At 36.3% G+C, this 249274-nt stretch overlaps 5 protein-coding genes across 5 annotated transcripts; 2 read left to right on the top strand and 3 right to left on the bottom strand.

Annotated features, from left to right (window-relative positions):
- Positions 1-15385: 15385 nt before the first annotated feature.
- Positions 15386-199395, top strand: LOC128868682 (uncharacterized). The gene is given in 13 exon segments (XM_054111043.1): positions 15386-15653; positions 34565-35152; positions 127251-128394; positions 144691-145129; positions 145223-145501; positions 186783-186936; positions 187164-187431; positions 187596-187699; positions 187772-188009; positions 188078-188206; positions 188266-188475; positions 189269-189826; positions 189893-199395. Coding segments are annotated over 11 exon segments (4404 nt in total). The 5' UTR covers positions 15386-15653; positions 34565-35152; positions 127251-128298; the 3' UTR covers positions 191822-199395.
- An 18818-nt stretch (positions 199396-218213) lies between these two features.
- On the bottom strand, positions 218214-220221 carry LOC128867965 (inactive peptidyl-prolyl cis-trans isomerase shutdown). Its single transcript, XM_054109614.1, has 3 exons — positions 220047-220221; positions 219092-219990; positions 218214-218999 (listed from the first exon to the last, which is right to left on the bottom strand). The coding sequence occupies exons 1-3, from the start codon at positions 220121-220123 to the stop codon at positions 218593-218595; spliced, it is 1383 nt and encodes a 460-aa protein (XP_053965589.1). The 5' UTR covers positions 220124-220221; the 3' UTR covers positions 218214-218592.
- Positions 220222-221445: 1224 nt separating this feature from the next.
- On the bottom strand, positions 221446-226063 carry LOC128867966 (hydroxysteroid dehydrogenase-like protein 2). Its single transcript, XM_054109615.1, has 3 exons — positions 226001-226063; positions 222742-222877; positions 221446-222657 (listed from the first exon to the last, which is right to left on the bottom strand). The coding sequence occupies exons 2-3, from the start codon at positions 222785-222787 to the stop codon at positions 221465-221467; spliced, it is 1239 nt and encodes a 412-aa protein (XP_053965590.1). The 5' UTR covers positions 222788-222877; positions 226001-226063; the 3' UTR covers positions 221446-221464.
- Positions 226064-226704: 641 nt separating this feature from the next.
- LOC128867964 (serine palmitoyltransferase 1) lies at positions 226705-229329 on the top strand. Its single transcript, XM_054109612.1, has 7 exons — positions 226705-226819; positions 227113-227185; positions 227249-227745; positions 227817-227946; positions 228015-228212; positions 228274-228639; positions 228708-229329. The coding sequence occupies exons 2-7, from the start codon at positions 227135-227137 to the stop codon at positions 228870-228872; spliced, it is 1407 nt and encodes a 468-aa protein (XP_053965587.1). The 5' UTR covers positions 226705-226819; positions 227113-227134; the 3' UTR covers positions 228873-229329.
- Positions 229330-231932: 2603 nt separating this feature from the next.
- Positions 231933-244349, bottom strand: LOC128867963 (1,4-alpha-glucan-branching enzyme). Its single transcript, XM_054109611.1, has 6 exons — positions 243933-244349; positions 237836-238005; positions 236984-237752; positions 236747-236918; positions 235872-236687; positions 231933-232142 (listed from the first exon to the last, which is right to left on the bottom strand). The coding sequence occupies exons 1-6, from the start codon at positions 244022-244024 to the stop codon at positions 232092-232094; spliced, it is 2070 nt and encodes a 689-aa protein (XP_053965586.1). The 5' UTR covers positions 244025-244349; the 3' UTR covers positions 231933-232091.
- Positions 244350-249274: the final 4925 nt, after the last annotated feature.

The following is a 249274-nucleotide window of genomic DNA, read 5'->3' as shown; positions in this document are numbered from 1 at the left end:
GAAAATATGGTCGTTTACAGGTATCTGCCCCCTTAAGAGTCTATAACCAAATGTGGTGGTGCTTATTTTTGAAAACATTTTGACCCAATATTTCTTCCCCGTATCGGTTATTTAGCTCCTTTTTTTTTAAATGTGAAAAATATTAAGTTTGTAGGTCTGATGGCTCTACAAAAATATTTTCCCAAAAATCCCCTACTGAGTATTCTCAGACCAAAACAGTGTGCGATAGCGAACAAAAGTATACCACTAATTTTTCAACACTGGTAAACCTATCGTGTTCACTATCTTCTCCAAGGATTTACAATATGTACATATATGTATACATAAGTAAATCTGTAAAAAAAAAACACTACAGCACTACGTTGCCCTTATATTTCACAAAATCCAAAGAATTTTGAAAAATTCATAAAAGTAAGCTATGCCTTTTTTTCTGTTTTCGAGTCTTTACAAGTGCTAAAAAAAGGTGTAGGAACAGTATCGGTAAAGTCTAGGAACTGATTTAAATAATTTCTTTTAATTAGTCGGGTCTTTGAAGCTTCAAAATCCTTTTAAAAAACATTCCGCCGTAAGGAAGAAAAACTGGAATGCAGTTTTACTATACCTATTTGGGCTCCAGTTTCCCGAGTATATTGATTTTTGTGTGCGCCATTATTTAAATAGTTGGCTATAATTTTGAATTGGGTTTTTTATTTTTAAATATTTTATAATTTGTTATTTTAAAGATATGCAACCTTTTAATGAATATAAATACTTATAATTCTTAGTATTTAGTTAATTGTAATTTTTTACGTAAGTGGCAACCCTTTTTAAACAACTTCTGCGTTCGAGTAATTTTTTATTCTTAAGTAGCTTTTGTTTCATACATTTTAATGAACTTAAATATTTTGATCATTTTAATTTTTCGGGTAAGTGGCAACCCTGTTTAAAAATAGCTCTGGATTAGAGTATGTTTTATTTATAAATAACTTTCGTTTCATATATTTTGATGAATATAGTTTTTATTATTCAGGTAATTGTAACCTCTTAGATCAGGGTAACCCTATTTAAAAAAAATGTTTGCATTAGAGTATTTTCTTGTTCTCAAATAGTTTTCATTTCATATATATTAATAAATTTAGAATTCTGTTTTAATAGTAATTTTACGGGTAAGTGGCAGACCAGTTCAAAAATATTTTTGGATTAATTATTAGTTAATTGTAATTTATTAGATAAGGGTAACCCTATTTAAAAAACTTTTGCGCTAGAGTAGTTTCTTATTACCAAACAGTTGTCATTTCATATATTTTAATAAATTTAGAATTTTTTTTTAATCTTAATTTTTCGGATAAGTGGCAGCCCAGTTCAAAAATATTTTTGGATTCGAGTATTTTTTTTTATTCGTAAATAACTTTCGTTTCATATGTTTTAATGAATGTAGTTTTTAGTTAATTGTACAGTTTTAGCTAGTGGTAACCCTATTTAAAAATTTTATTTTTTGTTTCTTAAATATTTTTCATTTCATACATTTTAATAAACTTCAAGATTTTGCTAATTTGAATTTGGTTAGTGGCAGCCCAGTTTAAAAACAATTTTGGATTATAGCACTTCTTTGATTCCTAAATAACTCGCGTTTCATTTTTTTAAGGAAAATAGTTTTTTTTTAATTTGAAATAATTGTAATTTTTTAGGTAAGTGGCAGCCCTTTTTAAACAACTTCTGCATTACTGTAGTTTTTTATTCTCAAATAGTTTCCATTTCATATATTTTAATAAATTTAAAGATTTTTTAGTCTTAATTTTGTAGGTAAGTGGCAGCCCTGTCTAAAAATATTTTTAGATTCTAGTATTTTTTTTTATTCCAAAATAACATTCGTTTCATATATTTTAATGAACGTAGTTTTAAGTTTTCAGATATTTACAAAAAAGAAATTAATAAATAAAAAAATAAAAATTTAAAATTTTTTTAATATTTTGTTAATCTTAATTTTGTAGGTAAGTGGCAGCCCTATTTCAAAATAGTTTTCGATTGGGGAATATTTTTTCTTCGTAATTAATTTTCGTTTCATATTTTTTGAGGAACTTAAAAGATTAATTAGTTTGAATTTTTTAGATAAGTGGCAACCATGGTAACATTTTTTTTGTAAATGACATTATTTGTTAGTTATAAATAGCTGAAACATTTAACTAATTTAAATTTTATAGGTAAGCAGGAGCTCCATTTAAAAATATTTCTGTATTAACCCTTCGTTGGGCACCCGGGTCAGGCCAGACTAGCTTTTTCGACTCTGGTCGTGAATTTAACGTATTTCTGTTATAGCTAACCACTTGAGCTTCTTGGTAGCTTTCTAAAATTTAATTTTCTATCGATTGCTGGATATAAACTTTTAAAAAGTATCCTCGAACAGGTACGAAAAAAGGCCAGACCCGCGTATCCAACCGAAGGATTTAAAAAAGGTGTCCAACAGAGGGTTATATCATTTTATTTGAAAGTTTTCGTTTCATATATTTTATATTAAGTTCAATATTAAATTATGCCTTCTTTTACATATCAGCGTTTCTATGGCAAGCGACTCAAGTACACGCTAGTGTAAGATTAATCATCCAATTTCGTTTTTGAGTAAATTGTCTACTAAATAAAAAACATGATTTTGAGGAATGGGAATTTTTATTTTAACCTTTACTGGCTGCTTGTCTGCTTGCATATGCAGCTGCTTAAATTGACATACGACGCCATTTACGAAAATTACAAATCTTCCGATAGGATGATTAACTTTGCGCCACCTTGTATTTTGGAAATTGTTGTCAATTCTTCTCAAAATTGGTTTATTTCATATAATTTTCATATATTTGCATATAACGAGAACCCCCCTACACCCCAAACAAACGTCAATATTAATAAACATGAAACGATGGGACGCTTCGAGACTCACGACAGTCTTAACTGGCTTTTGGTCTGTCAGGGAACAAGCAGCCAAAATGGGCATCCCTCACAAAACACACTGTCACAGTTGTAAACAACCAGAGAAAAAGGAAACGGCTGTGTCCATTTCCCCTGTGAATGCCCTGCCTTATGGAATGGGAGAATGTCAACTATGGGCAAACCGCTCTTCGAGAGTGTCGACCGGCTGTCTGGCTTAGATGTCAACAACCTAATAAGGTTCTTACACTACACAGACTAGATATTCTCAGACTGTAATTAACCGTTAATGAGAAGTAAACAAAAACAAATTTAATAATTTTCAGATGTATGCAATGAGGAAAATTTTGGTATACCTAGAATTCTTAAAATGAAATACCTTCAGTTTTTTTTTTATTTAGGTTAAAATGAATTTTAAAAGGAATTTTGGGGTAAATTAACTTTTTATTGAATATTTACTGCAGATTTCTTTCTTTTTCTTAGTAATAGCTGAGCGTATGCTATCTCACTGTAAGTTTCAAAATGCGGTTTGCCAATACCGGTTCGAGTTATATTCAAATACGGGCAGCAAATCAGTTAAAAATACTGCTCCAGCGCCCATGTGCAAATCGATCGAGGCCTCGCTACGTACAAGCACTTACATGGCGTCAATTGAGTTTTAAAACTTTCGGGAAAATTTTACGCATTACACAAAATACAAACTACTTTACGCGCATCTAAAAATTGAACCTACCAGTTCTCGAGTGATGCATTTACCAAAGAACAGCATTCAATTTTTGCTTATACAGATATAAAATATTACTCATACGCCCCACCTGCCTATGATTACTTTCATACACATAGTTCGCTCTCCAATAATTCGAGAAAAATTAAAAAAAAAAGATTAGGTGCGCAACTAAGTTCCCGCTGTTTGTCAATAAATGCCGCCAGCAGTGTGTGCTAGTCGATTCTAACATAACCTAAACGTCATAAACCAAGCTTAGACATATGGTAAGCAAACTGCTTCGACACATTAGTGATTTTGTTTTGGTATCTTATACTTTTGGTTTTATGAAAATGTCTGATTTTGTGCCGAATAATCGTCATTTGCGGGAAGTGTTGATTTTCCTCTTTTATTCGAAAAGAACGGTGGCTGAAGCGCATCGAGAGCTACAAAAAGTTTATGGAGATGCTGCTTTAAGTGAAACAACGTGTCGAGATTGGTTCCATCGCTTCAAAGACGGTGATTTTAATGTTGACGACCGTCTCGTCCGCGTGAAGGAAGGTCAAAAACCTTCGAAGACGCTGAATTGGAGGTATTGCTCAATGAGGATCCGTGTCAAATGCCAGAAGAGCTTGTTAAGTATGAGGAGTTACTCGTCCTTTCATTTCCAAGCGATGGCATGCTTTGGGAATGATTCAGAAACAGGGGACTTGGGTTCCTTATGAGTTAAAACCAAGGGATGTTGAACGTCGTTTTTTCGCCTGTGAACAACTACTCCAGCAGCAAAAAACGGAAGGGTTTTCTTCATCGCATCGTGACGGTTGATGAAAAATGGATCCATTACAGCAAGCCAATGCAAAGAAAGTCATGGAGACTGCCCGGTCATGTTTCTACGTCGTTGCCTCGGCCAAATGTTCAGGCTGCGAAGTTTATGCTATGTATTTGGAGGGACCAAGTTGGTGTTATTTATTATGAACTATTAAAACCAAGCGAAATCATCACTGGGGGTTGGTATCGACTTCAATTGGTGCGATTGAGCCGAGAAGCGGCCGCAATACGCGGAGAGGCATGAAAAAATGATTTTACAGCATGACAACGCTCGACCTCACGGACCCACCTGGAAACACTGAAATGGGAAATCCTACCCCACCCGCCATATTCTCCAAACATTGCGCCGTCCGATTATCACCTGTTCCGATCGATGGCGCATGGTCTAGCTGACAAGCAGTTCCATTCATATGAAGACATAAAAAAATAGCTTGATCTGTGGATAGCCTCAAAAGAAGAACAGTTTTACCGCGACGGTATACGAGATCTACCAGAAAGATGGGGAAAAGTAGCAACCAGCGATGATTCAATGATTCACTTAAAACCATTTTTGCAGAATAAAGTTGTATTTTCATAAAAAAAAACAGCGAGAACTTAGTTGCGCACCTAATACTTTAAAAAATTATTACCAGTATACATTCTGCACTTTTTGCTTGCACTAAGTTCACAGAATATTTATTTTATTGTTATAAATTTATACTCAATAATAAATGTAAGCCGCACAGATGGTTTACAACACATCATAATTCTCTTACAGTAGCCGCTAGCAGCTCCACTGATTTAGTTTCAATTTAACCATGCACGTATGTACATTTGTATGTAGGTTATCCCGCAGATATTTTTCTATTTCTGTAATTTTCTGTTAAAGCCCTTCCATCGAACATCCGAAGGTTTGACCGACTTACGACGTCAGCAAAAGGGAATTACAATATGCTGAGGTCATAAATGCTGTGTAGGACAATGTGCAAAATTCACACACTCACATACACATATAACTCATTTGCATACTTACAATTACATACACATATTTACTCGAATATATGCAAATATACATACGCATACACACACATATTATAAGTAAGCACACGAGTGCAATTTATGCAAATCTATATGTGAATTATTTGCGAGCTGGGAACTGGCCGTTGGCTTACAAATACGCCTTTGGCTGCAGCGCAATATCCTGATAAATATTCTTATATGCATACACATATTTATAAGTGAGTTTATGCATGTCAGTATGTATGAAAAAAGTGTTTGCTTTTTTGCGCCCCCTGCGCTGGCCAGCAATGCTGTGCACACGTGCATAATACGCTGTCAGTTGGCTGCCTGGCTTCCTGATTGGCTACTGGGAGTGGGAAGTGGAGGAGTGGGAAATATGTATAAGTGGAAGTATGTGTGTATGTATTTAATTTAGAGCGCGCATATAGAACTATTGAGCATTTTGTGTGGGTGGTTGAGTACCTAATAAGAAATACGCAAAACAAGTTACAACAGCTGCAAACAAAACACTTAAAAAATACTAACCCACACATACATAAGCACATGCATAGAAGCATGAATACACATTTATGTATAAGTATTTACCCATTTATGCAATTGTTTATTAGCAAAGCAAGTTACCCGGAAAGCTTTTCATTCATAACCTTGCAAACTTCAAAATATGTATGTAAGCGCATGTATGCGTGTGTGTATCCGTACCAGCCGTTTGCGACCTACACTCTCCCGAAATGTTTGCGCACAAAATTGACAAAGTTAAAATGGTGAGAGCTGCATAACAGCTGGAGCAGCTCATCCTGAAAGAATGGTAGAGAGAGAATGAGAGCAAGTGGAATGGAGAGTGAAAACCCAGAGTGAACACCAACACCACTTCTTAGCTATACAGCCTTTGCAGTGGGGTAGGGCATGTACACTATTCTTACTCCCTCACTTCGGCCACAACAACAATACATTTATGACGTACAACAACAATTGAGTGACATTACTGTGCCGCAACAAAAAGAAAGAACTTTTAGGAACATAAAACAATTAAATAATACAAAAAAAATTGCAGATGGGGTAAAAAATTGAAATAGACAATGGTAAGCTTTCAATGGATGTCTATAAAACCTTTGCGGCGAAAGCAAATAGCACACGAAAAACGTCATAAATTAAAGATTTAATTATTAATGAAATTGCTATGAAATTCAATTTAAGTAATTGAAGATTAAAGTGATCAAAAATTTAATTTCTTCCAATCCCATCTCATAAACAAATTTTCTCCTCTGGCGCTATCAGTTTTTAGAATGTTAGGTTAGGTTAGGGTAATTGGCTGCCCTTTCGAGGATCCACTTGGACAAAGATTTAAAATTTAACCGCTGTGATGCCATACAGACGGAGTGGAGAGCAAACGAAGAAGGGAATGAACCAAACAGGTAAAAGAAAGAGAAGAAGGAGCTTTGATTAGAAGATGACGAGCGACAGTGGCGAATTACGTTCGTATTAACCACTTCAACCTACTGCTGAATTTCACCATATATGTGATATTTAAACCCGCATTATCCACCAGTGTAGCGAAAAAGTGAGAGCCCAGATGTCTAAACCTTTGCCTGACGAGAGCAAGGCAGCTGAAAAGAAGGTGATCAGCCTATTCTACCTCGTCCTCCAGACATCTTCTGCAGAAAGGACTTGAAGCAATCCCAAGCCTTACCGCATAGACACCTAACGGACCCTGTTCGGTAAGGATATCTACCAAATTATTGTTTGTTAGTTAGCCTTAGAAACTCCCTCGAGCGCTCCCGATCTACCCGTGGCCAGAAGGAACTCGCGACTTTGCACGTTTGCGTACTAGCCCAGCGCTCGCTAAGTTGACGTGAAGTCCACCTTTCCAATAGCAGACCACAGGTGCTCAAGGGAAAACCTATACTTTCATTTTGCGATTCAGCCGTCTCCAGGATCCTCTGTCTAGCACAGGATCCTTAGACAGCACATTGGCCCAGCAGTTTCCCCTCTATGCCACTGTGACAGTGAATCGAAATGTGCCTAATATCGATGTATTCCGATGCAATCGAGAAAGAAGTCAGGCATTCCCGGACTACGAATTTCGTACGCACAAACAAATAGTCCAAGGCCCTAATTAGTGCTTAGCTGTCGGAGTAGATATTTACATCCTTTACAGTAATTATAGAAGCAAGCAACCAATCCTCTGCTTCTTTAATTGCAGCTACTTCCGCTTGGAAAACACCAAAATGGTCCGGAAGGCTCGCAGAATACTCCCCCAACTCTTCCGTCCAACTTCGAGCCATCCGTAAACATGTTTATCATGCCCTGCCTCCAAATGTTACACCCGCTCACGTTACTACTCATCAGAATCATTCTGGGAAAGCAGTGAAGCTCAGCCGATTTGAATACAGCAGTGAGTTATCTTGCGATGGAGCAGCCTAGTTCCCATTGGAGTGATACCACTTCTATGGTTCAAATTTTCGTTTCAGTTACTAGGCTTGGTACCCATGCAGCGCCGAGCAGAGATCTGAATGACTGGAGCACCAATAGCGTAGCCATGCTTCGAGTCCAATATTTGTTTTTGATGGAGCTCCTGTGAATTTAGCAAACTCTGTACTATTTGGAAAAAAGTGTCCATTTCAGAGCTGTTGTCAGAAAAAACATTCTACGGCTTGATGTGGCATGCACGTCTGCACCCTGAAAACTAGATATTTCAAGTGATTTACATATTGTACTCTCTTTCACAGGATTTGCGGAGGGAGGCAACTATTATTCGACATAAGTCCTATTTATTTACAAACGAATTCTTCAGTACCTCTGCTATTGAGATTCTTGGAAGGGAAAATATTTTGAAGTGAATTTTAATATTGTGTAATAATTAATTTTTGTTTTTTAATTTTTACCATTTATGTTTACATTTTGGGGGCTTTCAGGGTCCCTATAAAAAGTTAAAATTAAATAAATATGGATATTTGGATATTTGTGAGAGGAAATTGAAAGAAAATATTAGTTAATATGTAATTTTTGTACATTAAATTTGCGAAAAAACGCATTTTTCCCATGCAAATTCAATGGTAATTTTCAAAGCGTTGGCATCACCGGAAAATAAGTAAATATAAAAAAAAACCACAACATTTTGCCGTTGTTTTGTGCGAAGAAAAATTGGTAGGAGTTGCATCAAAAACAAAATTTTTTTTTGGGCCATCCTTATATCTATACTATATAGGTCTGTACGTTGTCCGCGCATCACTACGAAACGACAACACCAAATGACGTAAAAATTTTTATACATTTATATTTTCATCCAATGAAGGTTATAGGCATGTTTTATGATGGAACTCCCTTCCCACAGCCCCCAGGCCGCGCCACCACTCTCATTCGTCACTAATAATCGAATATTTGCTTAAATTTAATCTAAAAAATCTTAGTTTTTCTTATTTCCCACTATTTATAGCACACTCTAGACTTCATAACCCGCATAAGCTGTTCAACTATGACCCAAATGCAAAGTTCAAAAATGGTTTGAGATAGAAAATTAATAAAAATAATTTTGCTTGATATTTTTCTGATTGGTTGTTTTGATTTTATTCAACGAGGCATAGCAACGGGTGCCGGGTATTGTAATATTATGGTTATTAATAAAAAAATATTTTCTATGAAATCGTTGTTTGTAATTCTTTTATATACATATCCTAAATCCTATATAATCACAAAACGTAAAAATATCTAAATAAATTTTGTCCAATGCCCTTTAGAAAGTTTTATTCAAATAGAAAAAGTATATGTATGCATGTTTATTTGTTTATGTGTCAGTGATCCAGTGAAATTTATCAATAAATGTATCTGTGTTCAAGAATCTATGCCATTTGCAGTTAAAAATCTGAAAATGGTAATCTGCAAAAGCCTGCTTGGTCTTTGCACTCCGCCCACATAAACATGAAAACATACGCGCTCATATAAAATCTTTTGCATAAATCTACTCACTCTGTACATTGAAAATCGCTACATTGATAGTGTACCCACTTCACTGATGACGGGTGACGGGTCGCACACACACTTTCATACACACTATCATAATGATATGAAGCTGGCTGCATATATATGTTCATATGTATGTAGGTATGTATGTATTTCCATAAATCCACAGTTCACTGCAAGGTTGATTAAATGGGCTGTCCTAGAACCGCCGACCGAACACGAACGAACAAACAAATGACGACGGCGGCGAAGGGCAAAATGCCGATGAGTCCAGAGACGCAAGCAAATGAAAGTGCAAGGGCAGCAATAACAAAATTATGTACTTGTATATTACCGACAATTTCCGAACAACGACAGTCGCAGCATCAACCCACATCTATGTGCACAACAAAAATGGTAACAACAATAAAAACAGCTGACGAGACAGCAACAATGTCATCCAGCTTTGCTGAGGTCGTGGCCGTCTGGTATGACATGACCAAGCTTGGTCTGATTGCCTGTCGATTGAGAGTTCAAAGTGAAAGAAGCCAGGAGCGTACAGCATACAGCATACAATGTAATACACCAACAACAACAATGCGCAAGAAATCAATGTCAATGCTGAGAGCGTGCATGGAATGAGCGGTAGTGGGAGAAAGAGAGTGAAAGTGAATGAGAGCTGGAAAATGTGTTTTGCTAGAAAAGTGCAAACAGTTAATAGTTACGAGCTACATGTGTTTGCGAAGTAATGAATGAAGTAAGCGGAAGGAAGAGGAAGAAAAGCAACACTTTCGTAAAAAATAAAATACAACTATTTTTTCTACTTTGTTTTTCCATCACAACTTGGGGTGGTGAGTCTTCCAAGCAAGCATAAACAACTAGAAAATCAGTAATTGAAAAATTATGCAAGGCAACACTGCTAATCCCAACTAAGTGTCCTTTTGACTTTGCAAAAGAAATTAAAGGACTTTTGACTCTCATAGAATGGAAAACATACCGTGAGTATACTAAAGAGAGAGAGAGCGATAGTTTTTTGGAAACAAATATTAATGCTCAAAAATATAGAAGGCACTCACTCTATTAACTATACAGAGTTGCCGACTTCGTGCTTTAAGCGCTAGATGTAACGCTTTTTCAAAATTAAAAATATAAACGGGATTGGTGCCTAGTACCTTTTTAGTACTTTTTTCTAAACTCAAATGCAATCTACTTGCATTTCTCATAGATAAGTTAATTAATACATTAATTAAAATACAAAATTAATTAAAATATGAAATAGTTTGAAATGTGATATAAATTGAAATATTTCGCGCGGTACCAGCACTGAACGTACAAGTATCTTCAAACTTCCCTTCCCTAAAATATGACCTAGTTAAGACGCATTAAGACCCGGCTGGTCTGACTCCATTCGAAGCTGCGGCAAATTTGGGAAATTGGCTCTTGGCATTGCCGTGCTCAAATGCAAAAGATCAGCGATGTTTTAGCGCAATGAATATTTTTGAAAAGGAAGTTCGTAACCGTTAATCCCTTCTTTCAGCAAATACGTTGTTCCACATAAAAAGTGGAATAAAATGAGGGGAATTATTGTTGTGACAATTATAATATACACGATGTTGTTAATTGTCATATCGATTGTAAACCCATTTATCAAAGTTTTAAATCTGAGTTGCAGTCAGTTTTATCCGTATCAAATGAAAATTGAGAAATATGATATGAAAATGAGGAAATAGATTTTGAAAATAATTTTTCATATATGTAACTTGTATATTTTAGAAGTATAGATGTATATTTTCTTACAAAAACGTAATAAAATTTATGTTATTGAATTGTTTGATTCCTTATGTCTTTTTGTTAAAATTAAAAATTTATTTTTTTTTTAACGAATTACTGGTAAATTTTGTGTTTTTAGTTTGTTAAGGTACGGGTGGGCCATATAGCGTTTGCTTTTTGAACCGCCTATTTTTTTGAGAAAGGTAACACAAATGACATGTCCAATGTGTTCATAATTTACTTAAAGGTTTGACATTTACGAAATGGGACGCTATACGCTTGAACGAAATTGGGTAATATTGAAAACCTATTTCCAAAGTGATGAGTCTTCTTCTTTTCTTATTTTCACATCGGTGGCTACGTCAATAAGCAAAATTGTCGGATTTGGGGCTCAGAAAATCCACACGTTACTGTAGAGAAGCAAATGCATCTACAACGAGTCACTGTTTGGTGCGGTTTTTGGTCTGGCGTAAATGGCGAGCGTTACCGTGACAAGCTCAACGAGTTGTTTCCAAAACTTGAAGAGGATGACATGGACGATATTTGGTGTCAACAGGACGGTGCAACTTGTCACATTGCCAAAGTTACACTCGAAATTTTGGCTACCGCTTTTGAAAACCGAATAATCAGCCGAAATTCCGATATCAATTGGCCACCTCGGAGCTGTGATTTAAGCCCGTTGGACTATTTTTTGTGGGGAGCTGTTAAGGACAAATGCTATGCGAACCATCCAGAGACGATTGATGCTTTAAAACACGAAATCGAAGTTGCCGTTCATGAAATTGGAGCCCAAACAATCGAAAATTTGCTTAAAAATAGGGTTGATCGAATGGCCTACTGTAAAGCCAGTCGTGGCAGTCATTTGAACGATATTATTTTCCATTCATAAATGACGATGTTCAATCTTCAAAATAAAAAAAAAGTTTGAAAAAATATTGATTAGTTTTTTTTTTATAGCCGATTCAAAAAGCAAATTTTACATAGCCCACCCTATAAAAATTTATAAAATTTTTGTTATTGAATTGTATGATTCCTTATGTGTTTATTTGTTCTTTTGTTAAAATTAAAATTTTATAAAATTTGTGTTATTGAATTATTGATACATTTTGCATTTATTTTTCCTTTTGTTAAGTACAAACAGTTATGAATAAAAACATTCTTTGATTAAAAAAAATTATATTTTTTTTTTAATTTTTTACACTTTTTTTAAACTTTAAAGCTGGCAACTCTGCTATTTATATTCTAGCAAGAATGTAATCAGAGAGAGGGAGGGAGAAAGTGAGAGAATGAAAATGAGCCTGCAAAAAAAATGTGTTTGTATTAATTTTCTACGAATTCATTCTACTCTAACTGCTTTTATTCTCCTCATCATATCTATGTGTCATTCAGTTTAGCTCACTTCTCTGCTCTCTGACTCTCAGCAATTCTTATCTTTCAGCATTTTCAAGTTCATCTGCACTCGCTTCAGGACTGATATGCTTTCGGCTGCATGTATACTCCAGTGAGTGTACCGTTGCTCTCTGGCAGCATCCAGACAACCAGACAAATGTTGTTGTGTTGTTGTTTAACTTTATTAGTGTCACAACAACTGTATCACACAAACACACTCAAATGAAGTAGGCATGACTTAGAATGACCTATTATTGGCACTCGAAATTTACAACTACAAAAAAAATCTAGCTTTTTCAAATTTTTTTTTCAATACTTCAGTTGGTAAAGGTCACAAACTCACGAAAATTTACATGCTCGAAAACCCTCAAACCATCGGTTTAAAGCAGACCTAATGGAGATGTTCATAAGCAATTCTTTTGCATACAATGCAACAGGCATGCTAATTGTTGTTGTGTTTGGCTGTTTTTTTAAGAGCTTGAGAACTTCAAATTATAATACAGAACAGAAATATTTTTGGAATGCATTTTTTTTATTATAATATAATCCGGCATATGTCCGCCGTGGTTAGGAATTATATGGTCCATTCGATCAGTCTTCTTTTTTACAATTTTTCACGTAATTGAAGTACAAAGGCCAAATCAACACTTCGGCATCTTCTTCATTACGACGCTCTATGTACTTCGCAAACAGATTTTTTTTTTCAAATTAAACTTCCATAATGTGGAAGCTTTGTTCTGGCGTTATACGATTCGTGATGACTTGCAAAACCTTATATATATATAATTGGCGCGTACACCCTTTTTGGGTGTTTGGCCGAACGGCGAATATTTTTTATGAGAAACTTTTTCATGGCAGAAATACACTCGGAGGTTTGCTATTCCCTGCCGAGGGGCGACCGCTATTAGAAAAATGTTTTTCTTAATTTTGGTGTTTTTTTCGCCGAGATTCGAATCTACATTCTCTCTGAATTCCGAATGGTAGTCACGCACCAACCCATTCGTCTACGGCGGCCGCCTTGCCAAACCTTACCGAACAGAAATGAGGAACTCTTTGTCTTTTTGATTTCAGACACCTGAGCGTACCGGAATCCGTGTCGCCAGCGATATATTGCCGTCGAACTGTTATCTGACATGGTTCTGGTGCTAGTTCTTCTTCTTGTATATACTCAAATCAGAAAACATTTTCCCTTCGTCCATACTCACCTACATCGAGGTCAGGTCTAGTACAATAAAGAAAAAAGTGTTGCTGCGATTCGACATCCGATCCTATCAAGCGATCGGCTATGTTGAGGCCGACATTTCCTTTAAACATCAGATGGAAGTTCAATTGTTCCGCTGAAAACTCTCCCGCCTTCTCCTTATCTGGTGAAACGGGTGACACCACGGGTAGGTTGAGGTTGATGTTTGGCCATAAGAGACTATGGGAGTCGAGACATGAACCTGGACCCTCTATTAATTAATTAATGAAAAGTTGATATCTAAAATAAATCCTGTTTTTTTCGGTTATGACCAATAATATCAACACATGAATTTCGGATGCGTGAGAAACACGGAACTATTGAACAGGGTAATCGCATTACCGATGAAACAAATGAGACACTTGAGCAAAACGGGGATTGCGCGGCTGCAATCTTTCTTTACGTTGCCCAAGCATTTGGCGGTGGATTTTTTACTCGAAACTTACAGCACAGTCTGCATCCACAGCGGCAACATCTAAGGCACGCAAAAGACGAGGAGGAGATTTTCTTAGCAAAATCTTAGTAATTTTTTCTAAGTAATTGTTTGATATTTATTTGTTTTTTATTCAAAAATACTTTTTTTACATAACAAAGCAATGGCATTTCCACAAGCCTAAAATGCATTCATGGCTCTAAAAAATTTACGCTCAGCTAGCTGCCGAATTGAGCGCACACAGAAATGAGCGGCAAGAGCAAATGACATAGTGCGCTTTGCGGGGGAGGAGCTTGAAGGCAGAAATATGAAAAGAAAGTAAGACCGAAAAAAGCAGAGATCTGGGATTATGAAAAGAAAAGCGAATGGATGTGAACGTTTTGCAAAAACATAAATTATGCCAAGTGGCGATACGGCCAAGTGGTAAAAGTTATAATAAGGAGATAATGCCATGAAGCAAAAAGGGTTTTTAAAAGTCAAAAGTAAAAATTGCATGCTAATTTTAAAGTCAATAACTGTTCAGGAAAGAAAATAGAAAGGAAGTCCTTCAGCAATCGCTGTAACGTAATAAAAACGTGAGTGGGAGTGTGAGAGTGCGAGAGCATTCCCACTAACATTTATGAGAAATCACAGCTAATCTCACTCTGCATGCACACATGAGAGTTCATTTCCGCTCAACACTCATCCGGTTGCGTGCGCGTTCGGGAAAAGGGACTACTATCGTTTTTTTTTTTAATTTTCCAAAAGGATAGGTGTCACTTGTTGTTTGTGTGCTTAGCTCGCGTCGTTTGTGCGTGTGTGTAGTTGCGTCTATTGCGCTCTCATTGTTCCCGCTGCAGCTAAACTAGCTTGAGTGCCGTTTTGTTTTTTTTCGACTAATACGACGCACCGCACTGGTGCGGCCGAGTGCCACAATTCAAGCCGACGACACACTTTCGAACGAACTGGAGAGTGGGTAAATATTTGCTCGCAGCAGCTGAACGAATCGCAGCAATAAGCTGTTGCTTAAGTTTTGTTTTTGCCTGCCTGTAATCACTATAGTGGGTGGGTGGCGTGTACTGTTGCTTTTTTGTTATTGTTACGGTTCGCTCGTTCACTCAGCTTGCTGTTTAGTTGCCATTGCAGCTGCCGCTTCTGCTACGGCTGGCTGAGCGAGATGAAATTTCAATTCAGTTGCTTTTGAAATGTTCGCAAATACAGACGCTTTAAAATGATAATTGTGCTTTTCAACGGATATTTGTGTAACGTTACATATAACCATACACTGGTGTAGTTGTATGTAGGTAGCGTATGTGTGAATAGCTGAAGTGCATACTTATATATGTATGCCTATTTGCTTGTAAATGCGCTTATATGTGTGCAACTGTGCGTTGGTATTTGTGTATAAAAGTGTATGACATAAAAGGTGAAATTTGCAAGACGCCAGTGGAGAATTTTGTTTTTCGGTATGAATTAAAAAGGTGGGCAATTTTTTCATTAAGACATATTTATAAAAATATTTACTTATTGGTTTTATTTTTTCATTCGATAAAAATAAATAACTGTAAAATGGAAATATTGAAGAATTGAAATATTAAGAATGATGATTGGAAATCGAAATTTGTGCGATAGAGCAGAAATAAGTGGTCTGATGCAAGGAAAGGAGGAGAAATTTGTAAAGTTGAAAATTTAAACAGAATGAGAGGCGAATTTTGTAGTACTAGGAACATAAAAAATTAAACAGTATTTGATTAAGTAAAAAACTTTGGCTCAAGCCCTTAAAACGTTACGTTTTAGACTTGAAATAAACGAAATAAAAGAAAGAATTCCGAAAAGAAAGTATGTGAATTAATTTGAAATTAAAAGATATAGAATAATAAGAAAATTTGAGAAACAATTAGAAAACTCGAATAAAAAAATAAAAAAAATAAAAAATTCCAAAGGTACTAAAATGTAATTTCTGAGCTAGAAAAGTGAAATAACCGGAAGAGTAACACAAAAAAAAAACAACTAATCCAAACCATAAAATGTAACCAAGAAAACCAAAGTGCAATAATATATAATCAAAAGGTAAAGCAGAATAAGAAGAAACTAAGTGAAAAATTGACAATCAAAATTTCGAAAGAAAATAATTGAAAATATAATTTTATAAATTAAATAATCATAGAAGTAATACTTTTTCTATATTCGCACCAAGAAAAACTACAAAACTATGAAAAAAAAACAAACAAAAAATATAATATTCACCAATGCAAAACCAAAAACGTTAAAACATATTTAAATGTTTGAAAACAATAAAAAGACTGAAAATAAGAACAATTTACGAAGAAAAAATTAAAAAACATTCACAAAGTTCAGGAAAACATAATTTTTGAAAACAGAAAGTCACAAAAATATTTAGTAAAAATTTTTTAAGAACAATAAATAAAAATAATATTAAGAAATTAAATTTTATAAGAAGCAAGCAAATTCTAGAAACTTGGAAAATAATTGTTAGTGTGGCTGAACCAAGCGAAAAAAGATTTAAAAAAAATTCTTAGAGAATATTAAAGATATATAATAAAAAACTATATAACGAAAAGTAACTTTTCCAACAAAAATCAAAATATTTATATATTTAAAAAAACAAAGCTACGGAATGAAGACCTCTGCAGCCAGTTTCCTCAAACAAAAATGATTTTTAAATTTATTGACTCTTAATTTATTACTAAGAAAAATACAAATAATTGAAATTAAATACTAACAAAAACTGCTTATAAAGAAACTCATAAAAAGTTTTAGGGTCCCAACCAACTTATAAGAAAACTGAAGGAAATCTCTAAAGAAAATTTTAACGTTCAACAATTCGAAAATTTAATCCCCAACTAAGAAAGATTTTGGAAATAAAAAAAAAAAAATTTTAAATAAAAAAATTTGAATGCAATCAGAAAATAATAATTTCTTTTAATTTTAAAATATTCTTTTTTCTTTTGGAAGAGAGATTTCTGAAATTGTTAAACAAATTTAAAAAAAATAGAATACCAATAATAAATATTTGTTGACGCATACACCCTGTTTTGGTCTTTGGCCGAGCTCCTCGTCCTATTTGTGGTGCGCGTCTTGCTATTGTTCTACAAATGGAGGCACCTACAGTTTTAAGCCGACTCTGAACGGCAGAAACCTTTTTATGAAGAGCCAGAAAAAATAAAATAAAATAATATTTTTTGTTTCAATTTTATAATATTTTTCTGTTTCGTGTTTTTTTGTTTGGAAGAGAGATTTGAGAAATATTTAAAAAAATGTTATAAATTACAAAGTAGGTAGGTAAAATGGTTGAAGTGCACCTGACACTCCTCAAGTAGCACTAAAGTGCCGTTTTGATGCCATTATGAGACCTCTAACAGGTAGATATCTACAGCCAGCCAGAGCTGTTGATGTAATGAAGAAGATTGATGGGATTTAGGTTGGCGCACGGCCCCAGGCTGTCGAAGAAAGGAGCTCCCAGTGACCTTAGTCGTCTAGCTGCCGAACCCGGACATTTACAGAGAAAATGCTCTACAGCCTTTTTCTCTGAAAGGCCCCCACAGCTTCTGAAATGGGGGTTAAATGGTAAATCTAACTTTTCCACGTGTATACCGAACGTCCAGTGACCGGTTAGCATAGCTAAAAGTTAGGAAATTGAATGGCGTCCCTAGGACTTTCTGAGTCCTCCTGCTATTGTACTGAGGCCAAAGGGTTTGCGAAATAGCACATGAAGAAATGGAGCTCCATCTTTTCTGCGCTTTCCTGAGAAATAATTTGTACAACCCTAAGCATTTTGCATGCCTGCAAGATCGCAAAGACTTCTGCTTGAAAAACACTTGCAGTGTTTGGCAGTTTAAAGGAGATAGATAATTTGGCTGATTTAGAGAAAACCCCCGCTCCGACTCCCGATTCCATCTTGGAACTGTCAGTGAAGACAGAGGTGTAAGCTTCGGTGCAGATTTTCCCCTCGATCCAATCCTGTCTATTTGGAAAGACTGCCCTAGCACGACACTCAAACTCTAGTTTGCGGATAGAAAGATATGTTCGAAGTTCGGAAAAATACGGTGTTAACTGCCCGAAAATGCTACCATGTTCCTTGAGAGACTGTCTCCAGAGGACAATCTCCTTTAACCTGAATGCACTTTGAGCTGCGATGGAAATTACGGAAAAGTCGTTGGGAAGTAAGTGCAAAAGGACATTCAGGGCAGCACTGGGACAAGTTTTACATGCTCCGGTGATGCCAATGCATGCAGTCCTTTGCTCCCTCCCCAGTTTAGTGATATTATAGCCCTTACGAAGAGCTTCCCACCAAACCAGGCATCCATACGTTAAAATTGGCAAAATCACTGCGTTGTACATCCACAGCACGACCTGTGACTTGAGTCCCCATTTTTTACCGAACATAGATTAGCATAGTAGAACATAGTAGAAGGCTATACTGGCCTTCTTTACCCGATTTTCAATGTATAGCTTCCAATGGACTTTGAAGTCAAGTATCAGTCCAAGATACCTAACTTTCGATGACAGCGGGGGAACGTGGTTGTTTAATTTGGGAAGTCGAAAAGGTGGAGGTTTATGTTTTGTGGTAAATAGGACCAGCTCCATTTTATCAGAGTTGACTCGGAGGCCACAAGTGGCAGCCCAGCGACTGAGTACAGCCAGTGACCTTTCCAATATCTCAGCCATGACTGAGGGATACGGTCCCGATACCATCAGGACCAAGTCATCGGCGTATGCTACTACCTTAACTCCACCCTGATTCAGCATTATCAGAACAAAAAATATTAACATTACAAAAAAATATTAAAATGTAATAAAAAAAATTTATAAAAAAAGTTGTTTTAATAAAAAAGTTTTTCTTTCTAATTTTTGTTTTTTTGTTTGTTTGTTTTTTTGTTTTTTTGTTGGAAGGAAATCAACTTAAATGACTTAATATAATTAACAATGATTTTTAAACAACAACACGCGCACCACAATTAGGAATAGGAGCACGGCCAAACACCCAAAATGGTTGTGAGTGCCAATTATGTCATCCTGCACCTCGAAACTAGTCACAGAAACAAAAGCTTAGAAGAAATTTAGTGCTAAGCAACTTAACCAGACTATTGAAGAATGGAAAACTTTTAAAAACAGTATAAAAATATAAAAACTTTGAAATGATAATTAAATAAAAAAATACCTGATTTCAAAAACTAAAGTTTCAATTACTAAATAAAGTAAAAAAATTATTTTGGAAAAAATTATTTATTTAAGAATATAAAAAATAATCGTTTTGCAAAAAAAAAACAAACAATGCAAGAAAACAAAGTAAAAAATTAGTAAAATTCCTAAAATTTAATTGTACATAAATATATATAGTAAAATATAATACAAATAAAGGTATATGCAGCAATACATTTTTAAGCACAAATTAATGAGAATAACGAAAAAGAGGGCCAGAAAATAAAACCATAAAAAAATTTTTTTACAACTCTTGGAGCTAATTACAGAGCTACAGTTGCAAGCAGATATGCATTGGAGCGAGTAAACGTCAAAAGATTTCCATAACTCGAAGTCACATATTTTGTTTTTTCGTAAAGAAGTTATTCAATTTAATTAGAAAAAAAGTTATGCAAAAATAAATCTTCTAAAATCAAGATTGATCTGCCAAGTTATTTTAGCTTAATAAAGTAATACAAAAAAAATTACATTTTTAAAATGTCAAAAATAATAGCAAATAAAAAAATATAGGAGAGTATAAGATTGAAAAAAATATTGAAGTTAGAAAAATTTGTATCTATTACCAATACTTACCCTATAAAAAATCTAAAAAAAAAAACTCAAAATATTAATAAACGACCAACTCAGCTAGTCAAAGGTATTTTTAAGCGAATTTTTGTATTACCCGTGTCAACTGTGGGTATGTGCATGTATTAGTAGCTCGCGCCACAGCAACTGTTCTCTGTGATTGGGCAACATTATTGACCCATGGCAATGCCACTTATTACCACCAGGGGATACTTGAAGAGGCATTTATTTTCTGACTGCAGTTAGTAGTGAGCTTAGGTTAGGTTAGGCTAGGCTTTTGTGGCAATCGGTTTAACTCACTTAGACCATGCCGGTCCGTTGTGGTCTCACTGTGTAACACGGGAACCATACTGTGTATTTTTCATGGAACCATTTAGACTCTCTTATGAAGCGTATGATAGCTTTTATCCCAACACCGGATAGTTTTGTAGAAGAATGAAATTAACATTTTCCCAACAACCTTGCTCTACTGCTAGCTAAGGCTGGACAGTTACAAAGGCAGTGCTCTACTGTTTTTTCCTCTTCTCTTCTTCTCTACAACTTCTTCAGTATTCACGCGAAAATATTCCTAGCCTAAAAGAATGCCTACCGAACAGCCAATGACCGGCGCCGACACAAGCCACGACCTGTTAGATGTTCTCTCTTGAGAGGTTAAGCAATTCTCCTGATCTTCTCTTATCTTTTGCTGCCAAATTAGTCTGGTTGTAACACAATATTTTCTTCTCTCCATGATCTATTGGTCTCCTGGAAAATATTATTTTATATTCTTAAATGGCCATTGGAATTCTAATATTGCCTCTGTTTACAAGCAGAAGAAGATTAGTGCCCTTTCTCGCTAGTCATCGGCCTTGCAATTTCCTTCAATATCTCTATGTCCCGGAGCCCATGTAAGGCTGACCTTGAAGACAGTGCTAATATCATTTAGAGCTGCCGAACATTCCTGAGCTACCTTTGATCTTAGTATAACTGCCTTCACTGATTTGATGGCCGCCTGGCTGTCCGAGAAGATATTTACCGTAGTACTTTTAACGGCGTTTGTGTTAAGGTACACATTTACCTCCTTTATGGCTAGGACTTCTGCCTGGTACACGCTACAGAAGTCCGGGAGTCGGACAGATACTTCCAGTCCTAATTCCTTAGAAAAAACTCCTAAACCTACTTTATTTTCTAGCTTTGAGCCATCGGTGTAGAAATTTATTTCCCCTCTTGAAGTTTGTCACCCTCTTTTTGACGGGATGTTAGTCTTGATGAGCCTGTTAAAGGTGGGTTTCGGGAAATAGTAGTCGACGAGTAGTCATAGTATGTGTGATAGTATAGAAGAGTGGCCGAACCATTGGGTCTTTCGTAGCGCCATATTGTTAAGGGGACAGATACCTGTAAACGGCATATTTTCCCTGATTTTCATTGAAATTATTTAAAATGAAGAAGTCAATATATTTTTTTCAAAATTGGCATACAGTTTATTTATACATTAAAATAATATAAATTTTTTTTTTTAAGAATATTTTTTTTTTAAATAATATAAATGTTTTGTTTTTTTATTTTAATCATTTAAAATGGCGGATGTTCACTCAATTCTTCCAGGAAGGTCGCAACGGGGCTTCTCAATCGGCGGGCATTGTAGCATCGGCGTCAGTGATCTGAATACAAAAAACCAAATATTTTTTTGTTTATTAATGTCATAATTTCTATATGAATTAAACAAAAAAAAAAAAACATAATTTTGGGGCGAATTTATCTACTATTTTTGCTTCCAAAAAATTATTTTTTTGAACAATTTTCGAAAACTTAAATTCACATAGAAAAGATGTGTGCAAAATTTCAGGGTGATCGGTCAATAACTTTTCGAGTTATCGTGTACGATAATTCGAAAAATATAGTTTTGAGAAAAACGCGTCTAAGAAATACTTAAATTTACGTTCTAAAATTTTCTTGACATATTCTTAAAGGATTATATTAACATTTTATGAAAAAATTTTTTTTTTCGAAATTTTACAGGGGACAGCCCTTAAGTCGAAGCGCTGAATCGGCGGCGTACGACTTGGTTGAAAATCAGAACTACTACTCCGATCACTCTGAGATGCAGTCATCGTCGTTGGATTCGTTCTCATGGTCGTTGTCATTGTCCGCAATGTCTATTGTCAATATCATCCTTCCACTCCTGAATGGTTGAATTCATTCACTCTGAAATTTTTAATAACAACGAAATTTCGAATAACTCACATATTTTTGTACATATCTATGCACTGTGCAAGGATTTAACTCGCCGATATTGCACATCAAGGAGCGAAGTTAAGCACCCCATTTTTGTTTTAAAACAGACAACGACATGCTATCTACTTAGCACGTGACACTCGATCGCTTCTGTAAAAACTGAGCATTTCAGTTTCCATTTTTTATTGCCCAAAACCCAGATTTCTGAGAACTCATTTTTATGCAGCAAATCTGATAAAAAACACACCATTTCAAATGAAATGGAACTCGAATAATTGCCGTAACTTTTAATAGAAGGCAAGTGTATTTTTCTGAACGAAATATGTAAATCGAAATGTAACCAATATTTCTGTGTCCTTTGCAATTTATGATTTAATAGCAACTCTTTCGGAGAAAATTAATTAAATTTAATTCTTTTTTTATTATTTTAAATGGCTCGTTTTTTTATTTTGTCTTATTTTTTACATTTTAATTACGTTTTTATTTCAGTCTAATATTTTTTTATTTTTTTATTGCGACTGAAATGCTTTGAGCGTAACTCCTCACCACAAATAGAGCGCGTAACTTACTATTAGGGGATTCCCCAAGCTCAGAATCATTTGAGCTCAATGCAAACTATTTACATGCAAACTTTGAAACGTTTATTGTTCATGTTACAGAATTTTCTCGTCTACTTCACGTTTTAGAGTAGTAAATGCACAAAAAAATTTGTTCACGTTTTGCAGTGTATATGCAATTGGCGGTTACATCTTTTGTTGATTGTTTGGCCGCTGTCCTCCTGTGGAATACCTTTTCTATTACTACCGCCCATTGCGGCAGCAACGCCACCATACGGCTATAGACCATAAATATAGTTTTCTTTAGCTTTAAATTTAGTTGGAAATAATTTAGTATAAAAAAGCCACAAACGGCTATTAATCCATTGAAAAAAGTTTAAAATTATTTTGCTACTATAAAACGTGCAAAGCACTCATAGTCGAGCGGTTTCACATAACATTTCCCTTTTTGTAATGAAACGGGAAAGCCTTTACTCCACCCTCACCCACTCTAAACAGCAAACAACCCCAACTATGACAAATTTCAATAATTAAACGCTCGTTAAACGCTTATTAATTATACTTTCCATAAAATCACTTACATGCACACATGCATACTTACACTTACGGTATTTAACCTACATACATTTCTATATATAATATATATAAAAAATCCCACGCTCATTGCTCCATACACATTAATGTCACACTTCCTTCCATTTCTCATCACCAACAACTACTACCTTTGGTGTTTGGCATTTAAGGCGCACATACACGTATACAAAAACAGAAATTATTCTGCGAGCAGCAAGGCAGCGCCAATCATATGTTGCCGCTGCCAATTGCAGACTTTGTTATCCAGTTTTATATACTCTTTGTGTTGTTGCTTTTTTTTGCTGCTTTGCCTAGTGCAAATTTGTTGCAAAACCAAGTATTGATAATGAAGAAAAAATTTGCGAAAAGAAGCAACAACGCGCCATAAGAGAGCAAGAAAGGAATACAAAGAGAGAAAGCGAGTGAGTAGCGTTAGGAGAGACCGCGTTTGTGGAGAGCGCCAGAACTTGAACTACTTAATTGCATAAAGCCACACACACACACAGCACACTTACATGGGACTTATATGTTTGGCTGGGATGCCTGCGAGGGTTGGGTTGTAGAGCAGCTTGGGTGGTAGGTGACAAGCGCACAGATAATTAAAATAGTTAGCCTGCTGATAGTTAACCGGCTAGGTGGTATCGGCAGAAGGCTAATGCTTCATTCGATTTCATACAACTAAGTAACTTGCTGGGTTGCCTTTGATTTTCTTGTTCATTCACTCAGATCTGCGACACTCATCACTTTATCGACTCCTATTGCAGCTGGTTAGCGACTAAACGACACCTCGCGGTGCTGAATGCTTGAATTATCTGAGTCTCCTTAATTCTATATACTTAGAAGTTGGCTCCATTCTCATCAGATGCATTTTTGTTTTTTCTTCGAACTTATCGACCCTGTCATTTCTACATATTGATTACGTACCTACAAATGGACTCGTCAGATAGTTCGTGCTTGCGTGTTGGCTATTGCGTGCAGACACTTGTTTTACTTTCTAGCTCATACTGAAAAATTTCAATTTCACCAATCGTGCATCTTGTGGGAGGATTTGAGACAGGAATTGACACAGAAGAGTTGCCAAGCAGAAAGGGTAGCAGAACAGGCCCTCCATTCACATGGCGTCACAACTAAAGAGCTGACGAAAGTGGGCACAAATATCAGACAAATCCACACGGCAAAAGAAAGTAAAATGTGTGGCATACACATGTAGAATTGTGTCGCGTGTGGTGGGATTGGTGGTTTCCTTAAAATAGTTTTAAAGTTTGCTGGGGTAGGTGTTGTTGGAGTTCACACCAGAAGTTGTGTTTGAACGGGCGGTTCGTGCGAACAAAAATAGTTTCCGTGGCCTTTATTAGTGCATGACATCTATTTTTTACTATTTTAGAATAGAAGCTAAGTAGGCTCTATGTGACGGTGGAACGATAACACGATAGTTTAGTAGTCACCGTGAATGTTGTAGTTGACATGGTTTTGACAGTGCATGCATGACTGGAATTTGTGTGCTAAAACTTGCGTAATTATTTTCAATTGTTCGAAAATAGCGATGACAGGCAGGCATTACACAGCTGACATCAAGTTGAATTAAACTGAAATAAATCGAGAATAAAAGACTACGCAGGATGAAAGCAAAATTGTTTGTGTAATCTGCCGTGAAATCATATTAAAGAAGCTCCGAGAACGAACTGAGAGCGAAAGTGTCAGAAAAGCTATATTTTATAAACAAATCAGAAAAGTTAGGTTAGGTTAACGGAATAGAAAGAAAGTATAGTATTTTTAATATCTATAGCACAGAAACTCCTTCACACATTTTGAGAATTTCTTCACTTACTTACTAAATTGGCCGCAACAACCCGTTACCGAGTTGCAGCCTGCCGAATAATGTATCGCCAGGTGTCGCTGTCTTCCGCACACCTTTTTAAGTTTCTTAAACCAAGAGAAGCCAGATCATCTTCAATTTGGTCCTTCCGTCGGAAACTAGGACGTACTCTTCGCCGTCGACCGCCAATTACCATTTCAAACAACTTCTTCGCCTGAGCAGTTCTTCCCGTACGGTCGACATGACCCAACCACCTTAGTCGCTGCAGGCCGACTCGTTTGATTATGACAATATCTTCGTAAAGGTGGAAGGATGGTTCCATGTGTAGAAGTTCACGCACGTGGGCGAAGTCTCTGATCGCCATTGACTTGGTAGTGATCAGAGCGCGGTTCTTCTGCATGCGGTACAAGCCACTCACAACTTCCGGGCGTTGCCCAAGTATTCTCTGGATAGCTTCCGAGCATCCGTTTGAGAGCGAGCTAATGTGAGAAGGCGAAACCACCCAGGATATTTGGTTCTGTGCTTGGTTTGGGAACCGCCACATAGAAACACCAACCAATGAAAAGATAAGAATTTAGTTGCCCCTTATTCAACTCTAATTATTTTTTGTGAAAAAAAGATTAATTTTCGATTAAAAAAACATATAAATACAAGTTTCAAACTTTGTGGAAATTAAGAAAAAGAATGAAAAAAAACTTCAAACTTTTTAATCAGAGTTTAAAAAAAATGAGGTACGCGGTTTTTCAGATCATTAAATTTTAGCCGACGTAGCTGTTGTTTTTGTTGTAGCAGCATAAACATTCCCCATACATATATTTGAAGTGACAGTCCTTGGCCGGATATAAATCCGGGTCGTTCCGGTAACGTAGAACCGACTGTTGTGGGAACGTGTAGTTGAATGAGTTGGTGCGTGACTACCATTCGCAAGTGCCGAACATGTGCGCCTTAGGCACGAAACACCAATTGATAGTTTTTTCTAATGGCGGCATGCCTCGGTAGGCAATGGCAAGCCTACGAGTATATTTCTGTCATAAAAAGTTGCTCATAAAAAAACATCAGTCGTTCGGATTCGACTTAAAACTGTAGGTCCCTCCATTTTGTGAAAAACAACAAGGCGCTCCACAGATAGTAGCTAAGCAAAAAAAAAATTAATATAAAATATTTAATAAAGTGGAAGGTTAAATTGGCTCAAAGCTCTCATTGAATTTGCAAATTTTTTTTGCTGGGCGTTTCTTCCATATAAAAAAGTGACGAGCATCCATTATACGAAGCAAATGCACAAGACTACCAGCCAAAAAAAAAAATAAAAAAATTAAAAAAAATTCAATAAGATTTTTGAGCCACATTAAATCTGCATTTAACTATTTCAAAATTCAAATTCAAAAATTTTATGAAATTTTTTTTTAATTTGCACTAAATTTGAAGCTTGGAGTTATATGGTTCCGAAGAAAACTGAATTGCACACCGAAACTGAAACTTTATACGAAAATTATAAAAATTAAATAAGAAATATATTATTGTCAAAGCTTGTCCATAAGACTCTACTCTATAGTCAAGAAACGGGCAATAGTTGTTTGTAAGCAGAAAAGTATAAACTGACTTCTAAAATTACCTCACCTCAAATACTCATTCAGTCAAATTCATTAAAAGTCAAGTAAGGCACCCAAATATGTTCAATTTTCTAAGTGTTCGAAAAGCAGCTGATCTCGCTGTTTTGCATTCTAGTCAACAAGTCTGCTCATTGTATTCCAAGTATTATAACGAATGATGGACCCTCAGATGCTCAGTTTCTAACCACATGAAACCTCAAACGCTTTACAGTCAGAGTAGAGGAGAAAAAAGTACGGCAACTTCATTGACCAGATCAAGTCCCACGAATAGTTGCTACCGCTTCAGTTCCGAGAGCATTCGATGTGATACTGGTGACGGTAGAGAAAGAGAATGGCTTTCTCTGTGTTGAAAAACCCAAGTGGATAATGGATTGGCTTCACTCAATGCTCATAATTGACGCCCGCAAGAACAAATTACTGGCGTGGAGGCTGAAAGAATGTTGGAATGTGCCAGCGAAGAAGCTCGAAGCTGGCCGCGAGACGATGACATTAATTTGAAATGAAAAACAAGCAATGTTGCTCACTGTCAAGCATGAATTCTGGGGAGTACAAAAATGTAAGAAAATAGAAGAAGGTTGCTTACCTCTGCCTCTAACAATAGTGAACGCTATAAATACCCTTCCCGCGTTTGTGTGGCTTATAGAGTCATAGTGCCATATTAACCATCTAAAGTTACCGATGCAATTCAAATTTATTTTACTTGCTTTGGCGAATAGAGATCAGAGCCATAGAAAACCAAGAAGCTTCTCAAGCGGATGAAGCAAAGCTGGATTTTGACAATTTTCGAATCAAAGCGAGCTTGATTTGATACTCTCACAGCAGTCGCCACGGCTTCAACACTCAAATTCATTTTCAGCCTTAAATACGAATCTTTCTCTTGGGGTTATCGCCAACTGATTTAATGAGGGATCGCTTTGAAATTTTAGATCGCGCAATACTAGGTCTAAAGCGGTCAAAGTCTAGAAGATACGTTTTTTCTTAAGAGGGAAATTTGATTTAAATAGATTTTACTATTTCTATAATCAAAGCAACAAGGCCTACCAATTACGCACACCACGAAAAAAGAAAAAAAATGCAGCAGCCCAAAAAGAGTAACAAAGCAAACACAAAAAAAAAAAACAAAAACAAAAAAAACTTGTTTGCAACTCCTACACAGAAAAGCTGTTTAACTTTGCAACTGAACGTGATTGGGCAAACAAGAAATAAATTAAAAATGGTGCGATGCTATGATAAGAAAATGTAGAGACCAAAAAAGAAAACGCCACTTGGCGGTTGTTATGCGTAAGAAAACAACTACTACAGGAATACCGATAGAATAACAAAAGTTGTACCGCATTATACAATATGAAAGGAGAATAGATATAAGAAATGAAGTGAAATTGAAGAAGAGATGAAAAACAGACTGTTATCCAACAATAGCAATGAAATGACAATACCAGCTCAAAGCAGAGCAAGCACAACCAACTAAGTCGAGCCACAGTGAGTGAATTATGGCCTAGAATTAAAAGTTAGAAAAATAATTTCACGTACTGCTATAATGAATGGTGAAATTTCTTAACATCTAAAGAGTCGCATCAGGCAAGCCCGTTTTTCACTCACTTAAGCTCGCCCAAGAGGTGCAACAAAGTTTTTAATGCGAAGTTTTATTTATCTAAGCATACAAATATCATTCAAGTATTAGCTCGAGCATTCGAGTTCCCGCAATAGGTTGCTAAGCGAGCTGTTTTGCTTCCGAGATATAACTAGAAATTCGTTATTCGAGTTCCTCGCCTTTTATATTGGTTTAGCAGTAATAGTAATTTTTGTTGCGCTTTCTGCTTTAAGTTTTTATACTTAATTCAAATTTGGACTTCAAACTCTTTAGAAGCGCAAACAGAAAAAAATGTTGAAGAAGCTGCTATTAAATGCAGGCGAAAATCAAATTAATTTAGAAGCTGATTTCAATTCAGATGACGGTCAAATTGATCTAAATAGCATTGAAAAATCTAAAGATGACATTGCCAACATAGTCGACAACAGTCAACTATGAGCCATAGTTTCTGTTCATCCAGCTGTGGAGTTGCCTGTCTCCCATCGGTCGCGTCCCCAGTGGCGGATAGTGGAACGCTCGGCAGATATGCAAGCTAGGTGGAAAATAAATTACCACTCGTGGGCCAAAACGGGCAACATCTGCTTGGGGGTGTAGGTAGTTTTCATCTATCACCAAGCTAGGTTAGGCGGGCTAGTAACCTACTTATATATATATACTAGCTTTAACCCGCGACGCCGCTCGCAAAGGAGTAGTTTTGAGGGATTTAGGATATGTATATAAAGGGTCCGCCATATAACTTTACGGAATTAAAAATGCTATAAAAAAGAAACTACTCAATATTTTTCCAAACTGTTTTTTTTTATTTTGAAGTACAATCCTTCCGGTTTATGATGGAACACACCTTCATTCATATGGCTGCCTCGGAGTCATACCAAGGTCTTTACGCAAAATTCGTCTCAATGATGTCTCCGAAATGTCCAATTCTTGAGAACGACGGTGAACTGATGATCCTGGTGATTCACGAACACTCTTGGCCACAGCAGCAATATTTTCGGGTGTACGCACGGTTTTGGTCGGTCACGCGTTGGTTTGTCAATAAGCAACCCAGTTTCTCTTACTTTTTTCGCAAAGTAACGCACATACGCTTCATTCGGTGCTTTTCTTCTTCCCATTGCCGTACGTAATTTTCGTACACATTCTGCAACATTACCATGATTTTCAAAGTAATGTCGCAATATTTCCCAGCGTTATTTGAGCGTATACACAACCATTTTCGTTCAGCGGAAGAATAAAACTAATTTTCTGTCAAATCAGATGACAGTTAAGTGTTACCATTCTTCAAATAATACTTATTTCAAATCCGTAACGATAGATGGCGGGCCCTGTAAAAGAATTACAAACAATAATTTCATAGAAAATAATTTTTTATTTATAACCATAATATTACAATACCCGGCATCCGTTGCTATGCCTCGTTGAATAAAATCAAACCAACCAATCAGAAAAATATCAAGCAAAATTATTTTTATTAATTTTCTATCTCAAACCGTTTTTGAACTTTGCATTTGGGTCATAGTTGAACAGCTGATGCGGATTATGAAGTCTAGAGTGTGCTATAAATAGTGGGAAATAGGAAAAACTAAGATTTTTTAGATTAAATTTAAGCAAATATTCGATTATTAGTGACGAATGAGAGTGGTGGTGCGGACTAGGGGGTGTGGGAAGGAAGAATTTTTACGTCATTTGGTGTTGTCGTTTCGTAGTGATGCGCGGACAACGTACAGAAATTCACCTTTATAGTATAGATATACATATATAATTGGCACGTACACCCGTTTTGGGTGTTTGGCCGAGCTCCTCCTCCACAAATGGAGGAACCTATAGTTTTCAACCGACTCCGAACGGCAGATATTTTTATGAGGAGCTTTTTCATGACAGAAATACACTCGGAAGTTTGCCATTGCCTGCGGAGGGGCGACCGCTATTAGAAAAATGTTTTTCTTTAGTTTTGGTGTTTCACCGAGATTTGAACCTACGTTCTCTCTGTGAATTCCGAATGGTAGGCTATACGGCTATGGCGGCCGCCCTCCTTACTCGAATCTAATTTGGTAACGAATCGTCAAAGAGCAAAATAAAGACTTATCGAAAATCGCCATTGCATTAAAAATTGAAAATTGACTTTTTATTTACGTTCAGATTTGAACAACATTTGACTGTATAAGTAGAGAGAGCCATTGGTTCTAGTGATCGTCCAAAGGCAAAAAGTAGGTGTTCAAGGCATTCGAGCCGAATAGAAATGCTTCAGGCAGAGTTTTGGCACGCAAATTTAATGTTTCCAAAAAACAAATAGAAAAGAGACTGACGCTAGATTGAAGACATATGTAGCGCAAAATTAATCACCCTATCGGGAGATTTATAATTTTTGCCGTCACATAACGCCACACGTCAATCTTATTTGGCACTTGTGAAGAAAATAGCTGTAATAGGTACATAAAAAAATGCAAGAAATGGAGGTCGAAAAGGTCAAAATAGAGATTTCCATCACCGAAATATTTGTTTTACGTTAAAAAAAATTATTCAAAAACAAAATTGGATGATTAATTTTGCGCCACATTCATTAAACTCGTAAAGTAAAATATTTTTTGTATAAATATTTTAAAAGTTTTTCGATTTTTTCGCTGGCAGACCTAACTATGAGCATTGTTAATTTGTTGTCAAATTTTTCACCACAGGCGACACTAGTGCATAGAAGTGGTCTGTTGTTTAGATTTGAAAACGAAGAACCAACCAAGCGTGTAATCTCTAGCATCTGTTTTAGGCCCTAGAACCTTCGTTAGTATATACTTACATGCATATTTTGTTGTTTTAATCATTTTTTTAATACAGTGATGTAAATCCGTATTTGGACCTTTGCGCGCTCCCTTCACAAATGCCAGAAATGATTGACGTACAACGCCATTTGGAAAAATTATAAATCTTCCGATAGGGTGATTTATTTTGTGCCACCTTGTATCCGCCGATCAATAGTGGTATAGAATCATCTGCATTTTTTTTATTACTCGAACTTAGTAGGTGCATACGCTTTTAGAATAAAAACAAAAACAAATTGCAGTAGTGAATTTCCTTTAAATCTTAAAATGACTTTACCCAACATGCCAAGTTACGATTTACCAGTTTTAAAAATTAAAAATCAACTTTTTCTAGCAAATAAGTGCAGAAAAAGTGCTCTTGCTCTTTTCTGACTCTAAGTGCATCCGCTTGAAAATAAAGAAACTTTCTTAAAGACCTCCCTCTACTACGTCGTGCCTCCAGGCAACCGCTGTTGAAGTTGCACAGTCATACGACTATCATCCTCATGTTGCGTAGTATTGTTGTTGTTTTTATTGTAGTGCCCGCTGCTTACATATTGTACGCATTCGTTTTGTCTGCCAGACGAAGGACAACGAAATAATAATAAAGCCAGTGGAGATTGCAAATTCATTACATTCTGCCAATTTTCCCCTGCATTTTTTTTTTGTTAGATGTTTTGTTTCTTCTCTTTTTTTGTTTATTTGTGTGCTTTTGCTACTTTTTCTACTACTTTGCATAATTATTTCTGCTGTTTCGGAAGTCACCACAAGCTTTTCCGCTTGAGCGAAAGGTTATTGTTGGTTAGTGGTGTAGTGCGGTGGAATGGGTTGATTTGGTTAAGCAGGATTTGCTGATGATTTTATCAATTTTGGGTAAGTAGGCAAGTAGTGGCGTTTCAGCTTTTTCTCCTATTCGAAGTGTAGTAGCGTGCAGGTGCGTACCCTCTTTCACCTTTGTACTTTTTGTATTGGTGTTGCTGTTGCTTTCCTACAAGTTTTGTGGTTCTCTCTCTCTCTCTCTTTTCCTTGCTGTTTATTAAGAAGCAACTTGTTTACCGGATCTGTTGGGCCATTGTCGCTCTTCTACGCTTACGAGTTTTGCTATGCCACCTTAACCTGGTTGTTTGTTTACTTTTTACGCAGTGATTTGCAATTTTTATTTTTATTTCTTATTTTCTACAATTCTGCTTTTAAGAGAGCTATGTGAGCTGTGTTTATCAGGAAGCTCAAAATGGTTGAAAATATATTAAATAGAAATGTAAAACTATATCGGCCAATGGAGTCAAGTAGTACTTTCGCCATGAAAAAGTTTCTCGTGAAAATGCAGCCCAATATTAAGACTCTGGCAATAAATTGGGCAGGCAGTTCAGAGAAATATAACCAAATATATGTATCTGCGCGCGCCATTTATAAAGTGCATTAAATAACTATAGCACTGGAACTTATCGACAAGTTTTGACAATTTATTATTTTTTTCTCTTTCCTATTTAATTTTAAGAAACTTTTTAGGCAAATATGGTTCATTGTTTAGCTTCAAATTTTGTGCAAATTTCAAAAACAAAAATTAAAAAATTTACATCAAAATTTCAAACTTTTTATCAGAATTTTTCTTATCATCATCATGCATGGCACTACAGCTCGGTGTGAACCTTAGCCTCCTCCACACTTTTTCTCCATACATCTCATTCCAAGCGGCCTCGGTAGTTTAGCGTAGGTACCATAGCCTGCCATCCCAGAGGTTGTGGATTCGAACCCCACGTAAAACACGCTCCTCTCACTTTTCCAAATTTACCTACTTTCCCTGTTTCTAAAAAAACAAAAAAAAAAAAAAATCTCATTTGTCAAACGCAAACCATTCCATCCTTACTCCCGCACAATAGTCAGTGCATTACTCGTATTTGCATTGTGGCTGTTAAAACAAGCAAAAACAAACAGTTACACATTGCATCCGCGGTAATAGCGCAGGCACACGAAATTTAGCGAAGTCCTCAGAAGCCGTTGGTCCTAAGCAACGACAGGTGGGCATTTCCACCACTTAGGACTGGTAGTGGCAGGCTAATTACTTACCCTATGAGAAATCAAATAGATTAACGAAACCAACACAAGGCAAGTCTTGTCGAGGTCCTATGCTTCCGACAGGAGTGAACAAGGAAAAAAGAAAAAAGTACGTGTAGCGTAGTACACATAACGGAAGTAAAATTTTTCAACGCAGACAAAGATAGAGAGAGAGACCCGAGAGAGAATGAGAGAGAGAGAGAGAAAGAATATATATCTAAATAAATTCACAACATTTGCAGAGAATACAAATAGACAAAATTTACAAAAAACGGAGAAGGGTCGGCCGGTCTAGGTAAACGCCGAACACAAATCGTGGCAACAACGCGCACTACTCCGAGCGTTTTTCATCCGCACAGCGAATCCAGCACCGCAGCAACGGCACAAATTACTGCAAGGCAATACCAATAAATCCGACGCCAGAATGGATAGCACTTTATAGTACGCACAAGCACTTCCCAGGAAACGGAAATTAGCGCCAAAAAGTAGGCACCAAAACAAAAAAAACGCCAAAAAAAGTGGGATCAAAAAACGCCCCAAGCAGTAGGCTCCAAGGAAATATAATGCCAAAAAGTAGGCACCAAACCTATATTACAAGTTGGCACCAACAAACAAGCGCCCAAAAGTAGGCAGTGTTATTTCTCACTAGAAAAAAGCAACCTACCACTAAAGTGTGTCTAAGATATATATAAGGTATAGCTCTCTCTCTCCTTTTCCTCTACGTTATATCTTTTTTCTCTCTCGCGGAACGAAAATGTCCAAAACTTTGCATGGCCTTGAAATTTTACTCTCCATTCTCGTTCGTCCATCGACGCTTAAGAAGTTTCACTTCAAAAAACATCTCATTCCACAGCCATACTACGGTAATTCGCCGCTCTTATGATTCTAAGATCGTCCTCAACATACCATCCCTAACCATCTTTCTCGCGGTTCCCCTCTTCACTTTACCCCATTTTTCCGTGCATTCAAAACTTTGCGAGGTGTTTCATCTGGCATTCTGAAAACGTGCCCCAGCCATCGAATGCGTTACGATTTAACAAGCCACACGACATTTTCTCCTTTTAGGAATTCCTGTAGCCCTGATGCGATAGAGACCATTTCCTTTTCGTACTGGGCCCAGTATTCTTCTCACTATTTCTCTAATTGCTTAAAAATTGCTTAATTGTGCAATTGTATCTGGTTTCGGTGTCCACGTTTCACATCCATATGATGCCTCTGGTCAAATCAGTGTTTTATATATTTTGATTTTCGTTCTATTATTCAAGAGTTCAGCACGAAAGTGTTGCATATTAATAGTCTCATATAAGTCAAAGAAGTTCTAACAAACACGGAGAATACATTAAATATTTCAAAATTTCGAAATGGCAAAAACATTAAAAAAAATTGCTATCTTTCAGCATTTTTTAGTAAGCTTAAAATGTGATAACAGCTTGAAAAGTGTCAGCAACACAAACAAATTAACAAAATGCAAACAAAATATAAATAAAGATGATAAACATGCAAACAAGGCAAACAGGATCAACAAATAAGTGGATGTGTAGCGAAAAACAAAAACCAAGTAAAATAAAAGTTAATTAAATCAGTGTGCAACTTAAAGGCAAAGGCCAGCCGCGGGCAAGTCACAGCACCTACGCACCCGTAGACGCCAACATACTTATAAACATATGTACCTAAGTACTTTCATGTCAACAGCAACAGCTGAAGAGGGGGCGGAAGAACAATCTTATCTTAAAAAGGTGTCTAAACAGAACATAATCTTAATTAAAAACAGGCTAAGGCAATGCTTTGTAAAATCGACTGCAAAAAGGCAACCCTAAGCGGCAGCAGCAGCACGCATACTTTCAGAAACAATAGCAGTGTGTCCTTCGTTGAAAGGTCGTACGATTCCAAGGAAATAAACTGAAAACCAATTTACAAAGAGCTTGGCGCCCAGATTTGTTGGTGAAAAAGTCACGCAGTTCGAACAAAACTTAAACCTTGACAAGGTAAGCATTTTGACAGCTGCTTTTATTAATTCTACTTTTTTGCGCGTTTGAAACTACACACAACGCTTTCCTTGTTTTATTAATTTGAGCTTTGAATTTAACTTCTGCCAAGGGCCAGCTTTCTGACTGTTAGTTGCGTAGCAAGAGAGTGGTCTGCCATGTTCATATTTTTTGACAATTTTTTAAAAATCTTTGCATATTATCATTATCAACTGTCATAGGTTAGATAACCAAATATTGTGATAACATTTTTCAAGCAAAATTGGGAAAGTTTCGAAAAATTTTCTCGATTTTTTTTGGTCCTTTAATCTTCCGCTAATGGGCTTTTATGAAAATTTGCCTTAATAAAATACAAAAAAAAATTGTCTTCAATTATTTCAACAATTCCAATTATTTTAAATGCAAACTTATTTAAATCTTAATATTATAAAATATTTAATATTATTTTAATTAATTATGTTGGTCTCCTGGCTGCGAAGATGGTTTGAGCCCCATATCATGGGGACCAACTCAACACGAACTAAGAGGGAAGCTCCATATGTGGATTGGCTAGCCATCCATCCGCTTTACGGCGAAATTGGTGGTCATCCAATCACCATGCGAAGATCACCGTACCGACGAAGATCCCTTCTTATTCCTAAACCCCTGTTATCCCATTATTTCCTCTCCTTGTCCACCCCCTAATCCATAGTGGTATGCGACACGGTGCCCATTGGTTGGTTTGCAGGCAGAGGGTTTACCAGACCGGCTGTATTTCAACGGCGCCTTCCTAATAGCGGGCCGCCTTAGGGAGTATCTGGGGTGCTGCCGTGGTGGACCGTTTGAATTCCTCTTTATATCCATAGACCACAGCACTCGCCTCGTCCAGCAGGTGGTAGCAAGAAAAAGATGAATATGAATACACACAATACTCACTTAAGTGACAAAACTTCCACCGTAACGGGAGCAGGTTACAGTGGTCGCAATGCTACTAGCCATTCTGTTCCTAATCCTCATAATTTTATTAGAGTTCATTGAAGTTTGGTCTCAAGTTGTTCTGAACTATTAAAAAAAAGCTCCTATACAACTACGTTTACAATTAAAATCGTCTTTATTTTCATGGAACATTTTAACCAAATATTTCTATAAATTTTATAATAAAATTTATTGTTGATTTTTTTTGTAGAATACTTTATTGCAATATTTCTTACCTATGTGAGTCATCTTGATCCTTATTTCCAAAAACTATAAAAATATTAAGATTTAAAAGGATTCATATTTTCCACAAAAATATTTTCCAAAAAATTTTATTTGGGGCCTGCTCGAACGAAAAGAGTGTGCAGTTACAGACAAAAGTGCAGCATTAATTTGTTTCAAATTCAAAAGCCCTCAAATATTTCTCGGCAGATGGCGGTAGTGCTCGATATCTTGTAAAGTGTCGGTCAAACAATCTAAAGTTGTCAAGGTTGTCATTTCCCCTAAAAAAGTTCGTTTGCTGTTTTTTGTTTGTGCCATTTAGTTGTGAGTTAAAGGGTGTTAACAATGGATGGCAACAAAGGTAAAATTCGGTATTTCTTTGATAAAGGCGGAAACGCAAGACAGGCTCCTATAATTATGAACGGTGTTTATGGTGCCGATACTGTAACAGCTAATTACATGCAATTTTGGTTTCGTTGATTCCGTTCAGTCATTTTTGGTGTGAAATATGCACCTCACACAGGCAGGCCCGTCGTCGAAAATGTTGATAAAATTACAGCAATAATCGTAGTTGACTAGCATGCGAGTAGTCGTATCATCGCTCAGGAGCTAAAGATCGCCCATAAAACAATTTTAAACCATTTACGCAAAAGTTTTACGCATAAATAATGGATCTATTTTTCCCCAAAATAATGTAGATAATTTACTATTTTTTCAACCTACTTTTATATAAGTAGTTAACTCGTATGCAAGTTATTTTCCTTTAATGTGAATTTCAGATCAGTAACTTTTTAAAAAGTTTCGCTATTTTTAAATAAATTCTTTCATTCTTATCAAATACATTTCGAATTTGCCTTTTCATTTGCCTTAAAAAAAAAAAAAACAAATTCTAAATATTTTAACCTCATTGTGTGTATCTCTTAGATTTTTCAATATCTTTTTCAACAACATTATAATAGTGTAAAAACATTCAAAAGTAACATCAGCTGTGTGAGCAAGTGATATACACGAAACAATTTTACTTTAATGTTGTGTAATTTTTCTGAAATGCAGCAAATTATTAAATTTTACTTACTTAGATATGCGTATGCAGGGCTGTGGGTGCTTTCTGTGGGACCATCGAAAACTAAAATTTCAATTAAATAATAAAGCCTAAATGTATACCGTCACCATGGCGTATGAGTGCCGTACGAAATGTGCTCTAGATATTTCACCATAAAAAGTCATTCATACGCAACGTATCACCAACGTTGTAGTCACTAAAATAACCAAAACAACTGAGGCGCAGCACAAACGACTGCAAATGCATGTAAAAGCATGAAAAGCAATCAAAAATGTACAAACAAGCTGCACATACTTATAAGCTTATCTACACACTTACACTATTTTGTGAGTATGTGCTCCGGCACAGCACAGCAGGCTGCTACAAAGCTGTCCGCTCCCTTGGCACGGCACCACACGATAGCCAATTTATGAATTGTAAAATCATGTTGAACTTTCACTTTAAATGACAGAGCGTCTGACTGGTAGACTGAGTGACTGAGCGACTGAGTGACTGAGTAACTGAGTGACTGAGTGACCGGGTGACTGGCATGGCAATTTGCGAACAATACATACCTGGCTGTTGAGCAAATAGTCACAAAGCTCATTAATACCTATCCATACATACCTAAATAAATATTCAAATCTCTATTCATCAGTTGACCTTTTGTTTGTTAATTAAATCACTACCCAGCACAATACCGACTGTCATACATTGCTGCCACCCTGCTGTTATAGCTGTTGTAATTGTTGCAATACTTACGCATTATTGATTATTTCTTTGTACGTGCACGCTATATTGGTTTTGTTGTCGCTTGCATTTGTTGCTATAATTAATAGTTGATTTTGCTGAGGCATTTTCAACCAGATGTATGTGTGTGTGTGTTGGTGTTACTACGGTAGCGGTTGCGGTTATTCTATGCATAGTGAATGACTTTCATTTGCAAATCGACACAACGCCACTACTTCAAACGCTTAATTCCCACCCACTTCCAATAAATGTACACATATAACAATTACTCAGAATTTGTAGCTGCCTATTCAGTGTACGATTTAATACTGTTAAATTGGCTAACAAGGTAGTAAGTGGGTATTTTTTTTTTGTTTTTGTTCAAATTTTGATGATTTCTTGGAAAAAGGATTAATAGCAAATGGATAGCCGGCTTTTCGTATTTTCAATTAGAAGAAATGGGAAAATATACCTGTTTAAATGCGTTTGCCTATGCATCTACACGGGCGTAGCATACAGAGGTAGCTGTTAGTGATTTTGAAGGACAGGATCTTCTTTCAAACTAACCTGCAGAAAGGTTGAATCAATATTGATTACACTTGTAATGACAAATGAAAGATAGGTTATAGCTTGAACCACATTTTATACCCAAAGTAGCCACTGAGAGGCGCAGTGGTTAATATTTTTCATATTATTATTATTTAATTTAATTTACAAAAAGATGGAATGAAGGCCGATATTGAATAGCCAATTCCTCCAACCTCATTTAGAAGAAATATCAACGATTTACCTTTTGTCTCAGAAAAGGGTTCAGTTTCAGCGACAACCTTTTCTTGCGAGCGGAATTTCTTACCGGCGAGCATTTTTTAGGTCTGCGAGAGTCAGTAAACACTGGGAGTAAAATCTGCAGAATATGATGACAATGGGAGCAAGTTGAAGTTCAATTTATGTAGTTTTGCCATTATTTCGCAACGCCTACTTTGAACAGAGTTTTCTCATAGCCAGATCTTCATGCACGTACTTTTGATATCTTTACGATGTCAGCTAACTCACGCAACTTCACGTTTCGGTCATTCGAAACGAATTTGTGGATTTTTTTGATGTTTTCTGGTGTTACCGCCTCATTTGAGCATTCATCGCGTTGTGCATCATCGGTGTCTCTACGACCCCGCTTGATGTCAGCAAACCATCGTTTTATTGTTGTTCCTGTCGGAGCGGAGTCTGCATAACACTTTTCAAGTCATTGCTTCGCTTGAATGGTATTTTTCCCCATCAAACACGAAATTCTTTTTGAGCCACTGCTTTGAAAATAACAAAACTAACGTCACTCTTAGCACAACAACTCACGAACTAATGAATAGAATATTAAGAAATTGTAACAGCTGTCCTTTTAAGCTTAGAACTCACTTAAAAAGAGATGAATGCAATAAAACTAGTGCCATTTATGTGTTAAGGCCGGGACTTTTCAGCCCATTTGTTTTATAGATTTTGCAAGATCCAATAGTGTTTGATGATTAAGTCGGTTTTGGGTGGCTTTCACTCTATTTAGTAGCCTTTTCATCATAAAATTTGTGTGCGTCAATAGTCTGCTTAAGAGTCTTCTGCTTGCGCTTTGTATTGGCTCTTCAAATAGTATCAATATCGGGGCCGCACTGAATATCTGTGATAGATATGTCCCAAGGTGCATCGGTCATGGTACTAAATCTTTTAGACTGGACTCGTTGTAGTATACTGATTTAGAATACTTTTTGCAGCAGTGGCCCAAACCTCAATTCCATATTGCAAAATCCCCATTCCGGTGCAGTTGTCGCTCAATAAATGACTTATTTATTTACAATCAAGCCTCTTCATGTAGAGAACAATTTAAAATAGCACAAAAAGTTAAATAAAATGTTCAATAAAGAATTTTACGAGAGTCGCCATAAATTTTGTTTTGTCTACTTTATCAACAAAAAGTTGCACATATATAAGCATAAAACATACAACAAATCCCGTTGTTTCAGAAAACATCAAATGACTTGTGTATGCAAGCAAGGCTGTAAACTGTACTTAACAACTTTTTCGCGCCTCTTAACTCTTCCTTATCTACTCCTAACTGAGCTCTCTTTTCTTTTATACTAAATTCTTCATTGCTGAACTGTTTTTATACTTTTTCGTTGTCAAACCACATTTTATAAGACTTAAGTGCATTTGTGGCTGTACACGTTTGATTTTTTTTTTGTTCTTTTTTTTTTTTTTGCTTTTTATGGCTAATTTTGTCGTAATAGAAAAAGTTTCTAGCAGTGAAAGCTCCGGTGTGCAAGAAAAGAAAATCACTTTTTTCAGGTGTACTTGCGTAAAAATATTGAGAAGATATACTATTGTATTTTTTTTAAATAATTTATTATTTTAAAAAGTAAAATCTGGACGAATAAATATTTTACTGCAACTGAGGTACAAGGCAAGTTTGTACACACATATGTATGATGCCGTCGCAAAATGTGTGGCTGCCTATCGCTCATAATGATTTCGGTAGAAGCTACAGAGACGCGAAAGATACATATACTCTGCTGTGTTCTGTGCAAGTGCCGTATGCTTTGAAAAATGCGTCTCATGGTTCTAGCGACCACTTTCTTCTAGAGCCAGAGCAGTTGAATCAAAGCGTCTTTAAGAGAGCTGTTAAATTCACCAAAGATCTGGATGGTTTGGGTACAGGTCGGGAGAAATCTTTTTGTGGGTAATACAAATGATTGCTGTGGCTTGTTTAAGCGCAGACCGTATAACCAAATAGTAACCAAAACGAATTACCCTCTTGATTAAAAAGTTCTCAGAATATATTCAGAAAATTCAAAATACAAATTTATTCCTCAAAAGTGATATCATCAGGTTCAAAGTACTCGCCCATCAACAGCAACGCACTTATGCTAGCGTGTGATCGAGACCTCGAAACGTTGCTCGCACTCTATTTTCATAATAGTAATTAGAGTCGTCTTCGATTTTTCCATTACTTCTTTTCGGCTGTTAAAACGCGTTCCCCGTAGTGGTTTTTTGACTGGACCTAACAGAAAAAAATTGCATGAAGCCATGCAGCTGTTGTAAGATATTCGTTTCGTTGCTGCTAAAAAATTTACAAATAGTGATGGCACTATGGGACAGTGCGTTTTCATGGTGCAAAATCCACGAGTTATTTTCCTACAAGTTCTTTCTTTTCTTGGGGAATTGCTTCACGTAAAGGTTTCATAACTTCCAACTAATGCTAGTCCTTATTAACTGTTCGAGCTTCGTAGAAAAATTTGTGGTGTACAATACCACATATGCAATGCACAAAAACCTGAGCTCCACTTCCGTTTTTGACTGAAACCAGTCAACCAGTCAACCTCGTGAAACCAGTGGACCTCGTTAATTCGGAGCCCTCCACTCATTCGCCTGATATCTGCATTGCGTTTCGTACTCATGAACCCATATCTCGCCTCCAGTAATGATGAGTTTGATGAATGTTGCGTCGTACTAAGCCCTGGAAATAATTTTAGAACTGTAACAAATCGAAAGCACGTCCAGAGGTAGATTTACTCAAAATTTTGGTAGAAATGCTAATCACAGATGTGGCAACCAAAACCTAACGCTTGTTGCGTGAACTTTTTGATCTATACTAATATAGTTTTCATAGATTACTTTCAGAGCGATAATTTGTTTACTGAAAAGAAAAAGAATTCTCCAGAATTATTCACGAAATAGGTTTCCCAAGCAGAGGAAGAAAATGAAGAAGAAGAAAAAATGTTGAAGCAAATTTTGCTTGGCATTATTATTGAAAATATTTCTTTGTCTCCTAGGACATTACCTTGTCACGCAGATGAAATAAAGGGTTTTCCAATAACAGGTGTTATTTTGAATAGGATTGCACTATCGAAAAATGATTACCAATTTTTTATGGCCGGAATTGGATGGTATTGATCTGAACAACGTTTATTTTCAAAAAGACGGCGCTACGTGCCACACAAGTAACGAAGCCATTGATCTTTTACGGGGAAAGTTGCCGGACCGTGTTATCAACTGGCCACCGAGATGTTGTGATTTAACACCTTGTGACCTTTTTCTTTGGGGCCACGTGAAAGAGAAGGTCTACGCCAACAGCCCAGAGTCGATTCAAGATGGAATTCGTGAGGCTATGGAGGGCATAGGGCAGCCACTTTGCAAATCTATTATTAAAAATTCCATGGTGGTAGTTGGGGAAGGAGCCAAGGAATCAAAAATCAAAATCAGGGTCTTTAGTAACAGTCAGGCTGCTCTGAGGTCTTAGAAACCGCTCGCACCTCTTCCAAAATGGTACTCTGTTGCAAGACAGCATGAGCTTGAACTTACATAGGTGTCAGGCTGTTCGAGGTTACGAATTGTCTGCTGAGTTGGCAAAATGTACTTCCCTGTAGTGTTCAATTGGACAGGAGCCAAGTTGAAAAACAAATATACCGAGAACAGTCGGGTGTATCAAACTGACCAGTACCAAATCTCATGAGAACCGTTAGTGAAGTACGGACACCTGCAAGACAACCAAGTGTTTCCTGAAAAAACATGACAGTATGGTACCAAGTTTTCTTTTTAGATAGAAGAGGAGTGAGCTACAAGCCCTGATAGGACTAATTACGTGGCACTGTCTGATGATTACCATAGGAATCTTGTTTGGACTATGAAGATCGTATCGGAAGGTGATGTTGACTGTTGGCGTAGTGCACCATGAGCACCTTCCATCGGGCCAGACAGTCAGTAAAGAATATTATTTATCCGTTCTGAAGCTTTTGAGAGATGCTGTACCTCGCAAACGGCTGGAAAGGTGTGCGGACAATTCTTGGATTTTGCGTGATGATAACGCGTCATCGCACCAACCCCAAATTGTGCTGGATTATTTGACCAAACACCAAGTAAATACCAACGTACAAACACCGCATTCACCTGATATGACCCCGTGCGACTTTTTTTGTTTCCCAAGTTGAAGTTACCACTTCGGGGAAGGATATTTTAGTCGATAGAGGAGATCAAAGAGAATGCGGCGAGGAAGCAGAAGGCCTTTCCTTCATCGGCCTACCAGGAGTGCATGTGCAGACGGGTCATATTTTGAAGGAGATAAAATAAGTTTGCCTGGAATTTAACTTTGTTTCGTTTTATTTAAACATTTCCGGTACTTTCTGATCATAGGGTATATTTCTGGGTCGGATGCAGTGAAAATGGACAAGTTACATTCTTTTTCCTTAGACAAGCTACCAAAATTCATGACAAAAACTGGTAAGTTTGCTGACCAATAATGACTACTTATCCCACCTGTCCATCTCTTACCTTTTAAATCCTATCTGTCCCCTTAAGCGTAATGCGAAATATCGCCTAATTACTTGGGGCAACTACCAGCCGTTAAAAATTCGCTTCCATTCTATTTCACGCTGCATTCGATTTGCTGAAAAGAAAATTGGGCATTTGAATGATATTCCAAAGCGGCTTTGTTAGTGCCGAACAGAAAACACTTCACGATAACTTTCACAGAAACTGAACTAAATCAATTTCTGTATTATTTATTACAACAAAGCAGCCATTTCAGACCAGGTCGGTGCATGCACAATTTCACAAATGTTGGATAGAATTAATAAAAATAGACTCAAAGAGTGCTGTAGACGCAAGTGAAGAAGTCATTTACTTGAGATCTGATCTCATAAATAATGGCATCATTGTGCAATGCCTAGCTTAAAAATATGGCAAGAAGCAATTTGATTTCTCACTACCTTTCATTCCTTTCGCCCTCATTTGGTCACCCATTATATATGTATGTACCTGTGTAGTATAAGTAACTCCCACAAAAATCAAACTTTTGATCTAAACATCTTAAGCCACTCCAAACTGAAATTTATTTTAAACAAGTAAATTAAAATTTTGAACAGTAAACTGCCACAAAAAGCAAAAGGCCACTAACGGCGCTGATTCTGATTCAATTCGAGTTGCTGTGGTCGCTCCGTACTTAGTTATGTACTTCGCATTGTGTTTCATTCAATTTTGCTATTTTGCTTTATTTCATTCTCCTTTTTTCTTTGCTTGTGCTACTTTATTTTATGCCCATCATAGTTTATTTATTTATTTGATATTTTGTGTTGAGTTAAAAAATAGAAAAATTTACATAAATGCAAAAAATGTGTTTTCCCCCAAGAATAAATAAACTGAACAAAAATTTAACACGTTGGCCGTACGCCAAATGCGCGTTAGCAGTGAACAACTTGCACAAATGCAGGAAATAAGAGAAATTTATAATTTCTTAAAAGTATGACAGCGACTGAATTTGAGTCTTCTTCCAACAATTTTTATGATACTGACATTTTTTTAAACTTAAAATAAGACAAATAACATTGTGTGACAAAAAAAAAATTAAATATACTTTTATGTAGACCTAGCACAACTTATGGCTATAGAAAAACTAAACAAAATGGTATAGGAGAAATTTCCAATACACCCCCAAAATCTCATTTTATGGCCATAAAACCGTTTTTCAGTAGGTTGATGTGAAGAATCACTCCTAACTTCGCCAATTTCCATCCGATTTCGAATTTGTTTTTTTAGTTCGAAAGAACAAAAACAGTGTGTTGACAATTTTTCTGAAATGACAACTGACGAGACTGTAGGCGGAAGTATTTGGAATTTTTTTATTTTTTCTCTATTTTTCAACTTTGACATAACTTTTACGATATTATCCGATATTGAGGATTTTTTTTAGTACACTACTGTTATAGTAAATTTAATTTTGCGTCGAATGAGCTATATTTGACTGTAATTGAATTAAAATTAATAGAGTTGTGTGAGTTTTAAGATTTTATTATTTTTTTTTTTACTAATTTAGGAATAACTTACGCTAAATGGGAATAAGGACGTGTTTTGATGCGTTATTATAGATACGTAATATTTATTGGAGTATATATGTATACATAAGAGTACACTGTACTGCATACAACAGAACTGGTTAGAACTAACGAAAATATCTGACATATTATAGCACATTTTTTTCAATAGAAATATGGAAAAGCTCCCAAGTGTACCAAAGTTCACACTGTACATTGATTAACAAAATGTCAAAGTTTTATTGTTTGTTTCATGGAAATTCAAGAGATATAAATCAAAACGTTGCCAGAAAAGTCGAATTTCTCAATATTCTCCGATGATGTGGCATCATCAGCCTTATCATAAACCAGATGATTATTATTTTTATAAAACGGACGTAAACGGTCATCATTATAAAGCTCGAAAGCACATAAAGTATGCTGATGTTGCAACTGTTAAGAACCCCGTAGTCTTGGACGATATGATTGACTCAACTGCAGGTACTGAAGGAAGCTCAACTCATTGCTGATGATAATCAAACTGATAACAATAAACCTGATGATGAAGAGTACTTTCCGTCAGGTTCTAAGTCTTCAGAACGACACATTGTATCAAATTCAGATTTTCAGGATCTTTCTCGTGATTTACTTCTATCGGGAAGACAATCTGAAACGCTCGCTTCTCGATTTAAACAATGGAATTTAGTTGATTACGACTTCAGATGAATGATGATGATCGAATTTCTTACAGAGAAGTATTCAAAACTGATGAAGAGAATGACAAATGTACCGTACCATACTAAACTCTAAAGGGCCGTTTCCAATGCATTTTTAAGTTTGGAACCAGTTCCGTTGTGTACTGCACCGTACCGCACCGTACCATACCGTACAATGCTGCACTGCACAATACTCCAATAAATATTATGTGTTTATAATAATAACATTTGTTATCATTTTCATGCTTCGATGCCTACATACCAAATTAGTACAAAAAAAAAAATAAAATCTTAAAACTCACACAACTCTATTAATTTTAATTCAATTACAGTCAAATATAGCTCATTCGACGCAAAATTAAATTTACTATAACAGTAGTGTACTAAAAAAAATCCTCAATATCGGATAATATCGTAAAAGTTATGTCAAAGTTGAAAAATAGAGAAAAAATAAAAAAATTCCAAATACTTCCGCCTACAGTCTCGTCAGTTGTCATTTCAGAAAAATTGTCAACACACTGTTTTTGTTCTTTCGAACTAAAAAAACAAATTCGAAATCGGATGGAAATTGGCGAAGTTAGGAGTGATTCTTCACATCAACCTACTGAAAAACGGTTTTATGGCCATAAAATGAGATTTTGGGGGTGTATTGGAAATTTCTCCTATATCATTTCTCTTAGTTTTACTATACCTACAAGTTGTACTAGGTCTCCATAAAAGTATAAAATCGCTGTCGCACAGTGTAATTTGTATGACAAAGAAAGCTGCTCAATCAATTAGACTCTCAAAGCAGACGTACAACAGCAACCTGTGCGCAGAGACTGATTTTCAGAGGAACTACAGTAATGAAGTCATCATAATTTTAAATGATAGCCAGGCTACACTAAGGCTCTATTATTTTTCGAGCGGAATCTTCAATAGCCGTAGAGCACATATAGGTATTAAACTCCTTGATGGCGATACGCAATCACCTTCAACTCTTATGCAGTCTTGCACAAGCAGGAATAAGGAAACTGAGAGACTAGCAAGCAGCGAGCTCTTCTGGAAGGCGGGTCAATGCACCATTGAAGAAGTGCCCAATAGCGAAGAGAAAGTACGAAGATACGCCTGAAAGTATCATACACTGGAAATATCCCAGTCAAAGTACTTTGTGACAGGGTACAAGCTTAAGCTGCTGATAGCCAGACATTGAGCAGTGCGAGTAGCTCGATACCCGCTCGAAGTCATAGTGAAAAGATTTCAAAATTTTGGCCAATTCAGTCTGGCTCTCTCAATTTGAATAAATGCCTGATTGGTTTCACATAGGACATGACAAAGATTCGTTTAAGAAAAAACTGAGATTATGTTGGTGATATACGAAATGTAACTCACGTTGCCTCGTTGCCGTCTGAATAGCTGTTGATTGGAAAAGTACGTGAAAACGTGTGAAATGAGCGGACATAATTCTGTTACCGAGCACTCAATGACGTGGCAGCAGAAGCATAGCGGATGGTCAAACCTTGTAATCTAGCAGCGTTTAGTCAAAACTTGTTCATTTATCAAGTACTTGCTCAACAGTTCTGAACTTGAAGAGAGGAACCAAGAAAAAAAGAAGAGCATGTTCAAAATTGACCCAATAAAAAAAATTAATAACCAATACTTGCTCCAATTTACATATTAATAACTTGTGCTGAAATTTGTTTAGCAATTCGCTTTATTACAAAATAATCTTTCTACTTTTCTACTGCCTATAGAACTTATGTTTGAGTTGCTAGGGGCTAGAAATCCAAAATTAAATTAAATAAATAACAATAGAAATCTGTGTAAAGTACTCGGCGCAAAATAGTTCTTTGGCTATTTTAACATTTTTTGATTCTACATACTGATTTCAACAACGTAAAAATGAGTTGTATTTATCTCCAACTGTTTGGCCTTGAAGTTATCTGCTTCTAGCTATGTAGCCCCGCAGGTATTATTGAGTTGCAGGGGTGGTGAAATCTCTGGCTCACTGGCCCTAAAATAAGTAACTCATGTAGGTGCCTTCACAAACTCATTTTTAAACCAAGCAGAATCAGAGTGCAAAGCTCAAAGTCCACGCATGAGCGACTTAGTTCTTGGAAAATTGCTCTAAAAATTGCTTTTATTTGCCAAAACTGCCCTTATAGCAAAAATTGCTAAAAATTGCTCAGATATATGCATGTACATAGGCTATTTAGTAGCAAATTTAGCACACACAATTTCTGGCTGAGCGTTTCTTCGATAGCGATTAAGGCAAACAAGTTGAAAATTTTTGGGTTGCCCTGTTTACTACTTTAAATGAGCAATTCTTGGAGTTGTAGATATTTTGGGATATTAACCTCTTGGGTACATTTGAAGTCTGCGAAACGTCATGCACTTGTTTGCTTTAGCAGCGGATGACGCGTTTTGATTTTGTTAATTTATTTTTGTTTCGCAATTCTAATTGCTTTAAATGTCACTAATATTCTAGAAATAAACGATTTCTTACCTGAAATGTTCGGTAAAATGTAAGTATGTAAAATACCACTCTGAGCAACGAAAAATTAAATCCGTTCCAAATGCAAATATTTTCTCAAATAAATCCGTAGGTTAATATTAACTGTAGCTGTTAGTTTCGGGCGATGGGTACCACGTGATTTGTCCTGTGCTATAGGTATATCTTAAATTCAATAAAAGTGAGTTCAGTAGACAGCTTTTACGCTCAATGCTTTTATAAAAACTGGAGTCAAACACAGATTAATATAAGGTTGTCAAAAAAGTCTTGCGGTATTTTTATTGAATTTTCAATTATTCATAAAATTGGTTATAATAATGCGATTGAAGTCAAATATGTGCCGTTTTGTTCGATGACGAGTTCCCAACGAGATGCCAACTTCATAATGCCCCTCTTATAGAAGCTCGCTTCCCTATTGTCAAAAAACTCGGAGAGCCAATTTTCACAGGACTCTCTTGTGGACAACTTCCGACTACCAAGCTGTTCGCCATGGACAGAAATAGGTGGTAATCACTTGGTGCGAGATCCGGACTATACGGTGGATGAACTTTGTTAGGAAGAATATCAAAACTTTCTGCGTCTTTGTCTTTGGAGCAATATTTTACCCACTAATCATATAGGCGCTCGCGTCAAAAGGGTTCAGTGTATTCAAAACCATAAAGGAAGCTCAGTTCGTTCACAAAATTTAGGAGTTATGTATATTCCAGCCTCCAGCCTCTCTCTCAGACATATGTACTCACACCTCACGCACACATTGCGTTTCGTTGAATTTTTCGCTAAGAATATCTTTCCTTCAAAGCACACATTCGCATACTCTATGCACACACATCACGCCTACGTGAATATCTCTGATGAATAATAGTTTATTGGTATTGGCACTTATTGTTGGTTTTTCTGGGTTCATTGTAGCATTGCTTCCGGTCTTTCATCACATTGGGTTAACTGATTACTCTCGGCCAACAAAAGCAACTTAAAAGCAGTTAACTTACTCAAGGGTGAATAAGGCAGCTGCTTCTGTCTGAAGTTGCATTTCAAGGCCGATTTTGACAGTTTGGGAAAACATCACAAAATTCTATCGAAATTTCTTCATTTCCTCTTAAATTTACAGTTTAAACTTAGTTTTCGCAGCAAGCATTAATAGGCTTCATGAAATGTGGATAAACTTTTTTTTAATTTTAAACTTTCTGGTACTTTCCAAAAATTTTAAATTTGTTTGTGTGTTTGTAACCAACAGCAATTAAGAGCCATTCAGAACCGTGGCATTTGCAAATTCGCCGAGGAGGTATTATGCATATATGTAGAAAACGTGAAATGTAGCTTCACCCTCCAATTGTGTGGTGCAGCATGGCGTATGAGTAACTAAGTGAAACCGAGATGGGGAAAAGAAGGAAAAATACATTTTTAAAAACAAAAAATGAATATGAGTGAAAAATAACAAACATACAAATGAATAAAAAGCGCAAATGTAGGAATGAGCGAACGAGCGAACGAGCGAATGGGCGAAATGGACAAAAGGTTTTCGAGAGGCGATGTGGAAGACAGAAGTGAGGCAGTCGATTTCTTGCGCTAAAACGTGTTACAAGTAGACGCGATTGATTAAATAAACTAAAATTAAATTAAAGTTCTTGGAATTTAAAAGTAATCACAGGATATATAAAACACGGTTATTATCCAGGTATCGTCATTATTGCTCTCTGAAAATGTTTTTAGCCGACCTTCAGTTAAATTATGTTTTCACTACCCGATTTCTTCGAACAAATGAAGAGACCTACAATTTTATGCTGACTTCTAACGGTAGGGGAATTTCATGAGAAACTTTTTCTTAGCAAAAATTTGATTCGATATTTGCCGGATCCTTATTAGAATTTTTTTCGTTAACTTAATATTTCATTTTCACGGTGGACTTCGAATTATTAATTCTAAATATTTTGTTGTAATGAGTTAGACACCTTGACATCACTCTAAACTAGCCACATAGCGTGCGCTGGCTGTAAAGTGATATAAAATCCACCCCCCTAATCGCATAAAGGCACTTCAAATGTTTTAAAATCTTTATCTTGGACCTCTGCATTGGACATTGGCCTCTTTCACAAACGACTGAACGTAACCGAGTCTTGAAGTGAGCCGATACTTCGACGTTTCAAGATTTCGGCTGAAAATTTTAACAAATTCTCTAACGTAAATTGCTGAAAATAAGTTTTTTAGATGAATCATTGGGAGGCTCAACTGAGTGCACTAGTTTCAGTCTCCTGCTGATAGACCATACAATTCGCAAGCAGAAAAACTTCAGCTCAACTTAATGAAGATGAAATATTTTCAAGTCGTTGAGGTATGTTTCTTGCCAACCCACTGATTCAGAGAAGCAGCGATATTATTAAAGACCAACACATGTAGATATTCAGAACTAGTTACTGTTAGGAGTAGACACCACTTATGCCTGTGGTGGGAGTTATTCGTGTCATTTTTTCGCAAATTGGGCGATTGGTCTGTCAACTTAGCCAAATCATGTAGCTCGTTTTGTCTAAATTCCTCTACTTTCAACTTAATTCTGATTCGTTCATATATAGGGGGAAAATGCCAAGTATGTCTGAAGGACATGACCCTAGGCTGAATCTGTGGCAAGCATCTTTATGAAATGTTTTCCAGATCCTATTATTGTTGGAAAAGTGCCAACCAAGAAATTATATTCTTCATTTGGGAATCTGAAAGGTCCTTGGAAGCTTAGAATGACGATATTGGAAAGGAAATGATCTTTTAAGTTATATTGACTCTCTTGCAGTCCAATGTATTTTTCTGTTACCCAAAGTTTTTTTAACTATTTGTATATCTGCCTATTTTCTTATCATTATTTCTGAGTTAATTTCATAATCATGCCCCCTAAATGACTTTTGCCAGTTCCAAATTAGCTTAAAACCTAAATTTTATCCTTTTTTTTGGTAAAAAATTTCAATATCCCAAAACTGAAAAAAATTTTTGTAAGGATGTTAAGAATTTAGGTCTCATATTTTTAAGCGGAAAAATTTTAAAATTTTGGGTCCAGCCAGTAATTGAAAAAGTAAACTTACTGATTCAGAGAAAACAAATAAGATAAGCTAAATCTTGTCAGCTTGATGGTTTGATCATTTGGAGCCCATTTTTTTGGTATCTAGCGAACATTTCCGTTCGTGCGAAACGTATAACAAAAATCTCAATTGCAAAGTGTTACGTATACGCAATGTAGTACCACACTGCCCCGGCTACTACCACTGACTGCTTGCACTGTCGTCACGGCGACGAAAAACGGTACTTACTTGTACGTGCCCGCAGGCTGCTTGCTCAACTGGAGTGTGAAATCTATAAGCGAGCTCGGGCGAGCTTTGTTTACTTTAGCGTAGAATTTCTTTATATATTTCATGTATTTTTGCTCGTCTTTTTTTGTGCCTTTTTCATATTCGTTTTTGTTTTTTGAAACAAACAAAGCGCCATTTTGCCCTTAGGCCGTGCTAACAGTGATACATACAAAAACGCATACATATTTACGATGCACTGAAAATGTTAAAATACGAGTGTGTGTGCGTGTGTGTTTGAGTAATAGTAAAGATGTATGTACTCACTTATATGTATGTGTATATGAATCATATATGTGCTTACGTGCATACTAAGTAACATTGACCTTGAATGCAGCAGCCATGAGGGAACAGCCAGTAGGCAACACCAACGCCAACAACGACAGACACAATAAACTGGCGCTTTGGCGGTCATACGCGCAGTCTGCCACACAAGATGGGGGCTGGCTTAAGGGAGAACTGCACACACTCACACACACATACACAAAATACGAGTATATGCACAATTGCATCCATATTAAATAAAAGTGACACTGAGCATGAATTTACCAGCCAGCTGACAAATGAAAAAAGTAAGTAAATGTTGCTCTGGGGACGCTTTTGGGCGACTGCAAAATGACATCTAACTTAGCTGCTACCTAAATTATTAAAGCAATGACAAATTTACACAAAGAAACAAAAGTTGAAATTGCACAAATTCTGTTGAATGCTTCACATAGAAAATTCATCAGCAAAGTTATGTATGTGAATGCATATATTTGTATATATGTAGAAAGTTATGAGTTCGCAGCTGTTTTTTAGACAATTTTATTCTATACTTTTCACTTGAACATTATTTAGTACTTTCCCTTCATTAGTTTTGGGCAGACAAGCTGCTCCTGAAATGAGTTCACTCGATGGCCAATGTGGCGCCCAGGAGATATGACTTCACTCAGCTAAGTAATTTGTTTAAAAGCATTTTTAGCCACTAGCAACTAACTACCGCAACAGATGTTGTTTTGCTGTTTTCTTTGTTAAGTTTTTTATTTAGTAATGAGAAATTCAGTGATGGTGTTCTACCATGAAATACTTCGAAGTCCATGACGCCTTTTATTGAAAATGGTATTATTTTAAACAGCTTCTTGGAATATAAAGTCTAAAAAAACAAGACGTGTATGTTCTCTAAAATAGTCTGAAATAGTTTTGGAATTCAGAATATTTCACATCAACTGTTTTACTCCGTAATTTGACGAGAGAAAAAAACTGGCTATTGGAATGTCGCTTTTGAATATGTTGATGTTGCACCAGCTAATACAGGTATCTCTACCTGAAGGTTAGCATATTTATTAAAGCTAAACGAAAGCCTGCAATGCGAAATTGCTCCACAACGGCTTAAAAAATGGCCACTGGACTCAATCCACTCCACCTTGTAGTCAAACGGTTGGCAGCCAGAGCAGTCCAAAGGCTTCCTAATCTATTTCATCTTAAAGAACGCAATCTTACAGGGTATGTAAGAATTCTGAGTCCAATCCTGAACTCTCTGTGCCTGACGGTCTGTGATAAGATGGAAAGAAAATTAGAATTCTCCAAGAATTTCAAGGTGGTCATCAATGAGCGCTCCGCATAGAGAAACAAAGAAATGTTGCTTAAAACAGAACGCGCAGGTGTGGTTTACAGATGGGTCCAAAATGTAATGCATTTCAAGAAAGCAATTACAATGGGAAAAACGACTTCCATTTTCAGGCGGAGGTTCACGCCTTATAACTATATGTCAGGAAGTGTTTTCGTAGTATAATAAATATAAACATTCTCTCAGACAATCAGCTCAGACAAGCAGCTCGAAAATCGCTAGACAGTTTCTAGTTTGAATCAAGGTTGGTCTGGGAATGTCTGAAAATTCTCAAAACTGTAGCGTCAAGAAACTTTGTTACTATAATGTGGGTATAAAAACTTGAGGGACACGAAGGGAATGAAATTGTGAACACTTTAACGAAAAAAAAATCCAAATACTCCCTTCATTGGTTCTGAACCTTTCTGCGGGGTAAACAACAGCTTCCAAAGTGTGCCTTTTTACGTGAGCGGGAACAACGAAACTTAATCGAGTACTGGAGAAACAAAACGAGCATACGGCAATCGAAAAGGCTCATTGATCCAGAGCGTATAAAGGTAGATGCAATCCTAAATCTTAACAGAAAAAACAAAAAACTCTACACTGAACTACTAGCAGGACATTCAAAACTCAGATATCACATGAAAAAAATTGGTGTGGTAGAAAATAGTTATTGTAGACTCTGTAGGTGGCAACGGTAGTCTAACGTAAGTGCACTAGCCTGCTATTCCAGAGGTTTTGGGTTCGAATCCCACGCAAATCACGGTCCTCGCACTTTTCCAAACTTACCTACTTTCCTAGTTTATAAAATAAAAAAAAATAAAAAAAATAAAAATATTAAAAAAAAAATTTCCACAACCCCAACGACCACAATCCTTACTCCCGCAAAAAAGTTAGCGCATTACATGCACTGCGGCTGCTAAAACACGCTAAAAACAAAGAAAAGCACACAGTTAGACATTGAATCAGTGTCGCCAGCAAAAGGAAGCGGGCAATCGGTAATAGCGCAGACACACCAAAATCATCTGTGAGGGTCCTTCTGCCAGAAAAAAATGAAACAGAGATGGCGCTCCAAGCAGTAAGAAGGCGTTGTTTCTAAGCAACGACGGGTGGGCATTCCCACTACTTAGGACTGGTAGCGGCAGGTAATCACCTACCCTGTCAGAAATCAAAATAGATTACCGAAACCAACGCAAGGCTCAGTGCTCCCGATAGGAGTGAACAAGAAAAAAAGACGTCATAGTCTTTTATTGGACATCAACTAATCTTTAAAATCTCCCTCGAAAACAAAGTTTGTAAAAACCGAAAAAATATGCAAAGGCGGCACAAAATTAATCACCCTAGACGATTTATAATATTTTCAAAGGGCGTCATACGTAAATCATATTTGACACTTGTGTACAAGCAATAACAGTCATCATCAGCGGTTCCTGTATCTCCCATTGGAGCATAGGGCCTCAGATAAACACCTCCATCTGGTTCTACTTTTTGCAAGAAGCTTGATTTCGTTCCAAGTTTTTCCTGATGTTTGAACTTCTTTGGGGACTGTTCTCCTTCAAATATTTTTGACATTTTTAGACGGCAAACCTTGCAAACACCTTGTGGATTCCAATCCAGTGCTTGACGACGAACTGCATTTGCGTCTTTGCGAAGTGTACGTCCAATCCACCTCCTCCACGTACGTCCAGTCCTCCAATCCACCTTCTCAGTTGTATCAAGCGCATTTTATTTATACAGGGTGGCTGATGAATTTTGCTACATAAAGAAACTCAAATAACTTTTTTTTTAGTGTATGGAATTCATTTATTTTTTTTTCAAGTTGAAGGTCATTAAATTTTATTAAATGTAGCTTAACTAGTTTTAAAAATAATTGAATTTAAATGCCCCCCATGCTCGTTGACACAAGTGCGGCATCTTAGTAAAAAGTTGTTCATTGCTGCTTTGAGAGTTGCGACAGGAATAGCCGCAATTGTTGCCCGAATGGATTGTTTTAGTTCATCCAAATTTGTTGGCTTTGTTTTATAAACTTCTTGTTTACATAAACCCCACAAGAAAAAGTCAGGTGCAGTAAGATCAGGCGACCTGGGGGACCAACGAAATTCGGAGTTTCTTGAAATCAGTTTATTGGGAAATTTTCGTCGCAACTCTGTCATAACAGTCTGGGCTATGTGAGACGTTGCCCCATCTTGTTGAAACCACACAGAGTTGAAAGGAATTCTCTTTCGGCGTAGTTCTGGATAGAAAAATTCTTTCAGCATTTTCAAATAACGGTCTCCAGTAACCGTAACGGTGTGACCATTTTCTTCAAAAAAATAAGGCCCGACAATACAGCGTGAAGAAACCGCACACCACACTGTCACGCGAAGAGGATGCAATTCCGTCTCGTGGAGTATCTGTGGGTTAGAAGTACTCCATATTCGGCAATTTTGTTTGTTCACATTGCCGTTTAAATCGAAACGGGCCTCATCAGACATGAAAAGGCAGTTTAACATGTTTTGGTCTTCTTCCACCATTTGCAGGATCTTCTGGCAAAATTCCAAGCGAATCGGCAAGTCTGCTGGATTCAGTTTGTTAACCATTTGAATTTTGTAGGGAAATAAGTCTAAATCTTTGTGCATTATTGTTTGCAAAGACTGTCGGCTGACACCAAGTTGAGCAGATAAGCTTCTTGTTGAAACCCTTGGATTGCTTTGTATAGCTGCAGCAACAGCAGCGATCGTTTCCTCCGTCCGAACTGGTGGGTTTCGATGATAAGGCCTTCTTGCGACTGTTCCTTGCTCAGCAAAATTATTCACCAGCCTCATTATGGTCCATCTGCTCGGGTGATCGCCGTCAAACATCCGCCTGTACTCTCTCTGTACCAAAACTACGGACTCCAGTGCGTGATAGCGGCGGACTATCCAAATTCTTGTTTGCGTGTCCCAGTTATCCATTTTAATAAATTTTAAAGATCAATCTGCAAATTAAAACAAAAATGGAACAGATAACTTAAAAAGAAAAAAAGTTATTCAATTTTTTTTTGGTAGCGGCTTTCATCAGCCACCCTGTATTTAACACTGCTCGTGCCTAATGAAAATCTAGCATTTGTAAAACAATATCGAACATTCATTACCTGAAAAAAATGCAAGAGACCGTCGCCAGCAAAAAAATGTTCAAAAATCAATACGATTTTTGAGCCACTTTACATTTGCACTTTATTGCAAAAATGCCAGGTGCTATAAAACTGCACACGAGAGAGTATTCTGAAAATTCAAAACTTTAAAAATTGGAAGTACCATCCTATATTTTCGTAAACAGATTATTAAAATTAAATGCAAATAAATAGTCAAATATTTTACCTCGGTCTCTGGATCCCAACACATTGGCTGAAAAGTCCCGGGTCTAACAAAGAAAACACGCTCTTTTGTATTTGATCAACGTGATTTCCATCAAGAAGAACGCATATATTCGAGCGTCGCTCTAACATTTCAATACCACTTTGGTAGAAGGACTCATCTTTAGCCTCTAAATTAGCCACAGTTCCAGCAATAACCTCTTCGTTGTTCATGTGTCAAATGAACGATCACTATTTCCTTAGAAACTAATGCGAAATTTTTCTCTATCTTACAGTCAACTCTTCTGCTGCTGTGAACTGCTTTGAAATCTCTTTCATATTCAACTGATACTTCTCAGATCAGCTGCTAGAAGAATGCTTTCGAAGAACTTTGTTAGGAAGAATATCAACACTTTCTGCAGCTTTGACGGTGGAGCAATATTTGTTACAGTAAGCAGATAACCGCTCCTATTTAAAGCGTTCAGTGTATTCAAAACCATAAAGGAAGCTCAGTTCCTTCACAGAATATAGGAGTTATGTATATTCCAGCTTCCAGACTGTCTCCGTTTTTTCTGTCTCTAAGTAAATTTGTATTTTTGTCACCCTCGAACAATCCAATCACATCGCATACGCACACATTGCATTTCGTTGAATTTCTCACTAAGAATACATTTGCTACAAATCACACATCCACATACTCTACGTACACACATACACACATACGTACACATCTCTGAAGAATAGTTTAGTGATATTAGCACTTATTGTTGGTTTTTTTGGGTTCATTGTAGCATTGCTTCCGGTCTTTCATCACATTGGGTGAACTGTTTACTTTCGGCAAACAAAAGCAACTAAAAAGCAGTTAACCTACTCAAGGGGGAATAAGGCAGCCACTTTTCTCTGAAGTTACATTCCATTGCGGATATCGGTAGTTTTGGATACGATTTCGCGAAGTTCCATCGAAACTGCCTCATCTGGTCTTACTTTAGCTTCTTTGAAGCAAACTTTAATAGGTTTCAATCAATAAGACCCTGTATTTCACTTATTAAACGCACTGTATAAAAGTACTAAATAAATGAAAACGTACATATTCCCCACTTGCCCTTGGCATTCGTGTTCATTTATATGCCCACGCAAATGATATATACCTGCGCATTACTTTTTCTGGTTTCCCTTCGCTTTTCTCAATTTTTTACTATTTCTCCTCATCTCTTTTTTTGGTTACCCCAATTATTTCGTGAGTTTCTGACTTTCGCTGCAATCCGCAAAGTAATGGAATAAAAAACTAAAATAGTATTAAAATCCACATAAAAACGAGTGTTTTCAGTGGCCACATTTCTGTGGTTAAGTGGCGGTTAGCGAATTGTTCGTTTTGGCTGCATATTTCTGAAAGTACTAAAAAAAATGTGGCACACACATCGCTTTTCACTTTGTTGAAGTCACATCAATGTTTCGCTGGGGCACATAAAAACCAAGCTTGTTGAATAACGAAAAACAAAAAAAATTAAAAAAATGGGAACAAATTTAGACAGGACTTAAAACTATTCATTGCCGAAATTTGCTTTCATTGAAAGATAAATGGCATCAATAGCCGATTTTTTGTTTTTGCAATGTATGTTAATTTGAATAAAAATAGCGAAACTTGAAAGAATCAAATTTTTTACATATTTATTGTAATTTTAAAACAACATCTAAACGCGTTTTTTGATATAGACGGAGTTTGATATAAAAAACGGTGTGTAGGCTTCCAAACCTTGTTCAAGCATGTCCTGTTAGATACTTTCTTTGCCTAGAGTGCAGAAAAAGAATTTAAGAGTCGAAATTAAGGTGTTACCTTATGTAACTGTAACAACACAAATACTCCCTCTCTTTCACTTTCATTTTCCCGAAATACAGCTCTGAGCTGCACCACTTCAAAGTATGCTTAGTTATTCTTTTTTTTTTTTTGCACCAAGTTGAAGCAACTCCTGAGTCAGATGCCTACTTTTGTGCGATCTCTTTAAAGCATACGAGGTGTGCTCAAAAAGTATCGCGAATTTTGTATTTGTTCAAAAATTATTTATTTATTCATTAATATCTATTTTGTACCCTTCAAAGTCATCCCCATGAGATATTTTGCACTTGTGCCAACGTTTTTTCCAATCTTCGAAGCACTTCAAAAAATCATTTTTTTTTTACCTTGTTCAGCTCCTCCTTCGATGCCTTCGATGCTCTTCCTTATCTCGTCAATCGTAGCGTATCGTCGTCAGTTTCGGGAACGAGAAAAAATCACAGGGGCCAGATCTGGGGAATACGGTGGCTGTGGCCAAAAAATCGCGCACAAGGCCAGGGTCGTTATTGTGATGCAAGAGCCAATTTTTGTTCTTCCACAAATCCGGGCGTTTCTGGCGAATTGCATATAACTTGCAGGTAATATTCCTTATTGACCGTTTTACCCTGTGGCAAGAACTCATAATGCACAACGCCCCTGCAATCGAAGAAAACGGTAAGCAAAACCTTTACATTCGACCGAACTTGGCGCGCTTTTTTCGGTCTTGCTTCGTGCGGCAGCTTCCATTGAGACGATTGAGCTTTGGTTTCCACGTCATAACCATAAACCCACGATTTGTTACCAGTTATGACCCTCTGGAGCAAATTTGGAGTCCAACATCTCATTAGCAATGTTCGTGCGATGCTGCTTTTGGTCGAAATTGAGCAGTTTTGGTACGAATTCTGCGGCTACCCGTCTCATGCCCAAATCATTGAAAAAAAATCGAATGGCACGAGCCACTCGATATGTCTAAGTCCTCAGCAACTTCTCTAACGGTGATTCGACGATTGGCCAATACCATTTGCTTCACTTGATCAATTTTTTCGTCTGTTGTTGAAGTGCTCGGGCGTCCGGCACGCCGGTACACTTTTCGTTGTTAACATCTTCCCAGCCTTCTTAGAACATTTTGTACCACCGATAAACGTTGATTTGGTCCAAAGTAGCATCTCCGTATGACACAGTCAACATTCGGAATGCATCCGCGCACTTAATTACGTTTTTCACACAAAATTTGATACAGGTTCTTTGATCCTTTTTTTTTTTTTTTTTATATTATTTAAAAATCGAAAACGAGCCGAAACACGTGCAAGCAAAGCAGCTGTCAACAATTAACTGAACATTCAAAATGGCCGAACTCGTCGGCATGAGTGAGAGGCATGAGTATCACAATATCGCCTCAAAAAAATCAAAATTCGAATAAACGTAACCTGAGAAAATTCAAAATTAGCGATACTTTTTGAACACCCCTCGTATGTCAGTAACAACAATATTTTTCTCTTATTCTCCTTGAACATTTCCATCAACTCGACACACACTCATATTTGCACTTTTCAAATATTAAGTTATATACGGACATGAGAAACTAAAATCAATTTCCATTTTAGTTTTACAAGTGAAAGTGCTAAAGTTTCAGTTGTTGACATGAATTTAATTTCACTGATACAATCGTTCATCGAAACTTTGCACCTGCAATGGGTGAATAAGCAAAAATATCTACGTGCATGGTGTGTCTAAGGATTTGTAGACACACGTACACATTTGTGCCTAAGTACATAAATTGAATAAAAAATGTCGAGCATTTTTGGAATAACATAGTTGAAACGAGTTCCTACGGCGATAACTTTACTTCTAGTTAGAATTGGAAATCGAAGAGAAAATAGAGCGAGAGTGTGTGTGTATGAATATATAATATATTCGGAATTATGCTAATAGGAGGAATAAGAAGATAGTTTGAAACAAGCTGTACAACTTATGATTCGATGATAATTTTTATGGTGTCAAGAAATAATCGCTGAAGAGAAAAAAGCTTCTCTATATGCCTACATATTTTTCGAAGCCAATTTCTTTTTTAATAAGAGCTCTTAAAAAATCATAGTTATGGGGATAGGGGAACGTAAATCTTCTAGAAATAGGTTTTGTTAGTAAAACTTGATAGCTTAGCTTACTCGATTTTTCCTTGAGTCAACTCAGACGGTTGTTGTTTGGAACCACAGAATTCTCAATTGAGTTCACATAGATTTGACTGAGAATTTTAAACTTGGCATTGGGCAGGCGTCCGTCAGTGGTGTTGTTGAAACAATTCCCGAATGGAATGAGATTGTGTTGATTTATGTAGGCTTTGGGAAAAAAAACACAGCTTGATGAGAGCTGCCACATTTTCGATGCAAGTAATTATGTGCGAATGTTAAAAGACGTCGGTTCGAATCTTGGTGAAAGATCAAAAAATTAAGAAAACGTTTTTTCTAATAGCGGTCGCCCCTCGGCAGGCAATGGCGAACCTCCGAGTGTATTTTTGCCATGAAAAAGCTCCTCATAAAAAATATCTGCCTTTCGGAGTCGGCTTGAAACTGTAGGTCCTACCATTTGAGGAACAACATCAAGGCGCACACCACAAATAGGTGGAGGCGTTCGGCCAAATACCCAAAAAGGATATTATATATATATATATATATGTTAAAACTCCTATTATGGATATAAACTTAAGTGGAATTCAATTTTGAAATATAATGAAATGGAATGTAAAACTATACATTTTTAAGGTATGAAAACCAGGAAGTAGTACGAATTCTTGATGAATTGTGTTCGAACTGCTGTTATGCACTCGAACTATTTCTTGTAATTGGTGCATACGTTGGCGATAAAGTAAGTAAAAGTAGTAGATTAATGTAAGAAACAACTACCGCCAACAGACATGCTCTTGCATATTTTAAGAAGCTGTAGTGAAATTAGTTTTGGAAAGGCACTTTTAAAATTTTTTTTATTTTTATTATAACTAATTACAATTCAAGAATTATATTTAATGAAAGCACTAGCTGCCAGGGCTATCGGTTTTGCTACAACATTATATACAAGGTATAAACTCGGCAGCCGTCGTAGCCGAATGGGTTGGTTCGTGACTACCATTCGGAATTCACAGAGAGAACCTAGGTTCGAATCTCGGTGAAACACCAAAATTAAGAAAAACAGTTTTCTAATAGCGGTCGCTCCTCGGCAGGCAATGGCAAGCCTCCGAGTGTATTTCTGCCATGAAAAAGCTCCTCATAAAAAATATCTGCCGTTCGGAGTCGGCTTATAATAGTACGTCCCTCCATTTGTGGAACAACATCAAGACGCACACCACAAATAGGAGGAGGAGCTCGGCCAAGCACCCAGGGTGTACGCGCCAATTATATATATATATAGATATATATAAACTAGCTACTTACTATAATTGATTCAATAAGAGTTTAAAACAAGTTTCTGAGTAAAAGATGTATTGAAAAGAAGAATTTAAGAACGAGCAAATTTTCAGCTTCAAACCACTTATAAAAGTTATTTAAACTAGTTTACAATAAACCAGTTCGCAGCTAGTTACTTTGAGACCAGCTGGAAAAACGTGTTATTTGTCTTACTTATTTATTTGAGTCTATGATTACAAGAACCTTACAGAATAGATATATATATATATATTTTACTTACAACAATATATCGATAATTATATATTTACTTATATTTGTTTATATAAAGTCTTGGAATACAAAATATTCTTACAGAACGCACTGCTAATATTAATCTAAGTGTAGATAAATCTTAAAATTAGGGCAAATATTAAATACATGAGCTAATATAAAACACCAATGATGTGGCACAAATAAGAACATTCCCAAATAATTGACTAAAGTAGACCTTGATTGTGCAAAAAAATGGTTGAAAATCTAAAGCATTGAAGACTAAGTTCGGCAGAGATTTTAGATATGCGATTCTATAGAAAAACAATTTTAAAGAATTCCGAATAGCGAAGAATTCTAGAGGGAATATTAAAACGCAATATTTTCTAAAAGAGAAGAGCAGTCAATTGAGCCACCTAAGATGCTAATGACAAATGAGCGCGCCAAAATGGATATTCTGTCCTCAAGTGTAGGAAGGCTAATTAGTTGGCAAAGAGAGCAGGTTGGGGTAGAGAAAAATTTAGTGAGCGAAAAGTAAATTTTAGAATTTTTGTTGACTTTAATACAGTTTGTATTACCCTTTACATTAGTTTGGGGAAAAAGAAATCCATTCTTTTTGCGTAAATGGTTTAAATGTTTTATGGTCGATCTTTAGCTACTGGGCGATGCCACGACTACTAATATGGCGGTCAACTTCGATTATTTCTGTGATTTTATCGACATTTTAATTAACATCAGAAATGCCTGAGCGGAGTCGACGAAACCAAAACTGGGGCACCGAAACCGTTCGGTTCCATTAACACCATTCACAATTTCAGCGACCTGGCTTTATCAAAGAAAAACTGTAAAATCTACGGAATTTTCTCATTGCTGAACTCCATTGTTAACTCCCTGTAACTCCTCAACTGAATGAAACAAAAAAGAGGAAAACAGTTTTTTTTAGTCTAAAATGTCACCTTCACAACGAGCATAAACTTTAAATGGTTTCAGCGATACTACAGGGTGGGCCATATAGCGTTTGCTTTTTGAACGACCTATTTTTTTGAGAATGGTAACACAAATGATATGCCAAATGTGTTCATAATTTACTTAAATGTTTGACATTTACGAAATGGGACGCTGTACGCTTGAACAAAATTAGGAAATATTGAAAACCTATTTCCAAAGTGGTGAGTCTTCTTCTTCTTCCGCGGTTACAGTAAATGGCGAGCGTTACTGTGACAAGCTCAACGGGTTTTTGTTTCCAAAAATTGAAGAGGATGACATGGACGACATTTGGTTTCAACAGGACGGTGCAACTTGTCACACTGTCAAAGTTACACTCGAACTTGGCCGCCTCGGAGCTGTGATTTAAGCCCGTTGGACTATTTTTTGTGGGGAGCTGTTAAGGACAAATGCTATGCGAAACATCCAAAGACGATTAATGCTTTAAAACACGAAATCGAAGTTGCCATTCATGAATTTGGAACTCAAACAATCGAAAATGTGCTTAAAAATTGGGTTGATCGAATGGCCTACTGTAAAGCCAGTCGTAGTCGTGGCAGTTATTTGAACGATATTATTTTTCATTCATAAATGACAATGTTCATTCTTCAAAATAAAAAAAGTTTGAAAAAATATTAATTAGTTTTTTTTTTATAGCCGATTCAAAAAGCAAATTTTACATGGCCCACCCTATATAAGAGATTTCGATCACTACAACCAGCTACCAAGAAAATAATCGATTTTTGTTCCTCCAACTAATATATAAAATTGACGCTTACACCCTTTAGTGGATGTTTGTTGGAACTCCTCCTATTTGTAGGTAACTGAATTGGCTGATCTTCCTGCTATTTCGGATGCACGTCCTGATGTTTTTCTTATCGAGGGACCTACAAATGGACCTATGAAGGACTTTTTCAAGGCGTAATACACTCGTGGTTTCATACCCTGGATTTCGAAGCCGAGCACTCCTGAATGGTAGCCGCGCACCAACCCATTCAACTAAGGTGATATTACTAAATATATTCTTTCCATCTTAAAGGCCACATTTTGAGGTCTGAAAGGCTAAACAATACGCATAAGCTATGCGTGATGTTGGACATAATGATTAACATATGTAATTCTAACTATTCCAGTATTATTTAAAAAAAATATTGAAAACTTCTTCAAAGTGGTTGATTTCAGCATTTGATTTAAACTACTCAGTTGTGCCATTATTTGTGAATCAACCAAGTGCAAAACTAACTCAATTACGAAAGGATTTAAACTATTCTTACTGGGCATATCCGCACATTTACTCGCAAATAAATACAACTACCTTTACAGTACTTTCTATTCTATTTCGCCACTCTGAAACTTTTTATTTGATCACTTACAGTTAATTTTATTTTTCAAATTTTTTACCCTCCTCAAATTCTGCTTGTGTATATAAATAGTTTGTGGCCATCAGAGCAGCAACACTAACACGTTGAATTTTTGTGCATGTGTGCGTGCATGCGCAATACTCCTGTCTTGCGGCTACATTACGGTAAATTTAATTTGCAATTTTAATGCAATTTGATTCGTGTGAATTTCATATTTTTCACAACACCTTGCAGTTGAATTGACACAAATATATGCAGCAGCAGCAGCGGCGGCAAGGGTCAGCGGCGACAACAGCCGCAGGCAGTCAACAGTGCGCATATCCGATTATATGTACATACGAGTATATTTATTTATGCGAACCCATTTTGATTGTACAAAACTTATGCATTTAATAGATTCTTTGCGCGCACACACCCATATGCACATACAGATATGCGAGTACAAAAATTCTCCGCAGGTTTTTCACATAGACATTCCATGGCCCAACGACTTCGTTCCGCTGCAGCAAATCATAATAAGGCACTTTGACAGCTTCAATTCGAAATAAAATGAAAGTAATTTAAAACGAAATAGTTTTGATTTCACCATTTCGTTGCGAGTATTATTTATTTGCTGTCAACTCGGGAATGCATTTTTTTAAGTATTTCACTGTAATGAATTCTCTCGTAAATAGTTTTCTTTACTACTGCAGAGAAATTTACGAGCATATGATTTATTTCTTCAGAAATCATATATGCAAAGAAATACTTGCGCATGTAAATATTAAGCTCAATGGTAGTCTATTCAGTCGCAAGTCAACATGATTTTCCTATTAAAATTATCCAACATTTTTGCGTAGGAAGCCTGCACGTGAAAACAGTTCCAATAGTTCAAGTACATGGGAATTCGGTAATGAAATTTATAATTTGAGTAACAGCTAATTTGATTGGATCCATCATCTCCGCGGGCGTAACATCCAAACAAAAAGATAGTGCGGTGGGTGTGGTATTTTCTTTTTAAGCGAATAGAGCTGAAAGCCTATAAAACAATAATCAGGTCTTGCGTTGCTTATGCTTTTGAAGCATGGGAGATGCGCAAGGCGGATGAGAAAAACCGTAACGTTTTTGAGCGATAAGTCTCCAACAACGCATTCTTGGATCGGTGCGGACAGATCACATCAACTATCGCCTACGTTACAGCAATGAATACTCAGCTAAGCTAAACGGCTTTCAAATCACCAGCTACATCAAGCTTCAGCAGGACCCAAACGAGTGCCTCGAGTGGCAGATGGACGGCGAAGCTGGTTCTTATAATAGGTAAATAGATTCAAAGGTACTTCGTGAAAGTGGTTACTTCAGATACCACCAATAGGTGCATATACTGCGAGCTATACCGAGCTATGACGCCGAACACACGTTCACTAGTTGCAACAGATGACTCGTTGAGAAAACAGGTTGGCGACATCGTGCCGACCAATGTGATCGACAAGATGCTTCAACTCGAGGATAACTGGAATGCGAGTAAAAGATACATTGAAGGCGTATTACGTAGAAAAAAGATAGACCTCGGCGCAGTACTACAAAGCGAGAGCTCACAGCCAGAGACATAAGAGGATGAGCCTATAGCATGAAGCTGGCTACAAGCATAGTGGACCCAGACGTGGGTGAATATAATTGGTACATTTCATGTAATGCAGAAAGTAGTTCCGCAAACGGAGTCTCCCCAAAAGAGGAGGGGGATTGCTTTAGGGGCCACACCACTCGGCGCAGTAGACCACGGTCGCTGTAAGTGTGAAGGCTCTATCTCACCTACCAAAAAAAACAAAAACGGGGTCGCTCTAGGAAAACTTGGATTTACACAGTTAATGGTGACGCCAAGATTTTTTGACTGAAAAACTGTAGGATGTCTGCAAAGAATCGAGATTCTTGGTTGAAGCTAATGAGGGAGGTCAAGATTGAACCCGAACCGTCACGCCACTAGTGATAATGTTGCCTACTCCTAATTTAGAGTAGAATTTGGACAAACAAAAATGTATGAAAAACATTTTAGGGAAAAACCTCAAGAAGAGGGTGCAAAAGGAGTAGCAGAGCGCATGAAAAAAACTCCATTTCCCTATCATCTATATACGTCAATGATTCTAATATGGATAGTGTGGCATAGCAGTAGAGATGTTTTCTAAATTATCATCCCAAGACATAGACTCGGGCGCTAATCGTCTTCAGTCGACTCTAGTACTCATTTACATTGTCTGTGCCATCTATGCATAAATTATTATTTTTCCTCTGCAAGAGTATCCATAAATAGATAGCATTTCTATCGTTGCTTAATAAGGAACTCATTTGCCGCATGAAACACAATTTTTGCCATAATTTATGTTTTTCCCAGACTGACTTGTTTTTACGTCTATATCTTGAATTTCAATCAACAGATTTGACTGAAACTTGGTATTTGTAAATGCATTGAATGACCAACTACGCCCCGCTAAATAGGTCCACTTCTCCCATCTCTTCTCCAAACCCGTTGCGCGAGCTTTTTCACCTCTCGCCGTCAATTTATCGCTACTATCTATGCATGTTCTCTCATAGCCCAGTTAACCCCTTATGAAATTTTGAAAATCATTGCCGCGTAAGCAAGAAATCAGCAGCATCAAAAATATGAGCTTTGTCCTGCAGCGGCTTAGCGTTGCATGGCAGGCAGTCAAATGAGAAAAATTAAAACTGCACTTCATTCCACTCAGTTATTTAAAGCAAGTTTACGGAGCTGCATCTCGTTGAATCTCGCCGATTGCAAACGCAGCGGATAGCGAATATCTAAACTAGTGCGAAAATTCTAGTCAGCAAACAAAAACAAAAAAAAAAAAACAAGTAGAGGAAGAAATAGTGGAAATAGAGGGAGGAAATAGTGATACAAAAGTAGCACAAAATAGTGAAAACTAGGTTACATAAATTCTACGTTTTTTCTGTCTCTCGCGCGCTTCTCATAAAGGCTGACAACATGTTTTTTCTTACTCATCAATATTCAAGATCGATGATTTCTGTACAATGGTCAGCTTTAAATATTTAAATAAGTAGACGCATATAAGTATGTAAGTAGTGGGTGTTTTTAGGTGCAGTAAGTTGCAAACCGTCCACTTTTGATCTGTTATAAAAAATACTCTATTCGGTTACACGGATCTTCAGCGAGATAAGTGGCATTAAGGATGTTCGGAAAGTTCTTTTATAAGATGTCTTTTAGACCATGTGCTTATAGGTTCCGTGATCCAAGGAAGCCCAGTCTAGGCCTGATAAGCATCACATAGTCATCTATTCATCTATAATTGGCGCTTACACCATTTTTGGGTGTTCGGTCGACCTCTTCCTCCTATTTGCGGCGTGCAGTTTTAAGCCGACTCCGAACGACAGATACCTTTTATGAGAAGCTTTTTCATGATTGAAATACTCTCGGAGGTTTGCCCTTGATTGCCGAGGAGAGTCCGCTATTAGAAAAAAATTTTGGTATTCTTCGTTCTTCGAATGGTAGTCACGCACCAACTCATTCGGCTACGACGGCCACATGGCCATCTACTAACTGCTATATCCGACTATTGTTTTTTCGTTCCATCTTCCCTATTCATCCAGCAACATTAGGTGTTCTTGTTCAACCAAATATAAAGATTTTGCCTAATAAACCTTAATAAAGCAGGACGAGAAAGGATGTGGGATCTATAGAGATTAGCCCCATTCTTAGTGTGGGCATATTGCGATTCACGGTAAATGCATCCACTAGCTATACGCGGCTTACTTTGCTCATGGGTGCGATTTCCTTTAAAAGTTAAAAACAGTCGCACACACTTCGCGTGCTTTCAAGACCAAGAGTGCCTTAGATGTATTTGTTGGTCACCCCACTGCCTGCCTTCCATCTAAGGCATGGTTCTATGGCATGTACCTGAGCCTGAAAAGCAAAGTTGCTTTGACACGTACTGGTAAATAGAAGCCTTCCACATGGCATACCATAAACACTGCTCCGACACATCGATCAGCACACCACCAAGAATTGCAAAGTCGAGCCACATGCCCCAAGAACTGAATTTCCGACGTTAGTGTTTTGTATCTAGCAGCGAGAGGTTTTGAGTTTCTCACTGACTTCGAGTAGTAGATTTTGTACAAAAATAAGAGGGATATGACTATCTTTTGTAGGTGTGGATGCTTCTTATCCCAACTGAACTTATTTGGAAAGAAGACAATAAAAATGTATGTGATGTTAAACCACGCAAAGCATTGGTCTGCTATACTAAGACGAAATTCTTCTTCTGTGAAGAAAAAGGTTGTAGAGAAGGTTGGTTTGGTATTTACTTTTTATCGCCTGCATTTTCTGCGGGAAAGAGTTTTTCGCTAAAAATCATGCTTCTGTTTTTTCATTCATCCTAACAAAGTGGTGCGATGACTAAGATGATAAAGTTCTGATTATTAAGTGCTGCCTGGTATAGTATTTTGCCTCATATTAGATAATCGGTATTAGGAGAATAGAAAATCGCAAATTATTTGCCTGAGGCTTTGATTATTGACAGAGAAATTGGTACCTTCTCTATTCACTTCTGAATGCAATGAAGTCCTAATAGTAACGTAAAGGATTCTTCTCAATTCAAATATCGCAATTAACAACATCACTACGTAGACCTTCCAATGATACTTTGTCAGAGTATACTGACATACGCTTATTTCGGCTACTGGTTCATCGAAAATCGTGCATGTCACAAAAACACACCCGTTAGTGGTGCAGATATATATATGCATGCATAACTAGGGTAGATGCAAGCAGCAAACATTGTTAACAAGCGACTGGCTAAAATAATATTCATTCAAAAGCGAACGACATGGGGATCAACTTTGCATTTACATAAGTTGAGCGAAGAGATTCTTGCTCAAATAGAGGAGAAGGTAAATGCGTTGAGTTCATGACGATTACGAAACTGGATGGAAAATGTAAATTACCAAATGCATCAGAAGGAAGTGGGATAATTGTATAAGAGATTGAACTGTGAAAGTAGAAAAGACAATAATCTCTGGTTCAGTAATTCGGCACAAAATGTCAAAATGTTGCTATTTTTACATTTTGCCATAGCTTCATAGCCAACATAGCTTCAAATCGAAATGACCCAAAAAGATAGATGCTTTCATTAGAAGGGCACTACTTCTCATATAAAGGGGGTGGTAGTCCATAGTCAAATTAGCTAACCCTGAAAATTAGCTTTGAATCGTAACTTTAAAACTAACGAAGAAAACTAGAGGAAAGAATAATTTTTCATAGGTTCTCAAAGATTGATTAGCAATGATGATGGCATCGTGCGACAGTAAAAGGTAAACAGAAAAAATTGTGTATGCACATGAGACCATTTTATATAAAAACGCTGCATACTCAGTTTTTCATTTACTCAAATTTAACTAAAGTCTTCAAAAGTTTCAAAACACAAAATTTTCAAACAATTGTTTTAAATACTTTTACTGTTTGTGCGATATTAATATGGTTACCAAACGAAAGGGAATATCGTCAGCTATTAAAAAATATATTGTTTTACTTCTCGCCAAAACAAATGTAATACCAAAATGTCCTTTGAAAAATGTTTCTTAAATATACTTGGAATTTTCTAATAAATGTTTTCCAAAAAAATATTTCTTAAAGATATGTATATGTAATAATACATATATGACCTTCGTTCTTGTTGGTATTTATATAAACATAAAAAAATTATTTGAACTTATTTCCTAGATATGAAATTAAGTATACAAAACGGATATCTCTATTTATGCCTGCCACTTTGAAACTTGAAAGCCTAGAAGAAAAGAATGAAGAACCGAGTATAGAGCGACTGCGATGCCGCAGCGAGAAAAAGAAACAGACATTTCGGCCTAAATGTTGGATAGTTTAAAAAATTATATATTTTTTCTTCTTACCAGCCTCGAAATTTAGAAGTATCCGCTAGCGCTTGGGTTGAATTTGGATTAAGCTTTCTTTTCTCTTTAATGTTATGAGCATTGCTGTTGAGCTACTTGAGATATACACATTCTTGGACTTATTAAAAAGTTTGCGTATAGATTAAAGGGAGCAAGCGTTTATTCTTATTGTTCCTTCAGTTCATTTTAATTAGCGCGATTTTGAGCGAGTTCAACAAAGCCAGGTTTGGGTTCCCGGTCCCAGCGGCATAAAGGGAAACCGTTGAGCTGATGGCCCGGATGCACAAAGGACCCTGGAGACGGTTTCGTCACAAAATGAGAGGATTGTGGTTCCCCTGAGAACCTGCACTGTGCTCCTGAAAAGATCGACCTCGCGTTGGCTCATGGAGCGCTGCGCTTGTGCGCGAACGTGCAAAGTCTCGAGATACCTCTAACTACGGGTAGATCGGAACACTCGAGGGAGCTTCTAAGGCTAACAAAGGCGCAGTTCTCGAATTTTGTGGATAACCTTACCGGCCATTGTCCGTTAGGTATCTGTGCGGTGAGGCTTGGAATTGCTTCAAGTCCTTTTTTAGAAACTATCTGGAGTTGGAGGTAAAATTATCTCAGCACCTTCTTCTCAGCTGCCTTGCTCTCGTTGGGCAAAGATTGAAACATCTCGGATCTTACTTTTTCACTATACCTGCGGATATTGTGGGTTTAAATATGATACACCTGGAGTGATTCATCAGCAGCTTGAACCGGTTAATACGAATGTAAATCGCTGCCGTTGGCCGTCATCCTGTGGTTCCTTCCCTTTTCCTTTCCCCTCCCCTTCCCCTGTATGGTATCACAACGGACAATTTTTTTTCCAAGTGGGCCCCTCGCAAGGGCAGCCATTTATTTTAACCTAACATATCAAAGGCAGTTTTTTCTACAGATTTTTTCCTGTGCTAGGGTCCACTACTTTAAAAATAGTTAGGGACAACTGAGTGCTACAAATGTGCTGAGCGACCTATTTTTGAGAGCGGGGACCCCAACTTTAGCTTACCTCTCCTTGGCATCATCTGCATTTGAGACAACAGAGGCGTTAACTATAAACTACCATTGGTGAAGTTTCTTCGGCGAAAGCTTTAGTCAAAGAAGAACAATAAGTAATTAGCAATGGACTTTATTTTTTATAGAAAAATTGTATTGAATTAAGAAAATTCGGCAATAATGTTGAAAAAGTAACAAAACAAAAAACAAATAACAGTCGTCATAGAAAAGAACTCTTTAGCGCTAAAAGGTATCGCAGTGTAGCAGATGAGGGAGAACTCAATGCAAAACAAAGAAAAGTAGATTCAAATTTAAATGGGCTGCATCTGAATGCAACAGCTTATTCTCAAACTACTTTCTTAAATTTTGATTTATAAAATTTGCGATATTGCAAGTTCCAACGTTCTCATCCTGAATATATTTTCATGCTCACTCTCTCTTATTCTATCTGTACATTTACGAGTTCTGCAACTGACATTTTTCCCCTCTTCGCTCAGTTATGATACAAACAAGTTGATGGAGAACAAAAACTACAAATGTTAATCGCTTAATTTAATATAATATTATTTTTCCCATTTATGTATTACCAATTCCCGCCCCTTACTTTGTGATATCCCACCCACAGTCCATAACAATAGTGCCACTTCGTTAACTCCTTTTTATGATCAATCAAAAATTTTAATAAAAATTGCTAGCGGAGCAAAAAATTCTAAAGTACATACATATGTAAATGTCAATGTGCAAGTATATGCAGATGCACGCAATTGCACGCCATAAAAACAACAATAACAAACAGGCATAAACACAAACAGGACTAAGAAAAAAAACAATAACATTAATCACAAGACACAAAAACGTTGCAAATCTTTCACCTCAGTAAAAAACAAAGCACTAACAACAATAAAAAAATAGAAAAAATAAATAAAAATTTAAAGTAAAAAATAAAGCAAAAACAACAATAAAAAAATAAATAAAAATTTAAACCAGGAGTGAAAACCAAAACAAGCACACAAATCCACTAAAACGAAATGCTGATGGATGAACTTACGTACAATCGCATTAAATATGCACTGTGTACATCCCTACACATACGCATATGTACATATGTATGTATATGTAAACAAAATGTATAAAATGTATGCAGTGTGGTTTTATGGGCGCCGCTGTGGGTTTTGGGTGTGCAGCAAGCGATAGGCGATGCGCCTTAAGAAGTCTCGGCAGCCATTCGACAGAGCAATCCCTGTTACGTTGGCGGGGTCATGTATGTAATTTGACATGTGTCAGTTCTGTTGTCTATCTTTGGATTTGCCCATGCCTTAGATTGTTTCAATAGTAAACAGACCCAACAGGGAAATTTTTGGAAGTTTTTAGCAATTTTTATGAGTACGGAGGTGCATAATTTTATTTTCGAATAACTTTTACTAATCAAAAAAATCCCATAATCCCAGCTGCCTAGTTCACAAGTGTAAAATATGATTGATGTGCGACGCCATTTGCAAAAATTATAAATTTTGCGCCACCATACCAATATGTAGTAATATATTTGTATGAGAAGAAAAACGGCTGCTATATTATTTCTATTGAATTTTGTATAGGAAAAAAATTGCATTCTAGAAAATTACAAATACTCAGGAACTCAGACACCTCAAAGACCGACTTATGTTTTCAAAATCTTGCCGTTTTTTAAACTTAGTCTCGATGAAATACAGTTTTTTGGTAACTGAACGCCAATACTTTGTGTTCTGTCCGTCCGTTCTGTCCGTCTTTGAAATAACTTAACCCGAAAAAGTATACGTATAAGAGAGAACTTCAAACGGAGATTGCTTCATTCGTTGCCGTATGTTGCATAATGTACTCAAATGGTTTCTCATTATTTTAATCTATTTCTATTAATCCCTACTTCTAATACTACTATTTTTATCTTTCTTTCCTTTTTTAATATCTTCTTCAACTTCAACTTCTTCACCACTAAATTTAATTTTGATTTTATTGTTAAGTAATTATTTAAATTATCCTTAAGGTGAAACAATGTAAATTAAATAAAAAAAGAAATAAAAACCTCAAAAATTACAATAGTTATTCTAAAAATGTTTATCTTCGTTTCATTTGTGTTTGACCGCCAAATTTTATTGTATATTTTTCATTATTTACAATACGTTGAGCTCATGTCTGGAACTAAAACGAAACACACAATTTCCATTGCTTTATTTATTTGGTCGGTCAATATTTCGGCTCCTGTCTAAAGTTAATCGTATCTTCCAGATCTTAAGGCTATGCCTGCTCGACTTGTCTATTTCAAGCATAGTTTTTTAGCACACACTTTCCATAATTTACTGTAATCGTATTTTTTGGTCATATGAGTTATATTCGTGTGATGCAAGGCATTGTTGATATGTTTGCTTTCGTCGAATCGAAAATATCGCGTCCTATGAGGACCAAAAAACTCGTACGAAAACAATAATGCGGATATTTTGATTTCAATTCATGTTATGATAATTCAAATATAGTAGTTATATGATATTAAATAATCACGTGATGTTACATCACATCATATGTAACTTAATGACACACATGTAATCATATACACTCGTAAACTTGCCATACTTAGCTCGTATTTATGTGGTACTTGGACATTCTCGTGATGGTGGATCACATGATAATTTGTTGATGAATGATATTTGGGTTATAGTATTTCCTATTAAATTGTCACGTGGCTATATATCAAATAATCTTTGTAGATATGATGTTAGATATGATGCGATATGAATCACACATGATGTGAGGGTATCCTCCCAGTCCATGAAATAAATAAAAGCAAAATCAATGCTGACTCTCAATAAAATTTCTATGTATTTGGCAGTAAAGTATAAAACGTTTTTTTTTCTATCAAAATGAAACAGGTTTATTTTATTTGTATTATTCCTTATTAGTATTATATTAGAGTGAGCACCATTGAAGCAATTCAAGCAGTAAGCTTTTTTACGTGCCAGACATCCTACATCCTGTATTTGGCTCATATACCTTCTTTACAGCATAACACACTTACCTAATAAATCGGCATAGAAAACAACTTGATCTGAGAAACCGACATAGGAACCTATGTTATGTTTAGATTTAAGATATGTAATGTGCTCAGCAGTTTTAGAAAAAAAACAACGGTGAATATATTTGTAGAGCATTTTAACTCTCTAACTCATTATTAAGTGGGCATTTTTGCTTCTTTTGCGAGAAAACTCCAATAATACTCAAAGTAGACGGATATAGCGGATTAAAATTTACCACAACAAATTTTGTTATAAAATTCTAATAAGGAGGTTCTTTTTTAGCTACCTGAGATTTAACGATATCGATAACTATGTTTTGACAGCTGATAATGGCAAACTATGTTGAGATTGAATCGTTTAACGCTAAAATAGCTGAATTGTGAGCATTTATGATAAACCAAAAAAATCTGTTCGCGATGTTCATAGAGGACTGGCGGAATCATCGGTCCTTACTTCTTTGGAAATGAGAAATATTTTCAAAATTTAAACAGCTAAACATCGATGGCAAGAGAGCTCAACTTACTATATAGCGTGCTTAACAATCGATTTATTGCAATACTCAAGCAACCATTGACGCCATATGCCCATATTTATTGGAAAAAGTCGTCAAAAATTGAACTGATCGAATCAATCATGTAGCTCGTAGCCACGGCGGACATATGCCGGATGTAATAACCAAAAAATAAATGTCATGAAATTATCTACCAAAAGCATGCGATTTAAATCTTTGGCAGGCGGTCGCTCTCGCTCATCCAACAACACAAGAGTACACTTTGTTGGGTTCCCGGCCACTCTGTACTGGAGAGAAATGTAAGAGCGGATGAATGTGCAAGGAGAGGCTCTGAAATTGACCTTCAGCGAATGGTAGAGGACATTAACATTCCTCTAAATGAACTGCACACTGCGATTGACCTGAGTGTAATCACGGAAACCAATGGAAGGGGGACTCTGATTACTAACTGCAGGGTCCCCAAAGCGCTCTGGCCAAAACTGAGTCTTAAAAGGACAAAATGCGTTCTCACAAGTGTTAAAACGGATCAATGAACTATTGACACCCTAGCCCCCTAGCCAATAAACCACACAAGAAACTAAGTCGGCACAACACCTCTTCTGTAAATTTCCTGCACTTCAAAGAAGCCGTGCAAATATCTTGGCAATTAATTCTTTGAGGACCTGAGAAATTTGCAAAATGTCTCACTGAAGGGACTAGTTACCTTCCTAAAAAGATCTAAGTGGTTTAAGCAACTTAGTTAGGGAAAGGAAAACAAATTCAGGTATCGCAATGGGCCTTAGGGTCACCGAGTGCCTAATGTTAAGCAAGCAACCTGACTAACCTGACCTCACCTAAGTCTTTGGGCATAGTAAGGCAGGCTCCGACTAGGAATGTCATTGAATTGTAATTTTAAATTGTTTTGTTTTCAATTTATTGGCAATGAATACAAAACAAAAAAGAAAAGACAATTAATACACCAAAGCTGAAAATTTTGAAAATTTCAAAAAAGTCAACTTACCCACATATTTACATTAGTTGAAAATAATTTCTTCAATGTACACTAATGCATTTAACACTTACCTATGGCAGTAATCAACGATTTTATTAAAATTTAAGCTCATGATTACTCGTGTCCAAACGACGCAAAACCAAATTTTTAGATCAAAATCTCATCTTTTGTAGATTTTATATGCAATCCATGTAAGAATGTTTTAGTAAACTTTCAGCCCACTTTAAAAACAGATTTAAAAAAAATGCTTTCAAAGTTTTACGAGCAAAATGCAAAATATAAATTAAAACACAAAAAAAAAAAACAAATTCATAACTAAAAGATTAACGGCTTATTTGGTTCAAAGTCGGAAAGCTATTTTTTAACACACAAAAATTGATTTTTCGCAAACACTTAAGAGATGTTACCGCCTTAGCAAAAACATAACAAATCATGTTCAATCATCGAAATACTAAACATACACAACCATATAACACATCTGAAAATAAATCATGATTTGCACTTTTGATCCATTCAATTTGCGCTTGCTTAGTATTTCCCGTTAACTTGCGTTCATAAATAGCTTAGTAAATAAGAGCCCTACATTCATGTAATGCAAACACTACTCTCTTCTTTAGCTATTACTCTTTCCGCTGTTGTTACTGTTTTCTTTGCTGGTTTGTTTGTTTGCTTGTTCCATGTACTACTCATCCACGAGTAAGTATCTTGCAAGTATGTTCTTTACACATACACGCATACGTGCATACGAGCTTAGGGAGAAACCCACACCTGTGCTCTTCTACATTAAAACATGTCACATCACGCTGGCTTGTCAGAGCGTATGAGCGACCATATGAACAGCTGAACACAAACGCACATACATGCATATGTACATATAATTGCACTTAAGCGCAGCGTACTACTCAACTGTTCAATGGGGAAAGTGAAATAAAGTAATAAAACACATGTGCTTGGTGAATTTTGTGATTTGCTGTTGTTGTTGTTGTTGCTGGGGAAGAAATTTCTTTTGCTTTTGTTTTATTATTGCTACAGCTGCAGCTTGTCGAATGTCAATGCTAAACAACACGTACACTTGTGTGCTCAGCTAAAAACGGTGACAGCAAATAAATGCAGCACTAAAGCGAAGAGAAATGTAACACAAAAACCTAAAAAAATAGCAGAAATGTAATGGAAAAAATGGAATGAACATTTTAAATGAATATGAAAGCGGAATATTAGATGAGAAAATAACTTAAATTTAAGTGCTCGTATGCACATAAAAATTCCAAGGAAGAAATTCCGCAGGCCTGCAAAATTAAATTTTTTCGCTAATAAAAATAAGTAAAATAAGTGGGCAAAATATTTCGAACAATGGAAAAGTTTAAAGAAAAAATAATTTTTTTATAAATTTTTCCGATAATAGTGCAGGATTCAGCTGCACTAATTTTTCAAATCCACAACTAATTTGTGAAATTTTCCATAACCGAATTGCAAAGTGGCTGCCCTATGTCCTCGATAGCCTCACGAATTCCATCTTTGAGGTCTTGAATCGACCCTGGGCTGTTGGCGTAAATCTTCTCTTTCATGTGGCCCCAAAGAAAAACGTCACAAGGTGTTAAATCACAAGATCTCGGTGGCCAATTGTGATCACCTCTTCGAGAGATAACACGGTCCGGAAACTTCTCCCGTAAAAGGTCAATGGTTTCGTTGCTTGTGTGGCACGCAGCGCCGTCTTGTTGAAAATAAACGTTGTCCAGATCAATACCATCCAATTCCGGTCATAAAAAATCATTAATCATCTCTCAATAGCGATAGATAACACCTATTATTGGAAAACCCTTTACTTAGTCCTGTTACAAGTTAAGTTTATTATAGATATGAAATTATAGTTAGATGGAGTTAGTTTTATTTAATCAAGTTTTTAATTTAAAAAAAAATGCAGCTATTACAGCACGCTCGGTTTCCATTGATATCGACGTCGCTGCTCGAACCAAAGGTTTTTTGAGACATTCCAAATTTCTGTGCGGTCTTCGACAGGCCATGTTTTCAGAGTCTGACCCCGAACAGTAGTACAATGGATTCAGATCGGGATTTCCACATGGCCAATATAATATAGAATTTATAAAAATATAGTTCGTTGCATAACAAAAACTGTCTAAATCGAAATTCCAGACTTTGCACAAAATTCACTAAAATTTAAAAAATTCCAAAAAATTGTCACCAAAAATTTCAACTTTTTAACCAGAATTTGTAAAAAAAAATTCTGGGTATGCAGTTTTGTTGATCGTCACATTTTTGTAGAATAAGGTGAAAGCTTCAAATGCCTCAAAAATCACGTTAATATTTCACAATTTTTTTCGCATACAATATTTACGAATTTTCTTTCATATAAAAGACTTCCAAATATGTGCTCTACATGATTACTGCTTACGAGCTACCCGATACCCATGGACCTGAGCTTATAATGGCCCTCAAAGAAATCTCCGCCGAGTCTCTAGCAGGTAGTGTATAACAGTAGGATGGCTAGTCCCCTTTTAATATACATGTACTGAAAATTTCTATCAATCGTTCTTTAAATGATGAAATGAATTAAGTAAACACTTTATTTCAAAAAATGTTATGGTTTTATTTTTTCAAAAAAGAGAGCTGGTTTTATTAAAAATATGCACAGTAACATGCTCACACAGCTATTACTATACATATGTATTGGCATTTCTCTTTACCGCGTTGTATTTCCTGTTGATCAGATTTGCCATTTTTTGCTCGTACTCGATTAAAGCTTTCGCTTGATTCCCCAACTGTTTCTGCAACTCTTTGTGTACTTTCACAACACAAACACACATCGCATACCCACATACACTCACGTGTGTAAAAAAATTACTTCAGCTGTTAGTGAGTGTGCACGTATGAAAGCGTGATTTGCCCTACCAGCTAACGGTAACAAAATGTAAAACAAAAGAATCGAGCACAATGACAAACAATCAATATCTGTTGTATGTAACCAGGTATGTATGAAAGAGGATATTAGTTCCTCCATCCATAAAAAAACGTTGTTTATGAACTCACTGCAATTCTGTGCTTCTCTCAGTTTTTTTTTAATATTTATGAACTTACGGCGCTTACATCATATTTACAAGCTTTGTACAAACATGTGTGTGTGTGTGTGGTGCATAGTATTGTACTTATGCATGTTTGTATATATTCATATGTGGCGCTGTAATCTCAAGGTTTCATCAATCGGCATGACTTTACGTGTACATTTCATGTTTATGTAATACTCCTTGTTTCCCCGTTTGTTATATTCTATAAATAATGTGAGACAATTTTATTTTATTACAGGAAAGACGTTTAAAATAAAGCAAGCAATAATTTCGACTTTAATCTGTTCCTCTTTTAATCTAATTTGGTAAGAACTTAATTAATTTTTATTTTTTTCACTGTGTGCAGTGGCGCAAAATTAGTCATCCAATTTAGTTTCTGAATAACTTTTTACTAAATGAAGAAAACGAAAATTATTTTGAGTAACGGTAATCTTAAATTTTTTTTTTGGGTAACTTAGTTCACACATCTCAAATAGGATTGACGTACGACATCATTTACAAAAAGTATAAATCTTCCGATAAGGTGATTAATTTTGCGCCACCTTGTAACGGGTATTATTTAAGAGCTCCAGAACTTAAAATGATAATACACAACAAATATATTGCATTTTTTTTACAATACAGTAGAAGCCCGATAAGTACAATTGGAAAATTTCAGCAATGATTGCACTTAGCGAAAAATTGCACTTTTGCGAATTTCTCCTGTGGATCGAGGAATACCTAGGGAAAAATATTTCAACTCTATTCAATGCAATTAATGAGCTCAAAAGGTCGATATTCAAGAAAAATGAACACATATTTACTGAAATTAATACAAAGAGATCAATGCGGAAGGACATATGAGTGTGTGCTCCAAAATTCAATTATTTTTTTTTGGAAAAACTTTGTTATTTTCGATTGCGTTTTCTCGTAACACTTTTCAAGTGCTTTTGATCGGATATCATGCAAACAAGCGATCTGATTGAATGACAGTACATCGTTCTGTTCATTCCTTTTCAAAATTGTATTGACACAGCCAAAAATCGATTCATGTTGGACTTTTTCGGTTGTTTCTTCTTGAGTAGTATCTGCGGGTTCATTGACTTCACTATAACCTTCATCTATTCCTAATTCCAAAACCCAATTGCGGATTTCATCTGTGTCTGCTTCACCCACATAGTTTTCGACCATCTCATTTAACCGTTGTAATCCTCCAACAAGAAGGGGGTCGTCAATTTCGATATCCAATGGCATATCGTCTGGATTAGATTCAATAATCGCGTCAATTGTTGGGCTTGTACCCAATACGCTTTTCCAGCATTTAGCGATCGTTTCAGGGAGCAATTTCCCCCATGCTTGGCTCAACATGATCACGGCGGTTTTCAAATCAATTTTCTTCAATAGTTCATGTAATGAAGAATCTTTTTCACTAATTATGGTTTCCATTAGCAATGTTTTGTATTGAATTTTTGTCAAGTTAATAACACCTTGATCCATTGGCTGTAAAATCGCTGTGCAATTGGCAGGAAAATACATCACTTCGATCTCACCACAAACTAATTCTTCTTCGGGCGGATGAGATGGGGCTTGATCCAGCAAGAGTAATGCTTTGGGTGGAACATCATTTTCTTTGGCGAATTTGTTCACTTCTTCGACAAAATTATCAAAGAACTACTTTTTGAAAATATCCCGCGTCATCCAAGCAGTCTTGTTGCTAGCATAATTCACCGGTAGATGAAAATTTTTAAAACAACGCGGATTCATAGATTTGCCGATCATTAATGGTTTTATTTTGTGGCTGCCATCACCATTTGCACACAAAAGAACACTGATTCGATCTTTTGAAACTTTGTTGCCTGGAGCACTCTTTTCATCTTTCGAAACGTAGGTTTTATTTGCCAAAAGTTTCTAAAAGAGCCCCGTTTCATCAGCATTATATATTTGTGATGTTACATATCCTTTTTCAGCGATTTTCGCCGTCAATTTTTCCTTAAATGGCTCAATGGCTTCTGGATCACAAGATAATGATTCACCAGTCACAGTCAAATAGCGAAGTCCGAAGCGTTTCTTGAATCGCGAAAACCATCCATCACTTGCATTGAACTGTTCTCCATCCTTTTTTATTTCATCAAATATTTTTAATGCTTTGTTTTTCAATATCAAGCTAGAAACAGGAGCATTTCGTCGCCGGTGATTCATGAAAAACTGGTACAAACGCTTCTCGAGCTCTGGATGATTCCCAAACCGCAAAGTTTTCCGTTTATTTCCAAGTGAAAATGAATTGTAAGCATTTTCTTTTAATGAACGGGATTGTTTTTTTATTCGGCAAATCGTTGCGCAATCAACTTTGTATTCGAATGCAAGATCTCGTTGTTTAACGCCTTTTTCAATTTTTTGGAGAATCTCATCTCTTTTTTTCAATGTAAGAAAATGTAGATTATTTTTCACTTTTCCCATGATTTTATTTGATAAAAACAAAAAAAAAATGATTCAAACTCCGAACGATTGTTTTACTCTCAAGAACCAGCTTGAAAATAACGCGTGTTGAATGTCACAAACGATTCGAAGCCATATTTTATGATATCAGCGCTACAATTTTACAGTTATTTGTAAAAATCAAAAATCACAAAGCGTGAGAACAGTGTTTTTGGTTACAATAATTCCGAGAACCATAACTGTGCATAGCTATAAAGCTGTAAGTAAGTAAAAAATTTCTTCGAACAAGAATTCTTTTGCGCCCGAAAATTGCAATTTTTTATTGCTCTTTTCGAGTTTTCTATGGACTCAAAATCGAATTGTACTTTCCGCGAAATTGCAGTTATCGGTATTGCATTTATCGGGCTTCTACTGTATTTTAATCTGCTAGATAGTTTCATGGCATTTGTTTTTGCGACATTTGCCCGCCGCGGCAGGGAGTTGCATGGTTCATTCAATAAGTCCAATTTTTCGCTTTTTTCTAATAAATCTGAATGATAAATCTAAATATTTTTATATTTATTTTATATTTATTTGAATGCATGCCATCTCAAGAATAGCATTTCACATCGATCGGAGTAAAATTACTATGAGCTGCCTTTCTATAGTTGCTAGACTTCAAAATATTTGCCTGAAGCTTGTAATTTTTGAAGTCTGTGTGTACTATAATTATCAAAAATATACTATACCAATAAACGATTGGAAATTTTGCCTGGTAATTCTTCACAGAATTAACCAGATATCCACACAAATTGGAGGGTATCCGACAAGAGGTCCTTTTCGGACCACAGCTGGATCCTCTTCGATATTAATCTTAAGCTTGAGAAACCTTCCCCATATAGAAATCCTAGAAGAACAAACTGGTACACATTCCGTAGAGTGACCCAGTCTAAACTTCAACACTTAAATAGAACCATAACTTCAAGGGAAGACCTAGATGAGAAAGTAAGAGCTTTCGAAACTTCGTTGACGAAAGGACTTGAAGCTTCATGTCCCACCACATATGGCAAAACAACCTATCCTACCTGGTGGAATGAAGATCTAAGTCAACTCAGGAAAATGACAAGAGAAATCTTCAATATCTGCTACAAACGCAAATACTTCAAACCCTACAAAGACTGCCTTAGGGAATACAAGAAAGCAATCAAAGAGGCTCGGACAGAGGCTTGGAGAGATTTTTGTAGTTCCATAGAATCGACCAAAGATACGGCCAGACTAGGCAAGCTTTTATCCAAGGAACACTCCTGCCCTTCCTTCTTGAAGAAAGATAACGGAGAGTGGACAAAATCATCAGCCGACACACTAGAACATCTTGTAAATACACACTTCCCAAGTAACACAGAATATATTGAGAACAATACTGACAGTGTTCAAACATCCAAACTATCACCCATTATAATCAACCACATCGTATCCCAAGATAGAATATTATGGGCGATAAAAAACTTTGAACCATATAAGGCAGCCGGTCCAGATGAGATATTCCCAACCATGCTGCGAAATACTCGAGAAACGACGATTCCTTCGCTGGAGGTCTTTTTCAGGAAAAGCCTTATGCTAGGGCACATACCAAAAAGCTGGAGGAGGGTTAAGGTAATCTTTATCCCTAAAGCTGGTAGACGCGGTCATGATACAGCGAAAGATTTCAGACCCATCAGCCTATCCTCCTTCATCCTCAAAACTCTCGAGCGATTGTTGGATGTATATCTCAGGGAAAAGATTACAGACTCAACGATTTCACCATCTCAACATGCCTATCTCAAAAGAAAATCCACAGAGACAGCTCTTCATGAGGTTGTAAGTGCGATTGAGAGGAGCATAGAATACAAGCAATACTCACTAGTCGCTTTTCTCGACATAGAGGGGGCCTTCAACAATGTTACCACAAGATCTATAATTGAGGCTCTTAACATGTTAGGCATAGACATAGGACTCAACGAATGGATAGAGAACATGCTCAAAATTAGAATAATCATCGGTGAGGTAGGCAGCAGCACGATAAAACGCTCTGTCAACAGGAGAACCCCTCAGGGAGGAGTCTTATCCCCTCTGCTGTGGTTAATAGTCGCCAACAACATCCTCACCAAATTTAACCGAAAGGGAATTAAAGTGGTGGCGCACGCGGACGACATAGTGCTCATGGTTTCAGGAATGTTTCCAACCATAATCAGTGAGATTATGGAAGGAGCTCTGGTATTACTCAGCAATTGGGCCACGGACTGTGGTTTAAGTGTAAATCCGAGAAAAACTGAACTGATGCTATTCACCAAGAAAACCAAGGTGCCAAATTTTAATCTCCCAAAACTAAACGGCGTCAGCCTCACGCTAACCAAACAGGCGAAATACCTAGGGGTTATCCTGGACCCCAAACTCAGCTGGAAGTCCAACGTAGAGTACAGGGTAAAGAAAGCGAATATAGCACTTTACACGTGTAAGAGAATGTTGGGAAAAAATGGGGTCTCCAACCAAAATTATCCAACTGGTCCTACACAGCCATTGTTAGGCCAATACTAACATATGCGGCACTAGTTTGGTGGCCTGCAACAGAAAGGAAATACAACAAAACTAAGCTAAACAAGATACAAAGAACAGCGTGTATCTTAACTACAGGAGCGCTTAGCACCAGTCCTACTGAAGCGCTCAATGTACTAACACATCTATTGCCATTAGATTTACACATTAAAACAATAGCTACTTGCAGCGCGGTGAGACTCAGAGACATAGGAAGCTGGACAACAAGGTCGTACGGCCACAACAAGATCTTCCTACAGGGACCCCCGCTGCTTAAAAACGGATCAGACTACACAGTCCCCGACCTCAACTTTAAGAAAGGCTTTACGGTACGTTTTCCACCGAGAGCCGAGCGGAGCAAAGGAGAGGTGATTGGAAGACACGTTATCGAAATTAACACCGATGGTTCTAAGATGAACTGTGGTGTGGGAGCTGGCTTCCATTCGGAGCCACTCAACCTATCTCAATCAATCCGTCTTCCTGATTATGCCACCGTGTTCCAGGCAGAACTCTTAGCGATCAGAGCAGCATGCAAATCCTTAGAACTCTACAAGGTAGTTGGTGCAAGAGTAGCTATTTTCTCAGACTGTCAAGCAGCTATTAAGGCCTTAGACTCCAACTACATTTCATCCAAACTGGTCCTACAATGTAGAGAGGAGCTGAAACTGCTCAGCCATTGGCTTGAAATTACCCTGATATGGGTTCCCGGTCATAGGAACATACGGGGCAATGAGATAGCGGATGAGCTAGCAAGAAAGGGCTCGACACTAGACATAGCAGAGGCGGTGGCAGTCTCCACCCCACTGAACACACTAAAAGCATCCATTGCTTCACACTATCATGCTTTAGCCGAAAGAAGATGGAGGCAAATACCTACATGTATTACAACAAAAAACACATGGCCGTCATACAAAATCCAAAGGACGAATGACCTGCTAGGATGTTCTCGGCCAAACATTTCACGTATCACTGCAACCCTTACAACACATTGGAAAGTAGGGGATCATGCAGCTAGACTCAATCTACCCTTCAACCCTATCTGTAGAAGCTGTCAAGCGGAAGGGGCGAAGGAAAGTCTGTTCCACTATTTATGTGAATGTCCGGGACTAGCCAGGGCACGACTCCGATCCTTCGGTAAGCCTTTCCTACAGCAAATTAAGGAGATCTCAGACAGCGAGATAAAGGATTTGCTAGTATACTTGGACCTCACTAAATGGATCTGCCTTGGAAAAAAAAAACAAAAAAAAAACATCATCATCACACGAGATAGTGGTAGTAAAACAGTGCTGGTCACTAATTAGGAGCATTTCAGCTGAGAAATGTTCAACCACCTCAACAACAACAACAACAGAACAACAACAACAACCAGATATCCATGGATTATTTAGGTTAATTATTTTTAATAACACATTCATTTATAATTAATAATAAATTTTAATGATTATTAACATATTAGCCAATTCGATTTCCGAAAATCAGGTATTCGCTTCCTAGAGATGCGAAGAATTTAAAAATCGAAAACCCCCCTCTTAAGTATTTTTTTAAACCCTTTATTATTGTTTCTCTTTCTACTTATAATACATATATATTTTTTTTTCTTTTTGGATTTTAATAATAATTAGAAGTCAATGCCACTATTGACAAATTCTTTTAAAAAATTAACTCGTTAGTTAATTATACAATATAGTTATTCATTCTTATTCATAAAAGGGTGACACCATTTAAATTTGCAGCTCGTTTGCGCTCAAGTATCCTCGTATCGGTTTCCTCTTTTAATGGAAGTTGCCCAATTTTCCTGCTAGAATGTTCTAGTAGTCGATTTGTGTGTCTTAAGCTGTTATTATGTAGAAAAATATTATTTGTATTGCAAAAACGGTTTTCAAAATATGCATTTTTTCACCGAACTAACCCTATCCCATAAAAAAGCTCCTCATAAAAAACCAACTGCCGTTCGGTCGGCTCAAAACTGTGACTGGAAAGGCTAATCCAACATTTCAATCCTATTTTGCTATTTTCACGCTACGCACATTCCAAAAATCGTTGCAGCTTTCTATAATAATGCTTTTTGGTAAATTGTATTCATCAAAACTGCACTCAAATTGACGACAAATACAAATAAATGGCCAAATACTTTCTCAGAGAAGCAGTCCCAAATGTGAGCCCTAACTGGGTGTTGAACAGTTCGTTGAAGTTGTCGCTGACGCATGTAATTTTTCGCCTAAACATGCAAAAAAGATTAATTCGTTAATATTACATTTGTCCGATTCCGTTTTGATTTTGCCTTAGCCCATGCAAGTCTTTTTTCAATGTCATCCTGAATGTGAGGTCTACTGCGATTAAACGTTCAAAAATCTTGTATTTGATTACATTAACTCTACTTATCCAACTACAGCTTCCCCCACCGAAAAGTTCAACTTTGCCACAAACAAATCATTAATGATTTGATAAATGATGATTTTTGTTTTTTTTCTTGCCTCGTCCGGGAAAATGGTCAACATTTCTTCTTCTTCAACTTCGGTATAGCGTTGCACCAATTTATTCATGAACGTCTTCGAATTCTTCAAATATTTTGCTGCAGATGTGTATGTGACATTTTTGGATCTTTAGGATGTGTGCATGGGAACACTGCTTCAACACTGCGGAACTAATTTTGTAAAAACAAAATTCCCAAATTTCTCACAAAACTAACAAATAGCATAAGGCGTATTGCCTAAACGATACGCTTATTTATCAGACATTTTTTGAAATGAAAACTTCTTTAGAATCGTTGGGAGTGATTTGGGACTCGATGAAACGAAAAAGCGACACCAAAAAGAAGAAGAAAAAATATATACGTATATATATGTATGTATAGAAAATGCTTCATTACCAGGCACACAGAAGGATGGCATAAGCAAATTTAAATTTGTGAATTTATATATGTATGTATATATGCGGATATATGTATATATGTTGTGTGTATGTACATATGTGCATCGCCACAGCAAAACATACGGTAAAATTTCTCAAGAAATCCAGCGCGCATTCATAGGCACAGCGCACATTCATAGGCACAGCATTGCATGTACAGTAGGGCGGGTCGATTTAAAAATCGCTCATTGCTCTATGAAAATCGTATTCTAGGGATCAAAATAAGAAACTTTGCCGAAGGAACCATACCTCTAAAACGAATTCTGATGTCCCCCAATTTCAAAATATCACCATTTTTGGCCTTTACATGAAAAAATCAGCTAAATGGCTATGTTTTTTCTTTATTTTTATTTATTTATATTATAATATTATCTATTTTTTCTCTTAAGAAATTTATTTAGTCAGAACATATGTAAATGAATGAATGTGAGTTATAGAAAAGAAACTAAAAAGTTCGACCCATATTGGGGGACATCAGAAATCGTTTTAGAGGTATGGTTCCTTCGGCAAAATTTCTTATTCTGATCCCTAGAATATGATTTTCACAGAGCAATGGGCGATTTTTTTGCCCTCCCACAAATCGACCCGGCCTAATGTACAGTAACCTTGAACAGGCAGCTGCGGTTGTCGAGCATTTAGAAACATATATTTACATACATATATGGGTGCAAACATATTTACGGAGCCGCGGGCACTCGACTTGACAAAAATTGAATATTGGCAAATAATTCTACGCGAAATATTCCAATATTGACTATTTTCGAATTGTCGAGAAAATTAGCATATGGGCGGCTCGTTTTATGAATGAAAGTACTTGCTCTTAGAACTATGAGCTCGAATTTATAAATCAATTTTTTGATGATGAGTTTTTGTTGCACAGTACAATAGTTGAAACTGTTCGGCGCCGCCGCGACTGTTCAGCGCTATGGCAACTAGGATGATGGCCGCTACGCCTGCGCCTATTAATGCATTTTGTTCTTGTAGTCGCTAGGCATAGAAATTTAGCTTTGGACGACATACGCATTTACAGGAATAAAGTGAGTGACCTGTGTGTGCGGTTGTATGTAGATGCATATGTGTATATTAATAAGCATTGTTTTGCTGGAAGTTCAGAACACAAATATGTATGTACGTACATAGGCTAGGCCATAGTATAGCATACATATGTATAAAAAATTCAAACCAAGCGTCCTACGAATGTTTGCGTGTATGTTAGTACGTCTGTGTATTATACGCGTTACGACGCTCATAATAGCAACCGCGTGTGCTGTATTGCGTCCGTATTTTTATATTCGTAGATATTTTCATTTTTAAATATTTACCGCAATTATACCGAAAAATAATGCAGAAAAGTGTGGTGAATTTCGACAGAAAAAAAAACAAAAAGAAAAAAAAAATACCAGTCTAACGGTTAGACGCGATAGAAGTGAAACCTTCCGTAAAACAAACTGAGAGAGAATGAGACGAAAGCAGCATTAGGAGCGGGATAATTATAGGTTCATTATAATATTGCTATAAAGTTCATATTTTATTTTCTTCATTTTATTATTATTCATCCTCAATGTTTTCAATTTCAACAAATGATACGAGTGGCTTATGATAGCTAAAATATGATACAAATGCTTTGGTTTCGATGTTGTCAACATATCTTTGAAATACCGCGTCAATTGTTGTTTTTGATCTCATTCTCTCTCAGTTTGGTTTACGGAAGGTTTCACTTCTATCGCGTCTATCCGTTAGACTGGTATTTTTTTTTTTTTGTAATGTAAGTTTGAATTTTGCGGTCACACTTCCATTAGACAAACTGTACGTATATGCGCGGAAATTTGATAGTTGAGACACATCTCATAGGCGATACCGAGTAGCCGATGTAGTGTTTTTTTGTTTTGTAAATAGATATACTGCCAACGACGCTAAAGATTTAATGCATATAAAATATATATATTTTTTTAATTTTATGATGTTATCTAAAAAGATACGAATATATGGAGAGAAGCTCAGAGTTGTGTACTTTTTTTGTTCCAAATCAAAAATGCGCAAAAAATCAAAGTAAATAAAGCAACCTTCACAAGCAATTCATGCCTTAGCACTTTTAGAGGACTTTTACTATCTTTTATTATTTTTAATAATCTTTATTTATTATAAATAAATTCACAATAAATATTATAACCCACGAGAACTATCGGCTATCTGATTTTACTGTCTTTTAATACAAAAAATAAACCTCAAAGAGATGCGCTTGCGTTTCAATGTAATTCGCAAAAATATTTTATGGGAAAAATGTGAATACAACTTTGTAAAGTCATACGTATTTAGTACCACTCTGCATATGTTAGCAGCTACAATTTCATCTACCATACAAAGCAACCATTTCTCCTGCCTCCTACTACCCCGTTTTACACTTTAGCCACAAAAACTCTTTCGAGCAATCAACCTACCAACCGACCAGAATCATAAAGCATTCATCTCAGTGGTGGAACAAAAGTGAAAGCAAGATGAAATGAGAAATGAGAAACGAGAAAAAAATGTCAGGCGAAAAATACACACTCACACTCACATGCGATTGCACAATAGCGCAACGGTAGCATACAGATTAGAGATGTTCTTCTCTTTTCAAAATTTGCATACCCCGCGGCACCAAAGCGCGGCCGAAACAAGTGCATTGCATGTAAGGGAATATTGGCGGCTAGCGCACATTACTCTGGCGAAATTCAATAATCGATTTCTGAAATTTAAGAATCTAAAACATGGAAGCAGCAAAGTGCAAGCCGTAAAAATTGTGTTGCGCTGCCAACTTTTTAGTCAAGCTTTTGTTATCTTTGTTATAGGAAGTAGTTGTGGCATGTTGTTGTGGTAACAAGTATTATTTTTTTGTTGTTGTTGTGTTAGTAATATTTTACTTTGTTCTAACGGCTGTGCGCTGTATGTGAGCGTGTATGCCTGGTTGCCTACTTATCTGAGAAAAAACAAATAGGGCAAATTTGCTGCCTTCCATTTGTGGCTGATGGATCGTGTGGTGCAGGTTTTATTGGTGTTCGTGCATATCATATGTATGTACAGTTGGTCTCATAATTCTTTTCACAATGTAATATTTATAATATAATAGATTTGTTAGGCTCTGTGGACATATTTTAAGGTTAATGGGCATTAAAAGAAGGAAGTAGAATTGAACTATGAAATTTATAATAAATATTCCAAAATTTCAATAGGTGGTCTTTTGAAAATGAAAAATCTATCTCAACAAATTTGGAGATTTTATTAAACTCAATTAAAGTTCTAGTAATAGAAGCTGTTTGAGCATAAGGAGATTTTGAGAGAGCAATATAAAAGAACTCCGAAAATCTTCTCATTATTTTCTTAGTAAATTTGACAATGAATTAATACTTTGAAATCCTTTTGCAATAATGGCGGGCTATCATGGGAGTGAAAAAATTAGGAAATTGATTTATTATAATTACTGTAAAGGTAATGCAAAATATGGTCGGAAGAAAGCATGCCTGCCGATGAGAATTTAAGTGTGCTCTGCCCAATCCATAAGAAGGGCGATCCTGCAATCTGTGCCAATTACCGCGGGATTAGTCTTCTAAATATCGCCTATAAGGTTCTAGCGAGCATATTGTGTGAAAGGCTGAAGCCCACCGTCAACCAACTGATTGGACCTTATCAGTGTGCCTTTAGACCTGGAAAGTCTACCACCGACCAAATATTTACAATACGCCAAATCTTGGAAAAGACCCACGAAAGGAGAATCGACACACACCCTCTCTTCGTCGATTTCAAAGCTGCATTCGACAGTACGAAAAGGAGATAGTTGTAAGCCGCGATGTCTGAATTTGGTATCCCCACTAAACTAATGCGGCTTTGCAAGATGACGTTGCTCAACACCAGCACCGCCATCAGAATTGGGAAGGACCTCTCCTTCAAACAGAGTGACTCGCTGTCGTGTGACTTCTTTAACCTGATGTTGGAGAGCATCGTACGAGCCGCAGAACTTAATCGCTCAGGCACAATATTTTATAAGAGTGTACAATTATTGGCGTATGCCGATGATATCGACATCATCGGCCTTAACAACCGCGCTGTTAGTTCTGCCTTCTCCAAACTGGATAAAGAGGCAAAGCGAATGGGTCTGGTGGTGAACAAGAACAAAACGAAGTACCTCCTGTCTTCAAACAAACAATATCAGCCTTGAAATCCAACGTAGAATCTCTCTTGCCAACAAGTGCTACTTTGGGCTAATTAGGCAACTGAGCAGTAAAGTCCTCTCTCGACGAACAAAACTAACACTCTACAAGACTCTCATCGTGCCCGTCCTAATGTATGGCGCAGAAGCTAAGACGCTGACAACATCCGATGAAGGGACGCTTGGAGTGTTTGAGAGAAAGATTCTGCGTAAGATTTTTGGACCTTTGCACTTTGGCAACGGCGAATATCGCAGACGATGGAACGATGAGCTGTATGAGCTTTACGACGACATAGACATAGCGCAGCGAATAAAGATCCAGCGGCTACGTTGGCTGGGTCATCTCGTCCGAATGGATACAAACGCTCCGGCTTTGAAAGTATTCGATGCGGTACCAGCTTCAGCTCAGGTGAAGAGGTACTTGACTTCACTTGGTGTTTCCAACTGGTTGTTGAACTCGGCCAAAATCGCTTGAGCAGAAGAAGAAGTGTAATGATATGGGGTTGCATTTCTAGCAGAGGCGTTGATGAAATTAAAATTATTGGATACAACATAAAAAAAGAAATCTATTTAAATATTTTACATATATGTAATAATAATAGTAATAATTTTAAACGAAATTCGCAAAAATCAGTGATCTTGATCCAAATGATTGTTATTGAAACCAAACCAAGGCAATGATCCCAAGCACAATTCTTACTTATGCAGGTCTTAGTTCCTACATAATTGCACAAAAATGCTAAATTCTCCCGCCCAAAGCCCAGATTTCAACGCATTTCAAACACAAAAAACTTGGTACGGTGCATCAAAGAAGAATGGAATGAGCAACCTGCACCCATGAAAATATGATCTAAAAATACCAATTACATCAATGCTCAAGAGGTTGCAATCGGTAATAGATGCTGGTCACTCCAAATATTAACATGAAAATAGTTACGCACATTTATTTGATCCTTTATTTTTTTGATATGTGAAAAAAATTTTGAGAGAGTGAGAGAGAATTTTGAGATAGAATGTAATTTTTTTTTCAATTGCTTTTTTTGCTTAATCACTTTAAATAACTAATGATCTTATTTTTCATAAATGACGGAAAAATATTATAAGTTTAATTTCTTTTCACTTCAAACATTGTTTATTTCTCAATAACTTCATATGAAAAAATGTAGGAGAAAAACTGTACGTGTTTTTCACTTTTATTGCTTTTGTTTATTGATTTTGCGAATTAAAAATTAAAAAAATAGTTTAAATTAACAGCTGACTGACTTTGCTAGTCAGTGCTTTATTTTACAAAAATAAAAACATGGAATTAATACATAATGTTTCGACTTGACTTTAGCAAAATTTCAAAACAAAAAACTTATTAATTATAAAAGTTGTCGCTGTTTGTGTGAAGCCCGTTTCTCCATAAGTCCCTTCATCAAAAATCAATTGGACACGAGAAATTAGTTTTATTAATAGACAATCTTATGCCTGATCACAGCATTTTTTCAAAGTTAACAATATGGCGTCCTCAGGGAATCTTTTTCAGATTTTCGAGAAAAAAAACAACAATTAATTGTTTAAGGGGACAGATACCTGTAGATGGCCATATTGTCCCTGATTTTCATTCAAATTATTTAAAATGAAAAAGTCAATATATTTGTTTTCAAAATTGGCATACAGTTTATTTATACATTAAAATAATATAAATTTTTTTTTTGTTTTAATTATTCAAAATGGGGGATGTACACTCAATTCTTCCAGGATGCTCTCAATCGACGAGCGTTGTAGCATCGGCATCAGCGACCTGAATACAAAAAGCCAAAGATTTTTTGTTTATTAATGTCATAATTTCTATATGGATTAAACAAAAGTGAAAAAAAATATTCGCGGAATAAAATGCTTAAAAAAATGAATTTTGGGGCGAATTTCCCTAAAATTTTTGCTTCGAAAAAATTATTTTTTTGAAATATTTTCAAAAACTTGTAAATTCACATAGAAAGTAATATCATAGAAAAGATGTGTGCAAAATTTCAGGGAGATCGGTTAATAAGTTTTCGAGTTATCGTGAACGCCAATTCGAAAAATATATTGTAGTTTTGAAAAAAACGCGTCTAAGAAATACTTAAATTTACGTTCTAAAATTTTTTTGACAAATTTTTATAGGATTATATTAACATTTTATGAAAAAAAAATATTTTTTTTTTCGAAATTTTACAGGTATCTGTCCAATTCAAAATATCGAAATTTTGAAAAAAAATCCTTCGATCAGGCACGATTTTTTTTATATTTTTCAAAAGCAGTATAAATTTTTTTGAAATCTGCCGGTTTTTAATTTACAGTGAGCACCAGTTAAAAAAACATAGTTTTGAGAAAAACGCATTCAAAGTTTGTTAATTGTTTAATAATTCGAAAAGTATTTATCGGATTCACTTCAGACAATTTTCACAATTCGGCCGCCGTTGCCGAATGGGTTGGTGCGTGACTACCATTCGAAGTTCAGAGAGAACGTAGATTCGAATTTCAGTGAAACACCAAAATGCAGGATAAGTTTATTCTAATAGCGGTCGCCCCTCGGCAGGCAATGGCGAACCTCCGAGTATAAACCCGAGTGTAAGCCCATTTGCCCTTCGGAGTCGGCTTAAAACTGTAGGTCCCTCCATTTGTGAAACAACATCAAGACCCACGCCACAAATAGGAGGAGGAGCTCAGCCAAACACCCAAAAAGAGTGTACGCGCCAGCTCCACTCCAGCTTCAAAATAAACGTCATTTGAAGTTCAAATATCACACATGTAAAAATTTCATTTCTACAGTGGGAACGGAACATTTTTATCATGGCTTAAACGAGAATCGCAAAAAGAATCGTTTATGAAAGGGCAGAGTGAAAGGGGCCTGTGAAAATGAAAATGAAATTTTTTCACTTTACGTTAACACAGAACAAGAACTGGGGGTCAACAGTTTAGTCATTTTTGACTTGCTGCAATTCGTAAATAAATTTTATGCTTTGTGGGCAAATTGATATGCATTTTCTGAAAGTCTATGCAAGTTATGTCGAAAACAAAACGTTCCACAAAAGATTAGCTGCAACAAAAGAAAAACAACTGTGCAAATCTAAGCATTCTGTGCATAGCCCACGTAAGTGTATATTTTAGGGCTTTACTTTTTAAGATGGTATGATGTTTTACATATATCCATATTTTTACAAGCCTAGAGTACTAAAATTTGTGCTACCCCGATTTTTACTTCCACATCACTCACTACAAATTTTCCAATTCCTTGCATGGATTTTCAATCTATTTGAAATTTTCACACGCGCTCACATTAACAAGATTCTTATAGTTTATAAGAATTATAGATTTTATTTATGTGGCTATGCGCTTTACATTTCCTCAGCGACCTTATTGCACATGCCCTTAAACTCACCCTGCATTGAGAGAGAGATCAAGCTCAGGCACTTGTAGCGATGCAAACGAAAATGCCAAAAAGTGGGGATTGCATTGTTGTTGCTCTTATTGTGATTATCGCCAGCATAGCATGTTGATGTTACCGAGACCGAGACCGAGATCGAGACGGAGACCGAGACTGAGATAGGGGCGAAGGTTGTTTGCACGCTTTTCCATACATGTGAAAGGAAATTTTATATACACACATACATGCATACGCATGCAAATATAAGTACCTATATTACATTTTACCTTCACTAATGGGTGAAGACTGAAATAAATTTCGGTGGAATTTTTAAGGGTGCTTGAAATTTTAGTTGAACAAGCGATATGCAGTGTACGCACACAGGCGGAGGAAGTGAGAGGATGCTTGCATTCTTGCACATATTTATCACATACATGTATAGTATACATACATACATAGACAGTTAATTGCTATTATTCTCATATTCATGAATTCTGCTGCGCCAATGTGGATTATTAACTGACTCTTTGCACAGGCAAGAAATTGCCTGTAATTAATTTGCAGTACAAAAGTACAAATATGAAAAATATTTTTATGGAAATTCAACATTAAGCAGAAGAGTTTTACGCTACGAGAACGATAATGATGTGGAAACTGAATGTTGTACAGCAAAAATTTGTCGTATCACAGCAACAATTTTGTGAACTTTGGAAGGCATTCACAAATTTAGTTGCGGCACTCTGGGTATTCCTTGTTATTTTTCTTTGCTTTAAGTGTGGACCAAGAAATTTTAGTTTTAGAAAAATGATAAATCAGGTATGTTACTGAAACATAACAACATTCCTACTCGTCAATTTTGGCCACTTCAGCTGCTTCAAACTGGTCAGGTAAAGAACGGTAAAGGTCCGAAATCAAGGCTTTAGCCCCAGTAGAAGTACCTCATAGTGGATGATTCTCTTCCACTTACACCAAATGCGCGGCAAAACCTTCTTGATTCGTGCATGGGCGCTATTCTCCTTCACGAGTTACCTTCAGCTTCATAAATTGGACGATTTTCTCACGCTTCTGCAAAGCATTGCAGGCATCAATTCGCTCCAGAAGATTAGTTTACCGAAATTCCAGAAGATTAGTTTAGAGAAATTCTTGTACATCGAGCTTTTTCTTGAAACCAGCCCCACGCAAATTTCGGCAAATTTTTCATTACTGGGCTCTGTAATATGTGCTCACATTCTGATTCAAACCTCCTGCTAATGTAAACCAATCCACGAAATATAGTGGGCGATCAATAATGGCGTTGAGTTGAAATTCGAAAAATTGTCTTCAGTACCTAAGCATCCCGCAATAAGCTGCGTCCGGTGTAGTGGAACAAATAGATTTTTCTATGTTATTTTGTGTTATTTTTAGAAACACAGGAGCGCAAAGCATACGGGAGCTGTAGGCAAAGTTCAGATACAAAATAAAAAATTGCACCATTTGTAGTCATATTCAGAATCTTCTCACATCAATTCAATTGAAAATTTGTGGCATTATGACAAATTGCAGTGTATATATATATAATTGGAGCGTACACCCTGTTTTGGGTGTTTGGCTGAGCTCCTCCTCCTATTTGTGGTGTACGTCTTGATGTTGTTCCACAAATGGAGGGACCTATAGTTTCAAGCTGACTCCGAACGGCAGATATTTTTATGAGGAGCTTTTTCATGGCAGAAATACACTCGGAGGTTTGCCATTGCCTGCCGAGGGGCGACGGCTATTAGAACAATGTTTTTCTTAATTTTGTTGTTTCACCGAGATTCGAACCTACGTTCTCTCTGTGAATTCCGAATGGTAGTCACGCACCAACCCATTCGGCTACGGCGGCCGCCAAATTGCAGTGACTTGAATATATAAACCAACCCCATAGGAGAAATGAGTTGTGGGAGCGAACTAATATACCATTAGCAGGTTAAAAGGATAACCCGAATTCATATGGAGAAAATGAAAAACAAAAGTTGCCTCCATCCCTCAGACGTCTCATAACTACAGTGGCTCCCAAGCCGGTTATGTTACAAACGCAAATTATTCGGTTACGGCTAAGATTATTCAACAAATTTATGTGATTCTTTAGAATTTGAATTTATAGTCTTGCACGTCAGTGTATGCAGGATAAATACTTTTCTCGACTCCTCTTTGAAATAGTTTGGAATATTTGGAGCACTCTGAATTTTGGTATTTGAGTCCATTCTGCGGCCCTAGTTGATCATCCTTCATATTCAGAGTTGCTGAGTGAAGTGAAAACTGGAGAATAATAAAGTGATATAAGCCATACAAGGCTATTTGGTATCCGTTCGATAGAAGGAAGATTAACTCGTTAAGTAAAATTGGTATTCGTGGCCTCATTAGTTATCTCACCGGTAACAATCGAAAGAGTCTTCATAAGCCCAAGTGAAGTCTGCCTACTGAAACATTTTGCCGGCTTGCTTGGGATTTGAGCATATCTTATGTAAACATCTGCTACTTATCAGACAAAGATTGAAAGATCTCAACTCCCACATAGTCGAATTGCTTTTAATTATTCATTAAGGAAGACTAAAAGTCTCATTGCCAAGCAGGTTAAGGATCGTAGTATGGCGAAGTCTGAAACAATTCCTAACGTCGGACAAAGGAATTTCTGATGAGCAACTTTCACTTAGCAGAGTAGACTTAAGACGATTAACTGGTCACTTTAAAGGCCATTGTAGCCTGAGTTATCACTTAAACAAAATTGGTATCTCTGTGACCATTATCTGCCGGTTGTGTGAAATGGACACTGAAAATTCAAGACACATTCTTTTTAAATATCCTTCGCTAAGCAAAAAATGGCTAAATCACCTCATTGGTATTGCCTTGCGTACATATAATTTATGGAACAATAAACCCCAGAATTAAAAGAAAAACTCAAAATATAGGGTATCTCAGCAGTTTTTGCACAATACATCTCTTTTGGTCGCAGTGCTACTACGCACTAATAATAATAATAACCTATTTGCGAGAGAACTTTTAAGGCCAACTAAGCAGCAGATCTGGAATTGTGTGGGTAGCCTCACCGGCATTGTACGTTAGGCATTCCTGTGGTAATATTTGCCTTCGCTTCAAGTACTTTCTGCAGCAGCTGCCTTGAGCAGCAGCTGCCTTTTCCTTACCCGTTCTGCTCTGGCCGGACTAAAACTCAGACAAGAGTCAGGATCACTTGTTTGCTACACTTGCGGATATGGGAGGTTTAAATACCACACACCTGGTGAATTGCATAAATAGCTGGAAGTGGTTAACGCAATTGTAATTAGCTACCCAATTTTATTTATATGACAAAGGACTTACATGATATCAAGGCTGAAAGTAACCCCAATGTTACTCGGGTCACGTTAAGTCGAGTTTTAAAGCGCTCGTGCAGTATTAAATTCTCTAATATGAAGGGAGGGGGCCCAAGCTTTGGACTGCCAATAAAATTAGACGGAAAACCTTCGCTCGTTATTATACCGTTTGGAATCTGGTAGTTTAAAAAAAATAAAACAGTTTTCCAAAAATATATTAGTTTTCCAAATTTTTTCACTTTTTTTTTGAGGTTATCTTTTCTGAAGGAAATAAATTTAACTTTGATGGGACAGATGGATTCAGTAGGCATTGAAGAGACATGCGTTTAGAGGCAGAATATTTTTGAAAAAGAAATTTTGAAGCTGAAATGGTGTGCCGAGCTGTGCGTACACTGGGAAAGATGTATATCCACTTACCATCAACACACATAAATTCCGAAGCGTATTGAAGCTTTCTTGCGAATGAATTGCTACCATTTCTCAAAGTGAAGTCTGGCGAAAATCGTGGAATAGGTTTGCCGAACAATGTATCCCCTGTCTTGAGTGGCCATCAATTTTTCCAGATCTCAATATAATGAAGAACAACAATTTTCCCGAGAAGTTTAGGAAGGAAATAAACAGTACTCTACAAAGGAAGAGTTGAAGGATGACATTCCGTTTCCACGACAGCCGGTTCTACGTTACCGAAACGACCCGGACTTATATCCGGCCAAGAACTGTCTCTCCAGCAGCATTCCGCGTATGTAAATATGAAATGTTTATGCTGCTACAACAACAACAACAATGACGTCATTCTTCATTCATGAGCATGGAACTAAACAAAAAGATATTTGAGTAAATGCCATGTAGCGCCTTTCAAGTTATTGAAAATAATGGTAAGACTAAACATTACTTGGATGAGCAAATTTAAAATATTTAGTTTTTTTTTTTGCTCTTTGTGAATGAAATACATTTTTATAAAAAAATGTGTAAAAATTAATATCGAAATAAATAAATTGTCTAAACTTTTCTCTATGCGTGCATGGCACTTTATTATCGCACTTTATACTCACTTCATATACATATGAACTACAATAGTTATTTGCATAAAACCGACCCGAGGACGTATCCGTACTGCGTTCACACATTGTAGCACACCACGTAGAGCCATATCCTCATTGCATTTCCACGCTTGATTGCATTTGTCAGCTTGTTTACTGATTAAGTTGTGATACTGCTACTGTTGTTGTTGCTGTTGCTAGTATTGTACTGCTATAGCTATACTGCCATAGCAACATTCAGCATCGAGCTACATTTACCTGACGGCAATGCATTTATTTTTGAGCTGACGCATACTTACATAAGTGCCAGGGGTCAGCTTAAATACGCACCGCAGCTTATATACACTCACGCACATTCACGTATTTACACTTATAAACATAAGCTCACTCACGTTGTCGCACTTTAATTAAGTTGCATTGGTGGCGTTTCACACCTTTCAACTTCCAACATTCAACATTCTCTCGCTACACATCGCGCGTTGTAGCCCAACACGGCGTATACGCAACCTGCGGCTATCGAACACACATATTTGCGCCCGAGTGCTTTGCTTAATATTCTGCGTACAATTTAATTTCGCACGGCTTCCGGACAGCGCATGTTCAGCGCCAACTTAAGCCTTTTTTACATGCATTCAAGGCATGGCAAAAAACAAAAAAAAAAAAAACAAAGTACAAATAACAAAAAAAAATGCTACTTACTACGCCATGTAACGCATGGCATGCAGGCAAAATTTGTCTTGGGTAAAAGCGCTGTGTATGTACCCAAAAACAAGTAGAAACAAATTATAAATATATATATGAATTGCCACAAATGTAGCTGCTTATGCTGCCGGCGGGCATTCCAGTCAACCATCTCTCCACTGCTTTGCCACCATTTTTTTTCATCTTCTTGCTTTTTGCCTCGCATTTGACGCACACTATCATTAATTTTTTCAGCACTTGCTCTGCTTCTTCTGCGCTTTCTTATTTTCTCACAGATTTATTTCCAACATATTCTCCTTGATTTCAACACATTTTTGTAGCCTTTCGCTCATACGAGTATAAAAAGTACGAAAGTGTCAGTGTATTGTACTCATATTATACGAGTATCTGTCAACGGTGGCCCACACCCTTGTGGCTTGCCTAAAGATTAATGAGTGTGCTCACGCTGTTCGGGCCGCCGCAAGTGACGTTCACGTCAATGACACTCAGCGCTTGTCAACGAGTGCAGCGCACATCTGTATGCGCCTAGCAGCGCTTTTTCTTCATTATTTCTTTATTTCTTCGTATTTTGCGCAAGCAAAGTGCCGGAATGGATTATGAGATGAGATTCCATCGGGCGAACAATGGCTTGCAAGATACTATAAAAAAATGTACAAATCATGATAATCACAAATAAATATGCACTTGAGTATGCTCATATATATATAACATATATAAGTCATATAAAAACAACAAAAATATGTTTAGGAATAGATCACTCCGACTTTTCCCTCATCTGCCACTTTCGTAATTAAGTTGCGACTTTTGCAAATTTTCCACTCAAGCGTCAATGAGGAGAAATCTTAACGAAATCGAAGGAAACGATTTAACTGCGATGGAAGCTTATCTACTTATACACGCACATGTACATAGTTACATATACGTACATGTGCCTACTTCTAAGGCAGCAAAGGATGTGCAAATTGATTGCCATGAAATACAAAGGGGTTGATGAGACTACTCGCACAATGAAAGCAATTATGAGACAACATGTTGAGTAGAGCGCTACTGCTTCAGCGATGTGCTAGCGCAGTATATTAGGCCTGCTTGTAAGTCGATCGAGGCATCGCTACGTATCTTAGTAACCAGATACGCAGATATTGTTCCTCTTATTTACTGTACGTAGTTGACCACAAGGTGGCTAATTATCCTATCAGAGGATATTTAAGGCCCTCGCCTCATTTGAAATGGTGTTTTTGGGGTATCTTTAAAAGCGCGTAAAACGTAAACGAAAAATGATTTTTTATTTTTGTTTCCAGTGTTTTTTTAATTTTTTGATTCATTGTTAAGAAACAAAAATTTTTTTTAGTCATAGTTGTCAGCCTTCAAGAACTGGTCTTCCAAAAAAAGGTATTTCGCTGGCGACACGGATTCCGGGACTCACAGCTGTCTGAAATCAAAATGATAAAAAGGTTTTTATTCCGTATGAATGTCGTAATCGTGTGAACTACGAACAAATGGCGGATGGTAAAAGATGAGCAACCATCTTTTGGCCCTTGTTTTTGACTTTAAAGACAGCTGTAGTACAAATTAAACAATTCTATTTATTTGATAATTTTATTCTCCGACACGATCACTTTCAAAGCCGATCTTCTTCTGTTCTTCTTTTACAATATTTTACTTAAGCTAAGCCTATCCAATTTTGCTAACCGTTAATCGTAAATATGTTTTTGCTAATTCCATACAATACCATTCATTAAAAACATTTTCCAGGAATTTATCTACCGCTTTAGCGTGCCGTGTGCAAAACCTTTTCCATTCCCGCAATTTTCCTTTGCAATCAATGAAGATCATTCATATAGTTGTAGTGAGGCTTCGTTCTCATTCAACTCTTGTTGTTGTCGCTCTTACTATTTTCTGAATGAACTTTTATCAATGCGAGCGCGTAAAATCATTGTGAGTATTTAAAGGTGATAAGTTGGGGAAGTTAGCACGTTCCACTAACTATCCCCCCTTTCAATATCGGAACGTCCGCGGTTCGATAGCAAGATTGTGTGCGTGGTGAAATCTTTAGGTAAAAACGGTTATTGGCATGTATGTAATGCAGGTGCACGTAAGTTTTGGTTGTCACAATGCATACAACAACAAGTTTGCAAGAGCGGCCACACGAAGGCGTTTAATATTGGCTTTTGACACTTACAGAATTTGATTTAAAAAAAAGAGGTTGTCTGTAAAGTCGGATTACTGACGATAGTTTAAAGTGACAACGTCATAAGAAAATACTGATGTAAGGGTTGCAATTTTCAAAACAAAATTTTAATTTTATTTGTTTGATAGATATTTTGTATCGATATAGAGGAGGAGGTAAATGGAATTGCAATGGAATAGGTCAAGTTACATTTACACAAACGTGAAAAATGACGAAACATTTATCAAATTCATGAAAGATATGTTCAATTTCGATTGTGCATCAGACGTTAATAAGTCAACAACACTAAGAGGCACCATCATCGATTTGCCTTTTTCAAGACACTTTACACTCGAAACACTCCCTTTCATTTCCTACTTTTTCTATCATCGTCCTATTCTCAACAGAGAAATGGTTCATTACCATGCACACAGGATGAAGGCATATGCAAATACAAATATGTGAATTTATATACAAATGCGCATATACATACATATATGTATATGCTCACTCAAGTAGGACAGAGCCAGATGTCGAACGTTGCCGAACGTGGGGGCCGATTGTGCTCTTTATCGTTCGTTCCGCGCTCTCGCTTGCAGTTCAAGCACATTAGCTTACATTTGCTTGCGTACGGAATAGATTCGTATATTTGATATGTCCATATGACTTGTATGCATCTTTACATATAGATTTGTTCTTTTTGAAAATTGCGCGAAATTGTATATGTATATGCATGTTTATATACATATATTAGTATACAACATATCTTATAAGGTATACTTTTTTTCCTTCATATATAATAAAAAAATTAATAATAATAACATTAAAACAACAGGTATTATTAACAAACTTGGTTTTATTTTAAATTCTTCAAGTAAATCAAATTAATAATAATCAATAAGAAGGCATATGCAAAAACAAATACGTGAATTTATATATGTACATATGCGCATATACATACATATATACGCTCACTTAAGTAGGAGAGAGCAAGATGTCGAACGTTGCCGTTCGTTTGCTTTGTTTGCTTTGTCGTTCGTTCCGCGCTTTCGCAGTTCATTCAAGGTAACGACACATTTTTTCGTGCGTGCAGCCGGCTAAATCGAATTATAAGACGTTATCACGTCAATATTAAATTAGCTTAAACAACATTTAAATTTTTTATAAATTTTTTCATACTTAGGTATTAAATTATAATGGTAAATATTCAAGTTTAAATGCTTGTTGGTTTTGCTTCGAAATCAATCACTTGCTTAGCCTTTCTCAGATAGTCCCCTTTCATCGAGGCAACAATAAATTTCTGTATAATTTTTTTAACGTAAATTGCTTTTGTGAATTCTAGTGCCATTTATCAATACAGTAGTTCCTAAATCTTTTTCAATTACCTTTTCCACAAACACTTTGTCAAATTTATTTCCCAATCTTCTATTTCGTCTAAGAAACACCTTTTCACCAGGCTGATAGGTTTTAGTGCTTTTCTTCTTATTAAATTTTTCTAAAGTTTTTTCTTGGGCTAACCTTAATTCGTTTTTAATAATTTCTAGTGTATCTATCGATGGGCTGTGAAAAACATCAACGGGTTTAGATTTAATAGTTGAATGGATACTATTATTGTACTTATGTGTAGCTATTAAGATTAGGTCATTAGTCTCAGATATTTGTTGTTGGTCCTTGATACAACGAGCTATCTCTAGCAGTGTGGACTGGAACCTTTCGACCTGTCCATTACTCTCGCTATGAAGTGTAGGGATGAAAAATTGTCCCTTAGAATTGTTTTTATTAAGTTAGAATGGAAGGCTTTTTCATTATCAGACACAATGATTTTTGTATTTTTAAATGTTAAAAGTATTTCTAGCATAGCATCCTTAATGTCGATGGTGGAACGTGAAGCTATTGGCTTGACAATGGCAAACTTACAAAATGTGTCAATACAACTTTAAAAATATTGTTTTCCTGTAATAAATATGTCGATGTAGAGTATTTCTCCAGGGTAATTGGGTATCGGGGGTTTCCCTATCTCCGGGTTAGGAGGCTTCCTCTGGTATTTGTTTTCCATACAAATTTTGCAGTTGGAAATTAAAGACTTTAATATTTTTCTCATATTTGGAAAAAAATATTCATTCGAAATCTGTTGAAAATTTTCATGGAGACACCTATGAGCCCTGTTATGCTCTGTGGCTATCGTTTCTAATTGATCGTTTTTATTGACTAAATCGATCACAAACTTTTCGGTGTGAACAAATTTTGTCCCGGGGAAATGCTTTGTTAGGTGATTCTGGATTTTGGCTAGGACTTCAAGTTCACAGTGCAGGCCGTTTGTAACTGTTGGATTTATAACATCTTTCAGACATTCGATTAGCCTTTCGATGGTGTCAAAACGAATGATATGTCGTCGTAATCTTTGGAAAAGAATTTTTGTTATTTTGCTGAAGTGGTCAGACTTAGATATCACTAACTGGTTTTTGAATTGGTTGACAGGGTATTTGATTGTTTTAATTACTTTGCTAGAAGACTTCTCACTATGAACGGTTTCAACTTCATTTGATTGGCTCAGGCTGTGGATGTATTGCCTGGACAATGCATCGACTACTTTATTGTCCTTGCCTGGCTTATAGTGTAGATTCGGTGAGAATTCTTCGATGAAAGCGCGCCATCTTTTCATTTTTGTGTTTGGATTTTTATCCGACATAGCAAAAATTAGTGGCTGATGATCAGTAAAAATGTTAATTTTAGTAACACCGTACAAATAATGGCGCAAACTTTTTAATGCCCACACAATCGCAAGGAGCTCTCGTTCGTTGGTAGCGTAGTTTTGTTCTGTACTAGATAACAACGAGAAATCACAGTAATAGGCCTATCATTTTGTGATAAAACTGCTCCTAAGGCGCTCGAAGATGCATCTGTGGTAAGTTCAAATGGTTTACTGTAATCTGGGTGTTGGAGGAGAACATCCTCCGATGCCAATATTTTTTTTTATTTTTTGAAATGCATTTATAGTCTCGGAGTCAAAAGTTATAGAAACACTTTTGGACTTATTCGCGCCAACATTCCCATTTTCACCCCTACGAAATTTTGTAAGCGGTTTTACAATGCCGACGTAGTCCTTCACAAATCTCCGGTAGCACCCCGCTAGCCCGAGGAATGAACGTAATACTCGGAGAGTATTTGGGGTTTTATAATTGAGGATGTCATTTACTTTACTTGGGCATGTCCGAATGCCATTTCGTGCAATTAAGAATCCCAGAAATTCAACCTCAGTTTTAAAAAATCTGGATTTTTCCGATGACACCCTCATTCCTGCCTTTTCTAAACCTTGCAAAATCGTATTTATGTGTTCTAAATGTGTTTGTTCATTCGGTGAAAAAATGATAATGTCGTCCATGTAAACATGACAACATTTTTCTATGTATTCACGAAGAACATCATCGATGGCTCGTTGAAAAATGCTAGGGCCATTTTTTAGGCCAAACGGGAGGCGGCAGAACTCATACTTTCCATTGTTGACACTGAAAGCTGTTTTTGGTCGATCCTCTTCACATAAAAGAATCTGGTGAAATTCTGATTTAAGGTCAAGAGTAGTGTAATATTTCGACTTTCCTAAGTTCGCCAAAATTACTGATTGTCTGGGATAGGATACCTATCCAAAATTGTGTATTCATTTATTTTTCTAAAGTCTATCACCATTCGTAATTTTCCTCTACCATTTTCATCTAGTCCTTTTTTGGAAACTACATGAACGGGAGAGTTGTAAGCGGAAAACGATTTGCGGATTATTCCATCTTTTAGGAGAGTCGATATTTCAGAATTTATGAATTCTGCAGCGGAAACAGGGTAGGGATAACTTTTGGTATAAATTGGCTCATTTGTGGTCATACGAATTCTGCCCTGTACTTTGGTGTTATAGGGCAATGCCCTATTTACCTCGGCAAACGCATTAATGTTGATATTAATCATATCATTGAACTCGTTTTCAATATTAACTGGAACAGAGTCTTCTATCGTTATCAAATTCTCTTGACTGCAAGGAAGATGCTCAAGTCTTGTCTGCCCGTTGTGGTACAACAAATACCCTTTTTCTATGTCAATGCTTGCGTTGATTTTTTTAAAAAGTCGTATCCAACGATACCATCGAATGTTTTTAAATTCTCGAGCAAATAAAAAGTTGCCGTATTATCTAAAATATTTACTAGACACTTTTTATTAATAACGTTAACACCATTAATAGATTTTAGGTTAAATGGCTTATCCATATTTTTTACGCCTTTCAGAAATTAAAAGTTTTTGATATAATTTTTGGAAGTACCGGTATCTATTAAAATGCGTAGCTCCTGTCCGTTTGTTGCTTTCTTCTTAACAAATGGCAGGAGCGAATTTAGTTTAAAAGGTTAATTTCATCTGTAAAATTACCATCAATATCTCCCAGACTTTCATAAGCATTCCTATCTGTTTCAGGATAATCGCAGCCATATTCATCCTGATCAGAATTAGGGATGTATTCTTCGAACTCTCCCTTGTTGAGATTGCTTCCTATTTCATGTGGCATATAGTTGACTTTTTGCACTTTGTAAAAAGGTGATCGATTAGAATATGTTTGCTCGCGATTACGTTTAAAAGCCACAGGCTGAAAAGAGTTTGAATTGTGTTGGGGGCGTGAAACATTTGTGAAATTGTTTTTGGAAACCGTTATTGGTTGGCAGATTAGCTTGTTGTCGAGAAGAAGGTAAACTACGATCAACTTCCATTGACGTTGGCTTATTATTAGAATAAGCGCGAAAATTTTGCTGATTAAAATGAAATGGCTGCCGATATTGAGGAGTAACTGAGATATTCGGCTTTACCGACGTTCCCGCAGCAAATGTGCTGGGAAAGTCGTACCTCTTATGGCTGGTTTCAAGCTCTTGGGCAACTGCAAGGGCAGTGGGGAGATCCTTTGGCCTAGTGGAAAAAAGTATGTCACATAATGGCCTACGAAGACCCGAAATAAATACACGAAGTGCATTTTCTCTTGCCCTATCGTTAAGGACATTGATAACCTGGGAATTTCCGCTATGTGTTATGATTTGCTTATTAATAATAAGCGTCAATTGCTTGTCAACTTTATCGAAATTAACCTGTCTCAAAATACTCATTTCATTTTCTAACACGTAAAGCGCGGTCTTTTGTCGGCATAGGTTTGATCTAATCTTGCGATTATAGCTTTAAAATTAAGCACTGTGTTGAAAGATGAAAGAGATGTGTTAGCAGATTCTGTTATTTTGTTTCTGAATATTCCCATAGCTACATAATATTTTTCAGAACTTGGCTTATAGTAATTCATAGCGAAATGAGCCGCAGATCGCCAAGCAGGGTATGCAGAAGTATCGCCCTTGAATTCCGGAAGGGACTTTACTAAATCTAAGCTCGTATTATCTGAACTAACACTAGGATCAATGGCGACCGGCAAATAAGTTTCTAGCTGGGTAGTTTAGCTGGGTGGAGGTAAACGATTGAGAGCTTCGGAGAGGCGATTAATTTCCTCTGAAAATCCGTTCCTAGCCTCCTCATAGCAATTCCTTACTATTTCTAACACTTGTTCACGTGTAACACTCATTTTAGCTTAATTCTTTATTCTTATATTACTATTAATTCTTTTTAAAGCACCAAAACCTTATCGCTTTAAACGAAATATGTGGGTCAATGGAAAAAAAAAAGTTTGTAGAAAAGTTACGCGATTTTACAAGATTCTGAGCACATAAACGAAAACGAAAAATAATATAACCTAAAATGTTACTTAGGTATTTTTTAAGTATTCAAATTACAACTTAAACAAAAGTTTTTCGAAAATTACAAAAAGCATTAGTATTCAAAAAGCGTATCTAGTTATTTGTTTCTTCCAAAAATTATTGGTAAAATCACTTTGTAGTTCAAATTTATATTTAATATCAAAAATTTATTTTCAAATTGAAATCCAAATCACATCACAAAAAAATCACAACAAGAAATAATCTTGAATAATTACTTACAAAAATTCTTTTTGATAACTCTTGGGGTTGATCTTATGCAAAGTTCTGGTCCGTTTAATTTTTATATCCTTCAGCAAGTGAGGTCCTTATCCTGCCGGCCGTTTCTCGATTTGGGACTGTACTTTTATGTAGTCCTCTTACGGTTGAAAATTTTTGCAACAGGCCTCTCGTGGGCGCCAATTAAACAATTCTATTTATTTGATAATTTTATTCTCCGACACGATCACTTTCAAAGCCGATCTTCTTCTGTTCTTCTTTTACAATATTTTACTTAAGCTAAGCCTATCCAATTTTGCTAACCGTTAATCGTAAATATGTTTTTGCTAATTCCATACAATACCATTCATAAAAAACATTTTCCAAGAATTTATCTACCGCTTTAGCGTGCCGTGTGCAAAACCTTTTCCATTCCCGCAATTTTCCTTTGCAATCAATGAAGATCATTCATATAGTTGTAGTGAGGCTTCGTTCTCATTCAACTCTTGTTGTTGTCGCTCTTACTATTTTCTGAATGAACTTTTATCAATGCGAGCGCGTAAAATCATTGTGAGTATTTAAAGGTGATAATGAGGAAAACATACAGTGGTGGCTTTAATAATCCTTACTTAATATGTTGGGGAAGTTAGGACGTTTCACTAACTTACACAAGCCAACAAGTAGCGCCTTTATAAATAAAAATGTCCATCACTGATTTTTTTTTTTTTGCGCCACTCTGTTTAACTTGAAAAATTATGAGCTTCCCATTATGACACAGAGATAGTTCAATATAGTCTAAGCTATGAATAAAAAAAAATTACATAAAAATATGATGGGGGTAGTATTTTTCAAACAGACAAAAAACACTTTCCAACAATTTTCAATCAAAAAAATATTTAGTTTTTCCCCAATAATTTTTACTAAAAAATACAATTTATTAAAAAAATTTTTTTTTTAATTTACTAAAAAAAACTATTCAAAAATAAAATTTATTAAAAAGAATTTAAAATTTTTAATTAAGTTGTATTGCAAAACAATTTAAAAAAATTATAAGAATGTTAAAAAGAATCGAAAGTAGTTCACTTCAAAAAGGTTAGGTTAGGTTAGATTGCACATAGACCAGAAATTGATCCAAGTGATACCAAGTGCGTATGGAGAGCTTAAGAACTTTATATTTTGTCTCTAATACACAGCTTAGATAATTTAAGTAGGCTGGTAATTTTTTAATCTGCCACACTTTCTAAGGTTGAAAACGGTGCAGAACCTAAGCAGTTTATTCGTGTTTTGCTAAGTGCAGTACAGTGACAGAGCTGGTGCAAGAGCTGATTATTCCCCATCTTGAGTTCTCTTCTTGAATCATTGCTGCATCTATATCCAGTCGTTGTTTGCTACTATATCTACTTTCTCGTTTCCTTCAATTCACTTGTGCTCTGCAACCCAGTAGATGGCGGCTTGTTTCTCAGCTCCTAGCTCCCCCAACTGTTTCGGCATTGTCGTACGCAGTGTGAGTTTGTCATTACAGCTGCTCTTGCATTGATGGCTGCTTGGCTGAGGGTTATTTGAGCAATCGGAAGAGTACTTTCTCTGGCTAAGTCTACTTCTAAACACTGCACTTTAAAATACTCGGTACCAAAATTTTCAACATTAAATAAATCTAAAAATTATAAACATTTTCTCAGTCTACTTCGTATTGCACTCAAGGCGAGAATGTTAACCCTTGGCAAACCGCTTTTTGAATACTTCGCAGATCGGACCGGCAGAGACGTAAGCAAACCTATAAAGATTCTCAATCGTACAACTACCTATAGTCGTGAAGGAATAACGGTATAACTTGTTGGTAAGGAGAATATGGCAACAAAATAGCGCGGAAGCTTTAATTAACTTTAACATTTAATTTTATAATAATTAATAATTAATTGAACATTTTTCTTGCTGAAGATTACCTTAATACTCCTCTTCGAGTATGAGGCACTTCAAGCCTCGTTTGTGAAATCATGTAAAAAACATTACTTTCCAAAGATCGCTAATTTCCGCAGTACTGAGATATTCCAAAAAATTGTCTACCTAAACCGGGTAGGGCTACGTCTGTATAGACCAGGACAATGTCACAGGAGTTGCGAGATTGTCTCTTCCTCTTTCTCATCTCGACAACTTCTGCAGGTGTAATGTGTTTTAACGCCCATCCTATGAACGTACCCGCCTATTAGGCAGGGTCTTACTATAACTAGAATCAGTGTGCTAAGATTATCCCTTTTTCGGCTTAGCAAAGATTCTGTCCATTTAGCATTGAGAATCAGCTACAATTGTCGGGCAATTCTGAGTTTAGCCCGACATCTTTCATTCGCTGCTCTTACGATTCCCTCAAGGATAAGTAACTTTCATGTCTGTAAAGCCATGTTTATGACATTTTCTGTGTACTCATCATTGTCAACTTGGTACCAAGTCTCGCTAGTTCATTGGCTCTGCAGTTACCCTCAGGTGAAATGACTCAGCCATCAGCATCATTAAAAGAGGATGTCGAATGCTTTGTATGGGATTTTATTGTCTTCTGGCTACCAGTAAAAATGTAGATATCATCTCGAGGTATCACACTCTACCAGTGTCACGTCATTTATTGTTGGTGCTTAGGCTTGAAGCCTGGCAGTAATGGAGACAGCAAGTTATTTTCTGACATATACTATTTTGAGATTTACACAGTCGTCAAAAGGCTCACATATTTGCACAAAACACACATAACACAAAAATCGATTTCTAGAAATTCGTAATAAATGCAGCAAAGAATGAATCGTTTTTGGCTGAAACTCTCTCTAGTTACAGAAATCCTTATTAAGTGAAGCTTTTCTAAAATTATCAACATTTAAAATCTGTTGTTTCTGTTTGGAAAATGTGGCAAAAAAATCACATTAAAAAAGGCAAATTAAATCTTCATTGCATAAAATCTTTAACGCTCAGTCGGTCATGACATTGAAAATTTTGAAGCTCCTCTCTTGTGCGACACACTATTCCATACATATTTACTCAGGCTCATCCAACATTCGCCTTCAATATAAATTTAACCGCCCACATTTTCAACTATATTACCCTAACATCTACACACATACACACACACACATGCATATGCCAGTTGCTCGCATATATCTACAGCCATTGCAACAGACTTAAAATATTTGGGTTATCCGTGCTTGAATCGTAGCGAGTGAGGCTAAGTGCAGATTTATGACTACAAATTAAAGCGTATTTATCAAGCTAAAACAGCAACAAAGCTGTATAATAATAAAAACTGCTAAGAAAATAACGAAAAAAATTGAAAATAAAATACAAAACAATACAGAAACGCAAAGTAGCTAAAAAAGGCAATTAAAGCAACAAAAAATTTACAACGCATTTCAAGCAAGAAGGAATGGCTATAAATACCTATAATAAAAAATGAGAACTTTTATAAAGGCAAAAAATTAATATCAATATTTGCTGTAAAATATTACTTGTATTTATGGCTCGTGCATGCTCGACCGTTTTTACTGTTAACTGACGTCATTATTCTTAGTCGCTATGGCAATATTGTACAGCATTCTTTTTTTTATCTTATTTTGGTGCCTTGAATTTTTCTGAATTTTAAAATTTTCTACATAGTTTTTTTAGATATCCTTCGCGCTCTCCTTTTCTATTTACCTTTTTTGTGCTACTTAACTTTTTTCTGCGCTTTACACCTTTCGCCTTCCTTGCGTTGATTTCTCCACTAATATTGCTTGGTTTATGTTTGAAAAGTACGCCAATTGTATGCTGCTTGAGTCCACATTTTCTTGTGTCCAGCAGCGCTTCTCTTAGCACACGTAGGCGTATGAGTGATGTGATTTTATAAATAATGCTCTTCCGTCCTACAGCAGCTGCTGCTGAGCTTTGCTGGAAAGGCGTTAATTTAATGCACTGTTTGCCCAAGAATATTTACTAGTTTCCTTTTATTTCTCGGTTCATTTGATATTTCTTGTTTTTAGTCGGCAAGGGCGTATTAATTAGACGTTAAACTATTCATGTTGCCATGTTGAAGAATCCTCTTACCATGAGATGAAATTTTTTTATTGGTGTATGTTAAACCACCAAGCTTTTTTGGCAGCTAATAGTTTTCAAATTAAACACTTTTATTTTTAAACCACTTTATAATTTATTTTTCACAGAGTTTACGCGTTCGTGTGTTTGTTACAAAATGTTAAGTTCACCGGCCTCAGCTGATGTCGAGCTTCAAGTCTCGAAATATTTGCTTAGCACAGCTTATATATAATGTATGTACATAAGAATGCGTTGATACGAACGTTAGGAAAATGACAAATATAGGATAATGTGTATTAATATAATTCAAGGACAAGTACAAGGATTAGGGTGACCAGGTGTTACGAGTTAAAAATATTACAATCTTATAAGTTAGACTACAATACTAAATTATTAAATAAAAACTATACAATTAACCCTATACCTAAATTATGTCATGTAAATTAGGTGCTGCTCCCAACATCCTCCCCTCCGTTGAAAGTTCAGGGCTTTCAACTGATTCCTTAGTCGGAAGGAGGCACAATTTCGTAACAGCTCGACGTGTAAGGCCAGTGGATGTACGTAGAACAGCTACTCGTGCAACACCGTCCTCACCAGTAATAACTTCGATGACGCGCGCAAGAGGCCACTTAAGAGGCGCTTTAATGCATACAATATCGTTGATTTGCACATTGGGATGAGGGGTGCGCCATTTTGCTCTTTGTTGAAAAAGAGTGAGGTATTCTTCGCTCCACCGTTTCCAAAATAGTTGTTAGAAGTATGTGACACGCTGCCAGTGACTAAGTGGATTGTAATTCAAATGCGTGATGTTAGGCTCAGGAGCAGCTGTAAGCGGGCCGCCAATAAGAAAATGACCTGGAGTTAAAACATCAAGGTCTTCCGGATTTTCTGAAAGAGGTACAGGAGGTTAATTATAGCAGAGATTTGACATACCAATGTACGCAGTTCATCGAAACCAAGAATTGCAGAGCCAAGAGTGCGGTACAGGTGCTGTTTAGCCATTTTTACTGCGGCTTCCCACAAGCCGCCGAAATGTGGTGAACGAGGTGGTATGAATCGCCAGTCGAAACCATTGTTGAGGTAGTGAACGTGAACCTTACTGCGGTGCTCTTGGCTTAGGAGTAGGCGTTTTAGGTCTCTCAACTCGTTCTTAGCGCCTACGAAATTGGTTGCGTTGTCTGACCAAATACAGCTTGGCATGGCGCGTGTTCTCGTAAATAGCTTGAGAGCTTCCAAAAAAGCACCTGTTGGAAGGTCCCTCACTAGCTCCCTCCATACGGCCTTGGTTGCGAAACAGATGAAGACGCTGATATAACATTTCTGGGGTGACTTATTGCGGGTTTCGGGTTTGAAGTAAAATGGACCGCAGTAGTCCACTCCTGTGACGATGAAGGCTCGTGAGGCCTGAATGCGTTCCTTAGGCAAATCAGTCATGATGTGCTCAAAAGGTTTTCGAGCTATTGTTGATAGTGCAGACCGTTTAGAATTTCTGGTGCCTCTAAGGTGTCGCGCGTCATCGAATTTAAGGAAGGTTTCCCTTTCTGCATCAGAAATGTGATGAAGGTCCCGCCACAAAATGCACTGGAAAATGTTGTCGGCTGCAGAGACGCGAACGCAACGATACATCTTGCAAATGTCTCCAATAAGTGCAACGGGAAACGTACGAAAGCGAATAAGAATATCAAAAAGTTTGGGTTGTATGGTCGGCCTCGCCATTAGAATCTCGTTTAATGAGAGGCCCGAAGTTGTGACAGCAGAACCATCAAAAACGACCCTGAGCTTTGTTGTGGAGCTATCTTCCTTGCGCTCAAGGCTCTCAAATCGTCGCTTTGCTTGTGTGTATGATTCGCCTAATGATTCTGTGACGAGTTTCCAAGGTAAGCGAACCGAGTACTCGCCTGAAGGTAAACGCGAAACATTTTGCTGAAAATGCGCCTCGCAGTCGAGCTCCTCCCTTGTTGTTTTAGTGATTGGCTCAAAAACGTGATCTACTTCCCAGAAGCGACGTACCAAATCGTCTAGTCGGGTATCAGAGTCGATGTCTCTCGAAGACCTTTGATTGGCCACAAATGACGAAAGCTTAGAAGTCTGTTGACCACCACCTGATATCACCCAACCGAGAAGAGTTTTTTGAAGAACTGGAAATCCGGGCGCCAACTGTATCTGTCCAACGCAGAGAAGTTCGAAAAATAGTCCTGCTCCGATGAGCAAGTCAATACGCTGAGGTATGTTGAAATTGGGATCAGCTAGTTGGATGTTCGAAGGGACGTTCCAGTCCGCGATGCTCACTGAAAAACCAGGCTGATTGTCAGTGATTGTTTGAACAACGACGGAAGTGATGTGCGTTGAGAAATCTGAAGTCCGCGACTTCAGTACGACATTGACCGAATAGCCTTCAGTTGACAGGTTGGCATCCCCGATGCCCGAAACTGCCGCCGAATATTTGGTCCTACGAAGTTGTAATTGATTAGTAAAACGATTTGTAATAAAGTGAAGCTGGGAACCCGAATCCAAAAGCGCCCGACATGGCACGAAGTTACCAGCACGATTTTTGACAAAAATTACTGCAGTGGCTAGAAGCACAGCATCAGATGGAGATCTCGAAGTGAGGGCATGGCCAGGGACAGATGATGTTGCAGCTATGGTGTTTGATTTCAATGTGGGTGGTTGCGTGACTGGGCCTGATATAGAAGTTGAAGCAGAAGATGTGCGGTCAAAATGCAAAAGCGTATGGTGCTTCAATTGACAAGCTCTACAGGATCCAGATTTGCAATCCCTCATCTGATGGCCACCCTTAAGACAGTTAAGGCAAAGCGAGAGCTTCTTGGCTTCTTTTTGGCGAAGGTTTGGAGAAAGAGTGGAGAATTGCTGACAGTGGTAAATTCTATGATCTGGGCACCGACAAAACGCGCAACCACCTACTGAGGCATTCGAAACGACAAATGATTTTCTTATATTTGTACTTACAGTTTTACCGTTTCTGTCAACTTGATCCGTTTGGGTTTGTATGGCATGCTCCACATTTTCGAGGGTACGACACACGAATTTTCTTCCCACTTGGATTGAGTAGCCTTGTCCAACTTCTGGATTAGTAGTTCAACTATAATGCAGTCAGCGATTTGTTCTTGTGACCCAAGCGACTGCAACGCGCGTATGTGTGATGTAACCTTGTCCGCAACTTGCTTGCGGATGCATCTGCCCTGTCCAGCCCAAAGATCTGTCTGATGTGTGCCTGAAATATAATTCGCTTGTTATCAAAACGTTTTTTGAGTAAATCTAATGCATTTTTATAATTCGTTTCATTTATCTCCAGAGATTGGATAGTATCCAAAGCAGCACCACTCAAGCAGGAACGCAGGTATTGCAGCTTATCGCTTTGCGTCAGGTCGCCATCGTTGTCAATGACGGAGGTGAACATCGAGAAAAAGTTGCTCCACTCGATATACGCGCCACTAAATTTAGGTAGCATTAGCAAAGGCAAGCGAGAACGATTGGCATTCACGATGATCGACTGCGAGTCACCAGTGTTCGCTCTGAATGTCGAGCAGTGCTGACCTGTGCTGCGTCTCCCAATCTCTCGTTGCAGGTTCGCCTTAAGTTTCACCAATGTAGCATCGAATTTGCAGGGCAGGTCACTGGCAATAGACTCAAAGTCCATTTCCTCCAAACTGGTGTGAGCGGCGGTGAATGTTGCTTTCAAATCTCCCACTGATTCCATGATTGCTGCCAACCCGTACTCATCCATGCCTTGTAGCATTTCGGTGTTCATCTCTGCTGCTGTATGCTCAAGTCGATTAAAGACTGACATTGTTTTCAGCTTTAAATACGACACGCGATCTGAAGACGGTTGCCCACTCGATGGTACAGTATGTGGTGAATCGCTTCTAATGAAGGTACCATTACCTGGACTGAGCGACATCTTCAACGTTTGACTTTTAAAATTGACTGACCGGTTATATTGATAGCGCACGAATTTATAGGCACGGTTCTATGTACACGGAAACCGTTGAAAAAGTTAGTAAATAGAAATATAGGTTGCGGTTTTAACTGTTTTGTTTTACAAGTCCCGCACAAAGTTAACAAACGGTTTTATTTATTGGGTAGGTATTAAAACGACTACGCGACAATAATTAACTACCGTAACACGATATTTTCGAAGGGATAACAAATGTTATTATATTGAATAATAATTTCTATTTTACACAATTAGAACACACGAATATCACGTCGGGGTCACCAAAAATGTTAAACCACCAAGCTTTTTTGGCAGCTAATAGTTTTCAAATTAAACACTTTTATTTTTAAACCACTTTATAATTTATTTTTCACAGAGTTTACGCGTTCGTGTGTTTGTTACAAAATGTTAAGTTCACCGGCCTCAGCTGATGTCGAGCTTCAAGTCTCGAAATATTTGCTTAGCACAGCTTATATATAATGTATGTACATAAGAATGCGTTGATACGAACGTTAGGAAAATGACAAATATAGGATAATGTGTATTAATATAATTCAAGGACAAGTACAAGGATTAGGGTGACCAGGTGTTACGAGTTAAAAATATTACAATCTTATAAGTTAGACTACAATACTAAATTATTAAATAAAAACTATACAATTAACCCTATACCTAAATTATGTCATGTAAATTAGGTGCTGCTCCCAACAGTGTACTTTCAAAATGTATCAAGGAAAATAAGCACAATTTCAGCTCAGTTCAAATTTTTGTTCAAATATTTTTATGAGCTCACAAAACTCAACAAATTTTTTATGGTTTGCAAAAAAGCATGAAATAAAATTTGTTGAACCTCTCGAGCTTTTCCACCCCCGATATCTGACCTATACACCACAAACTCCTCCATGGATGGTGTATTGGAAAAAGAGCTTTCGGTGCGATCCTGGAGGTAAAAAGCTTTTTACATCTGCCTAATCTTGCAACGAATTTTGCTTACACAAAAATGCTTGCTATTGCTGTAGGCTGTCGCCTTTTGGAGCGCAGAGACAAACGTGTCGCATTTTTCATAAAGTCTACCTGCTATTTTGAGTATTTTGTTTTGCACAACCAAACTGAGACTCGACTTACTTGACTCGACTACTTAATTGGTGATTTCGAGTCAGTGAAACAACTCTCGAAACGAAGGTTTTCATTGATTTTTTTAATTCATAAGGTTGCTTAAAAGCATCAGCCTATTCAAAAAAGAATCCATTTGCTTGTACAATTTTTAGCAAACGGATGAAAGCAAAATAAACATAAAAAAAATTTAAAAAAAAAAAATTTTTTTTTAATTTTTTAACGCGTATTTTATTAGAAAAAATTTCAAAAATGTTAAAAAGGTTTCAAGATTTTTCTCTTTAAATAGCTTTTACAGTTTACTTCAGAACTGGGTTTACACAATTTGACACACAAATAAGAAAAAAAATGAGAGTAGTCCTTTTCAAAAATTGCAAAACAAATAAAAAATTGTTTGAGAATATTTTTTCATAAAAATTTAAAATGTTAAAAATATCTGAATATTTTCCTTTTTAACAAGTTTTTACAGTTTACTTCAAAACTGGCTTTTAGCAATTTTAGGGAGAAAAATTTTGTTTCGACATTTTTGAAAAACAGCCAGAACCAGAAAAAAATATGAAAAGAATAAAAGATAATTAGAAAAATGTTAACAAAAAATTGTGAAAAATTAACAAAAAAATTTCAAAAGAAATAAAAATTTTTTGACGAATATTTTTTCATTAAGATTTAAAATGTTAAAAATATTTGAATATTTTCCTTTTTAACAAGTTTTTACAGTTTGCTTCAAAACTGGCTTTTCACAATTTTAGGGAGAAAAATTTTGTTCCGTCATTTTTGTAAAACAGTCTCTCCTCAGATTTTTGTCTTACATTTTTAATCGATTGTAATTGAAAACAGGCTACAGATAAACGCTGAAGGTTTATTAGAGGGTTTCCCATGGCATTTCGAATTGAAAAATTACAGCGAATCGGAAAAAGGAAAAAAATTGACTGGGTGTTTTTCAAAAATGGCAAAAAAAGTTCTAAAAATAAAGAAAAAATTGGAAAAAATTTTTTTTAATATTTTCAAAAAAGTCAAAAAATTTGGAATTTGGAACAAAAATGTTTACAGTTTACTTCAACTGGAGGGTTTCCCATTACATTTCGAGTTATATTGAAAAATTATAGCGAATCGAAAAAAAAGAAAAAAATGTGACAGGGCCTTTTTCAAAAATGGCAAAATCAATTCTAAAAAACAAAACTAAAAATTCGAAAAAAAAAAATTTTAAATGTTAAAAATAATTGAAGATTTTTCTCTTTTCTAAAACTTTACAGTTTACTTCAACAGTTTTTTCACAAATTTTTGTTTTGTCATTTTTGAAAAACAGCCCCTCCTTAGATTTTTTTCTTCGAAAGTGATTGAAAACTGGATCCCGCCAAGGAGTTGACACATCTGATACTATGCCCAGTAATCGCTGAAAGTTTCTTAGAGGGTTTCCCATAGCATTTCGAGTTATATTGAAAAATTATAGCGGAAAAAAAGCAAAGAATTGGACTGTGTGTTTTTCAAAAATGGCAAAAAAATATTTCTCTTTATAATTGTGAACAAAAACCTTTAACCTTTTTTGAAAAAAACTTCTTTTAAATCTTAAAGGACCCTTATAAATACAAAAAAAATTACAAAAACAACTTTTAGTGTATTTGTACTAAAACTCAATAAATAGCAATCTTCAAAATACTTCAATGGCTTGACATAGAATCCCTCACCGTAAGATTTTAGGCCCGGAAAAGAATCCATCAAAAACCGATCTGCATTAAGCACATTTTTATGAGTAACCACTTGGCACAGTTTCTTTAAAAAGTCTACTAACTACGTTTACTATTCGTCTCGATCTTTTTTCTCCCTGAAATCCTGAAAGAACGAGCGTAAAATTAATCAGTTTATTTGGCATTGCTCGGAAGGAAAGAGAATACACAGCCAATCAAACAGTGTCACTAGGTATATAAGTGTGTGTGCGAGCATTTTGTCTAAAGCTTGCGATGCAGCAATGCCAATAAGAAGGCCAAATCGACAATGAGCGCCCTGCTATTGGTGGACTGAGGAGATAGCGCAACTGAGACGGATCTGCCTGCAAGCGCGGCGTAAAATGCAAAGGTCCAGGGGCAGAGCTTGCTATGAAACGGTGCTAACGCACTTTCGAAAGGCAAGGAAAGCGCTACAAGAAGAGATTAAAATAAGTAAAGTCGAGAGCTTTAAACAACTGTGCAACGATGCGGACATAAACCCATGGGGTACTGCATACAAAATGGTACTAAAGAAACTGGCGGTACAACGAGCTCCATCAGTCGTATGTCCAGTTATTCTTAATCGAATTGTAGTGATGCGATTTCCCCAGGGACCGAGTATAGATAGATTAGAATCTGCAGATACCGTAAACACCCAACAGATTCCAGTCGTATCCGCAATAGAGATAATGGAAGCGTGCAAGAAAATCGGCGACCGAAAAGCACCGGGGCCGGATGGCATACCAAATGTAGCCCTTAAGGCGGCTATCCGTTTGCGTCCCGAAATATTTGTTGCAGTACTACAAAAATGCCTAGACGAAGGTGTTTTCCCTACACAGTGGAAATTGCAACGACTTGTGTTGATACCAAAAGGAAAAGGAGCAGCCGATGATCCGTCCTCGTACCGGCCGATTTGCCTACTGGACACCACGGGCAAAATACTCGAGCGTATTATTTGCAATAGACTATTGCCTATACTAGAGGGGAAGGGAGCATTGAGTACAATGCAGTTTGGCTTCCGGAAAAACCGTTCGACGATTGACGCAGTTACTACGGTTGTCAAAGCGGCTATTAAGGCTATAGAAGGAAAGCGGTGGCGTTGGGGCACCAAGGAATACTGTGCTGTAACCACATTGGATGTCAAAAACGCCTTTAACTCGGCAAGCTGGTCGCACATCTTGAATAGCTTGTACGAAATTGGCATTCCGCCGTATCTTCTCAGAATATTAAGGAGTTACTTCTCTGATAGAGAACTGATGTATGAGAGCAGTGCTGGAACAAAAAGGTACAAAGTTACTGCTGGCGTACCGCAGGGATCGGTTCTAGGTCCTGTACTCTGGAATATCATGTACGACAAAGTCCTTCGCTTACCGGTATCCAGAGAGGTAAGAATAATAGGCTTTGCGGATGATATAGCGATAGTGACGGTGGCTAAGCACATACAGGAAGTGGAACAGATTACAAATGGAGCGATAAAACAAGTGAAAGATTGGCTCGAACAGGCGGGACTCAAATTGGCAGAGCAAAAAACGGAGACGGTTCTGATAACAAGTCGGAAAAAAGTCGAGCAGATGAGAATCAGAGTGGGAGAGCAAATTGTTCACTCACAACCGGCTCTGAAATACCTAGGAGTTATGATAGATTGTAGGTTAAATTTTAAGGCCCATATTGACTACGCGGTAGAGAAAACCGCTAGCATACAAGCGGCACTCTCAAGGATCCTACCTAGCATAGGTGGTCCTAAGTCAACTAGAAGGAATTTGCTTGCAAATGTGGCCACTTCAGTCCTCCTGTATGCAGCCCCAGTTTGGGCACATGCGGCGGAACTGAAGGATAACAAAAGGAAGCTATTGTCTGTATATAGGCTAAGTGTCCTAAGGGCATGTTGCGGCTATAGAAAAATATCGGATGACGTGGCGTTTGTCATAGCTGGTATGATACCAGCGGACATTCTCGCGAGTGAAATGAAGCGAGTCTATGACAGGTGTGCAGCAGATGCCGAAATAAATAAAAAAGCGGTGAGAGAAGAAGAGCGGCTTGTGTCACTAACAAGGTAGCAAGACCGATGGAATACCTCCAGTAAAGGGCGATGGTCCTATAAACTGATTCCCGATTTGCGACCATGGCTAAATCGGAGTTTTGGAGATACAACCTACCATGTGACACAGTTCCTTTCTGGACATGGAGGTTTTAGGAAATATCTGCATAGGTTCGGGCATGATGACAGTCCCTACTGCCCTGTGTGCATCAATGTAGAAGAAGACGTGGAACATGCCAGCTTCCACTGCCCACGCTTTAGAACAGGAAGAATAATTCCAAATGCAACTGACGTAGTCGAGTTCATGTTGCAATCGGAAGAAAAGTGGGAGGAGATAGCTGCATACGCTACTAGAATTCAAAAAGAACTCAGATACATTGAGCAAATGAGACGCATGAGGCGATAGACATTGACGAAGCTATATAGCTAACCAGCCCTGCGAAGTAATACGTTGAAGCAGTTCCGCAGGGAGAGTGGTGGAGGAGACGGAGTTCAAGGGCTTAGTACGTAGGTGTACTGTTTTGCAAGTCCAGACAGTATGAAAATTACTGACTGTGCGTGGTCCCGAATGAGGTGTACCCTTAGCGAGCAGTATGAATCGTGCATGCCGTCTAAAGTTGACGGTATCTATGAAAGATTCCCCCTTCGTTAAAAAAAAAAAAAACACCATAAATGCAAATACGCAGAACATCCATTTATTGTAGGCGCTTATTGACAAAAGGTCACAGAAATTGCTAAGTAAACAAAAATTGCGCGGGATTGTGAAATGTCAATAACAATTGCGCGTATCAAATAGAAAAAATAATGAATTTATATAAAAGAGTAAATAAAAGTGTTTATGGGACATGAAGGGAGGCATAATTAAAAAAGAACACAAAAAGAAAAACAAAATACATCAAATTTTAAGACAACAAAAAATTAAATGAAATAATAAAAATATCAGAGAAAAAACGGAGGACAGAACATGTAAACAAAGCATAAGTAGACAATTAAAAATCAAGGAAGTCAGTAGGTCATAAAAAATTATTAAGTGCGTGCATATGTAGGCATGTATGTATGTATGTATGCGAAGAGTCGAGAGTCGAATGCATTCAATCGAGGCCAATCGTAAATACAAGGCGCTAACTGCATTACAAGTGTGAATGGGCGTAATTGTTTGCAAATAAATGCTAAAAAGTAAAGATATTTGAAAAACAACTTCCAAGGCGAGTGCATGAGTAAGTGCATGAATGAAGAAACCAAAGCCACTCGGGGGAAAACGTGAAATCTTTAATTGGAAATACTAAAATTATAAAAATTGTATACAAAGTGAAGGCACTTGGAAGTGAATTTCGCGCATACAATTGCACATTAGGGTAGTCGCTATTTCTGAAACTGTTGATATTGTTCGGAACACTATTTAAAATTGTGGCGCTACCGGAAAATTGGCAGAATATGAAATATTAAGCCAATCGGATGCGCGTCTCGACCAACTGAAACTGTAATTTAATATTTTTAATTTTTAATTTAAAAAAATGTCCGATTATACATCATATCTCGATTGTTTTCAAAAAAGAGCGCGTTTTGAAAAAGTTCAAAATTAAAAAAAAAAATTCTAAAAATTTTTTCAAAAAAATATAAAAACGTGCTAAATTAAAAAAACAAAAATTTCAAAAATTGCTATAAAAAGGTATGCCAAATATACGCGTATAGAAAAAATCCTGCCGGCTTTACATTCCGAACTTAAATAGTTCATAGGCAGGTAGCTGAAATGGTTGAAGTACCACTCTTGCACTCCTCAAATAGAACTGATACCATTATGAGACCTTCAACAGGCAGATATCTACAGCCTGCCAGAGCCGTTGATATAATGGAGAAAATTAATGGGATTTAGGATGTCGCACTGCCACAGGCTGTTGAAGAAAGGAGCACCCAGCGACCCTAGTCGTCTAGCAGCCAAACTCGTACATTTATAGAGAAAGTGTTCAACAGTCTCTTTCTCTGAAAGGTTCCGACAGCTTCTGCAATTGATGTTAAATGGTAAATCTAACTTTTCCACGTGTGTTCCGAACTCCAGTGACCGGTAAGCATAGCTAGAAGTTAGGAAATTGAATGGCGTTCCTAGGACTTTCTGAGTCCTCCTGCTATTGTACTGAGGCCAAAGGGTTTTCGAAATAGCACATGAAGAAATGGAGCTCCATCTTTTCTGCGCTTTCCTGGCAAATAAGTTCCGCAATTCGCCTTTAACAACAGTCAGGGGGATGCCGGTCACCGGGTGCGAGGTCTTTCAGGCCAATTCAGTCTCCTCCCTGGCAATTTCATCAGCAGTTTCATTACCCTCTAGAGATCTCACCCAAGAGATCTCCTCCACACAGAAGTTTACTAGTTTGGTTCTGCACCATGGCTTCGTCAGAGCCTTGATCGCGGTTTGATTGTCGGAGCAAATATTAATATCTCCCTTTGCTCCCACGTTCCTTAAGCAAGCAGGATCGCAAAGACTTCTGCCAGAAAAACACTAGCAGTTTTAGTAATCTTAAGGAGGTAAATAAATTGGCAGATTTAGAGAAAACTCCTGCTTTGGCTTGTGATTCCATCTTGGAGTCGTCAGTGATGACAGAGGTGTAAGTTTCGGTGGGGATTTCTCCCTCGATCCAATCCCCCCTATTTGGAAAGTTTAGTGATATCATAGCCCTTCTGAAGAGCTTACCACCAAACCAGGTAGTTCATACTTATCTAAGTAATTCATTGAGTAAAGTTTGTTTAGACGATGAAAAATGGAAAGTTAAAAAATTTGAAGTCGCATTGGCTGATTGGTTGGTTAAAGTGGTGATTCATCCAGAATCCAACTAGCGCTTCCGCACCATTTTGTTGCTACATCCTCGTTACCAACTTGTTTAACGTTTATTTACAGTCTGACTATATCCAGTCTGTGCATTTTAAGAATCTTATAAGGATGTTGACGTCTAAGCCAGACAGTTCTTTAAGGCTCTCGAACAATGCTTTGTCCAGGGTTGACATTGAAGTCTCATTAAGTTATTTCATCGTTCTATGCAGCGGAGTATAAGAGACATAGACCATTCTAATTCGCACCAAAAAGCATAAATCCTTATTCCGCAAATGTTTTCGCGAAATGTGCAAATACAAATTTTTTTTTTTCTTTGCGGAACGTTTTTAATGCAATGTTTCACTTAACATATTTTCCGAAACTCTGGAAAGTGGCAAATATTATTGCATTGCCAAAACCGGGTAAAGATCCAACTACCGTATCATCTTATAGACCAATAAGCTTACTACCGACAATATCTAAAATTGCTGAAAAATTACTGGATGCTCGACTAATGCAAATTCTGGAAAAAAAAAACGTTTAATACCCTATCATCTATTTGGATTTAGAAAAAAATATTCGACTATCCAACAGATCCATAGAATTACAAATAAAATCTAATCAGACCTTGAAAACAATCGTTACTGTGCGACAGTATTTCTGGACGTAGCTAAAGCGTTTGACAAAGTGTGGCACAAAGGCTTACTCCACAAAATAAAAATAATGATAGCTTTTTACCACCTATGACTATCTCATCATAAAACGCTACCGAAGTGACCGAAGTTTCTATATTAAAAATGACAATCAATGTTCAGATATTCATCAAATAACAGCTGGAGTTCCGCGAGGAAGCGTTTTTGGACCACTGTTATATGTTTTATTCACCGCAGACATACCACCTCCTGCGAAGCTAATTCATCAATTGCTACGTTCGCTGACGATACAATACTATGGGCATCGGACAAAAGCTCAACTATCGCTACTGAATACCTGGGAATTCATTTGGATTCGAAAAAAAATTGGAATCACCACATAAAGCAAAAGATCGAACAAATAAAAGAAAAACTTTGACAATTTCATTGGTTAGTCAGCACATAATCCAGACTTACTATATAGAACAAGCTGTTAGTGTACAGAACTATGATTAAACCAATCTGGCTATATGGACTATAGGTATGGAGAACGGTTAAAAAGTCTCATATAATAAACATTCAACGACAACAATCGAAGATTCATCGAATTTTGACCATGTCACGACAGGTACACGAAAAATGATGCCATCCACAGGACTTTTAATATAGCAACAGTAGACGAAGAAATCAAAAAAAGAGCAACAAGGCACTTTGACAAAATACACGAACGCAATAATGAAGAAATCAACAAACTTCTCGAAAAATTGATGCTATATTGTTGTAATATACAATTGTAATTATGTAAAATGAAACTTATATTGAATATTATTTATTTGTGTATTAATTCGTTTATTTTAATTTTTATCGCTTTTGACACTGGTCATTAAGCTAGGTATGTAAATCCTGGTCAAATTGTTAAACAACATACTTAATGTCAATGGACAGATGTATAAAATAAAGGGGAAAAAACAAAAACAAATTCTGGTGAAGGCGATTTTTATTACACCAAGCCGCGACGTTATCTTCAGATCTGACTGGAGCTTGCACGAGTCCCAAAGACTTGAAAGGGATTTAAAAATTCAAAATAGAAATTTAAGCTCCTTGTATTTGCAACAGCTTCTATTTTTATCTACATAAATGACCCTGAACGCCTACAAAATTGAGTGCTTCCATTGAAAAACGTGAAGAATTCAAAGGAAATTCTAATCATTCATAAAATGAGTAATTCAATGTTAATTAGTATTGTAAAACTTTTATGTGCACAATTTTCTTACCAATTACTCATAAGACAATGAAAATTACAAAAGTGACAAGTCGAATTAGCGCTTTTCCTTGAAGTGATTAGCCAACAGTAATGAAATGGTAGAAAAGTACAAAACAAAATTACACACATCATTTGAGAGAAACGCATAGCAGCTTTGAACAAAAAAAAAACGTTTTAATAAATAAAATAAAAAAATAAAAATAGATAAAAAAATAAAAAAAAATTAAAAAACAAAAAATAAAAAATAAAAAAACAAAGAATAAAAAATAAAAAATTAGAAATAAAGTAATGATTTACTACAAAGTAAGCCTGCAGTGAGTCACTTATTCACATGTAGTCACCTTCTCTTCATCATCTCAGTCCCACACAATTAGCGCTTGAATTCTTCAGCCTTATGTACAAATTTTCTTCTTCCGCAAGTTTACTATTTTTAGTGCCAATTACTTAGCACAAAGTTGTGAAAATCACAAATGTGAAAGGTGGTGCCACATGCGCACGTAGCGGTAATGGGCGTAGGGTGCAGCTTTAAATAGGAATAAAATTAATAAAATGTGGCTAGAAGAAGTAAGATTAATAGCATCAATTTCCAACAAACATGGATACTATAAAAGATTATTTGTATAATAAAAGCACACAAAAATTTATGTTTACATAAAAACAAAAATTACATATTTTTACATAATTTTTTTTTTAATTATGGATACTATAAAAAATTATGTATATAATAAAAGCACACAAACATTTATTTTTACATAAAACAAATTTACATATTTTTACATTTTTTTTTTTTAAATTTGGTTTTTGTTTTAATAATAATACATGTTGTTACATTCTTTTTGTTTGTAAAAAATTTACATGTTTTTTCATAATTTTTTTTTGAAACAAATTTACATACTTTTTAATTATGTGTTTTTTTTACTTTACATATTTTTACATAATGTAAATTACTTATAGACAGGGAAACCATCAAAAAGGTAAATATAATCTGGCAAAACCTCACAACATGCGAACTAAGCAGACAGACATGGCCGAACTGGAACAACGGTCGATCGAAGATCTTGCTAAGATTCAACAGAGAATCTATAAGAAAAATGATAGGTGTTTTAACTGGTCATTGTTTAATAGGCAGCCACGCTAGAAGGTTAGGACTCCCTTACTTCGATTTCTGTAGAAGCTGTCTTAATACAGAAGAAGAGGAAACAGTCAGACACCTTTTATGTGAGTGTGAAAACTTAGCTATGAGAAGGCTGCGCACTCTCGATACAGCATTTCTAACCAATGTAGCGGATATAGCCCATCTAAAACTAACGAAGCTCTGCTCGTTTATTAAAGCAACCGGTTGGTTTGAAAAGGAACACGTAGAGTAAGGATAAGCTCCAGTGGTATCACAATGGACCTGCCGAAGGTCTAAGTGTGTCTTACGACAACCACCCTACCTACCTACCTACCTACATAATTTTTTTTTTAATTTACATTTTTTTTTTAAATTATAGATACTATAAAAAAATTATGTGTATAATAAAAGCACACAAAAATTATTTTTACATACAAAAAAAATTACATATTTTTACATTTTTTTGTAATTTAGTTTTTTTTTAAATTAATAATATATGTTTTAACATATATGTTTTTTTTTAATTTACATATTTTTTATTTATGTTTTTTTCTGATTTATCTACATATTTTTACATAATTTGTTTTTATTTAAATTTTTTTTTGAATTATGGATACTATAACAAAATTATGTGTATAATAAAAGCACACAAAAATTTATTTTTACATAAAAACAAAATTTAAATATTTTTATATATTATATTTTTTTTTTTATTAAACATCTTCTTTTTTTTTTTAATTTAGATATTTTTTAAATCATTTTTTTACATAATTATTTTTGTTTTTAACAATTTCTAACAATTTTAATCAATAAATTATTTCTTTGAGGAGCATAAAATAAATAATAACAGCTGTATTCTTTTGCCTCTGACTTGCAACAGAAGGCTCTAACCCAACTCGAACTACACTCGGCTGCAATTGGTTTCAAGAAGTTAGTTCTGGAAGCCGAAAAAAATTAATTTACATTTCTGGTTTAATTTTCACGAATTCCTACGCTTCGCAGCAATCTCCACTGATGAGCAGTGGTTCCGTTATATTTCGACTACGACCAAGTTTGAACTCTCTGAAATTCATGTTAAACTAATTAAATTCATAAGTTTATTTTTTAAATAAAAAAGCACTTGTTTTAGTAGAAATTTCATATTTTACAATTTCTGCTTACAAACTTATTCAAGTAATCAAATTTATTGTATCCTTTCTTTAACTTATTTCAGTGTCCGCTACAGTTCATTGGTTAATTGCTGACCGAATTTGCTTGGTTAAATTACATTCGTATTGAATATCAAACCAACCCAGTCAACTCTGTGCTGCACAACCTTCCATGCCACTGTTGCAGCCAGAAACAAAAACAGCAAACAACAGGCGACAACAGACGACAAGCGACACGCAACAGACAAGACCACAGCAGCAAAACAGTGAGCCACATGGTGCCAATATTACCAGTGGACACCAACAGTGAGGAGCATAAATCATAAGTGAAAATTAGCAAAAGCTACCACAACAACAATAGAAAAATTTTGAAAGCAGAAGAGCGCAACTAGCCTTTCTATAAATTAACAAAACAAAAAGGAGCTGGCAAATAAAGTCAAAGTGAAAATTAAAATTAAAATGAAAATGCGGGAATAAAATAAATAATGTGAAGAAAGAGAAGTAAAAATATAGATGAAATATAATAAAATATTTTAAAAAGATAGTAAATTAGAAATACAAAATACTATAAAAGCCAACAACAACAGCGAGCGCAGAACTATCCAATCGAAGCAGTTTTTTACGCGAGCTGGTTTGAATGCTGGCTAAGACTTTGTCATATTCCTTGGTAAACAATAACAAAAAGGTTTGCCGTAATTTATCATTTCATTGTTTCATAGTAGACTCAATACAATAACAACTATGAAAGTGCCACTTTGTTACAATGCAAAAAGCAGTGCTGAAGCAGCTAAGAACTAACAAATTTTAAAGGTGTAAAAGGTATTGGAATTGCTATAAAAGTGAGGCAGCAAAAATATAGCAACTATTTTTTAAAGGAAAACGAAAAAAATTTACAATTTAGGGTTCGGAAAAAATTAGAAATTTGATTTTTTTAAATCAAATATTAGAAATCAATTTGAACGTTTTTTGTTTCTTAAAGGAACTCGGTGTAGAAACAACAACTGCTACAACAATAATTAACCAAATAAGCAAAATTTTAAAACTAACTTCGTGTGCCGAGGCAAAAATTGCTCTAGCATAAATTACAAAAACAACATAACAAATCATAACAATATGGATAAAAAGAATAAAGCGAAATCAAAAACCAAACCGAAACGTTTGAAATCAAACAAAGAGTCGAGCACAGCATTGGATGTGGACCTATGGGAGGTAAGTAGTTGTGAATAAAAATGCATACATACTTACATATATGGCTCTGGTACTATTTGCAATATATAATTTTTTTGTTTAAATTATAGAAATAACAATCATTGAGTATTCAAAGGCAGATGTACCCTCAATTTTCCCTCTTAAATCAGGCAATTGGTATCAAAACGTCTTTCAAGGCATATAATTGATACTAACACCCTTTCTTGGAGCTATTCTTCCTATCTGTGGCGCATCTTGATGTTTCCGCAAATGGAGGATCCAACAGTTTTATGCCGCTTTTTTATGAAGAGCTTTTTTTTCTTCATAACAAAAATACACTCGGAGATTTGCTTTGGCCTGCCGAGCGCGGCCGCTATTCGAAAAATTTTGTTCTATCATTTGGTGCTCCATTCCCGTAGTTTCGAACCCGGACAATTCCGAATGACAGTCCAGTTCTTACCTATTTGACTACAGCGGCCACTTGCGCCTACGCTTTTATCGTAATTATTCACATGATTGCACAACGTTTGGAAATCATTGAAAATTTCCGCCGACAGGCGACATTCCTAATTGTAAGAGCGCTTAAAACAATTTTCTAGTTCGAAATAACAAACAAACCTTCTCTATTCACTTCTCCAACTCCTGAATTCCGCTAACTATTCGAACTACTACTCTAAGTTGACTCTTATCATCATCATCATCAGCTCCTAAAGTTCAAAATTGAAGCATAGAGCCACTGACTCTATTTAGTTCCAATTGGGTTTTGAGTTGTAGATTTCCCAACAAAATTTTGTTAGCGAAACAGTGAAGGAACTGTACGTTCTTGTCTTTATATCCTTTCTCGCGATCCCCACCTGTGTAGTGTGAAGATTTCTTTTTCAAATCCTGTATCTCTTTTCTACAAATATGTCAATGTGGTCATATTCTTCATTCTAGTTTTAGTCCTTTTTTTGCATTTCTTTGAAAAAAGGTTACCTCTAAAAATACAGCAAGACAATGCTAGACCAAGAGGATCTTAGGATGTTGGATCTCTATCAGGTGACCGGATTAGAGGCATCTTTCCCCTCTTTTTGGGATCGTATCCGTATGCATGCGCGACCAGACTTTCGGTTATGCCTTCCTCAATGGCTACTGTGACTAGTAATAAGCCTTTAATTTTGGTTATATTTCCAACAAATGGCAATCGTAAAAGGAAAAGCAAACTTTCACAAAATATTTAGCATCACCGATACCAGGAGTATTTGTATTCACAGCTAAAATTGTTGCTATCGTATAACTGATTATATGTCCATAGTTTATGTCATACGGATGCTACTCGGACGAAGAGAAGGAAATTTCTAGAAATGAGGGTCAGACTTCAAAGCACAATCTGAAAACTGATTATCTTCTTTCTTCATCCTTTTGATGTGCCTCTGAGCTGTTCTTTCCTTTCCAATAATCAGAGAAATCTAAGGTGCAGCACCAAGTGCCGCGTGATAGGTAAGTAGTTTGAGGGATTAGTAGTCACTAGCATGTGAACTCAAAATGACGCTGGGTCTCCAATGTGAGAAGGTTGACATTTCTGTTCTGTAAAGTTTGTCAAGTCATTATGAATAGTTTAACGCTAGAACAATGCTTCCAAACTGTGGAAATTTACTTTGAAAGAAATAAATAAATCTGTTCACAAAGTTCATAGAGCATTGGCGACATGATTGGCCCATATTTCTTACGAAATGAGGAAGGAGCAGCCATTTCGGGGATAAACGAGCGCTATCGAACCATGCTGACTAATTTCTTATTAACAAAAATTAATCAGCCAAAAGATCGCAATATTCAAGCTACCATTAACTTCATAATGCCAGATTTATTGAAAAAAGTAGTGAAAAAATTATAATAATAATAATTAATTAACGCTATAGAGCCGTCTGGTGGGTGCATAATGGCTTCCCAAATGTTACAAAATCGCTTTGGTTTTCAGCCTTTATCTTGACTTGAGACCACGTCGTATTAAGTCCGGTGGTACTAATTTCATTATTTAGACTGCGTCTGCATTAGCCTCTGGGTCGTCCACTTCTGCGCGATCAGCTTGCTTTCCATTCAAGGGCCGTTCCACTGATTTCGGAAGTAGGTTCAAGTAGTGTATGACCTATCCATCTCCATTTGTGCTCCCGAATTTTCAAAATTTCAAAATGAATTGGTTGTTTTTTACTGCGCTGGAGCAGTTGTTGGTTTAAAACCCAAGTATCTGGCTACCATATACGAATAATGACTCTGAGACATTGATTGGCGAATGTTTGAAGTTCTGCTGGCATGTGCCATGTTTCACTCCCATAAAACATAATCGATTTCACATTTCAACTGAAAATACGAAGTTTGGTATACTTTGAAATATGTTTAGCGTACCGTAATTTCTTTAGGGAGGCAAAAGTGCTTTTTTATTCTACTCTCAACTTCTTGATTTGGTATAAAAACGTATCTACCAGCTTATAATAGAAAAACAAATTCATTTCAAAAACATTTTTGTTTTGTACTATCATTTTAAGTTCTCAAGCTCTTAAAAAAACACCCACTATTATTTAAATTAGCAACTCTGTGTAAATAACAATGCGTTTGTTTTTAATGCAATTTTTTTTTTTTTACTTTTTATTTCTCTTCTCACTCCTTGATTGAACGTTGAACTTTACACATTGCGATCCATTTATCCTCGGACAGAACCTCAGCTTTCCCCAACAGTTATCATAACTTCGAACCCACTCTCACTCTATATACACTTTAAACTCACTCTCACTCTCTTAAAACTGTGCACATTTTCATTTCGGAGCCACATTTTTAACGCTACTAAAAAATTATTGCGAAATAAAAAAAATGTCGCCCTTAAATTTAGAATGCAAACGGAGAGTCTGAAATGAACAAACCCACTATGGATGGATAATTCAAAGTGAAGGTTAATTGTAGTGCAAAAATGTTAGTTGATTGTTTCATTTTTGTTGTGTGTTTTTGTTTTTGCACTTTTTGCTCGCACTTGACAGTAAATTATGGTTGAATTGCGAAATAAAAGCGCCATCAACTGACCGTGCGGGTGTCGCGACGTTTGCTGTATTTGGGCCGTGTCGCTTTTTGGCATTTAGTCATGGACTGTTGGCTGCTCGCCAAATTGCTGTTATTGTGCTTACTCAGTTCCGCTCAGCCTCCGAACGAGCCTGTTTTGCACATCGCAATGACTTTGAAAATTAGTAAACCCTGAGCGAAAGTGTGTGTGAAGGGGTGTTGATATTTCATGTTTGTTGGCCGTTGTTTTTGTTTTTCATTTTTTTTTTCGTTTTGCCTTTGATCACGCCTTCAAAGTGTCAACGACAAGTGTTACCAATTTGATAGCCAAAAGCAACATGGCTGCTGCGATACCGGTAGTTGTCCGCACACTTGCCCTCGTTTTATGTGTTTTTTTTTTGTTTTTGTTTTTCTTTTTATACACCCATTTCATAGCCCTTTTAGTGCCCTCAGTGTTCTTTTATATCAAATAAGTATTTCGTGTTATTGTTGTTGTTTCGCCTTCGTGCCTTCAACACTGCCTCCGCATATTTTTCAAGCGCTTATCTCTATCTCTGTTCGTAGGTATGTGACTAGCTTTATTGTGCTCAGCACCGTTTCAATTGAGTATTTTCTCGGTCTTACCTTCCACTCTTCTCTATGAATGTAACTTTTCCGCATTCGCTCGCAAATATCCACCAAAAACCTGCTTGTCCTCCGCCTCTCCGTCAAGGTTGTTTACCTTGAGTTATTTGTTTGTCGGCACTCTCTAGTTAATGCCTTTGTTTAATGACATTCAAGTTCAAGCTTTCGAAATTCCGTTATTCTCTTCTTAATTGCTCGTTCTCAGTAATTGCATGCATACAAACTCGTATATACAAGTAAATATAATAAATTATAATGGGGTTAAGGGTCAGCATCGTATTCAGTGCCTTTGAAACAGGAATAAATATTTAAGTATCTAATAAAACTGTGCGATGAATATCTGTATAATTTTGCGATTAATTTTATAATAACAACCAAGAATTTATGATTGAGAAGATAATAATTAAAGTAACAGTTTACCAGGTGCCTTTTTACTGGTCGATTTTTTACGCATTTTTCAAGTTTGATTAGCTCAGGGATTGTGGAGAGCTCAGACTAATGACAAAGGATTGCGTGAGCTTCATGGTGAGCTTATTTGCTGTGTTATTTATTTGGGCTTTATAGCTCGTGGCGCAGGTAAGCGCACACCAATGAATGTTTCTAGCTACCTTTAGCTTGATTTGACCCTTGCCCGTTACCGTTATGAGAGCTTGATGCAAATGCAGCATGATTTGATGGGCAAATTAAATAATAAATAAAAGGCTCAATTTGCTGCACAACTGCAGATGAGAACAATATTAAGCACTACCCGCTTAAATAGAATCATTACAAAGGTTTTTTTTTGCCCTCAGACATTCTTATTCTCCTTAACTGGCATAAATTTCCCAAAAAATAACTCGTGGATTGGGTTAGGACATTTAGCCGCGGTGGTTCAAAGCACATCTATGACATCGTAGCAGGCGACGAATATTCGATATGAACCGAAAACAAGGCAGCAGTCGACAGTATGCGTGTCCCAAAACGAGCTTAAACCACTAAAATTTCTTCGCAGAAGAAGCACCTCAAAGCAAGTGGTGGTTGCCTGTTTTTTTCAGAAAATCTGGTCATGTTGCAACTGTATCACCAGGAAAATGTCCAATAGTCAATTCTGAGTGGCATACAACTAATTACTTCCTAGAAATTTTCAAAGAATTAAGAAAAACTAACCACTGAAGACGAATCATCCATCGTCCATCAAGACAATGCGAGCTCTCACGTATCGACTCACACAAAAGAGTTTTTGAGCACTCAAAAAATCGAATCAGTTAGTCATCCGCATTACATCCCTCATTTCACATGATTTATTTTTGTTCCCGAACTTCAAAAATTAAATGCGACGCCAACGTTTTCCAACGCCTGCTGAGGTCTTTAAACAGTTCGTGTTGGATCTATTCACTTCTGAGTGGCAAAAGTGATTTGAGAATTAGTTTAAGCGATTGCAGAAGTGTATTGACTTCCAGGGAGAATATTTTGAAAATAAATAAAGCCATTTTCATTATTATTTTACTGTGTTTTCATTAGTATGGGGCAGAAAATATAAAAAAGGTAAGCCTCACATGAGTCGCCCCAACGTAATGCAAAAGTCACAGAATAACTATTATTCCTTGACAAAAAAAATACTGAAGGTAAAGTGGACCAACTCTGCTATTCAAAAAAATCAACAAAGAAGAGAAAAAGAGTAGCGTGAAAAGAGTTGATTACCAAAAAAAAAATTGTTTAAGGGGTTAGGCCACTCTAGGATTTTCAAAATATCGAAATTTTTTTTTTTTGCTTAAAAGATGCTTTAAACTCTTTAGAATATAAAACAAAAAGTCCTATGCGTGAAAAAAATGTTTATCTCTAATATTTCGCACTTTTGCGCGAGCGCCTCTGACGTCTCTGACACGACTATTCAAATTTAAACCGTGTTTATCTCAAAACGTGATTTTTCAAAACTGCACGCAGCATAACACAAACAATTTTTAATATTTTCACTTGTAATTGTACAAGGATCTTTAGAACATTATTCCGCACTGAAATACGTACGGATTTTTTTATTAATTAATTATAAAAATTTTTATAAACAATTAACGGTTCCATTTTAGATGAAAAATTCTACTTTTGACTTCAAACATCTGCAAAATACACAAATTTCAATATTTCTAAAATCCCGTACGTATTTCTACAGCTATACTCACGTCGATTGAGAAGAATTTTTTTAATTTGGTTTAGGTGGACATTTACGTCAGTTGTACTGCGTGCCGTGAAGTGCCTTTTTCGCAGGGCGCGTTCAGAGATTCACTCCAAAGGCGCCATTTTGTAATATTTTTCAATAAAAATATTTGTAATTACACTTAAATACATGCTTAATAATATACTTAAAAAGTTTTTTCCTAGCACCTTTCTTTCAATGTAAAAAAAATCCTTAAAAAACTGCTTTTTTTATAGTAGCTAGAGTGGCGTAACCCCTTAAAGAAAAAACTGAAATATTCAACGTAGCCCAGCCCGGGATATTTAAATGCCATCTGCGCAACTAGTCTGCAGAAGAGTAGATATTTCATAGAAAAATTATTCTACTGGAAAATATTTTGTATTTAACTTTATATGCTACTGAATTACTTTTTTCATTATTACTTTTAGTAAAATATTATCCGTACAATTTTATTTTATTTTTGTTCTTTGTATAATCTTCACATTTCCAATTGTGTGTGAAATTAATAGATGAAGAAATTTTTGAAAGTACTGTATTTAAGGCCTAGAAATTTAAATCTTATCTTATATATAAAAATGGAGACGTTTTTTTGTGTTCGTTAGTCGCCGATTCACGCCTAAACGCATTCACCGATCATTGGTATTGGTCCATAGATGGTTTATGTGAAGTTTTAAAGAAATCGGTAAAAGTATGCGTGCGTTGTGTAAGTGTGAAAAATACAATATTTGCGTGTTTCCCTTATACGGACATTACGTATACGGAATGAGAATACACGCAAATGAATAGAATATACACAGACATGAATAACATTGTTTCGATGTCGAGTGACGTATGCGACTGTATTATTCGTAGCGCAATAGTTGTCCTCTCTTTTCTTTCCTTTTTATGCATGCGTGACACGGCATCAAAGCACATTGCTTTTTTTTTAAACTGGAAAAATATTTTGAGCTTCATTTGAACGTTTAATGATTTAGATAAAATAAAAATTCGTTTAATATATTATATTTGATTCCATTAATAACCATACGCCTGTATTTTTCGAAGTCCAAAGTTTTTGGACAAATATTGAAACGTTTACTTAAATTAAATGTTAAATTCATATATATAATGCGCAAATGTAAAAGTTCATGTATATGGATTTAAAATATACGAAATTATTCAGCGGTTGCATCCATCCATTTTTTAAAATCCATCAATATGGATCGACAGTCGCCATAAATGTTCTTTTAAAAAATAAAATGTGTTAATTTGATGGTAGCTCGACTATTAAGATCAGGTTTCTATTAGTATAACTTTGTTCATGGGTTTGCGTAATTTTTTTGTGGTGAAAGTCTAAAACCAAGAAAAGAAAACGCGAAAGCCGACGAGCAAATTAATTGTGTGGGATGAATGTACAATGGCACATAAAAAATCAGTAGAAGCATTGGATAGAACTTTAAAAGATTTACGTAATAATCAAGAAATATTTGGTGGCGCTTTAATATTATTGTCTGGTGGTTTTCGTCAAACTTTGCCAGTAATTCCCCGTTCAACACCAGCAGATGAATTAAAAGCATGTTTAAAGACATCCCATTTATGGAGGCACGTAAAAACTTTGACTTTGAAAACAAATGTGCGAGTTTATTTGCAAAATTATGCATCGGCTGACGAATTTTCAAGACAACTTCTGAAGATAGGAAATGGACAAATTCCTATTGATGCTGCTACTGGCTTAACCACTTTGCCAGACAATTTTTGTAATTTCGCACACACAAAACAAGAATTAGTTTCAAGTGTTTTTCAAAATTATCAAAATCACAATTGGTTAGCTGAAAGAGCAATACTGGCTGCGAAAAATAAGGATGTTGGTCAATTGAATGCGAATATTTTAAATGATGTGTCTGGTGAGATTGTAACATTTAAATCAATTGATTCAGTTATAAATCAAGATGACACTGTAAATTATCCAACAGAATTTTTAAATTCCTTAGATTTACCTGGACTGCCGGCTCATCGCTTACAATTGAAAGTTGGTGCACCAATTATTTTACTTAGAAATTTAAATCAGCCACGATTGTGTTACGGAACAAGATTAGCAGTCAAAAAGGTCATGAATAATCTTATTGAAGCAACAATTTTAAAAGGAAAATTCAAAGGTGAAGACGTACTGATTCCGCGTATTTCGCTGATTCCACCAGATTTAGCTTTTGACTTCAAAAGATTGCAATTTTCAATACGTCTTGCATTTGCAATGGCAATAAAGAAAGTACAAGGACAATCGCTGGAATTATGCGGAATTGACTTAGAATACCCATGCTTCTCCCACGGACAATTATATGTATCATGTTCACGTGTAGGAAAGCCATCAGTTCTGTTTATTTATACCACAACTCAGGGCAAAACAACACATGTAGTTTACGAAAAGGCTTTGCGTTAGTTTAAGTTTAAAATTAACATTAATTTTATATTGTAAAAAAAGAATAAATACACATAGAGTGAATTTAAATCGAGTGTTCATTATTCATTTCTAATTTTGATATGCCTAGCGAAGCAGGCAGAGCGTCCGCTAGTATATATATATATATATATATATATGTGAAATTCATATTATGAATATTTCAGTTTTTTTTTTGTTTTTCAAAATATCAAAATAATTGGTTCTAATTCGTGCTAATTGAATATCTAATTGCATTAGCAGAAGTCAATTAGATTTCTAATTGTAAAGGTAAACCTTTTTTTTTTTGCTAATGGCAACTAATTTCAATTAGTTTTACCATTGGAATAAAAATTTCAATTCTCTAATGGGAATTAGTTGAACTCGTTCTAATTGTTTGATGAATTAGAGAACATAAACCAATTGCATCAATTGCTAATTCTAATTGGAATTTAACATGTTTGATTAATACCAATGTGCTGATTTACTTTTTCTTTCGCCGTGTCAATGTGACTGTCAGCACAGAATAAAACAAGGCGAATTCATTCTTTGTTTTTCACTTTGCCAATACTTTGCCCTGACAAAGAAACGTACAAAACATTGTTATTGGTCTAGTTTTAAAATAAAACATGTAAAAATTTATATTAATTCAAGTTTTTTTTTTAAAATGCGACTTTTAACAATTATATGTGAAAAATTAAATAATTTAAATATGTGCGCCATAAGCATGTCTACAGCTAAAGTCCGCCTGACGCCTAGATCTCAGTAGTAAATAATTCCAGGACGGCACCTACTTTTTTATGTCATCTTTGGTATTTGTCAAGTAGACAAAAAAATTAAAAAATCAATCACAACTTAATGAAAATTTTCATGAAAATGGTCGATCTTTAAGAACAACATATCGCAAAATTTATGATTTTTTTGGTGAAAATTATCATCAATCATTTCGTCGACAATTCAAAGGTTGGTGAAAAAAATTCAAGAAACTGGTTCTGTCGAGTATAGGAAAATGACGGACAGACCTAAAACTGGGCGTTCTGTTGAGAATATTGCTGCTGGAGCGCAGTTGCTGAAGTGTTGGTGAACAAACTTCAACATCGATATTTCCACGTTCTCAAAAGTTAGACATTTATGAATCGACTGTTTGGCGGATTTTACCTGTAGACGTTCTCATGGTGGACGTTTAATCATTTTTCACATATAATTGTTAACAGTAAATAATTTAGTGACACCTGAAAGCTTCTAAATGTTCACATATCTTTTTTTTGAAACAATAAATAAGCACGTCTTTTGAAAGGCCATTTAGTATGTCTTCTTCTTCTGTGCATTCATATAACATTCTCTCCTCCCACTCCTAATTTTTCAGCCATTACTATATATAAATCAATTTTCAATATTTATTTAATTCACTGCTCATTTTCCTCTTACTTCTCGCATTTTCATTTCATAACATTTCTCTATTACTTTGTTTATTTAATTTCTCATTTCTCAGCGCCCATGGAGATTAGGTGCTGACAGTTGTTGCTCATACGCCCCGCGGTACAACACTGCATTCATGTCAGCAGCACCGATGTAAGCAATTCATTCATTCATTTCGTTGCATCATTGTTTATGCATTTGTGTCTGACAGCAGCTGCTTGCATCGCCGCGTATTCCCCACGCACATATCGAATGCGCTGATGTATTGGGCGGTGGAGCGTTTGCGCATTTGTATTGATTGCCGTCATCTGTCAATAATTAAGCAATTTCCAAGCGAATAATATAAATTTATTTATTGCACAAATAGTTTTTAAACAAACACTTGCACACACATGCATCCATATAATGGCTTTGAATTCACAAATTCGTTGCAAATTCACTCTTGAAATATGCCCACTCGCTATCCCTTCGGCTGACTGTGGGAGTGCAATAGCTAATGCGCGCGATCGATTGGCATTTAGTTTGGTTTGCTTATAAATTTTCAATACTCGCCTTCACGTAATTCTTCAAAGGTCAAATGTGAGGCAAGCGACGAAAACGCAGCGTGCATATAATTACAAAATTGGATTGAACCTATGCGATATAGTATTCCATTCTCTACTAAATATGACGGCGCAACATTGTGCTCACAATTCGATATTTTATAGGCATTAGCGTGGATAGATAGCGAATGGGGTGGGTGTGTTTGTGTGCACACGAGATTGACGCCTGATGCTAATAAACTTAATTATCGATTCAATGCTACCGTTCAACCGGATTTCAATGGCTAAGTGTGAAACAATGGATATGCCTTATTTCATTTGCGCTATTGTATTAACTGTGGACAGCCGAATGTGGGTGAGATATTGAGAAATTATGCCATGCATACATAATTTGCAGCTAATAGAATAGGAAAAGCAGAAGAGTGGCGAATATAGAGAACAAGAAATCAGCAATAGAAGCAGAAAATGAAACAAAATTCGCATGAAGCAGGAAATTTCGACATTTTTCGTACTTAAAACAATAGGAACTCACAAAATGGGAAACCCAGTTTTTGCCCCTTGGAGTATATCAAGGCCCGCTTTGGATGTGTGTAGCTCATTTAATTGTCATTGATTCTTTTAGCTTACCTTAAAATTGCAAAATGAGTAAAGGGTTGTGCTTAGCAGTCGAAAAAGTACCTTTGCCGAAGCCTTGTACAGCGCGCCACATGCCCCTCCACCTGTACAAGTATACCCAACCGGCAATATTCTGTTTTTCTGACTTGGTAGCTGATGAAACTACAAACAAATTGTGTTAGCCAGAGTGCCCTGCGACCTCCGATGTGGTCTGTTATGCTTGATCAAGAGCCTTAAATAGTCTTCTAATTTGAGTGATTCCTTATTTTTGGCCCATATCAAGGCGGAAATACACGCCAAAGGGTGATCGCTCAATCAACAATCAAAAACGACATTTCCTGTAATTTGGTTTAATGACGAACGTTCCAGATCTTTGTACTTCCGAATGGTAGTTAAGCACTAACCCATTCGGCATCGGCATCTACAGAAATTCTTAGAGAAAAAAGTATGTATAATATTTTCATTCAAAATTTATTGAGCCAAAAAAAAAGTTCTTCATTTGTAAAAAACACTAGCAAAAAATGTTCAGAAAAATTGACGATAATGTCCAAACTTCTTGGATCACTTTACATGAAATCGCTCAATGAAAAAAGTGTTCATATGCGGAAATGACCCAAACATTTCCATGCTTTATCGGCAACGATTTTCCTACCCAAATTTCTCCTTAGTCGGATCGAATATAGAATAAAAATTTTGTATAAAATACAGTTATCTGTGACATCTGGAATTATATTCCATTTCATACAATAATATCTGGGGTGTTAGTTCAATGTATGGGCAATCTACTTTTTCTCGTGGAAGGCTCTATTTACCCATTTGAAATTGACAATTAGGTAACGCCCAAGTTTATATACGGGAAGAACAATCATCGCCTTATATTTTTCAATGCTTTTTACGAAGATTTCAACAAAAATGTCAATACGCTACCATAATTTTGAAACTCATTTCCCGAACGCAGTATACAGCAGGCTGACAAATTAGTTATTTAGATTCAAATGTCACACTTATTTCATAATATGGGAATGTTAAGCTCTCTTCTTCTAAATTGACGCTGCGCTATGTCTATGTCGTCGTACAGCTCATCGTTACATCGTCTGCGATACTCGTCGTCACTAACGCGCAAAGGTCCAAAAATCTTCCGCAGAAACTTTATCTCAAACACTCCAAGGGACACCTCATCAGATGTTGTCATAGTCCAAGCTTCTGAGGCATACGATAGAACGGGCGTGATGAGAGCCTTGAGGGTGAGTTTTGTAAGTCCAGAGAGGACTAAACTGCCTTAGTGGAAAGTAGCACTTGTGGACAAGAGATATTCTACGTTGCATTTCAAGGCCAACATTTTTATCGGTGTTAATGCTGGTTTCTAAATAAAAGAAGTCTTTTACATCCGCGAAATCATAACTGTCAACAACTACGTGGGTGCCGATACGCGAGTGTGCCGAATGTTTGTCTGATGACAGGCGGTACTTCGTTTTGTCCTCATGCACCACCAGACCCCTACGTTTTACTTCTTTATCCAACATGGGCAGGAAGAACGAATAGCGAGGTTGTCGAATGCAGCTTTAAATCGACAAAAAGATGGTGTATGTCGATTCTCCTTTCATGGGTATTTTCCAAGATTTGGCGTATTGTGAATATTTGGTCGATGATAGACCTTCCAGGTCTAAAGCCACACTAATAAGCTCCAATCAGTTGGTTGACGGTGGGCTTCAACTTTTCACACAACACGCTCGCTAGAACCTTATAAGCGATATTTAGAAAACTAATTCCACGGTAATTGGAGGAGCTGAAGCATGCAGCTTACCAGCTTTTCGCCACCATGTTTGAATAGCTCAACCGGCAGTCCGTCAGCTCCCGCGGCTTTGTTGTTCTTTAACCGCGTTATCCGTATTCTCACCTCGTCATGGTCGGAAAGCGGAACGACAGTCCCGTCGTCAACGATTGGGTTATCGGGATCTTCACATTATCTGTGAAATGCGTAGTTGCCACCTTTTAACCGGTTTGAGAAGTGTTCCCTCGGCATGTCAGTCTTTGACTTTAAACCTTCTGTAAGCCGCCGAACATTCTGGTAGAATTTTGGGGCCTTTTTCCTTTTGGCCAGCATCTCAAGCTCCTTCCTCTGATAATACGTCTCTCTTCTTTTTTCAGCTTCCGGTAGCAATGTTAGATTCATTTTTTACATTCATATATTTCTTTCCATAAGATATTATTTTTTATAAAATGTTGGTTTTTTGTTTCCTTTTTTATATACATATTTTGTTTTTGTTTTTTAATAAACGCAGTATTTGCTCTTACGGCAACAAACAGAAATGTGGTGAACTACATGCACATACACATAGATTCATCCATAGCTGTGAATATTCTCCCGCATCTGCTGCTATTTCAATCGTATAAAAAACTTAATATTTACAATAATTATAATAACTTAAGTTAAAATCTACTTTTAGCCTCAACACAGCTACAGTGGATTTAGTAGGTGGGTTTTCATACCACACTTGCGTGCATCCCTACGGCCATGAATTTGTGGACGTGAGAATGCTTCAGTGCGCACTTCTATGTGTATACTATTATATATGTGTGCGTAAGAGGATTAAGTTTCGGCGAAAAGTCTGCTCTTAAACAGCCAACTAATACTTGCGCTCATCAGCGGATTTGCGCTTACTCAAAATAAACAGAAAACACAAACAAAAAACAAACGCTTCCACCAACTACTTAGGCAACTCGCTAGGCGTAGGAATTCTAAAGCCCTGCGATAGGGTAAAATGTATGCCATATTTCCACGCAATAACTTCATTTTAGTTATAAATATGTACTCGTACATACTTTCAACTTTTCCAAGAAATAGCTTTTGCCAAGCGGCACGCACTCTTGGTCTTAAGTGGGGCTGAAAATCTTCGATGGGATTACGCATTTCTTTCTCTTTCACTTTCAGGCTGGAGAAACGAGTTGATGCATATAAACAAATAGCTTTGAATTGAAAATAAAATATAAAAAATTTCAAAATTATTTAAAAATCCAATTTTTTTTTCTAAAATCTGCGGGCTTTGGTGAAGCAACTTCAATTTTCTTTACACTACCTAACAGCCAAGCACTAAGTTGCAACCAAGCACTAAGTTGCTGACCGGTAGGTTGTAAGAGACTTCGTTCATTTAGGAACCAGTATTCACACCGATAATACTGTCAGCCTTGAAATCCAACGTAGAATCCCTTAAACTTCTTCTTTTTTTTTAATTTGAAAAGTCGAGCCAAGAAGCACCGAGATATTTGGTAACTCCTAAAACACAGAGGCTAAAAAGCCCATTTTATTTACAACTCTGGAAAGTGAAATAGTAGTTAGTCAAGAAGGAAAGGGGAGAAGTAACAAAAGTAAAAGGATAGGATGTAATAGAGCAATAGAGGTAGTTAGACCTGAGGAAATTTTCTTTGATAAATCTAAAAATATCCTCCAGTTTGAGAGAACGAGTTTTACTTGTTCTCATGACATCGGATCCTAAAATTCGCAACCTTGCTCCTACAAATGCGGCAACAAGTGCTAATTTGGACTAATTTTTTTTTTTTTTTTTTTTTTGTCATGACATATAGCAATTACCGCACTTAGACAACATTAAGCCCATTGTACTGCACTCGGAACTCCTTTTTAATTTTCTTTAAATTTACCCGATCTCCGAAGAAATCTGAGTAGATCTTGTAGTGCCAAGGAGCCAAGGTAGTAGCTTCTTAACACATCAGTGCCATAGACCTCAAGCCTGACTCGAACGAAGACCAGGCCGACGCACAGAACATGGTCCGCCGACTCATCCTCCTGCAGACATGCTGGGCACAGAGCAATGTCTGAGATGCCACCTTTTCCATGTGCTTCGCCCATAGAAAGTGGCCCGTCATCAGTCTCTTCTGTTTAATAACGGGAGGAGACATTCGTTCGGATATGACAGGTAACATCAGTTTTGTTCATCTGCAGCCTCGCTCAACCTGCCAGGCTCGCTTGTGGGTTGAAGTAGCCCGTTTGCTAATCGCGGCTTTGATAGCTGCAGAAGAGTGTGCCAGAACGGGTTCCGGGCCAAAGAAGTTGGCCTCAGAGCCCATCCTAGCTGAAGAGTAAGATACCCGCTTGTCCCGGGACCCATTAGAATATTATGTCTACCGACTTAGTTCAGCCTGGATTTGCAGGACTCAACTACCCTTGAAGTGGTTGGAGGCCTGTTTAAGGCCATGAGCGCAACAGACCCATACAGATCTGCCTCTCCATCTGTTTTCCACAACAAAGTTCATTGCTTCTTGAATAGCATACACCCCCGCTTGAAACACAGATGCATGCATTCCAAAAACAAAGTGCAGTTTTGTCTCGCGTAGATTCCATGTAGACATCAAAGCCGAAACCGTACTCGGTCCTGAAGCCATCCGTTAAAGAGCGAAAACAGTATTTTCCGGGCTCATTTTCAGAGTTAGTATTTAATTATTTAAATTTCAAAAGACCAACACGTTGACTTATTACGGGAACCAAATACTGCGGGATAAGTCAGCACGAAGCACTTACAGAGCGCAGCCACAATAGGTGATTACGCCCCCTAGTAAGTGTTTGGGTCTTTCTATATAAATTGCCAATCAAAGCTAACCTTCGATTCATTATCGGCCATAGAGCTTTAGCGATGTTGAGTTTGGAAACCTCTTCGCAAAGTTGTAAGCTATACATTTGTTTAAGAAACTTTGCGATAGTAAAAAAATTTCACATATTTCCTAACCTGATCGTCCACAGGTCACTTTGATACTCGGTTGCATTTTGACTAGTTGATTTTAGACAAATCAGAAGCATCGAATTTAGCGATATTGAACTAAATTCTTTACTTTGGCGGCCGCCGTAGCTAAATGGGTTGGTGCGTGAGTACTATTCAGGTGTACAGCAAAATGCAACAGCTTTTTCTAATAGGAATTCAAAGACTCGCTGCCTAGCATAGACTCTTATATTTTGTTTTTATTTTTGTTTTTTGCCAAAATTATACAATTTTCATGATTCCTATCCTGCCTGCAGGTTTTCTTTCATTATTTCCTTCACTATTTCGCGTATGCCTTTTGTATCAATGATTAAGCAGCTAAACGGAAAAACATTTAAAGAACGTTTCCGAAAATGGTGCTTATATAAAAATTTTCAAAATTATTACTTGTATACCAAATCTTATTTCAAAAATTTCAAAAAAAAAGGAAAATACAAAGTTTTCAAAAAAAAGGAAAATGCAATTGCCTGTGTGGGGAATAAACAACTATTCGATTCACAATGGGGTTACCTCTACTTATCTATACGAACTGTAAAAGAAAAATCAAATTTAGTATTTAATATTATTATTATTTCTATTATTGTTGTTTCCTAAAAAATTTACTTGAATGCAGTTTAAATAAATATCAGATTTTCTTGCCTCAGCCTTATTAAACATTTGCCAGTAAACTGCAGTTTAGAAAAGAAATATGTTCATACTAAATACTACATTTTTCTCACTTTCACTCCCTGTATGCAGCAAAATGAGGATCGCTTCACCACCGTCGAACTGCCCGCCGGCGTCAAAATGCCGAACAATAGCAGTGCCACGACAACAGCTGCTACAAGTACCACACCCGCTAGCGCTAGCAGCAGCAGCAGCAAACCTGGCAAATCGATCAGCATCAGTATTGGCGGCGATGGTGGTGGAGGGGATGGTCCAGGTGGGCCTACTCCGTGTGAACCCATTGATGTGATCACCTATCCACCGAACACACCCACCACACCCGCAGCCAAAGTAGCCATTGGCGGTGGCGATTCTGGCGCTGCGCTCATTGCACTTGACACAGGCGAGTCAAACGAACCGGAGCGTGGCAATTGGACTGGACGCTTCGATTTCTTACTCTCACTACTCGGTTATTCGGTGGGACTGGGAAATGTGTGGCGCTTTCCCTATCTGTGCTATAACAATGGCGGTGGTAAGTTTGAAGTGTGAAGCTGTAAATCCAATCAGAATTATTTATTTCACATATCGCTATTTGTCTCCTTCTCCATCTCGCTTTCTTCTACAGGCGCTTTTCTCATACCCTTCACAATAATGTTAATTATCGCCGGTCTGCCGCTCATGTTCATGGAGCTATCGTTCGGCCAGTATGCCGCCTTGGGCCCAGTAGCAATTTATCGCCGCTTCTGCCCGCTGTTTCGTGGTCTCGGCGCTGGCATGGTTATCGTTTCGGCAATTGTAATGCTCTACTATAATTTGATTATTGCCTGGACAATATTCTATATGTGCGCCTCATTTCGTCGTCAGTTGCCGTGGCAGAATTGTGAGCCTGCTTGGAGCACTAAAAGTGAGTACAAACAAAAATCACCACTTTATTATAGATTTATATGTACATGTATATGTGTATATGTATAAAAGAGTATATATTTACTTGTGTTGGCTCACAAGACATCCTACTTCGCGTTCATTTTGTTGACTTGCGTAGTGTTTTGAAAAGGTAAATATTAAATTTAATTTAATGGCGTGTTGCGTTTAGCCGATTAAGTGAAACTTTTGTGTGCGTGCCTTAATTGACTTATGAGTACGCACTTAAATAACACTTCCCTGCAAAGGCGTGAAATTATCTTATTTTCAGTAAGCCGAGAAGAATTAATAAACTCGTCGTGAAGGAAATATTTATAAATATTCAGACTCCCTCCCGTTGGCAACACTGAGCTCTGTCTTTAAGGAGGAATATGTGAATATTTTTGTACTGCCAATGAGATTGGCCACCCCTACACAATTTTGTATGTAAGGAAGAAAAGAGATAATTTTGCAACTTTTGTGTAACCTGAGAGTAAAAAAGTTTTCTATAATTATTTGTTATCAATATCACTGCCCAAGTGTGACCAGAAGCTTCAAAAATATAAATCGAGCGATAGTTTAGAACTATGAAACTTTAAGAGGCGATGTTAAGTACCAGTCAATTTCAATGTTGTCGTGAGAGTAGATTTAGCAGATATTTTTTAGATTTGCGGACATTTCTAATGCTTTCTAAATTAAAAATTAAGTGGCAATGCTATTCAAATATATTTTCAATCAAATTTTGTGTGCTTAGCCACATCCTAATACTTATTAGAGCTAAATACTCATACATATTTATTCCTTTCGCTCCGTAGTGAAGCATAGGATCACTATATAAATATTTACCATTTGGCATTAAAAGTAAGGTGGCAACGTGGCATAATACTATTTTTTAAATAAATTTGCTCGTTGAACACTTGATACGTTCGATGCTTATAACCTAATATTTATTTAAATTTTGCAAAAAAATTTTATTTTTGCATTAAAAACTAGGTAGCAACGCTTTCTAAATATATTTTTAATACTCTCTAGTACGATAGCCACTTTCTAATACTGAATTCAGCTGTGCAACTAGCTACTATTCTTACTACTATTTAGAGTTAGGTGGCAACGCAGTACAAAAATAATTTTTAAATAAAATCTGTTCTTTGAACACTTGATACCTTTGATGCTCATAACCTAATATTTTATTAAATTTCGTAATTAGTTCATTTTTTTCCATTAAAAACTAGGTGGCAAAGTTATTCAAAAAATTTTTAAATTCCTTTTCTCTGATAGTCACATTCTATACTTAGCTCAGCTGTACAACTAGCTAATATTTTTGCTACTAATTAGAGTTAGGTGGCTTAGGGAAAATACTGCTTCTGACACCGCAGTTTTAATGTTTAATTGAATTTTGTAACTAATTTCTACTTTTCTATTATATTAAAAATTAGATGGCAGTGCCATTTTTCACAATTTTCGTGCTTAATTTATATTTGTTCATTAAAAATTAGGTGGTAAAGCTACTAAAAAAACTTTTTAATCATCTTTAGCGTGATGGTCTTCTTCTAATACCTAATTAAGCTATGCAACTAGTTACTATTTGAAGTTAATTTCTTCTTCTTTGAAAATATTTCTTCTGACACCGTTATTCTAATATTTACTTGAATTTGTAGCTATTTTTTACTTTTCTATTAAAAACTAGGTGGCAAGGCCAATAAAAATCCATTTTCTACTACCCTTTATTTTAAATACTTTTCATTTCATAAAAATCTTAACATTTGAACAAATTTCATATTTAATGGATATTTGTCCCTTAAAAGTTAGGTGGCAACGCCATCATAACATTTTTTTTACCCCTTGTGGGCTAGCCATAGCCTAATACTTAATCCAGCAGTTCAACCAGTTACTATTTTCGCATTGCATTTGAAGTTAGGTGGCAACGCGATACAAAAATATTTTAATAAAATCTTTCTTTTGAACATTTTTAGTTTGATACCAAATCTTATTATTGTAATTTAACAAATATCGTATTTAATTTATATTTGCCATTAAAAATTAGGTGGAAATATTGCCGTTTGGATTAAAACTTTCTTATATGCCACTGCCTTGCTACTCATTTCGCAACAAATTTGCAAGATACAAATTATTTTTAGTAATTCTTTCCTTTATTACTGGTTTCCTTTTCCAATTAGGTGGCAACACTTGCTAATTCGTGTAATATACTTGGTTGTTTTCATTATGCATTACTTTACGACAAAGTGTAAAACTGCTGTGAAAGTCCTAGAAAAAATTGCCAATCTTTTTATACCCGTTCGTATATGCAATTATTTGGAGATAAATAAATTTTATGGCTGTTGATTTTTTATGCAAATTTTTATATTCAATTTTCACAGAATTACAAGTGACAATGACGCGTTAATAAAATTATGGTATAATTAAATATATTATTATGTTTACGCTTTATAAAACATTTTTATTACCAAATGAAAAATAAATAACTTTAGGCCGCCCGGGGAATGTACTTGTACCGACATATAGTATAGTGTATGTATGCGTGCATACACACAACTACAATTTACAGGTACACAACACACAAAAAGTTCATCTAGACAAAGGTAGAAATCCACGCATCTCGTTCATAACTGCTCTCCCGCTGTCATTGTGCCTTCTGCTCATGAACGAATATTGTAAATAATTCCGGCCGCATTATCAATGGCACTCTGCCATTGATGCCTTGCAACATGCGAGACACGTTGCCTCGTCTTTAACTCATAGCTATCGATTTCTCGTCTCGCGTGCTCAGAAAGCAAAAGCAGTTAGCTGCGGAAACGGAAGTGAAAAGTTAGCAAATGACTATGAAAGAAGCGCTGAAATGTAGGACGGTCAGATAAGTAAATACACAGACAGCCCCCAAGCGCGCACACAATTCACAAGCAAAGCGTAACAGCAAACAGGGCAAGCAATAACATCACGGCCCCCACAGTTGATAGGCAATAAATTGGGCGTGTGAGAATGAAAGTGGGTGAGGTAGGCAATTTTCTGTTTGCTAAAAGGCAATTGAAAACAGAGATGGAAGTGAGGCAAAGCCGTTTGCTGTACGGCAGCACTATTGCACGCATTTCTAGTTTATACGCTTCTAGCTGTTGAGTTTTCTTCTTTCCTGTCTTCAAACAATTCTAAAGTAATCAAACCGAATGATACTGCTGGCAACTTTGTTGTAGTTTAAATCGCGGTAATCAGTTGCAGAAACCAAGCGAAGGCAATCAAATGTGTGTAAGTGTGTTTTCGGTTAAAAGAAGGGCGCAAAATCTGTCTGAGTATGCCAGGGCCATGACTGCCTCACCATGAAAAAACATGGTTAAGAGACTGGACGTGACACGAAATTGCTTTCATGCGAAATATTAAGAAACATTTCACCATTTTAATCTTCATATATTCCAACTGCTCACGAGAATACTGTTTCATTTCACACAATTTGGCAAATTTATTAATCCCAAACGAACGCAAATTAAAATTTTTTTAAGCACTACAGGGTAGCCTTGCTTTATTTCTAAACGAGAATGCCTCGTTTTTGATTTTATACGAGTAAAAACTAACTAGCTTTCGCCTACTCTTCCTCTTCACAAACAAGTAATTCCCCTTCCATTAGTAGTTTGTATATTCTCGGACCCTGACGTCACAACGTATTCGGAAGGCACAATCTTTTATTCTATCCTTCTTGCAGAAAATTGTGCTAACTACTTCGGCTGCCACGTCACTCGGCAACAGAATGCTGACCGCTCATTTCACACGTATTCACACACTCGTCCAATCAGCCGTTGTTCAGACGGCAACGAAGCAACGTGAGCGAAGACTGCCTGGATTTTTTTCATATATCACCAACACAATCACAGTTTTTTCGTAAACAACCCGCTGTCCTGACCCCAGTTACATCAGCTCATCAGATGCTGCTTTCAAATTCGCTGAGAGCCGGTTAACGGTCTCATATTAGTCATTTTTTTTACCAAAATTATGCCTACCTACACCGCAGCTACATATAATTTTACGCTAGAGAGCAACCAATTTTTCGATATAATATAGATATTAAAAAAGGCAGTTTGAAAATAATATGTTTAATTTTTTCTCAATATTTCCATTCTCTACTAAAAAGAAATTAACGAATCTGTCGTTGAAAAATTAATTTAAGCACTTAACTTTTGCGAAGCTTTCTTTTTTTCTTTCTGCAGGTAAAAACTGTTTTCCTGACTTCTCACTTTGTTAGTTTTTTTCCTATTTTTTTTTCGTTTTGCTTCAATAAATTTTCATTTCTTACCTTTGCATTTTAAACTTTTCCAACTTCGTGTCGGTTAAACTTTTCTCGCTTTAGCAGCATCTCTTTTCAAAGCTTAACTTTCGCATTTTTTCTTCTTCTTTATTTTTTCAGTTCTTTAGCCTTTCAAACTCTTCTTAAATTCAACATACTAATGAGCAAAATTTTGTTTGAGAAAACAACAGAAATGCATTCTGTAATGCAAAGTAAAAAAGAAGTAACTTTACATGCACTTCTTTTTTAATTTGTAAGCCAATAAGTTCACGTGTTGAGAGAAAAACATTTCTCTTCATCATGTGCGGTTTCTTTCTTGATGCTAAGTAATTAGCATCATTAACTTAGTGAGAGTGAGATATCGCGGTAGAGAGAAAATATACAAGAATGATAGAAAGAAGATTGCGCCCATCAGAGCGTACATGACGTCACGTTTGCTGAGTTGTGCAGCATTGCCAACCATTTGCTCTTCGCAATAAATTTAGTGCTTTTTTATACCGAAAATGCGACAATTTTTAAGTTTGGTGTTTGTTTCCTTTGGGTTTTAATTTAAGGCTACCGAAACTTTAGGTTAAAAAACAAACTATATTATTAAACAAAAAAAGGTTAAAAAAGGTCACTCTGAGAAGATTTTAGTGCTAATGAAAATTTTTTTACTCTTATAAAATTTGATAATTTGAAAGTGCAAATTTAATTTTTGGCTCCATTTAAGGTTATGCAAAAATATTAAATGCCTCTCAACTCTTCTTAAGATTGAAAACCTTTTTACACATTTTAAAAAGCCTTTGAATTTATTGAATGCGTATTAAAACCATAGAGGTGTAATCGTTTCTTCCGGTCATCAATCCTTAGTGAGACATAGGACATTAAGAGTTATATTCATTGTAAAAATAAACAACAAAATACCAGAAAATACTAAAGAAACCATACTGACATTTTTACAAAAAGAGTACCTTATCTAGTGACATAACTTCCAATATAGCAAAAAAGTCGTTCCCCTAACAAAAGAGTCAAGCTTAACAAAAAAAACTCATAAATTAAATTGTACATAAGCATAACACATTTATTTAAAAATACGCACATTTTAAAGACAATTTGTCACGCATAGAAAGTTCTTTAAGAGATTCAATAAAAATTTGTTGGGTTATTTTCTTTAAATGGGCATTTAAGTGCGTTTTTATATCCAAAGCTAGGCAACTCTGCAGTAGCGAGAGAGAGATTTGACTGCCGAAAGCAGAAGAACACCAACAACACCGGCAATCGCGGGCAATGCCACCAGATGCTAAAAAAAAAGTAAAGCTAAATAAAACTGAGTGAATTATTAACTAATTATTAAAAAAAATGTATATTCTACAAAATTATAAACATGACATTTTAATTAGAACAGCTAGAAAAATGTCCTGAAGAAAGAACTAAAACCCCGAGACAAAAAATAATAAAAATAACAAATAAAAAATGCTAAATCAAGTTACGAAAATGGTAATCTGGCCATACTGGAGCTAAAATCACGTAACTAGTTGTCAAATTCGCTGAGCGCAAAGTAACGGGACCACGATAGGCGCCATCTCATTATTCTTTCCATCATGGAAAATATAGTGGTGTGCGGGTGAGTACTTTTTTGTTGCGAGATTATTTATGTATTTGATAAAGGTTAACTTGTGCACACACTAATACGATACGTAGTGTTAGTTAACTCTACATTCAAAAATTTCTCGGAGACGCATTGAAGAGTATTGAACCGAGAGTGTTCAACATAATTGTGTATTGAGTGGTGCAGACCTGTGCTAGGTGACTGAAATATCAATGGTGCAAACCGCTGCTGAAAACTGCATACTTACAGACGAGAAAAGTATGATACTAAGCACAAATCGCTTAACAACTCGCTTAGCTTCGGAACGTACCAATAACTCTGAATGTCATTCTTCGCAAATCGGGCATCCCAAGCCAAGCAAGCAGACTCAACATAAATCGTTCCCACGATAGTGGTTTCTACGATACCGGAACGACTCGGATTTATATTCAGCCAAGGACTGTCACATGCATGGGGAATGTTTATACTGCTACAATAACAACAACAACCCAGATTAAATCTCTTTGATCTCGATTGACCTCCAGAAGTCACTTCCCTTTGGCTACTTCACAGCCATGGTTGAATCCATGTGGGATTGTCTTCACGAAATTGTGTGAAAGAGGTAGGCTTGAAGCCTACAAAAAACTTTTGGTAATGGTCACGTAGTTGTAGATACTAATCGGCTGTGGGCTAGCACTTCACCTATTTGAAAGTAAACCTTTTCAATGCTGGATGGATTAATAAATTTTGCACTACCGAACATTCATCGCCATTGTCAATTATTATTGGGGGAGTAACCAATATTTTAATCTAATATTGCGTGAATGTTCTCTATAGCACAGATTTTCCAAAATATTTCCGCTTTAACCTCACATTCATTTTACTTTTAAAAGAATTGATGTAGTACCGCATGGAGAAGTCCACGCAAGTGGCACAAATTTTGACCAGCATTCATCTGGAGGCAACCAGAAATGTTTCTTTTTAATTCAGCTCAAGCAGCTTACACCTTCTGACTTCGGTCAAGTAACTTCTAAATAACCACCAAACTTCCATTTAAGAGCGAGATAAAGTGAAGAGGAGAATCTCGTTGAACCACTCCGACGTACTCGGCTGAAGAACTTACCAGGTTCTACTACGTCTGTCCCTAGTAAGTGCAGCTTCAAGCAGGCGTTTGTCTTGAGGCAAGTGGCTCACTAAAGAAATTTATTCTTAAATAAAATATCCCAAGATCTAATTATGCCTAAGCTTGGGAATATCGCATAAAACCAGCTTCAATTGAAAGCTTCAAAGCTTGGGAAAAGGCAGTCTTCTTTAAATTTTATGCTTATCTAGAAAAAATCTTCAAATTTTCAAATCATCAAGAGTTCAAGATTGAGGACTATTAGCCCATGTGATTTTTTTTTTTTGCAATGTGAATTTTTGCCAGTCCACAAACAATTGCGTAATTCTTTGACCTACTGCGTGTTCGCTTTATTAATGTCCTCTAAGTCCTGCCTCCGATGCCTAGCATTGGAAATATTTTCTGCAAACTCATTCACACCAAACAGCGACTATGCTGTTTAGTGTTGCATATATTTTCTGGTCTTGCGCGCTCAGATTTGCTTTCGGTCTCTGTTTTATAGACCCTGAAATTGTCATTTTTTTGAAAACCTAATATTCAGCTTTGAAAATTCTTTATTTCGAATTTAGTTTAGTTGCGCTGGCCATTGAGAACTCCGTCCCGAAATTTAACCCTTCCAGCTACCGCATAGATCCGAACTCCCTACTAATCTTTAAACCTCTCCACGCAGTCAAATCAAGTGGAACATTTCTGTGGCGCCTTGTCGTACTGCGTGTCTCACGATAAGAATTTGCCCAATCAATAGCCCATTAGCTATATCCTCATGTTCAACCCCAGTCACATGAGTTTGGCTCCGTTGTGCAATTACACTCATTTAAAAAAAAATACCTCCAAATTAGGAGCTTCCAACTAATGAGCGTCATGACGAACCTCCTCTCAGTTGATGAATTGTTTTTTTTTGCTGTCAAATATCTTACATGGAGTTAGTAGGCATGCATACCAGACGGACGCTTGGAATTTGTCCCGATTCACTTCTGGTTCCATATTGATCGTTCGAGTGGTCGAGTTGCCGTAACAAACTTGGAACCCCTAGTTGAACAGAGTAGACACTCCCTTCGTCTCTATTCCCTACACTCGATTAGCCAGTGTGGAATCGAGAAGCGCTATCTGAGCGTTATTGATTCTCGATTCCTTACTATGTAAATTTCACTGTCTGATATCCGTTATTTAAAGTGAGCACTCAGCACGGTAGTCCGTCTAGAAAGATATAAAAATTCATCTACTCTTCACTATTTTTTGGCACGAGGTGTAAATTTAGTAATTCACTAAAACCTTTAACTCTGGTTAATCTCCAAAATGTAATTTCTCGCGGCAACCTTAATAAACATATGACTGCTCTCTGAGTACCGCACACTAGAATTACTTTAAGCTATAAAATTATAACTGCCTCAGCAAAAATTAATGCACAGTAAACTGCTCGCTGAGCTGGAACATAGAACACCAGCTCCAATGGTGAGAAGGAAGAAGGGAGGTAAGGAAGAAAAAACGCTGCAAAAAAAACAAACGAAAGAAAAATACTTCAAGCTGCTGCAAGTAAAGTAATAGGCTTCCAAGCAGCAACAATAGCATTAAGAAACACCAAGTGGCTTGGAGTTGTTATTGCGGTTTTAGGCGCTAAAACTTTGCGCTGGCATCCAGCTGGCAATATTTGACTATACAAATGGAAAAAGCAAAGCCAAGGAGACTGGGTTATAATGATGAGTAATGGCGCAAATATGAGGACTCGAAGATGATAAAACATCTTAAACGCTTCACAAAGTTAAGTATCACAAAATGAGAAATGCGGCAAGAGCTTTCGAAAATTACGCTGCCGCAACCTATTTTTTCATTCATACTTTATTTCATTTTCACTGCTCACCTCCGCACGCATTTTTTCCACACGCAACCGCCACAAATCATAAATTATTATTTCGCTTTTTAAAAGGCAACTCAAACTTTAGACAATTTGCGGTTGCTCTATGCCATACCGCCATCTGAGTGCGTCATGTGGCTGTGATCCGCCCACTAGGACGATATTAAATAGAGCAGTGTTGCCTTCATTTTTTCAAGCGAACAACATCAACTTTCTTCAAAGCTTACCTTCTGCCTCCTTCCGTACACATTCGACAAAGGCACTTGAATTTTGTAGGTGTGTATATGAAAACGTTAAATTGCCCTGCCACTAGGCGAAAATGTCACGAGTGGTTGGCTGGGGCAGTTGGCGTGAGATACATAAACTCTCAATGTTCGCAGTAGTTAAACATTTTGAAGAGTTCCTTATTGAGTATAACCCACATAATAACTTACAGGAGGAATCTAGTACTAAGCAGTAGCAAAATTAAAAAAAAAGAATAAAAAATTCTGAATATTTTAAAAACTCAAAAAAACTTAAAAAATCTGAAATAAAATATTTAAATATTCGTTATATGGAGAAAATACTCAAGACCGTCAGCAAACAAAAACTTCTTAAAACAACGAGATTTTTGACCCATATAAAAATTGCACTTTATTATATTAAAATTCAATGGGATTTCAAACTGGATACATGAACTTTTGCTAAAATTTCTTATTAAAAGGTTGAACTGCGTCCAGATTGATCTATTGTGTGCCCGTAATTACTTAATTATAATTATTTAGTATACAGAGAAATCGAACCAGCTCCTTAAGAGGGACCAATTGTAGGTCTTCCTCCTCTAGTAGGTACGATCCCAGAATTCTGTGTCTCATGTGGCCTAATGGTTCACCGTTGGTGATTAACTGCTAAATAGACTCCTCTTCATCACAGCAGAACCTGCATAATCTTGTACTAGATAACCCTATTGTGTGTGTTTATTACAGACAAAGTGACCTGTAAGTGCTCCACAGAGTAATATGAGGCCCTTTTTATCTAGGGGTAGAGCAGATTTTGCTCTGTTGGCATTGAACTCCAAAAACTCTTTGGAGTGATTAAGGCCGCTTGTACGTTCGAGTGTTCCTTGATTTTAGTTTAGATCCATTTTTTGGTTTCCTGTTTTATATTATTGAAGTGAAACTTCTTTAGGCGCGTCGGGGGCCCCAAGGCAGATTGAAAATAGGCGAGTGAAACGGTAAGTTCGGAGCGTTACCGAAATCCGTCAAATGGGCGGGGCCAAGGAGCAGCTGCTCCTTCCCACTCTCGCCTATTCGCTCTCTCTGTCGCTCTCTCGCATCGCAAGCGCTGAACGATGTGAGGGAGCCACCGAGACACGCCGTCTCTCCCCTTCTCTCTCGAATGCCTTTCTTTCTCTCCCGTTTGCTCTATAGCAAACTACCCACGCCGTGCATCAGCCGTTCAGTAAGTGTGAAGCGAGGTTAGGATATTGCGTTGAACTGTGATTCGCACTGAACGAAGCGATATTCTTAAATTCAGTGTGTGTTGGTGAACAATTAAGTTACGGGCAAAATGAGTCAGAGTGAGACTGATGTGACGCAAACTTGCGCATCAGATGCGACTCCCAACAGATAGTTGTCTCCAATATGCCTGATGAAATACATGGCAATCCAAGGTAAATATATATTAAGTAAATATATCAAATAAATATATCAAAAAATATATCACATAAATGTACGATGAAATACATCACGAATGAGGGATTTTGAATACATAACCTCGTTAACGTGTGGGTTTGAATAGAAAATTCACTAAACTCGTAATTAATACACAGCCCCGGTAAATTGGTTTATCGCGTTCTTTCTGTTGGGCTCCCATGCATGGAACAACCAACTTAGAAGTTTCACTTCTACCATGCGTGAGTCTGACAGACCCTAGATTTTTTTTTGTTAAAGCCGAAAAATGTAGTTGACCCAATAAATAGCCCTTCTGCCCCTTTTTTGGCATAAAAGTCTGCCTTCTCGTTTACTTCGTGTCCCTCATGTCCTGCTAGCCAAATCAGTGAGACCTGATTATGAGTGACCAGTTTGTTGAGTGCATTGTTACACTCTATTAGGACTTTTGACTTGATTGGGAAAGCTATTCAAAGCTTTGAGAACTGATTGGCTGTCCGAAAGTACTTTAATTTTTACTTTCTCGAACCCTCTTTTGGATATGATTTCCACTATTTCCATTGTGGCGTAGAGCTCCGCATTGAATATTGTGGTATCTGTACTTAGTGTTAGGGATTTGCGGGCTCTAGGCCCCACTACTCCTTGGAGCGTTTTGGAACCATCTGTGTACCATTTTTGTGAGTCATCATTTATCCATGTTGGATTAGTGTTCCACTCTTCCCTAGACGGGAAAATAACCAGTAATATTAAAAGGTTTAAAATTTTACTGAAAATTTGTTTATTTCTTTTTTAATTTGCACGAAGTTTGAAGCTTAAAATTATATGATTTTCGTAGGAGAATGAATTATATTTTCACAAAAAATCATTAAAATTAAATAAAGAACAAATAAATTATCAAGACTCAGCAATGAATTATATTTTCATAAAAAAATATTAAAATTAAATTAAAAAATTGTCCCTGTGTTAGTGTTATTAACAACACTGTATGTTAACTTCATAATCATAATAAAACGAAAAAACATTGAAAATTGTTTACTCTACCTAACATTTAATTTAGGAAGTACCTAATATCGCTAATTTTAACTCTTAAAAAACTCTTGCAGCAAATGTAAGGAGCCAGGTACAAGAGAAGTCCTAGAGCATGTTCGAATCTACTGTCCGGCTCTCTCGAAAACTAGACTATGCTACCTGGGTGCTCTTAGTTTTGAAAAGCTAGAGTCTATCCCTGAACTGGAGCTTGAGCTACTCCATTGTATACCTCCGCGGCATCCGCGTACATATCTTGAAATCACGTCATCGAGCACAATTAGGAGCAGCATAGGAGAAATCAGCCAATCTTGCCGAACACCAGATATAGAGTCAAAGGTGGACGATAGACTTCCATTATGTTGAACCTTGCATTTGAAGCTATCGCACTGGGCTTTAATTAGCTGGTTAATCTCGGTGCAATGCCTCGGCGATATATGGCGCCCCATATGCATCCTCTATAAATGCTGTCGAAAGCGGTAGGGTAGTCGACGAAAACGAGGTGTAACGCCGCTCTCCTTCCACCCCATACCGCTCCATTTTGAAACAAAATAAATTTCGTAACCGTTAAATGGACGAACAAAAACCAATTCAAGTTGGATGGTATTTTTGCGTTACCTTTTATTTATTTCTTAATTATATTTATTAACAAGATTTATAACTTTCGAACGCCTTGCGAGTGTCACTTTGATTTTTCACGCTTCTTATGCTTATTCCCATTTTTTACCGATTACCAATACACCTCAAATTCGTGCGCTTTTATTATATTCTTTTAGTGCTTTCCGCTGTCATTTCTGCTGTCCCTTACTTCTTGTGACAGCCCAACGTGAGCAGGACCATATCACACACATACACACATAGATCCATAAGTAGGATATCTTCCAACTCACTTGCCTGCTTGTCACTTTCTTGGCGGTGTGCACAGATTCACGCATGCATACACACACCGACACAACTAAGCACAAATCTACCGTGCGCCTTTGCGAAATTATTTTCAAATTTATCAGCAGTTTAGACATAACTGTTTGTAGTTGTAACGCTGTAACAAGCGTCTCAAAATGACAGCAAACCGACGCAAGCACAACTACAACACTCACGTGCATATATATGTTCCCACGCGCATGCATGTGTACATATTTACATAATAGGAGTATAAAGTCATCACAACGCCAGTGTCATTTATGGAGGTTGAAATAATGTGATGTTTTTGGTCGGTTAGCACGAGTTGCTCGTGCTTACCAATACATCACCAAGCGGATATATCCGTGAGCCTTCCCCAAAACTGGTTGCGACTTTACACTTGGCAGTTGGCGTTGAGCGAACCCTTCAGTGGCGTTTATCTAATATGTATTTGCGTTTAGTCCAGCCAGCGGTTACACATACATGGACTTGTAAATATTTACATTGACACACATACTCAAGCATAAAATATGAGCATACACACTCAGCCATGGGGCAATCTGACTGTCATAGCAACAACAAGCACATGTTCAAATTCTTGCCCACTCCGCATACATACACACAAACATGCATGTTTGCATATTCGTACGCTACGTCTCTCACGCCCTTCATTCCACCAACTCTTTCAGAGAACGGTATATCTCTTAAGCTACTCAACAAAGCGTCGCTCACTCAAGCTTTAGTATTTGTCTTGTACTTTAATTTCGCTATTGTTGCTGCATATAGTATTATTGTTGCTTTTATGTCACTATCTCACATACATACTTCCATAATGTCTGCTGCGTGACACGTGTGTGTCAAATAACATGAAAATCTCAACCCAAGCAAATAACAACATGAAAAAAAAACTTGCTTCTTTCATTCAATGGAAAAATTCAATACTTGGTAAATTGGTTGTTTGAAGGGTGAATTTGCAAAAACCAGATAAGTAGCGTCAATACTCAAGAGTATGAACCGACCGCTTTAAGTTTCATTTATCACAACCGACAAATTCTCACTTGAATTACGCGTTCTGTGAACTAAAGTGAGAGCCTGGTTATCATAGCGATTGTCCCGAATGATTCACAGAGGGCTCGAAAATAAATACTGGAGACGGTGCGAGAGTATATGGACCAAGCACGAACCAATGGGCAAAGAGCAGGCAGAAATTCAACAATTTCAATCTGTGCGGGAATAAATCTACAATGCAAACGCATATTCTCTGTCTTTTGCCATTATCTCCTTTTTTACCTTTACAAAGACTTGACATAATAAATGTTAGAACTAAGAATTCACTTGAATAAATTCTGTAACTGAAGCCGGTTGTTTTTCCCCGTTTTGTGTGCGCTTGGTCATAAGTGTTCGTGGTACTTTGTAACACCTAGTAACAGCGCAGGCTTATAAGATAGGAATCTCGGACCGCGAGGAGTGCAGAAATTAAAGGAGCAGGGCTCATGGAAAGCTGTAGAGCATCTCCTTTGCAGATGTCCTGCGTTATTCAAAATAGGATGGAAATATTTGGGGGCACCACTATTTGATGGATTGGAAGATATCTCAAAAGTAGGTTGGAAATGTCTCCTTAAATTCGGAATTCAAACAGGCACCATTCGGATGGACTATTTCAAAACACATAGCTAATGAACTCCAGCTGGTGTCGCTATGAAGCGAACCGGTCTAGGTCAAGTCAATCAGTTCAACGTAATCAACTTCTTCTCCTTCATTAGCGCGATAATCGCTTACGCGATTTTGGCCGAGTTCAACAAAGCGCGCCAATCGTTTCTTTCTCGTGCTAACCGGCGCCAGTTGGACACACCAAGTGAAGCCAAGTCCTTCTCCACCTGCTCTTTCCAACGCAGAGGAGGCCTTCCCCTTCCTCTGCTACCACCAGCTGGTACCGCGTCGAATACTTTCAGGGCCGAAGCGTTTGTATTCATTCGGACGACATGACCCAGCCAACGTAGCCACTGGATCTTTATTCGCTGCTCTATGTCTATGTCGTCGTAAAGCTCATACAGCTCATCGTTCCATCGCCTGGGATATTCGCCGTGGCCAAAGTGCAAAGGTCCAAAAATCTTACGCAGAACCTTTCTCTCAAACACTTCAAACGTCCACGCTTCTGCGCCATACGTTAGGTCGTAAATGATGAGAGCCCTGTAGAGTGTTAGTTTTGTTCGTCGAGAGAGGACTTTACTGCTCAGTTGCCTACTCAGTCCAAAGTAGCACTTCTTGTGGCACCTAATTTACTTAGTACAATAAATAAAAATGTACTTTCCTGAGTTCCGGATCACTCAGGAATAAAAGGCAACACAATTGGCGTTGAACGAGGTGTATAAGCCTAAAAGAAGACTATGTCGAGAAACAAAAAAGATTTACCCCAAACAATCAAGTAATTTTTATTGTTGCACGTTATTTTTCAAACGACACGCGTAAACTTTTGTTCCCGTAAAGTCACACCCGCATGAAAATAATTACTGTGAATGGTAAACATTCTTCCATGCTGAAAATTATAAGTTCTAATCATTTCGATATTTGCATAAGTAAAACGCTGATTAAATAATATCAAACAAGCAAGCGAAGATGCCTTTGGTCGCTTAATAGATTTTCGATAATTTTCTGCACATCAAACAACACTCCCCACTTGAGTTTTCTCAAATGCGAACCCATTCCACTTCATTTACTGAGAAAAGATACTCCTAAAGACAGATGGGGCAGATGGGTTGATTAGATCCGCATGAAAGTGAAGTGCGAAGATGAAAGAGAATGCTGGTACGAAGAGAAGAAAGTGAAAGTGGTTTTATTTAGCGAATAGAAAAGTAAACGAATGGATTTGTCGAAACACAGAAGGAAGTTTGAGTCAGCAAAAATCAGTGAAATGGAAGCATGTGTGTATGTGTGTATGTGTGTGCGTGTAGTGTGTATGTACGCGCGTGTTAAAGTATCTGAAGCAGGCAGACAAAATGGCTGTATGGATACAAAAAAGGCTGTATTTGTGTTACACCATTACGCAAAATTCTAGAAATTCACTGATATCCGGACGGAATCTAGATTTTTAAACAGTTTTATTGTATTTTTGCACACGTGAAACATATAATATGTCGGAATCATTTTTAAGAGCCGATATATGTTAATTGATATTTAGGAAACAAGTTTTTATAGTTCTTAACAGGCTTCAATAGGTGTATTTTTTAAGGAACCATAACATTTTTAATGCTTGGAAGTAGAAATTTTTTTTCTAATGCCGGATGCCCCCACGGCAGGCAATGGCGAAGCTCCGAGTGTATTTTTGCCATGAAAAAGCTCCGCATAAGTCCATTTGCCGTTCGGAATCTCGGCTTAAAATTGTAGGTCCTTCCATTTGTAGAAGAACAGCAAGACGCACACCACAAACAGGAGGAGTAGTTCGGCCAATCACCCAAAAAGGGTGCTTGTTTTTAGTTAGAGGGAAAATTATAACCTTGCTAGATCTAACTAAAGCACTAACTTCGCGAAGGGTGTAGTTTTCTCGACTTAAAGTTAAAATTTTCGCTTTTTTTATAGTTTAACATTTTCCACTTTTTTCACAACCTACCAAATGCACTTTCAAATAATGTCAAACAAAATTGTAAGCCTAATTCATCCCTCAAAATGCATCTGTAATTGATCGTTGTACTAGTATCAAGATTTCCGTGTCCGCTACTGTATATTGAGATGACTCAAAAACAAACAAAACAATGTGTCTTGATGCTACCCCCTAAATTCGTTCTATGGTACTAAAAATTAAAAACAAAACGAAACGAAATTCAAATTTTTGTGCTGCTAATATTTGAAATTTCTTTAAATTTTTTATGGTACTTAAAATACAAAAAAAGAGATTCAAGTATTTTTTTATGTAGATAGCAATCCTAGCTTTCTTCTTAATTTCAAGGTGGCGCAAAATCAATCATCCATTTTTTTTTTTTTTTGTTTTTTTTTAACAACTTTGTCACTAAATAAAAATACGAAGTGATTTTTAGTGATGGAAGTCTTTATTTTGACTTTTACACACTCCATTACTTATCTGTTTTTATGCAGGTACTGCCTAGTTTACAAGTGCCAAATATGATTGACACCTGACGCCGTTTGCAATAAATATAAATATTTCGATCTTATAATTAAGCCATTTTCATTTCATTTCAAACAAAGTTTTGTTCAAACGAACTTACTCTTGTTTTCAAAAATAAATCTGCCCGCTTTATGAAACCTTTATAAAATTATTCCATACTTTCTGCTCCACAATGAGGCCTTATTTGCCCATTTCTTGCGAAAACTGCTCCCTTAACACTTTGAGTGCCAGGCTGATTTGAAGAAGGAGCCCAATCTGCTTTTCAGCTTTTTTGTTTGTTTTAGATTTGATGACAGTTTTTATATGTCGTATGACGGGGCCTTTTATTAAACAGGAATCGTAAAGATTATCATAGGGCTATGAAAATTGGCACAAAATTGTTTGCAAATATAAGCTTTTTAAAAGTATAAAAAAATCGAAATAGTGTGATACAAAAGCTCACGATGAGATCTTATGTAAAACAACAACTGACACACGCTTTCATGCGACGTGGTACTTCAGGAAGTATTAGATGTCATACAAAAACGTCCTGCATGGCATTCATTATGTTAATGGCCTCCCATAAATTCTCTATGCCTCTTTAAGTCTTTTTTAAAAATAGTCTTAGATATACGCTAGTTAAGTTCATCAAAAACATGCTCTTGAGCAGATTTGTGATCGCAACCCTAGGGACCTTAAAGATCAGGAAAAAAGTTAGTAGAGGAACACCTCAAGGCGGTGTGCTGTCCCCTCTCCTCTGGGTGCTGGCAATAAACTTCTTGCTAAAGAGCCTAGAGGAGAAAGGACAACACGTCGTAGCATATGCGGATGATGTTGCAATGGTAGTAAGAGGGCAATTTCTCCATACACTTAGGGAAGTCATGCAAGATTTACTAAACATGGTTGAAAACTGGTCAAAAGCAAATGGGCTAAGCGTCAACCCCAATAAAACTGAACTCATCTTATTTACCAGGAAACATAAAATTCCAAATATAACTCCCCCGACTCTAGGTGGAACGGCACTATCATTCAGTGATGAGGCCCGCTACTTAGGTCTAATACTAGACAGAAAACTAAGTTGGAAGGCAAATGTCGAAGATAGAGTAAAAAGAGCGACAATAGCACTCTACTCTTGTAAACAGCTGATAGGACTAAGTTGGGGTCTTTCCTCATCTATCGTATATTGGCTTTACACAGCAATTGTCAGACCAATCCTAACATTCGGTGCACTAGTATGGTGGCCGGCTTTAGATAAGTTATATATTAAAAGAACCAAGGTACATGTACAAAGAATGGCCAGTCTTTGCATCTGCAGTCTTTGCCCTTAGGACTACACCCACAGAGGCACAAAATATTATGCGTAACCTTTTACCAATAGAGCAATTCGGTAAGCAAATAGCTGGGAGGCAAAAAAATCGCCCATTGCTCTGTGAAAATCATATTCTAAGGATCAAAATAAGAAACTTTGCCGAAGGAACCATACCTCTAAAACGAATTCTGATGTCCCCCAATTTGGGTCGAACTTTTTAGTTTCTTTTCTATAACTCACTTAAATTAATTTTTTCATTTACATATGTTCTGACTAAATAAATTTCTTAAGAGAAGAAATAGATATTATTATAAATAAATAAAAATAAAGAAAAAACATAGCCATTTAGCTGATTTTTTCATGTAAATGCCAAAAATGGTGATATTTTTAAATTGGGGAACATCAGAATTCGTTTTAGAGGTATGGTTCCTTCGGCAAAGTTTCTTATTTTGATCCCTAGAATACGATTTTCACAGAGCAATGAGCGATTTTTAAATCGACCCGCCCTACTTCATATACTCGGACAGTCAAGCGGCAATAAAATCGCTTGAATCTAAAAAACACTCGTCAAAAACAGTCCTACAATGTTTTAAACTTCTAAATGACGTATCTAAGCGCTACAAAGTGCACCTTATTTGGAATATAGTACGAAACTGCAAGGGGGATGAACTTGCTCGAACCGGTACAGCGCTCGATCTCCAACCGGATAAGACGCTGATACCCATGCCTATAGCCACTTGTAAATTACTTATAGACAAAAGGTAAATAAAAGCTCGCAAAACCTTACAACATGCGAACTAAGCAGACAGACATGGTCGAATTGGAACAACGGTCGGTCGAAAATCCTGTTAAGATTTAACAGAGAAGCTATAAGAAAAATGATAGGAGTACTAACTGGTCATTGTTTAATAGGCAGCCACGCTAGAAGGTTAGGGCTTCCGTACTTGGATTTCTGTAGAAGCTGTCTTAATACAGAAAAAGAAGAAACAGTCAGACACCTTTCAGGTGAGTGTGAAAACTTAGCTATGAGGAGGCTGCGCACTCTTGACACAGCATTTTTAACCAATGTAACGGACATAGCGCATCTAAAACTAACGAAGCTCTGCTCGTTTGTTAAAGGTCTAAGTGTGTCGCTACGACGACCACCCAACCCACCTACCTACCTATCTAGACAGACGCTCGATGCACATGAAGTGAGTGAAAAATCGTCGCCCATTTTAGAAAATTGGCCTGAGAGGATGTCCTTCTACGATCACCGCTAAGGCTGCCACATGCCTAAAATCTTGTTTAATAAATAATGTCAATGCATACAAAACAAAATTTGTTTTTCTCACTTTATTTCATTCTTCACAAAATATGTCCTGAATAATAATATGTTGAATTGGCTCGGCCAAATATCAAATATTGTATAACAAAGTATGTTTGTGCAACACTTCTTGCATTCTTATGTGTTTATACAACAACCAATGATTGGGCAAAAGATGCCGTAATCGAATGTCGAAAAAGGTCGTAATAGTAATGGCCGTGAAATTTAATAGGTAATTACTTACGTTGATGCAAACAAAATTCTCGGAATGGCTTTTTTATACACATATTTACATACAAGGATGTTTATTAGGGTGGGTCATTTTTTTTCCTTTTTTTGACAACGGTCTAAGTAGATACAAATTCTACATAAGATTCCAGGAAACAAAGTCTACTAGAGCATGAAATGAAAAGAGCGAGAGGTTTGCACTTCAACCTTAAGGGAACCCGGTGGTCTAGAAAGTTCAAAGAAAGGATTTTTTTTCGATATTTCGAAAGCATAATATTTGAAGAATATACTGTGAAATTTCGATGCGGGACTCCCAATATTATAGCTTCTACAGCCCATTAACTGGGTAGAGAGCGGTCCGCGCGCTGCTGTACCTCAAACTTTAAACTCATTTATCTCGAAGCGACTTTTTTCGGCCAAAACAAAAAAAAAAAACAATTCAATCGAATCGTCTGAAATTTGAATACGTTTTTCACAACATCAATGGCTATCGCCCGTTCTTGAATCATATTATTATTTCAATTATTTCGTTTTTTTTTTTATTAAAAAACTAAAAAAAAAAACGATTTTTAGAGTGTCAAATTCAAAACCGCGCCATTTTGTAATTTTTTTTTTTAATTCTAGTACGGGACATAGCTACAGTCATACTGATTAATAATTTTTTGGCTTATATGTTTTAGATAAATAGAAGAGCCAAAATCGACAACACCATCCAGATCCAATTTTTCAAGAGGGTCAACTTCAACGCCATTTTTGAAATTATTAAAATTAAAAAAAAATTCATTTTTGTTTGTAAAATAAGATAAATAAAAAGCATGAAAGTTTTAAATTTCGTTTTTTATTTTTTTATTGTAAAAAAATTCCTGACCATACCCTAAATTTTCGAGCTCTAGACAACCGGGACTCCTTTAGGCCTTTTTTGCCCCACCAGAGCATAGCTCTAAGCTCAGTTTTGACCTCCCAAATTTTAAAAGAAGTTACTTTTCAGTAATATGAAAATTTATACTGACCAACTTTTTTTTTCAAAACAAACTTAATATTTTTGAAATTTTTTTGATACGAAGAATTTATTTCTGATACTTATTTTATATTTTAAGAACCAAAAAATACATACTTTTTTATAGCATTGCAAAACTGCATGTACTTTTTAATATCGTGAAAGAAAAAGTGACCGCATGCAATTTTTTTTTTCTCTGAACCAAAAACGACTAAATTTTACAGTACTTTGAACATATTTTTTCTTAACTTTTTTTTTTGTAAAATTAACAACGTATTTACAATTTTCATATTAATTAAGGGTGGCCTTTTCAAATTCAGAGGGCTCAAAATTGACTCTAGAGCTATGCTCGAATGGACTCTTTCTCTTAGAATGTCATGTAGCAACCAAACCTGCTTGAAAAACCGAATCTAGAAAAATCGTTCCATACAAATTGACCCACCTTAGTGTTTATGTACGTTTTTATGCCCCTTAAAGTATACATATTGTATGTGTTTGATATCTACGTATCATCAAATCCAACGAAAAGTTAGCTTGAGTATAGGATTCTGTTCTGTGCTGTTCGCATTTTTGGTTACTTCCAGCAATTAACGCAAAGCAAATCGCTTGGTGTACAAAGAGTGCCTGAGCAAATGATGAATTAACAACGCTCGTAAAGACAAAAGGCCCAAACCATAACTGTACAAAACTCTTGCTTGAATAAAAGATAGTCGACATGCATACACATAAAGGGTGATCAATGTAGAGGTATCGGATTTCACATTGAAATAAAACAACGAAAATTCAATTTGCTTGAACAAACTTTATTATTTTTGTGTAGAACCATTCATGACATTTATTTTTGAAAGATAAACCCTTCCAAATGTTGGCCGCAACTGTGCCGTAATTCAGCCATCGGTGAACACCAATTTTGAATGACTCGCTGGAGCACTTCGGTCGGTATGTCGTGAATAACTTTAGTAATGTTGGCTTTCAATGTCTCAATCGAAGTTGTTGTATCCGCAGAGCATTTAGACTTTACATACCTCCACAAATGAAAGTCCAAAAGTGGAATACCACACGATCTTGGTGGCCAATCCACTGGTCCGAGACGAGAGACAAATTGCCCACCGAAATGACTATGCAATGTTAGTCCATTGTTTCACGGGCTGTATGGCAAGTAGTGCCGTCCGCCGTTTTGTTGGAACTAAATATTGTGGAGATCAGGGGCTTCAATTTCAGGCATCACAAAGTCTTTTATCAAGCCCGTTAGCATTCGCCATTCACTATTGCATTGACGCTAGCCTCGTCTTTCAATAAATATAGGCCTCGGATTCTTCCAGCCCATAGGCCGCACTAAACGGTTGTTTTCAATGGATGCAATGGCTCTTTTGGAATGGCTTCGAGTTGCTCTTCAGCCCAAACATGGTAGTTTGTTTATTGATGTAACCGTTCAGCCAAAACTGTGTCTCATCACTTAACGAATTTCGGGTCCCAAAATGCGAATCTACGGCGAGTTTTTCTAGAACCCCACGAATGAAATTATGACGTTTCGGGAGATCAGCCGACTTCAAATCTTAGACTAGTTGTATTTTATACGCTTTCAAACCAAGGTCTTTGCGCAAAATCGCCCAAGTAGTGCCGTAAGATAGGCCAAGTATTTGAAATCCGTGCCGAGTCAATTCTCCCGGATTTTCAGCAAAACTCTGATTTACAGCCGTAATATTATCTTTACTTCGGTCTATACGTGGTTTAATAGGTCGAGTATCATCCAATAATGTAAAATTGTTCTCAATTTTGCCGCTGGTTTGCCGAATAGTTCGTTCAGTAGGACGGTTATATACACCATAAGTTGGCCTGAGCGCGCGATGAACACTTTTCACAGAGTGTCGATTTTCGTAATGCATTTGTACGATTTGTAAACGTTGTTGAGGGGTAAGTTTTCCCATGGTGAAATGTCAATGAACATTGAAAAAAAAAATTATGTATTTAGTTTGACAGTAGTCACTCGTGATCTGTCAAAAAAACCCCATTGGAAGAAGTACCTCCAATCTAATCACCCTTTAATTGTATCCCTGTGCTGTTTCCCACTGATTTTGAAATTGAAATGCAGCCACCGAGTGCCACTGAGTACTTTTTCTGGATCCACTTGATTTATAGCCTGTTCTATTTTGCAAGATTCACAATACAGTTCTAGCTCAAAAAATAGAGCAGCATTCATTGGCATCATACATTTCGTGCTCTGTTTTTTTTTTTGTTTTTGTTGATTCTCGTATTTTATTTTGCTACATAGCGGCAAACTATTTATTTATTCAGCTAAATAGGATGTTTTGTGGTAGCTGCTGGTGTTGTTGTTGTTGTGGCTACATTTGTAGACATCAAAGAGTTCATTGAGTTAGCGTTTAACCTGTGTTTCATTTGTTGTTATTGTTTTGATTCATTTGTGCGCTGATGCCGAGAAGTCAGTTATCACAAGCCTTGGATTAAAATGCGTTTTAAGAGTTGGATTTGTTTTTGTTTTGGCCTGCTCTTTCACTTTTTGTCGAAGCTAAACAAACAAAGACATATACAAATTAATTGAATAAAGGCGCAGGTGAATTTAATTTCATATAAATTTTACGTTCGTATTTTTTTATATAACTAGCAAAACCTCGCTTTGAATTTCCGTGCTGTTAAAGAATATTTTTTTTGATCAATATAAAAGCTTGGATAGCCCAGAATACACCATGATTTTCGAGCTCTGATTCGCTAGAACCTATATATAATTGGGTGTTTGGCCGAGCTCCCCCTCCTATTTGTGGTGTGCATCTAAATGTTGTTCCAGAAATGGAGGCACCTATAGCTTTAACCCGACTTCGAACGGCAAATGGTTTTTCATGAGAAGCCTTTTCGTGCCAGAAATACCTACACAGGCTTGCCACTGCCTGGCGAGGGGCAACCGCTATTAGAAAAAACTTGTTCTATTATTTCGTGTTTCGTGCATGGAGATTTGAACCCTGGCTTACTTCCAAGTGGTAGTAACGCACCAACCCATTCGGCTACGGTGACCGCTATGGATAGGCCAAAAAGCCTTTGGCCGAGTTTCTCATCTAATCACAAAGTTTATATAAGCTGTTGTTGTCATTGTGTTTATAGCAGCCTTACTAAGTTTTGATAGGTCGGCGCTCCACTAAGTTTTACGAACGAGTGTATCTAACGGTAGGCCGAAGAAAGGTAATCTTGCGCCAGGATCGAGCCAAAAGGAAGGTGTATTAGATGAGTTTATTTAAGTAAATATGCGCAGAAGTGTTTAGTACCGTGAAGGTAATCGTCAAGTATTCCTTATCAGCGAGCTTGAGTACTTCAGCCGGCAGTTCCTATGCAGCCTCTATAACAATTTACTTCGCATCAATTGGGAGCTTGGATGTTTCGTCTTCTCTGTGGCTTTCGCTGCTTTCACCATTGAACAGGGACAAAAATAATTACTTGCATAATTTAAATTCTCTTTTGATAGCAGGAATTATCTATATTTTTATAGGCGTTTCCAACGGTTTTCAAAGCTACAAAAAACTGCAGTTTTTTTAGTCAAAAGTTTCTGTAGCTTTTCTTGTTTATTCAGAAAAAAACAGTAATAATTTGCGCGTACTCTTTTTGTTAGATGTTTAGCCGAGCGCCTCCTCCTACAGTTTTAAGTCGACTAAGAACGGCAGATGGTTTTTGTTTTATGGGGAGCTTTTTCATGGCAGAAATACACTCACTCGAAGGCTTGGCATTGCTTACCTTGCCTTAAAAAAAACTTTTTCCATAATTTTGCTGTTTTATGCACGGATATTCGAACTCACGCGCCAATCCATTCGGCTACGACGGCCGCTTTTTACAATATTAGCGACTGGCACTTTTAGCATGACGACGTCCTACGAAGTGTCAAATGCCAGACTGATCAGCCTATCAGTAAATGCGTAGTATTACAGGATTTAACGAAGTACGAGTGGCTCAATAACCGCTTACGCGATGTTGGCCGAGTTTAACAAAGCGCGCCAGTCGTTTCTTTCTTGTGCTAACCGGCGCCAGGTGGAAACACCAAGTGAAGCCAAGTCCTTCTCCACCTGATCTTTCCAACGCAGAGGAGGCCTTCCTCTTCCTCTGCTACCACCAGCTGGTACCGCGTCGAATACTTGCAGGGCCGGAGCATTTGTATTCACTCGGACTAAGCCAACGAAGCCGCTGGATCTTTATTCGCAGCGATATGTCTATGTCGTCGTAAAGCTCATACAGCTCATCGTTCCATCGCCTGCGATATTCGCCGTTGCCAACGTGCAAAGGTCCAAAGATCTTCCGCAGAATCTTTCTATCAAACACTCCAAGCGTCGCTTAATCGGATGTTGTCATCGTCCACGCTTCTGCGCCATACGTCCACGAGTAGTCCAAAATAGATATACCTACAAAAAAAACTGATAATTTACTCCATTAATATTTCCAGAAAAAGAATTTGGTTGTATTTTCACTTTCTCAATTTGGTGGTTTGAATCTCAAATCAGCCGTTTGCACTGGCTTACAAATAATTTTTTTTTTACCCAAGAGCCAGACGACTCAAGTCTTATATAAAATCGGTCGGTCGCCGAATTCGAAAATTTACATTTTGTTCTGATTTCTCGAAATCAATTTTTTGTATGTGTCAGCTGATGTAAAGTTTTGAATCCTTTGGTTGTGTCAGCATTTTTCTCTTCGTAGAAAAAAAAATGTGTTGGTCTGAACTTTTGACTTTTTGGTTTTTTTCTGTAAGTTAGTATTACTTCTATAGCAATTTACTTGTGAGAAAAAAACTAGAAAGGTAATGCCACGAATTCCAATCAAAGTAAGAAAAAATCAAACAACGAAAACGAAAGATAAAAAAAAACATAAAATCACCTTAAATAAATTCGGCTTGGTATAATCCGTCTAATTCTCATTTCAGCACACTTAAAATTTGAAATATTTTTATTAACAATAGTAGAATAATATTTGTTTGGCATGACCGCCTTGTGGGCAATTGGGCAACTGGCACAGTCACCATCGAACTGGGATCAAAAACCTGTTCATAAATTTTTAAAAAATTTTACTGAGTACTTTGGCTTTTCACTAAAAGATGCATTTACTTTTTAATACATAGTTCCAAATTAATTTAAATTTTATTAGAACTCAAACGTGACACAATAACTTACTTCTCGTTACTGAATTTGAAAAAAATCGCATCATCTTCCAACCCGACTCGAACCGACAGCGAACTTCCTGCTTCATGGCACTCCGGTTGTAAAATGCGAGTAAGCTTTGAACGGCTTCAGACACAGAGCTCAGATTTTGAAAAGAAATACGGCAACCGTCATCAAGGGGCAAGTGGGCAAGTGATTAGTTCAGATTAGAATGTCACACAATGACCACAAAAACAATAAACAGAACAGGTTTGTCTCAGCCAGCAGGAATTCCCTGTTTTGCGCACTTTTATCAATTGTTTATGAAAACTTAGCAGTTGCAGGATAATTTCCTCGCTAATCACAAGCCGGGTTGAAAGAGGTCATGAAAGGCGATGATAGCTGACTAGTGGCGAAGGAAGTGTCAACTAACAGAGAAAGGCAATTCAGCAAACTATTGCCGCTAAGGCGGCTGCTGTCAGCTAACTTTCGTTACCTTTCCTCCGAGTGGAGGAAGCGCCTAAAATAATGCAAGAAATTAATTTTGGCTGCAGCCATGCTTGAGTATGCCAGCTGATGTAAAGTTTTAAATCCTTTGGTTCTGTCATCACTTTTCTCTTCGTACTTAAATTTTCATTCAATTTGCCACACATTTTATTAGATATTTTAAATTTGAAAAGTTGGAGACGCTTTCGTTAACAAACTTTTTTTGCTCGACTGTCATTTGCAAGTTGCCGCCTTTTTACAACCTTTTTTCCCCAAATGTCAATGGCCTGATATCCCATCATTCGCACACACACATACACAAGTATGCACGTAGTCGGGGACGTATGTTTTGGGGCTTTCCTTTTTCAATTCATCAATTTTTCCCCATTAAAAGTGCGGTTTGCAATATCCTTTTTCATTTGTGGCAGCCACACAATTGTGCTCATAAGTATGCGAAGTCTGCACGCGAATGTGTTTCCGACTTGAATGTGTATGTGTCAGTTGGCTATACAAATTTTCACGTTAATCAAACTTACAATCGCTTTAATGAACTCGGAATGAATGAGTGATTGCGTGCTTGAGTGTGGCGGAATGTTTGGGTTAAATGATTGAGATGGCAAAGGTTTCTGGGCTCGGGCACTGGCGTTGAATAACAACATTTGTTCTGATACTTGCAGGTACCCTGCAGGAATACGTAGTAGTACCTAACTAATGCGCTTCTGGTGATTTGAGATCAATGGCTTATTTGTGTTGCTTCAGTTTTTCGTATCCAACGGAGGGTCACTCTAGCCAGCAAGTGCTACATATCATACTTTGGACTATGTAGGGAATTGAGTAGCAAAGTCCGCTCTCGACGAACAAAACTAACACTTTATAAGGTTCTCATTATGGCCGCGCTATCGAATGGGGCAAAAGCTTGGACAACATCCCATAAGGCATCCCTTATAGTGTTTGCGAGAAAGATTCGAACCCAATTCCGAAGATTCGAACCTTCCGAAAATTTGTGGCGAAATATTTCACAATCCGCAAAATTTTGCCAGTTATGAAGTAGTAATTTACCTATACTTCAGTAATTGAAGTTTTCCCTACAGGGTAATAAATATTTATACGCATACAAATGTGTGTTTGTTTTTCTGTGTAAAAAGTTCAATAGCAAAGGAATTCACTCGGGCAGATTTTGTGATATGGATAACTTGTCAGACCGTCGCATTGATAAAATGCTGCAACAATGATGAGTAAACAAAAAATCTCACATATACAAGCGCATAAATATTTTTACTTTACGCTTTGAAAAGGAACAAGTCAAAGCAGAAGATAAAGTTTGAAGGTCATAAGGGAAGGTCGCTTTCAATCGTACATATATTCGTTCGTAAAATATTTTGGATAAGTTATTCTAAGGAAGGGTTCGGTCGATAGAAGAAAAATTCGATTTTACTGAATTATTATTGATACTTGAAATTTTTTTTATTATTTTCTATTCCCACGTTTTTAGTTGTCAATATAATTTTATATGCAATTTTATATCATTCCGCAGCACCTTTCGCATTCGATTCTCGTTAATTTTTTTATGTGTTGCCTTCGTCTCAGGTGCGCTTATCATTTCCACTCCACTGTGATTTATATATATTTTTTGTGCTTTGCTTATGAGCTCAATGATTTGCTTGATGAACTTTTGAAAGTGAAATTGTAAAACAGAAATTGTAAATAGAATCAAGTTAAGATACAGAAAGGATAGATGTTAGCAGGGGAGCTATGGAAGATGTAGAATGCAAAACCCAATGACTGCTATGCGAATTACTCAGCATTTGTCAAAGGTATTGATGCCGTCACTAATTCTATTCACTGGTCTATTCACTTCTTAAATCCGCTACTGCCCCAGTATCAGGTTCAGAGCTGGTTCTCATAGATATTACAGAAGCTTTAGAGGATATTAATGCTGTTTCTTCTGGTCATCGAAAATGGCATGTCCGCTGCTTTCTGTAATGAAAATCAGCAGAAAGGCATTCAGTGGCATATAAGCAATCGATTTCTCAGATACCTGGCATACAAGGACAACATCTGCTTATTAGCTTATAAACTTTTGCAAGCTAAAACTGCTTACTTAACACATGCCGAAAATCTGCACGGTACCGGCCTCAAGATCAACGCTAAGAAAACGAAAGTACTGCATTTCAATGAGGTCACATCAGAGCTGATTGCAGTGGGCGTGGTTTAAGTGATGATTCTTCCAGAATCCAACTAGCGCTTTCGCACCATTTTGTTGCCACATCCTCGTTACTAACTTGTTTACCAGTTATTTACGGCATGACTTTATCCGGTCTGTGCGGTTCAGGAACCTTATCAAGTTGTTGACATCTAAGCCAGACAGCTGTTCAAGACTCTCGAACAGCGGTTTGCCCAGGGTTAACATTCTGTCCTTCCATAGGTCAGGGCATTCTCAGAGGAAATGTATACAGTCGTTTTCTTTTTCTCTGGTTATTTACACCTGTGACAGTGTGTTTTGTGAGCCCATTTTGGCAGCTTGTTCTCCCACAAACCAAAAGTCAGTTATGACTGCCGTTAGTGTCCAGGCGTCCCTTCGTTTCACGCTTATTAATGTTGACGATTGTTTGAGGTTATAGGTGGGCCATAACGTTCTGGTAATTTTGCTTTTTGTCTGGTCTCTCCATCTACAATCCGCAATTCGGAAGTGTTTTAGGGAAATTGCACTCTTGACTGCACCTAATGGTGTGAACACCGATTCTGCAAGAGCGTTATTCATGGCAGATCCCCTTCTTGCCAGTTCATCTGGTTTTTCATTACCTTCAATGCTCCGATTAAGGTAAGACTAGTCCTGCTTTTTTCCACCAATTTAGAGGTTGTTGTCGCCATATCTAGTGCCTGGATTGCTGCTTGGCTATCCGAAAGAATAGCGATATTGCCCTTAAAAGAGGGATCTGCGCCTACAAGCTTCCCCAATTGCCAGTACTTCCGCCTGAAAGACACTGCAAGCATTAGGGAGACGCACAGATTTTTCAATTTTAAGTCTATGAGAATATATGCCAGCTCCAACACCACAATCCATTTTACTGCCATCTGTATAAACTGTAGTGTCGAAGTTGTTTAGTGAGAATACCTTATTCTATTTCTTCCAGTGGACGTAGAACAGTGCGAAATTGTTGAGAAATTGTATTGTCACCCCCGGAGATGGCTCTGAGGTAGATGTTGAATGTAGGATTAGCAAAGCTATTTCATCTTTTGGCATCCAAGCACCTTTGTGGCAAAATAACAGCATCAACCTTCATACTAAATTGCGCATATTGAACACCCATGTCAAACCTATTCTGTTCTATATGATTGGACCGCATGGAAAGTAACCACGGCAATCACAAGACGCTCGCAAAACTTGTCAGCCGCTACCTGCGCCGTATTTTGGACTTGCTAAGAAAAGCTAACTAGATTGGCGTGGAGACTGAAAATCGAAAAAAGGAAGTAGCAGTGAATAGAACACACGCTTAGAAAAAATGGTGAAAATGTTGTTAGGCAGACCATGCGTTGGGACTCCTTCCAACAAGCTAGCCGAGGAGTGGGTAGGCCACGTACCACCAGGAGATGCACAACAGAAGCTGGAATGAACTCTCTTGGTCTTACGTGGAATGAACTGGGATATGTAGCTCAAAACCGTGTCCTTTGGCGAAGAGGCATAGTTGACGCCCTCTGATCTATTAGAAGTTAAAGGAAAAAAATTGTACAATATGGAGGCTATACTATAGGAGTTATATAGGTTATAAGTGCTCTAAAGGTTACAGACTATATTCCTAACTGTGAAGAGACAGCTTTCAGGTCCCAATGTTCCTTGAGTTCATTTTAGAAATTTCATTCCTTCATCATTAACAAGCTAAGACCTTTTGAATTGAGAAGTAGTCACGGAGCTTAATGAGAATGGAGTCTCATCTCATGCGTACAGACGAACAATCGGTTACTTTCTTTTACTATATTTTTCTGTTTTTTGTGCAAAAGACCGGAGTTTTCGTGGAGTCTAAGCTAGAATCAGAAAAGGAAATTACAGATGCACTATTTACTGCAGTTTTTGAACGCATAGTGCACCTTTAGCCAAAATAGCAACCCATAAACGAGATCACAACTAAAGACTGTTCACTAGACAGGGCCAGTTTACTGGGGCGGCAGCCCTTGGTCGCGAAAAACCCGAGTCGTTCCGGTAACGTAGAACCGGCTGCCATGGGAATGAATGAGGAATACACTACGCCGTCGAGATCCAAACAGACACCTACTGGACCAGACAGTGTTTAGACAGACATTAAACGACATTCACCGGCAGACTGTTACCACCTTCATAAGCTCCCGTCCAGTGAATACCGTAATCGGAGTCCAACTACCACCCATTGCAGATGAAGAGATCCAGCTTCCCCGAGGACCGCGTAACACTGGCACAATTACGTTCTGGATATTGTAGCAGGTTAAACTCCTACTCATCCAGAATTGACCCCGACATACCAAACTTATGTCCGGTATGTGAAAGCACCCTGCACGACACTAACCACCTTTTCACATGCCCTTTAAACCCACTCATCTAACACTCCTCTTCCTCTGAACCCAACCGGTCGAAACAGAATGTGTCCTGGGCCTACCTTTAGATGAGCCCGAGGAGGACGACCGATGATATACTCTACACTTACGGGATTCTCTTACTGCTACAACAACAACAACATCACAACCAAATTAGCGAGAGCTTCAACGGCACCACCCCGTCGTATTCAATATCATTTAGCTATACTCAATTTTATTAATTTTCGATCATCTTTGTTTTATTTAGTTTTTATTTTACTGTAATCTTTCACTGCTTTCATGCCATTCATCAAAATTTTTACCTCCCTTTTTCGACATGCCAAGTAATTATCTATTTATTATATTTATCTTAATTTACAATACTTTACTTTTATTTTTTATCTTGTTTAATTTTTTTTTCGTTCTGTTGAATTATTTTTCAGGCTATTTCGTTTTGGTTGGTTGGTTGGTTGGTTTAAGGGTGACCCCGCATCGGAGTGCCACATAGACCGCAAGTTGGGTCCGTTGTGTTGCCCTAGAGCTCATTATGTTACATGATTTCCCCACCTAACCGAGATTTTTATTGTGGATTTTGGTCAAAGATATTAATTCGTTTCGAGAATTTGATGAGAGATTCGATTTTCAGGCTCGAGAGTACTGAAAGATTGTCAATTGTTGGAGAGCCAAGAAGAGCGAGGCGACTTCTGGCTAGACCGGGACAACTGCACAGCAAATGTCTACTCGATACTTCTTCATCTTCGTCCTCGCAGTATCTGCACAGGTCGTTCTGAGGAACCCCGAGCCGACGTGCGTGAGTTCCCAACAGGCAGTGGCCGGTGATAAGAGATATTATATGCCTTAGTTCGTGTTTCGAAAGACTTATAAGGGTTTTCGTCTGTTTCAGATTGTAGGATGGCCAGATTTGTCTGGTCGTAACGCAAGTAGTTTCCACTCTCCACCTCCGATCAGCAATGATGTGAAATTCTCGATCAATGAGCAATTTACATGTTGAGAGCGGAATGTGGATTGTGGGTAAGTTACTAACATTTGATTGCGCAGCTCCGGCTCTTGCGAGCTCATCAGCTTTGCAGTTACCTTCGAATCCACTGTGACCCGGTATCCAGATAACTTGGACAGAATTCTGAACACTTATCTCGTTAAGAGATAAGAGACAGGATCGAACCACATCTGAGTGGGTATAAGAGGAGCTGAGTGCTCGAACGGCCGCTTGACTGTCGGTGAAAAAGCGGATATCCTCTAGTGATATTCTATTTTCTAAGAGAGTTTTCGCAGCATACCAGATAGCGCATACTTCCGCTTGGAATACGCTACAGTAGTCGGGTAATCTAAATGATAGATTGATGTGAGGGGAATTGGAAAAGATTCCAAATCCCACTTTGCCGTCTTGTTTTGAACCATCTGTATATATAGTCAGAGGGCCATTGATTTCGGTTAGATTTGTCTTCCATTCTTCCCTAGTTGGGAGTGAACAGGAGAATAGCAAGGGTGGTGATGGAAGACTTACATGATAGTCTGTGTCAGAAGAGATAACAGTGTTCCTGTTCAGTATGGCCGAATGGCCAAGATACTTATTCCATTTCGATATAGCATTCATGCGTGTCGCTGCTTTCGCTGCAATCGCTTTGCCAGCCAGATCGATAGGGAACAAGTGAAGCAACGTATTTAGAGCCTTAGTAGGTGTTGTACTTAAGCATCCTGTTATCAGGAGGCAGGCTGTTCTTTGAACTCGATCAATTGTGGCTACTCTACACCGTTTTTCGAGTGCTGTCCACCATACAACCACACCGTAGAAGAGTATCGGTTTGATGATCGAGGTATATATCCAATAAATGATCCGAGGTGAAAAACCCCAGGTTTTGCCTATAGCTTTCTTGCAAGTATAAAGAGCTATGAAAGCTTTTTTGCATCTGTTTTCGATGTTCAATTTCCAACTCAACTTCCTATCTAGAATAACTCCTAGATATTTAGCTGAATCAGATAGGAGTAATGATTCCCCTTTTAAGGTTATTGTTTGCAGTGGAGGAGATTGTTGTTTCCTATTGAAGAGAACAAGATCTGTCTTTGCTGGATTCGCATTTAGTCCGCACTCGGTGCACCATTTTGACAGAATATTGATTGAGCGTTGCATGAGCTCAGTAAGAGTATTCAGGTGTTTGCCTGACACGCAGAGAGCAATATCATCTGCATAGGCTACAACCTTGCAGCCTGCTTTTTCGAGATTTCGGAGCAAACTGTTTACAGCGAGATTCCAGAGAAGGGGTGAAAGTACTCCGCCTTGAGGAGTGCCTTTGACGGCGTACATTCTCATGCGGCTTAACCCAAGCTCTGAAGTGATTATTCTACTTTGGAGCATTTGTTCGATCATCTTACGGATGGAGTAATTAATACCCAATTTGGCAATTTCAGACAAAATAGCGTTGGGTTCAATATTATTAAAAGCACCTTCTATGTCCATAAATGCGACAAGAGAGTACTCCTTATTGTGAAGGGAAGTTTCCACTGTTTGCACCAGTGAATGAAGTGCCGTTTCAGTCGATTTCCCTTTAGTGTAGGCATGTTGTGCCTCTGAGATCAACTTAGTATCAAGTTGGGTTTTGATTTGCTCATCTAAGACTTTTTCAAAAGCCTTTAAGCAAAAAGAGGTTAGGCTAATGGGCCTGAAGTCGTTTGGTTTACAGTGTGAAGGCTTCCCCGTTTTCGGAATGAATACTACCTTCGATTTCTTCCAAATTGTCGGAAGATAAGACAGATTTAAACACTTGTTAAAGATCCTGGTTAACCAAGGCAGTAGAATTTCTAGTCCTTCTTGAAGTTCTGCTGGAATGATGTTGTCAGGACCTGGTGATTTAAATTTTTTAAAGCTTAGTATTGCTGTAGAGATGCTATTAGAGCTGATTAGATCTGATCTATTCCCATAATTACTCTGAAAAGTGCTGGGAAGTGCAGGTAAGTTGGCAACACAGCCTGGAAAGTGAGATTCTAGAAGTATTCTAAGAGTGTGGTCAGTTGAAGTAGTCCAAGTTCCATCTTGAGTCATGATAAAACTGGGAGAGACTGGGTTTGAAGCAAGAATCTTGCGTAGTCTGCTTACTTCTGAGGTGTTTTCTAATTCTTGAGTGTATGATCGCCAGGATGTGCGTTTTGCACTTCTGACAGCTTTCTTAAAGTCTTTGAGACATTGTCGATATTCTTCCCATTCGTCTGTTATTTTAGATTGGTTAAAGAGTTTCCGAGTTCGATTGCGAAGTTCTGAGATTTCTGGAGTCCACCAAAAAGGTTTATGCTTACCTCCTGTTTTTGTCAGGGGACAAGATTGTCGTGCTGCGCTTTGACACGTCTTCGTTATCATGTTGACAGCGTTTTCGATATCGTTTTTATTTGCCATTTCAAACTGCCTGATATCAGGAAGTCCATTGGCAAGATGTTCTTTATATTTGATCCAATTCATACGCTTTTTGTTAAGGTACTTCATGGGTTTTGCCGTTTCGGCTTTTAAAGTGAATGTTATATATTGGTGGTCGGAAAAAGAGTGCTGTTTATCAACGCTCCAGTCCTGCACCAGTTGTGTACATGATTCGCTAGCAAGAGTAATATCGAGTACCTCTCTTCTAGACGAGTTAAGAAACGTAGGGACATCACCTCTATTACATATATCAAGCTTATTCGCTAGAATATAATCAAAAAGTTGCTCACCTCGTGTGTTGTTGTTTGTACTGCCCCAAACAGTATTATGTGCATTAGCGTCTGCTCCAATAATGACGCGTTTCTGGATCAGATGCGCCGTATTGACGAGCCTTCTCACTGCTTCAGGAGGAGGCGCCTCCGCTGCGTCGTAAGGCATGTAAGCCGACACAATCCAAATCGGGCCGTGGACAGCTTCAACCTCTATGGCAGTGGTGTCAGCATTGCTAAAGGGAAGAAGAAAAGCATTAATATGTTTTCGAATGAGAATACAAGAGCGCGATCTAACGTTAGCCTCACCTTGAAACAAGGTGTAGTGCCTATCTTTCAGGCCGCATATCTTGTTGTTTGATATCCAAGGTTCTTGGATGAGAATGATGTCTTCTCTGAGGTCAGAGAGACGAAGAATGAGGGCTGCCGAGGCAGCCTTAGAGTGGTGCAGATTAATCTGCAGCACTTTTAGACGGACATTCGATGACTGTGGCGTTCGCGTCATCACCGCTATCTAAAAGACTATCCTCGTCCCCGAGTTGAATGTTAAATAAGTTTCCCACAAGTTCGCTGTTTGATTCCGAGTCGGACTCAATCGTCGAATCTTGTGAGAGAGGCTTATCGACATCCATCTCGGGGGCCGCCGTACTCTCTTCGCTGGGTGCGAGGAGATTTTTCGGCTGATAGGTCCAAATGGTAGTGGTAGTGAACCCGAATGCCACAATCCCCTTGCGGTCGTCCAGTGCTTGAACGCTTTCCTGGTCCAGGAGCAGCGTGACATGTCTGGAGTTTCCTGAAGGCTCTTCCACCTTAACTACCCTCCAGTTTTCGGTGGGTAGGTTCGGGTTTCCGATCTTCAGTAGCTCCAGGATGGTTTCCGGATCGGATGGCTCTACAGGTATTCTTGCTCTGCCGCGGGGTTTGTTGGGAATTTCACTCTTTTTGATGAGTTGGAGATTCGCTCCGGGCCATACCTCGCCGAGTCGGTCGAGGGCCTTGCCGTACAGGCTGACCGAACGTTGATCCGAGCACGCGATCAACTTGACCCTTGCCTGGAACCATCCCGCGTCAGAGCAGAAAGGAGGAGGCCCTGGGTTCTGCTTCAGAACGTCCAGGTATCCCAACTGGAGTTTTCTCTCCACAATCTTCCAGTTTGATGGAGAGATGAAACCGTCAGGGTGGCTCTTATCCACCACCGCCATGACCAGACTATCTCTGGCAACTTCGCAGAACTTGCGTAATTTGACCTCAGAGGAAGCTTTATGCTTCTTGGGGTCGTTGGAGCTAGAAGGATCCTCTGAAGACCGCTGCCGCTTAGCTGCACTCGGTTTCTCTTTGGACGCCTCATACTTCCGAAGAAATTCCCGGGCCCAACCGAGAGTTGACTTTTGTTGGTCGGACAGCTCCTCCTCAGGGGTTTTGCCGAACTTTTCCGTAAGGAAAGTGGCGCGTCTTCGATCTCTGTATCGACGGAGATGAGGAGGGATAGGTTTTCTGGAGACTTCTGTCCGACTTGTTTTCCCAGTTTCTGGCAAAACAGATTTGGTGATCAATGGGTTCTCCGCACCCGAGTCGGTTTTGGAGGAAGTAGAAGCCACCTGGGAGTGCGGTGGTGTCTCCTTGACGGTCTTGCTCTTAGTGAGCACTTTAGCCACCGAAGGGGTGGTTTTTGACCCCGCCATAAGTTTGGTGGAGCCAACGGGTCTTCCGCGTCGGGAAGGAATTTTTTGTTGTGTTGTTTGTTTTATGTTAGTTTTGTTCATTTTTGCGGGGCGGTCACTCAGCTGACGAGTCAGCAGTCGTAACCAGAGATATTCGTAGGGAAATAATGGGGTTCGCCACGGCAGAGCCCTATGCCGTGGTAAGTCGAATTTAAACTGGGGTGCGACAGGTGCCCCAGAGTCCGCATACTAGCGACTTAGCTCACCCTAAGCCATGCATCCCTCGGCGTATGCTGTTCCACCTTGGATTGGTAGCTATTTCGTTTTATTTTATTTTATTTTTTTTTTAATATTTTTTATATACATTTTATTTTATTATTTATTATTATTTTTTCTTAATTTATATTCTTTTATTTAATCTGGTTTATCTTAATTTACTTCATTTTATGTCTTGTTTAATTTTTTTGTTCTATTCTATTCTTTTTCAGCTTATTTTGTTTTACTTTATTTAATTATTTATTATTTTTTAGTTTATATATATAAATATATTTTATATTATATTATCTCACTATATGTATCTTAATTTAATCTATTTTATATTATTTCTCGCTTAATTTTTTTCAATTTTTCTTCCATTTTATTGGATTTTAGCTTATTTTATTAATATTATTTTTTTATTAAATTACTGTATTTTAACTATTTTTATTCTTGTGTTTATTCTATTCTATTCTGTTTTATTTTATTCGATTTTCTTTTATTTTAGTTTGTTTTATTTCAACTAATTTTCTTTTAACCTATTTCATTTTATTTATTTTATTTTATTTTACTTTAATTTATTATTTATTTTAATTTACTTTATTTTATTTCATTACATTTAAAAAATTTTTTTTTATTATTTATTTATTTTGTCTTTTCCCTTTTATTTTATTTAATTTTATAAGTTTTTCAATTCTTTCTATTATCTTTTAATTAAATTACTGAATTTCCTTGACTTCTTATTTAATTTATTTGACTTCATTATTTATTTAATTTTTTCTTTCATTTTTTCTTTCATTTTTTTGTAATTTTTTTATCTCATTTCATTTTTCTTTTTTTCTAATATCTGAACTTAAATTTTTTCGGATTCATTATTTTCCGTCTTCAATCAAATGTTTTTATTTCATGATTTGTGGTTTCAAGAGGAAATTAAAATTTTCACTGCTCCAACAGCAGCTCCCAAATAGTCCTTGCATTAACCTATGCGAGTTCATGCACACATTTGCACAAATTAACACATTTCCAATGAACGAACTCGCACATGTGACCCCATTTACGTTTCACCATTCAAATCTACGGCAACCAAATAACGCAATCTGACATAAAAATTGGAGCAAGGGCGAATGTGCTGGCAGGATATTAAAGCCTTCTAATGCGCTTGCAAAATAACCATACCCACCGGGTACATACATACATAGGTATAGGTATGTACATACCTGTGGACTTACAAGCATACGGTTGTGTGCGTCTATTTACATATTCACATCAATTTGCCTGTAAACAATTTATGAATAAATAAACAAATTGTAAGATTATGCATAACTCACAGCTAAATCCTTCTTCTCATAACTACACATGCACCTGTACAAATGCTTGCACATCCGCTGCCATTCAATGTGTGTTGCTCATACGTCGGGTAGGCCCATAGCATAAATTGTTGAAGGTAAAAAGAGTAAGCGGTTATTGATGGATGTGAAAGCATGTGGTTATGTAAAGGATTTACAGCGAAATTTACTGTTTACACTAATCTCATTTTCACGCAAACCAGTAACGGTGCTAAAATTTAAAAGTGTTTTATGCCGTTTGCGGGAGAGGAAAATTAAGTGGAGAATTGGAATGAAGTGATTTATTTCATAAATAATAACGCATGAATTAAGAGACGCACATAAAGAACGATAAACAATTTTTTATTACATTAATTTTTATGTGACTTCATTTTGATTTTACGCAGAAAGTAATTCTTTGGATAATTTAAAAAAGTGGTTTAGATTAGCAACTTTGGCTGAGTACAACAAAGCAAGCCAGTCGTATCTGTTTAACTCAAGGCAATTAGAAAGCCCAAGTGAAGCCAAATCATTCTTCGTTTGCATTTTTCTACGCAGAGGAGGCACCAGGAGGCATCTACGAACAGCAGCAGATAGCACTTGGAATATTTTCAGCGCCGAAGCGCTTGCATCCATTGCATTTGACTTCAGCTTGCAAGCAGAGTTTATTTAATTACGACTTGATGTCTATAACCCTATTAAAGCTCATGAAACCTACTGTCTCATCATCCACGATATTTGTAGTCACACAAGATATCATAAATCTCGAACACCACTTGGGCCGGCTCATCAAACATTGTGTTGTCTGCGCCTGTACTTACCGGCAATCCCCCTTATAAATATAAATACTACTTTTTGTTGCTTTTTTTAAGTCGCTTTTTATGCAAATATTTTCCAAAATGTCCTTTTCAACAAACAATTATTTTTCCTTATTGCCGTCGAACCATTTTTATGTTAGTGAGCATCCACCCAGTTTAAAAAGAAAAATTTACAAGTTCATAGCATTCAGTTGACACTGCCATTTGTCTCATTTCCGGCGTTCCACAAATTGAATACAAGTATGACAATCATTTATGAATAATTTGAGTTCCTTTGAGTAATTTAATATTTTTATGAATTATGAAAGGAAACAACATGAAGCGCAAACGGAAGAAAAATAAAGAAAAAACCTTTGTGCTCATATTGTATTTATTAACAGTTAGCTTGTCCAAACAGAAAAAAGTAAGGAAAATTAATTAGAAGGTTGAAGGCTAAAACTAAACAAGCTAAAAGTGAGTGCTTTGCGAAGAAAAGAAAAAACCAGTCCACAAAAATTAAATCAAATGAAGAATCAGAAGTCAAAGAACAAAGGCCGACCAACAACTGAAGTAGTGCGAAAAATCGCATGAAAGGGTTGCTTAAAGCATAAAAAAGGCAACTGACCGAGCCGTAATACATAAGAGAATAGAAGGAGAATTGGCAATGAAACAGAATAGCAAAGAAATGTGCGAGCTGTGAAGAGAGGCAAACGCGGTTGAAGTACAAAGGGACAAAAGCCAAAATACTTAGGACTGAAATTCTAGCAAATTAATAAAAGATGGAGCGAAATTATTTAGCCGCCATAGAAAGTGAATGCAGATGATGCGGAAGATTGTTATTAGGGTCGAATGTTGAGCAAATAAAAACGAATTCAAAGGCGAGCATTTTAAGAAAATTGTATTTGTGTGTTATGTACAGCTGGAAACGGAAGTAGGCAAGATGTCTGCGACGCGTACCCACTGCTTTAACATAGACATTACTACTGCATGATTTATGTGCAGATCTGCACATGTAGATATGTATTCTAATACATACAAATTCGCATAAGCCGTTTTATACATCAAGGGGCGGCAGTAAAAGCCCAACGGCATTGCTGGCAATTCCCAACATCATTAAGGGCACAAAAGGATATTATTCTGTGAATAAAAGTACAGATGCCAGAAAGGATGAGGGGAACTTGAAAAGGCTGAAAGACATGCATATGTATGTATGTATGTATGTATGTTGAATGTGAAGCAAATGGGTAATAACAAATTAATATGGAGTTATTAAATTTAATGCGAAATTAAGTAGCCGCCCAAAATGAAGCAATTTAGAATTTAAATGAAAGCCAAGATGGAAAATCAGAAAAAAGATACAAGGACGTAAATTTTATTGGAAGAATGAAAACATTTAGCAAGTTGTGTATGACTGATAGGAAGTGGGAAAATTATGTTACGCATGACAAAATAGGGGAAAAATTTTAAAAATTCTCATGTGGGAAAAGAGCAACTCTACGTATGACCAAATATGAAGAAAAAATGTGTAAATTCTCATGTGGAAAAACAGCTCGAAGAAATTGTTAAAGGTGATGTTAGATGTCTAATTTTCACCTTGTGTCGGTCATTTTGAACTACTTAGTAAATCCGTCCAAGAGGACATTGGAAAGTAGCCACTTTTTCTATGAAAACTTAAATTCCATAGCAAAAGTACGCAAAAGCATAGAAATGAAAATTTTTGCTAAGAAAGTTAACAGGCAATACTGTTTTTGTTGTGCCACAAAACTTGGACAAAAGAGTGCGTTAAAATAAATTTAATAAAACATAAAATGAAAAACCAAGAACTGTAAGATGACCAGAACAAACGACTTTACAACGCTGCAGAGCTTTATTTAATACTGATGCCTAAAAGTTTAAATAACTAAATTTTACCTTCAGGTATACTATGAATCTTTTGTATTCGCATTTCAAGCGAAAAAATAATGGCCAAAGATATCGCAGGTAGTGCGCGCAGTGAATGCAACTGCTACTCCGTTTCCTATTTTTCGACCCTCAGAAATGTCTTTACAATTACAGCTATATCTCGGAAAATATTTAACGAATCGAATTGATATTTTCAGAGGATATACTCAAATATATATACATTCCGAAAATGAAAAAAAATCTATTTTTTTTAAATTACCAGTGTATAATCCCTTAAGTTTTTTCATCTTCCTGAATGCAAAATGAAAAGAAAAGATAGTATAAAATCGTGCGACACTTCATTGAAACCAGGCGAAAAAGTTTGCGTTCATTACTTTACGGCACCGGATTGCAAGATTTTGCCAACTTGAAAGAGAACGAAATTGTCTAGTGATGCTCTTCCGATGTCTATCAAAATTCGAACCGCCTAATTCGAATTGATAATTCAAAATTATTACTTTTGCAGTTTGTAGTATAATAAAGTGGAAATGTGAAGTTACTCAAAATTCTCGTTGATTTGTGATAGTTTTTTCCTTTGGAAATGTTGATAACTTTCTCCATATAGCGATTATTAATTTTGTGCCACCTTGTATAAGTAAACGTGCTTCAAAAACTAGTAGAAATATATTCGTGCATTCATAGATACTCACAAAAGCAAAACTGATCGTTTAGGAAGCGGCCGAGGAAAAGTTGAGATGGAAAATTACACATTTAAAAAAAAAAAATTGCAAAAACACATATTTCAAAAATATATTAATCGTATAAGTATGCTATATCTTTTTCTCATGAAATAAAATGTATTCACCCTGAAGCTCGGGTGAAAACAAAAACGAACCGAAGATATTTGATTTTAAAAACTCCATACGAACATTTTCAGCATTGAATGAATCTCAAAATATATTTGAAAATTGTTTCAGTTTACTTCTTATCACATTCACGTCTACAAATAAGTTAATTTTAGAAAAATTTTAGATCTTATCCGAAATACTTGGATCACTTTACATGGCATCGCTTATACGTACGCGCATATTCTAACCATTTTTAATCGTATAATCTTCACTTCATTTCTCCACTGAATATTTCTATTTTATTCTCAACTTGTCTCGTTCCAGACTGCTTTTCCTACGAGATGGCCGATCAATGTGATGCCGTCAATGGCACCTTCTACTTGAGAAAATGTTACAATATTAGCTATGCTGAGGAGCATAACATCACCGAGTTGGCGTTGCATGCGTTGAAGCGTCCACCGGCTGAGGAGTATTTCACGTAGGTTACAAGATCTGAAAAGTGGAAAAGTATCACACAAATTAGTGCCTCTAGAATTTATATTTCTTGTAACTATCAGGCATGTACTGCATTTCGATTCGCCCTGTCATGTTTGGCGTTCCCAAAAGGCAATTGAGATTTAAAGAAACTGCGAAATATGCGCGAATCAACATGCATCTGTGCTGCTGAATTCTTTTTCATTTTTTAACGATTTTTCTTTCTTCCAGCAATCACGTACTCGGCTTATCTTCGGGCATTGAAGAAACTGGCGGCATAAAAGTCGAACTCGCTGCTTGTCTTTTCGTTGCATGGGCTATAGTTTTTCTATGCCTCTGCAAAGGCGTGCAATCTTCGGGCAAAGTAGTCTACTTTACGGCGCTTTTTCCATATGTAGTATTAGTTATACTATTCTTCAGAGGTGTAACTCTACCAGGCGCTAAAACGGGTATATTATTTTACTTAACGCCCGATTTCAAGCAGTTAGCTAATGCACAGGTAGGTGAACTGAGCGAACTATTTCGAAGAAACAGAGAGAGAGAGAGAGAAAGAGCTTGCGTGCTCTTCCTCGTTCTTTTTACCACGTTTTAGTGTGCTAATATAAAAATAGAGTGCCGCTTCATAATCCGCTTACACCTGTTATTTTCACCCTCTTTTCACAGGTTTGGGGTGATGCTGCCGTACAAATATTCTTTGCGCTCAGCCCCGCTTGGGGTGGTTTGATCACCTTGTCTTCCTACAACAAATTCTCTAACAACTGTTACAAGTAAGTCTATGACTTTTTAAAAATAAAAAAAATGGCGCTTGCTTCTGAACAAAATGTGTCTATCACTTCCAGAGACTCTTTGATTGTGGCCATTTGCAATATAGCCACCTCCTTTTTTGCCGGTTTGGTCATCTTCTCGATCATCGGTTTTCTAGCACACGAATTAGAGGTGGAAGTAAAGAAGGTGGTCGATCAAGGGGCTGGCCTGGCGTTCATTGTTTATCCGGAGGTGGTGACACGTCTCCCAGTCTCGCCCGTGTGGTCGGTGCTATTTTTCGTCATGTTGCTTACGCTGGGACTGGACTCACAGGTGAAACTTTCGAGTATAGTGTAATATCATTTTCTAAATATTTTCACTTTCTCCCTTTCACCTTTCAGTTCGCGCTCATGGAAACAGTTACAACTGCCATATTGGATAAATTCCCTAATTTACGACAATACAAAACATGGGTTGTGCTTTTTGTTGGAATTTTCGGTTATATTGGTGGTCTCGGTTTTACCACGAATGTAAGTGGAATGCAACTCTGTGTTCAAAGGAAACTTTTCTAAAATATTTTTCTCCGCAGAGCGGCATGTATTGGCTGCAGCTAATGGATAAGTATGCTGCCAATTGGTCCGTGCTGCTTATCGCCATATCTGAGTGTGTTCTAATTGCTTGGATATACGGCTCTCAGCGTTTCTTAAACGATATACAGGGTATGATTGGTAAAAGATCAAGATTCTGGAATATTTTTTGGTCTACAATGTGGCGTTATATAACGCCAGCAACACTGTTGGTAAGTAACGGAAGGGCGTTTTAAAAATGGGAAGAAGTAGGTTGCCAATTTTGGGAAGAAAAAGGGCCTAGAAAAATGATAAGCATTGTGAGCTCTTATGAACTAATCTCGGATTTTCGCGACTTAAAAAAGGCCGGGATCCTGAAATTCCGGGATTGCTGTACTTAGTCTCTTATGAACAGGGTAAATGGTTTTTCTTTATTGTATGAAATCTCGGGTTTTCGGGACTTAAAAATACTCCGATCCCGAAATATCGGGATTGATATACTTAGTCTCTTATAAACAGGGTGAATGGTTTTTCTTCATTGTATGAAATCTCGGATTTTCGAGACTTAAAAAAGGCCGGGATCCTGAAATTCCGGGATTGCTGTACTTAGTCTCTTATGAAAAGTAAGAATCTTCAATGGTTGATCGAACAGGGAAAATTATCCACATCTACTCCTTGCCAATTTAGCCTCTAGCCTATATTCAGCCCAAAAAGTAGTCTTACCAGATATGCCCCATCATCTGTAACAAATCTCAATATTATTAGCCTTCATACTAAACTATTAAATAGGTTGGTCAATTCAGGTTTAAAAACATCAACTTTTGGTTGACAAAGGTAAAAATTAGCAAGTTTGTTATAAGTGTAAACCTTGGTATTCATAGCTGGGACTTCTCTCTCACTTCTATCTCTTCAGAACTTATAAAACGACAAAAATAATAGCAGAAACAAATTATAGTCACAAAAACTTTCTTCCCAAAACCAATTATGCTAAATATTTTTAACTAAATTTTAAACTCCCTCTTTCAGTTCATCCTCTTCTTCAACTGGGTCGAATATAAACCCGCCTCATATGGCCACTACGTCTACCCGTTGTGGGCCGATGCGGTTGGTTGGTTCATCGGTCTACTACCGGTACTCTTCATTTTCCTAATTGCCTTCCAACAAATTTGCAAAGCACCTAAGCAACTCACAGTCAAGGAGCGTCTAAAACTTTTACTTCGTCCCACAGCCGAGTGGGGACCGGCTGGTAGACCATGCGTCAATTTGCATGCCGAACGCTACGACAGCCAAAACTACGACGTCGTCGCCAATACGCAAGTACTAATTAATGGCCTACCCGCCGATGTGTCACCCTATGAGGACAACAGCAATGGATATCGTGATGAGGCGATGCAACTCTGAGAGCGAGTGAGCGCATCGTCGACAGCGACAGCAGCAACAAAGACATCCACTGCTATTGTGCGCATGAGTGATCACGTCGACGATGGCATAGGACTGCGAATGAGCGGTAATGGGTCAGGAAGTGGAGGAGGAGGTGGCGATAGAAAAGGTAGCGGTGCAGCTGTAACGATCAGAAACGGAAGTGTAAGTTAGAAAGAATTGTTGAAGTTCTAATATTTCTTTAAATAATTTAAGATTGTATGCTTCCAGCATTCTGACTATGGCACCTCAGTGGCCATCAAAACACCCGGCTCGGCTGGTACTACAAAGTTGCCCGGTCCCAGCATACTGAAGACGTCAAAGAGTAATCAGGCAGCCAGCAATGGCCGTGCCAAAGGCCAGTCGCAGCCCGAGTCGAGTCCCAGCCGCCAACCGTTAATAGAAGCGGAGCTCCGTGCCAACGATAGTGTCGGCTCGTTCCTCAATGAGGCAGCCGCATTGGCACAGCGCAAAGTGCAAACGACGAATGGCTATGATAAAATTACAAAAGTGACTGCCAGCATTGTATTGCCCACGAAATCGGCATTACCGACCACTACAGTGGCATCGACAGGCGCTAGTGCCGCCACCACAGCAGCAACAACACAAGTGTTGGTCGCTGGCACAATGAGCAGTGGCCGCGAACGAATGCTCACCACGTTTGGTGAACGTGGCGTAGTACCAGGTGCAGAAGCAGTTACAACAACAGCGGCCAAAACGACGGCAGCAGCAACAACAACTTTTTCCGTAAGCGCAGCGACAACAAAAGCGGCGACACCAACTGCGATGAACTCTAAGTTGCCAGATGGAACTATAACAGACACAGCAGCAGCAATAAGAAAAACTAAGCAGCCCACGGCGATTGTAACAGCAAAGCCGGCAGCAGCAGAAGCCGCGAAGGGGCTTACAACTACTAAGCCCGGTATAAGTGCAACAACCACTTTATCGGCGGTTGCTGCACGGCCGGCGTCAATTGTAACTACTGCCGTAACAGCAACAATTACCAAGCCAAAGCTGGCGGCAACAGCAACGGCAGCAGCAACTACAGTTGCTGTATCAGTAAAAATGCCAATTGTTGCAGCGACAAAAACTACAACAGCAACAACTACGGCAACAGTAGTACAGCCAGCGGCAAAAACAACTGCGACACAAAAAGTAACAACAACTACAGCGATTACTTCACCGACAGGACAAATGTCTATCGCAAAACCGAGCATCACAGCCGCAAAACCGAGCATCACAGCTACAACAATGGCGGCTGGAGCAACAGCAATAACAAATACTAATCCTGCAACAACAGTCACAAAAACACTTCCAGAAAGCAAATCGTCAGCCACAACAACTGCTGCGAAGCCACCAACAATAGCTGCAACAACAATAACAAGTAAATTAGTACCAGCTATCTCTGCTGCTCCTACTGCCGCACAAACGAGTACACCACCCGCAACAACTACAACAATAACTGCCAAAGTGGCCGCCACTGTTGCCAAAACTACAACAACAACACCATTATCAATGGTCAATATAAATTTAATGTCAACAACAACAACTGTAGCACCAAAGCAATCTGCACCAGCCACAACTACAATAACAACAACAGCACCTAAGCCAACAACTACGAAATCGAGTGTTGCTAGCACTTCGCCAGCGCCTGTAACTGTTGCCCCCACCCTCGCCGCACAGCCTACGAAAGTTGCCGCCACGAAAGTGGTCAGCACAACTGCAAATCCCATCACCACGGCCATGCAGAAGCCAACAGTGTTAACAGCAACATTAACGGCAGACGCCAAGTTGCCAGTGATGGAGGCAGCAACGACAAAGGCGGCAACATCGGCAGCAATAACGTCGACAACAACAGCTGGCGCAGCAAAGACAGCAGTAGCAACAGCGCCAACAGCTGCTGCAGCCAAAACAGTAAAACCAGCAATAGCAGTAGCATCAGCAACAACAACAACACAACCGGTAACGGGAACCACAACAACAGCTGCAAAGCCGACAGCAGCAGCAACAGCACCTACTATAGCCAAGTCAATAATAGCAACAACTGTTGCCGCAACTACAACAACAAAACCAACAAGCGCAGTGACTACAACAGCAACAAGTGTAATCACCACTACTACTACGAGTACCACTAAGACGAATAATTCCGGCAAAAAATAATTGTATGCAAAATAATTACTTCCCTTCCACCCGCTCAGTCCACAAGTGTACGAGTATATAAAAATAAGCTAATGGCCACTCTCTGTTTAATACCTAAAACAGCGGATTAACGAAGTAAGTACTTAAGCGCCTACTAGATTAACTATTTTAGATTACTCACAAATATTTCCAAGTGCTAAGTTGCAACAAAAACGAAAATTCGAAAAAAAAAACTATAAACTACTACAATTCAGTCATAAATAATCTGAAGTGTACCCATAATTTTATCATAAATATAAAAAATTTAATTTCTAAGGCATAATTTAAGGCGTTCAAAGCGTACAGTTCAACCTAACCTAACTACTTACAAGCATACATACTCGTATATACAAGCGAAGAAAACCAAACAAGTTATGGGCTAAGTACTAGAAACAACAATTACTCTTGCATATGTGCTTGTACATATACATATACATACATACATACTTGTATTCATAAGTGAAACTTGCGAAAATAATTTCAGCTGCCATAAGAAAATGGAAAGGTTTACCGTAAAAGCTGGAATTAGTGAATAAGAATAAACTTTAGCAAATCTTCGACTCAAGTCTTCACTAAATTTAAGTCTTAATGGGGCAAATAAATTGAAAGAGCTGCATGTGGAAGCTAGGTTAGTTTAGCTTGATAATGTGAATCAAATGGGCTCGTTAGCATATCGAATCAATCCTCCTCATTCCTTTCCTTCACGCAACAATTCGTGCTTTTCAAGGCACTCAAAAGTTTATTGATACAAAAAATAAGAATCTACCTGCAGATAACCTCCATCACAGATTTTTCGAAGAAAGTCAAAGAAAGCTGCTTGCCTCAATCACAGATTGCGCAAGCCTAACTCGTATCTCCGAGTTTGCGAAGCCTGTCTTAGTTGAGTATAGGTGTGAGAATTGTGTAATTGTGAGAAGCCGACTATAGGGTTGGATTCCCGCCGCCGAAACCTCTTGAAAATAAGAAAAGGCTTACAGCCTCATTCTGTCTAATTGTAGACAGACGTGGCATGTTATTTTACGGTGTTACTCGATAAAAAAAAAAAACTTTTGACAGTTGCCGATCAGTTGTTTTTTCCTTATAGGTTCTTTTCTGTTTAACCCGGCCTGAATTCGGTAATCGACCTCTATCTGTTTGACAGCTCAAACTCTCTCTTTGTGGATGGTTTTGCTTTCTTTTTTTGGATCTAAAATATTTAGATGGATCACATGGATTCTTTCCTTGAATGGAACTCGCGATTCAACCTGAAAAGAATGGCAAAATAAAAACAAAGTTGTCTAAGATAAAACTCGCTAAAAGTTAGAATCATCTACTGATGTTTCGTAAATTCAATAAGCAGAAATTATTTATATTCATTTTAATGCTAGTTGGCGAACGTTTAATGTTATTGGAAGATCACAAGCTCCTAATACTGGCAAGCTCCGTAATGCATCCCCGACTTACGAAACTTGATACACGCTTTGTTGAGTCAAAAGCTGTTAATGTTGTCTGGCAATAAAAATAGTTGCTGTCGACCGAAAATTATTCGCTGAGCATAATCGTCGCAAGAACCCGCTTAACATATAGATTCGCTAAGCAAGCGCTGGCATCGACTCCGTAGTCCATTTTTGAGCCCTGGATACATCCACTGATGATTCGAAGCATTTGGAAATATACCATATGTCATTTCATTCCTTTGTTGTGTGAAGCGTGATGCGTAATTTTTTTTCAGGTTACACTGTATTTTAGGAAGTGCATAGTACTTTTTCGCTTCTTATGACTCAGGGCGTTGTGCAGCCTTATTTATTTTATTAGCAAATCTGACGAGGGCAGACAGATCACATGAAATGCTTCCGTCGACGCAGACCGCATTTTTCCCCCAGCTTTTTCGTTAATAGTTCTTTGATGCTTTTATGTACTGAAGTGCATATGAATGAACTCATATATCCTAATTTTATGGAACAGCTCCCGACAGCTGCGTTGCAATATCTCCACATATCTGTTAGTAGGCGCATACAGGTTGCAAAAAATATGGAAGACTGTTGAGAATCAACAGAGTCGGAGTTTTGAACCTTAAAATTCTTCAATATTCAGATGGTGTAGGTGTATCTATAAGTACATAATAAAGTACAACTTTGTATAGAAAGACAGCTACACTGCTTTATATGTTTTGCAAATCACAAATTGAGCTAAGAAACGTATGCGTGGCTGCCTAGCAGTGGGATGCAGCAAAAAATTATTTCGAAAAAGTCCTTCGATATTTGTGCTTTTGTATAGGGAACATAAAAAATCCACACAGTAATTAATATTTTATTTATTTTTTATTAAATCGCTGGTTAGCAAAAATCTAACTGAAAGTTACTTGGTTATGCTCAAACATTAGCTGTAGTTAGTAGATATGAAAAGTAGGGTAATTTTTTGAAAGTTGTTGTTGTATGTCTTAAAATGATATGTAGTACTTATATATTGATAGAAGTAGGTGTTTGTGTGTGATGTCATTATGTGTAAAATATGTTTTAACTAAAAGGAGTATGTATCTCTTAATATGTACGCACTGATAATTGATAAAAATGAAACGGTGTCAAAAAAGTCTTTGAAGCCTATAAAAAGAGAGTGTGCGAGATTATAAGGCATATCCCAGCTGGAAATTGTTTTTATATGAGTAATGTCGCTAACGTTTTCGTCTTCCTAATTGGCGTGATAAGGCTTACTCTAACGTCATCTATGTATTTATTGAGACCAAGCAGCACTGTAATTGGATATATCCAATAGCCCATCCACCCTTAACAGCTGCAGATGGCGATACAGATTGTGTTAGTTTATCCAGTCAATTTCCATATAATATAATTATTTAAGCAATTTTTTCTTCAATTTGCATTGCAAGCTATTGAAAATAGAGCAAGTGACAGTGAATCACCGAAGGCGCCTCGAAAAAATCGTATTTGCGGCGTATGACATAGTTCTCAAAAAATCAGCTGATGCAAAAAAATCAAACTGCACTTGTTAAAAGAGATGCTTATCGAAATACCTCTGGGATTTTTTTTCGATTTCTTTATTTTTCGTAGTATTTGGAAGCCAAAAAACCGATTTGCTTAAAAAAAAAAGATTAATAATTTAAATTACTTAGAATTAAAAATTAAAACTTAGATTTATGCGAATATTCTGGCGCAATGTTATAAGTAATGCAGGCCTTTGGGATAACACCAAGTACCAGTTCACATAGAAATCCAGTGTCGTACGTCGTGTGGGCATACGTTGCGCAAACCCCAAGATGATATCACAAGAACTGCACCAGACTGGAACCCCTAAGGGAGTCGCAGGCGCGGAAGACCAGCCAACATGTGGAGACGACAAGTTGAAGCTGAAACAGGCATACCTGCTGAAATTGTGAAAAATTAGTCTGTAAAATTTCAAAGCGAGTAGTTTTGGTCCACTAGATTTTTAGTTATGGCGTAGTTGGAGTTTAAAAATAATCAGCTTTACAAAAAAGTTTAAAATCGAGCAGAAAACCATAGAAACTCGGTCTGAGCCAACGGACGTTTATGTACGCGTAACTTCGTCAATTTTGCTCCGATCCACTTGGATTTCCAACACAATATTCTTTAGTCATTATGCATTCATTTAAAAGAAACACATAAAAATAAAATTAAATAATTAAGTTCAAATTCCGTTAGGGGACAGATACCTGTAAAGGGCCATATTTTCCTTGATTTTCATTAAAATTATTTAGAATGATGAAGTCAATATATTTTTTCAAAATTTGTATACAGTTTTTTTATACTTAATGTAGGTAAATTTTTTTTTTTTTTAATCATTTATAATGGCGGATGTACACTCAGCGGGGCTTCTCAATCGGCGGGCATCGGCGTCAGTGACGTGAATACAAAAAATCAAACATTTTTTGTTTATTTATGCGATAATTTCTATTTGAATTAAAAAAATGGAAAAAAAATTGAAAAATGGAAAAAATGAATTTTGGGGCGAATTTTCCTATTATTTTTTCGAAAACTTGTAGTATCATAAAAAAGATGTGTACAAAATTTCAGGGAGATCGGTCAATAACTTTTCGAGTTATCGTGTACGCCAATTCGAAAAATATAGTTTTGAGAAAAACGCGTCTAAAGTTTGAATACATGAAAATTCAACCTCTCCCAGCACTCGATCTATAATATAAGAAATACTTTAATTTACGTTCTAAAAAATTTTCGACATATTCTTATAGGATTATATTAACATTTTATGAAAAAAACATTTTTTGTTTTTCGAAATTTTACAGGTATCTGTCCCTTTAACTTTTCACTTTTATTATTTCGCTCAAATATAAACCACGTAAGCCAATTTGAATGTATTGCTCTTAAAGGGCATTTTTGGCCCATTCTGGGTATGAAAGAAAACAGTTTCCAGCTGGGTTGAGTTGTGTGTATTTTCCCTTTTACAGAGGCGTAGTGTTGTTGTTCATGATTGTTGTGAAAATCCGTTCAAGATTAATTTGTATTGTATCGAAATGTATATTGAATTCGAGTAGTAGTCCTGAAATAGTGCAAATTAGTGAGCGGAATTAGGAAACGTATAGTACAAGGAGGAAGGAGGAGAGGCTTGCGTGTTGATGCTTGAAGATGTGAACGAGCATAGGCAAATTAATAATGGATAGATTAAACAGTGATAGATTATTTACATGCAATTATGATTGTTAACTACATACACATACATACATACATGCATAGATATTTTTTAAACTTATTTCGTATGAAAAGAAAGTCAATGATTTCCTAGATAGTAAAACTATTTTTGCAGATGTTCGCTTGAATAGCTGCTGTATTTTAAATAAACGATATAATGCTGAAAATCGTTTCACTGAGGTCCAGGTTTTTCAGCGCTAGTTTAGCAGTGGTGAGTTTTTAAAATTAAATTAATCTTAGTTTAGCTGGAAGGCGTGGTGAAAAAAATGCAGAAGGTGAAAAAAATTGTGACCAACATCAGAACGTTACCCGACTCTCAATGAATTTGAAAGAATCAGCTGAAAGTCTGTCGCAACCTGGCTCATGACAGGGGCTTGTTTACCAAAAAACTGAGATTGTGTTGGTGATATACGAAAAAAGTTCGCTCACGTCGCTGCCTGAACAACGTCAAATTAGCGAGTGCCTGAATGCGTGTGCAATGAGTGAGCATAATTCTGGTGCCGAGTAACCGTTGACGTGTCAGCCGACGTTACTAGCTCAATTACGTTTTTCACCATAGCTAAAGGCCTAACCTGGTAATCTATCATCCTTGGCTGAAAAGCAAAGGCAAATATGCACTAAAAAACTGCACCTAATTGTCAATCCCTAAAAATTGCGCCCAGACATATCTAAAATATGTTAAGCCTGCAATATAAAATAAAATTTCTTCCGTTAGAAAGAGAATTTGCTAATTTCATGGTGCATCTTTTAGGTGCAGGTCATATTGCATTTAGTAACTTCTTAAACTAATTTCTGAACTTTAATAGTGGAATTTTAAAATGTATTTCCTAAATTTTATTTCTCAAATGATGCTAAAAATAAAAACTGAGCCTAAATATAAGCAACGGCTATGGTTGTTTACAGCAGCAGCTGGTAGAGGCTCTACCTTAACTGAACTACCCGGAATTAAATCCAGTCAAGGCAGTCACTTCAGCATCGTGCCCCAAAAATGTATAGGAATTTTTGTACGCTGTTGCAGAGGCTAAACCAATTTTATAATAAGCACTCAAAGAAAGAAATTTCAGTTTTGAATCACTTCGAATGGGTTTGAAAGCTAAAATATAACGGGAGAAAACTAGTAGTACTACGCGACTCTGCAGACTAAATTGTTATATAGTAGCATAATAATAATAGCATAATTTTTCAAAGTAAATAAAAAGTGGGACAACCTTAATTTTTTGTTTACATTTTTTTCTGAAATTTTACAGGTATTTTCCCCTTAAGTTATTGTTTTCTTTGCTGGAAGACTACCACATAATTTTAATATTATATTATTTTCGTTTTTTATAATAAAATACTTTATATTAATTTTGCCGTTTGAAAATTGATTGAACCGTTCACAAGTTATAAAGGATTCAAGTCAGAACAAATAAGTTTCCCCAGTTAATTTTTGGTTCATTGTGCAAGCACCTTTAAAAGCAATTTTTTTCATACAAAACTGTATTTTTGCTCTCAAATATTATGCATTATTGCGAAATTTTTACAAAAATTGGATAATCGATTGCAACAAAAAAAAGTTTGACAAGCTTTTCGCGTGCTAATATGAATTTATGCGCGTCCAAAAGATCAAAACTTTCGCTCACAAGCCGCTATAAATTTAGCCTACCTTTAGGTGTTTGAGTAGCTGCTTTTCTGTTTGAATTGAGATAAAATGAATACTGGAAAGACACACGCATTGCAGACACACATACACATTGAAGTGAGCATGGAATGAGAAACAAAAAAATCAGCAAATAAATATTTACTATTTACTTAAAAACAGATATTCCTAAATATTCCTTTTTTATTGAATATTGCAATTTTCTAGCAATTACAATTAATAGAAATAGGCAGTAAATTTTGAATGATATTTTTTATGACATTTACAGCTAGAAGTTAGGTGAAGTGGTGGAAATGAATATTGCATAGTTACATACATTAAAACATTTACTAGATACAATTTTGGGAATGTGTGCGGAAAGGGCATGGCAATTTGTTGTTGGTCGTCTGAAATATTTACTATGGCAGTTTTTCTCTAGATGAGTTTAGATTAATTTTCTTTCGTTTTTTCTTCTGTTTTCAAAAGCAACCGAAAATAATGAGAGACTCAAGTACCTTTTAGAGCAAATCAAGCAAAATAAGTAAATACATACATACATGCAGGTATCTGCATGTATTACCGCTATACATATATGAAAACACACTACTTTATACTAATACATAGATAGTTTGTACTAGTTGATATGAAAATAATACTAGCGTACTTACATGCATACATACAAATACATACACACACGCACACACATAAGTTGCACACGTGCGAAAGAATTATTTGAATAAGAAAAATTGTTGATCAAAAGTTGCGTAGTTACAATAGTTAATAAAAATGCATATAGTTGTTGGTATTGAAAAATATTAAAAATATTCCATACATATAAAATATGTCTAAGATTTGAAAATTGTATGTTTGTATGTAACAGAAAACACTATGTAATTATAAATGCAAGAAAAATGTTAAAATAAAAAATAAAAATGTACACAAATACAAAAATTGTGGTTAGCCAGTTAAGTGAGTGTCAGTGTCAAAAATCTATTGGAAAAAAATTATGTAAAAGTATATCCAAGCGTCAGTAGCAATGTTTTATGTAAATATTAACTAGAATCAGCTGGCCGAGCAATGCTGAATGTGCAACATAAATTATTCAAATTGAAAAAAAAAAATTAAATTGAAGTGGATTTGAAAAGTCAATCAAATTAACCGGTAGTGACTAGAAAATATACATAAAATTAAATCAAATGTTTCAAAATGCAGAAAATTAAGTAGTTAACGGTATATGATTATAACAATTTTTTAAGATAAACATTTATTGTTTAGCTATTTAGCGGGATTATGCTTTTCATACTTTCAATAAAGTTTATTTTTAGTTTTGTTTCAATTCTGAAATTATGAAATTATGAAATAAAATAACGAAATAATGACGTCAGTAAAAACTATTGTGTAAAAAGCATTGTTATAACAAAAGTGAAACAAAAATTAGTTACAAATTATAAAAATAATTTACAATATATAAAAAATAATAAATAAAATACATTTTAAAAGTAATTTAAATGTAAACGAAATGATTTTTAGTGTGAGGTCCCTCGCCTTATTTGAAATGGTGTTTTTTGGATGTTTCTTTAAAAGTATGTAAAACGGAAATGAAAAAAGACTTTTTATTTTTGTTTTCAGTATTTTATTTCTTGATCCATTGTTCAAAAATTAAAATTTTCTTTTAGCCATACAAGGTTCATTCAAAAAGTTGTTAGCCTTCAAAAAATAGTCTTCCAAAAACAGGTATGTCGCGGGCGGCCGATACCAGGACTCACAGGTGTCTGAAATCAAAAAGACAAAAAGTTTCTTGTTCAGTATAAATGTCGATCTTTAAAAAAAATAAAATTTAACAAAATGGCGTACGTTCAAAGTTGAAAACCCGTTTTTTGACCCATTTTTTAAGTGAAACTTCTTAGGTGTCGATGGACGAGCAAGAATGGAGAGTAAAATTTCAAGGCCATGTAACGTTTTGGGCATTTTCGTTCCGCGAGCGCATTGAATGCATAGGAAGTGAAATTTGAAAATTTTTGGCAAAAACTGAAGACACTAAATTTACTAAATGCAGAGAAATAGATGAAGTACTTCTGCAAACCTTCACTTACTTTCCCCTAAAATATTCGGTATCAGTAGAATGTCGGCCTTCTAGGCCCAGGCCAATAGACACAGTCCTCACATGAGGAAGCAAAATTGGCACACCCACAATGGGCTATATGACTTAAGTGCGCTTCACTATACCGTGCACCTGACCCTCAACTAGCTTAAAATTTTATTATTTTGCAAAAACTCAGAAGAAGATGTAGAACTTTTAAATTATTTCGTTACTTGAGCTTTTTGGCTTTCGAAGTGAAACTGCTTAGGCGTCGATGGACGAGCAAGAATGGAGAGTAAAATTTCAAGGCCATGCAACGTTTTGGGCATTTTCGTTCCGCGAGAGAGAAAAATGATATAACGTAGAAGAAAAGGAGAGAGAGAGCCATACCTTATATATATCTTAGATACACTTTAGGCTATTTTTCCTGACTTTTTCCTTGTGGTTGCTAATTTCTAGTGAGAAATAACACTGTCTACTTTTTGGCGCTTGTTTGTTGGTGCAAACTTGTAGGAAATATATTTTTGGTGCCTACTTTTTAGCGTTATATTTCCTACTGTTTGGGGCGTTTTTTGGTCCCAATTTTTTGGCGTTTTTTGTGGTGCCTACTTTTTGGCTAGTGTTTGTGCGTACTATAAAGTGCTATCCATTCCGGCGTCGGATTTATTGGTATTGCCTTGCGGTAATTTGTGCCGTTGCTGCGATCGCTGCGTTTTTGAGGGTTATAAACGCTCGGAGTAGTGTGCGCTGTTGCCACGATTTGTGTTCGGCGTTTACCTACACCGGTCGACCCTTCTCCGTTTTTTGTAAATTTTGTCTATTTGTATTCTCTGCAAGTGTATTCTCTCTCTTTCTTTGTCTTCCTTGAAAGTTTCACTTCTGTTATGTGTACTACGCTACACGCACTTTTTTTACTTTAAGGGCCCGAAAAAAATATTAAAATTAGTTTTCCCCAAATGCTCGTAGTTCACACAATAACGACATGAATTCTACGTCATTCAATTTTTATTTCATCAAAATCGGTTCAGTAGAACAGGGTATATATGTGTCCTTTGTCCTTGTGAAGACCATTTTTTGAAGGCTGACAACTTTTTGAACGAACAGATTTAGATATTCTCTTCCATATTTTCCAGAAACAAATAGTTATTGCGCTCAGCTTATTTACAAAATTTCGTTGATGAAGCAATGTTTCGCAGGAAAACAGTTTTAAAAATATCCCGACTGCTGCACCACCGCTCAACCAATTCTGGTCGACAGGTATTGAAATAAACATAATTTTAGTTAAAGCTGAAAAGCAGAAATTTGCACTAAAAACTGCTCTCCATTGTCAATAAGCCAACCCAGCACGTGTTAGGAAAACAGTTTGTTAATGTCATGGTTAATTTTGTTATTAATTATTAATTTCAAGTGCGGCGCGCAAAGAGGTAACGAGCAGAGAAGTGGCGAATCGAAAGCGCCTTTTCTTTTGCCAATGATGCTAAAAATAAAAGCTAAGCCTAAATACATGCAACAGCAGCAGTTTGTAGAGGCTCTGTATTGCCTTCTTTCAAATGTTATATAAAATTAATTTTTTTTTTCCTTGTTCACTCCTCTCGGGAACATAGGGCTACAACAAGACTCTTCAAATTTATTTATTATAGAATTAAAATTTTATGAAAACAAATGCATTTTTGAAACAGCAATCGATTAAAATAATTTTTTTTCTTTAAATACTCCAAAACTTGAATTTCTGATTGAAATTCCAATCAAGAATTGTGCAGTTTTCTCCAGCTTATTTTATTTAATTTTCCATAAGCTATTGACTTTGCTTTTACCACTGTATTTTTATTTTATTTTTTTGTACTCTCCTCAATTTTAAAATTTTTTTTTTTGATTGATCAGGTACGAATTAAATTAATTATTTTTTAGCGTACTTAGTTATATTTATTTTATTAAAATTTATTTTATTGAAATTAATTCTTTATTAGCGAAATTTTTCACATTTGAAAAAATTATTAAAAAAATTGTATTTATTTATTGTTTTTAAATTTACTTAATGTTTTTTTGTTGATCAGTTAGTTATGTTTGTTTTATTAAAAAACAGTTAATTCTTTATTAGCGTAGTTTTGCACATTTAAAAAAATTATTCAAAAAAAATTTATTTATTTATTTATTGTTTTTCAAAGTATTTATTGTCTTTTTTTTGTCAATCAGCTTCGACTTAAATTAATTTTTTCTAGCCCAATTTTTAAAATTTAAAAAATATTTAAAGCAACAAATTAGTTTATTTATTTTTTTTTAATAAAAATTTGTATTTATTTATTTTTTTTTTTAATCGATCAGATTTTAAATAATTTTTTTAATAAAGAATTTTTAATTTAATTTTTTTTTATTTATTTATTATTTTTTTTTTTATTTATTTATTTTTTTTTTTGTTTTTAAAGAATATTTTTAATATCTATCATTATTTAAAATTTTTTTTTTTATTTATTTATTGTTTTTTTTATAGATCAGGTACGATTTAAAATAATTATTGATAAATGTAATTTTTCAAATTTTAAATAATTATTTTTAATAAAGAACGTTTTAATAAATAAATTAATAAATTTAAATCCTTTGACTTTTTTTTAACTTTTTCTGAGTTAAGCCAATATTTAAATTGAATTAATTAATTTTGAAAAAAATTAATATATATACTTTTTTTTTTGTTTTGTTAGGCTTCAATTTTAATTTTTAATCCGAATTCAAATTGAATGAAACATGGAAATTTTAATGTAAAATGGAAAATGAAAATGAATTTAACAGATACCAAATTTTTTTGTTTTTAATCAGCTGTGTGCTTTGTGTTTTTTTATTCATATTTCTTGTCTTTTATGATTATTTGTAATAAATAAATGTTTATTATAAAAGTAATAATTTAATAATAATTTTTAATTAAAAAGTATGATTTTATAATAAATAAATGTTTATTATATATAAAAAGTCCATTAGAATCTTAAATATGAGTAAAAATTATGTAACAGCAGGAAAAATAAAAGTGGACGAAAATATTTGTATTGCCAAACTAATCGATTTTAGTTCCAAAATTTTGTGTGAAAGTTGAACTAAAAAACTGTTTCCTTTACGTAAATAGCCTTAGTTAATAAAACTGATCTGTGGAATTGGGTCGAAAAGTTTTTGGAATTTTTCTAATTTTTGCATAAAATTTCAAAACTGAATTTATATGGTTTTTGTTAGACAAGGGGCTATACTTTCATGGACAGTAAAAACAGAACAAAATGAAAAGTTGGTTATAATTGAAATCGGTTGATGTGCTACCATTTTGTCGCAGAGTGTAAATATTGAACTTAAAATTAAAAAAGTTGGCTGAAAAACGTATGGCATCTCTTTGAAAGAGATGTAAAGGCGAACAAAATAACAAAGGCGAACAAAAAAATCAAGAAATTATTCCAAAAACAACGCCAACTCAACATACAATAATTAAAAAGCTAAGAAAAAAGTTAACACAAAATGAAGAACTTAAAAATTAGTTGCTAAAAATTTAATTCATCAAAATTTGAGTTTGAACCTTTATTTTCTTCAAATAAAATTAAAAAGACAGATATTAAGAAAAAATATTTCAGAAAGATAAAATTATATTAAAGGGATTTTTATGTTTTAATGTTTCTGAAATATTGCGAAAATAAAACGAGTTTAGAAAATATGCTTGAGAAATCAAATTAAAAAATTACAGCAAATACAGTGAAAAACATGTCGCGAAAGTTGTGAAAAAAATTATTTTAATTGTTTTTTAAATAATAAATAAATAATAAAAGTCATTTTATAATGCGCATAAAATGCAAACAAAAAGAAAATAAAAACTGAATGGAAAACAGAAAGAGCACACATATACAGAATGAAAAAAAAAAAAATTAAATGGAAACAAAATTGTGCAGAAATGCAAAAAAAGGAAAAAAGGAGGAACAAAAAAGTAAATGGAAAATAAAAACAAGGTAAATAAAATCAGAAAGAGCACAAAATACAAAATAAAAATGAAAAAATGAAATGGAAACAAAGGTGTGCAAAAATACAAATAAAGTGAAAAAAATGTAAAAAAAAACTAAAATAATAATATTAAAAAAACTACAGCTCATAAAAACTGTAAGCTATAAAACTAGAAAACAAGAAAAGTAAGAAAATGTATTTATAAAAAACTATAAAATTTTTTGACCCTCAACTTGCCTTCCTAGGCATTATAGGATGTGAGCTCGACCAACCCAAACGGAAGAAAAGTAAGAAAATTTATTTGACTACAAAATAAAATTTAAAAACTATAAAATTCCTTAACCCTCAAGTATAAATAAAAAATCAATTAAGGGGGAACGCCACTGTGAACGCGTGAAAATCAGGTGATTTTGATGATTTTTTTATAAGTAGGGATGATTATTTGAGCATCGGACAAATTATAATTTATTTAACATATATTGAGCTATACTGACACAATTTTTTATTAAAATATATTAAAAATTACAACTGCTATTAATATTAATGCTTTGACGTCATAAAAAACTGATGCACGCTGGCCACGATACAGCGGTGAAAAATCATCTGAAAGCAAAAAACCAAAAAAGTTCTTAATCTATACATCAATGGCTATCGTCGTACGTGCAGGTTTGAAAAACGAGTTTGTATCTTTACCCTTTTTTTGTTTTCGAAAGGCTTGAAAAAATATTAATTTTTGGAATATTTAAAAAGGGCCATGTACGACTGTAGCCAATATACCTATGTACAAAAATTAAAAAAAAATTTTAAAATCGGTTCATAAGTCTTCGAGAAATCGAGGCCACCGTGTTCAGAATAGTCGTTTTGAGAAAAACGTGTTTAAAGTTTTCATTGGCGGCGCTCAGTGAGAGCGCTCAGTATTAAGTAGCGATAATTGAAATGATATGTAAAGTAAAACTTCGTAAATTTAAAGATTTTAAGTAAAAATTTTGTTTAAATATTTTCGAATAACGGGTGGGCCATATAGCGTTTGCTTTTTGAACCACCTATTTTTTTGGGAATGGTAACACAAATGACATGTCAAATGTGTTCATAATTTACTTAAAGGTTTGACATTACCTACTCTAAGAATTATCTACTTTAAGAAAATCTAAAAAAAAAAAATTGATCTTTTTTTTAAATCACAATGGTGGCCCCCTTAAAGACAAAAACGAAAACGGAAAATAAAATTAGTTAAAAAAATTTACTTTTATAAAGTCAAGATAATTTCATGGGAATTGCGTTTAAAGCGCAAAATAAAAATTTGAGCGAAAAAAATTCAGCATAAAATTCACTTGAAGAACGGACAAAATAAGCAAAAATCAAGAAATATTTTGTATAAAAAAAAAAAATGGAATTAAAAAATAAAACAATATGATTTCTAAGCCTATAAAATAATTGCAACAAATTTATTGTACAATAAAACAAAATGTGTAAAAATTGTTGTTGGCATAGAAAATAATGAAAATATATTAAGTTTGAAAATACTGTGGCGCAATTTTTAATATAAAATGGAAAATATTCAATATTTGTATGTATGTGTATGATTGTGTAGTTGTGCGTACTAAGTTAGTGTGTTGCCGATTTGTTGTTATCAAATAAATGTGCACACACACACGTACACACCAACATTGACGGTGTATTTGTAGCAATGGAAAATAGAAATTATATGAATTATAGAAAATAGTAGCTAATAGGCATTTGTATACGTTTGTATGTGTTTTAATTATATCAAATAAATATATATATATATACATATAGACATATGAGGCATATTTATATTACATGCATAGATGTACCTGTAGTTAGTTTGTATACAACACTAGCAAAAATATGCAACAATAAAAATGCATAATAAATGAATTAAAAATGAAAAAGATTTTTATCAACAATACATGCATATGCATATGTATATGTATGTGTGTTATACAAAAAAAAAAGTTATTGAGATTTAGAAAAAAAGGCTAAGTTAGTATTTGACAACGTTATTGCAAATCCAAATTGTGATATTTGATTTAACAGTAAATTAATTGGCGTTAACAAGAGTATAACAATACAGCAACACTGTTATAACAACACGTAATTTAACTGTTATGCAACATTTTAATGAAAATTTCATACAAAAAATCAAAACTAAGTGGAAAATTAAGTTGCATATGGAAAATATTTGCAAGTCGAAATAATTGCAAACATCCCCAGTGATTTTGAAAACAACAAAATCCAAGCAATTATAACTGCATATAAAGACGAGATTGGAAACACATTTCATTGATGAAACAAAAAACTATCTATATGCGTACGAGTATAAAAAACTAGACTTTGCGCCTGATTTCAAAACTCCGTAACCGCCCCCCCACCTGACCGCTTCATCAATAACGAAAAACTTCAAAATTGGCGTCTGAATGTTGGCTATTCTGAAAATTCAAGCAATGCAACTAGTAGCTAACTCCAAGTCAAATAAGTGTGTTAGTCTCATTTTAGACACAGTTTTTATGAATTACAAGCATGCCACTAATTAGGACTTGAATATCATTATCATTGTTGTTGTTGTATTCAAATCGAGTGATTCATATGTATATCATTAAAATATATCCGAAAAATCGTAGTTGACTAAGAAAAAAATAAGAGAAAATACTTCAAAACCAGTTGCTGTTGAAATTGTGTACCTAAATGTTGTGCTATAAATTAGTAAAACAAAAACAAATTAAACTTTTTGAAAGTGTACCATAGTTTTATAAAAATAAAACAAAGAAGAAGAGTGACGCGTGCAAATAGCCGTTAAACTGCATACTTTTATGCGTTTTTGGCAGTGCTTAATATTTTCAGTTTTATTGGTTAAATTAAAATGTTGGAATGTTACAAATTTAATAATAATAATAATAATAATAATTTTTAGTTCAATTTAATTTAAATAAATTTTTGTTGAAACCACTGATTTCCGGCTGATTGATTATAGGATATAATTAAATATATTAGTTTGAGTTAAAAGAAATACACCTAATTCTCTTTTTACACGAATCTAATTTAACATGAATTAAAAAGAAAAAGAAATATTTTTTTAAACGAATTGTATTTTTTTAACATGATTTTCAATATTTTATGATTTTTTCTTGAATCTCATAGAGCAAATGGAGTGAGATTTTTCGACGCAGGTTTGAATTCGCTTCGTTTAAATTAGTCTCAGAAAAAGCCTCTGAGACGCGGTAGATTTTGCTCTCGCCGTTTAATAGTTTATTTCTTATAATATTTTTATTGAATTAAAATGTGTAAGTTCGAAATATATTCTTAAGTGAACTCTAAAAAGATTTTTTAATATTGTTTTCACCTAATTCTCTTTTTACATAATTTTTTTACAAAAAAATGGCAACTTATATATCGCGTAAAAAGAGCATTTGGTGTGCATTATTTTCTCAGTAGATGGCTCTAGTGATCGATGTCTCGTAAAGTATCGATCAAACAATTTAAAATTTATGCTCGTTGTCAAGCTGATATTTCACACTAATTACTGCTTTTTATTTGTTCCATTCAGTTGTAAGTTAAAGGGTGTTAACAATGGATGCGAGCAAAGGGAAAATTCGGTATTTCTTTGATAATGACGGAAACGCAACCCAGGCCGCTGAAATAGTGAATGGTGGTTATGGTGCCGGTACTGTAACAGCTAATTACGTGCACTTTTGGTTTCGACGATTCGGCTCAGGCATTTCTGATGTTAACCCCCCGTTGGACACCTTTTTTAAATTCTGTTTGAGGATCCTTTTTAAAAAATTATACCACAAATCAATAGAAAATTGAATTTTAGTAAGCTACCTGGAAGCTCAAATCGTTAGCAATAATACTCGTAGAAATATGTTAAATTCTCATTCAAAGTCGAAGAATACCTTTTCTGCCTAGACCCGGGTGCCCAACGGACGGAGGGTTAAAGAAAATGTCGATAACGTCGTTAAAATTGCAGAAATACTCGCAGTTGACCGGCATGTTAGTAATCGTAGCATCGCCCAGGAGCTAAAAATCGACCATAAAACAGTTTTAAACAATTTGCGCAAAAAAAAAACTAAAAATATTCAACTCAAAATTAATATTTGTATTTTCAAGGTGGCGCAAAATTAATCACCCTATCGGAGGATTTATAATTTTAGCAAATAGCATCGTACATCAATCAAATTTGACAATTGTGAACTAGACAGCTCAATATACAAACAGAGAAACAATGCGCACTCCACTCAAAATAAAAATTTCCATGACTCAAAATACATGGATACAAATACCATTTGTTTGACTGTTTGGCCGAGCTCCTCCTCATATTTGTAGTGTGCATCTTCGTATTATTCCACAAATGGAGGGACCTACAGTTTTAAGCCATCTGCGAACGACCGAAGTTTTTTATGAGAAGCTTTTCATGACGAGGATTTAATTTAAATGGTATATTAATTAAATGGCGAAATTATATGACTTGCTTTCTAGAGCAAAGGTAATATTTGTAGTTATGGTTTTGTATGGTTTAATATACATATGGTCGTAACCGTTTTTGTAGTAGCAAAAGTTGAAATGCATAAATTTCGTTTGAAATTTTAGTGTCATTAATTTTCCAAATTTTCCCATATTTCCATCGTTAGAAGATCTCTCATTCATTTTTTCTCAAATAAAATATGTTTACAAGTTTTTTATTATTTTATTATTAGTTCTAGACTTCCTTCAATTTATTCTATTTTATTTGTTTTTAATCTACTTAATTTTATTTTACTTTTTTTATATTTTTTACGTAATATAATTTAGGTTAGGTTAGGTTGATATGGTTGCCCAGCGAATGGGCACACTTGGACGAAGAAGGATTCGTCCTTTGTGATGCCATTATGGAGGGGTGAGGCGGGAGAGAAAGACCGATGGGATACAGGGAGAGGGCGGGGAGAGGTGGTGCTAGGATGGTTAGGAGCGTGCGGATTACGAACGATGACTATGTTTGCGTCAACCGCTTTATGCTGCTGATGAAATTTATCAGATTTTTAATGTCAGCGCCAGCTATATCAGCAGGCGTGACAAAGAAGTAGGAGCCAAGATGCCTAGATCTTAGCCCCGCCAGAGCAGGGCAGCTAAGGAGAAGGTGCTGAGATGATTCCACCTCATCCTCCATACATCCAGCGCAAAAAGGACTCGAGGTGATTCCAAGTCTCACAGCATGCATTCCTCGCGCATTGTGTCCTGTGAGAAAACCCACGAGATTAGAGAGCTGATATTTTGTCAGCCTCAGAAGCTCGCCCGAGCGCCTCCGGTCCACACGTGGCCAGAAGGATTTCGCGACCTTACACGTTTGTGTACTTGCCCAGCGCTCGCTGAGTTGGTTCTCTGCCTTCGCGGGCAAATCACCTCGCATGTCCCTTGTCTGGCCAGCTCATCCGCCTCACAGTTTCCAGCAATATCGATGTGACCAGGAACCCAGATGAGGCTGATGTTAAAGAATTCGGACGCAGTCGAAAGCGAGGTCAAGCATTCCTTGGCCAATTCCGAATGCACCGTCATAGACCCGAGGGCCCTTATTGCCGCTTGGCTGTCGGAGTAAATATTTACTTTCTTGACCGTTAATACGCATTTGAGCAGCCAATCGGCTGTCTCCTTGATTGCGGCTACCTCTGCCTGGAACACACTGCAGTGGTCCGGTAGCCTGAATTTGAGTCGGATGGGGAGCTCCTCGCAAAAGACTCCTCCGCCAACCTTTCCTTCCAACTTCGATCCATCCGTGAACAAGTTCACCAGGCCCTGCCCCCCAGTATAGCCCTCCCTCCACTCTTCCCTTGACGGAATATAAGTGGAGAAGGTTCCGGTTGGACTAAACGAGGGTATACACTGATCCGTTGACAGAGGGATGAACTCGAAGTTTCTGAGAATGCTTGAGTGCCCATAAGTGAGGTTAAGCTTATAGCTCCAGCCCCTCTGTCTGATTGCGGTAAGCGAGGCGGCAATTCTACCTGCGATGTCTACGGGTACCACATTTAACATTACGTTGAGCGCCAGAGTAGGAGTCGTTCGAAGCGCCCCACTGATTCCAATGAGTGCTGACCTCTGGACTCTCTCCAGCTTCTTCACCAATGTCGTCTTCTCTAGTGAGTTCCACCAGACTATGACTCCATATAACAAGATAGGCTTTACAATAGTATTGTATAGCCAGAAAACAACTCTAGGCGAGAGGCCCCATCTTTTACCAATTGCGCCCTTGCATCCATACAAGGCGATTGTTGCCTTCCTCACTCTTTCCTCAATATTGGGCTTCCATGTAAGCTTGCTGTCAAGGATAATACCTAGGTACTTAACCTTATCAGAAAGCATCAGAGGAGCGCCCCCTAGTGAGGGAAGTTAAGCTCTGGGTATTTTATGTTTCCTCGTAAATAAGACGAGCTCCGTCTTAAGAGGATTCACCGACAGGCCGCAGTTCGTTGCCCATCTAACAACTACATTAAGATATCCCTGCATCAGGTTGTACAGAGTATCCACAAATTTTCCTCTGACGATTAATGCGACGTCATCCGCGTAGGCAACCACCCTGCAGCCCCTTTTCACCAGCTCCTCCAGCAAGTCATTTACAACAACGACCCAGAGGAAAGGCGAGAGAACACCACCTTGCGGAGTGCCCCTACTCACCTGCCGGTAAATGGAGATGCCGCCCCATTCTGCCGCGACAGTTCTGTCGCTAAGCATTTTATAGATAAATCTGATCAGATCGGTTTCGACCCCCAGTTTACCCAGAGACCTGGTGATTGCCTCCGGGAGGACGTTGTTAAAAGCCCCCTCGATGTCGAGGAAGGCGCCCACCGCAAGCTCCTTCTGAGAAAGAGACTCCTCAATCTCTTTCACAATTGTGTGCAGGGCAGATTCCACCGATCTTCCCTTACAATAAGCATGTTGGGTATGCGACAACCGACCCCGAGGAATTTCGCTTCTTATGTGCAGGTCAATCAGTCTCTCAAGGGTTTTTAGCGAAAAAGATGAGAGACTGATTGGACTGAAGTCCTTAGGGGAGACATGCGAGCACTTGCCTTCCTTGGGTATAAAGACAACCCTCACGGCCCTCCATGACCTCGGTATATAGCCCCTGGCTACGCAGCTCGCATAAATAGGGCTCAACCAACGGCATGATACCTCCACTGATTTTTGCAGTTGTGCAGGAATGATGCTGTCAGCCTAGTCATATTTAAATTAATTATATTTTAATTTCATTGCAAAATGTAACCTTATCACTTTTAATTGAATTTATTTTTGTGCTTCAAAAACAACAGCACAAAACCGGGAAGAGTCTAGTTGAGGCTCTATGCTCCCGAGAGGAGTGAACAAGGAAAAAAAATATTTTACTTCCTTTTTATTATATTTTATTTGTTTTATATGCGGCCGCCATAGCCGAATGGATTGGTGCGTGACTACCATTCGGAATTCACAGAACGAACGTTGGTTCAAATGTCGGTGAAACACCAAAATTAAGAAAAACATTTTTCTAATAGCAGTCGCCCCTCGGCAGGCAATGGCAAACCTCCGAGTGTATTTCTGCCATGAAAAAGCTCCTCATAAAAATATCTGCCGTTCGGAGTCGGCTTGAAACTGTAGGTCCCTCCATTTGTGGAACAACATCAAGACGCGCACCGCAAATAGAAGGAGGAGCTCGGCCAAACACCCAAAAAGAGTGTGCGCGCCAATTATATACATATATATATATATTTTAATTTAATTTTTCCATGTAATATAATTTAATCCAATCAAATTTAATTTTAATTTTAATAATGATTTCATTTTATTTTATTTTTTTGTTTTCATGAAATTTTGTTTTCTTTTCTTGTGTTATATAAATTAACTTTATCATATTAAATTTTATTTTATTCCCATCATTTTTTCATTTTAATTTTATTTCTACTTGTTTTTTATTTTATTTAAATTAGTTTAACCTTATCATCTTTAATTTTATTTCCATTCCTTTTTCCAATTTCATTTTTTTATTTTTTTTTTATATTTTTTAATGTAATATTATTTTTTGTGTAATATTATTTAGCTTTATCATATTTAATTTTATTTTACTTTTATTATATTTTTTACGTAATATAATTTAACCTGATCCAATTTTATTTAATTTTATTTCTATTTGTTTTTTTATGTTATTTAAATTAATTTAAGCTATTTTATTTAGTTTATTTCCATTCCATTTTTTTCAATTTAATTTTTTTATTTGTTTTTATTTGATTTCATTTTGTTTTAGTTTTTTTATGTAATGTAATTTAACTTTATCATATTTAATAATATTGTATAATAATAATAAATATAATAAATAATAATATAAATATATAAATAATAAATACAATTTAACCTTATTATGTATATTATGGTATATTTGAGTCTAATTCAGACTTCAGTCGGAAGTCGTCTTCAAAATCTTACGATAGTTTATTTAGTTTAATTTTTATTTTATTTTATTTTTGTCTATTTTATTTTATTACTTTTTTTAATATAATTTAGCCTCATTAGATAATTTTAGTTTTATTTTTTTTGATTTTTTTATTTGTGGAACAACATCAAGACGCACACCACAAATAGGAGGAGGAGCTGGGCCAAATACCAAACAGAAGTGTATGCGCCAATTATTTTTTTTATTTCTATATAAATTTTAATTTCATTTTATTTAGTTTTTTATTTTAATTCATGTTAGTTGATTTTAATTTTTTATTACAATATTTTCTGCTTTTAAATTTTTTATTTATCATATTTAATTTAAATTCATTTTATTTCGTATCATTTAGTTTTATTTTACTACATTTTATTTTTTACTTTTCTTATTTTATTTCATTTTATTTATTTATTTTTTATTTTTAGCTCATTGATTTAATTATTTATTTTTTCTTTTTAGCTCTTTTTTTAATTTTTATTCTTCCAATTAGTACACCAAAGTCTTCCACACTTTTTTTATATATAACGGGTGATCAATCATGAGGTGCTTTTTTCAATAGTTAAAAAAAACAAAAATGTAAATTATGTTCAAAACCTTTATTTATCATTTGAAAGGACATTCTTTGACATTTACTTTTTGAATATGACTTCATTCCAATGTTGGCCGCAACTACGCTTAAGGTGGTCCATTCTGAAGGTCCAATTTTCAATCACTCGTTCGAGCATTTCGACTGGTATGTCGTGAATAACACGCGTAATGTTGGCTTCCAGAGCTTCAATCGTAGCTGGTTTATCAGCATAGACCTTGGACTTCACGAATCCCCAAAGAAAAAAGTCCAAAGGTGTGATATCACAAGATCTTGGTGGCCAACTCACAGGTCCTAAACGTGAAATCAGCTGCTCTCCGAAATGACTTCTCAATAAAGTCATTGTTTCACGAGCTGTATGGCACAAGTGGCTCCGTCTTGTTGAAACCAAATGTCGTAGAGATCATTAGATTCAATTTCAGGTAGCAAAAAGTCCGATATCATGGTACGGTAGCGAGCACCATTCACAGTTACGTTGCGGCCATCATCATTTTTGAAAAAATATGGACCGATGATTCCACCAGCCCATAAACCACACCAGACCGTTGTTTTCTCTGGGTGTAAAGGTAGCTCTTGAACCTGTTCTGGTTGCTCTTCATCCCAAATACGGCAATTTTGCTTATTGACGTAACCATTGAGCCAGAAATGCGCCTCATCGCTGAACAAAATTTTGCTCGAAAACAGCGGATCTTCTTCAATCTTTTCAAGAGCCCAATCAGCAAAACGGTGACGTGCAGGAAGGTCATTTGGCTTTAGTTCTTGTACGAGCTGTATTTTGTATGCTTTTAAATGAAGATCCTTCCGTAAAATTGACCAAGTTGTTCCATACGACAGTCCAAGTTGCTGAGAACGGTGCCGAATCGATTCATCGCGGTTTTCACGTACACTCTCTGCTACTGCCGCTATATTCTCAATGCTTCTTGCTGGACGTGGTCTATTCGGTCGAGAATTATCCACCAATGAATATTCGGATTCAAATTTGTTGATGGTATGTCGAATAGTGTTTAAGGCAGGCCGATTATGTTGACCATAATGCGGTCTAAGCGCACGAAAAACATTTGTCACAGAACGCTGATTTTCATAATACAGTTGAACAATTTGTAGACGTTGTTGCGGTGTGAGTCTTTCCATGATGAAATGCCAAACGCTGTTCAACAAATCCACGATGACAGTTTGCCACAACTCGCGCGCGATCTGTAAAAAAAACGCAAATGAAAAAAACTCCTCTTAATTGATCACCCGTTATATATTTTTTTTTCTTGTGCAATTCCAAAGAAATAGTATTTTCTTAATGCCAGAAAACTTACTTCAATTGAATCTGTCACCGATAGTTGTTAAAAAAAAAATTATGAGTAGAAATACTCGTATAAAATAGTATCACTAACCACGGCTTACAAAAATTGCCGAAAAAATTCAACCGCAAATGAACTATAAATGGCTGTTAACTAATATAAGATAAAATTGTATTTGTAAAATAATAAAGTAGTCAAACAATAGCAACAACAAAAAAACGTAGCTTGATGTATGTACCTTAAAAAAATTAGAAAAAATTTAACCAGAAAAAACTTTTGTATGCCTTGTTTTTTTAATGGATATCAAAAAGATATAAAGATTCAAAAATACAAATACATATGTTCATATGTATAACTAACAAATGTATATATGTATTTGAAACTCATGTATGTACTACAAAAAATGATAAATTAGTGATATGAAATATATTTACTTGTATATGTACGAGCATGTTGAATGTGCCAAAGATGTGTGCAAATAGAGAATATAGAGAAAAAATTAAGATTAATTAAAATTCAGAAGGTTTACAATAAAAATAGGTCAAAAAAAGAAATAAAACTTTAAGTATAAAATATAAAATATAAATTATAAAATATAAAATATAAAATATAAAATATAAAATATAAAATATAAAATATAAAATATAAAATATAAGTACATATGTATATGTATGCACGCATACATAATTGGTCCGTACATTCTTTGTGGGTGTAGCCAAGTTTCTCCTGCGATTTGTGGGTGCATTTTTATGTTATCCTACAAATTAAAGAGGCAGATATTTAAATTTAATGCCACCTCCGAAAGGCAAATATTTTATTATTAGACATTTTCCCCGCTTTCCCATGGCAATCAGTATTAGAAACGGTTTGCATATCATTTGCTGTTCATGATCATTATGACCATAGTGAGCATCGAACCCTAGTTCAAGCGAATGATTGTCACACAAAAACTCACTCGACTGCGGCTGTCAACAAAAAACAATATAAAATGGCAGAGAAAGTTTGAGGCTATTAAATAAATACTAAAAAAAAGAAAAATATTCTAAGCAGCCTCTGAAATACTAACTATCGATTTCGAAATCGAATATGTTTAACCCCCAAGAAATAATATTTTATTATAAAAACAATCGGGAAAGCGTAAGTCAATTCAATTAATAATAACAAATTGATTCAACAAAAAATAAACTATAAACAACATAAAATTTATTTTTAATAAATAATAAATGTATAATAGAGAGTAACCAGACCAGAACCACAGTAAAAATGTAAATGTGTTAGATCGTGATTTAATTGGCTATTACAAAACCTCAGTCTGGAAATGCTATTGGCGCAAATTTTTGCAGTCAATCCTCGTTCGTTAAGCTCAGTTAGTTTAGACTTAACTTGAGAAATTGGCAACGCAACATGCTACACGTCAATAGTTTGCTCTTATTATTTGTTATTTTTATTATTATTTTCTATCTATAATTATCTAGCGATAGTTTGGCTCCCATAATGCCATAGCAGATGAATTATTCCCAAAAAGCAATAATTTGCATTATTAGTGATTTTCTATATTAAAACAACGCTCGGCGAATTTAATTACGTAATCTTATTGAAAATCTTACCTACAGGTGCTTTCGGGTTAACATTAAAGTTGGTTGCAAAAAAATTACCAACAAAAAAAGAAATAAACAGGCATTTAAAATACTTTGATGCAAGAGTTTAAGTGCAAAAGTCTTCTAAGAAAAATTTTCTTTTTTTAAATAAAAAATTTGTTCGATTTACGTGGTTTTAACGTGCTCAAACAATTTTTTTTTTGTTTTACTTTTTCTTTTGCGTTTACTCATAATTTACACAATAACTCTTCTACGTATAAATATTTTAGGTATATGTAAGTATGTACATATTTATTTCAATACTGTATTTTGCATATTAGGCAGAAAAACATAAAGCTTGGAGTATTACTGTCATTTATTTCAATATTATTTTTATTATTTTTTTATATAATTTTACTAAGCTAATACTAAAGCCAGATATTGGAGTAAGTACATACATATGTATGTATATATGCATGTATGCACATATATTTGTGTAATTGGCACATGTACATATGGATATGTACTTTATTACGATCTTCTCCTCAAATGTGTGATGTGCATTTTGTTGTTGTTATCCTACACCTATCGTTGTTTTCCCCTACGAAAAACAGGTAGTTTTAAGTGACAAACTTCTGCATAACCCCTCCTTCTGGCCAAGTGACAGTCGCTATTCAAAAATAAGCGCCGCTATTCAATTCCGAAGACAAATCCCAATGGCAGAATACGCGTACGGTAGAATGCGATATTCAATTCGCCTTGCACAAATCCCACTCGGCTCCGGCAAGTACCAAATAACTTGAAGAGCCTATAAGCGTTCCCACGACAGTCGATTGTACGTAACCGGAACGACTCGGATTTATATTCGGCCAAGGGCTGTCACTCCAGCAGCATTCCCCGTATATGTATGCGGAATGTTTATGCAGATAAAACAACAACAGCATCAACAACAACCAATAAGAACGGCAAGAGAAAAATAATGCAATTTATATATAACTGAAAAATAATAATAAAACAAAAGTTTTGCAAAGCTTGCAAATGAATTCAAAACAAAAAATAAATCACTTCCGAACACATGAAAATAAAATAAATTAATAATGCATAAGAACAAAATAAAAATATGATTAATTTATTTAAGCGAAATGAAAAAAATCGTCAAAAATATATGTATGTATGTGTGTATAAAACACTATTAAATTGTAATTAGTCCAAAAGTTGCTCAAATACAAGCAATTTATAAACAAAACTATTTAGTATTTTTTATAAAAGCATTTTAATTACGAAAAATACGTTCCGAGGCTTGAAAAAAATGTTTCATTAATTAAATTAAAACCTTTAAATGTAATTCGAAACAAAATTGGATTACCTCCAAATTCATTAATCAACGTCGAGTAATTAAAAAGCAAAACCCATACACATACACACAACGCATTCAAAAACGAAACAATTGCAGTGAGATGCAAAATAATCAAAATTATAAAGTTGATAGATCGATAGGTTGAAAAATTGGTTAAAAACATTTGTATGTATAGAAAATAAATACAAGCTCAATGAAATGGAAAACCATGAAAAATAAAAAAATTAATTAAATGAAAAAAATTAGCTAATTCGAAACTTTAAGTGAAGAAATTACAGCGTATAGAAAAACAAAACAATAATTAAATACAAGAATTGTAAGCAACCAACTAATAAAAAAAGGAATAAGCATAGCGTCAATCTGAAAGCAGAAACAAAATATATAATACAAGATAACATTAGATACCACAAAAGCCTAGTTTAACATAAATTAAGACAAGCATTAACCAGATAAACTTCAAGAAATGATAACCTCATGTGGCGTTTAGCTACATACATACATATATACATAAAGAATAAATTACCCAAAAAGGCTTGTGTGTACACAAATACTTGCTGCATACATACATACATAAATGTTTTAAGTTATACCAATTCAGATATGTGAAATTGTGTTGCAATATTAATAAACTAAAAAAGGTGAACCATGAGGAATAATACACTAAGTACAGTATTAGTATTATTTATGAATTATACATAAATAATGAAATACATTTATGCGTTTTAACTAAAAATAAAAAAAAAACATGCGTTTCATTGTCGTTGAGTGAACTAAATTAAATACAAAAAAACTTCATTTTCTGTAACATTTATTAAGCATCTTTCAACAGGCCAACACTTTGTGTCATTACGCGCGGTAAAATATATATAATATACATATGTATATGCATCGACTATTTTCGATTTAAAAAATTACGGCAAGCGTTTGCTTAGTCAAATTCAATAAATTCATTTAAACTATACATCTCATAAGATAAATAGTTTTCGTTTTCATATATCGTTGTGGCAATAGAGATTTTGGTGAAATTACGTGCTAGTTTTGTATAGGAAAAAAATTTGTTTGCGTACTACTTCTTAGTGTACTTTTTGCCTTGAGCGCACATATTAGTTGGAATATAAATATATTTGCTCCTATTTTACTGACGGAAATGGCTGTTTTTGAATGACCGTACTAATTCTTATTCACTTTAGAAAGTGTATAGGTGGTATTATCAAGTGGTGAGAGTGTTAATTTCAGCTCCATGCTACGTGCCAGCTCATCGACAGTTTTTATTTCGGCTTTAGTTAAGCCGGTTGGCAAATTGAAGTTATTCAAATCCATATTATTCTTAAAACTTTTCATCAACTCCGCCATTTCTTGTTCGAAAATGCTGCGAGATTCATCGTTTACGCCGTCAGCTTCTTTACCACCCTCATTTAGCTTAATTATCCCCATCGCTTTCGTCCAAATGCCGCGCTCGTTTTCTTTGTAACGCGCATACCGTTCCTCCAACAGCTTCATTTCTTTACTAATATCCTCATTTTGTGGTTCCATGCGCTGTGCACGTATAAGTATGTGTCGTGCACGTTCATACTCGCCTGTTTAAATATGGAAATTTAGCAACAATTAATAAATTTTGTTTTTATATAACGCAATAGACATATGCCTAAATATGTTTAATCGCACTCACCCAGCAAAAGCAATGCACGACCCTCTTGAAACAGTGCCTTGCACGAAGGTTTATTTTCAGTCAATTGGCGTATTTCCTTGCACATAATGCACGCCTTTGCCGGCAAATTTACTTTATTGTAGCAAACAGCCAAATTAGTATATAGTTTAAGCAGAAATGCTGTTTGCTCGCGTTGCTCTTGATCGTTGGCCAAGTGACAACTGTTCAGCATATTTACTGCCTTTTCGAAAGCGCGGCATGCATTCTTATGCAATCCTTGCCCAAAGAAATCTAACCCTTTGAGATGTACATCGCGTATTTTATCAATTACTGCCGCATACCTGCCACGTTCTTCTGCAGACAAATTCTGATCGGCGTCCAAATCTCCAACGGGATTGAATGAAACCAACTCGATGATAAAAAGTGCGTCAGCGCGAGGTTTTACGCGTGGCGGACAGCCAATCTCGCGGAATAGTAAGTGATATGAAATTACGAATTGTGCCTGTTCACCGCGATGCATCGTACGCACTGCTTCCTCTAAACCCTCAATCACTTCATGTCTTCCCGTGTAAAAATTATATGAAGAGCCGCGTAAAAAGGACGAATCGAACGGTGCACCTTCTCTCTCCCAGTAGGCGTTGTACCGTATGCAAACACGTGCATTTAACGGCACTTCGCCATACTCAGCAAATCCTGGCTGTGTGACTTTTTTATAAATGTGCTCATTAACCTTTCCCATTTGTTGCCGCAGCTCGTCAAATGATTTCGTCCATGGCGAGACCAAAGCAGAGCGATCTAAGGCCGTCTTCGCATCGTCCTCTTCGTCGGAACCCAAATTTAATTCTTCAAATATATCATTGCTGAAACCTTCGTCGAAATTTGTGTTTATCTCAAAAGTTGTGCCAGGTCCTATGAGGTCCCTGCGACACAAAAGAAATAGTTATCTGCGATATTCTGCTATGCTATAGGAAATTACCCAATTGATAACGGATCTTTTAGAAAGTTGCAACTGCTAGGAATGGAGTCGTCTTCCAATTTATTCATCTCATCCATTATTTGTTAAATTTCCTTAAATTTTCCAATAATTTAGCGGCAAACAAAACTTGAACCAAAAGCCAAAGCGAGGAAGAAGAAGAGGAAATTGAGTAGAGTTGCAAATCTTTCAAAATTTATTTACCATTTTCCTCGCTGAAGAAAATTAAGCGAAGTGCATTTCGGAGCGAATTCATAGAGTTCACAATAGTAAACGCAACATTTATGTAAAAAACCAGGGCGCATTTATTGAAGGTGGCGGCACTACACCAACAACAATGTTTTGTACGTTTGCTTGTCACGGCAAGATATTGGTGAATTAGAAGACAAAAAATGAATTCACCTTGTTTTATTCTGTGCTGACAGCTACATGGACACAGCCAAGGCGAATTTATTACAGGTGACAGCAAACACATATAAGTAAAACCCTACATGTATTTGTTGTTGCGTTTGGTGCAAGCATCATGTCAAAATCAGCAAGCAAATGTAAACATACGAATATAGACATACCAATACATACAAACAAAGCATATCATTTTGACGTAAGCCATCCCTACGGCGAATAATTCAGCTGGGTGAATGCTGTCACCTTATTAAATCCACCTTGGACACAGCGGAAGAAAAAACAAATAAGCCAACAACAAACAAACCAACAACACCTTTAATAGATACGCCTTGCAAAAAAGCAAACAATGCAACCAGGCTGGATTGAGTACCGTAGGTAAGACGGCCCCAGTTACTTTATCTTTCGCGGTTTTGACAAATCCGACGTCAAATCACTTTCCCATACAAAATAAACGAACAAAAGGAGGAGAAATTACATGTTTGGGAAAATCCAATGAGTAGCTTGGTAATATTGTCATTTTTGTTGAAAATAAACAAAGTAATAAAACGAAGTGGCGTGTGTTAAATTGTGAAAGCACAAATTAAAGAAAATTCTATCATTCTTTTGGTTTGTATTGTGGGACTAGAGCAGGTGATTTTGCGAGGGTGTTTGTTTGTGTGCATTCTCATGAACAATTTTTTTCTTTCAAAAATTCAAATTGCAAATACAAAATGCATGTAAATGTTATTGACGCTCTATATCTATTACATTTTTTAGATTCGCATTGGGTAGTAACATCATGATGTAGTGATAATTGTGAAAAATAAAGTATCGGTTCTCGGAAGGCATTACCTTCGGCATCCGGTACACTGTGGAATATCTATCATTCTTCTATTCCTATGATTCAATTATTTACAAGAGATTTACATTACTGAGACCCCAACAGTATTTCTAAAATTTAGTCTATATTTCATATATAAAAATGCAACTTATTCCTATTTAAAGAAAACAACACAGCTTAAATTTAGTTTTATCATCTATAATTTGGACTTCAATGAACGCATAAGCTTTTCAAGCTTCATTGCCTTATTTAAATCACCAGAGATTTTTAGTTTACCAGTCATAAATGCAGTTGCAGCTTTCAATTTCCCTGAAAACATATCATGGAAATTGTTAGCCTTCATTGTCAGAGTTGCGTCGGGTGCAACCTTAGGTTCACCAATGCCACATGAACCTGGTACATTTTTCAAATCTAAATGCCAAGTCCCTTTCTCATCACCTTCAATGTTGAATTGGTAAATAGCCTGTGTTTTTTGTATTAGTTCCGGCGACAGTAATGTTTCGATTTTTCCAAATAATGCCGGTATTTGGCTGGAGGACGCACCTGTTGGTTTTTGTTGCTTAATATCTTCTTTGATGGCTTTAATTTCACTCTCCGAGATATCCAAAAAGAAATCGGGCATTAGTTTGTCTACATTTTCTGGGTTACAAGCATACTGCTTCAAATCAGTCACACCAGCTTCCGTTAATACTTCATCGTCGATTAGGAACCGACCCGTACACTGAGTCGGCTCGCGAATTAAAACTGCATACGCAGCATCAGCCATTATATCTACTTTACGTGAAATATTCGAGCTATCTGGTCCGGTCAGCATTTCAATAGCAGCAGTGTGAATGGCAGTACGCGGCCACAAAGCATTCACAGCGACTTTGGCAGAACGGAATTCCTCAGCCATACCTAGCACACACATTGACATACCATACTTAGCCATTGTATAGGCAACATGTGGAGCAAACCAAACAGGATTCAAATTTAGCGGTGGGGAAAGGTTCAAAATATGTGCATGATTACTTTTCAATATATATGGCAAACACTCCTTCGATACGAGGAATGTGCCACGCGTATTGATTTGTTGCATGAGATCGTAACGTTTCATGTCGGTATCCAATGTGCCGCTTAATGATATTGCAGACGCATTATTTACCAATATGTCAATACCACCGAATTTCGCAACAGCCTCCTGAATAGCTGAACGCACTTGTTGTTCATCACGCACATCTACTACACAGGGATGCGCCTGACCACCGGCCTTTATAATCTCTTCAGCCGCAGTATAAATTGTTCCAGGTAATTTAGGATGTGGAGTGCTGGTTTTAGCTGCGACAACAATATTTGCACCATCACGAGCTGCTTTTAGAGCAATGGCCTTACCAATGCCTCTCGACGCACCTAAGAAGAGAAACGAAAAAAAGAAAGTTGGCACACTTTTGTTTCAAGTCGATTTCATTTCAATCATTTAATACAACTATTTACCGGTAATAAAAAGGGTGCGTCCTGCTAATTTTCCCGTATTAATCATTTTGTACTTTGAAATTTTTTTTCAACCAGAATTAATTTATTTCGACCAACCCGTAATACAATCGCTTCTTAAATGCAAAAAGCTAATTGGCTAAAGAGAGAAGTCAACAAAAGAAAAGTCCAAAGTACATATTTAGACCGCACGAAAGCAGCGACGTCAGAAGCAGAGATAGAGGCAGCATATTGTTGAGCGGATGGCGTGATGATATTATTGAAATAAAGAAACGTAAACAATCTTATTAATAGTACTACTGGTGGTAAGAGAACGTTCATTAGCGTTCTTTGTGGTGGTCCAAACCGAACATTCAAACAAAAACAAAGAAACACAATTAGGAGTTGATAGCAAAGACGAATACTGATAAGTCTGTCAGACTAGGCGTCAGCGATTATAACGATTCAGCGACTACATTGCAAGAAAATATAAACAATGATTGTCTGCACAGATGGGCAAAATTGGTTAACTTATTAACAACCAAAAAAAACGCATTCAATGAATTAAATTTGTGTAAAGTTCTCAATTTCACTACATTTTCTAATGTTCGATATTACAAATATTTGTAATAGTTATTCCTATGTTTTGTACGTCATAAAATTACTACACTACATTTTTTATACTTACAACTAGGGTTTCTCATTTCCCGTCACATAATGATTCCCGGGAAACGAGAATATTTCGAAAATATTCCCGGGATTCCCGGGAAAATCGAGTTTTTATATTTACTATATTAATTAAAATAAATTTATTAATTTAAAAACAATTAAAAAATTCATTTTCACATATTTTATTCATATTCACAAAACAAAAAAATTCATATTTATTCAAATTCATAAAACAAAAAAAAAAGTTATTTATTAGAAGAGTTTTTAAAATGAGTTCTGAGACAAACTAGCGCATTAACTGAATTGTCGTTGAGTCTTGTCCTAATTTTGGTGACAAAAAGGCCAGCAGTCGAAAATACTCTTTCACTTTCCACTGAAGTTGGTTTAATGCAAAGAAGAGCATCTAAGAGCATTTTCAAATTTTTGGTTAACTTTCCACTAGCTTCAAATAAATTAAATTCTTTTAATATAGTCTTATATTCTGTATCTCCAGTACTTTGTTTTTTGGCGCTCATACTATTTATAGCACTTTCAAGCTTTCGTTTCAAAACATTCGCGGGCATTTCCGTTTCGGAAATCAATACGCTTTCTTCATTTTCAAGTACAGTGGTGTCTTCAAGGATATTAACTGGAAATAGGCGGTGTAACAATTCTTTAGATAATTTAACCATTTCAGACTTCGACGACATTTCAAAAAACATATCATCTTGATTGGAGTACAATAAACTTGAATTATTTAGGTACTTTACCAATGAAATTAAAATGTTGGATCTTCGAGTTGTCATACGGAATTTAAAATTTTGTAATAATTCTCGAGATATTGAATTATCTAACGCATTTAACGTTTCTATTAGGAACGATAGTATTCCCTCACTCTTTATTAAATCCATATCACGTCGACATAATGCATCGGACGCTAATTTTACTGGACGTAAACAAGTAATTAATGTGCTTACAATTTGGAACAGCTGATCTTCCTTTTCAAGTAGATGTGTAGCATTAACTTCGCATAGACTTTTTTTAATCGGAATTCTTATTTGCTCAAATCTTTCCAACATATCTAATAAGCTATTCCACCTTGTCGTACAGTCTAATGATAGGTTTAATTCTTTACCATATTCTAATTTGACATTTTGCTGAAGAATTGTGTTACGTACTGGCGATTTTCTGAAAAATGATGCTATCTTGCGGATTTGTTTTATTGCATCCTGGATATGAGGTTTTAGATCTTTGAATTTAAGGTCACTTATATTTGTATCATGTTCATATGACATCCCTTCAAATGTTGTATTTTCGTCTTTGTCAAGACAATCATAATTATCAATGTCGCTATCATCATCTGAATCTAATAATTGGTCTACTTGGTGCTGCTGATTTTTTTGCAATAATAATTCTGTCTTAGTAGAACCAAAAAGGGTATCCAGAACAGCCAAATGAATCCCATGTGTGTAGCATTGTAAATGGAAGGCAGGAGCTAACTTTCCAAATTTCACCATAACGGCTGCTCCATCAGTTATGATTGCAATAATATCTGTAGATAAATTCAAGTTAAATTCCTTTAACCGCTCATTAACTAAATCTAATGTTTTTTCAGCTCCACAACTTCCTTCAATTCTTATTAATCCCAAATTTTCAAATATCCCACCATTGGACATAACATTGATATTCATGTATCTACGATTACGGCTGCTTGTCCACTCATCTACAGTTAAGCAAAATTTTTGATTTGCATTTAGAATAGTTGAAAATCTATATTTAAGTTTTGATTTAACTTCGGCATAATAGTTGAATATAAGATTCATTATGTGTGAAGGATTTTTAGGAAGAAAATATCCTTTCGCACAAACAGATTCACGAATGAACGTACTTTTCGAAATAACATTGATGGAAATTCCATCTACAGCTGCTAGTTTTGCAAGAATTTCTTCCAATGATTGTTTCTTTACATATTTTAAAATGGAATTTTGATTTCCTGAAATTGATTTATCAGATTTGTCCGGCGATGAAGTACTTGGAGCGTCGAATTTATTGTTCTTGGTAACCAAATCTATTCCATGTTGGATTTGCATACGACGATTTATTCCACTTGTGGAACCTCCCTTTCTCATAATCACTTGATTACATTTATTGCATTTTGCTTTGTCCTTATTAGTAGAATCAATGGTAAAATAAAATCTCCAATTTCTTTCTGACGACATTCGTATTTTTTAATAACCCTTTAATTTTAATATTTAAAATATCAGTGGAATAATAACTAATTGTTATTAAAATTCAATTAAACTTACTTTAATTCACAAAGAAATCTTTTAACCTCTTTTAATATATAACTTTTTAAAATATAAAAAGTAAAGACACCCAAACGCTGACTTTTCAAATATTTGTGTTGCACAGCTGTATAATCACGAAAACAAGAAAGTCAATGCTTGCTTAGCTTACTTTGTTTTTGAATATTTTTAAATAAAAAAAGTAATTTGAATTTTTCATTTTAAATGATAATAAATGTTAAATAATCCCGGGAATTTACGTTTTTTTTTCGGGAAATCGGGAATAGATATTTTTGCGGATTACCCGGGATATCGGGAACGGGAAATCCCGGGAGAGAAACCCTACTTACAACGTCTAATTTCAATGCAGTTCCCAATCGAGACAGAAAATTGTATGAATTTGGCGAGTCATGACATGAAATATTCTTAAGTCATATATTGCCAACATCTGTGAAGCAGTGAGCTGTCATTTTGCATGTTTCGCAGCCATTTGGTTTTTTTTTTACGCTCACATTGGCAGCATTTTGAACAAGTTTAGTTTTCAAGTCTTTGTACTTCTATTCCTTGCAGGAAAGGAGTCACACAGAATCTCGGCCCCTTCTGTCCTCTTCATGGCATAAATCAATGCTCTCAAACTATTAAGAACGCGGGCACAACCATTAACTTACTTGACGACATTTTCAAAATGACCATAACATAACATGGCAATGCCTACACTTAAATTATTGTCATAGCATTCAAGAAAATGTAACAGTTCTTATAAAATTAACAATTGAGTATCGAGATGTTGAGTAAATATTTAGTGAATGGCTTGGTAATATTGTAATTTTAAGATTTTTTATTTTTAGATTAAGCAAACAAATAAATATGAAGTGCGACGAATGGGAGCACTAATTATAAAAATACCTCAATGCAGTTTATTTTCGTTTTTTGCTGATCAAATATAGAACGTGCAAATAATCTTTCTTGTCGTAGTAACAAAGGATCAATATGGCAGCACTTACTAGGTGTTGGCAACTCATTTTTGTTGATAAATAGGATTTGACATTTCGTTTTCACAAAACGGCAATATTGTAATTTGCGATTATCTTGCACGCTGCAGGTTTCAGATTAATTATTTTCTGCAGCACAATTGATTAATATTAAATTGTACTTTTAAAAGAAAAAAGGTATATAAAGATTTAATATAATTATTTAAAAATTTGGCACAATTCACACATTGTGAAAACCCGAATAGCTAGTGTTTCAGTGTGTTGTAAATGAGCCTTCCAAAAACGGAGCAACTCTCTTATCCAATTCTTTAAAAAACTAATCAATTTATCTTATCACAGAAATATGTTTAAAATTTAGAATTTGATAAGTTCTTCCTGGCACCCATTGTATGACGCATTCGGGGGTTTTATTATAACGCAAATTGAGCGTACGAATTGCTTATATTAATTTTAATTGATTGTTTTTTAAGACTATTGAGTACCGGAGGCAATATGGTGGCTATACCTTATTTATTCAACGAGATCGAACGCATTTTTCAAAATGTAAGTACATATACATATTGTATACACATTAATTAAAACAATTGCCATGCTTCACTGTTTCAGACGCCGCTCTATGTGATTGTGTTGGAAGGCTTTCTACTTCTTTCGGTCATATGGTTGCTACTTTTCAAGCGTAATGGGCGCGGCAAGCGTTATAGCAAAGAAGAGGAAGAAGAAATTATTTCCAAATACGAACCCGAACCACTCATAGCTGAAACCGATCCGGATAATCCGCTACTGAAAACCCGCTTGGTACAATCGAAAGTTGGCAAACGTGTTGTGGTTGATGGACATGATTGTCTTAATTTGGCAACCCATAACTATTTGGGATTACTAGAAGATGAAAAAATATTAGAGGATGCTTGTGCCACTTTGAAGAAGTACGGAGTAGGTTCATGTGGTCCACGTGGTTTTTATGGAACTATGGACGTGCATTTGGATTTGGAAGATCGTTTGGCAAAGTTTATGGGAATGGAAGAGGCAGTGGTCTATTCGTATGGATTTTCTACTATAGCAAGTGCCATACAAGCGTATGCAAAGCGTGGTGACGTGATATTTGCGTAAGAAAAATTGTATTAAATTAAAAGTGAAACAAATTTTTTTATTAACATACGATAAATTCATTTTAAAGCGACGAAAAGGTTAATTTTGCTATACAAAAAGGTTTGGATGCATCGCGTAGTACAATTTACTACTACAAGCATAATAATATGGCTGATTTGGAGCGCTTATTGATCGAACAACAACAGCGCGATATAAAGGTTTGTTTAAGGAAAAAATAATCTGTAAAATTATTAACTTTCATTATTGTCTACTCTATATGCGCTAGAACCCAAATAAAGCCGCAAAAACTCGCCGCTTCATAGTTTCCGAGGGTATTTACATGAACACTGGCGAAATATGCCCGCTTCCCGCATTGGTAGCGCTGCGTGCCAAGTATAAGTTGCGTTTGTTCCTAGACGAAAGTATTTCCTTCGGCACACTTGGCAAAACCGGGCATGGTCTCACCGAACACTTTAATGTCGATGTAATTGATTTGCACACCTAAGATTGTATTTCGCATTTTACTTATCAACCTTCTTCTACAGCTCGTTGAAGTTGACCTCATTATAGCGGGCATGGAAAATTCTTTGGCCACAATTGGTGGCTTCTGTGTTGGCTCGCACTTCATTGTCGAACATCAGCGACTTTCTGGACTCGGTTATTGCTTCTCAGCTTCACTGCCACCACTACTAACACAAGCAGCAATCTCAGCGCTGGATCGTTTTGAGCGCGAGCCGCAAATGTTTTTCGAGCTACAGGAAATATCGCGTAAAGTGCAGGAGGAATTCAACAAATTCTCAAAATTAAAATTGTGCGCAAGCGAACTTTCACCAGTCAAGCATTTGTATATCGCCGAGCAACGTGAGAATGCTGATAAGGAACGTGAGTTGCTCACCGAAATCGCCAACAAGGTTCGTACACTTATTTTATCTGCACCTGATTAATTTTATTGAACCATAATCAACTTATATATTTACAGTGCATTGCACGCGATATCGCTATCGTTGAGGCGCACTATTTGGAGAACTTGGAAAAGCAACCAATACGTCATAGCATACGGATTACTGTGAACCGCTTACTCACCGCCAACGATATCAAACAAGCTTTCGATGTAATTGAAAGTGTGGCTAACGAAGTGCTGTAAGCTTAGTACCTTTGGTTTTTACAACAGACCGTCGTACGCAGATGTCAAGGCTTATGAGATAGTCTGCTTATATAATAAGTCAAACATTACTATTCTACTGCAACATGTTTTTAAGTGAATAACTTGGCACTTAAATGAAGTCACAGATACAGGCTTAGATTGGAAATTGGCGTCACATAAAATTGTAATACATAAAGTTTTTTCTGCACTGGAATGTGCAGGCACACACGTAAATATAAAAAATAGTATTGTAATCGTTTTACGTTTAAACTTAAGTTTTTTAACTACTGTACAATAAATTTTCTAAATATGCAGAGTTTATGAGTTCATGCACATTCCACGCTACAAATTTGGCCAACCACCTATTTCTAATAGCAAGAATGTATTATACTTATATTAGCATATAAGTAAGTTATGTAGACTTAAAATATATATCACTACATATTATAAAGCAAAGTCGCTTTTTCTGTCCCTATGTCCCCTTATACGCTTAAATCTTTAAAACTATGCAACGGATTTTGATGCGGTTTTTTTTTAAAGATAGATTGATTGAAGAGGAAGGTTTATATCTATATAATGTGAAGAAATATATAAAGGGGGCGTGGCAATCGGTCAAAATGTGGCAAAAAAACATAATTTTTTTGTTTTCACGGCCATAAACCATAAACGAATGAACCAATTAAAATGAAACTTTCTTGAAGTTTAACTTTGAAATATTTACTTTCGTTCTGCATCAAAAAAAATAATTGATTTATTTGTTATTTAACCAAAATTGTTTAAACAAAAGCAGCTCTTTTTCCAAAAAGCTGTTTGTGTGTGTGTTCGCTGTCAACCGAATGAAGCAACAGGCGTTAAGCGATAATCTCACCACACCTCATTAATGTTGAATTACATCGTATGGTGACGTATGTATGTATGTATTTACGAATCGCTCGCATTATTTCATTTCGGACATATGTACATATGTATCTACTGAATTCCATGTAATTATATGTACATACATACAATTTTACAGCGAAATAAAACGCTATTTTCAGGTTCTATATTAGTAAATCGCACATAATTAAAATACAGTTTTTGAATAGTTTTTATTGATTCGGAGCCCGTTTAGTTTGCTATCAATTCCATACAATAACATTTTTTGTCATTTACTTTTTACGACAACTAATAGCTTATTTTCGAAGCGATTTCAACAAATGGGTACAACCTTAATCCTTATCCAATTAAATACCTTAAATACATTGTTGTTTTCATATAGATCTATGTATATGGCTCTTTACAGCATATAATTAAAAACAATATTTTTCAAGATATTACATCAGTAGTTAGTAATTGAGATCTACCGGAAAAATTGCGTTAGCTGTTGCGTCATCCGGCATTGCCGCTACTCCTTTGGAAGGAGGCCGAACCGCACACTCTACATTCAAGCTCCCGCTGAAAATCGCAACCGATGATGATAACAGCGTCTGTAGTGTTTCTGGACAGAGCAATACAGGAAAATTGATGCGTGACTGCTCATTAATAGTCTGGGACGAAGCTATCATGTCAAACAAGACGTCTGTGGAAGCATTGGATAGGACAATGCCCGATTTGAGCAACAAAAATTCACCTATGGGTGGATGTACAATTCTGTTCTCAGGAGATTTCCGTCAAATCCTACCAGTTGTGACTCGAGGAACACGTGCTGACGAAATAAATGCTTCGCTAAAAAGATCCCACCTTTAGTCGTATGTCAATAAATTAGAGCTTAAAACTAATATGAGGATTTCGTCATCTTCACGTGAGAACAGGCTATTTCCAGAGATCCTGCTAAAAGTTGGCAATGGAGAATTAACACAAAGTGAGGTAAGGATTAACCTAGAAAACCTTTGTGTTTTGATAGACAACATCCAAGAGTTAGTCAACAATGTCTATCCAGACATTGATAACATAAGTTATAAGACAATATCTTGGTTTAAAGAAAGAGCTATTCTGTCACCAACTAACGAACAAGTAGATAAAGTAAATAACTTGATTATTTCAAAGATTGATGCGCCGACGAAAATATACTACTCGGTCGATACTGTTCTCGATTTGGAAGAAGCTGTTCAATTTCCTACAGAATTTCTAAATTCTTTGAACCCGTCTGGACTCCCTCCTCACAAAATGGAGCTGAAAATAGGTTGTCCTGTTATTTTATTAAGAAACCTAAGTCCACCTAAACTTTGCAATGGCACGCGTTTGCTGGTAAAATCACTGAAAACTTTCATAATAGAGTGCACAATACTCACAGGATGTGGTACCGGAGAAGATGTATTGATTCCCCGAATCCCTCTGATACCATCGGATCTACCACTCCAATTTAAACGCTTACAATTTCCGGTAAAGACATCTTTTGCAATGACCATTAATAAATCTCAGGGTCAAACCTTCAACGTTGCAGGCTTAGATTTGAGTGTTGACTGTTTTTCACATGGCCAACTGTATGTCGCTCTTTCAAGAGTAACCTCTAGAGAAAACATGTTTGTATTGTCTAATGACAAGAAGGCTATGAACGTTGTATATAAAGACATTCTGTAATATAGTAATTGTTGTAAAAATAAAATAAATACATATGTAAAAATGCAAAAAGTTAATATGCAAAAATGTAGGGTATGAATTTAGATATCCCAAAGATAGCTGGAAATCTTCATGCTATAAAGAAAGGAGAATTGTTTTACTCCAAATTTAACGCGTGCGGGCCACGGGCAATAATGAATAAGCCAAAACTCCTGGATCGATTTTAATAATTTTTTCAGTGAGTGACATAGGGTATATATTTTATACCCGTGCGAAGCTGGGCGGGTTGCTAGTAAATATATATTTATTTATTTATTAGCTCTTCGATGTGTGAATTGCTTGCTATTTTGTGCGTTCGATTCAAAAGGCGTCTTAAGTCAAATTTAAAAGAAATATCAATGTTTCTTAGATGAATCCATTAAACACTTGCAGACGCGGAATAAATTTTAAAAATATTAAAAAAAAATTACAATTGTAATTTTTTAGCAAATCGAATAATAAATTCTTTTGCAAATGAAACACTCGTTTTTTTTAACTCTACCTTTAATAGAAAACTTTTCAATTTTGTTTTTTTTTGCTTATGATACCACTTTTCCTAATACAAATTGAAACTTATTACAACTACAAAAATATGAGTACTATGTGCGCATAACTTATAGGATGCCGTTACACAAGTAGCATCTAGTCGCTGACATGCGCGTAAACCACAGCTGTGCGGGAGGGTGTATAAACCTGGAAAATGTATAGAAAAATTACGGGTAAATTAAAACTTTCTGGGATTTTTTTATTAATACTTAAACTTATTCAGTTATTTCTTTTATGCTTATTAAATTATAGGGCGAAATAAATATTTCAGGTGCAGTGCTAAATCCTCTTATAATTTAAATTTTATCATATATAGTATATGTATATTTTTTTTTTATTGCATTTAATTCATTTTTTTATTTTTGTTTAAAAAAAATTGATTACAAAAATATTTTTTATTTATATTATTATTTTTTTAAACTAATTTTTATTTTTTAATAAATTTTTTTTACATACATTTTTTTGTTATTAAATCAATTTTAATAATTTTTTTTACATATTTTTTTTTGTTATTTAATCTGTTTTAATTAATTTTGTTCTAATTATTTTTTTTCTAATTTATTAATCACTTTTAATTATTTTCTTTTTAAACTAATTGTTTTTTTTTAATAAATTTTTTTAGATTATTATTTTTTTATAACTTTTTTTTAAATATATATTTTTTTTAAATAAATTTTTTTTAAATAATTTTTTTTTAATAATTTTTTTTTAAATAAATTTTTTAACTAATTTTTGATTTTTAATTAATTTTTTTTACTTCACTGTTTTTTGTTATTTAATCCATTTTCATACATTTTTTTTCTTAATTAATTGTTTAATTAATTAATAAATTTTAATTATTTTCTTTTTAAATTAATTAGTTTTTTTACTTATTTTTTATATTATTATTTTTTTAATAAATTACAAAATTTGTTTGAATTAATTTTTTTTAATAAATTTTGTATTTGATTATTCTTGTTTTTAATTATGTTTTCTTTCATTATTTTTCCTTTAATTAATTTTATTTAACTATTTTTTTAATTTGTTTTTTGTTTTGTAATTATTATTTTTTAATTAATTTTGTTTTTTAATTAATTTCTTTTTAAATATTTTTTTTTATTATATTTGTTTTTAATTATGTTTTCTTTAATTAACTTTTTTCAACTAATTTTTTTAAATTGATTTTTTTAAATAAGTTCTTTTGTTGTGTAATTATTATTTTTAATTAATTTTGTTTTTTAAATTAATTTCTTTTTAAATATTTTTTTTTTAATTATTTTTGTTTTTAATAATTTTTTCTTTAATTAATGTTTTTATTTATTTATTTTTTCAATTAATTTGTTTTGGTTGGTTTAAGGGTGACCCCGCATCGGAGTGCCACATAGACCGCAAGTTGGGTCCGTTGTGTTGCCTTAGAGCTCATTATTTTAAATGATTTCCCCACCTAACCGAGATTTTTATTGTAGATTTTGGTCAAAGATATTAATTCGTTTCGAAAATTTTATGAGAGATTCGATTTTCAGGTCCGAGAGTACTGAAAGATTGTCAATTGTTGGAGAGCCTAGAAGAGCGAGTCGACTTCTGGCTAGGCCGGGACAACTGCACAGCAAATGTCTGCTCGATACTTCCTCATCTTCGTCCTCGCAGTATCTGCACAGATCGTTTTGAGGAACCCCGAGCCGACGTGCGTGAGTGCCCAAAAGGCAGTGGCCGGTGATAAGAGATATTATATGCCTTAGTTCGTGTTTTGAAAGACTTATAAGGGTTTTTGTCTGTTTCAGATTGTAGGATGGCCAGATTTGTCTGGTCGTAACGCAAGTAGTTTCCACTCGCCACCTCCGATCAGCAATGCTGTGAAATTCTCGATCGATGAGCATTTTACATGTTGAGAGCGGAATGTGGATTGTGGGTAAGTTACTAACATTTGATTGCGCAGCTCCAGCTCTTGCGAGCTCATCAGCTTTGCAGTTACCTTCGAATCCACTGTGACCCGGTATCCAGATAACTTGAACAAAATTCTGAACACTTATCTCGTTAAGAGATAAGAGACAGGATCGAACCACATCTGAGTGGGTATAAGAGGAGCTGAGTGCTCGAACGGCCGCTTGACTGTCGGTGAAAAAGCGGATATCCTCTAGTGATATTCTATTTTCTAAGAGAGTTTTCGCAGCATACCAGATAGCGCATACTTCCGCTTGGAATACGCTACAGTAGTCGGGTAATCTAAATGATAGATTGATGTGAGGGGAATTGGAAAAGATTCCAAATCCCACTTTGCCGTCTTGTTTTGAACCATCTGTATATATAATCAGAGGGCCATCGATTTCGGTAAGATTTGTCTTCCATTCTTCCCTAGTTGGGAGTGAACAGGAGAATAGCAAGGGTGGTGATGGAAGACTTACATGATAGTCTATGTCGGAAGAGAAAACAGTGTTCCTGTTCAGTATGGCCGAATGGCCAAGATACTTATTCCATTTCGATATAGCATTCATGCGTGTCGCTGCTTTCGCTGCAATCGCTTTGCCAGCCAAATCGATAGGGAACAAGTGAAGCAACGTATTTAGAGCCTTAGTAGGTGTTGTACTTAAGCATCCTGTTATCAGGAGGCAGGCTGTTCTTTGAACTCGATCAATTGTGGCTACTCTACACCGTTTTTCGAGTGCTGTCCACCATACAACCATACCGTAGAAAAGTATCGGTTTGATGATCGAGGTATATATCCAATAAATGATCCGAGGTGAAAAACCCCAGGTTTTGCCTACAGCTTTCTTACAAGTATAGAGAGCTATGAAAGCTTTTTTACATCTGTTTTCGATGTTCAATTTCATACTCAACTTCCTATCTAGAATAACTCCTAGATATTTAGCTGAATCAGATAGAAGTAATGATTCCCCTTTTAAAGTTATTGTTTGCAGTGGAGGAGTTTGTTGTTTCCTATTGAAGAGAACAAGATCTGTCTTTGCTGGATTCGCAGTTAGTCCGCATTCGGTGCACCATTTTGACAGAATATTGATTGAGCGTTGCATGAGCTCAGTGAGGGTATTCAGGTGTTTGCCTGACACGCAGAGAGCAATATCATCTGCATAGGCTACAACCTTGCAGCCTGCTTTTTCGAGATTTCGAAGCAAACTGTTTACAGCGAGATTCCAGAGAAGGGGTGAAAGTACTCCGCCTTGAGGAGTGCCTTTGACAGCGTACATTCTCATGCGGCTTAACCCAAGCTCTGAAGTAATTATTCTATTTTGGAGCATTTGTTTGATCATCTTTCGGATGGAGTAATTGATACCCAATTTGGCAATTTCAGACAAAATAGCGTTGGGTTCAATATTATTAAAAGCACCTTCTATGTCCATAAATGCGACAAGAGAGTACTCTTTATTGTGAAGGGAAGTTTCCACTGTTTGCACCAGTGAATGAAGTGCCGTTTCAGTCGATTTCCCTTTAGTGTAGGCATGTTGTGCCTCAGAGATCAACTTAGTATCAAGTTGGGTTTTGATTTGCTCATCTAAGACTTTTTCAAAAGCCTTTAAGCAAAAAGAGGTTAGGCTAATGGGCCTGAAGTCGTTTGGTTTGCAGTGTGAAGGCTTCCCCGTTTTCGGAATGAATACTACCTTCGATTTCTTCCAAATTGTCGGAAGGTAGGAGAGATTTAAACACTTGTTAAAGATCCTTGTTAACCAAGGCAGTAGAATTTCCAGTCTTTCTTGAAGTTCCGCTGGAATGATGTCGTCAGGACCTGGTGATTTAAATTTTTTAAAACTTAGTATTGCTGTAGAGATGCTATTAGAGCTGATTAGATCTGATCTATTCCCATAATTACTCTGAAGAGTGCTGGGAAGTGCAGGTAAGTTAATTTGTTTTAAATATTTTTGTTTTTAATTCATTCCATTCACTTACCTCAAAGAAATTCTCCCGTCCGGCATAGCCTTCAGGTCGCGTAAAATGCTTGCAACTCTTGTCGATGCGATTATGACCGCCAAACAATTCATCATCCGAGCTCAGCACAGCTTGGTAAGTACCAGCCCAATTCGTGCCGACGCGGTAGCCAGTGAAACTTTGCGTCGGATGGAAATTGAATACAAACACTAAGCCAGCACGTTCAAACGCAATTACCTTGTCACCCTCATGCTTCCAGCTCACATATGCCGGATTCGAATGCAGCCAACCGTAACGTTCTTCTGCCTCATTCATGGCACGATCGAACTCGTTCAAAAATTTGTACTTTAACATCTGGTCATCGACCAAATTCCATTGACGACGCGCATAGTGATAGGAATCATTATTGCCCACACGTGGGAAATCCAACCACTCAGGATGGCCAAACTCATTCCCCATAAAATTGAGATACGCCTCACCACCAAGTGCATGCGTTATCAAGCGTATCATTTTGTGCAGCGCAATACCGCGATCGATGATCAACGACGGCTCAGAGAGTGTGGACATGTGCGTGTACATTTCCTTGTCCATTAGCCAGAAGGCGATCGTTTTATCACCCACCAGTGCCTGATCGTGCGACTCAGCATAGGCGACAGCGCTCTCCATCCAGCGACGATTTGTCAGCGTGTGCACAATGTCGCCAATATTCCAGGTGTCATCTGTGTGCAACTTCAGCAGTTGGATCCATTTGTCAGGTATGGCCATGGCTAGACGGTAGTCGAAACCGATGCCACCTTCGTCGACCGGCCGGCAAAGAGTGGGCATACCGGAGACGTCCTGCGGTGTGTCAACGAAAATATTTTTTGTATTTCTTAGTAAAGCAAAAAGTGACCCACCTCTGCAATGGTGATGACTTCTGGATTCTGTGTGTGCAGCATATAGTTGGCTAGTCCCAAATAATTCAACGCGTCCGTATCAACATTTAGGCCAAAATATTCATTATAGTCACCGCTGAAACCTTCGCCAATGCCGCGCGAATGATATAACATGGAAGTTACACCATCAAAACTGGTTAAATAGACAATTTTTAATTAAACACTAACACATCGCAACTCATTGCTCATCTCACTTACCGATAGCCATCGAAGAAGTACTCATCATGCCACCAACGCAAATTGGAGAGCAAAAAGCGCAACACCTCAAACTCCACGTAATTGAAAAGTCGACTATCCCACAATGCATGCTCACCGCGCGCACCATCATGGAAGTAGCACGCATTAGTGCCATCAAATTGATTTAGCCCATCTTGCACGTTCTTGCTCGCATGTGAATGCACCACATCCAACAGCACAAATAAGCCGTGTTCATGCGCCACATCGATCATGCGTTTCAGCTCCTCGGGCGTGCCATAACGGCTTGAGGCGGCATAGAAACTGGTCACCTGGTAGCCAAAGCTAGCGTAGTACGCATGCTCCATGATAGCCATCACTTGTATGGCATTGTAACCTTGACGCTTGATGCGCGGTATTATGTTTTCAGCGAAATTCTGATATGAACCGACGCGCGGCTCTTGCGAAGCTATGCCCACATGACATTCATATATGCGCAACGATTTGGGACGTTTGGGTCGTGGATGTTTGCAAATGTAGCGCTCCGTTGGCGGTGGATTCCACACATACTGCTTATAGTTGACGCCCTGATTGGCCTCTTTGGGCGGTTGGCGCACGTATGTGGCCCAGGGTGAGAGGCGATCCAACAAGTGGCCAGCCTGGTTGCGTATGATCACCTTCACTTCGCTAAGATGCTTAATGGGTGCGCTGCCATCGGCATTGGCTGGCAAATGCAATTCCCACTTGCCGAAATCGAGTTTTTTATAGGGATGCGCCTCCCAATGCCAGTTGTCTGCGAGAGAATAGAGAAAACAAAAAATTCATTTTATATTCCATGTATATTCCAATATGGAAACTACAACATTAGTTACTCACTAAAATCGCCAGTGAGGTAAACTTGCTGCGCGCCGGGCGCCCATTCACGCGCAATCACCGAGTTATCTGGCTGAAAGTGTAGACCGTAGTGTTTGTAGCCCTGTGAAAAAGCGTCCATACCGCCTTCAAGTTGATCGATTTTACCGATCCACTCCTTGAGTACGCCATGTCTGTGGGGCGTTAAGTAAAAGTCAAATTTAAATGTAAAATAGATATGTAATAAACTAAAATATTTATAATGAATTATTAAAAAAATTATAATGAATTAAAAAAAATTAAAATAATTGGTTTGCGGATTCTTAGAATAAATGTGGCGGCTGCATATTGTGCATTTCAGTGCACCTGATAGAAATGGAAAAAAATTTACTCTGGCGAAAAAGCGATTTTCACTGGTAGGGTGGAGGTGTTTGTGTTCTGTTGTGCGCCGATTTTATAGAAGTAGATTCGTACGCAATGACCCACAAAAACTTGAAACTTGACTAGAACGCGGTTCGTAAATTAATAGAATTTTTCTCTAGAACTTTTTTTCGTGTAGGCGGCACTGCAAAAAAATAACCCTCATAAATTAAAACGTCAAATGCGTGTGTTATTATCTATGGTGTGTGTAGCAAGGATGCACAATAACCCCGATCCCCATCAGCAACACTGAACTGAAATACTTCGTTTTAGGTCGTATTTTTATTTTCATTTGCAGGCATCCGGCAACACAATATTGCTGTAAATTCCAATTAGTGCTTATCGTGTAAAAATTATCCAGTAACTTATTTTTTGAGAATTCGCTCTCAAAGAGAAAAATATCAAAAAAAAAGTCCATGAACGTAAAACCAGTAACAAATTGCAAATATAGGGTGGGCCATGTAAAAAACAAAATTAATCAATATTTTCTCAAATTTTTTATTTTATTTTTAAGATTGAACATTGTCATTTATGAATAAAAAATCATATCGTTCAAATGACTGCCACGACTGGCTTTACAGTAGGCCATTCGATCAACCCAATTTTTAAGCACATTTTCGATTGTTTGGGCTCCAATTTCATGAATGGCAGCTCCGATTTCGTGTTTTAAAGCATCAATCGTCTCTGAATGTTTCGCATAGCATTTGTCCTTAACGGCTCCCCACAAAAAATAGTCCAACGGGCTTAAATCACAGATCCGAGGCGGCCAATTGATATCGGAATTTCGGTTTTCAAAAACGGTAGCCAAAAGTTCGAGTGTAACTTTGGCAGTGTGACAAGTTGCACCGTCCTGTTGAAACCAAATGGCGTCCATGTCATCCTCTTCAATTTTTGGAAACAAAAACTCGTTGAGCATGTCACAGTAACGCTCGTCATTTACTGTAACCGCGGAAGAAGAAGAAGACTCACCACTTTGGAAACAGGTTTTCAATATATCCCAATTTTGTTCAAGCGTATAGCGTCCCATTTCGTAAATGTCAGACCTTTAAGTAAATTATGAACACATTTGACATGTCATTTGTGTTGCCATTCTCAAAAAAAATAGGTGGTTCAAAAAGCAAACGCTATATGGCCCACCCTGTATTACGCTGATCGGGTACTTTTCCCCGGGCCCGGAGTTTTCAGAGGGAGCCGGACTCGAGGCTCACTATAACATAATACGCATTTTGATAAATAAAAAAACTTTGAAGGGGCCCGCATCTCAAGTTTCCCCCGGGGCCCGAATACTCTCTCCACGGCCCTGCTGTCTTCATATGTTCCTTGCTTCCGTCTATGTATGTACATATATACATATGTATGTAGCAACGGTGACTGGAGGCTCTCGTTCAGAAGTACATATATACCTTTATATCATTGGCCCATTCCTATTTAATATATGATTTCAAATGAATTTTATACATTTTTTGTAAAATATATAATTACATTCCTCATTTTAAGCACCATTTTTATTTAAATTTACAATTTTTACTCAATTCGCAAATTTGAAATCGTGTTTATTTTTACTTTGCTTTCAGCTGTTTTTTCTCACTTTCTTACATATAAAAATTTATCCAGTAATAACCTGCAACTTCCCTTCAAAATGAAACGCCATTTTGCTTTCTCACTTTCCCCTACTTTGCAAGTTTTTTGCGTACGTGAACACCAAAACTTGATAGTTTGTAACAATCGGAGAAGCTTTTGGAAAATTGTAGTGTGTCATTAATCGTAACGCGATTCTTTCTTTCCACGCTCTATTCTTCATTGTCGTAACGACTCGGATATAAATCTGGTCAAAGCCTGTCTCTTCAGCAGAATGCCTAAAAAATTATAGAGAATGCTTCATGCTGTTAAAATAGCAACAACAACATAACATATCTGTCTATCCTATCCCGACCACTATCCAAAGTTTTCCCAGCTAAGAAACGCTTTTTTAAAATGTTTTCAACAGCTGAAGCACCGCATTCTTCAATTTGATTCATTTCAAACACAAATTGTGTTTCCTATTTTTGTCATAAAAAACGGTCCAAGTATTTTACATTTATATTCTTGCTTAGTAGCTCACATCGCGCCAGAGATTTTCAAAAACAAAACTCCATGCCAAAATAATAAAGAAAAAAACATCAATTGAAACACATGTCTAATTATAAATCACAAGGATTGGATATATGAAAAACGCTGAGAATATTTAAAAAGACATAAGAAATACATACATACCTACATTTATAAATAGATATGGAGCAACTATATATATTTATTAATTTTTTTTTTTTAATATTTGCTTTAGACTACAATTCCCTAAGTGACTAAATAAATAAAATAAACTATTTGAGGAATATGTAAATGACATAAAATCTTAAAAAATTAAGAGTTTCTTAAAAATAACTTAATATGAGTTATAAAACTTTGATTTTTATATGGAAAAAAGTTGTTTGGCTTTTAAGTGTATATGTATATCTATATGTATATATTTATACCCATTCATTATGTGTATTTTAGATTAATTTTCATTAAAATATTGTTTAGGGAATTGTATCTTTACATTTAAATTTGGCAATTATACTAACGAAATTTGTTTAAGTTGGCGTGACACTAATTTTTAAGTGATGTTTTTTATAGTGGAGAAATTACATTTCCAAAAAGAAATTAAATGTAATTTCACTCCCGCGTATGATGCTGGGATCAGTTGCTTAAGCATTTGACGTGTGGCAGTTGTGCCAGATGACGTTATCAAACTTGGCAATGAATTTGCTTGCTTACGTTTTGCCGGCTAGATTGGGTATAAAAATACATTTACATAAAATAAACAAAAGCAAACAAATAGAAGATGTAAAATAAATGTAGGTTAAAAATAAATCACAATAAAATAAAACAAATAAACTTAACTTAAGTAAAATGCAATAAATAAAACCAGAAAATAAAAACAATACAATAAATAAAAATAAAATACAAAAATAAAATAAAAGGCAATAAAACAGAAATTAAGTAGAATTTAATAAAGTAGAAATTAAAAAAATGCAGGTTATTCAACCGGCCACAAAATGCAAATACAAGGCGCAAAATACATAACTTAATTTTGTTTGTGAATCGCTTTTTTACTCAATAAAAAATATTTGACTTTGACTGATGAAAACCCTCATTTTGATATTTGCCATTTTTGATGCCAAAGATGCACCTCGCAGAGGCAGGCCCAATAACATCACAGAAATAATCGCAGTTGACCGGCATGTTAGTAGTCGGAGCATCGCCGCCTAGGCAAAGATCGACCATAAACAGTTTTAAACCATTTGCGCCACCCTGTATTTACCACAAATCGAATAAAATTGGAAATCCATTAGAAATAAAACTATCACTCTCCAGCCGAAAGCCTCTGCTGTCAGCGCTGCGTTTGCTTGAGTTTATTAATAATTTTATTATCATGTAAGCTTTAAAAAAAAAAAATAATAAAAAAATAAAATAAAAATAAAAAATATCACTAAATTATATTTATATGCATATACAATATATATTTATATATTTATAAATATGTAGTTAATATACTGATAATTTATAATATATTAGCATATTAAATAAAACATATATTTTTTTTTTGTTTGCTTTTGTTTTCCTTCTTTGTTGTAGTGGCCATATATCTCGAATATTAAATATAATGCTTAAATAGTCAAAATGTAAAAAAAAAATTAATTAAGGGGTTATATACCTTGTGCTGGACTAAAAAATCGAAAATTTTTTATGGCATATTCTAAAAGTATTGTACATCATCTTAAAAAGATCGGAGCACTAGAACGAAAGTTACAGACCGTGAATGCGCGTGAGCTTATCCATAAATGAAGTGCACGCAAAACTTTAGAAGCGATTATCTCGAAGTCGTGTTTTTTGAAAATTACCGTCGCGGTGATCGTTATTTATCAACAACTATTTGACCGATTTGCATAAACTTTTTTTTTAATTATTCGAAATTACAACCTCGTGAATCTGAACGGTTCACTTTTTATAAATATTTGCATAGTTCGTTGGAATTACTTTTTTTTTAAATTTTTCAACGCCTCATAAATCGTTTTTTTTTTTGGTGCAAAGCGGTTTTCATATCGAGAAAAATATTTTTTGGGTAAATAAACCGTTCGGCGAGGGGCGATATAGGCAATAATAATACTATTTTTTTAAATAAAAACACCAAAATGTATTCTTCGAGAGTTACCCTTCAGTATGATATATGCCTCATTTGAATAAAAGTTCTAATATATATTAAACAAAATTATGAGAATCCTCAATTTTATTGGGCTCATATACCTTGTGCTGTTACAATTAATTGGACATGGAGAGACGATGTTTCAAGTTTTACATATATCCAGCTGGGCTTCTATATAACGTAGATGTATTTAAAATCTGTTATTGTTACATTCAATTATAGCGTAATCTTGTTGTTGTTGCTGTTGTAGCAGCACAAACAGCCCACATGCTTATACGAGGAATGCTGCTGAAGTGACAGTCCTTCGCCGGATATATGTATATCCGGGTCGTTCCGGTTACGTAGAACCGACTGTCGTGGGAACTCATCTGTTATGCATATTGGAGACAAGGGGAAGGAGAGGATAATGTAAAAGGATGAAAATAAACAGAGGAGTCGGTTTGTGTACCGAATGGGTAAAATATGATAAATACTCATGTTGTACTAATTGTTGTACGTATTACCATGACACAAATCCAAGGTGAATGGCTTTCGCATATACCTAAGAATTTTGGGCATACAGCAAATTGCCAGATCTTGCTAAAATCATCAAAATTCCTAAGCTATCGTAGAAAAATATGTATGTCGATTTTTAAATTCATCGAGAATTAACCACGCCCATTTGTGCACGGTTTGTATGAAACCGCCACCATCCATTTCGAATTGGATTTTAATGCAATTTTTTAGCAAACTAATATTGAACAAAATCTAACTTAGTTATCTCTACGCTACGTTCAATGTCCACGGTAATCGCTTCAACAATTTATAACTTATATGTACATATATATTTTTACATATATGCACATATTTATGTATACTATGTGATGTATGCACATATATTATTCAAACTCTGATTAGAGCAAGCTGCAAGTTCATTAAGTCTATTTCAAATCTGTAAAGAAATAGTTCATTATTTTTATAATATAATTGTAAGTAGTATGCATATACACGTACATATGTATATACCACATAAGTATACATATATGTACATACATTCATTTTTTTTCACAATTTTTATAATTTGATTTTAGCCTTGCATCCGCTACGAATTACTTTGATAACAGTTTTTGTTTACAATTATAAAATACATACATACACGCATACACACGCACCGGAATGGCGGAATGGCCAAAGGCGACAAGGCCAAATTGCCGGTGTGCGCTCATAAATTTAACCTTCAACTGACTTTGAAAGCTATGCACATAGTTTGTTTGCATCACACCGAAAAAATGACTTTCAAAGTACTCGACGCTGTTGACGTTCCATTAAAAACCTTTTAATTAAGTAAATCAACACACCCTGAAGAGTTTATAAGCCCGATTGAATATCACTTAGCAGTGCCGGTTAATAACTTTGTCAATAGACGTAGTAGCAACGTCGCAACAATGCACTCGGCTTCATTATATGTAAATTCTTCAACTGCATAGTTCCACTCACCTGCGTCGGATTTCACGTTCGAATGGCTTCAAATAGCCATCTAACTTCAGGAGGTCCTCAATGCGTTTCACTTCAACTTTCATTGGATCCATTCTGGAATTTGTTTCACAGCCAAACAAAAACTTATAACGAAGAACTGAAATTATTCACAATTTTCCGACAACGCTGCTCACTACTATCACTTGCTGCGTGCGTGCTCACTTGTGTATATTTAATTTCTGAAGGCAATTTAATGGACCGAATGCTTTTATGTTTGGGCGCCTACTGACACAGTGCGAAGATGGGAAGCTGTTTCAAAGATAACGTTGTATTGTGCATATTGGGAGGCTACAAGAATGATAGAAAGAAATTCTTTGCATCATGGGGAGGCTATGCTGTAGCCGAAAAATCACAGCAAACAGCTGTTCGAAAACATTAGAGCATTAAAAGCACCACCACGCATGATGCAAAGAATAATGAGATGGCGCCCATCGTGGTCCCGTTACTTTGCGCTCAGCGAATTTGACAACTAGTTACGTGATTTTAGCTCCAGTATGGCCAGATTACCATTTTCGTAACTTGATTTAGCTTTTTTTTTTTTTGTTATTTTTATTATTTTTTGTCTCGGAGTTTTAGTTCTTTCTTCATGACATTTTTCTAGCTGTTCTAATTAAAATGTCATGTTTATAATTTTGTAAAATATACATTTTTTAATAATTATTTAAATAATTCACTCAGTTTTATTTAGCTTTACTTTTTTTAACATCTGGTGGCATTGCCCGCGATTGCCGGTGTTGTTGGTGTTCTTCTGCTTTCGGCAGTCAAATCTCTCTCTCGCTACTGCAGAGTTGCCTAGCTTTGGATATAAAAACGCACTAAATGCCCATTTAAAGAAAATAAAACACGAAATTTTTATTGTGTTAAGTAAGAACTTTGTATGCGTGACAAATTGTCTGTAGAATGTGCGTTTTTTTTAAATAAATGTGTTATGCTTATGTACAATTTAATTTATGAGTTTTTTTTGTTAAGCGAAATTCTTTTGTTAAGGAAACGACTTTTTTGCTATATTTGAAGTTATGTAACTAGATAAGGTACTCTTTTTGTAAAAATGTCAGTATGGTTTCTTTAGTATTTTGTTGGTTATTTTTACTATGAATACACCTCTTGATGCTCTATGTCTCACTAAGGATTGATGACCGGAAGAAACGATTACACCTCTATGGTTTCAATTCGCATTCAATAAATTCAAAGGCTTTTTAAAATGTGTAAAAAGGTTTTCAATCTTAAGAAGAGTTGAGAGAGAGGCATTTAATATTTTTGCATAGCCTTAAATGGAGCCAAAAATTAAATTTGCACTTTCAAATTATCAAATTTTATAAGAGTAAAAAACTTTTCATTAGCACTAAAATCTTCTCAGAGTGGCCTTTTTTAAACTTCTTTTGTATAATAATACAGTTTTTTTTTCAACTTAAGTCTCGGTAGCCTTAAATTAAAAACAAAAAGAAACAAACACCAAACTTAAAAATTGTCGCATTTTCGGGATAAAAAAGCACTAAATTTATTGCGAAGAGCAAATGGTTGGCAATACTGCACAACTCTGCAAACGTGACGTCACGTACGCTCTGATGGGCGCAATCTTCTTTCTATCATTCTTGACCACCACGAAGTTTGTTTTATATTTATTTCTCTCTGCAATTGCTTGAATGGATGTTCACGTAAGTATGCGCGCTTCACACAACCCAATTGTGTGTGTGCTCGTTTGGAGCACTTTACAGAGAACGTTATACATTAACGTTCTCTGACTTTATTTGAACGAATGTCAGGCAGAGCAAGCAAGACACAAAAATAGGTAAGCAACCCTTACAGCTATAAATAAAACAATAGCAATCGAACAAAGCTGATAAGAAGGTTTAGCTTTTATTACAAAAATTTTATTTCATACCATTTAACTTTATTCTAAATATAATTTCAATATTAAATGCCCGTTTTTACTTTTGCTTTATTTTTTTTTTATTTTTTACTAATTTTTTCTTCACTAGACTAATTGAAGTATTTTATCTGTTAGGTTTGGCACTCACTTCTTAGCGCCATACTCGCAACGTTATTTGGAGAGGTGTGTGCTTTTGCCGGTCCCCTAGGCCGCAATTTGTTTACATATTCGCCTGACTTGCCGGACAAATATTTAAAAGCACTTCAGATTCTCCGAGTGTGAAAGAGAAATATTATTTTTATTTAGTTTGTTTTTACTTTACTGTTTGTATGCATAAAAAAATAGTGTTAATACAGCATTCATTGGCAGGGGGCACGAGTGTGAGGTTCAAGTCATGTGTAACAAGCAACAATTTTTCTGACTTTAACCGAGAGGTCATAGAGAGAGCCTACGTGAACTATCGTGCAGTAAGTTTTTATTTAATAAGGACTACTTTGAAATTTAATATTGTTTATTTAATGGTTCAAATGAAACGAAGTTATTGACCATATTCCATATTTTCAAGCACGTCATCCCAGAGAAACCCCTCTTATGTACTCAACGCAATCGCATGACACTAACCAACCAGCTCTTCACTTACTGCCTAAGCAACTATGTCAGATCACCATTTTACTGGCTGAATCCAATTCGAGTCTTTTGACATTCCTCTCCCACATCCACTCTCCCAGGCAACCCCGCCAAAAAAGCACCATTATTTAATTACTGGGAATTCTGTTAAGTAACCCCTATGTAATAAAATACTTTTAATGTATTTTTCATCTCCCTTTTTTTGTAATTCGATACGATGAAACACAATCGCGGTCTTCACATCGAGTTCGTTTCTCCGTTACATGGTAGTCACCAAAATTGAATGTGCCACAAAACTGCGTACCAAAAATTGTTCTAAAAATTCTGATTAAAAATTTTGAAATTTTGGTGAAAATTTCGAGGTTTCATAATTTTTGCTTAAAGTTTGAAAAAAGTTTGAGCTTTTGATGTATAATTAGTTAAACTTTTATAAAAAAAATCAATAGACACTAAAGAAAAAAATGAAAATTATCCAAAACTGCTTATTATGTCGCGCACACCCATTTTATCGCACATGATTGTACACAAAAGCATTGTATAGTAAAATTTCATGATTCAATAATATAAGGTTTGCTCAGTAACCAGCTTTCTCGTTTCCTCTTGACAAATCCGCTCCCTTAGCAAGATACTGGGTTGCTACTCTAGAAACTTTGAGTAAAAGTGGATTAGATTAGATTAGATTTGTTGGGGGTTGGACAAGTCCAAGCACTCAGTCAGTAAAAGTGGAAGAAAAGTAAAATTTATAAGAAAAACTTTTCATTTTCAAAAGGGTGTGCTATGAGCAAGAACTTGCTAATACGTCCAGGACCAAAACAATGTGGAGTACATCCTGATATGCGGCTTAAATCAGGATTTCAAAGAGATTCTTGTTGGGGCAATGCGTATGGAAAATGGAAATTTTGACAATCTGAGCCCAATGCTTTTCAAATATAGGCTGCGGAAGTAAAGGGTGATTTTTTAAGAGCTATAGGAAAGGTTTTCATAAAAGCACACGTAAAATTCAGAAAAATGTTTGAAATGTTTATTTAAATCGATAGTACAGTCCATATAATTTAATGTTTGAAGATTATTTCATGCAAATGTTAACCGCGACTACGCTTCAAATGGTCCATCCGCTTAGTCCAATTTTGGCATACTCTTTCCAATGTTTCGGCCGGTATCTCTCATATAAATGCTTTCATGTTGTCTTCCAATGCGTTAATTGAAGCAGGCTTGTCTGAATAGACATGAGCTATAACATAGCACCACAAAAAATAATCTAAAGGCGTTATATCGCAGGATCTGGGTGGGCAATTGATAGGTCTCGAACGTGAACTAAAATGTTCACCGAACTCGCCTCTCAACAAGTCCATTGTTACGCGCGCTGTGTGGCATGTGGCACCGTCTTACTGAAACCACATGTCATGCAAGTCAAGCTCTTGCATTTTGGGCAAAAAAAAGTTGGATATCATTTCACGGTAGCGCTCACCATTCACTGTGACCTTTTCTGGATACATTGGTAGCTCTTGCAATTCTTCTGGCTGATCTTCACTCCAAAATCGACAATTCTGCTTATTTACGTACCCATTGATCCAAAAATGAGCTTCGTCGCTGAACACAATTTTTCGATAAAAAAGTGGATCTTCGGCCAACTTTCCAAGAGCCCATTCACCAAAAATTCTGCGTTGCGGTAGGTCGTTCGGCTTCAATTCTTGCACCAGCTGTATTTTGAAAGGCTTCACATCCAAATCCTTTCGCAAAATTGTCCACGTTGTTGAGTAACAGAGGTCCAATTGCTGCAAAGGGCGACGAATCGATAATTTATGGTCATCATTAACACTGGCCAATACAGCGATATTTTCTTCAGTTCGCACTCTACGTAAGCGTGTTGGTGGTTTGATGTCCAATAATGTAAATTTGGTTCTAAATTTAGTCACAATAGCTCGAATAGCCGCTTCAGTGGGTTAAACTGACCATAAAATGGAAGAAGCGCGCGATAAACTTTCTTAACAGAACACGCATTTTTATAATAAAAATGAATGATTTGCCAGCGTTGTTCGTTTGTAAGACGATTCATGGTTAAATTGTAGACCAAACTGAAGATGTTTGACAGTGAAACGTGCGTCAGCTGTTTAAAAAGATAATAGCTGAAAAATCACCCTTTACTCACTAGGTTGCTTTAAAAATAAATAAGTTAACAACAAGAGTCCTTTTAGCAATGCAAAAATGTTAGGAATGTACATATGTATGAATAATCAAGACTTGGGGATCAAAACTCCAAACTTACGTGTGCAAAGCATAGTAAAGCAAGGCGTGAGTATGTTCAAAAATTGTTTTTAGTCAACTAAATTTATGATCCGCTTCTATGAAAGAATTCATTAGGGTCATAATGCTTAGGTAATATATATAATCGTCATATTGGCGAAACTTCCCAACCTCGCGATCTCTTTTGAATTTAAAAATTAATTCACAAAATATCATTCTGGGCTTAACTTAATAACCATTTTTTTTAATATCATTCTTAGCAATTTTCGTTTGTATCATTTATAATTGAAGTAAAAACAAAACATTTTTTGCTACCCTTTTTTACCAAAAAGGTATTTAATTTATCCATTTTCTTCCATATCCCTTCTTAAATGCTACCTTTTGTATGGGAGTGTCAGAATTCTAATGTCCCAACTGAGTAAACTTTTAATAATTGAAGCTTGGTAAAATTTTATTACATCGATTTCCCCCTCCACAAAAGAAAAAGAAAAAATAGAGCAAATTTATGAAATAATTTTTCGACTTTATTTTTTATTAAATAATCGTACTTGTATGTATGCAA

Source organism: Anastrepha ludens, chromosome 6 (genome assembly GCF_028408465.1).
Source record: "Anastrepha ludens isolate Willacy chromosome 6, idAnaLude1.1, whole genome shotgun sequence".
Classification (NCBI taxonomy): Eukaryota; Metazoa; Arthropoda; class Insecta; order Diptera; family Tephritidae; genus Anastrepha; species Anastrepha ludens.
Note: the sequence above shows the minus strand (reverse complement) of the source record. Positions and strands in the feature narration are given on the sequence as shown.

Coding starts and splice junctions, on each gene's coding strand:
- LOC128867965 (XM_054109614.1), bottom strand. CDS start 220,123: ATGGATGAGATGAATAAATTGGAAGACGACTCCATTCCTAGCAGTTGC. Junction 219,991..220,046: donor AAAGATCCGTTATCAATTGG/GTAATTTCCTAT, acceptor TTTGTGTCGCAG/GGACCTCATAGGACCTGGCA. Junction 219,000..219,091: donor TCGTGCATTGCTTTTGCTGG/GTGAGTGCGATT, acceptor ATATTTAAACAG/GCGAGTATGAACGTGCACGA.
- LOC128867966 (XM_054109615.1), bottom strand. CDS start 222,787: ATGATTAATACGGGAAAATTAGCAGGACGCACCCTTTTTATTACCG. Junction 222,658..222,741: donor ACGCACCCTTTTTATTACCG/GTAAATAGTTGT, acceptor TTCTCTTCTTAG/GTGCGTCGAGAGGCATTGGT.
- LOC128867964 (XM_054109612.1), top strand. CDS start 227,135: ATGGTGGCTATACCTTATTTATTCAACGAGATCGAACGCATTTTTCAA. Junction 227,186..227,248: donor TCGAACGCATTTTTCAAAAT/GTAAGTACATAT, acceptor TCACTGTTTCAG/ACGCCGCTCTATGTGATTGT. Junction 228,213..228,273: donor CCGAACACTTTAATGTCGAT/GTAATTGATTTG, acceptor CTTCTTCTACAG/CTCGTTGAAGTTGACCTCAT.
- LOC128867963 (XM_054109611.1), bottom strand. CDS start 244,024: ATGGATCCAATGAAAGTTGAAGTGAAACGCATTGAGGACCTCCTGAAG. Junction 238,006..243,932: donor GAACGTGAAATCCGACGCAG/GTGAGTGGAACT, acceptor AACGCCCCACAG/ACATGGCGTACTCAAGGAGT. Junction 237,753..237,835: donor TTACCTCACTGGCGATTTTA/GTGAGTAACTAA, acceptor ATTCTCTCGCAG/ACAACTGGCATTGGGAGGCG.